This window comes from Salvelinus alpinus, chromosome 35, assembly GCF_045679555.1.
Source record: "Salvelinus alpinus chromosome 35, SLU_Salpinus.1, whole genome shotgun sequence".
Lineage (NCBI taxonomy): Eukaryota > Metazoa > Chordata > Actinopteri > Salmoniformes > Salmonidae > Salvelinus > Salvelinus alpinus.
Window position 1 is genome coordinate 21,042,098 of NC_092120.1, and position 288,358 is coordinate 21,330,455.

The 288,358-nt window shown below is 43.0% G+C and overlaps 5 protein-coding genes and 1 long non-coding RNA gene across 7 annotated transcripts in view; 3 read left to right on the top strand and 3 right to left on the bottom strand.

Moving 5' to 3' along the window:
* Positions 1-16,595: 16,595 nt before the first annotated feature.
* On the bottom strand, positions 16,596-102,691 carry LOC139564456 (R-spondin-2-like). The gene is made up of 6 exons (XM_071383987.1): positions 102,236-102,691; positions 101,645-101,944; positions 62,895-63,083; positions 46,089-46,232; positions 45,501-45,689; positions 16,596-16,753 (listed from the first exon to the last, which is right to left on the bottom strand). The coding sequence occupies exons 2-6, from the start codon at positions 101,850-101,852 to the stop codon at positions 16,635-16,637; spliced, it is 849 nt and encodes a 282-aa protein (XP_071240088.1). The 5' UTR covers positions 101,853-101,944; positions 102,236-102,691; the 3' UTR covers positions 16,596-16,634.
* Positions 102,692-105,177: 2,486 nt separating this feature from the next.
* LOC139564680 (eukaryotic translation initiation factor 3 subunit E) lies at positions 105,178-154,021 on the bottom strand. The gene is made up of 13 exons (XM_071384422.1): positions 153,850-154,021; positions 144,924-145,041; positions 144,510-144,627; positions 138,177-138,219; positions 136,540-136,644; positions 129,435-129,560; positions 128,703-128,827; positions 126,126-126,252; positions 125,258-125,359; positions 112,634-112,743; positions 107,200-107,302; positions 106,530-106,664; positions 105,178-105,375 (listed from the first exon to the last, which is right to left on the bottom strand). Exons 1-13 carry the CDS (start codon positions 153,937-153,939, stop codon positions 105,340-105,342), a joined length of 1,338 nt encoding a protein of 445 aa, XP_071240523.1. The 5' UTR covers positions 153,940-154,021; the 3' UTR covers positions 105,178-105,339.
* On the top strand, positions 153,053-159,909 carry LOC139564681 (uncharacterized). The gene is made up of 3 exons (XR_011672801.1): positions 153,053-153,175; positions 154,221-154,311; positions 159,317-159,909. It is a non-coding gene; the product is annotated as an uncharacterized lncRNA (long non-coding RNA).
* Positions 159,910-165,656: 5,747 nt separating this feature from the next.
* Positions 165,657-223,996, top strand: LOC139564686 (ER membrane protein complex subunit 2). 2 transcript variants are annotated; one of them, XM_071384443.1, is made up of 11 exons: positions 165,657-165,768; positions 170,500-170,613; positions 183,168-183,232; positions 186,715-186,800; positions 194,489-194,546; positions 203,661-203,746; positions 204,113-204,172; positions 207,199-207,280; positions 207,544-207,654; positions 210,729-210,833; positions 223,441-223,996. In XM_071384443.1, the coding sequence occupies exons 1-11, from the start codon at positions 165,729-165,731 to the stop codon at positions 223,525-223,527; spliced, it is 894 nt and encodes a 297-aa protein (XP_071240544.1). In that variant the 5' UTR covers positions 165,657-165,728; the 3' UTR covers positions 223,528-223,996. The 2 variants fall into 2 exon arrangements, with proteins under 2 accessions (XP_071240544.1, XP_071240545.1); XM_071384444.1 differs by lacking the exon at positions 207,544-207,654.
* A 51,520-nt stretch (positions 223,997-275,516) lies between these two features.
* On the bottom strand, positions 275,517-277,543 carry LOC139564428 (transmembrane protein 74-like). Its single transcript, XM_071383941.1, has 2 exons — positions 277,411-277,543; positions 275,517-276,747 (listed from the first exon to the last, which is right to left on the bottom strand). Exon 2 carries the CDS (start codon positions 276,683-276,685, stop codon positions 275,837-275,839), a length of 849 nt encoding a protein of 282 aa, XP_071240042.1. The 5' UTR covers positions 276,686-276,747; positions 277,411-277,543; the 3' UTR covers positions 275,517-275,836.
* Positions 277,544-285,309: 7,766 nt separating this feature from the next.
* The window catches only part of LOC139564360 (thyrotropin-releasing hormone receptor-like), a 9,402-nt gene continuing 6,353 nt past the window's right edge, over positions 285,310-288,358 (top strand). Inside the window, exon 1 of the mRNA XM_071383831.1 lies at positions 285,310-286,469. Within this exon, the coding sequence (XP_071239932.1) occupies positions 285,687-286,469 (783 nt within the window). The 5' untranslated portion in view covers positions 285,310-285,686. The remainder of the gene's footprint in view (positions 286,470-288,358) is intronic.

Here is a 288,358-nt window from a genome sequence, read left to right on the forward strand (position 1 = left end):
TCATGTTTATTTTGAGCGCGCAAATTCATCAAAAAATACTGCCGCCGCTTAAGTTCTCTTCAAGAAGGTTTCTTTATTAACCACCAATAAGATTTGATCAGTGGAACTCGTAACACCTCTCACCTTACCGTTCCTGAACAGTTGCACACACGTGCACATGCCAGGATGCGAATCACACACAATTCCCCCGTGCATGCAGGCGAACACACGCATGCAGGCACCCACGCACACACACACACAGAGTGTGAGAAGCAGACGAAGAAACACTGGGACCTAGATCAGAACATCTGCTGGCTGGGACTGCTCCTTAGTTTTTCACATGGGAAATTGAGACCATAAAACAGAGGTCTTTACAGCAGTGAGGATGAGATACAGTAGCACTGTGGCTCAGGAGGCACGAGGGGTCAAACCCCGGCCATAACTCCTCGGCATAGCACTCGTTTTCACCCTTTTTCTCTCCTAACATCCAGAATGACTCTCCGTTTTCTCGCTCACTCTCGAGTTCTTCTCTCTCTTTTCTCTCTTGGAGGAGGACGGCAGCGTAGCTAACAGACGATGGAGCTGTCAAGCGTGGCAGTGAGTTAGTTTACTGCAGATGTGGGGCCTGGCTGGCCTTCCTGACACCCTGAGTGTGTAGCTGAGACATAGCCATTGGGGGAGATATAGGGCCTCTGGACAGCCCAGGAACTGGAAGCTCATAATCATAAATATTAGGAGGATATTTACTTTGTTGCTTTTCTCATCAGTGCAGAAGTGTTTTCCATCAAGACAGAAGAGTAAAAGCCATAGCTTGTTCTATTGAGGCGTTACACGGAAAGCTGTTGGATGGAGCCATAGTCACTGTCACTTTGTGTGATATTTATTTCAATAACGTACGTGTATTCCCCTCGCAGAATCAAGACATCCAAGATGTCAGAGAGGAGTTAGGGACTTAGCTCGTCAACAAGAGTTTATGTTCACTGTTTTGACAGAATCTTTATTATCATTGGAAGTCTTTAACTAAATATCACTTTTGCCTCCTGGCTGCTTAGAGTAAAATCTATAAAACATGATCTTTGCTTTACCCTTCACCGCAACATTTATCTATTATGGATCATCTGCCGTTGCAGTTCAACCGAAAAAGTCAACCTGACTTTTCCATTTGAACGTGATTTCTTTTGGACTTTACCCTGCGCCCAGAATCTAGGCACGTTAATTCATGGTGATCCTTTGAAGCTTCGACCTGGAGGAAGCTCACTCACAGTGTTCCCCTCGCTGTTCCAACTCTAAATGCTTTGTGGCATGTTTGACATTGGGAATGAAACAAATAACGCAGGTTGTCAGGTAGGAAGGAGCTGGGCGGCTACGAGGCCACAGCAATTAGGAAAACTCTGTCCTGCATTAGGCACGACTTCAATAAAATACCTCCAGCGCCGCTTTTAAAAGCATTAGTCCAAGGCAAATTAAAAAGTAGAGCGCAATTAAAAGAAATCACTGTATAAATGTTAGCATGTGGAAGTTTTTATTTTCCTTTCTCTTCTCTTTAGTGAAAAACAAAGAATGCCCTGGAGGCAGGGTTACGCAGCTGTTGAATATTACTACGTACATGTGTATCAAATAAGGCGCCGTTATAATCAAAACACAAAGTTCATGTATTTGTGTTGATTTTTTTTTGTAGTTAATTGAATAACTTCCAGGAAAACAGCTTCAGCAGCAATGGTAAGTACAAGGTCATGTATATTCTACAGTACATAAAGGGTGTACATTTTGTGAGCCTTATTCTTATCTGCGGACAGATGATTCTTGCACTTGAGTGCGCCTTGTTTTTGTGCTCAGTTTTCACAGTTTAGATAGACCTTTTCCTAATCAAACCTTGAGATTTCAGAACATCGTGGAACAAACAATTGGCAATAACATACTATGGAGAGAAGAAAACAATCCTGTGTAGGAAATTGATCCCCACATGAGAAGTTCTTAGACAGGCTCTTATCCAAAACGACTTTAAGACAGTAAATTCAACTTAAATCTAGAAGTAGGGCCTTATTAAATCCAAACAGGTAACCGGATATACACTACATGGCCAAAATGTATGTGGATACCTGCTCGTCGAACATCTCATTCTAAAATCATGGGCATTAATATGGAGTTGGTCCACTCTTTGGTGCTATAACAGACTCCACTCTTCTGGGAAGGCTTTCCACTAGATGTTTGAACATTTCTGCGGGGACTGGCTTCCATTCAGCCACAAGAGAATTAGTGAGGTCGGGCACTGATGTTGGGCGATTAAGTCTGGCTCGCAGTCGGTGTTCCAATTCATCCCAAAGGAGTTTGATGGGGTTGAGGTCAGGGCTCTGTAAAGGCCATTCAAGTTCTTCCACACCAATCTCGGCAAACCATTTGTCATGCTGAAACAGGAAAGGGCCTTCCCCAACTGTTGCCACAAAGTTGGAAGCACAGAATCGTCTAGAATGTCATGACTGGAACTAAGGACCTAGCCCGAACCATGAAAAACAGCTCCAGACCATTATTCCTCCTCCACCAAACTTTACAGTTTGCACTATGCATTCGGGCAGGTAGCATTCTCATGGCATCCGCCAAACCCAGAATTGTCCTTCCAACTGCCAGATGGTGAAGCGTGATTCATCACTCCAGAGAACTCGTTTTCACTGCTCCAGAGTCCAATGGCGGCGAGCTTTACACCACTGCAGCCAACGTTTGGCATTGCGCATGGTGATCAAGCTTGTGTGTGGCTGGTCGGCCATGGAAACCCATTTCATGAAGCTCCCGATGAACAGTTCTTGTGCTGACGTTGCTTCCAGAGGCAGTTTGGAACTCTGTAGTGGGTGTTGCAACCAAGGACAAACGATTTTTGACGTTTCCACTTCACAAAAACAGCACATACAGTTGACCGGGCCAACTCTAGCAGGGCAGAAATTTGACGAACTGACTTGTTGGAAAGGTGTAATTCTATGAAGGTGCCACGTTGAAAGTCACTGAGCTCTTCAGTACGTACCATTCTACTGCCAATGTCCGTCTATCGATTTTATACACCTGTCAGCAATGGTGCGGCTGAAACATGCCAAATCCACTAATTTGAAGGGGTGTCCACATACTTTTGGCAATGTAGTGTAAGTAGAACATTACATTTCACATCTGCATTCTTACAGTGTACAGATTTTAATCCCAGGAACTCAGAGTTTGATTAAATAAAGACCAGTGTAGAGGGCAATACGTTTAGAAGGTGCACGTCAGAGCAGGACAGTGTAGAATGCTGAAGAATGTGAAAAGGTGAGCCACTCAAACTTTCCTCTCAAACCAATGTCTCCAGCTCCCTCTATGCCCTCTGACCCAGACCCTATATTACCAGACCTCAGAAGAACCTTCATTTAAGTGACATAACTCCGTGCTTGCCCGAATATGCTCTCCTCTCTCTAAAGTCACTGGGTGTCGCCTCACATCAGAGAGAGACGAGGACAGATGAGTTTCCACATGAAGAACGAAACTGTCTGGCCAAATCCACTTTTCCCCCATATTAAAATGGATATTTCCGAGCTGTCAGAGGGTCTGGGTTTTGAGAGTGTCTCTCCGGTGAAGGAGGACTTCGTTTCCCTATCGGTTCTCTCTATCCCTCGCAACTCCCTCCCTCTCATAACATGTGGGCAGCGGGTTCCCCACGGATCACAAACCAGCGCGGCGCTTGGCTGGCAAGCGGCTCACTTTTCACTTAACTGCACGCACTAATTTACTGAGACCCGACACTGCTCCGGGTCCGCGGTGCGATTCCCACGTTCCAGCTGAGAAAATATATCATTAGTCCCTTACCATGTAATACTTGCCACATTACGTTATAAAAGCTGGGTGTAAAGCAACATAGATAAAAAAGGAGCAATTTCCAATGTGCCTCATTTCGACAGCATGCTGGAAGAAATGGTGGGCGAGAAACCAACGAAAGGAGGACATGACGTGGTGTTGAAAAAGCCATTTTGCTTACTAAATGGTCCTGGGTGGCTGCAAGACAAGACTAAGCATTTCCATTGCGAATGTCTCCATAATGTAATACAAGTGCTAGTGTCTGTCTTTACGAGTATGTTTTCAGAGTCCCTTTGCAAGCAAATTAAGATTTCAGGCTAATTGTAGTCTAGTCTAGTAGGTAGGCTAGGCTTACAAGTAGTAAGCTAATGAGATGTAGACAGAGGATGGAGATTCCACAACAAGCTATTTCCACCACTGGAGAGACATTGAATGAATATAGGATGTTAATTGGCTTGCCTGAGGTTTTGCGTCTTACTTTACAGAACTGTTTTGTAGACATGGTTTTTAGGCGCTTTAGTAGTGAAAAGGTTTAATACTTGTGTTCATTGACAGCTAAAATAAGAACAGGTTTGTGTGTAATTCCCTTGGGTAGATAGATAGCTGAACAAACTTGAGGGCTGCTCTGGCTTCACTTAGCTGACATCCATGGGACCTATGATGACTGACTGTGACCTGTGGATTCGTTTCGCTCTTTCATTACGCCCTACTATGTGTGTGTGAAGACCCTTTTCGGCATGAGCACCACAGCTCTGAGAGATTTTCACTTCACAAACAGTTTTACAACTTCAACTGTAATCTACAAGCGAGAAGGCCACGGCGCACAGCAACCTCCTCTAAACAACCACCCCGCGGTGCCACAATAGACGGCTAAATATATCTGCCTCCATCAAGAAAGGAAGATGTAAAACAGTTGAGCCTGACGACAGTACAGGACCAGTGTTGCGGAAGCTACTCTCAAAATATAGTTTACGCGCTACCAATTACTTCACACTGGAAGAAGTGAAGCTATACTAAAGCTACCCATAATAAAAATGCAGTTTACTTAACTAAAGCTACTTTTATAAAGTGGTTCACTACATCCAAACTACTTCATGAAAAATAATCATAGAAATCAGAAATGTCATAGAATACAATTTGCAAGAACAGATCACTATGTCGTCAGATGTTAATATAATGTGTCATTTCTCCCATTAAACACAAAAACAATGTTTCAAGTGAGAATTAGGCAGGTCTGACGCCGAAAAGGAAAGGAATTTCAGTCCTACTTCACGCATAATTGATTTTATTTTTGCAAAAAAGTAGTGTTGTTCCAGTAACATGGTAAAAAAAAAGATTAACTACTGAAAACACTACCAATATTTGAATTTAGTTCATCTTCCACCAAGCTACTGCAAAATGTAGTTAAATAACTAGTTGTACTACATGTAGTTCCCTACTCCCCAACACTGCACAGGACATAGTAAATAAGAGACCAAAACAACTTGAGTAACTGGATGGATCCCCATGGTGGCCATGATGTGACCAGCTCCTCTCACATCCCTCCCTCTCCCACGCTCAGAGCCCCTTGCTTAGATGACTGTGTTGTGTCGACACACTGGTCATCCCTCAAGCTTTGATTGTGTAGATGCTAAAGATGTGTTCAAGTTTGGCCGTGTCCCTTTAGGGCTCAATTATGCACCAGAGGAATCTATTTTCAGCCTTTTTCTTCCTTCGTTCCCCAATCACAAGTGCAGAAGGCGTTCATGTGGCAGCAATTTGGCCGGCTGACACCCAGTGGAGAGCGAGCCTGACCCCCTCTCTGCCCCCTCCAAACCCCCCGACACCCTCTGAAAAGCCACATCTATAGGGCAGGAACCAACAGAGCACTAACTGGCAGCCCCAGCCCATTAAAGGAGGGCTGTCTGGTGTGTACGCAGGTCCTAACCAGAGGCTCTGGGCAAGCTGTTCCTAACCAGTACAGCCGTCTCCTCTGTAATGAGCATGGCAGCCTTATTGTAACAGTATTAAACCAGAAACATGTCACCCTGCTCAGTACCTCAGTAACTCTATAAACCACTATTCATACAGTCTCTCATGGCTGTTTTAACGGATGCTCCAAACAAGCATCCATGTTACTTAGCACATAATTAAAAAACAGAATCAGATCAGCATGCTCTCCTTATGTAATCCCCCGTCCACGTTCGTTCATATATCTTTTATCGGGGTTAATGCGATCATAAAAAAAGGTCTTGAATTAAAACCAAATCCATACACACATTTTTATTGCATCCTCATATTATTTTAAAAAAGGAAAGCAGTTCCACATTTTGCTTCCTCGGTAGTAGAATACCGGTTTTGTTAGTGCAAGTGCTCCCGTTAACTAGTTTCATTGCCACCGAATGAGAGAGCCTTTTGACTCGGAGCAGAAGACATCATCCGCTTACAAGGTCTCACAATTAAAAGCCATGCGTGCCACAATAAGCTCTGCTTTGTTTCCAATACATCCACGTTAAAACATTTATTAGGCTAATTACACCGGTCTCCCATAGAATTTTCTTCCTGTGTTACAGTTGCCTTGGCAGAGTTCCCATGTCACAATGTCTTTTTATTCATGGCTGTGGACATCGCCAGAGGAAGGAGGGAAAGAAGCACATTAGCCTAAATGTGAATTATGGAGAGACGTTCGCCCTGGTTGCCCTTTGTTCACCTTCACTCTGATGTGACGTCACCCACCATAAGTGACATACCGTAGCAAATTTGTATTTATTTAACCTTTATTTAACTAGGCAAGTCAGTTAAGAACAAATTCTTATTTACAATGACAGCCTAGGAACAGTGGGTTAACTGCCTTGTTCAGGCCCAGAACGACAGATGTGTACCTTGTCAGCTCGGGGATTCAATCTAGCAACCTTTTGGTTACTGGCCCAACGCTCTAACCACGAGGCTACCTGCTGCTCCAAATAGGTCAGCCTGGGTGTCACTATATATATTAAATGTCACTATATTTGAGGAAATATAGTATACCATACGTGTGTGTATGCATGCATGTGTGTGAGTGAGAGAGTGACCTTTGTAACAAGGAAGAGGCTGCTTCAACCAAGGAAAAAACATAGATGAGAGCGGAATAACCCCGCCCCTCTTCCAAGATTACTCTGACTTGCACATCCTCTAATGCAGGAATCATCAACTGTATGTAGAGTCAGTCATGGGTCAATTTTTTTCTTGATCGGGTGGTTGGGGGGGGAGGGGATCATAATTACAAATAATTTATAGACTAAGAAGTTTGTTGACTAAAATAATTTCTAATAATTTCAAACCTTGCTTTCATTTGTAAACGATCACTTGTCTCTATATTATGCGTGGGAATACAGATGGAGAACTTTAGAAATTGGATGCCTGCCTCCTGGGCTGCATCACTTCCTGTGCCCCTTTGTGTTCGGTTTGTTTTCGGTATTTTAAACTATGTTTTCGCTAAAAGTAAAACTGCAGAATGACTTGTGAGATGTACCCTAACTGAGCCACATGTTCTATTAAATAGAACATCTATTAAATATTCAACCATGACGTAATTCAGCCCTGCATTTGACCTAGTGCTTTGTCGAATCTCTTAATAGCCTGTTGGTGACTTACCATATCAACCATCGTCAATGATTTGCTCCCACCTTCTAGAACCATTTTGAGTTGTTTCAGGGAGAGAAACCTTTAGTCAATGTGGGTAGTGAATGTTTTTTTGTTTTTTTTACCAAATCAAATTGTATTGGTCACATACACATATTTAGCAGATGTTATTGCGGGTGTAGCAAAATGATTGTGTTCCTGTCACACCCTGACCGTAGATTGCTTTGTATGTTTCTATTTTTAGTTTTGTCAGGGTGTGATGTGGGTGGGTATTCTATGTTGTAGGTCTAGGTTTTCTATTTCTATGTGTTTGGCCTGGTATGGTTCTCAATCAGAGGCAGCTGTCTATCGTTGTCTCTGATTGAGAGCCATACTTAGGTAGCCTGTTTTCCCACTTTTGTTTGTGGGTGGTTAGTGTTTGTTGCACCTGTCAGAACTGTTCGTTGGTCGTTTTGTTCGTGTATTCATCTTGATTAAAAGTATTATGGATACGGACCACGCTGCACTTTGATTCCTCCTCTCCTTCTCCCGACGACAATCGTTACAGTTCCTAGCTCCAACAGTGCAGTAGTATCTAACAATTCACAACAATACACACAAATCTAAATGTAAAAGAATGGAATTAAGAAAATAAAATTATTATTTAATAATATAAATATTATGACGAGCAATGTTGAAGTGGCATTGACTAAAATACAGTAGAATAGAACCCGGTGCATACATATGAGATGAGTAAAGCAGTATGTAAACATTATTAAAGTGACTAGTGTTCCATTGTTAAAGTGGCCAGCGATTCCATGTCTTTGTATATAGGGCAGCAGCCTCTATGGTACATGGTTGAGTAACCGGGTGGTTGCCGACTAGTGATGGCTATTTAACGGTCTGATGGCCTTGAGATAGAATCTGTTTTTTCAGTCTCTCGATCCCAACTTTGACGCACCTGTACTGACCTGGCCTTCTGGAGGATATCGGGGTGAACGGGCCATGGCCTTGATTATCATTTTGGCCTTCCTCGGGTGCTGAAGGTGTCCTGGAGGGGTTAACACTCCAATATTTGAGGTCAAGTTGCATGTAAATGTTTGTTGTTCATACTATCCTTCTGATCTCTTGTCAGGTCAGCCTTACCAAAGAGGTTTCTAACCTCGGGTCTTTCCTGGTTAAATACAGGTTCAAGAATGATCACAGGGAAACAGAACCTGTACAAAACAGTTAAGACTGAGCCTACCTCTTTCCAGCCTAGAATTTCCACGAGCGTACCACACAGGGGAATGGAGTGTCATATAGGAAAAAGCTTGTCTACAGGCTCAACAAACAGGGGCAACTTGATTTTCCTCGGGTGGTCTTCCATCCAAGTGCTAACCAAGCACAGCACCACTCTGCTTCATTTCTTCACCAACAGGGGAGTTATGGCTGTTGGCCGGGGTGGCATGTGTGCTATTGTATTATGTTAAGCGTGGATGGGTCGCACCTCGCCGTTATAATGACCGCTAAGTTCGTTAATGGCAAGGTGTTAATTAAGTGAAAAAATGTATAGAAAAACACAGACTGAGATGTGTTCACACATTGTAATCGGCTGTCAGTTGCTGTGGCATATGTGTGATTTGTCTGATTATGAGTGGATGTCAATGGTGTATGTGTGTGGGCACTAGTAAACCCATGGTCTCCATAAGCCTGTTAGATTGGGGCTTAACCCCACCACAGAGACTGGAGCCTGCCTGCTAGACTCCCACAGAGACTGGAGCCTGCTTGCTAGACCTCTGAGCAGCCAACCATTGCAGGGGGTTGAGCAGTACACTGCCATGCTTCGCGCCCAGACAGATGCCCGCTGTACACCCCCGTACCAGCACAAAACCGCTGCCAAGCCGAGCCACACAGGGAGACAGACAATGAAGGCAGAGAGCTAGGTCCGGCAGCTGTCTCACGCACACACACACACACACACACACACACACACACACACACACACACACACACACACACACACACACACACACACACACACACACACACACACACACACACACACACACACACACACACACACACACACACACACACACACACACACACACACACACACACACACACACGGGAACACACAACCAGGCATGCACGCATACACACACAGACCGTGTGGTTTATTTTATTTCACACAATGCATACAAGCCAGGCAGGCAACAGCAATTAAATGTCTGTCTCATTGGTTCGCTCCAGTATACTGGCTCTATAAATCTTCACGGTGGTGTTTTAAAGTGCAGACATTTCCACGCAGGGCGGTAAAACTGGGGATCCCACAGGATGCTACCATTGTTAGTCATTTGATTAGCAGACACTCTTCGCTGGACGCTTTACAAAACCGGTTAAATGCTACTGGGGGTCCTGCTGAAGTACTTTAGTGAGGATTTGATACAACGGCCTGAATATGGCGTTACTGTATATTCTCTGCCCCAATGGATTAACTGCTTACTCCTCGGCTCTCCCAGCTAATAAGTACATGCTATGGATATATATCCCAGAACATCTACTGTATGTTTGTTTGGTAATGTGAGACTTGGTAGGAGGTGGATTTGTTCAGCCTACTGTAAAAACAAATCACTGTGATAATGAGACAACCGCCTTAAAACGCACACACATTAACACACACACACACACACACACACACACACACACACACACACACACACACACACACACACACACACACACACACACACACACACACACACACACACACACACACACACACACACACACACACACACCCCAGAGGGATGTAGCTTGTGCATGTACTGGATCATTGCCTGTTCTGTTTACACACACACACACACTTGTAGATGAACGTTTTACAAGCATCTGCAATCTTTCAGTGTTCTGGAAGCAGAGGAACGATAGTGCCTTGAGATAATTATTAGCATTTCATTTCAACTGATTGTTGTGGATAATGTGCCGTTATATGGATTGCGCTGTCTGTCAGGCTACCTCCCATTAGTCATGACTTTCCTACAATTGATCCCTTTTACCAACAAAGAGTCCCGAGTGTGAACTAGCGGCTGAACCACAGATCACACTTCACACCAAGGCCTGGGAACCATTGACATGAGGTCACGACCTCCCCTATGGTTAGTTGATTAAACCCATTTCTGAGACACACCGCACAATGCAGCCAATAAAAGCTGGCGCTGGCTGCTGAGGAGGACTGACGGGCAGGCGGGAGTCTGAGGGAGGCTGATGGAGCGGAGGGTGTTCTATGGCTGGCTCCATGGCTCCAGACAACAGAGGAGTCCGGAGAGACAGCAGCCATGACACCCTGCTGGAGCCTGGCCCGGCTCCAGCCCAGATCAGACCCACACCTACCACCTCTAAGAGGAGACCGCCATCGCTGGCTGGAAGCAGGAAACAACAGGCTCCTTATTGTGGTGTAGATTATGTGTGGTGTGTGTGTGTGTTTGTGCGCGCACACACACGTGCATGTGTGTGTGCATGCGTGCATGTGTGTTTGTGTGTTGTGTGTCTGGATGAAGATTTCCACTCAAGACCCTCCAAGTCGAGGCAGAGGTTGACTATGAAGCATGGCGCTGCATAATCCCCCTCTCAATGAAGACATGGGGGAAGGTGAGGTGAACATTCCAGGACAATTAGACCCCCTTACCCCCTCTCACCATGAAAGCAGGACTCTTGGCTCTAATGCCTAAATGGCCCCCCTGGAACCTGTGCTCCCCTACATGACAGCCCCTTCTTCAGGGGCCACTTGATTCAGCTCCATGGAACAGATATGGCCCTTTTGGGCCTTTGCTGGTCACATTATGTCCAACACGAGTGGTCTTAATATGGTTTAATAAGAGCTGTTTTTGATTAATTCTCCCTTGAAACCAGTGGTAATGCGGCTACTAGGCACATATAAAAAGTCAATGAATGAAGAAGGGCTGCCAAAAAAGGGGGGAAAATAGTAGTCTTGGTTGACGTCCTTACCAGCTGGCTCCCGAGGTAAATACAGTTATGCCCGTGGCTCTCTGTCTGCCAGTAAGGGGAATTGTTTGCTCCGCTAGGTAATCACTAATGTGATTAATGTGATCACTAAGTGCACAGTATGATTCAGCTGGTGTCATAAAGACCATGTGTGTCACATCCTGAATGGAAGGACAGGGTCCCTGTGCTTATTTCCCTCAGGTGGAGGTAAGGGGACAATGGTTGTGTGTTTTCATTGTTCGGGCCTCACTATGGATTTATTGAACCTGAGAAAAATGCAACGCTCTCTCCGGGGTGCTGCTGGTGGTGGTTCACCATCAGTCAAATGAGTCATTGGAAAGGAGAAGAGGAATGTTAGGTGAAACAGACCGGAAACGACTGCCAAGCCCCTAAGGAAACCTCATACCAGGTCAGGAATATAATATAGATTTGCCCTTCTGGGAAGTGTACTATGGAACCGCACGGCCCCATTTCTGCACCTGTTGAAATGTAACCAAAGAAACACAGCCCAAGGAAATGAGTCATAAATGTCCCCCTGCTTGACAAAGTCGAAGGCTGGACATCATAAATATCCCCCTGCTTGACAAAGTCGAAGGGTGGACATCATAAATATCCCCCTGCTTGACAAAGTCGAAGGCTGGACATCATAAATATCCCCCTGCTTGACAAAGTCGAAGGGTGGACATTTGAAAGAATCGAACAGTGTAAACAGGAAACAATTGACTTCAGTAAGAGTCATTAGGTTGGTCCATCTCTCTCCAGCAGGTGGGACAGATGTATAAGAGGTCAGACGGCTATAATCGCGAGCACTGCCTAAGATAGCCACCTTCAAAGCCTTACTTCAGCTGCAGTCAGGCAGAACACACCAGCATTAGCTATGGAGTCCCATTACCGGGCCTGGTCCCTTTCAATTTCCCGTCCGATTTGTCTCCCAAGAACGCAGAGAGGGTCACAGACAATTACCTTTTATTGACGTATTTATTTATGCCTGTAATAAACGTGTTACTTAGCAACTTTTTCTTAATGAAGCCAATCTGCTTTTCAAAAGGAAGTGGATACCGGATACCATTTTGCAATTACGAGGGAATTTGTCCGAATTTGGTGGATGAAAGACATGGCGTTTATGCCTCCCCTCAGTACCCCTGCATATGATAGCTGACATATGGTAAACCTGAAGAAAGTCTTAGACTGGTTTCATTGTACCTACTCTGTGCAGCCTGCAATAGGCCGTGCCAAGCGTCATCATAACCCATGTGAACGCTAATAGTTCCAGATTTCCTTCAGCTCAAAGGGCAACCGATGCCCAATTATATAGTTATTAAACACAGCAAATGATTTCAACGTTTATTGTCCCGGGCAATGTTATTAACCCGCCAATGTCATAACTTCCACTTCTGCCATCTGGGGTTGGAACGAATGTGTCACTCACAAAGTGCTGCACATTTGAAGTAGCTGAAGAGAGGGACTGCAATATATGTGTGCTTGAAAACCTTAAAGGCGCTGCATGGTAAATCCGTCATCTGCATTGGCCGTGCAGAATTTATGGTGATACGGCCTCTGCAGAAGTCAGGGCATTCTTACGGCTTGCGCTTCGCAGAGCAGAGCTGTTGAGCAGAGCTGTTGTGAAGGAAGCTGTCAAGGAAGTGAGTTTGTGTTTACATAGGACCTCCCACCCCCACCTACCGTCAACCAATCATGTCAATGCGGAGCAATATGGAGCCCTCCAAATTGCTACAACATTTGGGAGACGGTACGAAGCTCGATTTGGCCTCTTCAGGCCTTCGGAGGCACTGCAATTGCGTCACAACCTCCAATCGGAGCATAGATTGGCTTTTACCTTTGTTACCTGCAAGATACACAGTTCTTAAAGATATAGCCATCAAATTTACAAAATTACATGATTTGGGCATTTTGGTAACCTGTCAAAACTGGATGTTAGTATACAATGTAGGTCAACTATCCCTTTAACAGTACTTCACTGTTCCTCCTGTATTGCAGTATGGATCTCTAGTGTGCAGAGGCCACTGGGACATTTCCTGTTTGTGGTTTCACTTGTTGGGCCTTTGAAGTGGGCTTTAATGGGCTTTAATAATAGGACTGAACTGAACTAATGAAAATGCACCCAGTCACATTAAAAGGGAGCGTCAGCCTAACTATGTCCTTCAACCATATAAAGTACACACACACACACACACACACACACACACACACACACACACACACACACACACACACACACACACACACACACACACACACACACACACACACACACACACACACACACGGTGAGAAACATAGACGCTTCCTTTAAGCTGCCTCGAAGTTTACAGAAGTGGTTTCACTAATAAAAGGGGATTAGCAGGGCTACCTTCTGATGTCTGGGTGAACGTTGATGCCCTAACCAACATTAAAGAAACCCTGAAGGCAGTTTCTCACCGACGACCCAAATACACCCAGAATGGATGACAGACAGAGGAATAATTGGAAGCGGAAAGGTAAGGGAAACAAGACATTTAGAATGATGTATTGTGGGGATTCTCCAGTGTGCACTTGGGTCCTCCCCCCCCCCCCCCCGGTAGACATTGTGCAGTGTGTCAGTGGTGTTGGTGGTCTTCTCCTTAACGAATCCACTTCAGTGCAGTTAATTCCCAGTCTGAAGCAGTGACAGTCTGGCCCTGGGGATGACATCTGTAAATCGTTCATTAACTTTTAACCAGCAGCAGACGTCTTTTAAAACACTTAGTACTTTTACATTTCCATTCACTCTTCACTCACTGTTCTGCACTCTAGGCTTTATGGATATCTCTAATTGCTATAAGGCGCATCAAAGAGGATATTCCCCTTTTAATGACAATGAGTACCGGTACATTTCATCAAGGGGAAAGGTTAGGGGAAGTGTTAAGCTGTAAAAATGAAGAGTACGTCAAGCATCCTTCTCCGTGCTCCTTTCCAACACCTGTGAAAGACCTTCCTGTACGTTGAGGCTTTCGCCGTTCCTAGCGGAGGCTACTGTTTCACTGTAAGAGGTTGGTTTCACTCCTTTTCAGAGAAGGCTACACGGACAAACCGGGTATTATGGGTTATTTGAGCATCAACACCGTCGCCTCTTTCCCTCTGGAAATATCAAGTGTGACTTCAGAGGATTACTAGGAACAGGAAGCCTGCGGCCGGTGTCTCCCAGGATGATATAGGACACAACGTTGATTCATTCGCTACTGTGCGTCCATAAGCTGTCTGGCAGATACAGCCTCACATTTTCTAAAGGGCAATGATTATACAGTATGCATCACTAGGTTAATTAGCCGTGACTGGCGTTAAACCTTTCTTGGCAAGCCAGCACATTTTGGATTTATATATTTATTTATCTGATGTTTTGAAACCCCGAAAATGGAAGAGATCTGATGAGTGCTCAAATAAAGAGGGGGTGTATGGGTGTGTGTATATGTGCATGCTCACGTGTGTGCGTGTGTGTGTGTGTGTGTGCGTGTGTGTGTGTGAAGCAAGCACAGTAGGCAGTTGTATGGCCAAATCATGTGTAAGATAATGAGGATGGAAATGAATGATACGGCGGTGACATCACAACGTGGCATCGCACCATCCGTGAGGACACGTCAAGTCAAGATGACTTACAGGCCGTTCACAGTGACGTCATGGCCAATTGACCATATCGAATCTCCCTGGCTCGAAGGCAGCGTGTGTCATGCAGTGCACAGTGCATGATTGATATCAGAAATGTTTTTCAAATGACATAATTGCATGCTAACGCGGGAGGGACAAGCTAAAGCTAGCTGTTCACGAACAATAATACTGAAAAGGCTACATCGACAGTCACATGAAATGTATTTCAATAAAGCAATGTACACTTGTCGTCCCATGACCACATATTTGCTGAATCCTGCATATCAAACCTAAAGAAAGTCAAACAAAGTACGCATTTTATTTTGCAGTTTTTGAAACATCGAAATCAGTAGATGAGACCAAATGAACGCAACACTCAAACTGTTCCGCATGGCCAGACACAAACGAGAGCCTCTTTTAAAGATATCTGTATTGTGGGATTTCAAATAATATTTCAGCACAGAGGAGTAAGAGTACGAGACAAAAATTGTCGCCGAACACAAAAGTAAAAAATAGAATCAATAAATAAATCAAATATATACCATATAAATGTAATAGCTATGGGGTGGCTATGTTTATTATTTCGCTTTCAATCTATTTGAAACTGTAGCTTGATATTACAACCTTTTCACTGAAACATTTAGAACGCCGAAGGAGTCGATACTGAAAATACAGTAATAGGTTTTATAATTAGATAAACTCATCAACTATGTACACATGAGTTTTTTGCCATGCTAAAGTCAAACAACTACATGTATTTATCCACACCATACAGTTAGAGCGTTGAAGCGGTTCTGGACGTAAACATTTTGTGCTGAGAATAAAATACATTGCAACTACGCATGATATTTCTTAACATGACTCTCAAAAAATGTACATAGTGAACAAACCGGCCGTACATGGAACACATCGACTCCAATGGGGGAAAATAAGAGTTTGCTTTAAAATAAATACAGAAAAGTCTAAATTATTTCAAGATGTCACTTATAGCCGTCACCCTCGTTGCTTCTGCCAAATCTCTCCTCTTCTCTTGATCATCCTCTCATTCTATCGCTTTGCACGTTCTTCCTCTCGCCGGCAGAATCATCGCATTGACGTCTTCCACTGCCCCCTTAGCTGGGCCGTCATCACTATTATCAACATCCATCTCATTCCTCATTCTCCTTCTGCTCTTTCGCGTCCTCAGTCTGTCAGTCTGTGTGTGTCGGTCGCCCCTCGTCGGTTTGTTCTAACCAGACGTACATGACGTGTGAGCAAAGGGAACAAATGTTTCTATGAGTTCTATGATGTCACAGTGGGCTCAAATGGGGGAAGCTGACTGGCTGATCTGTCAGCGGTACACTACGATGCGGTACTCTACGGTACGAGGGAAGCAGCAGAAGGCAGAGAGAGACAGGGACAGAGGGCATATGTGTACTTTACTACAACCATAGACATGTAGGGTCATTAATAGGGTGTAGTGTGACTGTGTGCTGGGGTAGGGGGGTGGGGGGGTGGGTTGACGGGGTTTAGGGGGGTGGGGGGGTGGGTTGACGGGGTTGACGGGTGGGTGGGGGTGGTGGAGGGTGGAGATTTGTGGAGCAGCAGCTAGCAGCTTTGTGTTGTTTAGGTTCCAAGGGGTGGTGGGGGGGGGGGGGGGGGGGGGGGGTCCCAGTCCTCTACTGGCTGGAGCTCATGGATGCCAGGTGGTCACTGTGCTGGTTCTGGGCCTGGAACCGGAGCCTCTGCTTGTTGGACTTCTTCTTTGGTTCTTTGGGTCGGTGCTTCCCTGATTCTCCTGGAACAGAAAGACGAGAAGGAAAAGAGAGCCTATTAGAAGAGCAGTGCATCAATGTAAAAAAGGAACACATCCCTTTGGTGTCTCTCTAAAACCAGCTAATGTATTTATACTACCGTTCAAAAGTTAGGGGTCCGTGTTTTTGAAAAAAAATTGTCCATTAAAATAACATCAAATTCATTAGAAATACAGTGTAGACATTGTTAATGTTGTAAATGACAATTGTAGCTGGAAACGGCAGAATATTTATGGAATATCTACAAAGGCGTACAGAGGCCCATTATCAGCAACCATCACTCCTGTGTTCCAATGGCAAGTTGTGTCAATTAATCCAAGTTTATAATTTAAAAAAGGCTAATTAATGATTTGAAAACCCTTTTGCAATTATGTTAGCACAGCTGAAAACTGTTGTTCTGATTAAAGAAGCAATAAAACTGGCCTTCTTTAGAGTTGTTGAGTATCTGGAGCATCAGCATTTGTGGGTTTGATTACAGTCTCAAAATGGCCAACACAATTGCAAAAGGGTTTTCTAATGATCAATTAGCCTTTTAAAATTATAAACTTGGAATAGCTAACACAACTTGCCATTGGAACACAGGAGTGATGGTTGCTGATAATGTGGCCTCTGTACGCCTATGTAGATATTCCATAAAAATCGTCCGTTTCCAGCTACAATAGTCATTTACAACATTAACAATGTCTACAGTGTATTTCTAATCAATTTTATGTTATTTTAAATGGACAAAAAAAGTTGCTTTTCTTTCAAAAACAAGGACATTTCTAAGTGACCCCAAACTTTTGAACGGTAGTGTATATACCATATATCTTGGTCCCCTCCTTACCCACTCAAAACCAGCAGAGCTATGCCACTGGGCAGAGGGGTTGGCAGCAAGATTTAGCCTTTATTCAGCCCCATCACTTCTCCCTCTCTCTCTCTCTCTACATCACTTCCACTCACTCTGCTAGGGTACACAGAGGGGAGAGAAAATGGGGAAACTGGAAAGGTCCTCGTTCGCAAGCCCAGGGTTAAAGTATCATAATGTATCCCAGGTGTCACTGGTGTGGGCAAAGCATGTTGGCAATCTGTGCTATTGGAACCGTGTGCGGTGATACCTCGGTACCCATGGTTCCCTATGACAGAGGCTACTGAACCAAAAGGCAACAGTTTGGCTGCCAAAAGACACAAATAATATAACGAGGTGTGTGTGTGTGAGAAAGACAGACAGAGAGAGAGAGAAATAAAGAGAGGGAGAAGTGATGGGGCTGGATAAAGGTTGGCTTTGGGTGGGGGTGGGGGGGGCACAATCCTGCTGCCAACCCCTCTGCCCAGTGGCATAGCTCTGCTGGTTTTGAGTGGGTAAGTGATCTGAGGAAAAATTACATCTGATGGGGGAGGGGGGAGTAAACTAGAGTCAGGCTTAGTTGATGAGATGCTATCTGGATCCTGATTTGGCACAGCAAGAAACAAGGCATGCTATGGTTCGCCGAGGGGGGAAAATACAGAAAAATGCTACATAAATGGATGTCTCAACGGCTCCGTGTCCTATTATTGCACTTGTTCATGCCATTTCACTCAGGAAAATAAGGCTAAAGTGTGTAATATGTGGCAGAATTACCTCTAATTACATTCTCATATGGCCTGGCCAAACGCCGGCCATTTAAAGCTGCCCCAAAAAAGTCTGGTTCAATTGAACATCTCAATATACACTGTAAAATATATTTGAAAATATTATTTCCAAGAAATGGGGACGTATAAAATTAGAAAAAAAGTATTTTGTTTTCGCTCTGTTAACGAGAGTAATGTTACAGTTGCACAAATATCAAACAATTTCACGTCCACATTTCAGAGCCATTTCCTGGAATTAATTCAATCTAGCTAGCTATTTTTGGTCACATCGGCCATTCCAATGTTGCCTGTACTCAATATTTTATTCAAAAAAATCCCCTCTTCAGAGCATGAAGGCTTTAAAATCACATCTCATGAGGAAAACATACATCTTGCTCTAAACCATGACCTCCAACTGAAAAACATTCACAGCAAAGTTGCTATGCTTATTGAGTAAATGTCGCTTTCGATTCTTTGGGTAAGTTACTGTATGGTCACGACTGTTAGTGCAGGCATGACGCTCAAGTCAATTTGGACCACAGCCTTCAATACGATCAACTCAAGACGAATTACATTTGGTGGCTATAAAGCACACCTTGCTGTATTAAAAAAATACCTCTGTAGCTGGGCTAGGCCCATATGGGCCATTCCTTGGAGCAATTAGGCTGTTTGCGTGTAGTGCAAATAAATGCGCGAGAGCTCACTTAAAGACCTACGGTATAGATTTCCTGGAATGTCAAGAACACAGAAAGGATATAATCCACGCGGCTTTAAGATGTTTGTGAACTGCGTAACACTTGTCGTACACCACACACAAACATGGTTACAGCATGTTCTTGGAAAAACAAGGCGGTACACATCTCCTATATAGACCGTGATTCTATGTCACAGGTACTGCTCATCTCATAAGATGTAAGTAAGTTGTGTAAGTAAGTCAAGGCTGCCTGCAGACCTTGGTCAAATATACACACGTTGTCAAACCCTTTCGAAAGCTTGAGCTGTGCGTCATTTGGTTTCCCCCAATGGATTCAAAAAAAACGTATTACCTTGACAGGTCTGACGTCTGTTTGCCTCACGTCATTATTACACTTCTCATATCTGAAAATATCTCATTTATTCCAGGACTAAATGTGAAGTGTAAAAACCAAACGTCCCGGGAATGCCATCAGAGCTGTCCAAGTGAGCTGATGAACTTTTCTGTTTCTGTTTGACCACTGTGTCCATGAATGCATGGAGTACGCTGGGTTATATTTCATAACCAGACAGAGTTCTCTAGGCTGACAGCTAGAGGGCAACCAATACCAAGAGAACTTAGATCTTCTCCCCTGTGCATCTGATATAAGGCTCGTGAGATGGCACATCCTATCAGGGTCTGTCTCTTTCACTTTTAGCATTTACCAGGGCGTCACACAGAGTGAATACACAACGCTTTTATGATGTCCTATTTACAACCAATGTAATCACTTCAGATGATTATGCAAGCCAGAGTTTCCATAAGAAAAAAAAAGGTTTAATTTACCAGGAAATAAATGATTAAGAAGTGAACTCGATTACTTTCCAAACAAGTAACAAATTCATAAATCTTAGAGCGAGTACAGATCATTTGTCTTGGAAGGAAAATACATCTTCAAATCATTTTTGCTATTTTTGTTTTACCCCACACTGACCCAGAATTTAAACTTGCTGCCAAAATTGAAGAACGGCTTTCAATTCAGAAAATACTTTTACAATTTTTCCCCCATTTTCTTTCCAGTTTTGGCCACAATCCTTAATTGCATAACGTTTGTTTGTTTTTTGTAGATACAATCTGCCAAACTAAAGCTTTGTATGTGGACGGGTTCGTAGTCAGAGTAAATTGAACAAGCAAACAAAACATTTCTAAGCAAATCTAAAATGTTTTTGTAGTTTTGAGTCAAAAGCAGAAGCTGTTGTGGTGGCAGAGGATGACCCCACCATTATCACTGTGTGTGTGTATTATAGACATGGTGTGTGTGTGTGTGTGTACATTAGTATTTGTGCCTGTGTGTGAGTAAGCCCAATCTTGGTCTCACTGCATGAGACAGGTCTGGTTCTGGTAAAGTTCTTGCTACCTGAAGAAAGCCCTGGAATGCGCTCCAAGCCTGCTTTGTATCTGTGTGTTTGTCTAAGACTAGGATATGTACATGTGTGCCTGGGTGTGTACGCTCTTCCATATCAGCCCAAGGTCTTTAAGAAATGTGTCTTGGACCCTCTAATGTCACATCCAATCGTATCAGCTGCCAAAGCACCTGGCAGAGGCAGATTAGACTTCCCTACAAGCACTGGGGTGGGAGTTCCACCCTGACCTGCTGACTGGGGTATTCCAGGACCAGTCCGGTTGAGATCCATCCCTTTCCATTTCTCTTTCACATCTCTCTCTCTCTCTCTCTCTCTCTCTCTCTCTCTCGCGTGCGCGCTTTCTCTCATTCGCATCCCTCTCTTTCTCTCTCTGATGGTGATTGAGACATAGCCAGAAATGCCAACAGGAATGCTGTTCTGTAGGCTTGTTGTAATGGTAACAATAACACTATGCTATCTCTCAGGAGATATGGCACTCTGGGTTGCGGTCCATTCAACTTGTCTAATTGAATCACACAACATTTTATACAGGGGAGAAAGACGGAGCCAAAACTCCCTTCACCTATCTCCAAGTCCAATAACTTTGTTTTGGAGAACCAAATGGAGAACCAAACCGGAGAAAATGTATTCTTTACGATGAGCGAGAGTTTGAACGATGATCTTTTGCATCGTTAGGTCAATGTTGTGTTCTTCACGCTGCCAAGAATAGGCTCAGTTCAGTGAGGACATTGACAAAAACAGACCTCGATAGAGACAGAAAAGGGATGATTATTTCGATACAGACCTGGTGGCTGCCACTGTGGGAGTGTGTACCTGCATGCAAATCTATAATCACTGAGGCCATGACCACTGTGTGTGTGTGTGTGTGTGTGTGTGTGTGTGTGTGTGTGTGTGTGTGTGTGTGTGTGTGTGTGTGTGTGTGTGTGTGTGTGTGTGTGTGTGTGTGTGTGTGTGTGTGTGTGTGTGTGTGTGTGCGGACTGACTGGCGGCACGGCCAAGTGACTTCACCCACCCAGCAGGCAATGCTCCAATCGAAGGCCTAATCTTATCTGCTCCGCTTGCGGTTGGAGGAAATCGATGGGACCAACCTTGAGAAGGCATTAAGACGAGCGGTAAATGGGTTCCTCCTCTGAAGTAAACCCTCTCCTCTCCTTTTCGTTACCTCATCCCGCCAGTAAACGCCACAATCATCCTGAGACCATCAATTAATATGTTATCTTAAGAGAAGGAGGGTGGGGGGGGGGGGGGGGTTGAGGGTAGGGGATCAAAACAATTCCGAAGAAGATTCTGGTGGATTTAGTACGGTAAAAGCTGGAATTTCTGGCGGCTCATCTCCTTCATAAACATGCCAAAGCGAAAGCCATTATTTGTGAGGGAAGGATGGGACTACTGGCGCCAGTGAGATTTGATTTCAGTGGCAGAAATTGGATTAGCAGCCATTAAAGGCCTCCTCACACATACATTTATAATGCCGTGAAGGGGAACGTATCTGTAGCCAGCTCCTCTCACTCACACCGACGAACTCTACTGTCTGGAAGAAGGTACACTCCATGGACAGTGTGTGTGTGTGTGTGTGTGTGTGTGTGTGTGTGTGTGTGTGTGTGTGTGTGTGTGTGTGTGTGTGTGTGTGTGTGTTGTGTGTTGTGTGTTGTGTGTTGTGTGTTGTGTGTGTGTGTGTTGTGTTGTGTGTGTGTGTTGTGTTGTGTTGTGTGTGTGTGTGTGCGTGTGGATATGTAAAATGGTAAGGACATGCGGTGAGCCAAGGTCTACAGATGTTCACATGAAAAGATATGATCTAAAAGTGACAGACAGTTTAGAGAGTGAGTAATAGGGAAGAGGGGGAGGAGGACGAGGACGAAGAAGAGGAAGAAATGTAGCGGGGGCCTTTGAGTGGCAGTGTATGCGAGAGAGAAAGGTAGGAAAGAGGGCGAGAGAGGGGAGAGAGAGACAGAGATGGAGGGCAATTGGGGAAAAAAGGGGAAATAGTTGAAAACGGGGAAAGAAAGATACACAGAGATGTGCCGGCGAGAGAGGACAATATTTTATGAGAACAAGTCCATCTTGCCAACAGGATGACAAGAGCCACTCTGCACAGCATCAATTAGCCTAACAGGATTACTCTGAATCGTACTTTCTCTTCTCTCTCTCTCACTCGTCTCTTTCTCATTCTCTTTCCCCCCGTGCTCTGCTTACAATCACCCATCCTGCTTAGCAGGAATGATTTAAAACATATGCATTCCGATTTAAAAAGCTAATGTTGGGATTAGGTGGGTCATTATTTTCTCATCTATGCGATGGAGGCTCTGTCAGGAGATTAAGCAGCAGGTTAGTCCACCGGTCCCGCCTTTGAAGCTCTTTTATGCTGACAATAAGTCAAATCGAAAACCCAACTCGGAGATTAGCGTCTTTAGCAGGGAGAAGCCCCGGCAAATAATGCATGACTGACGCAGTGATTAATCTGCCCGATGGGTAATATGGAGTTGGGGTTTTTCTCCTTTGAGCTGCTGAATGACTGTGACAAAGACAATGGAATGTTCCCCTGGTCCGGTATCGAGGAATGGTCCGGTATCGAGGAATGGTCCAGTGTTGAGGGAAGGACACTGTCTGACGATGAAACCATTCAACTCTCAGTCAACGCTCGGTCAGTTTCTGATCTGTCAACACTGAGTATGTATGCTTCGACTTTGCTAATGAGAGAGGTACCTGTGAATACTTGGTAAATATGTGGCTAACCGCTAACACCACACCGCTAACAACCTTAACATAGGCAAGCCAGCAGACCAGGCCCCAATTGTGGAAATCAAAACTGAAACCTCTGCAGAGTCACTCACAACTCTGCTCCCCTGAACGGTACCCCTCTCCGGGTTAAAATCGGCGCTTGCTCACCACCTCTGGCTCTACTTTACGGATGGTGTCACCACGGCAACGGCAGGGGGCCACGCAGAGTGCAGGCGTGATGACTAGGCCACTGTGTCTGATACGCCTGAAACTCAAATTCATCGGCAGTCTGCTATCACCCCCCCCCGACTGACTCACACACACATCTGGGCCTAAATACATGGAGCTGCTGAAAAGGAGGAATAATTAGCTTTAGTTAACTGTAATGAATGGCTAAATGTTGTGTTTCATTTCTGACGGGCAAAATAGCTCTGTCGTTATGTGTGTGTGTGTGTGTGTGTGTGTGTGTGTGTGTGTGTGTGTGTGTGTGTGTGTGTGTGTGTGTGTGTGTGTGTGTGTGTGTGTGTGTGTGTGTGTGTGTGTGTGTGTGTGTGTGTGTGTGTGTGTGTGTGTGTGTGTGTACATGCTTGCTTGCATGCATGCATGCGTATGTGTTCGCGTGCTTCAGTGTGTGTGTGGCTCTCTGCTAGTGTGTGTGCTGGTGCGAGCGGGTGTGTGTAGGTGTGTGTGTGTGTGTGTGTGAGTGTTAGCGAGCTGTGGATAGCTGTAGCAAACCGGGGGGTGGTGTAAGAGTGGGCCGGGGGTCCAATTAAAAGATCAAGGGGCATATGGGTAGAATATTACACATTTATCATCGTGGCTGGAATAATAGGGGAGATGTCAATTACGTTCCACTTCAGTCACGTAGCAGAGGAGAGGGTGGGGCTCTCATTCTCATGCTTTCATTGTGGGGCGTCTTCCATTTCCAGGTCACAATAAATGATTTGATCTCACTCAATTCATTTAATTGAATCTATTTCATGTAAATATTTCCTGCATGCCTTAGAAAGGTGCCTTGGGGGGGTAGTAACAGAATCATTGATCTTCGTTCCATCGCACAGTTTACATATCAATTGATGGCTGCAGGGTAATTCCCTAACGAAATGAACCATTTTAAAACAGGGAAACATGGTGCTGACTTGGTCGACTTCTTGACTCTCCCTTTGTTTGGAGTGGAAGCACAATGATTGCCTCTGCGATTCATTATCTTACGCCATTAAACAGTAAAAGCGAATAAAAACCGGACTTGGCAGTGCATTTTTACACACTCTGCCTTTGCCTTTTAAAACCAACTAAAGAGAGTGAAGACCTCCCACTCCAGAGCACCCCGACTCTCTCCCTCCGTAAAAACCCCCACCGACCCAGTCTTAACTGTACACTTTGAAAAGCACGCTCGCTAGCACCCAGAGACAAAACGTACGTAGTCCTGCCAAGGAGGTGACTTCCTCACACCAAGGATTAAACATTGGATGGAACATTTGTTTTTCGTTTCAGGATGCATTTCCTGCTGCCTGCTGGGGGTGTTGAGTGGGCCTGGGTCGGGCGCCCAAGGTGGGCAGCAGAACAGGGAGGGGGGCAGGCAATACGTGGTCTGGGTGGTGGGAGGTTCTCTGAATCTCTGGACCCTTTTGTGGGGCCACAAGGAGGAGGGTTCTTCTGCTAACGCTCACGGTGCTGTCTGGAAGACCCTTCCAAACACGCACACACAAATAAATTGTGTTATATATACTGTACTCACACTATCATGAGCCCTGCTGAGTACGCATGTATTATAGTGCATACACACACAAGCATGCACGCACGCACCCACACACGATGGAGTGTATCCTCTTTCAGACAGAGGGGCTCACATACACTGAAATAACAAGGCTGTGTCAACGGTGCATTTTACATACATAAAGAACATCATGTCTGCATTGTGAGGACGCCAATGGGGGCATAAGGGGCGACTCAGAGTCTGTCACACAGGCTGTCTGCTGTCTGGGGCATGTGTGTGTGCTCTCCTCTCCCTGGCCTGCAACAGCCCCTCTGGTCTACCCCCTCACACCTACCATATACACACACACACACACCACAACATTCCCCCTTGGCCTGGGGGGCTTGGGGGGGATCTAGGAGGAAATTGTCCGGCATGATTCACTGCTTTATAGCTAATTTCTCCACCAAGTCCCTTCATCCCCCTATCCTACACTTCATCCCCTTCTCCTCTGGGAAAATGAATGGGAGGGGAGGAAATCCCCTCCCCCCCATGTCTGGACACGGAGCACAACTGTCCCGTGAAGAGGGAACTAGGCCCTAACGATGAGGGAGCCATGCTAAATCAGGCGGGCTTAGATGCTAAACCAGAGAGAGGGGCTGTGGAAATCATGGCACAATCCCCATGCTCTAGCGGATGACAAAGAACTCAAGGATATAACCCTGTTTTTGTGTTTTTATCTTCTTGGATTGTTTGGGTAACTCTGGACGGTTTCCACCCCATCTCCTTGCACTCACAAAGCGTGAAAACACTACAAACCATTTTGTAAAAATAGTTATTTTCAGTCTGTTTGATGTCCTAGCAGAGATCCTGTTGTGTGTGTGTTTTCGTTAGAGACCCAGAGCAGTCCGCTCTCAGTAGTCCCTGATCCTCACTAAGGCCTGAGCTCTATCAGAAGCCAGTCAAGCAGACAGCTGAGTGAAGCTGACAGATCCCGTACGGTCCAGCTGCTGTAGTCTCCTCTCCTCTCCTACCCAGGCACCAGCTCGACTCCCTGTCTGTCAATAATACTCCCAATACCCCTCCACTCAGTCAAACACAAAACAGGGGGCTCTCCTGACGTCTTGACATATGGAAAACATTTGATGGGTTTGTTCTTGAGCCTCCTTTGATTACAGGTGCAATGTCCATTTCGACGGCCGTTTCAGGGTCTCGCCTCGAATAAGAGAGAGAGTTGAGTATTTCAGGCAACAACATCCTTCCGGAGAGGTATGACGGAAAAGGAGATTTGTATGATGCTCATTGAGTGGCTCGTGATTCCAATACCCAGCCTCAAGGCCTATTGGGGTGGGGTTATGATCCCAAAGCCTGGCACCAATGAAGCAAACTAGGTGACCTTTACAGGGGATTTAAAACATCAACGATAAGGGGATTGGTCAAACTCCCTTTCGAGTAATTCACATAGAAGTCTGAGAGGTTGGATGAGCCATGGGAGAATCTATGGTTTCTCAAGAGTTCCATTTTGTACATACAAATCAAATCAAATGTTATTTGTCACATGCGCCGAATAGAACAGGTGTAGACCTTACCGTGAAATGCTTACTTTACAAGCCCTTAACCAGCAATCCAGTTTTAAGAAAATAAGAGTTAAGAAAAGATTTAAACTAAAGTTTAAAAAAGTAACTCAATGAAATAACAATAACGAGGCTATATACAGCTCTTTTCGGTCATAAGAGACGGTAGCAGAAACATTATGTACAAAATAACACACAAAATAGCACAATTGGTTAGGAGCCTGTAAACGGCAGCCGTCCCCCTCACCTCAGCCATGTAATAAAACACGTATTACAGTTACAGACAGTCCAAACGGTTGCCGTCTCCTCAGAGCCCATGGTGTATTGCCTTCGTGTGTTGAGCTGAGTACAACCTTTATGAGCGGGCCTCTACTTAAGTGCTCTGCTTCTCCTTCCCTGTATTTGTCTGTGTTCACAAACACTGACACGCACACACACACACACACACACACACACACACACACACACACACACACACACACACACACACACACACACACACACACACACACACACACACACACACACACACACACACAGAGAGCAGAGCAGAGCAGCAGCTGGTAGGCCTGTACTTGTTGCTTTGTTGTGTCTGTGTGTCTGTTCCCTGGGTCCAAGCTCCTGGACATGAGTGGGTCAAAAGCCGCAGCCTCTCTCTGTGAATCATCAGGCTCTAATTAAAAGCTGTGATGTCTCCATAAAGACCAGGCCCGCCAGAGATGGATGGAGAGAGGGAGAGGGGGGAAGAGGGAGATAGAGGGGGGAGTGAGAGAGAGAGAGAGAGAGAGAGAGAGAGAGAGAGAGAGAGAGAGAGAGAGAGAGAGAGAGAGAGAGAGAGAGAGAGAGAGAGAGAGAGAGAGAGAGAGAGAGAGAGAGAGAGAGAGAGAGAGAGAGAGAGAGAGAGAGAGAGAGAGAGAGAGAGAGAGAGAGAGAGAGAGAGAGAGAGAGAGAGAGAGAGAGAGAGAGAGAGGGGAAGAGAGAGGGGATAGAGAGAGATAGAGAGGGAGAGAGAGAGAGAGAGAAAGAGGGGAGAGAGTGGGAGGGGGGAGAGAGATAGAAGGGAGAGAGAGAGAGAGAGAGAGAGAGAGAGAGAGAGAGAGAGAGAGAGTGGAAGAGAGAGGGGAAGAGAGAGATAGAAGGGAGAGAGTGGGAGGGGAAAAGAGAGATAGAGGGGGTGTGAGAGAGAGAGAGAGAGAGAGAGAGAGAGAGAGGGGAGAGAGTGGGAGGGGGGAGAGAGATAGAAGGGGGAGTAAGAGAGAGAGAGAGAGAGAGAGAGAGAGAGAGAGAGAGAGAGAGAGAGAGAGAGAGAGAGAGAGAGAGAGAGAGGAGAGAGAGAGAGAGAGAGAGGGAGAGAGTGAGAGAGAGAGAGAGAGAGAGAGAGAGAGAGAGAGAGAGAGAGAGAGAGAGAGAGAGAGAGAGAGAGAGAGAGAGAGAGAGAGAGAGAGAGAGAGAGAGAGAGAGAGAGAGAGAGAGAGAGAGAGAGAGAGAGAGAGAGAGAGAGAGAGAGAGAGAGAGAGAGAGAGAGAGAGAGAGAGAGAGAGAGAGAGAGAGAGAGAGAGAGAGAGAGGGAGAGAGAGATAGAAGGGGGAGTAAGAGAGAGAGAGAGAGAAAGAGGGGAGAGAGTGGGAGGGGGGAGGTAGAAGGGCTTCTGGTGGCTGAGCCGGTGCAACTGTGCACCAGATGTTCCCAGCCGGCCCCCTTCCCTTCTCCTTACAGCCAGCACACTCAAGGGGGCGGACGCGGGCACGCCGACGTTCCCCTAGAAAATGTGCACAGCTACCACCACGCTAAAATGTTCTCCCGTGTTGTGTGCACTGCACATTGTCTGTCATTCCGATTGTCTTTGTCATATAGTGCTTGCATGTCTGAAAGATGTGTGTATGTTTGAGTGTAAGAGAGAGAAAGAGAGAGAGAGAGAGAAAAGACAAGAGTAGAGTAGAGTAGATAAACATAATTTACACTCTGTCCTTTTCTGCTTGAGGTCTGTTTGTCTGATTGTGTCTGTGTACGTCGGCAAGTGTGTGTGTTTGTGTGTGTTTGCACGTGTGTGTGTGTGTATGTGTGTGTGCTAATACGTGTGTGTGTGTTGGTATGCCATGTGTGGTCTGTATGTGGTGATGGAAGCGTGTGCGGGACACAGTCAGAGAGCTGGAGGTCTGGCAGGCAGAGATGCATCCCGGGCAGGGGCCACACTGGGGCCTTTAGTGCCCTCACAGGGGCCATGGAGAACACATCCCCTCAATGCGAGTCTGTTGAAGCACCGAAGACTGCCTCCGATCTCATCTCTAGATACAGCAACCACTGACAAACCATCAATGCCCTAAAACCTCCAATGAACCCTCAGCAGAGAAGCTGGCTTTACAGCCCTAACCATGTCATGGACAATATCACACTGTGACAGTACATTTCTCCCACTTGTGAAACATGTCGATGGGGACTTGAAACGTTTTCTTTCTGCTCTGCTCCCCCTCCAGTGTGCTGCCACTTTGTTTGTTTGTGTACGTCTGTTTTTGATGGGGCTGTCGCTGTTTAGGCATGTGCCGCCTCATTTCCTCCCAGCCAGAACCTCAGACAGGGAGGCTTTCCTGATCCGTGTTATCTCGCACTCTACGCATACTGCCATGGACAGACACACACACTCGCGTACATACACACGGTCAAAAATCTGGATGGGTTACTTCGTGACACACAAATCATCTTGATTAAGCCCATTAGTAGTCTGTTGTTCCATGGATGTTTCATCATATAACGTGTCAGATTTCGTCTTAACACGTCCCTAAAACGTCATCGCCTTACGTACGAAAATCAAGCAATAATTAATATGGTCATCGCCGTTAAAATCAGTGAAAGAAATGCCTGGGATTTCCATGTTGCAATGTGACTACATGCGTCTAGCCGTTCGGTAAAACGACTAGTTTGCCGGGCCAAAGAGTGGGAGAAAACTCCCCCCTTCCCTCGTTCTTCCTGCTTGGAACCGACCAGATGACAATAACGTGGAGTATGGAGCCCCAGTGAGCACTAATGCACCCCCTCCTCCTCCCTTCTCCTCCACCCCCCTGGTCTTTGAAAGGCCTCCACATGTTTATGGCTCATGCCTGTGGTATGACGATGGATTCTCCATATAAAAGCCAGCAAGGATCATGGGGTGTTTCAAATATTGCTCTCCGAAGACAGTTGCTGACAAAATGACAGCGGCCATATTTATTTTGGTCAGGGAGCAGGGCACTTTGTGGGGAGTTAATCAGAGACTCCCTCCTCCGAAGCCTCCTTTGAGGAATGCAACCACGGCAGAGAAGGACCGGAGACTACTGGTAATGACTTTCTCCTCCTGTGGAAGATTTAACACCGCGAAAAACGCTCGAGAGGCAGAAAAATAAACCCAAAGTTTGGTCAGGGAACCGTCAGTATAAATCAAGTGTTGATTGGCTGGATAATCAATTCCCATCCGGTTAGGAGATGCAAGAAATAACATTATAAGTGCGTATAGGAAAAGGAATGATCTACGGCAGCGACTGGTGGGGACTGAGGATGACTGAAAGCAGAACTTGTGTGTCCATTTGTGAGTGAGACCGCAGCGTTGGCTATAACTGCCATTGGCCCAGGGCTGCAGGCCAATCCAATGGCAGGTTGATGTCTTCCCTTCTGACCCGTCATCCTCTATCTGAGTCTCAGAAGCACGGCAGTAAACACTCTCTAACCTCCCTACCTCGCCATTCTAATATATTTCAAATCTCAAGCTCAGAGGTGAAATGAATGTCACACAGCGCTCAACGATGGCCTCGTTATCACCGAAAGCTACCTGTTCCTGAATATCCTGACTCGTCACATCTTAATGAATGACCTTAATGAATCATTTCAGATACATTACATAGTTCATGCATGTCACCATGTCACCAGCTCTGGAGAACAGCGGTGAATGGTCGATGTCAGAGGGGGACAGAGCTGCCCCTGTGGCCGCGAGGAGAGGGCGAGGCGGGAAGCGTTAGGGCGCGGCACTTCTGAAGGCCCCACTTAGTGGCTACCGTGTCGGCCGTGCCGTGCGGGCTAATTAAATGAAGATTAGGCAATGGCTCTCGCAGTCACAACAGACTGCCGCAAGGGGCGCGCATAATCACTCTGACAGGCCAGCAGCCAATTAGTGCTCTCCGTCTGCCCTGGGAAAGCACTTGGCGGCTCACATTTATCCGGATTTTCCATGATATTACCCGGGCCGGAGTTTGCCTGTTAATCATCGGCCCCATTCCGGATTTGCCACGGAATCATCAGGACTCAGGAATCATCATCTACAAATCATCTCCTTTTTGTTTCGCGAGAGCATTTAAAAGGTTTGGTTGAGTGTGGTGGCAGAGGAAAATCACTTGCTGTTTGGTTTGGACGAGGCCTGTCCCATGAAATTCTCTGTGGAGGAAAAGGAGGGCATTCCATAAGAGAGGAGTTAGCCCTTCAGTAAAAGTCTGTCAGCGTGTGTTCTGCAAACTGGTATGATGGCAGCAGGAGAGGGAACGGGTATGTCTGACAGGCACACAAACATCCAGACATTTGTTGGGGGATATTGGTTTTCCAAACCAACAAACACGAGCCAGATTTGATCAGCGGATAGCCTTTGCCAGCACCTAAATCTCTTGGCTTTCTGACCGTAAACAGGCAAATTCTGTGTGACACAGTACACATACACACACACACTAGAGCTTGTAAGTAAGTACTAGTATGTAAGCATTTCACTGTATGGCTTACACCCGTTGTATTCTGTCATGTGAATCAACTTTGATTTGATTTGACACACACACACAAACACAAGCGAATCCTAGCTTGAGCTTGTTGGTATCACGGACGGTGTGTGTTACAGACAGGCGGCCGCGCTTCCTCCCAAACGGATTTGGGGCAGTCACACTTCTCAGTGCATCGTTTTACAGGAGGACCAAACCGACCGCCACACATGGTTCCCAGACGGAGACGGCCAGGAGGTCCACAGAGCTGCGTGTTCCCTACAGAACCACACTGCAGAACCACACTGGGGTAGACAAAATCTAGAAGACCCACACTAAGAGTTAGACAGAGCCTGGTCCACAGCCCTGTGTGTTCACTTCACAACCACACCGGGTTAGACAGAACCTGTGGACACACTGAGGTGGCAGCTAAACACAAAGCTGCTGCCTATCACTCCCTGTCCGATTCCATAGCTCTTTAACGGCTGATGAAAACCTCACTGGGCCTTCTAGCTTTCACCTAGCCATGTTACTTTATACGGACACTGAAATACTGAAATACTACTAATACTGAAATACTAATACTGTATAACAAGTTACATGTTACCAAAACGTTCAACTTTTTTCATAGGCTGTGATGATTTCTCTACAGGAAAAAAAAGGTACAGTACACATACAGTATGCATTGCACAATTGTACAGACACACACAAGTGGTTTTCCAATGAGAAGCATTTGCTGCCTGGCCAAAGGCAAGGCAAGTGCTCGGGGCCTGTTCGGAGAAGTTTAGCTAAGTGTATGATTGATGATAGTGTGATGGAGAGCTTGGCCTCAGATGAGCTCTACAGCAGAGAAGGTTTCTCCTCTTACACACAGGGGAGATCATTATCCCCCACCACACTGGCCTACAACTTCTGCTCCTCTCCGCTTCCAGCACAGGTACCTAACCCAATGACCATAGACAATCATTATGGGGTCTCTCTTTCTCTAACAGTCTACCGTACACTCTCCAAATCCACCCTGTCGCCATGGTGCCCCGGGAGTCTTGCTCATCTCACGTCTCCGTCTTCCTGTGGCTAGAAACGATCCACTCTGGGCTGACTAATTCATTATTTTGCGTACTTACACAGAAAATGCAAAACAAGAGATACACAAATGTCACGCTTGTCAATGACAACTAGGGACTTCGGAGCCGTCTGTCAATCTGAAAGCGGATTTGCAGAGCAGTAGAAAATTAGCCAATGAGTTTCAATGGTGTGTTTGTGTAAGACCTTACTACTCAGCCTAAATCCAAAAACCAGGGATTACAGAAAGATTAAGTAGGCGTTTTTAGAGCTTAAACATTTTAAGTTGTTTACACAGCATCTAATACTATTAAAATGGAATAACCCATCACTTGGAGGTTAGGAGAAAGGGGGGGGGCTGTCTGCAATGAATTTAAGCAGAAAGAGGAAGTTACAGTGTATGAGAGAGAGAGAGAGAGAGAGAGAGAGAGAGAGAGAGAGAGAGAGAGAGAGAGAGAGAGAGAGAGAGAGAGAGAGAGAGAGAGAGAGAGAGAGAGAGAGAGAGAGAGAGAGAGAGAGAGAGAGAGAGAGAGAGAGAGAGAGAGAGAGAGAGAGAGAGAGAGAGAGAGAGAGAGAGAGAGAGAGAGAGAGAGAGAGAGAGAGAGAGAGAGAGAGAGAGAGAGAGAGAGAGAGAGAGAGAGGGAGAGAAATATAGAGATAGAGCGAGAGAAATACAGAGACAGTGAGAGAGAGAGAGAGAGAGAGAGAGAGAGACAGAGAGACAGAGAGACAGAGAGACAGAGAGAGAGAGAGAGAGAGAGAGAGAGAGAGAGAGAGAGAGATATAGAGGTAGAGACAGAGAGAGAGGGAGAGAAATAGAGAGATAGAGCGAGAGACATACAGAGACAGTGACAGAGAGAGAGAGAGAGAGAGAGAGAGAGAGAGCAGAGAGAGAGAAATACAGAGAGACAGAGAGAGAGAGAGAGAGAGAGAGAGAGAGAGAGATATAGAGGTAGAGACAGAGAGAGAGGGAGAGAAATAGAGAGATAGAGCGAGAGAAATACAGAGACAGTGACAGAGAGAGAGAGAGAGAGAGAGAGAGAGAGAGAGACAGAGAGACAGAGAGAAAGAGAGACAGAGAGAGAGAGAGAGAGAGAGAGAGAGAGAGAGAGAGAGAGAGAGAGAGAGATATAGAGGTAGAGACAGAGAGAGAGGGAGAGAAATAGAGAGATAGAGCGAGAGACATACAGAGACAGTGACAGAGAGAGAGAGAGAGAGAGAGAGAGAGAGAGACAGAGAGAGAGAAATACAGAGAGACAGAGAGAGAGAGAGAGAGAGAGAGAGAGAGAGAGATATAGAGGTAGAGACAGAGAGAGAGGGAGAGAAATAGAGAGATAGAGCGAGAGAAATACAGAGACAGTGACAGAGAGAGAGAGAGAGAGAGAGAGAGAGAGAGAGAGAGAGAGAGAGAGAGAGAGAGAGAGAGAGAGAGAGAGAGAGAGAGAGAGAGAGAGAGAGAGAGAGAGAGAGAGAGAGAGAGAGAGAGAGAGAGAGAGAGAGAGAGAGAGAGAGAGAGAGAGAGAGAGAGAGAGAGAGAGAGAGAGAGAGAGAGAGATGGATATGGAGAGATGTACGTGTTACATCTCTGTTTGTAAACCAGAGTCTGATGACAGGATTAATGTTTCTATATTTTTAGGATTGCGGTGGAATCTCCTGAGGGAGAATCCTAATGGCATCAATACTGAGCAGCTTAAGACTCCAGAGAGAGAGAGAGAGAGAGGCCCCAAGAGCAGAATTTAGACAGCTGGAGGTGAATAATAAGAACACGTACATTGACTATTGGCAGAGTGAGGTCAAAGGTCAGAGAAAGATGGAACGCTATCAAGCATTGGAACGAGACGTCAGTGAATACTTAACCCGTTTAAAAGACCCCAAACAAAGCAAAACCTTAAAGCTGAAATCCTTAATGGTGAAACTGTCACGACGATTTGCAATATTACAACAAGGAGGAAGTTACTGCAAACAACAAATACTGTCCCCCCCCCCCCCGTCTCTTCAGCTTGGCAACAAAAACAATAACAACGGTGGTAGGGTAGACGTTGCGTTGTTTCCACCTAATGCAGATTTAATCTTCAACTAAATACATCATTAGTAATCGTAGCCTGGCAAATGAAACAGGACGCCATAACAAAGACATGGCTGGCCAGAGCGACTATGTCATTACTGTGGGTCGGGAGAAATAGAAATTGAAGAACACTTTCTAATCTTTTGGCCCATACATATTGGTTAGAGATTCCTTCTTCCCCAAATGAAAAATGTAAATGTTCCCATTCACAGAACAATCAAACAAAGAGACACTTATACTCTGTATTTTTGGGGGAAAGGTCTGATGCGTATTAGTTGGCAGCACAATATGTCACAGCTTGCCACAAGCTAAGTTTTTTTTTACTAATTTCTCCATGTACTGAATTAGATTTCTGAACGTTGACCATTAATAAATTTTTTGTATTGGATATATATATATAAATATATACAGTATATATTTTTTCCAATTCTTATTGTTGTTGCTGTTGCTTTCCTAGTTGTTATGTACCACTTTGCTTTGGCAACATTGACCTTGTTATCATGCCATTAAAGCATATTGAAGTTGAGGAGAGAGAGAAGTCAGCGTGTCATTGCAGAGGCCAATGGAACAGCTATTAATAAGGCATGTTTATGGCCCGTTTAGCGGAACCACCCTGGGGAGAGAGGAGAGGATGGAAGCAACAGAACAGCAGTCTGTCTACCTACCCTGAGGGAGGGAAGAAGAAGACTGGCACCCAACAGCAGTGGTGGAAAAGGTACCCAGTTGTCATACTTGAGTAAAAATAAAGATACCTTAATAGAAAATGACTCAAGTAAAAGTGAAAGTCACCCAGTAAAATACTACTTGAGTAAGTCTAAAAGTATTTGGTTTTAAATATACTTAAGTATCAAAAGTAAATGTAATTGCTAAAATATACTTAAATATCAAAAGTAAAAGTATAAAAAAAAATTGTTTTCCTTATATTAAGCAAACCAGACGCCACAATTTTCGTGATTTTTTTCTCGTGAATCCAGGACACTCAAATGAGTATGATATGTTATGTTTGGTATGGTGACATAAGACACAATGTTACAGGAAGATGTTACATCTACCCCTGAGTCCAGGTTACAGAGACGCCATGCTGGTCAGAATATACACACTCATATCAACGTGGATAATTGGCTAATATTTGGTTGATGTTGATCCATGAGATTACAACCTATATTAACCCACTCAAAAAGACAGACAAAAGTTAGTTGAATTTCCAATGTCATATCACTATGATTTCAACCATCTAAAAGCACAACCAAATTCCAATTAAAATTATTATTTTATTTTTATTTTTAATTACTCAATGTTTATCACAGTGCTTTCAATCATTTTAAAAGCATGGCAAGGTTCAAATAGGAACACAATGTCAGATATTATGTTTATTTATGCCACATTAATGTGTAATCACTGTGCTTCATCTAATAGCACAACCAAATGACCCGGATTGCAGATTCTGCACAGATTATTACAGTGATTGTGAAGATCTCACAAACCTGCGACAACCTATTCATGCTATCTTGAACATGCACACTTTACATGATTAACATATGACGACATGTATAGTTACAGTAACCTCAAAACGTGGCCATGGATGTGTAACTACTTTTGAGGTTGAATGTTACATTAGTTTGTAAGATAGCCTTAACCTTTAGGCTATTTACTGTAAAAGTAATATTGAATTGTGTTTGGTTGACAACGCAACAAATGATCTAAGTTTAAAAGAGCAGTATCTACAGTACTGCTGGAAAAGTTCCATCTGAGCCTCTGGCTTAATCCCATTCTTCAACTTTTATTTCTGGTTGAGTTGGAGACGTGAATCCAACATGTCATTTGTTAACTGTCGACAAGTTAATAAGCTATTTATTTGACTTCAAAAGTTATATTGAATTGTTTGGTTGTCAACGCAACCAAATATCAACATTTGAAGGAGAGTTATCTTCTGTTTGGATAGTTCCATCTGTGCACTGACTTAGTCTGGCTTTAATTCCAGTTTGTCTACAAATGAATAACTGTGATGTTGGATTCACGTCTCTATCTCAACAACAACAAAAATCTAAGTTAAAGAATAAGTTATAGGACTAAATCAAATCAAATCCAACTTTAAATGCACTTTAATCAAATTAACTTTGATTTGATTCACTCCTATTCTTTTGGTAAACAAACATACATACTGTACTCAACCAGACACGACACGACAGGTTTCTTCATGGCTCCCAAACCAAAAACAGATTTAAATGCGTTGATCAGCTATGTATAGAGCCATGTCATCGTGGGATGCTCTGCCACCAGAGGTGACTCATGCAAAATGTCAGTTTAGCTTAAAAAAAACAGATACAATATTATTTTTTTATCACAGCACCTCCTCTTTCTAAAGATCCAGTTTAACTGTGCTGGATAGAAGAATATGAATAGTAGAATAGTATTTTTGTTGTCTCTTGGTGTCGTAGCAAAGCAGGGCTGTGCTTGGTTAAAATCCTGGATGGGAGACCAAAGGGTAGCTGTAGATAGATAACTTCTCCAGTAAGAGGTGCTGCCGAGCCTATTGTTTTTTCAGATACTGATTATAACGTTGAAGATGTTGTTTTAAAGGTACAAATTCAACATATTTTATACAAGGTTTGTCTATGTTGAAATGTGGTTACTATGATCACATAATCCTGTGGTTGAAGTTTCACCCTCAAGACAACAGTTTACTTTGATAACTTTTTTCAAATCCAATGTATTTTCCACGTAGATTCCCCACGTCACAATATGTTGACAAATTACGTTGAAACAACTTTGATTCAACCAATTTATGCCCATTGGCTAGAGAGGTCAACATCAGTAGAGAAAAGAAATTGAAACATGGTGGTGGAAGGAAAAACTATATCATATTGTTTATACAGTACGGTGAGATGTCATGAAAATATCAGACACGCTTCAGACGCATCCTCGCATTTCGCTGAGAAATGCTTTGTTTCTTGACGTCCTTGACATTATCTGGGCTTTGACTATCTATCTCCATGTATATTTTCTCGATGAGGGATTATGTCTCTCAGAAGACACTGAGGAAGAAAGATCCTTGACTCTAGCTGTGCCATGTGCGTCAGAGTTAAGATGGGTGACATGAATCTGTAAATGACTTCCAGTATTATTTAAGCACATGGAAATGCAAGCCGGAGGCAATCAGATAAACATTACCATAAATAGTGTATACCTACATACACGTAAAATATATATATATATATATATATATATATATATATATATATATATATATATACACACAGTTGAAGTCGGAAGTTTACATACACCTTAGCCAAATACATTTAAACTCAGTTTTTCACATTTCCTGACATCTAATCCTAGTAAAAAGTCCCTGTCTTAGGTCAGTTAGGATCACCACTTCATTTTAAGAATGTGAAATGTCAGAATAATAGTAGAGAGAATGATTTCAGCTTCATCACATTCCTGGTGGGTCAGAAGTTTACATACACTCAATTAGTATTTGGTAGCATTGCCTTTAAAATGTTTAACTTGGGTCAAACGTTTTGGGTAGCCTTCCACAAGCTTCCCACAATAAATTTGCTGAATTTTGGCCCATTCCTCCTGACAGAGCTGGATAACTGAGTCAGGTTTCTAGTTCTCCTTGCTCGCACACGCTTTTTCAGTTCTGCCCACAAATTTTCTATAGGATTGAGGTCAGGGCTTTGTGATGGCCACTCCGATACCTTGACTTTGTTGTCCTTAAGCCATTTTACCACAACTTTGGAAGTATGCTTGGGGTCATTGTCCATTTGGAACACCCATTTGCGACCAAGCTTTAACTTCCTGACTGATGTCTTGAGATGTTGCTTCAATATATCCACATAATTTTCCTTCCTCATGATATCATCTATTTTGTGAAGTGCACCAGTCCCTCCTGCAGCAAAGCACCCCCACAACAATGTGCTACCTACTGTGCTTCACGGTTGTGATGGTGTTCTTCGGCTTGCAAGCTTCCCCTTATTCCTCCAAACATAACAATGGTCATTATGGCCAAACAGTTCTATTTTTGTTTCATCAGACCAGAGGACATGTCTCCAAAAAGTACTATCTTTGTCCACATGTGCAGTTGCAAACGGTTTTGGAGCAGTGGCTTCTTCCTTGCTGAGCGGCCGTTCAGGTTATGTCGATATAGGACTCGTTTTACTGTGGCTATAGATACTTTTGTGCCTGTTTCCTCCAGCATCTTCAGAAGGTCCTTTGCTGTTGCTCTGGGATTGATTTGCACTTTTCGCACCAAAGTATGTTCATCTCTAGGAGACAGAACACATCTCCCTCCTGAGCGGTATGACGGCTGCGTGGTCCCATGGTGTTTATACTTGCGTACTATTGTTTGCACAGATGAACGTGATACATTCAGACGTTTGGAAATTGCTCCCAAGGATGAACCAGACTTGTGGAGGTCTACAATGTTTTTTCTGAGGTCTTGGCTGATTTCTTTTGATTTTCCAATGACGTCAAGCAAAGAGGCACTGAGTTTGAAGGTAGGCCTTGAAATACATCCACAGGTACACCTCCTATTGCTTCTAAAGTCAGGACATCATTTTCTGGAATTTTTAAGCTGTTTAAAGGCTTAGTGTACACTTAGTGTATGTAAACTTCCACTGGAATTGTGATACAGTGAATTATAAGTGAAATAATCTGTCTGTAAACAATTGTTGGAAAAATGACATGTGTCATGCACGTAGTAGATGTCCTAACCGACTTGCCAAAACTATAGTTTGTTAATAAGAAATTTGTGGAGTGGTTGAAAAACGAGTTTTAATAACTCCAACATAAGTGTATGTAAACTTCCGACTTCAACTGTACAGTCGTTGCCAAAAGTTTTGAGAATGACACAAATATTACAAATATTCACAAAGTCTGCTGCCTCAGTTTGTATGATGGCAATTTGCATATACTCCAGAATGTTATGAAGAGTGATCAGATGAATTGCTATTAATTGCAAAGTCCCTCTTTGCCATGCAAATGAACTGAATCCCCCAAAAACATTTCCACTGCATTTCAGCCCTGCCACAAAAGGACCAGCTGACATCATGTCAGTGATTCTCTCGTTAACACAGGTGTGAGTGTTGACGAGGACAAGGCTGGAGATCACTCTGTAATGCTGATTGAGTTTGAATAACAGACTGGAATCTTCAAAAGGTGGGTGGTGCTTCGAATCATTGTTCTTCCTCTGTCAACCATGGTTACCTGCAAGGAAACACATGCCATCATCATTGCTTTGCACAAAAAGAGCTTCACAGGCAAGGATATTGCTGCCAGTAAGATTGCACTTAAATCAACCATTTATCGGATCATCAAGAACTTCAAGGAGAGCGGTTCAATTGTTGTTAAGAAGGCTTCAGGACACCCAAGAAAGTCCAGCAAGCGCCAGGACTGTCTCCTAAAGTTGATTCAGCTGCGGGATCGGGGCACCACCAGTACAGAGCTTGCTCAGGAATGGCAGCAAGCAGGTGTGAGTGCATCTTCACGCACAATAAGGCGAAGACTTTTGGAGGATGGCCTGGTGTCAAGAAGGGCAGCAAAGAAGCCACTTCTCTCCAGGAAAAACATCAGGGACAGACTGATATTCTGCAAAAGGTACAGGGATTGGACTGCTGAGGACTGGGGTAAAGTCATTTTCTCTGATGAATCCCCTTTCCGATTGTTTGGGGCATCCGGAAAAAAAGCTTGTCCGGAGAAGACAAGGTGAGCGCTACCATCAGTCCTGTGTCATGCCAACAGTAAAGCATCCTGAGACCATTCATGTGTGGGGTTGCTTCTCAGCCAAGGGAGTGGGCTCACTCACAATTTTTCCTCAGAACACAGCCATGAATAAAGAATGGTACCAACACATCCTCTGAGAGCAACTTCTCCCAACCATCCAGGAACAGTTTGGTGATGAACAATGCCTTTTCCAGCATGATGGAGCACCTTGCCATAAGGCAAAAGTAACTAAGTGGCTCGGGGAAAAAAACATCGATATTTTGGGTCCATGGCCAGGAAACTCCCCAGACCTTAATCCCATTGAGAACTTGTGGTCAATACTCAAGAGGCGGGTGGACAAACAAAACCCCACAAATTCTGACAAACTCCAAGTATTGATTATGCAAGAATGGGCTGCCATCAGTCAGGATGTGGCCCAGAAGTTAATTGACAGCATGCCAGGGCGGATTACAGAGGTCTTGAAAAAGAAGGGTCAACACCGCAAATATTGACTCTTTGCTTCAATATTGACTCTTTGCTTCAATATTGACTCTTTGACTCTTTGCTTCATGTCAACTTCATGTAATTGTCAATAAAAGCCGTTGACGCTTATGAAATGCTTGTAATTATACTTGAGTATTCCATAGTAACATCTGACAAAAATATCTAAAGACACTGAAGCAGCAAACTTTGTGGAAATTAATATTTGTGTCATTCTCAAAACTTTTGGCCACGACTGTACATATATTTCCTGTCTCATTTTAATCCATAGCAATCTAACCCAATACGTATCCCAAATACTGGTGTTCAGTGGGAAGAAATGACATGCAGTCCAAATGATATTTTCTTAACCCAGCCTTTCTTCCGTGTCACTCGGGATTCTACTCTAGTTCACACTCTAACTGATTTTCTTGTTGGGTTGTATTGTTGTAAAGAATTAGTTCATTAATTATTTAGAAGAAAAAAACATACATTGTGGTTATAGCCTGGGAATAATCCTATTTACGTCTTGAGACGTAATTTGTTATATTGCGCAGCAAAGCCATGGTGTATTAGATAGCATTGGAGGGCTTTACTGCCCAAAGTCTCTGGAATATGTTGTAATTTAAAAGGTCAACTGGGAGGTATTTAATAATGAACCCGGGCGTAATGAGGCCTTTCCATGAACCTCTTGATCTTCATCCACCGGCGTGGACCACTTCCTGGTCACCTGCACACCAAAGGGAAAGACAGACATTCCTCCCATTGGATTACTCTTCATTATCACTTATGGGAAGTGATTATTTTACAATGTCAGTCGGTCTGGAACTGGGACTGGGTCCATGCTGCCTGCCTGAAATGAATCTCTGTGCTGTGTGGAACCCTGAGGATTCCTTCTTCTTTTCTTTCCTGGCATTCCCTTATCCCGCTCGACTTAAATGGCTTCCATTTTACATAGTATTTATTTAAACAGCTTGACATGGACGAGTCTTTCGTTTCACAGGCTTAGTTTTGGGGGATAGGATTTTTCACTACCACTTGAGCGGCTTGAGGGTCGGGGAGTTAAAACTTCTTGCAACTATAGGGGGTGCTGTTCCGCATTAGCATATTTGGGTCTCCAAATTAAACTGCCTCGTGCTAAATTCTTGATCGTACAATATGCATATTATTGTTATTATTGGATAGAAAACAGTCTATAGTTTCTATAGGAGTTGAAATTTTGTCTCTGAGTGGTACAGAACAATTTTTACAGCACTTTTCATGACAGGGTTCAGATTTCAGAAATTTTTACCTCTGATCTGGGGTCTGTTTATAAGGCCACAGTGAATGCTATGAAGAAACCGACACTGCCTACGTCTTCCTCTGGGTGTCTGTACGTCATCACGTTTTCAATGGAATCGATGGGACGTTCTCAGCCATTATAAAAGACGAAAATGTACAGAGACCACCCTTTCTCAACGTGCGCCTGAAGCGTCAAGGCCATCGGACCTGCCTCGTTCCAAATCGTTTTCTAACCAGCAGTATTTCTCCGGTCATGTTTTCAGTCGTTATAGTTGTTAAAAACATCATAAGGTAGTGAATTTTAACCGTTTTATAGCAATTTATATCCGTTTAGTGCGATTCTGAGGAATTTATTTGTCGTGCACTTTCTAGCTTTGGGAACGTTTCGCGGTCTCGGTCGTTGTTAGTGGACATTTCGAAGGACAGAGGACATCTATCGACCAAAAGACGTTTATAACATAGAAAGGATACATTGCCCAAGAATATGATGGAAGATCAGCTCAAAGTAAGCAATATTTAATATGATAAACCGTGTTTCTGTCGAAATATTTTAAACGCATTTATCGCCATTTTGTTTGGTATAGCTTCACTTGGCCAACCCTGTATTGAAAAGTAAGGATAATTTTAAAAATGTAAATCAGCGGTTGCATTAAGAACTAATTTGTCTTTCGATTCCTGTCAACCCTGTATTTTTTAGTCAAGTATATGATTAGCTTTTAATTAAACTAGATCACTCTGATAGATGACGTCAGACATATTGAGGCTTGATTTCCTAGTATTTTTATTGTGTAACCACGGTTTTGTATGGCTAAATATGCACCTTTTCGAACAAACTGTATATGTATGTTGTAAAATGATGTTACAGGAGTGTCATCGGAAGAATTCTGAGAAGGTTAGTGAAAAAATTAATATCTTTTGGCGGTGATTACGTTATAGCGCTCTTTGGCTGGAATCGATGCTCTGGTAACGTTTTCACATGTAGTATGCTAACTTATCGATTTATTGTGTTTTCGCTGTAAAACGCTTAGAAAATCTGAAATATTGTCTGGAATCACAAGATCTGGGTCTTTCCATTGCTATGCTTTGTCTATTCTTATGAAATGTTTTATGATGAGTAAATTGGTCATACACGTTGCTCTATCTAGTAATTCTAGTCGATTTGCGATGGTCGGTGCAATTGTAAACTGTGATTTCTACCTGAAATATGCACTTTTTTCTAACAAAAACTATCCTATACCATGAATATGTTATCAGACTGTCATCTGAAGAGGTTTTTTCTTGGTTAGTGGATATCAATATCTTAGTTGAGCCGAATTGGTGATAGCACCTGAAGGAGTAAGAAACTGATGGAGTTAGAATAGTGGTGTATTTTGCTAACGTGTTTAGCTAATAGATTTACATATTTTGTCTTCCCTGTAAAACATTTTAAAAATCTGAAATGGTGGCTTTATTCACAAGATCTGTATCTTTCATCTGGTGTCTTGGACTTGTGATTTAATGATATTTAGATGCTACTATCTACTTCTGAAGCTATGCTATCTATGCTAATCAGTGTGTGGGGGGTGGGGGGTGATCCCGGATACGGGGTTGAGGTTCGGTAAAGGTTAACAGTTCCGTTTAAGTACAAAACTCAACTTTATGATACGAGCCACCTCTGCCATTCTTGTAACCAAAAGGAGCACACAGCAACGACCACAGACAACTTTAACTACACAACTAAATTGAAGCTATTCCCAGAAACATTGAATGGGGTGAAGACACTAATAGATGACCGTATCAACCATGAGACAGGAGTGATAAGCGAGGTCAACGTTAGAGGCCCCCACACTCGGTTTCTACAGGCTAGCAGAAAAATAGCTTTGCTATGCATTCAATTGAGACTTTTCACAATAACTCCCCATCACTGACCTCATACTAAATAATTGATGCCAGTAACACAGGCCCAACAATGCCAGGTTTTAATTAAAGAAGACCATAAAATACCTTTGGAAAAGGTCAAGCAAGCAGTGCTAAATTAGGGGGAGGGAAATTCCTAAAGAAAAAATCAGGACAGGGGACAGGAACACATAATCACCCCACTGGGCACACACTATTTGAATCAATGTTGTTTATACATCATTTCAATGTTTCCACGTCGGTTTCACTGGGCACAGATGTTAATTCAACGTATTTTCAACGTTGGTTCCACGCACATGGCCCAGCTAGAGTCAAGAAACTGCCCAGTGGGACAGTTTCCAAGCCAGAAAGCACTGCCTGCCTCAATATTGCTGCAATAGGAGAGACGATCATGGTTTATTTCAAGTTTATTTACTCTCTCACCACCTCACTAAATGGTACTCGGATTTAACATGCAATACCAAAAATGGTGGAAAATCCTGGAGAGAGTAGGATATTTTCCAGCTTTTTTTGAACAATGTTCTTTTTCATAATTTTCCGGAAGGCTTGAACCCAATCTGCCATTCTGCCACTATAACTCCTATATCTCCTTGTTTTGCCTAAGGAAGCGTATACACAGCACATCCTAATCCGAAATCACATTGACTGAGTTAGGGACATATTTGAGTTTGGGACAACTTTTCTGTCATCACCTCGTCAATAAGCACACTTGACTGAGGCCATCGCTCTAAATGGTGTGTTTGGATCATCTGTGAAGAACTGAATACCTTCAGAAAAAATATTTTCCTAGCTGTATTTACACAAAAAATATTTCCAGATCTGACTTCTCATTTAATGGTCGACGTACATGCTGTGCGTACCGCAAATAACTTTCAAATGGACGGGAGGGAACAGAGAGTGCCATTGAGGAAACCTGCAGTTCATACTTTGAAGAATTCCACTGAAGAGAGAGAGAGAGAGAGAGAGAGAGAGAGAGAGAGAGAGAGAGAGAGAGAGAGAGAGAGAGAGAGAGAGAGAGAGAGAGAGAGAGAGAGAGAGAGAGAGAGAGAGAGAGAGAGAGAGAGAGAGAGAGAGAGAGAGAGAGAGAGAGAGAGAGAGAGAGAGAGAGAGAGAGAGAGACAGAGACAGAGACAGAGACAGAGACAGAGACAGAGACAGAGACAGAGACAGAGACAGAGACAGAGACAGAGACAGAGACAGAGACAGAGACAGAGACAGAGACAGAGACAGAGAGAGAGAGAGAGATATACCCAGAAAAACCTGGTGAGCTGGCTTGAATGGGGCGGCCATGGAAAAATACTGATATTTCATGCATGAAAACGCCACTGTGCACCTAAAAACCAAAAGGTCAAAAAAAAAGCAGAACGTGGTGGGTTTGTGTTTGAGGGACACGCAGGGTTAATGTGGGCTAGAGCAGCAGACATACCTGGTGGAACTCTGAGACCAGAAAGGGGAAATGGTTTCTCCCAAGAGGGAGTTCTGGCCCCTTACCCGAGATACAAGTCTCTAAAACACAGGTGTCAAACTCATTCCACGGACGGTCGAGTGTCTGCAGGTTTTCGCTCCTCCCTTGTACTTGTTTGATGAATTAAGGTCCCTAATTAGTAAAGAACTCCCCATACCTGGTTGTCTAGGCCTTAATTGAAAGAAAAAAAGAAAAAAAAACATGCAGACACTAGGCCCTCCACGGAATGAATTTGACACCGCGGCTCTAAAGCACTATAATCCTCGAGGAGAGACTTGCACATGACAGATACACCACAGACCAAAAACACCCAAAAGATAGAGATGGACGACACAGACACACACATTATTCATCTACCCACCCGAACAGCTGTCTGCCAATATGACGTTACGTCTTACCTCTCCTGCAGTGCCTAATGGCCATTTTGCATCTCTTTGACTCGGCGATGGTGGGGCAGGGTATCGTGTCCTTGGGCGGCTTCTTCACGATGTGCCGCGTCCGGGTCTCCAGACCCCACTTGAAGCCGCAGGTTTTGTTTCTCCTGGTGCAGGACCCCCACTCGCTCCACTGGCCCACCTCGCAGCCTTCTGTGTGGGGAGAGACATGAGTCATTAAAGGGTAGCGCCAGGGAGACTCGATGGAGGGTCCAAATCAAGGTTTACTACAGTACATAGTGAAAAGACTAGGATGGCCATAACCTCTTGGTGTGTGGTCCTTTCCATCCTTCTACTGTTTCATTCAAAAATATATACAAGAGGTTAGAAGGTAAAAGACTGTTGGGTAAAGTCAATCAGTTCTAGGAGATCCTGCCTCAATGTGATCCACATTGTCGACTTTCCACATTTCAAACACAGTATGAATTACTCCAAAAAGACACACTATTCCCTATATAGTGCACTACTTTGGACCGGAGCCCAGTAGCGCACCACATAGGGAATACGGAGCTATTTCAGACACACATATGTCTTCGCTGTTTCCCGTCTTACCTCCACACTCCATGGTGTCCTCCAGGGGCGCAAAGCCCTCTGGGCACTTCTCGGAGCAGCGCCCTTTGTGCAGGTAAAACCCTGCCTTGCACATGGTGCAGAAGTCTTTACTGAAGCAGGACTCACAGTTATCTATCCTGCACCCTGTGGGAGGAAGAGGAGACGAGATGAGAGGCGACGCGGGGAGAGGAGGGGAAGTGAAGAGAGGAGAGAAGAGGTCTCGGCGAGGCCAGGGCTAGGCAGCGGTACAGTACAGTATACACTCGTACCATCTGGAGTTGATAGAAGACTAAGGGGGTTTGGGGAAGGAGATGGAGTTCTTGAAAGGACTACCGCCCCCCTCCAAAAGAAAGCCTCTGTGTTGATGTCCTGTGAATCATATAATCATATATCTCCAGGGCTGTGCTGTATTTCAGCACACTCGGTTTTCAGTGTGAGCGGGTGAAGAGTGCGAACTGCGAAATAACAACAGCAAAGTTGGTGAAACATTACCTCACCGTGACCCCTTTCAACACAGGCAGGAAAACAGACCACTAGCATGACATCCAACAGTCTGGAGACAACACAGAGGTCTGGGCCTCTGGTTCTCATGTCCTAGCCATGAATGGGTTTGAGGGATTCCATTTTGTTTTGGTGGGTGGATTCTATTTTGTTTTGGTTTTAAATGTATTTTTTAAGAAAGTTAGTGTTACCCATGCCTCCAATTCATGTTTGATATGGCTTATTCTAAGCTTTGTGTTATCAGACATTACATCATTGATGGGGGTAAGAATGAACTTTTTGTGATTAGGAAGCTGGCATACAGCTGTGATAGAATCCTCGGTTTTGTGTTAGTTTGGGTTGGGGAACAAAAACATTGCGAGCCCCTGCCAAACTAACTAACCAACGCTGATGTCTTTGGTGAGAAACACAACGCCACACTTATCGTCCCACGCCCCACCCTGCCGGGCTGAAACGCAGCACTGTGCGGCGAGGGCGACGTGTCATCAAGCCTTTTACTCTACAAATAGCACGTTCAGGCAGGGGCCCAAATTACACGAGCCGCACCGACAGGGCGACGAACTGGGCTGCATGATTAAAAGGAAGCCCTCACCCGAGCTGTCTAATTGATGACACTCCTCAGAATCCCTAAGTCGCCTGATTGGTTGGCTAACCCCAATCTATATTAGAGGAGGCTGGTGGGAGGACCTATAGGACGATGGGCTAATTGTAATGGCTGGAATGGAATAAATGGAACGTATCAAGCATATCAAACATATAGAAACCACATGTTTGACTCTGTTCCATTAATTCCATTTCAGACATGACAATGAGCCCATCCTCCTATAGCTCCTCCCACCAGCCTCCACTGACCTATAGGCTAGCCAACTAGCAGCAGTCATCTCTATCACTTGCTCAACTAGACTTTCTCAGGTATGGCGGTGACATCTGGTCTTCTCTGTGTCTCCCGGAGAGTCACCATGTGTGCATGTGAGTGTGTGATTGTGTGTTGAAGTAATTATCCACATGTAACAGATACAGAGTACAAGGCCCAAGACTCTTTTATCTAGGACCCTATTGCGGGCCCGGAGATGGTTCTCACAATCACGCCCCTTAATTACACCATCTCCAGCTAACCATCGGGCCTCCTCTGCTCACTCTGCATTCCTCCGCAACGACTGAGGTCCCTCCCCTTTTCACTTTGAACCCCTAAGTATGGCCTCCACCCACTCACTCTGTCTCTCACGCTTTTCCAATCCTGACCAGTCTAAACAAACCCGCCGCAAACACACACATAAGTACACACGTACACACATATACACACACGTCACGTCATGTACACACACAAATGTACACACGTGTACACACACACACACACATAATGGAAACACACAGCCTTACACACACACACACACACACACACACACATACACACACACACACACACACACACACACACACACACACACACACACACACACACACACACACACACACACACACACACACACACACACACACACATATACAAACAGACACACACACAAACACGTCACATACACTAACCACACTCAAATCAGAGTTGGTTGTGGACACACCCATCGCGCTGTCGCCCCTGTTGCCTACCTTCTGAAAAGATGACAGGATGACAAGATGTTCGAATACCAGCCTCCACACCGTTCTTGATTCTTTACTTAGATACATATATTTGCTCTCTGGCTGGTCATTGGCATAATGCTTGATTATCACCCTCATCAACGTTTAATGAATGATGTTCCTGACGCGATATGTATAGGCCTACTGTAGACCTATATCCAGAGGTTTAATGGAGAAAGAACACAAATAAAAATGTATATATATATATATATATATATATATATATATATCATACAGTTGAAGTTGGAAGTTTACATACACCTTTGACAAATACATTTAAACTCAGTTTTTCACAATTCCTGACATTTAATCTGTGTAAAAATTCCCTGTCTTAGGTCAGTTAGGATCACCACTTCATTTTAAGAATGTGAAATGTCAGAATAATAATAGTAGAGAGAATGATTTGTTTCAGCTTATTTCTTTCATCACATTCCCAGTGGGTCAGACGTTTACATACACTCAATTAGTATTTGGTAGCAATGCCTTTAAATTGTTTAACTTGCGTTTTGGGTAGCCTTCCACAAGCTTCCCACAATAAGTTGGGTGAATTTTGGCCCATTCCTCCTGACAGAGCTGGTGTAACTGAGTCAGGTTTGTAGGCCTCCTTGCTTGTACACGCTTTTTCAGTTCTGCCCCAAATATTTCTATAGGATTGAGGTCAGGGCTTTGTGATGGCCACTCCAATACCTTGACTGTGTTGTCCTTAAGCCATTTTGCCACAACTCTGGAAGTATTCTTGGGGACAATGTCCATTTGGAAGACCCATTTGCGACCATGCTTTAACTTCCTGACTGATGTCTTGAGATGTTGCTTCAATATATCCACATAATTGTTCTTCCTCATGATGCCATCTATTTTGTGAAGTGCACCAGTCCCTCCTGCAGCAAAGCACCCCCACAACTTGATGCTGCCACCCTCGTGCTTCAGGTTTGGATGGTGTTCTTCGGCTTGCAAGCTTCCCACTTTATCCTCCAAACATATCAACGGTCATTATGGCCAAACAGTTCTATTTTTGTTTTATCAGACCAGAGGACATTTCTCAAAAAAGTACGATCTTTGTCCCCATGTGCAGTTGCAAACTGTAGTCTGGCTTTTTTATGGAGGTTTTGGAGCAGTGACTTCTTCCTTGCTGAGCGGCCGTTCAGGTTATGTCGATATAGGACTCGTTTTACTGTGGATATAGATACTTTTGGACCTGTTTTCTCCAGCATCTTCACAAGGTCCTTTGCTGTTGTTCTGGGATTGATTTGCACTTTTTGCACCAAAGTACATTCATCTCTAGGAGACAGTACGTGTCTCCTTCCTGGGCGGTATGACGGCTGCGTGGTCCCATGGTGTTTATACTTGCGTACTATTGCTTGTACAGATGAACGTGGTACCTTCAGGCGTTTGGAAATTGCTCCCAAGGGTGAATTAGATTTGTGGAGGTCTACAAAAAAAATTCTGATGTCTTGGCTGATTTCTTTTGATTTTCCCATGATGTCAAGCAAAGAGGCACTGAGTTTGAAGGTAGGCCATCCACAGGTACACCTCCAAATGACTCAAATTATGTCAATTAGCCTATCAGAAGCTTCTAAAGCCATGATATCATTTTCTGGAAAATGTTTGTGTACGTAAACTGCTGACCCACTGGATTTGTAATACAGTGAATTATAAGTGAAATAATTTGTCTGTAAACAATTGTTGGAAAAATTACTTGTGTCATGCACAAAGTAGATGTCCTGACCGACTTGCCAAAACTATAGTATGTTAACAAGAAATTTTTGGAGTGGTTGAAAAACGAATTTGAATGACTCCAACCTAAGTGTATGTAAACTTCCGACTTAAACTGTATATATATATATATATATATATATACACATACATATGTGTATATATAAGTATGTGTGTATGTATCCATGTGTGTGTGTGTATGTATGTATATATGTAATGTATGTATACATAATATATTTGTCATGTGAATGCTGTATATAAAAGTACCATGTCGGTAGTATGTCAAATGTAATATGTCAAATGTATGTTGGTGAAGAAAAAAGCTGGAAAAGAAGTTACAAAAAAAACATGTTTAATCTTTGGGACATGAATAAAATCAGCTAAATGATCTAATGGTAAAAGCACAGTGCAACCTAGGGCAATATAATGTCATTTAATATACGCTTTTATCCAAAAGAAAAGAGAGAAACTCTCCGGAGGTGACAACCATATGTGACAACCAGCTGGGATTTGCAGAAACGGGATGTTGGGGTAGGAACAGTGTAAATTCAGTGCTACTGGAACGATGTACGGATGTGGTACATGGAGGCATACAACAGACACTCTCAGATTCAAGAGGTGGTCTGAGGCATGCCTGTAAGACCTCACTGCACTCCTGGGTCGTGTTCATTAGGGCACACTGTTGGGCAATTCTACGGTAACAGAGTATATGCTGAGACTCTGATTTTTTTTACTTTAAAATGCATATCCAACAAAAAACAATGATTGCAAAGTTAACGAGACCATACAACTCTATGCACGAGCACAACTTTTAGCAATTTCCACTGAACATTTTACTAAAAAACATTTACTTGACGAACCGTGCTGATGCAAAGTTTGGTAACAGAACGACGCCACAAACAGCACAAAACGTCATTCTGTGTGTTTAACGTTGCAATCATTGGTTTTTGCTGGATATACTGTACATTTTAAAGTGAAAAATCGGAGTCTCAGCATCACTCTGTTACAGTGGAATTGCCCTACACTGAACAAGTACAAATAGTTTTAATCCGTTTGGTACCGATTGAAGACAACCTAGATATAGAACAATAGAAACTACACATGGAAGGATGCCAACATTTACAATATAGACATGTCTGCCTTCTCACCATCTCATCCATGGTCCAACAAATCACACACACACTTGCTTATCTCTTGCTTGATAAACACACTGGACCAATAGAGTTACGCAGTGCTGTAGAGATTTTGGCATGGAATGAGTGAAACTGGGGAGGTAAGGCAGAGGCCCACACAAATGCAGGATGCACTCGCTCTCCTCTCCCTCCTCCCTACTTTTTTGTTGTTGTTGTTGAGCTCTCCTATTTGTTCCCGCTGAAATTAGATATCGGTGGGGCTCGGTGTCAATACACGTCAGGCCCAAGACAGGGACCCAACAGCCAATAAATCAAAGGAGTAAATTGGAAAGCAGCGCTCCTCTTTACCCCTCAAACACAAGCCTTCCCAGGCCTGTCATCACCTCAGTCTTTTTCTCTCTTTTGCTCTGAAGAAATAAAAGAAAAAAGAACATCTCAAGCACCGGCATATTGTGCAACCTGCTGTTATTGACAACAAACAGGAGTAAGACGCTGGTACACCGAAACACACACGAGTGCCACAACGTTAAAGTTCATCTCACAATATAGATGTCAAAAACAAGCTTATAGTCAAATTTATTAGCAAACACCGGTGGTAGCGATTCCTGTCCTACTCCTTATCAGATATAATAAATTAAGATACGGCATTCCTTTACCGATATATGACATATGCATATACAGTTCAAGTCGGACGTTTACATACACTTAGGCTGGAGTCATTAAAACTCGTTTTTCAACCACTCCACAAATTTCTTGCTAACAAACTATAGTTTTGGCAAGTCGGTTAGGACATCTACTTTGTGCATGACACAAGTAATTTTTCCAACAATTGTTTACAGACAGATTATTTCACTTAAAATTCATTGTATCACAATTCCAGCGGGTCAGAAGTTAACATACACTAAGTTGACTGTGCCTTTAAACAGCTTGGAAAATTCCAGAAAATGATGTTATGGCTTTAGAAGCTTCTGATAGGCTAATTGACATCATGAGTCAATTGGAAGTGTATCTGTGGATGTATTTCAAGGCCTACCTTCAAACTCAGTGCCTCTTTGCTTGACATCATGGGAAAATCTAAAGAAATTAGCCAAGACCTCAGAAAAAAAATTGTAGACCTCCACAAGTCTGGTTCATCCTTGGGAGCAATTTCCAAACGCCTGAAGGTACCACGTTCATCTGTACAAACAATAGTACGCAAGTATAAACCCCATGGGACCACGCAGCCGTCATACCGCTCAGGAAGGAGACGCGTTCTGTCTCCTAGAGATGAATGTACTTTGGTGCGAAAAGTGCAAATCGATCCCAGAACAACAGCAAAGGACCTTGTGAAGATGCTGGTGGAAACAGGTACAAAAATATCTATATCCACAGTAAAACGAGTCCTATATCGACATAACCTGAAAGGCCGCTCAGCAAGGAAGAAGCCACTGCTCCAAAACCGTTTGCAACTGCACATGTGGACAAAGATGGTACTTTTTGGAGAAATGTCCTCTGGTCTGATGAAACAAAAATAGAACTGTTTGGCTATAATGACCATCGTTATGTTTGGAGGTAAAAGGCGGAGGCTTGCAAGCCAAAGAACACCATCACAACCGTGAAGCACCGGGGTGGCAGCATCATGTTGTGGGGGTGCTTTGCTGCAGGAGGGACTGGTGCACTTCACAAAATAGATGGCGTCATGAGTGAGGAAAATTATGTGGATATTTTGAAGCAACATCTCAAGACATCAGTCAGGAAGTTAAAGCTTGCTCGCAAATGGGTCTTCCAAATGGACAATGACCCCAAGCATACATCCAAAGTTGTGGCAAAATGGCTTAAGGACAACAAAGTCAAGGTATTGGAGTGGCCATCACAAAGCCCTGACCTCAATTCTATAGAAAATTTGTGGGCAGAACTGAAAAAGCATGTGCGAGCAAGGAGGCCTACAAACCTGACTCAGTTACACCAGCTCTGTCAGGAGGAATGGGCCAAAATTCACCCAACTTATTGTGGGAAGCTTGTGGAAGGCTACCCGAAACATTTGACCCAGGTTAAACAATATAAAGGCAATGCTACCAAATACTAATTGAGTGTATGTAAACGTCTGACCCACTGGGAATGTGATGAAAGAAATAAAAGCTTAAATAAATCATTCTCTCTACTATTATTCTGACATTTCACATTCTTAAAATAAAAGTGGTGATCCTAACTGACCTAAGACCGGGAATTTTTACGAGGATTAATTGTCAGGAATTGTGAAAAACTGAGTTTAAATGTATTTGGCTAAGGTGTATGTAAACTTCTGACTTCAACTGTATATATATGTATGTATGTATGTATGTATGTATGTATGTATGTATGTATGTATGTATGTATGTATGTATGTATGTATGTATGTATGTATGTATATATATATATATATATATGTGTGTATATATATATATATATATACGCATATGTATATATATACACACATGTATATGTATATATATATACACACATATATATGTATATATATATATATGTATATATATATATGTATATATATGTATATATATATATGTGTGTGTGTGTATATATATATATACAGTGGGGAGAACAAGTATTTGATACACTGCCGATTTTGCAGGTTTTCCTACTTACAAAGCATGTAGAGGTCTGTAATTTTGATCATAGGTACACTTCAACTGTGAGAGACGGAATCTAAAACAAAAATCCAGAAAATCACATTGTGTGATTTTTAAATAATTAATTTGCATTTTATTGCATGACATAAGTATTTGATACATCAGAAAAGCAGAACTTAATATTTGGTACAGAAACCTTTGTTTGCAATTACAGAGCTCATACGTTTCCTGTAGTTCTTGACCATGTTTGCACACACTGCAGCAGGGATTTTGGCCCACTCCTCCATACAGACCTTCCCCAGATCCTTCAGGTTTCGGGGCTGTCGCTGGGCAATACGGACTTTCAGCTCCCTCCAAAGATTTTCTATTGGGTTCAGGTCTGGAGACTGGCTAGACCACTCCAGGACCTTGAGATGCTTCTTACGGAGCCACTCCTTAGTTGCCCTGGCTGTGTGTTTCGTTTCGTTGTCATGCTGGAAGACCCAGCCACGACCCATCTTCAATGCTCTTACTGAGGGAAGGAGGTTGTTGGCCAAGATCTTGCGATACATGGCCCCATCCATCCTCCCCTCAATACGGTGCATTCGTCCTGACCCCTTTGCAGAAAAGCATCCCCAAAGAATGATGTTTCCACCTCCATGCTTCACGGTTGGGATGGGTTCTTGGGGTTGTACTCATCATCCTTCTTCCTCCAAACACGGCGAGGGGAGTTTAGACCAAAAAGCTCTATTTTTGTCTCATCAGACCACACGACCTTCTCCTATTCCTCCTCTGGATCATCCAGATGGTCATTGGCAAACTTCAGACGGGCCTGGACATGCGCTGGCTTGAGCAGGGGGACCTTGCATGCGCTGCAGGATTTTAATCCATGATGGCGTAGTGTGTTACTAATGGTTTTCTTTGAGACTGTGGTCCCAGCTCTCTTCAGGTCATTGACCAGGTCCTGCTGTGTAGTTCTGGGCTGATCCCTCACCTTCCTCATGATCATTGATGCCCCACGAGGTGAGATCTTGCATGGAGCTCCAGACCGAGGGTGATTGACCGTCATCTTGAACTTCTTCCATTTTCTAATAATTGCGCCAACAGTTGTTGCCTTGTCACCAAGCTGCTTGCCTATTGTCCTGTAGCCCATCCCAGCCTTGTGCAGGTCTACAATTTTATCCCTGATGTCCTTACACAGCTCTCTGGTCTTGGCCATTGTGGAGAGGTTGGAGTCTGTTTGATTGAGTGTGTGGACAGGTGTCTTTTATACAGGTAACGAGTTCAAACAGGTGCAGTTAATACAGGTAATGAGTGGAGAACAGGAGGGCTTCTTAAAGAAAAACTAACAAGTCTGTGAGAGCCGGAATTCTTACTGGTTGGTAGGTGATCAAATACTTATGTCATGTAATAAAATGCAAATTAATTACTTAAAAATCATACAATGTGATTTTCTGGATTTTTGTTTTAGATTTCGTCTCTCACAGTTGAAGTGTACCTATGATAAAAATTACAGACCTCTACATGCTTTGTAAGTAGGAAAACCTGCAAAATCGGCAGTGTATCAAATACTTGTTCTCCCCACTGTATATACATATGCATATATACATATGCATATATATATATATATATATATATATACACACATATATATACATACATACATACATACATGCATGTATATATATATATATGTTTGTATATATATGTGTATATAAATGTGTGTATATATATATATATGTATATATATGTATGTATGTCTGGGGTCAGAGTTGGATGGATATGAGGGAAGTTCCCACAAGGTGCTGCATCTGCCCGGCTGCTTGTCTGCCTCTGCGGTGGCCAGGGGCCCAACGGAGAGCGCCAGACGAGGCCCCCAGGGGCCCATGGCCCTCAGATGCATAGGAGCAGGTTATAGCCCTCTTTGGGATTAACCTCTGTGCCACCTCCAATGTCTCGTCTAGGTGCCTCTGGGAGACTAATAAGAAATAATGAGGTCATCAGATCTGGCAGGAATCTGATGAAAGGAAGGCTCAATGTTCTTCTTGAGGCTTAAAACACATTATCTCCTCTTGGCCTTGTTTCTCAGTTTTTAACTCAATATCAAATAATTTCTGGGTAACAATTGAGTACTGTACTGTGATTGTTTTCAATTAAAATGGTCAAGAAGAAAAATAAATAGCTTCTTAGTAAAGTGCAATTTCTCAAGCAAGAATTGCGGTAGGACTGTCTGGGAGTGGGGAGGGGAAACTGAAAACGAGTTGTTATTGGCAGAGAGGTTTGGAACTCTCTTTCTTATTGTTCTATTAGGCCAAAACTCCAACCCGCCAAAACAGGCTGAAATTTCAGGTGGTCAACATCTTTTAAGGGAAAGTCATGGTTGCACTTGTATGAATGTGACTGTTTCCATTTTTCAGTTTTTTCAGTTTGTGGTTTTCATGTCAACTACATTTGGAGCGTGATCTAACCCTGCGAGTCTAGCTGGCAGCGACTCTCCCCTCTCTCTCTGCTGTGGTCTGGATCGAAAGTCAGCAAATTTGATCAGGGACACTCAAAGCAATTGTCAATTTCAGAGGGTGTTCTGTCTGAGATTGGGTTGACATGGGAAAAATAACATCACTTGATTTATTTCTATGAATATTCATGTTTAAAAAAAAAAACTGTAAATCATTTTTCATAAGATGGAGAATCTGTTAGGAGCCCAGAGAAGACCTTTCTTGTAAGCTACGGGGGTTAGGTTGTCAAGCCAATCATCAGTCTAATGAAAAGTCACAGTCTTCCAGGATGCTAACCAGGACTGCTGTTGAACAGGCATGCAGCGGCAGTGTCCATGTCCATGATCAGACAGAGAGAAGCTCTGGCACTGAAGCGGGGGAAAACAAACCCCATTTTTCCAGCCTTCCTCTCCAAGCGGGTCTGAGGGAAGCAGCTAGCCTTGTGCTAGCCTAATAGCGCTTTGACCTACTCTCTAAATCAGAAGGTTTGGCTGACATTTAACCCCTGGCTTGCTCGCTGCCACCCAGACATGTCATGTGGATTGATGGATGGCAGGAGTTCATGTCACAGGAAAAGGCTGCATGTTCTCCCCTCTGACATTCTCTTTTCTTTCCACGTGGATGCTCTTCAACACACTGGCATGGGGCTGCTGGGCGAGACGGTGCCGGTGTTCCTGTCAGTCAGAATGGGCCAGTGGAGAGGAGACACGACAGGCCTGTCAGTTGGTTGTGTCCATTGTGTTGTCTCGCAGTGTGTCTAAACTGTGGTTTGTAAAAGCTGTGATGATTAACTGTCCCTTGGTAAGGCGCAAAGGCCAAAAGCAACTGGTATTTTTCTGGTTAAAATGTGCAATGGAAATACCCACAGGAAGACAGAGATGCAGAGTAGCCTGTTTCTGCCTGTGCTGCCAACGTAGCTCATGGTATTATGACTTAGTTCCTTTATAGAGCTTCATACTCGGTACTCAATTGGCCCGGAGAACTGGCGTGTGGCTACTGTCCACCTCAGAATCCACCAAACTCCCGTGATGCACTTTAAAAATGAACTACCTTACAAAGGTGTAACCAGTCATCCAAAACTCATAAAACGGGACAAACCAGAAACAAAAGGCAACAATGATATTCAGTAACCAATTTCTAGTACGGGAGAGGCAATAAAATCAAATCAGAAATGGAGTTTTAAAAATCACCTCGGACAAGGGGAGTCTCGAGTGGCATATATATTGGCACTGGACGAGCTGTGATATTTGAACCACACTTCCAGAATATTGGCCATATCTATGAGCTCAGCTTGACATGGTTTCCATCGTGGCAGGGGGATGCTCGTTGCTGGGGTTTCTGTGAGCATTACAGCATGCTGTGGCTGAGGGAGAGCTGTGGCTGAGGGAGAGCTGTGGCTGAGGGAGAGCTGTGTGTGTGTGTGTGTGTGTTTGTTAAATGGGGTGCATATAGGGACAATCTATCCCAGACTTCAAGCCTTGTCCACCAGGATACCCTCCAAACCTCTCCCCCCCCCCCCCCCCCCCTCCACCACCCCAGCAGTGTTTAAAACCATTATACAGCCCCTGGGAGGAAGCTTTGCTCAGAGTATTACTCTCATGCTGTCTCTGTCAACACTTTCCCTCCCGTTAAACTCAGCACACTGTTATCCACCGTTCACCCCCCCCCCCCCCCCTCCTAATATTTTCAACCCATATGAAAATACAGCTGATGCCTGATACAGTCTTATGCCATAGCTTGGGAATTAAATCATGTCATAAAAGCCTGCGTTAAACCTAAATCGTGCAGATAGATTGTCCCAGACAAGTAGAACGATTCGTTTTGTATTAGCACTGGAACTTACGCATAGTTTGCTAACTTACACATCACTTCCTGTATATATGTGCACTTATCAGGACTGGGCTGTATAGAAACCATATGTGAATCTCTATCCTTAGAAATGTCCCTGGTTAGAGATGGAGGTTGACATAGAGCAGTATTAGTCTGTTGAGTTACAGATCATATCAAACTCTTCACCATTAGCTGCTGAAAAGTGTGTGTGTATGTATGTATGTATGTATGTATGTATGTATGTATGTATGTATGTATGTATGTATGTATGTATGTATGTATGTATGTATGTATGTACAGTGGGGAGAACAAGTATTTGATACACTGCCGATTTTGCAGGTTTTCCTACTTACAAAGCATGTAGAGGTCTGTCATTTTTATCATAGGTACACTTCAACTGTGAGAGACGGAATCTAAAACAAAAATCCAGAAAATCACATTGTATGATTTTTAAATAATTAATTTGCATTTTATTGCATGACATAAGTATTTGATCACCTACCAACCAGTAAGAATTCCGGCTCTCACAGACCTGTTAGTTTTTCTTTAAGAAGCCCTCCTGTTCTCCACTCATTACCTGTATTAACTGCACCTGTTTGAACTCGTTACCTGTATAAAAGACACCTGTCCACACACTCAATCAAACAGACTCCAACCTCTCCACAATGGCCAAGACCAGAGAGCTGTATAAGGACATCAGGGATAAAATTGTAGACATGCAACAGGCTGGGATGGGCTACAGGACAATAGGCAAGCAGCTTGGTGAGAAGGCAACAACTGTTGGCGCAATTATTAGAAAATGGAAGAAGTTCAAGATGACGGTCAATCACCCTCGGTCTGGGGCTCCATGCAAGATCTCACCTCGTGGGGCATCAATGATCACGAGGAAGGTGAGTTATCAGCCCAGAACTACACGGCAGGACCTGGTCAATGACCTGGAGAGAGCTGGGACCACAGTCTCAAAGAAAACCATTAGTAACACACTACACCGTCATGGATTAAAATCCTGCAGCGCACGCAAGGTCCACCTGCTCAAGCCAGCGCATGTCCAGGCCCGTCTGAAGTTTGCCAATGACCATCTGGATGATCCAGAGGAGGAATGGGAGAAGGTCATGTGGTCTGATGAGACAAAAATAGAGCTTTTTGGTCTAAACTCCACTCGCCGTGTTTGGAGGAAGAAGAAGGATGAGTACAACCCCAAGAACACCATCCCAACCGTGAAGCATGGAGGTGGAAACATCATTCTTTGGGGATGCTTTTCTGCAAAGGGTACAGGATGACTGCACCGTATTGAGGGGAGGATGGATGGGGCCATGTATCGCGAGATCTTGGCCAACAACCTTCCCTCAGTAAGAGCATTGAAGATGGGTCGTGGCTGGGTCTTCCAGCATGACAACGACCCGAAACACACAGCCAGGGCAACTAAGGAGTGGCGCCGTAAGAAGCATCTCAAGGTCCTGGAGTGGCCTAGCCAGTCTCCAGACCTGAACCCAATAGAAAATCTTTGGAGGGAGCTGAAAGTCCGTATTGCCCAGCGACAGCCCCGAAACCTGAAGGATCTGGAGAAGATCTGTATGGAGGAGTGGGCCAAAATCCCTGCTGCAGTGTGTGCAAACCTGGTCAAGAACTACAGGAAACGTATGATCTCTGTAATTGCAAACAAAGGTTTCTGTACCAAATATTAAGATCTGCTTTTCTGATGTATCAAATACTTATGTCATGCAATAAAATGCAAATTAATTACTTAAAAATCATACAATGTGATTTTCTGGATTTTTGTTTTAGATTCCGTCTCTCATAGTTGAAGTGTACCCATGATAGAAATTACAGACCTCTACATGCTTTGTAAGTAGGAAAACCTGCAAAATCGGCAGTGTATCAAATACTTGTTCTCCCCACTGTATGTATGTATGTGAGAGAGAGAGAGAGAGAGAGAGAGATGCGGAAAACGCGGACGGAATCACGCATGCCAGACATTAAAACGGAATTCGACAATATTCAAACATTTATTGAACTTAGTAGGAAATGAACTACATTTATTGGACTTGTAGAAAATCCATGGACAAAATACATCAGTGATTTGTATTTCCCTGCAACTTTCTGAAAAGGCACAGGAATGCGCTTTTATCTAGTCTACACTTTGTGTAGCCGTTAGCATGAATGCTAATGATAATCGTCTGCTGGTACTGCAGGCTTTCACCAAAACCTTCTAAACTAAATGTTAACTGCAAAGTAGCCTATGCTCACCTGGCAGAATGATATCATGATGATTTGCATCAATCCAGTAGCCATTTGTTTAGCTAACTCTGCAATCCCATGAGCGCTACAGAAACACTGCTAACCAAACAAAAGTCTCTGGCTGGTGCACACTTGCATTAAAGGGTAACTACACCAATATTTCTTAGATTTTTCCCAGACCTCAAAAGTGAACATACAGTTAGTTGTGTGTGTTTTCTATTTTTAAAAAGTGTGATTTTGAGAGAGAAAACCTACAAATAAAATAAACATTTAAATGAAACAAGGAAAAACTACCCAGAGAAAACTGAATTTGAGAAAAAACTACGCTGAATCAGGCATCTTCCTCCTCTCACATTTCCCAACCTTTAACTTTCCCCCTCTCTCTTCTAAATTCAGCCACTGGCTGGTTCAGTTGCCTGGTTAGCTTCAGTCACCTAGTCGTACTGCACATTGGCACACAGGTTAAAGTGTGTGGTTACACTCTTTCTTCTCCTAAATGCCAAGCTGTCAAGCGGCGGCTGAAAGAGAGTGAGGAACTTAGCCGTGGGGTTCCAGCCTCATCGCGGCTGGGCCTGGGAGTGAGTGTGTAAACCTCTCTCTCTATCGTGTGGCTTTGGTTTCCCTTTACTCAGGCAGTCCACAAAACAATCTTGAATGAGATAAGATCACACAGACAAACTCTGGTGTAATAATAAGCAGCTGCTCCTTAAGTGATTTCAGAGGCTGTTTTGAAAGACCTTGATAACAGAGACGTAACGCCACGAACAGGGGCAGGCACTGGCTCTGGGTCCGGGGCACTGGTGATGGGGAGGAACCCCGGTGTCTTTGAGCTCAGAGGAGAATCCAACTGCCTCGTCAGCCCACAAATCGTTCCCAGTGACCCGACAATTAGCTTCATAGAGCCGAGCTGATAGAACGGCCCGTTATGGCCGACAGGCCCAAACTGTTTAGTGGAAATTACATGAAGAGTGCAACTTAAGGAGGAAGGTCAAATGCGAAGTGGGATTACAAAGTTACGACTCCAATTGCGATCACATCAAAGAAGACCTGGCCGCCGAGATTTTATGCTACTTGACAATGGTAAGATTTTGGTTCTGGGAGCAGTTTGCTCTGAAAGGGACTCAGATGAACTTGCCACACATTGGTGCCGCACGTCGGTACCGCTTAAAATCAAACTTCGCGCAGGACAGAGAGACGGTGTAGGGAGGGATGGGGAAGAATTACTATCCGCTGAAGAACAAAATGTCTTTCTCCTCTGATTTTCCCTGACTTGTGAAGATAGGGTGAAATGACTGCAGGCCCTTCCTTCTCCTCTTGTATTGTGGGGAATGGAGAGATGAGAATGTGTGTGCAGGGGGAGCGGGTGTCTCGGGGAGGGGAAAATCCAATTGATACCAGCAGTTTACGACAAGCCAGGCATTTCAGTCGTCAATCTGCTCTATTTTTCTGACTGACAAAACCAGCGGACGTATTTGCATGGAGGTTTGGAGAGAGAGAGAGAGAGCGAGTAAGCAGCAAAATGGTTTCTCCTCCGGTGTCTGCTGCGCGTCTGGATTATTGGGCCTAGAGGTCCTGACACGCTCCTCTGGGGCCTCATTTCAGCATGTCTGTCAGGAGTTTGGCTAACAGAACCCAATGGGTTCAAGTTCTTTCTCAGTTTTCACATGAAACACTCAGCCAACGCCTCGGGCTCTCTATAAACCTATAAAGCCGGCCTCTCTCAAGCCAGACTCCATGTTAAAATAAGGTTATGAGATGGGGGCGCAGCCTGGTCCAATAGGAGCGGAGAGGGATACATTTAATCAATTTGATATTGTATCATGATTTATTTATTTTTTAGCTGAGAGCCATTGTTGGGTTTTAGTTTTCCCCCTTTCAGTTTTTAATATAGACAACCTAATTTAAAAAGATCTGTGTCTAAATGTGTCTGGTTAAGTTTGTCATGAGACCAAAACAATCCTGATGTCGAATACAGCTGACTACACACAGAAAACACGTTGAACACGAGTACATAAAGCCCACCAAAAAAGTATATACATTTAAACTATTGACATGGATGAATAGAAATATCTAATATGATTGATGTTTTTTCCTTACATCATCAGGATCGTTTTTCCTCAGAATGACATCGTCCAGCCCTCTGCGAGTGACTTAAACCTATTCCACTCGCTTCAATCTGCACATGGCAGCGTTCCGTTTGTGCAAAGTCCACAAACTATTGGTAAGCGTTGCTAATCTTCCATTAAACAAAGCACCAAGATATGCCTAGAACTTGAATAACAGCCCATTTAAGTACGTCTGAATAGCCTTCGTTCTGAAGCCCGTCCACAACACCCTCTAACAAGCCTCTAAATGTTCACCAAGTGGGACTGTTGGTTGAGAAGCCGGATTAATCAGACATTTACAGCCTCAGATCCCACATCCAGGCCTATACTGGTCGCCCCTGAAGGAAAGGCCCTCCTTAATAAAGTCTCGGCACTAACATCCACCTGTGCTATTGGTTCAGCCGTGTGAAGCATGTGCGTCTCCCTCTTCCCTGCATAAGGAGCATGTGACGAGACAATAAATCATGTGACGAGAGAGGAAAGAGGAGATGGAAAAGAGAGATCAGGGGGATGGAGGGATGAAGGAGGGATGAAGGCGGGATGAAGGAGGGATGAAGGAGGGAGGCCTTACGGGAGCACGTGTTGATCTCAGGAGCTCGAATGCCATAGTACCCCGCCGGACATGCGTGGAGACACTCGCCGTACTGCCTCATCCTCTCCCGCCGCAGGAACAGGAAGAGCTTGGGCTGGCAGTTCACGCAGCCATTGTCCTTGGAGCACACCGAGCAGCCCTTGCAGATGGGGTACACGCCATAGCTAGCTGCAGGAGAGAGACGAGAGACAGAGGGCACAAACAGGAAGTGTGATTAGTTTCAACTACATGTAAAGTCCTCCTTGGAAAAGGACCGCTCGCTCCGGTTTGGAGCGAGCGGTCGCATTTGCATTCGCTCTGCAGGTAGTATAACTTTTCATTACATTTCATTACATTTCATTATAGTACAACGGTTTAATTTGTCCAACCTTAGCAATTTCTTCTTAGCTAGCTACATAGCCGTCTGTGGATCAAAGATAATTGCGTAATTATCGTATTTCGTCGTCTATCGTAGTCCACACTGCTATCTGCCCAGCAGCTAGCCAGCTAGCAAACGTCCACCGTCTACCCAATAGTAGTATAACTTTTCATTACATTTCATTATAGTACAACGGTCTGATTTTCATTTTCATTACAGTACAACGGTTTGATTTGTTTGATCTTAGCTAGCTACATAGCCGTCTTTGTATCAAACATAATTGTGTAGTTATTGAGGTTCGCTAGCCAGCTATTTTCGTCCTAACGTAACGCAACGTAGCCAACACTGCTAGCTAGCCAGCTTGCCACCGAATAGCAGCATTGTAGAAACGAGTGCATTACAACGGAACGACTTGATTAGTGTAGTGTTGGCTGGCTACACAGTTGTCTTTGCTATCTTTGATTTGTTTGATCTTAGCTAGCTACTTAGCTGGCTACGTAGCCGTCTTTGTATCAAGGATAATTGTGTAGTTATCGAGGTTCGCTGAGGTTCGCTAGCCAGGTATTCTCGTCCTAACGTAACGTAACGTAGTCAACCCTGCTAGCTAGCCAGCTAGCCACCGATTAGCAGCACTGTAGAAACGATTACATTACAACGGAACGACTTGATTTGTGTAGTGTTAGCTAGCTACATAGTTTTCTTTGCTATCTTTGTATCTAAGATATTTGTGTAGCTTTGAGTAATTATCGGTCAGCTAGCCAGCTATCTTCGCCTGCCGCGCTGCCGTCCTCCTACCTAGCCACCACTGCTAGCTAACACTGCTAGCTAGCCAACTTCTACCGAATAGCAGCACTGTAGAAACTTACATTACAACGGAACGACTTGATTAGCGTAGTGTTAGTTAGTTGTCTCTGCTGTCCTTGTATCCATGATAATTGTGTAGTTTAGAGAAATTTAGAGAAATTGTCGAGGTCACCTAGCCAGCTTCACTTTCAACAACGCAGCCACTGCTAGCCAGGCTACTTCACCAGCCAGCAGTACTATATCATTTTAGTCAATTAGATCTTTTTTTTTTTTTTTTTTTTTTTTTTTATTTTATTTTTTTTGCAACGTAAGCTTAACTTTCTGAACATTCGAGTCGTGTAGCCCACTTGTCATTCTAATCTCCTTTGCTTTAGCGTAGCCTCTTCTGTAGCCTGTCAACTATGTGTCTGTCTATCCCTGTTCTCTCCTCTCTGCACAGACCATACAAACGCTTCACACCGCGTGGCCGCGCCCACCCTAACCTGGTGGTCCCAGCCCGCACGACCCACGTGGAGTTCCAGGTCTCCGGTAGCCTCTGGAACTGCCGATCCGCGGCCAACAAGGCAGAGCTCATCTCAGCCTATGCGTCCCTCCAGTCCCTCGACTTCTTGGCACTGACGGAAACATGGCTCACCACAGATAACACTGCTACTCCTACTGCTCTCTCTTCGTCTGCCCACGTGTTCTCGCACACCCCGAGAGCTTCTGGTCAGCGGGGTGGTGGCACCGGGATCCTCATCTCTCCCAAGTGGTCATTCTCTCTTTCTCCCCTTACCCATCTGTCTATCGCCTCCTTTGAATTCCATGCTGTCACAGTTACCAGCCCTTTCAAGCTTAACATCCTTATCATTTATCGCCCTCCAGGTTCCCTTGGAGAGTTCATCAATGAGCTTGATGCCTTGATAAGCTCCTTTCCTGAGGACGGCTCACCTCTCACAGTTCTGGGTGACTTTAACCTCCCCATGTCTACCTTTGACTCATTCCTCTCTGCCTCCTTCTTTCCACTCCTCTCCTCTTTTGACCTCACCCTCTCACCTTCCCCCCCTACTCACAAGGCAGGCAATACGCTTGACCTCATCTTTACTAGATGCTGTTCTTCCACTAACCTCATTGCAACTCCCCTCCAAGTCTCCGACCACTACCTTGTATCCTTTTCCCTCTCGCTCTCATCCAACACTTCCCACACTGCCCCTACTCGGATGGTATCGCGCCGTCCCAACCTTCGCTCTCTCTCCCCCGCTACTCTCTCCTCTTCCATCCTATCATCTCTTCCCTCTGCCCAAACCTTCTCCAACCTATCTCCTGATTCTGCCTCCTCAACCCTCCTCTCCTCCCTTTCTGCATCCTTTGACTCTCTATGACCCCTATCCTCCAGGCCGGCTCGGTCCTCCCCTCCCGCTCCGTGGCTCGACGACTCATTGCGAGCTCACAGAACAGGGCTCCGGGCAGCCGAGCGGAAATGGAGGAAAACTCGCCTCCCTGCGGACCTGGCATCCTTTCACTCCCTCCTCTCTACATTTTCCTCTTCTGTCTCTGCTGCTAAAGCCACTTTCTACCACTCTAAATTCCAAGCATCTGCCTCTAACCCTAGGAAGCTCTTTGCCACCTTCTCCTCCCTCCTGAATCCTCCTCCCCCTCCCCCCCCCTCCTCCCTCTCTGCAGACGACTTCGTCAACCATTTTGAAAAGAAGGTCGACGACATCCGATCCTCGTTTGCTAAGTCAAACGACACCGCTGGTTCTGCTCACACTGCCCTACCCTGTGCTTTGACCTCTTTCTCCCCTCTCTCTCCAGATGAAATCTCGCGTCTTGTGACGGCCGGCCGCCCAACAACCTGCCCGCTTGACCCTATCCCCTCCTCTCTTCTCCAGACCATTTCCGGAGACCTTCTCCCTTACCTCACCTCGCTCATCAACTCATCCTTGACCGCTGGCTACGTCCCTTCCGTCTTCAAGAGAGCGAGAGTTGCACCCCTTCTGAAAAAACCTACACTCGATCCCTCCGATGTCAACAACTACAGACCAGTATCCCTTCTTTCTTTTCTCTCCAAAACTCTTGAACGTGCCGTCCTTGGCCAGCTCTCCTGCTATCTCTCTCAGAATGACCTTCTTGATCCAAATCAGTCAGGTTTCAAGACTAGTCACTCAACTGAGACTGCTCTTCTCTGTATCACGGAGGCGCTCCGCACTGCTAAAGCTAACTCTCTCTCCTCTGCTCTCATCCTTCTAGACCTATCGGCTGCCTTCGATACTGTGAACCATCAGATCCTCCTCTCCACCCTCTCCGAGTTGGGCATCTCCGGCGCGGCCCACGCTTGGATTGCGTCCTACCTGACAGGTCGCTCCTACCAGGTGGCGTGGCGAGAATCTGTCTCCTCACCACGCGCTCTCACCACTGGTGTCCCCCAGGGCTCTGTTCTAGGCCCTCTCCTATTCTCGCTATACACCAAGTCACTTGGCTCTGTCATAACCTCACATGGTCTCTCCTATCACTGCTATGCAGACGACACACAATTAATCTTCTCCTTTCCCCCTTCTGATGACCAGGTGGCGAATCGCATCTCTGCATGTCTGGCAGACATATCAGTGTGGATGACGGATCACCACCTCAAGCTGAACCTCGGCAAGACGGAGCTGCTCTTCCTCCCGGGGAAGGACTGCCCGTTCCATGATCTCGCCATCACGGTTGACAACTCCATTGTGTCCTCCTCCCAGAGCGCTAAGAACCTTGGCGTGATCCTGGACAACACCCTGTCGTTCTCAACTAACATCAAGGCGGTGGCCCGTTCCTGTAGGTTCATGCTCTACAACATCCGCAGAGTACGACCCTGCCTCACACAGGAAGCGGCGCAGGTCCTAATCCAGGCACTTGTCATCTCCCGTCTGGATTACTGCAACTCGCTGTTGGCTGGGCTCCCAGCCTGTGCCATCAAACCCCTACAACTCATCCAGAACGCCGCAGCCCGTCTGGTGTTCAACCTTCCCAAGTTCTCTCACGTCACCCCGCTCCTCCGCTCTCTCCACTGGCTTCCAGTTGAAGCTCGCATCCGCTACAAGACCATGGTGCTTGCCTACGGAGCTGTGAGGGGAACGGCACCTCAGTACCTTCAGGCTCTGATCAGGCCCTACACCCAAACAAGGGCTCTGCGTTCATCCACCTCTGGCCTGCTCGCCTCCCTACCACTGAGGAAGTACAGTTCCCGCTCAGCCCAGTCAAAACTGTTCGCTGCTCTGGCACCCCAATGGTGGAACAAACTCCCTCACGACGCCAGGACAGCGGAGTCAATCACCACCTTCCGGAGACACCTGAAACCCCACCTCTTCAAGGAATACCTAGGATAAAGCAATCCTTCTGCCCCCCCCCCCCCCCCCCCTTAAAAGATTTAGATGCACTATTGTAAAGTGGCTGTTCCACTGGATGTCATTAGGTGAATGCACCAATTTGTAAGTCGCTCTGGATAAGAGCGTCTGCTAAATGACTTAAATGTAATGTAAATGTAAAGCAATCCAATCAAGCAATCAGTCGATCAATCTTTTTACATCAGCAGTGGTCACAAAGTGCCTCGGTTTCGATCTCAAAAAGCTGGGTGAAGCACAGTGGCAAGGAAAAGACCCCCGGAACAACGCTTGAGTTTGAGAGTGTGGAATACAGTATGAATGATAACTGCCTTTGATGGTATATTCCACTGTAACTACTGTAACTAACATGTGATAGTGCAGCTGAGTTCACTGGGCCTAACAACAACATTTTCCTGTCACGGTGGTAAGACAGAACTGTGGATGGCCTCAGAGCTGAGTACAAAGGTACACTTGAGGCAACAGACTAAAGCAGAGGAAAAAGTCCGCAGTTGAAAAGTCCATCCCACAGTATAAGCCAAACAATAGTAACAGATATGTAACAAAGATATTTTCAAATTTGTAGGAAATCCATCTAATTCAGCAATTTGTCATTCATGCAAACTTTGGTTGCCCTCTGCAACTTTGAATACTGATTGGTTTTGAACGTGAATATTGCATTAACTCTGGTCAGAACTGGCCCTCCTGAGCGCTGTGTTGATGCTGTGTTGAGACAGCCGATGAACGCCCCAAACCACATTGACTCTGGGCCCGGATCGAGTTGCCGGCGGAGGACAAAGGAGCCAGTAACAGCCAGTCCATTCCACAATAAGCATCTCTTAATATAAACTCCTTAGCGATCCCGTTTACAAGAAAATGTCATTGGGGCGAACACAATAGCGGCAAACGAGAGACACTGCTATCGATCGGAGCCAAGTTTTAAATATTACAGGGTAACAGCTTCCACCGAATAGGCAACCTACCACAGTTCTTAATTAAACATCATAGAGGAGAAATCAACTGACTGAACAGAGCATGTTTCTCCATTGGCCATGAATTCGCATATTACATTTCTCCAACCCGTTTAAAGACGACAATAAATTGCTAAGTGGAACTACAACAGCAGTTTGTAATCATGTGAGAAGCAGCAGCAAGGAGATGTCAATGTTTGACATGGGGTTCACTCTTCCCCGCAGTGTTGAAGACTGAAGCAGAGTACTGAGGATTTACAGAGGAGAAGATCCGCCTGGCAGACTACACGCAAACACACAGAATCTGTGTTGGGGAGTGATGAGATGGAGCGAGAGCGGAGACATTGAGGTGTAGTGTTAATCAGAGTGTGTCTGTGATCGTCTCCGGGGATTAAGTTCACCCCGACACCTCGTCGATCACGTTCAGATTAGCACCCACTGTACTCCGTGGCCTATTCATCACTGATTGCTCATCTCCACACTGCACGACTACTCACTCGGCAACGAGCAGAGACCTCAATACGTCAGACAGATAACACATTTCAAGATATTTCCGAACTGGGAGAAGATCGGATTCATTGCAGCCACGTACTGTGACATCCAAATCTAAACAGACCGTCCTCTTTTTCTTCTTTCGCTTCAGGACGTCAAACCCAACCTGCTTCTGTCTACTCTGACGGAGAAATTATATGGGGAGTTGATGTCATTTTCAAAGATAACGACGTAACAAAGTAATGATGTTCTTGGACAATATACAGCGAGCTCCAAAAGTCTTGGGACAGTGACAATTTTGCTGTTTATTTGACTCTGTACTGTGTGTTTAGAAACATATTCTATTCTTATTTACGATAAAAGTTACCACAAAATGACACAAAACATTACTTACCATTAATTTCTATTGGGCACAAAATAATCTGAAACACAACCAAAAAAAGAAAATGCATCCAACAAGTTTGTAGAGTCACAATCATTGCGTGCTAGAAATATGGAAGCAAATACAAAACTTTGAACCTACTTTAATACATATATAAGTAAATTTGTCCCAATACTTTTGGTCACCTAAAATGGGGGGGTACTACGTGCAAAAAGTGCTGCAATTTCTAAACGGTTCACCCGATATGGATGAAAAATACCCTTAAATTAAAGTTGACAGTCTGCACTTTGACCTGCACTTTGACCATAGTCATTGTATAATTTCAAATCCAAAGTGCTGGAGTACAGAAACAAAAAATATCAGAAGTCAGAAGTCAGAAGTTTACATACACTTAGGTTGGAGTCATTAAAACTTATTTTTCAACCACTCCACAAATTTCTTGATAACAAACTATAGTTTTGGCAAGTTGGTTAGGACATCTACTTTGTGCATGACACAAGTAATTTTTCCAACAATTGTTTACAGACAGATTATTTCACTGTATCACAATTCCAGTGGGTCAGAAGTTTACATACACTAAGTTGACTTTGCCTTTAAACAGCTTGGAAAATTCCCGAAAATTATGTCATGGCTTTAGAAGCTTCTGATAGGCTAATTGACATAATTTGATTCACTTGGAGGTGTACCTGTGGATGCATTTTAAGGCCTACCTTCAAACTCAGTGCCTCTTTGCTTGACATCATTGGAAAATCAAAAGAAATCAGCCAAGACCTCAGAAAGAAATTGTAGACCTCCACAAGTCTGGTTCATCCTTGGGAGAAATTTCCAAACGCCTGAAGGTACCACGTTCATCTGTACAAACATTAGTACACAAGTATAAACACCATGGGACTACGCAGCGTTCACACCGCTCAGGAAGGAGACGCATTCTGTCTCCTAGAGATTAATGTACTTTGGTGCAAAAAGTGCAAATCAATCCCAGAACAACAGCAAAGGACCTTATGAAGATGCTGGAGGAAACAGGTACAAAAGTATCCACAGTAAAACGAGTCCTATATCGAAAGGCCGCTCAGCAAGGAAGAAGCCACTGCTCCAAAACCGCCATAAAAAAGCCAGACAACGTTTTGCAGCTGCACATGGGGACAAAGATCGTACTTTTTGGAGAAATGTCCTCTGGTCTGATGAAACAAAAATAGAACTGTTTGGCCATAATGACCATCGTTATGTTTGGAGGAAAAAAGGAAGGAAGGAAAATGATGTGGATATATTGAAACAACATCTCAAGACATCAGACAGGAAGTTAAAGCTTGCTCGCAAATGGGTCTTCCAAATGGACAATGACCCCAAGCATACTTCCAAAGTTGTGGTAAAATGGCTTAAGGACAACAAAGTCAAGGTATTGGAGTGGCCATCACAAAGCCCTGACCTCAATCCTATAGAAAATGTTTGGGCAGAACTGAAAAAGTGTGTGCGAGCAAGGAGGCCTACAAACCTGACTCAGTTACACCAGCTCTGTCAGGAGGAATGGGCCAAAATTCACCCAATTTATTGTGGGAAGTTTGTGGAAGGCTACCTGAAACGTTGGACCCAAGTTAAGCAATTTAAAGGCAATGCTACCAAATACTAATTGAGTGTATGTAAACTTCTGACCCACTGGGAATGTGATGAAAGAAATAAAAGCTGAAAGAAATAATTCTCTCTACTATTATTCTGACATTTCACATTCTTAAAATAAAGCGGTGATGCTAACTGACCTAAGACAAGGAATTTTTTACAAGGATTCAAATGTCAGGAATTGTGAAAAACTGAGTTTAAATGTATTTGGCTAAGGTGTATGTAAACATCCAACTTCAACTGTATGTGTCACTGTCCCAATACATTTGAAGCTCACTGTATATCTGGCTTCATGCTGTCAATCTCTCTATATGGAGAGAAAATAAACGGGAGTATTTTTCTTCCTCATCGCCTCACACAGCCATACATTAACGTAGAATATACACTCTGGGCATGTTTACATTGACCTGACATCCACTGTAAATTTGCCAAATGTACTCCCCTTTCCCAAACCCCATCCACACATGATTGCTAACACACAACGTTGAGAGCAGGGGAAACCGGGCATGGAATGAAGATGGAAATTGTGAGAAGTTAGCGAGTTCATTTCCCACCCATTGGGAGAGAAGGGGTTCTGGGTTCTAACAGCTCCGAAGGCGGGTCACTACTATCACAAAGCATGTCCCTTTCTTCATCATCTGGGCGGGTTAGTTACTCCCTTGATCTGATCTGGCCTCTGGCGCACCTCTTTTTAGTGGTTGAAGGCCTACTGCCTTCTATAAGCGGCCATTTATCTGTGCGTTCATTATGCCTGATCACCTCAGCCCACTGGTCAATCAATCAGCGAGAAAGTTGTCAGTGAATCGCTTCATCACATCTTTGGCTCACACCCCATGCCATTCCTCTTTGATCCTGTTGAACAAAACGTTTTGCTCGTTGCTAATCTTGCAACACATGCTGATTAAGGATCACAACAACCGTGCATGTTTGTTTGGATCCGATGCAGATCCCACATCCTACAGTTATAAATGGAAAGAAGGAAGGAAACACTCTACAGGCGAGTGAGACGTTTTTGTTGGGTAACTGTTCTTTGGAGACTTCTTCGGATCAGGTCGAAGTCTGGAGTGCATTCGAAGCACAGCCCACAGGTATGTCAGAGGGGAGGCAATGATTAAGTCTATCCGTCTGTCTGTCCGTCTTGCCTGTTTGGAGTGGCCCTGTCCAACTCAACTAGACCTACTGGAACGGTGTCAAGCACATTCAAACATCAACACTGACAGCTGGTTTCAGTCGTTCGTCAACTCTCAGACACGTCGATGTGACGCAAACATGAAACAAGCTCAATAAAGGACAACAGTTTTGCTTTCTTAGGACGACAAGGTGTCCAATCGAGTTCTCTCCAATTTCATGCCTACATAACACATGGATATTTAGCAGGAACATATGTTCCAGATTACAAACCTCTCACAATATTCGTGCAGAAAACCAACAATATCCTTGAAAAATCCCAATAAACAAAGATGAGAAAATCAACAATTTGGGGAGGTTTTCTAGAGGAATATAGCATCCACCACCAGCAGTCCAGTGCATTGTAGAGAGAGACACCGTGCCAATGGGGAGATAGATCCATGGCGATGCGATCAGATAGATATCAAAAGAGAAGCTTCTACTCCCTTAGCTCGCATGCTACAGAGCCTCCAACCGAAAACAGTGAAAGCCATTGGGCTCTGATGTGTCAACAGCATCTATAGCCATGTTTTCAAGTCCCACTAGAGAGGAGTCGATCAAAGTGCATCGGTCTGGAGGAAAATTACAGCATCATAACCTAATTTGGCACCCGTGTGAGCTTTAAAAACACACGGCGACGGTATGTTGTGTGAACTCGCGACGCACCATCGTACATACATAGTTTTCCGAACAGCAGATAGATTTGAAACTGACCAATCGACGATGCAAACCATATTTTGACACGTTCACATGCTCGACTTTTTCAAGGCGTCTGTAGTAGCTCAGGTCTTTTCTTTCAAGTCATCTTTTGTCGCCAGAATGTAGGCCCAGCCGAAATGGTCATCGTGAGACTATGGATGCCATAGAACAGCCTATTTTTTGTAACCGCGGAGAGAGAGAGAATGTAAGCAGTGAACGCACCATTACAAAATGCCACGCCCTCTCCATGATCAACCAACCAATAGTTTACAGTTTCAACCACAGCATAAATAGGACTTAAAACAAAACATCTCTGCAGTACCCACTTCTGATGGTTATCTAATGATCCCTCTGTGCCTCAAGTATTGCATTTACAAAAACCAGGGCCCCTTTGAACATAACTGGAGAAGACACCACCACAATGGTTCCTTAGCACAGCAAGCTAACCAAGCAGACAAGACAAATATTACAAATCATTTGGAGTGTGACGGTTGTATAGTGAAATGGGACTGACATATAGCTGCTAGTTAATATTGGTCTTCTACTGGCACCACATACAGCAGATAATGTGAGAATCCCCTCCCCTGCCACAGACATCTAACTGTTTGCGGTAGTGGGTTTGAGGGTTCTCCTTGTATGTGCCTGTGTGAGATATGCAGGGAGCAATTTTACATATATCTGAAGTCCACCACTCTATTGGCAGCCTCAATTCTACTACACTAAGTTTCTCAACTGAACCAATGTGTGCTGGGTTTTTGTGTTGCTGGGAAGTCCTGATAAGTTTCTACGAATCAATTGCCTGGGTTGAGTAATAATCATTCTTCATCTGACTCTCTCTTTGGGCTTCAATGAGACTCCATTTTTACAAGCAGTTCTGGTCGATCAAACTGTGCAATTTGATCTATGAATGAGAACAATATCTACGACATTCAACAATGATTTCAGGCTCCAGACTATGAAATCAAATCTAATTTAAACTGAGGAGGCACCATGTTCCTCCAACAGAGTTCCAGTTGCACTGCCCAGTTTGGAGAGAGATATTCTAGTTCATTCAGGTGAACAAAGTTTTGGTCCTCCATTCATGCAAAACACAGGCCCATAATGTGAGTTATGATGACAACATGTTTGGAGGGTAGCGGTTTCATTCAGCAGGGCAGCGGTGCTGTTGCTGGGAGGTTTGTTTTGAACGCAGCTCAGGAGCAATTAGGCCCACGGTGAGATCCAGCAGGAACACAGTCTGTCTCAGGTACGTTTAACGACTCTGAAACAAGCGTAATGGGCATCACCGGCAGTTGCCAAAGCCCCACATGCAGGCAGGGGAGTTAGCCGGGCCTGGTCTGAGCCAACCACCTCCTGCCTCTCACGCACCTACCGCTATCCATGACATCATCAACCACACTGGACTCATTATAACTTTCTGCAACTTATGGACCATAAAAAAGGCAAATTGCAGATCCGTTTTTGGTGTTTCTTTTATGTGAAAACTTTGATTGTTCCCTGTAGGAATCACACACTGACTCACCCCTCGATCCATCCACCGCCCGGGATGGAAATGTAAAAAGGAGCATCCCGCCCACATTACTCGGGCTCATTTACTGTTGATCCCATTTGTTGAAGTTGTGTGAGGCAGGGATAGATGGGATGTCATGAGAGGGCAGAGGAAGAGGGTTGCCGGGGCCAGGGTCCATTCTCTCTCATCATTGGGCTTTCCCTAAGTGAGTAACTAAAGCTGCTACGCATCAAAACCCACTCAGGGTCTGATTAATGACGAATGTTTCTCTGTAGAGGGGGAAAACTCTTACTCGAACTGTTGTGACTGGGAAACTTGTGCTAATGACACAGTACAGGGGATTCGGGGTCAAACGCATCAAACACAACACAAGAGGTTATATCCTTATACGTCTCCTTAGCTACTCAGGAGGGCCCTGGTATGTCAATCTAATAACACTAGGATAGCTATATCCCTAGTAGCTAACCAGAGTTTTGGAAGAGTTCTACTCTACATTAATGTATGGATCCATTCATATTGGATGCGAATGGCGAGGGAGGACACGGTGCAGGGAAACCTCAGGCCTCATATGTCACAAAGCCGCAGCCTGGTTAGGAGGTTCACTCTTCTTATGTGGTGAGAAGAACATTTCGCCAACAGAACTATATATGTGGACTTTTCTTCATAGCATCTAGGCGATTATTGTATTTTTTTTTTTTAGCCGCAATGATGGTATAAGCTTACTGTTATTCAGTCAAAAGGAGAGAGAGAGAAGCCGTATCCCTCTCATTTCAGTGGGTCTGGATGTGCTGCCCCTGGGCGAGAGACGTGCGGGACACCATCACAACCACCAACAGGCTGGCCTCGTATCGAACTTGGAGACACGACCGCTCGCTGTATCCCTCTTCAAACCACGTAACCCTTGAGGCTTACGCTGTAGCAGCGAGAGGCTGAACAGCCAATTCTACACTGTAAAGCTCTCAGACCGTCCACCCAACGTTAACCAGCCCCCGGAACGGCTACACATTGTTCTAGCTTGTTAAAGTCGGTACATGGAAAAGGACATCAAACCACCCACATTTTAAGCATATGACTTTATTTGTCACGGTTCTGGAAATCACACTTCGCTCAAAATTAGGGGGGATATCGGAAAAGTGGGGGGGGAACACCAGCCCTATGCGCTGAAGGCACATTTCTGTTCCAATTTAGCAGAAAATATGTTGGACCCGGCTCCGACTCCTTTCCAGCTGGAAACAGTCAGGATTTAGGATCTATGTTATTTTCGGAGTTTACTTTAACAGATCGTACTGTATGCACATGTTTATAATTTAGGACAATTCTGCTGCTTATAACGATTTTGCAGCATGTGTCGGAGCAAACACATTTGTTTTCAGACGTTATTATTATAGCCAAAGTGTTCCTGTGACACAGACCCACCAGGCAAGGCAAGACAAGGCAGGCAGGCGGGCGCGGAGAGATTTGATCACATCACTTGAAAGGAGCTAGAGATCTCCAAAGCAATGGGGGAAACAGGCAGCTATATGAGTAGGAACCTGCAGCTTATAATAGGGAATAGGGTGGGCATAAAGAGTTGTGGCACAGCCTGTACCTAGCATGTGTTCTCATTTCCATGCAGAGAAAAATGACCCAGATAGAATCACTGACTCAATGTCAGGTGGATACACATCCTTGACAGGCCACATTAAATTGGCTTGTGGGGCAGATTTGGCCTGCAGGCCACAAGTTGAAGACTCCTGGCCTACAGTCGGCCCCAGCACAGCTTATTTCTGGCTTTGGCCTCCCTCCCTCCCTCAATCAATCAATCAATCAATCAATCAATCAAGTACTCAAACAAACCATGAATCAAATACTCTCATCTCTCTGAAGCCACTCCCTTGACCAAGTCTACTGAGTCCTTAAAAGCCCTTTCCCTTTTAGAATTCAAACTGTGTCACAACTGTCAAGATTTTAGTCACATACTCTTCATAAAAAGGCCCTTGGTCATCCTTAACGAAAAGCACATTTTACTCAAGGCCTGACTAATATTCAATTGTATACTTACATTTTTTTACTTTTGTATACAGGTAAGTCATTTAACAACAGATTGTTATTTGCAATGACGACCTGTCAAGAGGCGAGCATAGCAGAGATACAGTAAAAACGGACTGCTCAGTTACACATGCAGTTGCTTTCTCAGATTGAAAAGAACTCCTCGGCGGTTTGAACATGGCTACGTGAAGACGCGTTCCGAGGCCTCTCCACAAAGGGGTTGACACTTACGTTTGAACCTTTTACCGATCAAAACGAGAACACACTTTGCACACCTACTGGCTCTAGCAACACTTGGGCGGCATTATTGGATACGTCTCCAACCAGGAAAATGAGACGAAACGGTAAACAAGAAGACATGATGAAAACTACAACACGATGTTAGGGAGACGCTTGTCAGCATCTGCGCAGAAATGGCTAGACTACGCTCTGATTTCATGACCGAGCTTTGTTCCTCTGTGTCAAGTCTATGAGCTGAAATGATGACAAATAACTATCGCGACACAAACCCAAAAAACAAAGGATATGGAAACGCTGATGACCGACATCAACAAGCGGCTTACCGAATTGGAGAGCAAAAACGGCGAGCTTACCTCCGAGAACGTGACGCTAAAGGTTCGTCTAGATGAACAGGAAAACCATTCCCAGAGGAAGAACATACGTGTGGTCGGAATCCCAGAAGGGACAGAAGGGCGCAATCTTACCGAGTTCATGGCCTCTTTCCTGCAAGGCGTCCTCGGCAGAGAGACGTTTGACAGAAAAACCACAGCCCGGTTGCCCTACCAGAGCAATGCTGGTCCGCCTACATTACCTCCAGACCAAAAATAAAAATTCTTCGGACCTCCCGCGAAAGAGGACAATGGCAAGCGGATCCGTATCTTCACAGATTACTCGGCAGATCTGGCGAGACGCAAAGCTGCATACAAAGATGCGAAAGCCCACCTTCACAGGGCAGGAGTCAGATTTGGCCTGATACACTCGGCTAAATTGAGGATTATTTCCCAGGGGGCTAGCCACACATTTGACGACCCCCAGTCTGCGCTCACCTTCTACTGGGACAATATCCACTCAACAGCGGCACAGAACCCAGATCCGTGAAGGCTGCTAGTTGTGTTATTAGGGTGCACACATGGTCAGTTTATGGACGTGAATGTGAGTAACTTTTATTTGCCCTATTTGGGCAGTCCATGCACCGCATATAGATGGCTGACTACCTCGGGATGGAACAGTCCACCATGGTATATAAAGTAATAGCTAATAAGCGTTATGGTGTAATGTAACAAAGCTTTTCAGTTATAGACCTGAGGTTCTTTTTAATTTTTTCATGAATGAATAAGCCAAAGCCCTATGACGTTCCTGTTAATTTGCTCCTTTAGTTGGGCCTCAAGGTAGGCAAAGGGGTATAATTACTAGGCTATGTTCATTTACTTCAGGCCCGCAATTTGTATTTTTTTTAATGTAATATATAGGCTAGGCTGTGACTGTATGGTGTGTGTGTTTGGGCACGTGCATGTGAATACAATAGCGCTTAGGACAATTTAAAAGACTAGGCTATTCATTTTTCATCCACATGTCCATAGATCGATGTTAATTCCCCTTTATTCAACATAGGACATGGTGAAACACTTAGTGGGTTTTTTAGTAATGTGACAGAAAACTGGGTAGGTACTGTTTTTGAGGTCTGTCGTTTCATTTAGGGACTCGGCAGTGGAGGTTTTCTAAATTGTATTTTTATGTTTTATTTTAGTTTAGGGTTACACAAATGTTTTATTAATTGTTTTGTTTTTGTGACGAACTACTCAGTCCGGTTGAAGTTATTCTTTAATAATACTGTAACATAAACAGTTCATTTAAACCAGTCTCCTGGAATGTTCGGGGCAGTGAGCATGTGGTCAAGATGAAGAACATTCTTACATTCTGAAAAAGGAAAGGGTTTCAATTGCTATGCTACAGGAAACCCATTTATCTTCAACAGAACATGCTAAGCTGAAGTGGGACTGGGTGGGCCAGGTGTACTTTTCTTCTTTAGTTCAAACAAAAAAAGGTCCCATTTATATTTGAGCACCAAGATACAGACCCTGAAGGACGATTTATTTTGATTACAGGTAATATACTTGGTCAACATATTACTAAACTAAAAGTATATGGCCCGAACACAGACTCCCCCAAATGTAAACTCAGCAAAAAAAGAAACATTCTCTCACTGTCAACTGCGTTTATTTTCAGCAAACTTAACATGTGTAAATATTTGTATGAACATAACAAGATTCAGCAACTGAGACATAAACTGAAGAAGTTCCACAGACATGTGACTAACAGAAATGGAATAATGTGTCCCTGAACAAAGGGGGAGTCAAAATCAAAAGTAACAGTCAGTATCTGGTGTGGCCACCAGCTGCATTTAGTACTGCTGTGCATCTCCTCCTCATGGACTGCACCAGATTTGCCAGTTCTTGCTGTGAGATGTTACCACACTCTTCCACCAAGGCACCTGCAAGTTCCCAGATATTTCTATGGGGAATGGCCCTAGCCCTTACCCTCCGATCCAACAGGTCCCAGACGTGCTCAATGGCATTGAGATCTGGGCTCTTCGCTGGCCATGGCAGAACACTGACATTCCTGTCTTGCAGGAAATCACGTACAGAACGAGCAGTATGGCTGGTGGCATTGTCATGCTGGAGGGTCATGTCAGGATGAGCCTGCAGAACGGGTACCACATGAGGGAGGAGGATGTCTTCCCTGTAACGCACAGCATTGAGATTGCCTGCAATGACAACAAGCTTGGTCCGATGATGCTGTGACACACCGCCCCAGACCATGACGGACCCTCCACCTCCAAATCGATCCCGCTCCAGAGTACAGGCCTCGGTGTAACACTCATTCCTTTGACGTTAAACGCGAATCCGACCATCACCCCTGGTGAGACAAAACCGCGACTCGTCAGTGAAGAGCACTTTTTGCCAGTTCTGTCTGGTCCAGCGACGGTGGGTTTGTGCCCATAGGCGACGTTGTTGCCGGTGATGTCTGGTGAGGACCTGCCTTACAACAGGTCTACAAGCCCTCAGTCCAGGCTCTCTCAGCCTATTGCGGACAGTCTGAGTACTGATGGAGGGATTGTGCATTCCTGGTGTAACTCGGGCAGTTGTTGTTGCCATCCTGTACCTGTCCCGCAGGTGTGATGTTCGGATGTACCGATCCTGTCCGAGGACGATCAGCTGTTTGTCCTGTCTCCCTGTAGCGCTGTCTTAGGCATCTCACAGTATGGACATTGCAATGTATTGCCCTGGCCACATCTGCAGTCCTCATGCCTCCTTGCAGCATGCCTAAGGTACATTCACACAGATGAGCAGGGCATCTTTCTTTTGGTGTTTTTCAGAGTTAGTAGAAAGGCCTCTTTAGTGTTCTACGTTTTCATAACTGTGACCTTAATTGCCTACCGTCTGTAAAATGTTAGTGTCTTAACGACCGTTCCATGAGTGCATGGTCATTAATGGTTTATGGTTCATTGAACAAGCATGGGAAACAGTGTTTAAACCCTTTTACAGTGAAGATCTGTGAAGTTATTTGGATTTTTACGAATGATCTTTTAAAGACAGGGTCCTGAAAAAGGGCCTTCTTTTTTTGCTGACTTTATGTTTGACATATTTTTTATTATTTAATCAACACTGCAAGGGACTTGGGTTTATTTCAGGAGATTTTAATTGTACTTTGGGTAAATTGGATAAATCATCAGCTGCTCCAGTCTCAAATCATAGAGCCTCAAATGCTCTCAGAAGCGTTTGTGATTCGTCTGGTTTAGTAGACGTATGGAGAGAGCAGAGACTATACTTTTACTCGAGACCCCATAACTCATATTCTAGATTTGACTATTTTTTTTATGCCCTCTACTTACATGCATGTTGTCCAGTCATGTGCTATTGGTTCTATAGTAAGTTCTGACCATGCCCCAGTGTATATAGATATTGAAATTGGCAAAACAATTCCCAAAACGAGATATTGGAGAATTAATAGGTCTCTGCTTAATAATGAAGAATTCTGCTCTGTGATAAAAGATAAATTATCACATTACTGGCTCGACAATCTACTCTCTCCTGTCTCAGCTGCAACTATCTGGGATGCTGCTAATGCAACCATAAGGTAATATCATTTCCCAAGTGCCTCTGATCAAGAAGCTTACGATGGAAAATAGGGAAAAATTGGAGGCTGAAGCAAAGCATTTAAAATTGTTTCATAAACAACAACCAACCCAGGCAAACTGGAATTCACTAGCTTGTGCTAAGGCCAAACTCAATTGAGATCATACAAAGCATGTAAACATTTTCACCAAGCAAAAATATTATGAGTTCAGTAACCATCCAAGCCGTCTACAGCAACTTAACAAAGAACAGAATGAAAGATCGATTAAGTCTGTAAGGATGGCAGATTGCTCCACTTCTTATGATCCTTTGCTTGTCTATAATACGTTTTGCGGCTTCGATAAATCTCGTTGTACTTCACAATGTACAAGATTGAACGACAAAATTGAATAAGATCATCTTGCCCGTTATATCAGATGAGCAACGAAATAGACTAAATGCTCCCCTTTACTCCCGAAGAGGTTTGAGAAACTATATATATATATACATATACATATAAAAAAATTACCTTTATTTAACTAGGCAAGTCAGTTAAGAACAAATTCTTATTTACAATGACGGCCTACCGGGGAACAGTGGGTTAACTGCCTTGTCACACCCTGATCTGATTCACCTGTCTTGTGTTTGTCTCTACCCCCCCACCAGCTGTCTCCCATTTCTCCCCATTATCTCCTGCGTCTTCTGTTTGTCTGTTGCCAGTTCGTCTTGTCCTGTCAAGTCCTACCAGCGCGTTTTCCCGTTTTTGAGTTTCTATAGTTGCTGTTTTCTAGTCCTCCTGGTTTTGACCACTGCCCTGGATTACTGAACTCTGCCTGCCCTTGACCTGTCGTTTGCCTGCCCCCTGTTTTGTAAATAAACATCTGTGATTTGAACTGTCTGCATCTGGGTCTTCTCCTGAGTCCTGATAGGCTGAGGCAATAAGGTCTAGTAATAACATCAGGGGCATCTCTATGGGTGACGAAGAGCACAGAATGTCATTATTTGCTGATGATGTGCTTTTATACATGTCTAAACCAGAGACCACTGTCACTGCAGTAATGGACATCATATCTGAATATGGTAACCTGTCAGGGTACAACATTAACGCGGATAAATCCATGGCTTTACCTTTTGTGTATCCCCTCTTCAATCAACATAGAAACGATATCTCCACAATCACCCAACCTCAACCCAATTGAGATGGTTTGGGATGAATTGGACCGCAGAGTGAAGGAAAAGCAGCCAACAAGTTCTCAGCTTAAGATTGTTTTAAAAGCATTCCAGGTGAAGCTGGTTGAGAGAAGCCAAGAGTGTGCAAAGGGTGGCTACTTTGAAGAATCTCAAATATAATGTCTTTACTATTATTCTACAATGTAGAAAATAGTGAAAATAAAGAAAAACCCTTGAAATAGTAGGTGTGTCCAAACTTTTGACTGGTACTGTATATCTGGAACAATAAGAAACCTAGAATCAAATTGACCAAACAAATTAAGCCTAAGGCTTTAGGAGGAGTCTCTTTAAAAAATCTGCAATTATAATACTGGTCTGCTCAGATCAAGCACATGATTAGTTGGTGCCTAGACAGACGCCACTCACTTTCGGGTTGAGATGGAATCAATAGCATGTCATCCAAGAGCATTAGCTTCCTTACCGTTTATTAATAGCCTTGAAAAGATCCCGGCCTTATGTGACAATTTTACACAACATAATACACTCTTAGCTTGGAAAGATGCAAGGAGGTACTTGCAGATTGCAGACCATATATCACTCTGTTCACCGATTGCCCTTAATTCATATTTTCCGCCCAAAATAAGGAGTATTGGACTTCTGGACTGGAAGACGAAGGGTATTGCTGACCTTACGCCTTTGTTTACTCAGGACACTCTTAAATCGTTCCAACAGATAAAAACTGAGTTTGACTTCCCTGACAAAGATTTTTGTAAGTAACTACAACTTAGACACTTCATAGAGGGTCAGAAGAAAGTCGATAAACTGTTTTCAAATGACTGAAGTTGAAAAACTATTTACGAATACTACTGTTCGGTGAGATTTAATCTCCAACATACATTCTATTTTATTGAACAGAAGTGCCTCATCCTATGATGTGTTGAGACATGTTTGGGAGAGAGACATTGGACATGCATTCGTGAGGAAGAATGGGCTTCTATCTGCGAAACGGTCTACCTCAAATGCACCTGCATAAGCATACGATAACTACATTTCAAATGTTTTCATAGAACCTACTTTACACCTCTCCGCCTTCACTAAATGTTTCCCAAGGCATCACATTTATGTTTCAAATGTAAACAGGATACTGGCGCCTTCATGCACGTTTTTTTTTGGTACCGTAGCAGAATCCAGTCTTATTGGAATGCTATTCATTTACACATCCAGAAGATCTTAGGTAGACAATTTGCTTTTTCACTGAATTTATATTTGCTCTGCTTTGATTGTAACGTTGTGTTTGGCCCTGACTGAACGTCTGTTCAGTACCCTTGTTTGCTTAGCCCCAAAAAATGCATATTGTTACTATGGTCCGCACCTGAAGTACCATCTGCGAGAATGTGGCTCTCTTAAGCTTCTGCTATTCTACCCCTAGAGAAACTTACCATTCATTTACATCAGACGTCTGATACATTTTGGAAAATCTGGTCTCCATTGTGGTCCTAGGTAGAAAACCTCCCATAAATGACCCATGTTATAATTGTGATGTTTGTGTATCTTTTTTTTCTCTCCGTTTTATGACTGCCTTTTTGTGTAATGTTTTGCTCTATCCTTATTCTTTTTTATTGTAATTAGTCTGTATGGTGCACTTTGCTTGGTTGTCTGTGGAACCCTTGTTAAAATAAAATAACATTCGAATAAAATGATCCTAGATTCAATAGAGAAAAATAACTCCTCACCTGGAAATGAGAACCCAGTCAGTCTATGACCATAATACCAAGGTTTCTCTCTCTCTCTCTGCACTCCGGGTCCATATTATTGCATCAGGTTGTAGTGAAACGTAGTGCGTTTCAGACACAATCTGGAAACACTCGGGAGAACCTTTCACCCATCTGTCGAACTCAGTGAGGGGCTCCTCTTAGCTCTCACCCTATGCATTCTTTCCACAATCTATATGAAGAATCCAGGCTGGTTCACATTCTTATAAATTTCTTTATGATGGATTCGTACTAAAGTCCCATGTACCCGGGCGAGATCTGACATCTGGATTTTCTCACGTGAAAGAAAGCTCATTATTTTGCTTTTATGAAAATTGAAAAAGGTGACTGACCCAATGGTATGGTAGTATGTGTTGCGGTCTGTTCCCACGTTTCATCCAAGTTGTGGAAAACCAAATGAGAATAACCTTGGCCATTAAAATATATATATATATATACACACACACAATAAATATATTTTCTATTGTGCACATTTGCAGCTAAAAAAGCTGAATTGCAGCATACATAGGCCTACGTAAGTAAGTAAATAAAATATAAAAATATGAGATGTACTATAGCACTGGATGGACAACGCAGGTGTCAGAAGGTCTTCGGTGGGAAGGTTGAACAGGCGAAGACGGTTTGGTGGTAATGTCGGAGATGTGTGTTTCCCATTTCAGGTTGGCTTGGAATGTCACACCGAGCGCTTTGGCACTGGACATAATGGCAGAGGTGGGTCAGGATTATGGCTGAAACGGGTATACATGCACTTTGCACTTTGTTGGGTTGAGCTTTTGTTCTGAACAGTCGGCTAGTTGGTTCAGGTCTTGCTGTATGGTGGAAATGTCACATTAAAAGGTACAATTTGCAACATCCTACAGCTGTGGTCATTTCAATGAATTAATAATATATACCCATTGATTCTATAAGAATATTACTTATAAAGCCCCATTGAACTTAGTGCAATTGTCTTTTACCCCAACATGTACTTGTTTTTTACTCAATAGTTAACAGTAGTCGTTGTAAACGCAAAAGGTATTGCCTCAAAATACCTCTAGCATAATAAAAATACCTCTAGCATAATAAAGAAAATGAATGAAGGATTGTGCCTTTAAAGAACTGGAAAGGACTGGAAAGACTCATAGCCCCATTTGAACTGAGTTGCACAGGAAAAGCAGTGAGCACTGCCTTGACGTGCAGCTGACAAGTCAGTGTCATCTCTACATGAGGTCCCATCCAATACTTTATGGTGCAATCAGGAGAGGAAAGTAGAAGCAACCGCGATACTATTTAACGTCCTTAATCACATTATTTAAACATCCCATTAAAAAGCATGACTATTTTGATAGCATCCTTTACTAACGCGATTAAACTAATTTCATTACACGATGCATTTATAACCGTGTAGAGTTGTCCCTCTGTGGCACATCTCTAGAGAATGCTGTGTGATCTACTCCTACTATCACTCTGAATGATCTTCCAGCTACTGACTGGCACGGCGCTCTTGTCTATACAGCATCTGCCTCTGGTTTTCATGTTGCTATGCTGTGTAGATGCCAATAGGTCTGTGCAGGTGCTACAGGGTTTACTACTCTCCAGAGAAGGATAATAGAAAGAGTTAATGGGTGACTCAACACAATGGATCTTATCACTCTCTGGCCATGCTCGAAGACACAAACATGTGGTTTATGTTTCTGCCCCGTGGTTTATGTTTCTCTCTCTTTTCGCCCTTCTTTTTTGGGGGGGAATTTTTTTATATTTGGTATTTTCCACTCCCCGAATTCCTCTCAGGCTGCGAGAGTGAAATGTGTTTTTCCTCTCTCTGAAAAGGGGTTGAAATAGAGAAGGGGTGGATGGAGGTGAAGTGGCTTAAATTAGCACACCTGTTGGTAATTTATCACACATAAACCTCACACCTAATTTTCACACCTGTACCGCAATGTGCTGCGAGTCCCAGTAATTCACTCCCACATGGTGTTTGAGTCCTGGGTTTCCCCGCAACGCCTGGCTCGGAATGAGAGGAGAGGGGACATGACAGCCTATGAAGAGTGGACATGCATGCTTGGCATTTTTGCACCACATGTAGCATGGGAGAGTCTGGCCTCTTCCATCCCCTCCCCACCTCTTCCTTTACTCTACCAGCCGTGGATACTTCAGGTTCTTCACATCTGAAGGAAAAGGTGGATGGATACCAAGCTTCTCCCTGCTATGTAGCACGAAACTAAACAACCCTGAGGGCTCGTTCTATTTGAGGCATCCCAAACAAACAAAAACATCCACACAAATTAACACCTGGATATAGATACTTTTGTACCTGTTTCCTCCAGCATCTTCACAAGGTCTTTTGCTGTTGTTCTGGGATTGATCTGCACTTTTCGCACCAAAGTACGTTCATCTCTAGGAGACAGAATGCTTCTCCTTTCTGAGCAGTATAACGGCTGCGTGGTCCGATGGTGTTTATACTTGCATACTATTGTTTGTACAGATGAACGTGGTACCTTAAGGCGTTTGGAAATTGCTCCCAAGGATGAACTAGACTTGTGGAAGTCTACAATTTTTTTTCTGAGGTCTTGGCTGATTTCTTTTGATTTTCCCATGATGTCAAGCAAAGAGGCACAGAGTTTGAAGGTAGGCCTCTAAATACGTTGATTTTCTCTCCGGGCCCGAGGGGTATGGCACTTGGAGGCAGTGGTACAGCAAATCATAACAACAATTATTCTGGTAGATTTTTTTGGTGCAAAATATTTAGAAGCATATGCGACCAAAATGGTTGCACTTTAGAGCCCTGCACACACACTGTATACATAGTCACACTGACTATCACTACGGCCCTCCCTCTCTCCACTGGGTGAACATGAACCGTGCCACACAGTTCTACCTCATTAACCCTTTAACAAGATACAACCTCACACCCCTGCTCGGCCCTGCGGCCTGGAGGGAGATCTGAGGTGATCCACAGGGTCAAAAGTGGAGCGCTCCACAGGGGGGGCCGATGGCTGAGACACGGTCTTACTTTCACACATGGTCCACGCCACAAAAAGACAACTTCAAAGCATCGTTCCCCGGCTCCAATATCTCCAATCCCACCACCACCTTTCACTTGAGAGTGAGAATTGCACTGCCATGGGTTTTCAAACTTTAGTAATTAAGGACTGTTTCTACCCTTTACAGATAGACTTTATGGTATGTTGCCTGTAAAAAAAATATACCCATTTTTTGAGCCCAATTCATACAGTCCCATTTTTACCATATTATTGTTGCAATAAGCCTTTGACATCTCAATGCACATGAGTTTGAGTGAACAATGGACCAATGTGGGTGGACTTCTGTTTTAATAAATCCATTGTTCATTTGTTTTAGGCAGGTCCTAAGAAACATAAGACTAATAATTTATTTTCAAAATAAAATAATGGCATATTTTGAGTGTAATGACGTTCCTGGTCTGTGCAGCCTATATGCTACATGGCTATGCCATGCCATGCACATGAAATCAGTAGTTATTGTGTTCATTAAAACAGACGAGACACGTAGGCTACCCTGATCACAGTCAACACAGACGGTGATTCCGTGAAACAAAATCACATTGATTGATTAAGACGAGTCATAGGTTTTTGGTCGGGAGTTGGCCAGGGCTACTAAGTGACTGCGAGTGAAGAGCAACATTATCCACTTGTTAAGCTACATAACATGCTGACAAATGTTCTGCTCACCAGTGCTAATACATGAGCCAACTAGACAAGATGATCATGAGCAGCATTCACCTCAACTTAGCTAACGTTTCTACAGCCTAATTGTAACCAATATTCAAATGTGGATTCAGTGAAGAAAGAAAAAAAATCGGACATCGATTGATTTATCCCCACTCTTGTCTCAATTGAAGCGTGAAACGGTGCTGAAATAGTTGACCACACGCGGGTAGGCTATTGCTTCAAATGTATCATAACTATTGGATGACTTTCATCCTGCGTTTCAGTAAGAATCAATTTGATGCCTTCAATTGCATTAGCTTACTTTATTACAATATTTTTGTAATTCAGTGATTATCTAGTGGAACAGTAATTCTTTATGGATACGCCAGGTGTGGTTAAGAAAACTGTGCATGCGGTGGGCTATGAGAAGAAGGAAAAAAAAGATGGGTGAAGTGACATGCCTCGCAAAGTTTAGAACTGGCAGGAGAATGGTAGTAATGGGCGCTGCAGAGCAACCATTAAGAGCTTAAGAGAGTAGTCCGTGTCAGCATTTACGGCTACATTTCATACCGTAGGCAGAACTTTACTGCAATCGTGACTAGGTCGGTTGGCGAAAAATAAAAGTAGAGGCTTTATCGCTGGCAATACCCTTCATATATAAAGAAAATTTAGCAAAAAGTTGGCGGGATGCTAAAGTTGGCGGAAAAAATTACTGGTTTGAAAGGTGTATAAGTGTCACGCCTGCCCCCGCTCCCCCTCCCGGCGCTCGAAGGTGCCAGGCTCCCCAGCATTACGCACTCCTGCCACCATCATTACGCACACCTGTCTTTCCCTGTCACGCGCATCATCGTATTATTGGACTCACATAGACTCAATCACCTGTTTATTACATCCCCTATATTTGTCAGTTCCCTGCTGCTGCAAGGATTGTCGATTGCCGGTGTTTTGCCTGTGTGCTGATGCTGTGCCTGCTTCTAACGAAGCATCGGGGAGTGCTGGCATTCTGGTTGGTGGTGACGTTATGTCCGGGGGCCACCGCTGATGGAACCGGGGGTGCCTAAGCCAGCTCGTCGGGCTTCCACGCACTAGCTGGCTCGAGAGGTTTTCTTGTCCCGGTTGGCTCGGTAGGCGCCCAACCCAACGTCAGGCCTCAGCCGGATCGCCAGGGTTTTACGCCTCAGCCGGCTTGCCAGGCATCTACGCTTCAGCCGGCTCATCAGGCTCCCACGTGCCAGCAGGATCATCAGGCTCCCACGCCTCAGCTGGTTTGCCAGCCTCCCACGCCCCTACCGGTTCGTCGGGATTTTACGCCTAGCCGGTTTGTCCAGCGCCCGTGCCTCGGCCAGCCCGTCAGGCTCGCCCAGGTGGGACACCGGGTGGTGCCCCTAGAGGGGGGGTACTGTCATGCCTGCTCCGCTCCCCCTCCCGGTGCTCGAAGGTTCCAGGCTCCCCAGCATTACGCACTCCTGCCACCATCAGTACGCACACCTGCCTTTCCCCGTCACGCGCATCAGCGTATTATTGGACTCACCTGGACTCAATCCGCTGTTTATTACATCCCCTATATTTGTCAGTTCCCCATCTCTGTTCCCTGCTGCTGCTTATTAAATGTTGACTCCCCGTACCTGCTTCTCACCTCCAGCGTCGGTCCGTACAATAAGAGTCCTATTAGATAGCATTTCCCATAGACGTAATGAAATTGGAAGGCAAAGTACAGAAACATTTTTAAACACTCCACACCTCTAGGGGCAGTATGGTATGTGCAATAGGTGTTCACATTAGGATGGTGAACTGTATGTCTAATTCACAGGGATGGTTGACATACTAGAGCAGGGATGGACAACTTTGATGGGGGTGGGGGCCACATTAAATCTGAACTCATCATGAGGGGCCGCAGTGGCTTGAGGGTCTGCGTTCCCACACATGCAGTCATGCCTTTTGAGGGCCCTAAGTGATTTTTTACTTATTTAAAAAATTTGAAACTTTTGCAGTTTTACAGCAAATTTCCTGCAATTTTTCACATTTTGCCACAGTTTGGAGAAAAATATTTGCAGCTTTGAACATGACATCTGAGTGAGAGTGACTGACAAAACCAATGGGGGCCACTCGGTCAGTAATTCGACCATTCTACAAGTTTAGATAGTTGGCTAGACTAACTTATCAATTAATTTTTGTTGTTGCTGTCAGGCTAATTGAGTGACTGTCAGTAACTGACATAACAAGAACAAAACTGCTGATGCAAAACCAAATTTTGAAATTGCACCTTGAGTATTCTACTATTCTAACTCAACAGTAAGTTGAGACCCCGACCGAGTTCCTAAAAAAACGAACAAACAAAACAAATCAAGACGTGTTAGATAGGATAGATAACGCGATACGCGTGAATTAGGGGGTGGCTTCCACCCAAAGACATGGGTGGTATGTAAGCCCTGAGTGTCTCATTACAAAGAGGTCATCAGCATAGAGTAGGCTAAGTCCCCACCTTGCACGTGTCAACATGCCACACTACTAACTGTTATAAATGACCAGCAAATTGTTTTTTATGCAAGAACTGCTGCTATTACCCAAGCCCCCGAGGCACTGGTCGTGCTAAGGAGTTATGATAACTCAAACCACAGGAGTCTCTTCTCTTGTCTAAACAATCCTGCCTGATGGAATTCCTAGCCCTGCTGTTGTAGGGTTACCATACAGCGTCAGAAAACGACACTCTTAAAAAGAAGGGTTCCAAAAGAGTTCTTCTGCTGATTCCAGTTTGAGCCCTTTATGGTTCCAGTTTGAGCCCTTTATGGTTCCAGTTTGAGCCCTTTATGGTTCCAGTTTGAGCCCTTTATGGTTCCAGTTTGAGCCCTTTATGGTTCCAGTTTGAGCCCGTTATGGTTCCAGTTTGAGCCCTTTATGGTTCCAGTTTGAACCCTTTATGGTTCCAGTTAGAACCCTTTCTGTTTACATATTTTCCTTGAGTTTCAAGTAGAAAGACCATGTAAACCCTCTGTATGGGATCTACATGGAACCCAACAGGGGTTCTACCTGGAACCAAAAGGATTCTACCTGGAATAGAGTTTCCAAGTTTACCAGTAAACTACTAGAATTTTAGTATCTTTCAAGGATTTTATGATTACTTCAGATTATCACAGGTGTCTGTAATTATCTCTGTCCCTCTGTGTGGCCTTATCACATGTAAAACATATGAAATAAGATCATTTTACAAAAAAATATATAATGACAAAAATGACAAAATATTATCCTAAATACAAACCATCAATTTAGTGAATACCATTGATGTTTAATATGAGGGTTTCAGCATGAAATACCCTTTATATTTTATTACATTTTTTTATTAACTATGCCAATATGTATTTGTTGTCAATGTTTTGGCATCAAACTAGTGGATTTTATATTTCGAAGTTAATTGAAAGTAATGCCATTTGATTAGGTGCTTTTTTCATTAATTGGACTATTTTCTCTTGAACCATATGGTCTATCTACTAGAAACTCATGGAAAATATGGGCACAGATATAATAAATTAATATGGTATATGAATACACTTTTATAAATTACCAAAGTTACTCAAGATTGCCATAGATTTTCTGTTAATTACCAAAATTACTCAAGATTCCATTAACTTACTGGTAGGTTTGCAACCCTAACCTGGAACCAAAAAGGGTTCTTCAAAGGGTTCGCCTTTGGGGACAGCGGAAGAACCCTTTTAGGTTCCGGATACACTCTTGCTATCTTCTCTACATGCTTTCTCTACATCCTAAAAAAGCTGATGGATTTTTAGGTATAACCCTTCCTCTGGCTCTTACATATAAACTGTGTTGTTTTCAACCAAACACCGCTTGCTAAAACCATACACATACTGTACAGTGTGTGCGTGTGCGCATGTACAAGCGACTGTGCTTTCATGATGATATCCAGCCCTAAAATGTCCATTACGCTTCGCCACTGTCCATTACGGCATCATGGCCGTGTCATCCCGAAACCCATTAGTGCGTAAACATGTACACTACATGTGACCCCTGCCTACTTACACCTATTAGTTAGGGCTCCTGTCGGTGAAAGTTGTTTATACAGTGTGCTCGTGAGACCTGGCTGCCGTTCAAAGAAATCATATTGAGTTAAGGAGAAGTCGGCCAAGATGTAATACAAATAGCTGTAAGAAAAAGAAAGAAAGGAATTTGAAAAATGTTAATGGGTTTTTTCTTTCCCCCCCCCCTCCTTTCACTTTTTCTTCACCGATCTTCCCTACCGCAGTTTTGTTCCATTGTCTGAACCTAGTTAGCAAAAAAAAAAGTTCAGTACCGCAACAAAGAATATTCAGTAACCAAACAAGCTGGAAATGTGGGGCAGCCACACGCGACATTAAAATCATAATGCAGCGTGTACATTTCCCTTCTCCTTCTCTCCCTCTCCCTCTCCCTCTCCCTCTCCCTCTCCCTCTCTCTCTCTCTCTCTCTCTCTCTCTCTCTCTCTCTCTCTCTCTCTCTCTCTCTCTCTCTCTCTCTCTCTCTCTCTCTCTCTCTCTCTCTCTCTCTCTCTCTCTCTCTCTGTGTCTGTGTCTGTGTCTGTGTCTGTGTCTGTGTCTGTGTCTGTTCTGTGTGTCCTGGCTGTGTGCCATGCAGCCAGAGCAAAGCACACAAACAAGCATGGCCTTGGAGTCAACACAGACAACAACAATGACCACAACCACACACTGACCAAAACCCAACCGTGCAGTAAGCTATATTACCGACACTCTTATGTCTGGGCCCATGTGGAGTGACTTGGGATGCGTTCCATCTCTGACAAGGTCCGAGGAAGAGGAGAATGCTTCTTCTGATGCCTTCCACTCGGTGGTACACAAGACTAGGAACCATGGTTTTAACGAGCTCTGCCGTCACTGTATTTGGGTCTTGCCAGGATAATCATCCAGAGAAAGTAACTTGGTGCATCTAAATGGGACGTTTCATTTTCAGCACTTGGTGAGAATATCGCACTGTTCACTGTTCTCTATCTACAACTCTGTAACTACATACTGTATGTAATGCCAGTGCCACCCATATGGTTTTGTGCATGGCATGACTAGAGGGCTCTGTTCACTTCTGTTAGAGCAGAGTGGCGGTGCTGTGTTGACAGTCCTTTTCAGTATGGCACTGTCAACTGTCCACATTGTTAATAGCAGCAACATAGTGAGCCTAATTAGATGATTGACGAGGCATCTCATTTGTTCGTCTTGACAATCTCTCTCGCTCTCTCTTTCTCTCTCTAAGCTCAGCATCAGGGCCCTGTAATGACTACCAGCACTTGGCCCCAGCCCGAGACCTAATCCTAGATCCAACCTTGTGCCCAGATCCTTAATAAAAACAAATACTGCCCCGGTTCCAGCCTCAGCCCCAGCTGAGTAGTCCCAGCCTAGTTCCAGTCCCATACAGCACATGCCCAATATCCCATCCTAAGCTTCAGCCCAAGTCAAGCCCCTGTCCAAGTCCTATAGCTCTAGCCTCAGATTGAACCCATGCCCTACCCCCAGCCCAGCCTCAGTCAAGCCACAGGTCCAGCCCCAGCCCTACACCCAGCCCAGCCTCAGTCAAGCCGCAGGTCCAGCCCCAGCCCTACCCCCAGCCCAGCCTCAGTCAAGCCACAGGTTCAGCCCCAGCCCTGCCCCCAGCCCAGCCTCAGTCAAGCCACAGGTCCAGCCCCAGCCCAGCCTCAGTCAAGTCACAGGTTCAGCCTCAGCTCTACCCCCAGCCCAACCTCAGTCAAGCCCCAGCCCAGCCTCAGTCAAGCCACAGGTCGAGCCTCAGCCCTACCCCCAGCCCAGCCTCAGTCAAGCCACAGGTCCAGCCCTACCCCCAGCCCAGCCTCAGTCAAGCCACAGGTCCAGCCCCAGCCCTACCCCCAGCCCAGCCTCAGTCAAGCCACAGGTCCAGCCCCAGCCCTACCCCCAGCCCAGCCTCAGTCAAGCCGCAGGTCCAGCCCCAGCCCTACCCCCTGCCCAGCCTCAGTCAAGCCACAGGTTCAGCCCCAGCCCTGCCCCCAGCCCAGCCTCAGTCAAGCCACAGGTCCAGCCCCATACCCAGCCCAGCCTCAGTCAAGCCACAGGTCGAGCCTCAGCCCTACCCCCAGCCCAGCCTCAGTCAAGCCACAGGTCCAGCCCCAGGCCTACCCTTAGCCCAGCCTCAGTCAAGCCACGGGTCCAGCCCCAGCCCTACCCCCAGCCTAGCCTCAGTCAAGCCACAGGTCCAGCCCCACCCCCAGCCCAGCCTCAGTCAAGCCTCAGGTCCAGCCCCAGGCCTACCCCCAGCCCAGCCTCAGTCAAGCCGCAAGTCCAGCCCCAGCCCTATCCACAGCTGCACTCATCAATCCAGCAGCCTCATTCAGTGGGTAAGGTGGGTTCGAGAGCACCACCACCACCATCACCTCCAGTACAGTACATCCATGTCCGGCGGATTCCTAAATTACAGGCAAGTTCCACACAGTGAGACTGTTTATTGCATCTGACCGGCTCACTTCCTCCCCATACCAAAGGCATTGCATGCTGGGCCTTATTTTGATGTGGCGTATAAGCATAATTAGAGGTCCAATAAAAGCAGAGAGGGGGGGGGGAAAGCAGGCATGTCCATCTGTCGAGTGTTAAAGGGTGGGGAGGGGGTAGAGAGAGCCCTGCTCTGCACTCCGGATCACACAGCTCCACCACGCCTCCCTGTCTGTTGTTGTAGCAGCCATTAGAGCAGGCGTGGATGTAAATACTCTGCAGAGCCAAAGACCAACCCCACACACTTGTCTGCCTGTGCGTGTGTGTGTGTGTGTGTGTGTGTGTGTGTGTGTGTGTGTGTGTGTGTGTGTGTGTGTGTGTGTGTGTGTGTGTGTGTGTGTGTGTGTGTGTGTGTGTGTGTGTGTGTGTGTGTGTGTGTGTGTGTCAGAGGGAGGGGGGCTCCTGATCTCAAGTTACCAGGGCCTTGCAGAGATCGATCCAAAGTAGGTAGTAGTCTGCAGGCACACGGAGGAGAACACACACAGACATGGCAAACAAGAGTCAGATATGTGGCTCACTGCAGTAGTACACTGGACCATTCCTATTCCGTCCCTGCCCTTGTGTCTCTATGTCCCTAGGAGTGGTGATGTTAATCACCTGCAGCCCAACGACTGCTAAACTGCTGGTCATCGAGTTCCAGCTTTTAACATATGCCCTCATTTTTTTTACACTGATCCCCATACTTATAGTATTCTATAAGAATCACACCAGTTGTGACCATGTTATTGTCGATACACTGTTCTGGGTATCATCGGATGGGGCCACAGTGTCTCCTGACCCCTCCTGTCTCAGCCTCCAGTATTTATGCTGCAGTAGTTTATGTGTCGGGGGGCTAGGGTCAGTCTGTTATATCTGGAGTACTTCTCCTGTCTTATCCGGTGTCCTGTGTGAATTTAAGTATGCTCTCTCTAATTCTCTCCTTCTCTCTTTCTTTCTTTCTTTCTCTCTCTCGGAGGACCTGAGCCCTAGGACCATGCGTCAGGACTACCTGGCATGATGACTCCTTGCTGTCCCCAGTCCACCTGGCCTTGCTGCTGCTCCAGTTTCAACTGTTCTGCCTGCGGCTATGGAACCCTGACCTGTTCACCGGACGTGCTACCTGTCCCAGACCTGCTGTTTTCAACTCTCTAGAGACCGCAGGAGCGGTAGAGATACTCTTAATGATCGGCTATGAAAAGACAACTGACATTTACTCCTGAGGTGCTGACTTGCTGCACCCTCGATAACTACTGTGATTATTATTATTTGACCATGCTGGTCATTTATGAACATTTGAACATCTTGGCCATGTTCTGTTATAATCTCCACCCGGCACAGCCAGAAGAGGACTGGCCACCCCTCATAGCCTGGTTCCTCTCTAGGTTTCTTCCTAGGTTTTGGCCTTTCTAGGGAGTTTTTCCTAGCCACCGTGCTTCTACACCTGCATTGCTTGCTGTTTGGGGTTTTAGGCTGGGTTTCTGTACAGCACTTTGAGATATCAGCTGATGTACGAAGGGCTATATAAAATAAATTTGATTTGATTCTGAGGAAATGCTTGAGTGTTGTTCTTCACATGAGTATAGTGCGAAGTTCGTTGACGAGGGCCTCCCTCTCTCTGTCTCTGGTCCGCTCCCCTACCTCTGAAGCCCTCGCATGACTCACTTCTGTGTTTAAATGCTTATTTTGTGTTGTTGTTTTATGTGCGCCACTTAGAAACGATCCCCACATTAGGACTTTTATGGCCTAATAAACTCAAGAGTATCGAACCAAACTGGCTGGCCATATTTAGTAGCTTTATACGAAAACGTATTACAGTGTAATTGCTGTAGGCAGGCGAGCTATTGAGGGAATAACATAGGTGAGGGTTACAAAATTTCCCCTCGCACTCGAAAGGGACACTGGACCTTTTGTCTGCTGCTCTGGAGTTTCCAATCACCACTGGGAAATATGGAGTGTATTATAAGATTTATATAATAAGTCCATTTTATTTCACATTTCCGAAAATGAACTTTTACAGTGTGGTAAAATGTAGCCTGAAAGAAAAATATCTGTTTGGCATTAAGCGTTGCCAACATCATGGAATCCTCTGATGACAATGATTGAGGGTGGAAGAGAAGATCCCCCTTGTGCATTGCCCTGAGAAAAAGAAAAAAACAGGGACCAAATCTACACACAACGACTGTTTCTCTGCAGTGACGTGATAAATGGAAACGTGTAGAAGTGTTACAAAGCTAGCCTTCTCCTCTGTGTGAAATGGAGCCTCCTCAGTCTTTGCTCAGACACGAAACAGCGCACAGAAAAAAAGGGAGAAAGCGGAAAAACCTAAACCCTCTAGTTTGTGAACCTACTGCAACGCCATCGAATCAGAAAGCTACGTGTTGGTGCCAATTTAAATGAATTAGGGCGAATTGAGTTTATAGGGTGAAGAGGGGTTAGGCAGAGGGTGAACAGGCAGAGGGTGAACCGAAAATGTTTTTTTTCTGGTGAGAGAAAATGAAGACAAGACAGAAACAGATAACCCTCAGCTTGTCACGTGGGTCCTGAGGAATCTCTCCGAGCCTGACTACAAGTTCATGACACCTGTGTTGTTTTTTTTCCTCAGGGGGGGATTTCCACCGGTGTAGCATGGCATCGGTGCACTGAGGACTGAGACCCCTTTCACCGGCTTCATTTGATACGGCTGTGACTGAGACCTACTAGGTCTGCTACACTACAGACAGACAGGATGGACATGCTTGGGTTAGTGGGTCCCACCAGACTGACCACGCCGCAACAGTTGCTGTAGTTCACAGGTTTTGTTTTTGTTACTGAATTTATTTGTCAATGCAGCTGAAAACTTGAATTATCTGCCATGATTTTCCACAAAACTGTCCAGACACAAAAACACACCTGCATAAAGACTTGCATGCACGCACGCACGCACGCACACACGCACAAACATATCCACACACACACGCACATTAACGGCTTGGCTGATGGGGCCTGGGAAGAGAAAGGGAACACGGTTCCTCTTAGACGCTGCAGCCGGGGCTCAGGTCAGGACTTGGCGAGCAGTAATCCCTCTCAGGTGATGCTGCTCACATTCAGCCACATCCAGCTGATCTGCTTAAATATGTTCTCTCCCGTCCCTCCACTCCCTCTCGTCTTTAAAAGCCCCCTCGGCAAGGAGCAGAACTTGGGAGGATGGGGGGGCTACTGCTATTCCACACCACGAACCACGGATCGCTTTTCAGCGTTTCGGTAAAGTGATCGTTCCATGTGCCGCTTGGCGCGCTGACACAACGTACAGGGCTCCTTCATAACCAGCCAGGAGAAACGCACTGCTGCTGTGGAATAAAAAGGTCACACAGTCCTCCTGGCTTAGGAGAGAAACGCAGGATACAGGGCACCCATCCTGTGGATTAGAGTGGCATTATGTGAAAAAGCCTTGTTAAAAGACATGCCATCTGCGGCCCCTTTTCACTTTTTCCGAAGGCAGAGTGGCAAAGCTGGTTTAAGAGAGGCCCCGTGCATTCCCTCTCCCTGTTGGGGGGGGGGGAAATCACTCAAACACACATTAATTCTCTCCAAATCATCTCCAACTTAAATGACAAACCTTCTGACTCACTCCTTCACATCTCTCTCACTCACACACAGTCCGTTTAAATGGCTTCATGTCCACCAAACAATAAGAGGGACAATAAGCTATTTAATAGACAGTCATAAACTATTAATATATAATAATATATGCCATTTGGGCAGACGCTTTTATCCAAATTGACTTACAGTCATGCTATTTGTATCCATTTCTCTCACAGAAAATACAGAGTATTAGCAAGTGCGGTCTGAGTGCTTTCAGGGCGGCAGGTAGTCTAGCGATTAAGAGCGTTGGGCCAGTAACCGGCTAGGTGGAAAATCTGCTGATGTGCCCTTGAGCAAGGCACTTAACCCTAATTGCTCCTGTAAGTAGCTCTGAATGAGTGTCTGCTAAATGACTAAAACGTATATGTAAGACATTTCCTTCTAAGTATTACCCGCACTGTACTGCCATGTCAAAGAGGTGCTCTTGACTGTCTCCCCCTTTGAATGTGTGTGTTCATACGACAAGCAACAGAAAACAGGGAAACAAAAATGAGTGTCTCTTATTGGTAGTCCCTCGCTGTTTCAGTTTGTTTTCTTCTGTTTGGTGACTAATGAATACAACTTTAGCAGGTACAGTACTAACAAATCTGATTCTTGGACGTTCTACATAACTTTTTCCATTAGATGCATCATCACTGTGTTTCATCTCATCTCACATTAATTGAGTCCGTTTCCTCAAATAAGCCCAAACTCCATATTCAAGTAGACGTTGACAAAATCAAGATAATTTACTTTCACTTAGTGGTTACAAAGTTACTTAGAGATGCAATCTCGAAGTTTTGTATAATTTCAGCCAGTAGTTTTGAAAGTAGTGCCCGTTTTCTGTGTACTATGTCATCAAATGATGTGTACTATGTCATCAAATGATGTACATTTTACATTCTCATTTTAGTCATTTAGCAGATGCTAAATCCAGAGTGATTTACAGGAGGAATTAGGGTTAAGTGGCTTGCTTAAGGGCACATCGACAGATTTTTCACCTAGTCGACTTGGGGATTCGAACCAGTTACGTCCTGCAAATATTATTATTATTATTATATTTTTTTGCAATTGGTATGAATGATATATTACGAATTTGTTCTGCTTAAGATCCTGGAGCACATCTTTAAGTATCTTCATCTCAAAATCTGTTTCATATCATTTTGAGAAAGAAGAAGAGTAGGCGGCCAGTAAGTTGCAAATAACTTTAGTAAACTATTAACAGAATATATTTACAAAATAGTACATATAGGGGCAGTCAGCATTGTACATCACAACTGGAAAACGCACTTCGACTTCTAGAATCTTCCTCAGGCAACGTTGGAAAAATAGCTGAAGATTATTATTTGAATTCATCTGATTCTGATTATTTTATTATTGTAAAAAAATCAGATTGTGGGGACATTCAAAACAATATCATTTCTAGGATCTTTTTGAAACAGCTGACCTACAAAATCAAAGTTCACCTTGGAGTGATTACAGAACACTAAGGGTACATTTTTCTTCAGTCTTTCACTACTATAGCCATTTCCTAGTAGTGGATTTACAAACTCCCCTGACCCATGGTGCATCTCTTCCTCCGGGCAACATTGGTACTTGAGTCCGTTTTTATGTAGTCAGCAGGTGGCATCATTAGCCAGAGAATAAAAATGAAAAACAATATCCTTGAGTCTAGCAATGATATCATAGCAGGCTTCATTGGCATGATTTTCTATTTTTTAGTGGGCGGAGTAAGGAGGTGTAAATCATTGCTTTTATATGAAGAGAAAAAACAATAACTACAGTGGAACAGAGGATTGAGTCATGTAGTAGATTATAGGAGCTGCTTGCAAGAGATGATCAAACCATTTACACCACAGATTCCCTTCATTTAGCCTTAGCCTGACTCTCTTACAGTTTGCCTTTGAACACAGACTGTTGCCGACTAGAACAGCCCTGCTTTTCACTCTTGCATCCTCTTGTTATACACCCATCTCCTTCCCATACACTTCCCTAGCTAATCCAATCATATACTGTATGTCAACGGCAAAGGCTCTACTACTTATTTCGGCCAATTTATTTGAATTTATTTCAGCCTGAAAGGTAAAGAGATTTGTTCCTCCGCACACAGGATATTTTTCTTTACGCATAAAATATATATGTCCGGGGAGCTGAACGTGACCAATTCCATATTCACTTTTTAAAATGTGTCTGGGACTCACCACTCCAGACTGATTTGGAAACCTCACTACGTTACTGCTGCGGTCCAGAGCTGTCACGGTGAACCTTCAGGGCAAGGCACAAATATTCAGCCCTCTCAGAGCATATTGAACAGTGATCTCTCTCTCTCACATGCTTCTCTCAATAACCATCAAAAATAAAGGAAGGAAGTGAAAACCTAAAGTGTGGCTGCCTGCCAGTGTGTGCTAAATCTCGCTTTTGGCTTCAGTTGGACCACTCCAATCCAAAACAACAGGAACCAATCCTCCACCTTCCCTCAAAAAACAATCTGTACAAAACCCATACATCGCTGAGGGCTGGAGCATCCAGTTTGAGATGTTCAGAGAGTTTACGGTGATGTGTGTACAGCTCAGCCTAATCACATCCTCAGGGTCAAATGTATGAGTTAACCTTTTGCTCTCACCCCCACCTCCAGCCAACCCCCCCCCCCCCCCCCTCTCTCTCTCTCAGACACACACACATACATGCACACACACACACGTAAGGGTTATACCTCCCTAGCCTGTTAGCCAAAAGCATTTCAACCACTTCTATCGACAACAAACACAGAAACACAGACAAACACACACATCTATGCCATTATCAATTTTCCTCTCTCCCTATGACATCTCAAACTTCAACTTAACCAGTTCCACTCTGTGCCAAAAAGTTTGATCCCATTAAGAACATTATATTACGGAGCATCTGAGATCACTCCAATCCTAAGAGAAAAATAGGCGAGCAGAGAAAAGTGTGTCTGTGCAAGTACCCCACAGTGATTGCTTGATTATTTGCAGATGGGCAGTGGAAGGCTTGCAGCCAGGAGTGGAGGTTCCCCCTGGCATGCCTTGCATATGATTCAATCTGTGATTGCCTTACAATTTACAACCCCCCCCCAAAAAAACTTGCATTGAGAAAAGGATCATCCTACTGTACTCCACACCACACTGTAACATGCACTGTTTGGGGTATTGGTGCTATAACCAGGCGACCATGGGATCAATAAGGAATAGCACACGCACTTCCGATTAAGCAGTGTTCCCTCTCTCCCTTGCCACCCCCGGAGTAAGGACCGTGCTTATGTCACAGATCCAGAGGGGTGCTGCTAACAGCAGACGCACTGATGGTCACAGTCTGCTCATTCATTCCACATTGCTGTTTTTACCAATGGGCTAAATCCCCAGAGGCGATTGTTATGCATGTACCAACTGTTCAAAGATAACTCTGCGGTTATGAGATCAATTAAAACCAGCTTAGGAGGTTGGAGAGGTCGAATTCATATGACAGGGGAAAGGGGGTTCCGCATCTATTCATTAAAACTCCCACAATACGCCTAAGCCGCTGCGCTCCACAATAGATAGACAGAGCCGCACTACCAGCGTTTTACCGTCTAGTCGCTGTAGCCTACTAAGCAGTACCACATTTAATTAAAGACACAGACCTCTCTTTGTTGGCACGGACAGTCGGACAGGTAAGAGCACAGAGAGCCCGAAGCAATTTGGGGTAACCTAGGCTATTTGACCAAACGACTCACCAACAGCAACTATGTAAGAAATATGAAGCAGATAATATCACAAATCTTATCAGGCATTTTTTTGAGTTGGCAAACCATGACGGCTATGTGTCCAAGACGCACATTTTGCGCATTTGCCAAAATGTCCCCAAAACAGATTTTCAAGAATGACCTGTAATCTAGTAATACAACTAACAATATCTTTGAGTGGCGAAGTCTCAACAATTTGTTACAATTTAGAAAAATAGTTTCCACATTGAACTCATGAAGTTCCGAACAGTTGCCTCGTAAAACATACCCACAGTCTGGACAGACTCGGCTGCTGCTTTACACCGCTGTGGGACTTTTCGTTTTGGCGGGATGGATATATTAGGTGGATCGAATACCTTTTTTTCACTGGCAGTCGGGTGATAATAGCAGAGCGCATAAAACGCATCCAGGAACTCACGAGCGCATTCACCAGATATGCATCACCTCAAATAGCCTAGCCCTAGTCTACAGGATGCTGGACGGTCACTGTATCCTGATCAATATACCGTGCTCAGGGCGATGATAGTGTCAGTGTGTAGGAGACGTGCCAACGAGTTATGTTTGAATACATTGGCAAGGTAATTATCTAATCATGGTTATGACGACATCATCATAAGCAGAACCGGATATACAATGGCAACAAATGTTGATTAAACTCTTGGTCTCAAAATGTTCAATATTATCTGTCCGACCATGTCTATTTTTCTTCGTCTAATGTTGCGGTCTCAGAAACTATCCAAAACTTCTCGCTTTCAACTGTCACATTGTCAATGATGCTATATGCATAGATAGACGATTTTTCACGTACCTCTTTTGTTCCTCCTCCAGCGATTTGACTGCGTTTGACAGTTGCTGTACTCCATACAGTTCAACACGATTAAAGCCAATGAGAAAAGTCGAAACTGCATCTGGACGGCTGGTGTTTCCGACTCGAATAAGAAGTGCCAATGGTGTTTGGGATGAATTATCTGGTTCGTTTCCTCCAGTTTCTTGAATGATTCCAATTTGTCACACATTAAACGAGCAGCGACGACATAGTATCTCACCACGGAATAATATCATTTTATGAAGATCACCGTTCCTTCATTCACAAGTGTCCCTTTGAGTGCTGTAAAAAGAAAGACATGGGTTATTGTGATAACACACGTGACGATATCCACATCTATCCAAACATGGGAAAAATACTTGATCTAAAGAGTTTAGGAGGCTAACCCTACTGTATTTAAATACACTGCAACAATGACATGTTTTTTTCTGCCACACGTGTTAATTTACTCTCCATTCCCGACAAAAGAGCGTGGCATGAAATGAATTCTAACGCCTCTCAAACAAGCAATAACCTTCCAATATAGCGAGCGCAAGAAGCTGTGTTTAACAATGAACACAATATGAAACATACCTGCATATGTGACAGTCTAAAACCACTTCAGAAAGCCACAGCGGGTCTGGAGCATACAGCATCCCTCTTGTATGAAAAGTTATTCTGAAGAGAACAGAGGTCCGAGTGATCTCCCTTCTCCTTGAGACGCACGCGAGTTTTATTCCGATAATACCTATTTCCCCGCTGAAAGCGTGTCCTTTTTCACTCCAACAAACTTGTCTACACCATTCGGGCGTCCCGTTTTACGTTGTGGTTTTTAAAGCAAAGGATATGAAGCCAGTAGATTCTCCTCTGGATTGTCTGCATTTGCGCTTCGAGCAGAGGTGAAGTGGTAGGCTACTACTGGTCCTGATGCTTGGGCTGCTTTCTCATATAGCTGCTCCTGTCACGTGGAGATTTCTAGATCTTTGGGGCTGCTCAGAATTAGAAGCCCCTTGACCAGAGTGAAGTGTTTTTTCTTATTATTTTAGATAATGAAGATGACACATGCTATTTAGCTGCCTAGGTCCTCACGCTACACCGAGGCTCCCTCAGGGTCCTAGTGCATGAACAAATCAATCGCAGCCGTTTTGATTCTCGTGTGAAATTACGCACAACCCGTGACGTTGGAGTGGGGTATTGTTGAAGGCTATCGATCCCTAGTTTGGATGTTGAATGACCGATAGGCTCTCTCTCAAATTCCAAATGATTAAAAAAATATTACGGTACTTTACGTTTCTTAAAAGTCGTTTTCTATGGAGTTTGTTTGGTCGTCCAATTATTCACATTTGACCAATGAGAAGTGGTCTTGCTAGTACCTGCATGGTTAAACTGTTATTTCCACTATATGACAAATAGGCCTTTTCATGTCTCGAAAGGCTAGTGAATTGCAGTGCAAGTTATTCTCATTTTAGGATTTCAAAGAAAACATATAGTTGTATGGCTTTGATGGTGGAATTTTAATGGATAAATTGGGAAGACAATGATCATAACCATCATCAATGTTTCACCATCGTTGCCATCATTCTTGTCATTTGCTCTCAAGAAACAAGAACGCATGCAACTTCAAAGATGCAAAGGCCTTACTCTAGGAGAATGTAATGTGATTGGACAACTATTTGCTCCACTAATGGATGTGATATAAAGTTGGTAACTTTAACAGTTAAACAATCTACATATTCAATTGACACAAAACTAGCATGACCTCAAAACTAACTGAAAGGTAAGTCAAAAGTGATAACAGAGAATAGGCCTACTACCGGTCCTGAAAAAAATACCAGAAAAACCACAGGTTAGGCCCTATTTGAGATTTCCTGATACCCACCTAGGTCCATCATAGTGTTCACCTCCAGTTCCGGTAGAAATAGGCTGTAAATGCTGTACCCCCTTTGACCACTAGGTGTGGCACTTAATCTTTTATTTATTTTAGGAAATTAGTTTGTGTCGGGCACTTATCAGGACACAACTGTCTGCCCCAATTGGGAAGCAATATTCTACTCAAAATAAACCAGAGGTAGAGTTTTAAGAAATGACTGAGGTCCAGTGGTTACAGATTGGTGTAATGCATATGTTACACTCCATACGTAGTCCTTGTATATAACGCACACATCTAAACCTCTGATCTTCTCTTTTGAAAAGCCAGAGGTCAATTCAGTATGACCGGTCAAAAATAAAATGAAAAAAAGAGACATTATATATTTTTTTAAATTGTAATGAATGTTAATCACTACCAAAGGCTTTGTAACGTAAACATTTAGATTTTTATTTATTTACCAATATCAGGCTTAAGTTATATGAAAACATTCAAATATAGCCATGGAACAGAGCATGACTAAAAATGATTGTAGATAATGGAAAGAGGAGCAGCGTCATATAGGAATACCACCCCACAGAGAAAACCAGAGACCTTCCATGACATTTTTCATTTGACACATTTTGTCACACTGGTTTTATACAAGACAAGCGTTCTAACCTCAAGCAATAAAAACACAATGTAAGTTTTCCATTTCATCACTGGGACCGCTTGCAAACCTTTTGTGGGGGGAAAACCTTGGACAATATGTAAAAACAGAACCATGGAAGTTTCCCAGCCAAAACCGATAGTGACCTTTTGCCTGTTTATTTCTTTATTCGAGTGCAGTGACAGACATTGTGGTCAAAGGGCTGTTTGCGGCAAGTCTGGTATTGGTCTGGACATCCTACTAAAACAATACAGGAGAGTGCACTGGTAAGGTGAATGATAATTAAGGGCTAGGATAACTTTTATGTTCATGATGCGTCATAGCAAAGGACCGGTAAACCAATCACTTTATCCTCCCCGCTGGCCTGGTCCAAGGTGACGTCAGTGTTTGAATCGTCTGGCTCCGAGCCCCGAGTGCCAATGGAAGCTGGATGCACCTCTTCTTTGCTCCCCCAGAGACGTAGCAGCCCATGAAAGTTTGTCTACCGAAGGACCACTAGTCACTCACAAGAGTAGTCACTTACCTGAAACCATCTCCCCTTTTAGAACAAGGTCAAGTTGAGAGGTAAAAGGGAAAGAAAGTTACGTGAGAAAGACAGAAGCTGAAGTAAGAGTTGGTGAGAGAAGGGGGGGGGGGGCGCAAGAGGCACATTAAACTGATTAGTCTGGCTAATGGAGGTTTACGAGTCCCTCATGTCCTCAGAGGGAAAGATGACTGGCAGAGAGTATGACCACTATTAACTGTACATCACCTCTGTCTGCCCCCCTCCTCTCACTTCCCCTCCTGTGTGACTGCCACGGTGAACCGGGCCACTAAAACACCATGAAACCCAATAGCCTAAACACTCATCATTACAGCGCATACATGAGCCACATCACCCAAAACAGTATTAACTGTCCCCCTCAGTGACTTAATGCACACATTAAAACTTCCAAGTATTACCAATGCAAAAAAAGTCTAACCACTTAAGCCTCAACCACCATCTGTAATGTCCAGAAATAAAGCGATCATTGGTGAAAATGGTTTTTACACGTCTGTTTTATTGAATCACTGATGACTTGAACCAAGAGCAAAAAAAAATATCCTCTGCTCCTTGAGGGACAAGCAGAAAAAACAGGATGTTGTTGCTGGATGGGAATGCTGTGTAGGAACAGGAATAAAAATATTCTCGGTAGTGTCTTGCTAAAAGCCAGTCTCTTGACCTGCCCAGTTGGGTGTCTGGGGAAAAAAGGGAGGAGAAAAGGGAGGAGAGGTTAGACTACCAGTTGACAGACATACAGTATTTTGTTTCTGGGCTTTAATGAATTCTGTGATGAATTAAAAACAGAAATCCCCATGAGAGTATGTAGTCGAACACTTGAAGTTGACTTAAAATGTGAGCAAGTGTGTGTCCGCCCATGTGTATATGCATGCGTAACGGACCCCCAACAGCCCATCCAGATGGCAGGCAGTAAATGTATTAGAAGTGATTTGTAGCCCTGAGGATGTAATGACACTTGTTTGCAGCCTCTTATCTAATTAGAGAAATACCTTAACGAGGGTCTCTGCTTTTACTAAACAGAGATATAGCAGCTCTCTTCCTGCAGATATTCAAACAAGAGAGGTGGTAACTGAACACATCAAAAGATACCTACTCAGAACTGGACAGTTAAAAGGGGGACATTTAAAGCACACTTGGCCCCGTTGTGATTAGATATATATTTATAATAAACTAATCTGAAGGGGTCGGGAGGCGGTGGACTGACTCATTTAAAAGTTGAAGAATCCGTTTAATTTTGGTTTTACAGACATGTCCTTCTCTTCCTAACTTCAAGGAGCACTGCTGGCATGGGGAGAGGGTGGGGCTCAGGGATGTGTGGGATCATTGAGGATTACCTTCGTGGATTAGTTTTACATACCACTCATACATGGTCAAGATCAAAACAGACCAAAATTTGGACCCCAAGCCAAACATCTGTGGGGACCTGTACTAAGTGCAGGGAACTCCGTAGTTTGAGTAATGTTCAATGAGGCTAGTGTGAGAATCGACCTTATTTGTGCAGCGGTAGCTGAGTCACAGGGCACAGGCCCTGTTTTACGGCGGCGTTGACATCTACCTTGTCATTAGGCCTATGAAGATCAATGGGATGATGGAAGTGCCCGCTAGCTCCGTTAAAACCTGCTCTTACTGGCTGATTCCGTGTCAAGTGGAGCGTTTTGTTGAAGCTGGTTCGTCGACATTCTTCTAGCCCTGTTCTATCTGAGCTGATCATTTCGAGAGGGCTTTGAACTGTGTCCACCCACGTAAGAGACAGAGTCAGTTGGAAAATGGAATAGGTAGTCTAGTCTTTGACAAGGGATGGGAGGGTGGGTAGTGGCGACAACACGCTTACCTCGTTCCTGCTGGCGTGGGCCATCTTCTTCTCGATGTTCATGGCCAGCATCTGGCTCCTGAAGGACAGGCTCTTTGTCTTCTCAATCACCTGCTGGTACGGCGACACAGCGTTGTTCCCCATCACCACGTGACCCTGGATAAGAACAGGACGAGGGGCGCACAGTTAGGCCTAATCACACAGCGGGGAGAGCCAATCACATCTCGTCTCACAGACACGCCACCGTTTCGCCAACCCGCCAGCCTCTCGGGACACATTTATGTAAATTTCAGTGCACATCTAGGTAATTCTATGTCATTCCAGACAGAGTGGCTAGGGTATGATTAGCTGATTACAGAGAACTCTGCGCCGTGATGGGTACGCCAAAACATGCAAGACCCAATGTGGAGCTGTACAGAGGAGAACAAGGACTTAAAAAGGGTAAGGTATTGTGGTTGCTTACTTCGTACTGTGTTGTATACCCTCCTATTATGATAATGGCCCATCCCATGCCTTGTTATTCTCGTCTTAGTCATTCTACAGTTATGCACTTTATTGCATCTAGAGGTACACCGGAGAATAAGCTCCCCGATTACGAGGAGTAAAAAAAAAAAAAAAAATCTGATTAATCAATTGCGTGGGAGCAGAGGTCATTGATTGTCGAGGCAGACAGACAGGGCGTCAGTCTTACCAGTTTGGAGTCTATCTTGGCATCCAGCCTGGCGTTGCGGATAAGGTTGACAATCCATCTCTCCGCCTCCTCGGGGGTCATGTTCAGCTTGTCTGCCAGCATGCTGAGGAGGAGCAGAGGAGAAACAGGATTTTTAGAAGGCGAGTGGAACAATACACACGTGTCCTCCGATTAAATAGGCGGTAGAGAAGTTAAGTTGCTAATTGTTTAAAGAAAAATGTGGCCTGAGTTTTGTCTATATAGTTCATATACACACCACATCATCACATTAATCAACTGGGGCGTGGGAAGGTGTACCCCTCTGCCCAATGAGGTCATTTCTGGGCAATATTTGTCCCTTCAGGGGACCCTTTTTGGCCCATTATAGCCCAGGGGCAAAAGTTGGGTATAGCCTCTAATGTACTGAAGCAAACAGCAGAAAAGACCACACATCAGAAAAGCAAAGATTACACAGTGTACATAACATGCTCCTTCATTGTCAGACTGACCAGGTGAAAGCTATGATCTCTTATTGAAGTCACTTGTTAAATCCACTTCAACTCAGTGTAGATGGAGACGTGTTAAAGATTATTCACTTTTTTTTTTTTTTATGGTAGCAGGTGCACCGGTTTGAGTATGTCAAGTACCGCAACCCTGCTGGGTTTCAACCTCAACAGTTTCCCGTGAGCATCAAGAAATGTCCACCATCCAAAGGACATCCAGCCAACTTGACAACTGTGGGAAGCATCGGAGTCAACATGCGCCAGCATCCCTGTGGAACACTTGAAACCTAGTGGACTCCATGCCCTGATGAATTGAGGCTGTTCTGAGGGCAAAGGGGGGGTGCAACCGTATAGCAAGAAGGTGTTCCTAATGTTTGGTACACTTCGTGTATATGACAATCCTTTTCAGTGGCGGTCTGATGCCATACCTCTACACTTGCTACACTACTAAATATGACGAATGGGCTGCATTAGGACTGTAACAAAGCTAACAGGACATTGCTAATACATTACCAAGTCATACACATTCTTAGGCTAAAAGGCCTATAAAGTAAAATACAATGACATGTCAAAGATACCGGATCAGGGGAACATGCGCAAATGATCTTACATGAACTAGAACAGAAGATTGCATGACTCCCCAGGCTAACGCAATTAGAGGAGTCAGTGGGAATCCCGGTTTCTCTCCCTAGCCAGTCACTTTACTCTTTGATGTTCTCTCCTGGACACACACTTACGTTCACCCCACCTGGCCCAGAGCCTGCCGTGACAGAGCGGGACCTGCTACTGTCCCAAAATGAAAGCCAGGTTGCTGCCGTGGAGCTCTTTGATAGAGCGGTGGGACATGGATGTGTCACCGAGGGAGAGAGGGAGGTGGTGGGCGCCTGGCCCTCTTTGATCCAAAGCCTTTTCCAGTGCAGCAGGCCTCTCTTGCGGCTTTGAAAATAACTAAACCCCCTTGATACTACTACTACCCTCTAGACCCACTCCTTCCCGCCCGCCCGACATTTCCTGCTGTTCCCCCATTTCATATTAGGGGCCTATAAATATACCCATCTCCTCCACCACAAGTAGTATAGCTAGTTCCTTCTCATCCCACAGCCCAGTCACCTAACACACACCTCTCGAACACACCTTTGAACGAACCTCATTAATACACTCGTTCAACAACAGATAGTGTGTGTGCATTGACCGTGGGGTTATGAGGACTGTATGAAAAGTGCACCCCACTAATTATAATTTCCTGCTCCATTAATCAAGTTTCTTCTCCCCCACGGAGATCGGAGAGACAGACCTGTGAGTATGCCAGACCCTCGCCACGCCAAACCACCTCTCGCTATTGGATCAGACCCAGTCCACAATAGTTGCCAATACCAGCAGGACCGTTTCAACGGTCACTTCCCAAACGCTGACTTCTTCAAGACATTCTCCCTCGTAAATTCCCATTTGGAAATAACCTCATTTGGGATAATGTTTGCCTTACCTCAAGGCCCGACAGCAAAAACACATTCTCGCCCCTCTCTGACCCAGCTTGGCATCTTTTTTGAAAGTAGCAGCAAAACTACGTACGGAGGGGGTTGAAATTACATCAGTGTCTGGAAGGGGCTCAAAAAAGACAAAAAAACAAATAATAAACAGCATTACCTCAGCATAGAGGCAGTGCCTCGGGGGATTCCAAGTAACAAGAGCGTGATGATCCATCACCACTTTCACCACAGCATTGTTGAAGGAGGTGGATACCAGAAGAGAAAAACACCAGTTAAGAATTGATTAACGTTGAATCCCCACGGGCTGGAGGAGTGGAAAGGGGCACGACCAACCTGTCACTCGCACTCAAATGACTAAATTACGGCCAAATGCTGCGGAAAACAAAATTGCACTTACGGCTCATTACGAAGGACCCGACAAGAGAAAAAAAATACAAAAAAAGTCAGTTGTCCACTCACGTGAGTTTAGGTCATGATGGCTAACATGTGTCTGCCATCCAGGAGTGACAGAATCAACACTAAAAAGGAGAGACACAGGTCGCACCAATTTGGGCAAAATGACTGGTGTAGGTCTATAAACACGGTTCAGTTTCAAAATGTAACCCAAGAGATGTGTGACTGCCGCAGAGGGGTACGCAGAGTGCGTTCGTTTGGTGACTCTATCAAGTGGAGGGCACATGTCAGTCAAACCAGACTCAGATCCGAGATCAAAACAAATGTGACCCAGTTTCCTCATGGCGAGTTCACCTCGGCCCTAACCCCCTGCAGAATGTGATCTCCCCAGGCATACCACAGTAAACGCGCAGTGCCCCAAAAGGCCCAGGGCAGCCCCTGCATGCACCCAGGACAACTTCAGTGAGAACAACCTACTCTAATTCATTACGGGAAATCTGGCAATGCTTTCCTGGGGAAGCGCATTCATGGATCATATTTTACAAAGGACTCTGCTTTATCTCCTTTATAGACCAGGTCTCAACTTTTATCTTAACCTGGAACTTCAGAAAATGGGGGGCTAGACCTACAAACTCAACTATTGACATATCCCTTGACCCTTAAGCCAACTAGAACGCCTTCTACACTGGTTTTGTTTTACACAGCCATAGCCCTGTTCCTTGAGAAAGGGGGGGGGGGGGGGGGCATTTCAACCCCTTACTGGCTTCTCAGCACTCAATTTCAGGCTGGGGGGGATGGGGGGGGGGGGACTCCTGTGAGTCTCTCAGCCACCCTCACACTCAGGGAGAGAGGTCAGGATAACTGTTAGAGAGGGAAAACTCCCAAAAGAAGGGGGCACTTCTAAAGTGTCTGGGCTCAGACGAATGCATTGTTAAACACTACCATATGATAGCATTAAGAGATTCCAAGCCATTTGGAACGACCCCCGCTTTCGGCTTCTTGATTAAAATAGATGTTGTTTCGGGAAAACGGAAAATGACCGCGTGGTCTTTCTAATGACTATTGTGAAGTGGAAAAAACTGCCATTTTACATCCAAGTACACAACAATACTATTTCCAACTATCAGAGAAGTTAAGTGTTAGGAAAACATTTTGAGTGATGGGAAAAGATGTCCACTACCTTTCCATGTGCCACATTTCAGTGTCGGCTGACGGGCTCGGTCTTATGTACGTACTGACAAAGTCACTGGACAGTGTACCATCTGAGGTCAATGTTAGAAATAAGACTGGCTATCAACATTCAAGAAAGTCAAATATTGTAATATTACATTTGTGAATCCAAAAAAAGAAATCAAAAATTGTAAAAACATACCCAAGTCTAGACAAAAAGATATGTGGATGCAATTACGGAGCATAAGCTCAAATCCTGGGGGCACATTTTCACAGCTTCCTATATTACATGAGCCTTTCTGCATAAAGTAACTCAATTACCCGCACTTCTAGTCTACTTTCGTCCCATGTCGTGGGCAAAAAAAACGAGCTAAATATCTGTGAAACCTTCATAGCCAACAGCTGTAAAAATGTCCTCATTAAAAACAGGGATCAGATTCATTCGAGTCCATGCTTGGATGCAGAGGGCTTCTGGGTAGCAGACTAATGACATGGAATTTGAGCGTTTGTCAAAAATAAACTACGTGTTCTGTCCATCGTCATCGCAGCAGCTTTAAATAAACACGGAAATCCCTGACACTGCCGAGGACCGCTCTGTTTTACCTTTCCTTTACAATCTCGGCTAACAAAGACGTACAAACACAGGACAAAAATTGAGAAACATCACAATTCAACTTCCTACTGTTACCACTAACCTTTGTGGTCTTTAACAAGTAAATGTATCCAATTGCAGCAAGTCTGCCAAAAAAAAGAGCCGGGACTCCTAATCAATTCCAGACAATCTGCAACTGGAGATTTCGACAGAGCCCTATCGTGTTCCATGGTTCAACCTTGACTACAGACCTCCACAGCTCTGTATAACAGGCAGTGCAATAATTGCTCTGTCAAAAGTTATAATTCATTCACCCTTTCCATTCAATGTCCATGACAGCATATTCTAAATATCCCATTCAAAGTTGGAGTATTACCATTTTTGCCTTAGTACAGTAACTATGTCTTTCTAAATGCATTTCCACAAGTACAAATGTTCAGTGTACACTAAAAGCAGTGAGGTAAAAATAAAGTAGTATATCAGACTAGAATGAAGAGTGAGCGAAGTCCACAGTAAGATGAAGGCTAATGGTAGACTGGGCCTTAGATGCGCCTAATCTGTATAGCTATACATTTGTTATTTTCTAGAATTGATGCACAAGAGGCAGCCAAATCCTTAATTGTGGACCATTACTACCCCCCCCCCCCCCTAATACTCACCATAATTAGCGTTGACTAAATGTATTGTTTTGGTGACAGTCCAAGTTAAATTTATTGTAGTGGATGTAACAAGGCTTGGGAAAGAGAGAACTTCAGAACCCTCTGAACACCAGCCACCCTGACCCAGGACGACTCAGAAGTGGAGCTACGCTGTTCCTCTCTCCCCCGCATCAGCAGCTGGCAAAATCTAAAGCCGTCAAAGCCGATCTAAACCCTGACCTCTCCCCGAGAGAAACCTGTCCTTGGTTTGGTCTCTCACTGAGGTGGTCTTTAAAAGTTTAGTGAGCAGAACAACCAGGAAGCAGTTAAAGCTCCCATTGACTAATCCCTAAAATGTGTATGTGGAGATGTGAGTGTATTTGACTGGGGAAAGGGGCAATAAACGCTTATCTGTGGGGGGCATTCCTGTAATCACTGCACATATCCACCCTCTTCCTGCAGCTGGTCTGCTTAGCAAGCTCATTGGCTGGTGACAGACTGTCATGACCTTCCTGTGTACTTTAGCTAGTCTGAGCTGGCCACTGTAGTGCATGGTGCACATCTTAGCATTTGGACAGTGATGGCGAACAACGGTCTAGCAAAGACTGATCCCTTGCAAGGTCCTTCCCGTCAGTTCCCCAACTGGTGCTTTGCATCACTCCCTGGTCTCACCTGATGCTGATGCACTGGTGGATCCTGCAGAAAGTCTCAAAGATGAACAGACGGGCATTCTCAATGAAGTCCTCCAGGCAAGCCACCAGGAAGAAGTCATTCACAAGCACCTGGAAGAGATGGTGGGAAATAAAAGTTAAGTAATACAAATATTGTAGTGATTATTTGCCTCTGTGTATGCATTTCTATAAAAGACCATTGCAGGGTTTAAGGAAAGTAAAACAGTTAAATGAATGTTAAGCTTTTTCGTAAACTCATTAGCGCAATCAAGATTGGATTCTGACTGAGTGGCCCTGGAGAGCCATAAAAGTGCAGCAGCAACAGGTTTCCCCCTTGCAGTCCTTATTTGGGATTGAGGCCCCGATTAAAATGTGGGGGAACCCAATTCACTGCCAAATTAAAATAGAGCAGAAGAAAGGATTATTTATATTTTTCTTCATACATGCAGAGTTAAGGGGGGTGGGGGTCTTGCTCTAACCACATTTAAGTTACCAAGCGATTTACTTTGGCAAAAGCCTCAAAAGGAGAAACCCCCATCTGCAAAAAAGTACTCCCAGGCCACTCGGGGTGCTCCAAAATCGACCACAAATCTTTTAATTCAGCTGCCTCCACAAGAAACGGGAGACAAGAATGGAGCCAGCCACTGACCACAGTGGCTGTGACTTATCACTGTTCATCTGTGCCCAGGGGTGCAGGGTCAACTGTGCAGTGCGGGAGAAACCAATTTACACACCACCACACTCTCAGGGGTTCTACAGCCACCATAGGGGCAAGAACACCCTCTGCCCAACATTAGAACACATGGGCTAGCTACACTGACAGATGGGCTACAGCAAAATTGAAAAGTTTACACCGCCATAAAAGAGCAGTAAGACAGCTCTACTTAAAGTGTTCATGACCCCATTGTGCACTCAAATGATGGGTCAAAAGGCTTTACATTCCTTTGTGGTTATTACTGCGTTCCTACTCTCGAGTACTAGGTTCACGTCACAGACCTCAGTTTTCAAAAGTTCTCCAAGAACTCACAACTCTTTGTATGCTTAGAGAGCTGTTTTCACCCTCTATTTCTGCTTGAAGAAAACCCAATTACATGGCGCTATCAGGCAACACCACATTTCAGCAACGACAACGCTTATCTAGGCATGATAAACTTTGAACTGCTAAGTGTCCTAATCAGTGTCATCTGGGATTCAGCCCAAGATCCTCAAACAAGTTTTGAAAGGGCTAGAAGTGACCTTTTATGCACAATCTGATGAGCTAAACTTGGTAGGCCCCCCCCCCCCCCCCCGCTTTCTTCAACATGCAAAAGTTGCCAACATCTGACAGCGATTCCAGCTGGGAGGGGGGGGGACCTGCAAGGAGACAAACACAGGCGCTTACTTACATGACAGGGGGTGCATTCAAATAAGACTGGATTTCCCACTTCCTTTCAAATCAATTTCTACTCACTGTTGAAGGTTGCCGTGAAGACATGGGAGTTGGAAAACAACACCGATATCTGACTGTTACAACAATCAGTAAATAGTTGGGTATCACCCAGAGTAATGTAACCCTTTTGTTCTCTCCTCGATGACTCCAAACTGATGCATTACACATGCTCAAGACGAAGGCCCATCCCCAATGGAATATCTTTCTACCTCTCAACCATCACTCCACAAAATTGAATGAGGTTTTTTCGTGGCGTGTGTCTGTCTGCAAAATCCCCTTGCCTTTATTGCTTTCAAATGAGCCCATTTTGTGAAAATGTTTGCAGACCCATCACACTTAATGCACTTAAGGTGCAGCAGCTTAACTGTTGCACAACCACCCACCTCGACAGACAGGCGGTCCTGTGTGTGAACGGAGCGCGCTCCGATTTACCCTTTGGCGTGTAAGATCACATATGTGATAATTGTTGAGTGGTCCCTGCAGCGAACCACGGCAAAAACGTGATCGGGACAGTAGCAACTGAATGTATGACGCAACAAACGCCTAAAGAGCATTGTCTGAAAAGATTCTAAACATTGTTTTGCACCGATGGGAAATAAAGATCTTCAACCGTATACCTCAATTTCACCTTTATTGTAAAATATATATTTTTTATTTAACCAGGCAAGTTAAAGTTAACAAAATCTTATTTACGATAAGATAAATGCGAACTTCATCATCCAAACGCATTCCAAAATGTTTGGTTACCTTTATTTAACTAGGCAAGTCAGTTAAGAACAAATTCTTATGTACAATGACGGCCTAGGAACAATGGTTAACTTCTCTAGGGTAGGGTGCAGCATTCGGATGAAATGCATGCCCAGTTTAAACTGCCTGCTTCCCGGGCCCAGAAGATTTGATATGCATATAACTGGTAGATTTGGATAGAAAACTCTAAATTTTCCAAAACTGTTACAATAGTGACTGAGTATAACAGAACTGATTTGGCAGGCGAAATGGTTTTGTAGTTTTCTATTCAATGCCATTACAGTATCCATTGACTTAGGACTCAAATTGCAGTTTCTATGCCTTCCACTAGATGTCAAGTCTTTAGAAATTGTTTCAGGCTTGTATTCTGAAAAATGAGGAAGTAAGAGCAGGCTGAATGAGTGGACCCTAAAGTGTCACAGAGCTTTTTCATGCGCGAGACCGAGAGAGAGTGCCTTTCTTGTTTACCTTTTAAATTGACGACGTTAGTGTCCTGTTGAAATATTATCGATTATTTAGGCTAAAAACAACTTGAGGATTGAATATCGTTTAACATGTTTCTATTAACTTTATGGATACAATTTAGATGTTTTGTCTGCGTTTTAGCCTGTGGATTACTGAAGAAAATGCGAACAAAACTGAGGTGTTTGGATATAGCAACACTTTATCGAACAAAAGGAACATTTATTGAGTAAATGAATGTCTGCTGAGTGCAACCATATGAAGATCAAAGGTAAGGGATTCATTTTCTCTATTTCTGACTTGTGTAACTCTTCTGCTTGGCTGGTTACTGTTTGTAATGATTTGTCTAGTGGGCTATGTTCTCAAATAATCGTAAGGTATGCTTTCGCCGTAAAGCATTTTTTAAATCTGACACTGTGGTTGGATTCACAAGAAGTTCATCTTTAAACCTATGTAAAATATGTTTTGTTTTCTGAATTTTTATAATGAATATTTCTGTATTTGAATTTGGCGCCCAGCAGTTTCACTGGCTGTTGAAGAGGTGGGACGCTAACGTCTCACGTACCCAAGAGAGGTTAACTGCCTTGTTCAGGGGCAGAAAAAAAAAAAAAAAAAAAACTTTAGTTTGCGACCTAACAGACTTAAAAAATTTACCATATCTCTGGTGAGCACAAGGAGAAAATGTGAACAAAACAAGAAACACATTAGACTCCATACATACAGTATGCTAGAAGAAACGACAACATGATATACAGAAAATAAGGCACTTTGATAGGAACGCACATGTCCAAAGTTATTATTTATAAGGAAAACAATGAAGGCAATTCATGGGCCAGCCAGAAAATGTGCCAGGGGGAAAAAAGTTTGGCCTGGTCTTTTTTACCCCTTCTCCTCAATTGGTAGTTACAGTCTTGTCCCATCGTCTGCAGGGGAGTTGCAGTGAAGGTCGAGAGCCATGCGTCCTCCGAAAAACGACTCTGCCAAGCCACACTGCTTCTTGACAAACTGCTCGCTTAACCCAGCCGCACCAATGTGTAGGAGGAAACGCTGTCACGCTGGCGACTGTGTCATCTTGCAGGCGCCCTGCCCGCCACAAGGAGTAGCCAGAGCGCGATGGAACAAGGAAAATCCAGCTGGGCCAAACCCTAGCCTAACGACGCTGGGCCAATTGTGCACCACCTCATGGGTCTCCCAGTCACGGCCCAGCTGAGACTGCCTGGAATTGAACCCGGTTCTGTAGTGATGCCTCAAGCACTGCGCTACTCGGGAGGCCGTGCAAGGCCTGTTCTAACTAGAGATGCGCAAGGTCTTGATCCTTGATCTGGGGAAACACTGGGGAAGTGCTTGGGCTCTCGAAGAGAAGTTGTCTGGCTCAGTAAAGCCTCAAACACAAATTGTAACAGTGAAATGGGCTACTTATGTGAACTCATTAACACACTTCAAGTCAAACTGTTAGAAAATAATTTGAAATTGACAAGTTGAAACATAGCCTATAGATAATTAGCAGGCAGCGCAAGTTAACTGTCCTGTTGCATAAGACATCACTTTTTGGTACAGTGAGTACATTGACATCATGCGCATACATTTTTTTTATTAAATAAAAAATTCTAGTAATAAAAAAAACAGGGCGACCATTGGAGATAGTCTTGTGCGAAAAGATTAAGGTATGTGTGTGCTGGGCCTGCTCTGAGAAGACTGACAGGACACTACTCCCAAGACAATGCTGCTAAAGCACCTCGAGGAGAACTGGTCTACAACCTGAGTAGTAACACAGAGCAGCATCTGCTCCAACCACATGGAGTCTCTGTAAACAAGACCCCAAGCAGGGAAGTCGAGACCAACCTACAGGGCTCTTCAAAAGTGCACGAGTGTTCAACAAGCTTGGTGATTGAGGGCGCGTAAGGTCTTTTCTGAAATGGGATACAGTTACAATATTGTTGGTAGTATGTCATTTAGCGACTGCTGCCACCCCCCGCTGAGGCATTTGCACAGGAAAGATCAGTTTGAGGCAGTGCTTTGGATACTTTCTGTCCGAGCACAGATTAGGCAGATAAAAACTAGCAAATAAAAAAATGAATCTTCACAAATTAGTTTAGTTATAGGTTCCTCATTCGTTAAGAAAGACTGGGGGAGCTAGAGGCTCTTTATATTAGCTTAAAAATAGATTAGGATGAAATGGGAGCTTCAGTAAACCGCTGACATAATTTACTTCTGTGAGAGCCATTTGATCAGGCCAGATGTTTTTCATTCAGAGTGTTTATTGTCAAGAAGCAAAGATGAAGGGGGCCAAATAGCCCAAAGTTCAGCCTTTTATTTCTCAGCAGGTCCAAATTATCAAATCATTTGGGAAATCTCAATTAGACTCATGTATGCAAAGAATGAAGCTGGGAGATTGGGTTTCAGAGAATATACCCAGGGCACTGCACCAATTAGCACACCTGGTTAGTCTCCAAACCTGATTCCTGTCCAGTGATTGGGTCTCCAGAACCTGTCCAGCCCCTCATCAGTAAATTAAAGAACCACAAATTTACCCTAAATGACAGATGACAAATGTAGGCACAATTAAACATCTGACCTATGTTAGAAGTAGATGAAACAAACCGCAAGTTGTAAATATGTTCACAGGGACATTGTCTGCACTCAAACCTAGGAAATCTTAATACCAACGTATTACTAGTTCATACTAGTGTTATTTTACAGCATTTCAATCTGAGTGGATTAGTCTTCCACCTAAACTCTTGATGATTCTGAACTGAGTGATACGTTTAACAGAACTACTCCCAGAAATTCCCTGAAAGGGCAGCTAGCTTCTGATTCAAATAACCATTGATGCTTTTTCCTTACTTGGCCACAGTTGTCCAACTCAGTCTCATCATACTAAGAAATATTATATCATCTTAAGGAGAATTTTTTTTGTTGCCTAAAATATCATACCCAAATCTAACTGCCTGTAGCTCAGGCCCTGAAGCAAGGAAATGCATTTTCTTGGTACCATTTGAAAGGAAACACTTTGAAGTTTGTGGAAATGTGAAAGGAATGTAGAAAAATTTAACATTAGATCTGGTAAAAGACAAGAAAAAAAACGTATATTTTTTTTCTACCATCATCTTTGAAATCAAAAGAGAAATGCCATAACGTATTATTCCAGCCCAGGTGCAATTTAGATGTTGGCCACTAGATGGCAGCAGTGTGTAAAAGGTTTCAGACTGATCTAATGAACCATTGCATTTGTTCATAATGTCAAGATTTCCCAAATGTGCATAATTTGTTTATTAAATAACTTTTTTCAAAACTGTGCACCATTTTCAAACAATAGCATGGTATCCCTTCACTGTAATAGCTACTGTAAATTGGACAGTGCAGTTAGATTAACAAGAATTTAAGCTTTCTGCCAATATCAGATATGTCTACATCCTGGGAAATTCTCTTGTTACTTACAACCTCATGCTAAATCGCATTTGCCTATGTTAGCTCAACCGTCCCACAGGGGACCCACCAATCCTGAAGATAACTAAATGGAATATCTTCACGTATTAGCATGGACACTTATAGTAGTCGAGTTTTGCTACAAAAGGAGAGACACTCAATTGCATACAACTTTTTGTCTACAAACTGCATCCTTTCTAAAATTGCTTTCACTACAACTGAAGCCTTCTGTTGATGCAAGGAGCCATCTTTGTTTGTGTTCTACAACGTACATCAAATAAAAGTGAAATATTTTGAGCCGAAGGTCTTAAAAATCAGCCATGGTGGGAACAGATTAAGTAGAGCGTTTCAATCTTGCCATCCACATGTACTAGAGAAGTAATTCCTCTTGCCAAAGAGCCTTCCCTTGTACCTCAGAGTATTTTGCAGAACTAATCTACTCTTAACGCAGGCTTCAATTCCATTCAAGTCTGTGGCTAGTTAGCACAAATTAAACAGCCTTCCTGCAAATCCAATTACACTTAACAGAAATAAAACATGTAAAATGTCATGTTTCATAAGCTGAAAAAAAGATTCCAGAAATGTTCCATACAAACAAAAAGCTTCTCAAATTATGTGCACATTTTTTTTAACATCCCTGTTAGTGAACATCTCTTTTGCCACGATAATCCATCCAACTGACAGGTGTGGCATTTCAAGAAGATGATTAAACAGCATGATCATTACACAGGTGCACTTTTTCCTGGGGACAAGAAAAGGCCACTAAGATGTGCAGTTGTGCCACACAACACCACAGATGTCTCAAGTTGAGGAAGTGCGCACTTGGCATGCTGATTGCAGGAATGTCCACCAGAGCTGTTGCCAGAGAATGTAATGTTCATTTCTCTACCATAAGCCCCTCCAACCAGCCTCACAACCGCAGACCACGTGTAACCACGCAAGCCCAGGACCTCCACTTTCTCCACCTGTGGGATCGCCTGAGACTGGCCACCCAGACAGCTGATGAAACTGGAGTATTTCTGTCTGTAATAAAGCCCTTCTGTGGGGAAAAATACATTCTGATTGGCTGGGCAAGTGGGTGGGCCTATGCCTTCCCAGGCCCACCCATGGATGCGCCCCTTCCCAGTCATGTGAAAGGCATAGATAAGGGCCTAATGAATGTATTTCAATTGCCTTATATGGAATGTAACTCAGTAAAATTGTTGCCTTTATATTTTTTCCAGTATACACGCACACACAGAGCTTCCAAGTTGAGTTTGTGTCTGGGACACTCCAATACAGTAGATGGTGTTGTGAACAATTGGTGTTATGCATTAGTTTCTGTTGGTGAGAGTTGACAGCACTACTAGCTAGCCAGTCAACTTTTCACCTACATGATATTTAATAATTTCTTGAAATAAACAAATGAACTTAAGCGACCAGACTTGTTTGGTTTTGTTAAGCTAACATGCTGACCACACCGCTCAAATCGCGTGCGCTGCAAAGTAAATGTACACATACATGTTATTCAAAGTCGGTTGCCAATTGCCATATAAAGTCCAAAGATGAAGCCTGAAGGAGGAGAGATGACTAGAAACAAACTCCGTTTACCCTTTTATCAACATGCGCATGATGGCGCATGCACACGCGGTCTAGTCAGCAGCTAACTTAAATCCAGTTCATTTCTAGCTAGCTCTACCTAGAGGCAAATAACCAGCTACAGTAACATGAAAGAAGAACGCCATCAATCCTTATGGAAACTGTGTGTGTGATCATAAACCAGAGATTGGTATGCAGAGATGAAATAAGTCCACCACCTACTACAGTCTGCACTAGTGAAGAGTTACGCTAAAAGCAGCAACCACCAGTAACCCGCCCACCATTTAATTTGACCTATCACAAAGTGGTGGGTTGGAGTAAGCCAGAGAGTCATTTTTGTAAGTTTTGAAAGCGTCATCTTTGCAGTCCACCACGAGCCAATACCTCTGACGAACAGCTGGCTTCAAATACAATTGTGTGTCACACGCGCCGAGCAGGTGTAGACCTTACAGTGAAATGCATACTTACAAGCCCTTAACCAACAACGCATTTAAGAAAATATCAACAAAACAAAGTAAGAGAAGAGTAACTAATTAAAGAGCAGCAGTAAATAATAGTGGGGCTATATACCAGGAGGTACCGGTACAGAGTCAATGTCAATGTGAGGGGGGCAACGGTGGAGAGGTAATATGTACATGTAGGTAGAGTTATTTCAGTGACTATGCATAAATAGGGGGGGGCAATGAAATTAGTCTGGGTAGCCATTTGATTAGCTGCTCAGGAGTCTCATGGCTTGGGGGTAGTAGCTATTTTAGGAGACTCTTGTACCTAGACTTGGCGCTCTGGTACCGCTTTCCGTGCGTTAGCTGAGAGAATAGTGTATGACTAGGGTGGCTGGAGTCTGAATTTTTATGGCCTTCCTGACGTCGCCTGGTATATACAGTTGAAGTCAGCTGTTTACATACACCTTAGCCAAATAAATTTAAACTCAGTTACACAATTCCTGACAATTAATCCTCGTTAAAAAAAAAATCCCTCTCTTAGGTCAGTTAGGATTAAAACCATTTTAAGAATGTGAAATGTCAGAATAATAGAGAAATATTGATTTCATCACATTCCCAATGGGTCAGAAGTTTCGATGTACTCAACTAGTATTTGGTAGCATTGCCTTTAAATTGTTTAACTTGGGTCAAACGTTTTGGGTAGCCTTCCACAACAAGTTGGGTGAATTTTGGCCCATTCCTCCTGACAGAGCTGGTGTAACTGAGCCAGGTTTGTAGGCCTCCTTGCTCGCACACGCTTTTTCAGTTCTGCCCACAAATTTTCTATAGGATTGAGGTCAGGGCTTTGTGATGGCCACTCCAATACCTTGACTTTGTTGTCCTTAAGCCATTTTGCCACACTTTGGAAGTATGCTTGGGGTCATTGTTCATTTGGAAGACCCTTTTGCGACCAAGCTTTAACTTCCTGACTGATGTCTTGAGATGTTGCTTCAATATATCCACATAACTTCCCTTTTTCCTCATGATGCCATCTATTTTGTGAAGTGCACCAGTCCCTCCTGCAACAAAGCACCCCCGTGCGTCACGGTTGGGATGGTATTCTTCGGCTTGCAAGCGTCCCCCCTTTCCTCCAAACATAATAATGGTCATTATGGCCAAACAGTTCTATTTTTGTTTCATCAGACCAGAGGACATTTCTCCAAAAAGTACCATCTTTGTCCCCATGTGCAGTTGCAAACCGTAGTCTGGCTTTTTTATGGCGGTTTTGGAGCAGAGGCTTCTTCCTTGCTGAGCGGCCTTTCAGGTTATGTCGATATAAGACTGGATATAGATACTTTTGTACCGGCTTCCTCCAGCATCATCACAAGGTCCTTTGCTGTTGTTCTGGGATTGATTTGCACTTTTCGCACCAAAGTACATTAATCTCTAGGAGACAGAACGCGTCTCCTTCCTGAGCGGTATGTTGGCTGCGTGGTCCCATGGTGTTTATACTCGCGTACCATTGTTTCTTCAGATCAACGTGGTACCTTCAGGCGTTTGGAAATTGCTCCCAAGGATGAACCAGACTTGGAGGTCTACCTGATCAGGTCTTACCTGATTTCTTTAGATTTTCCCATGATGTCAATTAGCCTATCAAAAGCTTCTAAAGGCTCTACCCTTGAAAGCGGCAGCTCTACCCTTGAAAGCGGCAGCTCTACCCTTGAAAGCGGCAGCTCTACCCCTCATTGAGCACAGTTTTAGTGCCAGCATCGGTTTGTGGTGGTATGTAGTAGAGGTCGACCGATTATGATTTTCCAACGCCGATACCGATAGGACCAAAAAAGCCGATACCGATTAATCGGGCAATTTTTTGTTTGTTTGTAATAATGACAATTACAACAATACTGAACACTTATTTTAACTTAATACATCAATAAAATCAATTTAGCCTCAAATAAATAATGAAACATGTTCAATTTGGTTTACATAATGCAAAAACTAAGTGTTGGAGAAGTAAAAGTGCAATATGTGCCATGTAAGAAAGCTAATGTTCCTTGCTCAGAACATATGAAAGCTGGTGGTTCCTTTTAACATGAGTCTTCAATATTCCCAGGTAAGAAGTTTTAGGTTGTAGTTATTATTGGAATTATAGGACTATTTCTCTCTATACAATTTGTATGTCATATACCTTTGACTATTGGATGTTCTTATAGGCACTTTAGTATTACCAGTGTAACCGTATAGCTTCCATCCCTCTCCCCGCCGCTACCTGGGCTCGAACCAGGAACACATCGACAACAGCCACCCTCAAAGCAGCGTTACCCATGCAGAGCAAGGGGAACAACCACTCCAAGTCTCAGAGCGAGTGACGTTTGAAACGCTATTAGCGCGCACCCCGCTAACTAGCTAGCCATTTCACATCGGTTACACCAGCCTAATCTCGGGAGTTGATAGGCTTGAAATCTTAAACACCCCAATGCTTGAAGCATTGCGAAGAGCTGCTGGCAAAAGCACTTAAGTGCTGTTTGAATGAATGCTTACGAGCCTGCTGGTGCCTACCATCGCTCAGTCAGACTGCTCTATCAAATCATAGACTTAATTATAACATAACACAGAAATACGAGCCGTAGGTCATTAATATGGTCGAATCCGGAACCTATCATCTCGAAAACAAAACGTTTATTCTTTCAGTGAAATACGGAACCATTCCGTATTTTATCTAACGGGTGGCATCCATAAGTCTAAATATTCCTGTTACATTGCACAACCTTCAATGTTCTGTCATAATTACGTAAAATTCTGGCAAATTAGTTCGCAATGAGCCAGGTGGCCCAAACTGTTGCATATACCCTGACACTGCGTGCAATGAACGCAAGAGAAGTGACAATTTCATCTGGTTAATATTGCCTGCTAAACTGGATTTCTTTTAGCTAAATATGCAGGTTTAAAAATATATACTTCTGTGTATTGATTTTAAGAAAAGGCATTGATGTTTATGGTTAGGTACACGTTGGAGCAACGACAGTCCTTTTTCGCGAATGCGCACCGCATATATGCAACGCAGGACATGCTAAATAAACTAGTAATATCAACAACCATGTGTAGTTATAACTAGTGATTATGATTGATTGCTTTTTATAAGATAAGTTTCATGCTAGCTAGCAACTTACCTTGGCTTCTTACTGTATTCGCGTAACAGGTGGGCTCCTCGTGAGGCAGGTGGTTAGAGCGTTGGACAAGTTAACCGTAAGGTTGCAAGATTGAATCCCTGAGCTGACATGGTAAAAATCTGTCGTTCTGCCCCTGAACAAGGCAGTTAACCCACCACTCCTAGGCCATCATTGAAAATAAGAATGTGTTCTTAACTGACTTGCCTAGTTAAATAAAGGTGTTAAAAAACGAAATTAAATTAATTTTATCGGCAAAATCGGCATCCAAAATTACCGATTTCCAATTGATATGAAAACGGCCCTAATTAATCGGCCATTCCGATTAATCGGTCGACCTCTAGTATGTAGACAGCTACGAAAAATACAGATATACTCTCTAGGTAGATCGAGAATCTCATGATAAGCTGTAGACCACTACCTCAGGCGAGCAAAACCTCGAGACTTCCTTAGATATCGTGCACCAGCTGTTCACATATGCGTCAGCCTCTGCCCCGCGTCTTACCAGAGGCTGCTGTTCTGTCCTGCCGATGGAGTGTATAACCCGCTAGTATGTTCGTAATGTCGCCGTTCAGCCACGACTCGGTGAAACGTAAGATATTACAGTTTTCAATGTCCTATTGGTAGGACATGTGCTTTCAGCTCGTCCCATTTATTTTCCAGCGATTGAACAGTTAGCAGGACGGAAGGCAAGGGCAGATAAGCCACTCGTCACCTGATCCTCACAACACACCCAGATCTTTTTCCACGGCTTGTTATTACCTCGTTTTGTCACTGAGAACTTGGCCTAGATGGACGAAGGCATTGCTGGTAATGCAGCCTTTATTTTTAGCTGATGCACTACAGTTACTTCAATGGCAGTACACATCAAGCCATTACAAACCAAAATGGAAATAAATTATCACAACAACTGTCTATGACACATCTCTTAAATGAGTGTCTGAACGCCCCTGCATAGACCTTTGCTTATAAAAGCTTTTACTGTTAACTACCAGGCTGATGGACAATTACAGGCCATCATAAAAATCTGGCCAGACCAATGAGTCATAGGGTTTCCCAGAGGACTTCTGTATTACCCAAGTGACCTACTGCAATTCTACCATCGGCCATTATGTATGGCCCCATGTATTAAAAAAAATGGTCAAGTCCAATGCTGTGAGAAAGGTCAGCCAATCTTGCATGATCCCTAATGGTGTTTCCTTCTGTGCTAGCTACAAGGGAACGTTGGGAGGGCTGGTTGGCTAATCCAAATCCCTCTGTAAACCAAGGAATATATAGAGTTCTGTTAAACTTTTAAAACCGAAGTCTGAAAAGGCGAAATTATTCACAATCTATTGCAAATTGATGGGTGGGTGCGTGCGGGGGGGGGGGGGGGGGGGTCTACTGGGACTTACCGACTCACACTCCCTCAGTTTCTTCTGAGCGCTGTCAAAGTCAAAGTTCACATACAGGCACTCCACAAACTCTGTGATGGGATCTTTGTAGGTGTAGGACTCCTGGGAATGAAAAGAAAACACAACACATTCTAACAATTTGCACATGCCTGTGTGTGCTAGCTGTTTTTCAGCAGTGGAAATAGCACAGGTTATCTCGACAGGCAAGGCGGCATGTCGCCAACCCACTACTAAAAATAAAAAAGCCAAATGTGGAGAAACATGGCTAACCAAATACTAGAATTTACAAGGCAGTGAATAAAAGCAGATTCAAAAAGTCCCCTAAACAGTTCCAAACCATGGTAGCGGGGAGAGACCCAAGAAGACCCAAAAGACAGAACAAGCATCGAGCACATGTTTTAGTGATCACACAGAGCCCACCGAGACAGCGCTTATTTAGCTTTCAGAGCCATTGATCTCTGAAGAAGCTACCAATGTTGGGTCGGGGAAGAAATCGGTACTCTACAATCAGACCGTCTGCTGCCATTTATCAAATGTAATGGGTTCAAGACCTCTCTAGCCAGGACCAGATCTGATAGAGTATACTCTATCAGCCAAGGCCTTGCATTGCTCATAGATGTGTGGTTTCTCTGGACTTTAAATGGGGTTGGGATAAATGCAGAAAACATTTCAGTTGAAGGAATTCAGCTGTACACCTGACTAGGTATCCCCCCCTTTCCCTAATAGTTGGTGACATCTTGTGTCAAAATGCCAAACCTACACTGACAACTAAGGTTGGCTAACACGTTACTGTCCAAAAGGTGAGAGAAACTTAGTAGGAAATGTGTTCAGAGAAATTGGGGTAAGGAATGTGTTCAGATTTTTTTACCTGCTGTATGACCTTGACCAGATCTTTCAGGACCTGCCGCCGCTTGCGAACGTCTTTGTTTGTGATGACAGCTGTGGTCAGGTAACGCAGAATGTGTGGGCACATGGTCTGAATGGCATTGAGGTACCTGAAATGACAAAAACAAAGGTCACAACAAGAACAAATGATCAGGGGTCTTAACAGTACTGGAGGAACTACATGGCAAAAAAGCAATGGCCCATGATGCGAGTTGATTTTTATGGAGGTGAAGGCTATACAAAGTTGATAAACCTATGCATACACCAACACACAGTTTAAGGGCATAAAGGTCTATTTATGTACGCAAGTAACTTAGCAATTAGGCTCATGGCATTTAGGACGTCTGACCTTATCGACCAAACAGATATGTCCGTAATAGTGCATTCTCCGCATGACATAGGTTTAAGCACTCCCTTTCATTACCCCTGTATAATCGGACTGAAGGAAAGGAAACCCTGGCCTCTGCAGTAGACACAGATCACTGAGCAGGGGATCTGCCCAGTAGCTGAAACCCTATCCTTCAGGGCCTTGTTTTTCAGCCACAGGTCAACTTGCTAAGGGCTGAGCACGAGAGAGGGCCTTGTTAGAAGCCGATTAGAACATTAGACAACATTCTTACTCTGCAGACAGTGTTTCAAGTCCTTTCCCAACAAGCATCAGTGAAAGAAAAAAAATTGCACCCCCCCCATTCCTTGTCAAAAGGAGTGTTAACTGTATAACTTCTCTTCATCCTTATCTGAACAGCTATCATTGACCCCCCCCACAATCGTCCTCCGCCGACCAAATTGCCAATTCCGACCCCTTCAGCTCTCAGATTAGGACGGAGGAACACATGTTGTTCAGAGCGAGGAGGGAACGCCGCAGACAACGGTTTAATTAGTTGTAACAATTAAAGGGACAAGGGGGCCTTTGGCACTTGTGATGTTGCCGTCTGAAATCAGCAGCGAGCAGGCGGGCTAGTCAGTGAGCGATCATCAACCTGGTTAGAGAAGCCCCCTTTCCTCTCCCTTTGCAGTTGTCGGACTCAGTGGCAGACCACAACAAGCCATGCTCTGTTCCTGATTAACTTACACCTACTCTCTCTCCAGGGGGTCTCCAATAGCAAGCAACCCTGCGTGAGAGTCATGCAGTCATATCTGGGAATAGCTGTGAGGAAAAAAAGATAATGTAACCTTCACCCTACCCCACTTACGGGACCTAATCATTTTGGCATCTGAGGGAACAACAACGTCGCTATACTGGTTGCAGAGGACGCTTCACAAGAATTGAACCAAGAATGAGTTTCAAAATCAAAACGATTTAGACCCCGTGTGTGTGTGTGTGTGTGTGTGTGTGTGTGTGCGCGCACGCGCAAGTGTGTGTGAGTCAAGAGGAGAGGATGGAGATGAGGGGTAGAGGGAGAGAAGTTACAATTTTATTGTCCATCTGAGACTGATTGAATAATGTAAAGCAAGTGAAACTCTGAACCAACTGCGAGGGCTTGGATAGCATTACTAAAGTATTAATTTCCCCCCTTTGCACCTACATCGTAGATCATTGCATGACAATATTCTCACCACGAGCGCCCTTGAACTCAGTAGATGTTTTCAATAACACAAACTAGGAAGGCCTGGTGCAACTTCTGCTGACTGTGGGGTTAACAGAGGTCAAACATTAAACTAAGGCCTAGCCACTGGTCACCAACATTGGCCAAAGGAAGTAATGATCAAGAGGTGAGGGAATGAGGCCAAGCCTCACTGTGGAATAAGTGGTTTCTTGACTGGGTAATTGCGACGCACATACAACTCCCTCAGGTTGTCCAAAACAGATGCTTTGTGTGAGCTTTTCATGCATAATTATTGGGCAGCCTTTCCTTCATCATCTGAATTAGTTTCTAATTTAAGTAAAACTCAAGAGAACCAGACAACCCTATCTGCTATGGTGGCATGTCATACTTTCAGATGACTACAAAAATTGGTTCAATTACACCAACCGGCAATCAGAATGGGGGGTGTATTATGTGTACATTTTATGCAGTGCATAGTTTGGGATCTGCACTACACATGGATTAACTTGCTGCTTCGAGAGTAAATAGACCACACAAAAACAAAATGGACTGAAACCACTTTAAAAAATACCCAGAGTAGGTTTTTGAAGATGCCCCCTTCCCAAAGTTATTAAGAGTAAATGGCTTCTTTTTCTAAATCAAGTAAGTCTAATAAAAACGAGTCTACTTTCACACATCAAGCAAGGACTGACCCAGGCGGCTGCCAGCGGAACCACTTTTGGTCTCTCCTGGACCAGCAGCAAACCCTGGGGCCCAAGGTTCAGCCCTCTACTGTGCCTCTTCTTTAGGGATCATTTCCTTCCACCCCCCCACCAAGGATGCCAGCAGGCCACATTTTAACAATCACCTCTTGGGTCACTCAAGGGTTTAGTGTGGATCAGTGAAGACACTGTGCCTTGGACTGTAGAGATGGCAGCTTCTACAGGCCAATATGTTGAGGGTTAGTCATCAGGTCTAAATAAGCCAACAGTGTTTTAATAAAGAACTCCAGTGTGTCAGAAGAAAATACTTACTGGGGTTGATACAGGAAGAGCTCAATGATGTTGTCTCTGCCTTTGGGGTGGTTAAAGAAGACAAAAAGGGACCAGTGGATCAGCCAGGTCCTCTGCTGAAGAGACTGGAGGGGGGAGCTCACCGACTGGACAGGAGAGAGAGATGTCATTATTTACTATTTCTGATTGAGGTGACAACACAGTATACTGTAAGACAATTAAAAAGTTCAGAGTACTTTAAGGGGCGGCAGGTAGCCTAATGGTTAGAGCGTTGGGCCAGTAACTGAAAGGTTGCTAGATCGAATCCTCGAGTTGACAAGGTAAAAATCTGTCGTTCTGCCCCTGAACAAGGCAGTCAGTTAAGAACAAATTCTTATTTACAATGACGGCCTAGGAACAGTGTAAGAATTTGTTCTTAACATTTTATTTAACTAGGCAAGTCAGTTAAGTTCTTTAAAAAAAAATATATATATATATTTTTTTTTTTACTCAAGGTCTCTGTTCCTTTCCAAACGTTCTCCTTCCAAGCCAGAGCCCGCACCCCTGCGCCCTTCCCAGCTATCCATCCAATAAATTTTTTTATTCTAACTAGATCCACATAACTGCTCCTCTGGAGTCAAGACTGAAGGGGGGGGGGGGGGTGCATCAAGCCGCAACAGCGCTTTGCTGAAACCCAAAGCGGTCAATAAGGGAGTCGAATCTATGTAAGGGAATCCAAGTGCAGTGTCAAATTCTGAGAAGTGGGGCATTTACGTTGTTATCGATAGTCTCCCTCAGGCGGGTGAGGTCTTCCATCGCAGCCTCCCAGTTCTGCATCAGGATCTCAGAGGCCAGCTTCCCCCACAGGGAGTTCAGGGCGTTCCTGTCTGTGGCCGGGACCTGGGAAAAGACATGTCATACTTGTTAGAACCTGAAGCACACAGCATCACCTCACACTGCAGCATAACTCAACCCACCTGCAAAATGACCAGGCACTGGCAGATCTAATCCTGATAAATGCCTCCGCCTACAAACAGTGTGCTCGCACACAGGCACAGTCAGTGAAGGAGTGGCTGTTGCCACCGCCGCTTGGCTTTGGCAGGCAAAACTGTTCGGTGGAGTTACTTTTATTTATACTGGATAAACTGATTAAATTATGTCATCTTGAGGGAATGGGGCTTGACAGAAAGAGAAATGGATCATGAAAGAATGTTTAGCTTTTTATAAAACCTAATTTGCTGCACTTCGTGATAGGGCAACCGCTGCATTGCAGATGTTCCGCGATCCTTTCAGACTACCACCGTAACTAGGAGCACATTTGAAGCACATGTGAGCTTCTCTGTACAATGTGCTAGAGCTAAAACGTTTGGTTACTGTTATTTACTTAATGCTGCAACTCTTAAAAAAAAAAAAATTGCAGGGTGGCACACGGCCTTGGGAAGACAAAACACACATTACTAAGGATGCATTTCAGCTTCGGTCCTCCTTTCTAGAGTTAACGGAATGTGTCACTTAATTTAGCTATGCCTAGTTCAAGCTACGACCTTGATGTTGTTATGTTTCTGGGGCAGGGTCAGCAGGTCAAAGTTCAGCTCGTCTGACATCGCCATACCACAATTCTATCTAGAAAATAAATGGTTGAAGGTACCTTGAGTTCACAACTCCGGGTCCAGAATACACTCCTTTGAAATAACTTTGTCCTCATTTGGATAATTAACTTTGCAACTATTTTACTGCTATTGGAAAGAACACTGAAGATATACCCGCATATGAGAGTAGATGGCGGGAAGGAGGGTAGGGCACATCTAGCATTGTTGAAGGAAACCACCATCGCTGTTTCTCTGACTCTACATTGACCTTCGGTCAAGCCCCTCTTGCTGAAAAGTGTCTGGTCTTCTGCCCCTCTCTGAAGGGATTTAACGAAGTGCGCATGCAGCTACTACTTCTGGTGGTGGTTTTGCACAACGTCAGAGTATTGATCAACAAGGCTACAAGGAGAGGCATGCAGTAGAGGCAGTGTTCTCAAAATGTCTGTCACTTAAGAGTTCACCAACAACGGATGTCCTTCTCCAGCCACAGAAACCTAGATGCACTATGACCAGCAACAGCCTGGGTTTCTCAACACCATCTGGGAGATGTTCATAATTTTCTCCGAGCCAGGGTAATCCAAGTCTAGATTAATGACTGTTTGGATGCTTGATTTGATTGAAAAAGGGGCATCAAAGACAAAATCTGTTAATGCCCTTAGGAAATGTCCCTGATTGGCCATCAAGCTTTTCAAAACCAGGTAAATTGCTTTTCCAAAGTCTATGCCTGGTACATTGCCAGTAGGACACTTAATTTCGGGTTTGCTGTACAAACTGCATGTCTTTGAGAGTAATGTTTCAATAACTTCTACAGCTTTTCAAGCATGTTAAAATATAATTGTGATAATCTACCATTAACACAGAAGGAAAACATCCTGTTGAATCATGCTAGCTATAAAGTCTTAGTACAACTCTTCCATTATCGCAAGCTAAATGCATTGATATGAAATGATGCTAACAAGAAACAGTTCATGGGACAGACATCAAAAGGTCAGGAGATACCATTAAAATAAAATAAAAATGTAACTAAGCAAGCCAGTTTAGAACAATGACGGCCTACACCGGCCAAACCTGGACCAATTGCGCACCTCCCTATGGCTGCTTAATCAAAGCTTGACCTCCACCCTATGGCTCATGGAACCTCTGGCCCACAGTAGCTTATGATAACACCAAATGCAGTCAGTGACAAGAGTCAACCTGGAAGTGAGGGCGCGTGTCTGCTGTAAGGCAAAGGAAACCTAGACGCAATCCACCACACCCCTTCTTTCGGGCAGCCAGAGGAGTGGACTGAGACACAAATGATCCATGGGTGGAGAAGGAATCCACAGAAATAAAAATATCAAATTTCAGCTGGGATCTCTTAGCGATTGAGAAAAACAGATTCTACCTATAGATATATCTCATATACAACAGATAGGTGCAGTGACTGTTGTTTCACAGGGTCAGCCATAGCAGTACGGCACCCCTGGAGCAAATTATGGTGCCTTGCTCAAGGGTACAGCTTTTCACCTTCCGGTTACTGGCCCATCGCTCTAACCGCTAGGCTACATGAAGACTATTAGGCTACACATTAACTTTTTACTTCTTATGGCTGGGGGGGGGGGGCAGTATTGAGTAGCTTGGATGAATAAGGTGCCCAGAGTAAACTGCCTGCTACTCAGGCCCAGAAGCTAAGATATGCATATTATTAGTAGATTTGGATAGAAAACTGAAGTTTCTAAAACTGTTTGAGTGATGTCTGAGTATAACAGAACTCATATGGCAGGCAAAACCCAGAAGTGGGAAATCTGAGGTTTGTAGTTTTTCAACTCTTTACCTATCCAAAATAATATAAATTTGGTCCGATTGTACTTCCTAAGGCTTCCACTAGATGTCAACAGTCTTTAGAACCTTGTTTGAGGCTTCTGTGAAGGGGGAGAGAATGAGAGCCGTTTCAACCAGAGTGCCATGAGCTCACTCAGGCACGCCCCTGTGAGAGGTAGCTGCGTTCCTTTTCGTTTCTAAAGACAAAGGAATTCTCCGGTTGAAACATTATTGAAGACTTATGTTAAAAACATCGTTTGACATGTTTCTACGAACTGTAATGGAACTTTTTGACTTTGTCTGGACCTAGTGCTCGCGCCGCATGAACTTGGATTTGTGAACTAAACGCGAACAAAAAGGAGGTATTTGGACATAAATGGACTATATCGAACAAAACAAATATTTATTGTGGAACTGGGATTCCTGGGAGTGCATTCTGACGAAGATCAAAGGTAAGTGAATATTTATAATGCTATTTTTGACTTCTGTTGACTCCACAACATGGCGGGTATCTGAATGGCTTGTTTTTGTGTCTGAGCGCCGTACTCAGATTATTGCACGGTGTGCTTTTTCCCCTAAAGTTTTTTTGAAATCTGACAGCGGTTGCATTATGGAAAAGTGGATCTATAATAACTCCATGCATAACACTTGTATCTTTTATTAATGTTTATTATGAGTATTTCTGTAAATTGATGTGGCTCTCTGCAAAATCACCGGATGTTTTGGAACTTCTGAACATAACGCGTCAATGTAAACAGATTTCCGGATATAAATATGAACTTGATCGAACAAAACATACATGTATTGTGTAACATGAAGTCCTATGAGTGTCATCTGATGAAGATCAAAGGTTAGTGATATATTTTCTCCATTTCTGCTTTTTGTGACTCCTCTCTTTGGCTGGAAAAGTGGCTGTGTTTTTCTGTTACTAGGTGCTGACCTAACATAATCGTTTGGTGTGCTTTCGTCGTAAAGCCTTTTTGAAATCGGACACTGTGGTGGGATAAACAACTTTATCTTTAAAATGGTGTAAAAAGCCGTAAGAAGTTAAATGAACTGCTACATAAAGATAACTGGTGGAAAATATTTATGATAGAAAAAAACAAGTGGGGAATGTCAGCGGCAAGATAGTCTTCCAGAGTAAAACACACAGAGAGGAGCAGAAGGCCATCCATCCACTCACAACAGTGGAGTTCTTTGATCATAAAAACAACAACTTGGGATTGCTTTAAAATTACTTTTTTTATTTTTATTTAAAGAGACCTCATAAGAAAGATTAGCATTATAACTTAGAAAAGCCAACCACGCTGCCAATTTAAAGGTCGTAGTTTCATCTCTAAAGAGGTGCGTTTGTTGTTTTTTCTGCCTTGGAAGTCCCTGTCTGCTAGGTTTAGCAGACCTTCATGTCATTATGGCAGCTTTCTACACACTGCCTGGCATTCACTAGTAGCCACGCAACAATAGTTTCACTACATGGGTTTTTCCAGCAGTTACCTAGTTTCCATTGGTTGGCGAAACGGGGCACATTCACTGACTGACCAGCAACAATAAATTTACTGTGCTGGAGAGCCGTCGGGACACTCAATCTTTATTCGCAACATCCAATACCTGCATTAACTGATGATATGAATAAGTTGCTCTTTTCGCGCTACGCCACACTGTAACAGAACCCGAGGCCTGGATTTTACAAGCCTGGCTTCCTCTGTTTAATTGACTGGCTTTCCCACGTTCGATGACTTATGGAGCCTCACCTCTACCTTACGGGGGCAGCCTGAGAAAATGGGAGGTCCACAACAATAGGGGGGGAGAGAAATACGGGGGCTGGTATTAAGTATAAAGACCGACATTTAGGCATTTGTAAAAAAAGGAATGTGAGCCTTTGGATTGTCAAGAGTAGGCAGCAGCTATCTGGTAAAACTGCCTACCCTGGCTGGAGGGGGGGGGGGGGGGGGGAGAACATAACTGAGCAATTTGGGTTTATTTAGACTGAGCTAAAAACCATAAACAACTGTGCGGAGAGGGAGCGCATCAATTGCATGCTTTTGATGTGGGTTTTGCTCATGTTCGATCAAGAGCCACCGTCATCTGGTCTTCAATGTCTCTCGCTAGCATACTTAAATGGGAGTGCATCACATAGAATCAATCAAATGAAGAGCGCAACTGCTTTGGGTTAAGAGGCTGTTTACAGAGAATAGGGCTCGTTGCTAAGTCTCTGCAAAGCCTGTTTTTCAGGAGAGGCCACCAGCATCACCAATGTGCATGACTAGTCACAGACATCTTCACAACAGAGGGAGCGTATCAAATGTCAATTAAAATGGGATCAAATTGGTTGTAATGCTTGTCATTCTGATGAACATGTAAAACTTTGATTTTATTATTTCGAGACTGGCTTTGGCACAAGTCTGCTATACCGCAGAGCTCAAAAGGAGGACAGATGCTAACAAAACTAAAACAATTGAATAAGACTTGGAAAACACTGGTTGTGCTTGTTTGGTGGGAGGAATTACAGGACACTGATAGTGGAGAGGAAATAGTAAACAGTGGCTTTTGAGTAACAATGGCGAAATCTACCACCAAAAACATAGGCGCGTTTGTTAATCACATTTGCAAACAACTTTCCCAAAAAGAAACATAGGCTTCTGAAAGGAGGCACACAATAGTAGAGGTGGTGCATGGTCAGTGTGACCATAGAAAAATAAACACACCTCAAACCAAAAGCACTTGCACTGAGTCTGGTGCTACTACAGTAGAAATTAACCTCATTGGCCAACAGATTATTTTTGTTTGGAAATTAGGTTTGACGCCGAGGCTCTCTGAAGACTGAACTCTTTAAAGTCAACGATAGCACAAAAAGGTCAGCCAAGCATTCAGACCCACCTTACAAGCCACTGGTCCTGGAGAGTGACTTACAAAAAGGCAGCATTGAAGATCTGGTGGCACCTTCCACTGAGGTCACAGGCTGTCCATTCCCAGGACTTATCTAGTGTTACACCACTCTATTGTGACACAAAACACTTTTCTAGCCTCCCCTCTCAGTCAGGTTACCACCCCTCTAGGCCTAAGAGGTTTCCAACTCTATATACAGCAGTGCACACAGTCCTACTGCACCTTGGCCATTCTCTGTGTAGTTCATCTTTCACTGATTTCTGAGGGCAGCGGGAGAGAAGCCACAAACACAAGAGCAATGATCCCTTTGTTTATAGAGGAAATAAGAAGTACGCATGTGTAACGAGAATACTGCCAGTACTTTCAGTGAACTGTAATTACCCCCCCCGCCCCAACCCTCTTTGGTATTATCTGATTTCCAAAGTATTTCACTGCTGCTGAAAATGATTTAATCCAAGCCCTCCTCCATGACTCTCGAATGTTAGCCGTACAGGCCGAGAAACAGAATGGAATAATTTGCAACATTCAAAACTAGGGATGTTAAATGGTTAACCGAAAATATATGTGACCGGTCAAGCTCAATCTGTGAAATTGCATAATTTAGTGGAAATAAAATGGCAACAAAACTTAAAACGTACATCCCTAATTTGATTAATTCAAACAAGATAGGACTAAATGAACGGACTTTGCAAATGTATAGCCTAAGTGGTTGGCTAGTTCTTTGTTTAGTAAACCTGTTCTCTCAGTGACAGTCGATTCTTTATTTGAGTGCGTTAGACTTTCTCTAAGACCACCAGAACATGTTACGTAACTCATAAGCACTCCGATGCCTGACAAGGAGCTATCTGGCTTCAAATCAATAAGTCGTCCACCACAGCACCCCCCCCCCCCCCCGAGATGACTAAAGACAGATTATGAAGTCTGCTGCTGAACACTTGGCACAGTAAAAAAAAAACATTTTTATTTAATCCTACCCTAGTCCTTCAATATCAGCTCATCCCAATACTGAAGATGTGTGGAGAATTGAATGGAGAGAATGACGGCAGCTTTTCACATGCAATTACTGAGGGTGTTCCTTCCTCTTGTGCTAGCCCTTTGAAAAATTAAAGAACCCTGGCCAAACAACCGAGCAGTGAAGTAGGAAAATCCATTTTTCATAACAAAACGCATTGAGCCAAAAAAGTATACATCAACGAAAAGTGTCTAATTCTAAAAAAAATGTATGTTAAGTGGATGTATACTGCTCATAATTGATGGGGTTTGGCACTGTGCACTGCTGGAAAGATCACATAACGACAGAGATTAATGCACAAAATGGGAGTCGTTCCTGAGAAACTAATACTTCTTAATGAAGCTTCAATCATTGTCTAACTGTTTGCCCTTAAAGAGCTTGCTAATATAAAGCACTGCCCAATAGTGTCAACTTTTGAGTGGTCCAGTTTTCATTCTGAAAACTACTGATGAAGTTGCAAGGGTACAAATCCATAATAATCAAAACAAAATTAAGTATCTAGATCTAGTAACTTGCTGTGAACATCTAGTATCCAAGGTTGCCAGTTTGATATTTGATAAGAGTACACTGAAATGAGAGCTACTTGACTTACCAGGACACGGAAGAAGTAGAGGTACTCGGCTGCCCCTGAGTAGTTTCCACACTCGTACTGGAACTTGGCATATCTGTACAGAGTGTCCAGGTACTCCTGACGGAACTGGAAGAGAAAAAGGCTGATCAATGGTTTCGCTCGATAACTATTCAGAGCATAGACACAAGCAATTATTTATTTGATGACAATACTGTCAGCTTTCTCACAACTCTCATGTAAGATTATGGTCCTAGATGAGAGCCATGGTGTTATATCCAGTCAATGCCAGACCACACCAGAGTGGCTGGAGTAAGGAGGGCAATTCTAGAATAATCTTCGATTTCAGAGCCCATTCTGTTTGATTACCATCACTGATCAATGGGGTCAGCAGGTAGTACTTATTATGGATCCCCATTAGCTTCTGCCTAGACCAGTTACAGAAATGGGAGTTGCCGGTCCGAATCCCTGCTCAGATGGGAAAATACGGTGAGGAGTGCGCGGTCAACCAGAGGTTTGCTGGTATCATCCTAGATACCGTTGCCTGCTGTAGTGCCCTTGAGCAATTTAAGTATGGAATTGTATGTACAAGTAGCTCCATGTCAACATCCCATACGGAATGCTACATTACCACATATAGGTCAACTTACTTTGACATGTACGTTGTCACCTGTGGCTATTCGCGAAAAGCCTTCAACAACCGACCTGAGCCCTATACTACGAACAAGGTATGAGGAGTCAACTTTGGTCTGACTTCAACTTGGGATAACTGGCGTGTTCCAGTTCAAGCCAATATCCAGCAACTTCGCACAGCCATTGAATTAGAGTGGGACAACACTCCCCTACCCAAGGTATCTGTGACCAACAGATGCATATCTGTATTCCCAGTCAATGAAATCCATAGATTAGGACCTCATTTATTTTATTCAATGTACTTATTTCCTTATATGAACTAACTCAGTAAAATATTTTAAAATGTTGCATGTTGTGTTTATTTATGTTCAGTACACACAACTGTAGTAATGATAAATGACCGTTGGGTGGTGGGGGCAGGGGAACAGTATGTTGGGAAATGTCCATAGGGGGCGCAGAAGGGGGGGGAGATTAGTGAATGAAACAGTAAAAACAATAACTGTCCATTTTGGGGGTGGAATCTCTCTGAATGGAGCCCTAAACTGTACACTCCTGCTAAATCACAGCACGCTGACGTCAGTTTGGGAACTGAGTCCAGTCTCACAGATGCAGTGTGGCTTTGACAGGCAGTGGTTGCTAGCCGCTGCGATGCGGAGGGAGACCGCCCTTTCCCACAGCCGAGTGGCCTACGGGCTGTGGAGGTGCACTGAGGACAGGGTGCAGGTCAGCGGGATGCCAGGGGAGGGGGGTGTATAAAGTGTCACGCCAAATATAGACTCCCAGGCATTCTTGCGGCCAGACCCATGTGTCCCGAGCTGTTCCATCTATTCTTAACAATTCACCACAGACTGTAAAATGTCCACAGAATTTTCTGCAAGCCGTAAAACCCCCAAAAATGAGTTACGGTTTTGGGAAGTCATTACATGTCTCCCTTCTTGGGCCCCCCGTTACCTAAACAGCGGGTTCACACAGGAGTCATGGGAAATGCAGCTTAGAAGTGAGACGTCAGCAAAGCGGTCCAAACTTACGCTGTGTTTCTCCGCCAGATAGTTAAAAAGGGCCTGTCCATCCCTGAAAGAGAGAAAGAGAGTCACAGTTAGTGGCCTTGCTTTGTTAAAGTAACCAGTTGGTGGATGCAGGTTAAGTGTTGAGCCCCACTCAGGTGTAATTTTTCAATTTCTGGAACTCTAGAACTACTACAGTCCTGGCAAATCAAGGGACTTTACATTTTCAAAACAGTTTGAGCTGCTCCCTTGTACTTCAAGAGTCTGACAGGCAGCAAAAGTACTTTTATTGTGTGTGAACATTCACAGGCTGTTTACAACATTCATCTTCAACACTGACGCCATTAAACTGTCAAGATCCAACATTTAGAGGGGGGATCAATCTCACTTTACAATTGCAGCTTTGGAATTGCAGCCTTAGATTAGTCGCTTGCCAAATAAATATTTTTTATGTCATAAAATGAAAACGGCATCCATGTCAGAGGCATAAAAAAATATATACTCTACATGACCATAAGTATGTGGACGCCTGCTCGACGAACATCTCATTCCAAAGTCAAGAGCATATATGGAGTTTGTCCCCCCTTTGCTGCAATAACAGCCTCGACTCTTCTGGGAAGGCTTTCCACTAGACGTTGGAACATTGCTGCGGGGACTTGCTTCCATTCAGCCACGAGCATTAGTGAGGTCGGGCACTGATGTTGGGCGAATAGGCCAAGTTCGCAGTTGGCTTTCCAAATCATCCGAAAGGTTTGTGTAGGCCAGTCAAATTCTTCCCACCAATCGACAAGTCCAACTGACTTGTTGGAAAGGTGGCATCCTATGATGGTGCCACGTTAAAAGTCAGAGCTCTTTAGTAAGGCCATTCTACTGCCAATGTTTGTCTATGGAGATTGCATGGGTGTGTGTGGTCAATATTATACACCTGTAAGCAACAGGTATGGCTAAACTAACCAAATCCAGTAATTTGAAGGGGTGCACAACATACCTTGTTTACATATTTGCAAAAATGTCTAAACCTATTTGTTTTAATTTGAATACATTTGCAAACATGTCTAAACCTGTTTTCGCTGCGTCATTATGAGGCATCTTAGAATTAGGCTGTAATGAAACAAAACGTGGAAAAAGTCATGGGGTCTGAATACTTATGTAAATAAGATATTTTTGTTTTAATTTGAATACAAGTATTCAGAACCTTTACTATGAAACCCTGGTATTGAGCTCAGGTGTATCCTGTTTCCATTGATCATCCTTGAGCTGTTTCTACAACTTGATTGAAGTCCACATGTGGTAAAATCAATTGATTGGACATGATTTGAAAAAGCACACACCTGTCTATACAAAGGTCAAACAGTTGACCGTGCAAGTCAGAGCAAAAACCATGCCATGAGGTCGAAGGAATTGTCCGTAAAGCTCAGAGACAGGATTGTGCCGAGGCACAGATCTGGGGAAGGTTAAAAAAGAAAAGAAAAAAAGGTCTGCTACATTGAAGAAGATTGGCCTCCATTCATGAAAGGAAGAAAATTGTATTCAACCAAGACTCTTCCTAGAGCTGGCTGCCCAGTCAAACTGAGCAATCGGGGTAGAAGGGCCTTGGTCAGGGAGGTGACCAAGATCCCAATGGTCACTGACAGAGCACCAGAGTTCCTCTCTGGAGATGGGGGAATCTTCCAGAAGGACAACCATCTCTGCAGCACTCCACCAATCACACCTTTATGGTAGAGTGCCCAGATGGAAGCCACTCCTCAGTAAAAGGCACATGACAGCCCGCTTGGAGTTTGCCAAAAGGCACCTAGAGACTGACCATGAGAAACAAGATTCTCTGGTCTGATGAAACCAAGATTGAACTCTTTGGCCTGAATGCCAAGCATCATGTCTGGAAGAAACTTGGCACCATCCCTACGGTAAGGCACGGTGGTGGAAGCATCATGCTGTGGGGATGTTTTTCAGCGGCAGGGACTGGGAGACTAGTCAGGATCGAGGCAAAGATGAATAGACTGGGGCGAAGGTTCACCTTCCAACAGGACAACAACCCTTAGCCAAGGCAACGTATGAGTTGCTTCGGGATAAGTCGAGAGAGACCTGAAAATAGCTGTGGGGCGACACTTCCTACCCAACCTGACAGAGCTTGAGAGGATCTGCAGAGAAGAATGGGGGAAACCCCAAAAAAGTTGTGTCAAGCTTGTAACGTCATACCCAAGAAGACCTGAGGCTGTAAATCAATGCCCAAGGTGATTCAACAAAGTAAAGGGTCTGAATACTTATGTAAATGTGATTTGTTTTTTTGCAAAAAATTCTAAAAACCTGTTTTTGCTTTGTCATTATGGGGGTAGTGTGGATTGAGGGTAAAAAATACAATGAATTTTAGAATAAGGCTGCAACGTAACAAAATGTGGATTAAGTCAAGTGGTCTGAATACTTTCCGATTGCACTGTATAGTGCATGTTTTACTGAAAGTGTGCTTGCGGTTTAATGGCGTGTAAAGCTAAATAACAGCCTCCAATTGGTCAGTCCATTCTGAATTTGTGATAAATCTGTTGCGATTTTGGCAGGGAATATAGATTGCCTACATACTTTTTATTTATATCTTTAGTTTTTAATGAGACTGTCATTTCAGTAATCAAGAGCTTGTGTGCGCGGCATGCACACGTGTAGAGAGCCAGAATGGAACTGAGTGAGACGATATAACGATGGGAGGAGTTGAGAATTCTGTGATTACTGCAGATCTAGTCGCTCAGTTAATTTCTGGATGTGAGTTGCTAAATTAAGATAAACACCTGAACTAGAGTCAATGTGAATGAACGGTGGTCTTCGGGATAACATTTCACTTGTCTTTCTTTTCAGTTTTTCGGGAAACAGTTAAATGTCTCCCTGTACGCTATACATGTAGTTTTGTCAGTTCTCACCATCTCCTGCCTAGAAACTAATAAAGGACAGATTGACTCCGGTAGCTCCTGGGTGACAAGCTTCCCTGTAGAGGGGAATGCATCTCCACTGAGCACTGTGGGATCACAGTCCTGACCTGTCCCCAGTGATTAATCCAAGTTCCTCAATCTCTCCATGTGGATTACATAGTCTCTAGTAGGGCAGCGGCGGTCACGAAATTGTCAGCCGGTAATTGTCAAGCAAATAACTGCTGATCTCACAGTAATTGACTGTTAATTAACATACACATTTAGCATCCTACAAGCCACTAATGCAGACCTTTGGAACATCTACATTTTAAAAAGTCTAATAATTACATGTAATATACCCTCCACAATAAATACATTAATTTATACAGGTCTAAAAAAAACAATTAAAATTAGGTCTAATTCAGAAGAACAGAATAGCATACTCTGAGTTGTCCTAATGTTAGGTACAGATATGGCTATGCCATATGGCTGTGAATTCCACGGCATTATTTTATAGTATGAGGAATAAAATTTAGAAAATAGAAAGGATATTTTCTGCAAACGATTTGAGGGAGCGCGCACATGCGTCTAGTCGGTGTTGAGCGGTTAACAAAGAAACAGATAATCCTATATACTTAGTTATTTATGTAACTTTAGTTGTGACACACACGGGGATTTGTAATGCATCCTAAGGCTGCATGACGTGACTTGATGACTTGAAAAAAGTTGCATGAACGGTATGAGCTCTGCCTAGTTTTTTTGTGTATGCTCGACACACTTCAGTCTCTCATTAACAATTGGACAAGCACTTAATGCCTCGAATTTCCCAGCGGCATCCCATTTGTGTGGCCGTTATGCCCCCTAAAAAAAGTCATGCATTTAGCGGCCATTGTGCAAGCGCCTCTCACGTCTTTCTCACAGGATACAAGTTTAGACCGACACGTCAGGGACGCAACTACACGTGTCCTTATCCAATTCCGAGGTGCATATTGAAGATGTTGGAAGGACTGTCCACATTTACTTTGTCGGCCAACAAGATGAGTAGGCCTAACAAACAAACAGCAAAAGCTCTAACCTATGTCAATCTACTATCCCCCAAGGACATAAAACATTGCCTCTTCTATTCTGTGCTAAAAATGTATATTCCTAACATAGTCTGGGACAGTTGTGGGATGCGATGGATCCCAAATGAATACAACCACTAGCACCCCAAAAACCTTTTTATTTTTACGCAAGGCTGACACAAAAGATCAGAATGTTTAGCTTAGAATGCTAATAAAAGGAGTAGGCTATTTTGTCACATTAAAAAGCGCAGCAATGCGCACACGGCAGTAGGCGATAAGCGCTAATGTTCGATTAACAACATTACCAAGTGACCGTAACTGCGATTACGCATGTAATGCTTGTATTTATTTTTTAAGTTAATTTTTTATGGTGAAAATGATCTTCCCCACCTTGAAACTCACTTGCTGCATATGTATGCCAGTTAGGCTCTAAACCTGTTGTAAAGCATATTAATGTGCATAATTTTAAGTTATTTGGCCACTTTAGTAATGATAAAAACCTCATCAAAACATAGGCCTATGGGCTAGGCTACATGAGGTGTGCGACTAGGATTTGAAAAAAGTCCAACAAAAGAAAGCATGCATTGTTTCATGCCTTACCCAGGGCATCATTCGCAAGTGATTGGTGAAAATATTAACCCATCATACTATTCTTGATTTAATGGTGTATTTACATATAAATTACTTGCCCAGTTAAATAAAGGTTCATTAAAAAATAAGGTGTGAAATTTGTTTTGACTTAGGTGAGTGATTATCATCCATTCTGTCTCGAAACAGGCAGGATAAAAATGTTCAAAAACATCTCATCTATGCCATTAAATAGCGAATGGAGGACGCTTTTCCCGTGGTTCACTTTCATCCCAGCCAGGCAGGCTATACTCCTGTTGTAAATCGAATAAATGTGCTTAATAGTAGGAAAGTTGTGTAGGCTGTTGTGTAGGCTTGTGTAGGCTTAGCCTATAGAAAGCTGATGGGAATCTTTTATTTTAATTGAGCCCATCACTGTCCTCACGCAATTGCATAGCCTAAAGAAATGTTGCCCAACATGAGCTCTCATTAAGTGTTTGATTAGATTTGCATTGATGTAAGAGTGATTAGAGGGGCAATAGAATGCTGAGTACCAGGCAATTAGCAAGTTTGGTAGGCTACTAATGAGAATCAGCACTTGGAGAAGCGTAACTACCATGACTAAGCAGTCAGGTGGAATTTGACTGCCTTCATGACCACCGGTGTGGTGGTTATATGGTCACCGTAACAGCCAGTCTTCACCAAGACCTGCCCCAGGTTCTCCCATCCACAACTGCCTTTCAAGCCACAGTCCCCACAGGAACAACGGCAAGATAATCCACATATCCAAATGTAAAGGTCGACATTACGCCTTGAATACCCCTTCAAAAAAGGTAGACAGCATTGCATTACTACCACCACCACCTTCTTCTGCACCAAAAATTGCAAAGAAGCTATGGAAGTTGACAAACTCAAGATCCATAGAATTGTTTAATTTACTCAACCTATGAACATGGATTAGAAACACTGCAAAAATAATCCAGAAAGTGAACGACAATTTTAAGCATTTATTGGCTAGGCCTAAGCTATATTGAATTTGATATTTGCGCAGTACGCTAAAATTGACGTGGCTTGTCCTTTTGGTTTTGTGAAGAGTTTTTTGGTGACCCGGGACATGTCTTGTACTGTTTTACAAATCCAATGGTATCAAAACGAATCCCCGCATAACAAGAGAAACATGATCCTGCCCATGAAGAGAGATTAATCAAACAGAAATCTGAATAGCAAATAGCAGCACAACAGACTGCACTCCAAAAAGTTAAGTCACATTCACAAGGCTTCAAAACTCCCATTACAATGGCATAATGGTCAGTATAAAATGCCTGCTTTGATAAACGTGTTTGAAACCCAAACCTTTAACAAAGAATTCTAGATTGGCAAGTGGATGTGTCCTTTGATGAACTGAACTCATTCCTGCCAAGAAGCCAAGTAAAGAATGAGGACTTGAGTTTAACCAAACTATTTTAAAATCACGGCAAAGTCAGCACAGACCAAATGTCCTTAACATTCACCGCAGCATTGTGCATCGGTCTCCTCGTCTGCGTTTGCTGAGTCTGAAAGATGTAACCCTAAAGCCACTCTAGGGAAATAATTGTATCCAAAATGTAGGCATAGCAATTTATTTTATTACCATCTCAATTAAATGCCACTTGAACTTCATTCCTTAAGCCTGCATAGTTAGAGAATCTTACGACAGAAAAACAAACCTACTCTGGTACGTCAAGAATTGCAAAACAAAAATATGGCATTGTTAATGACGGACCATCTATAAAATGCAAATGACAACTCCTAAACCATCCATCAGTCAAGTGGTGGAGGAGGTTCTAACTCACCTGGTTGACTGCATCTGTTTGGTGGTCTCTGGGTCCTCAAACATCTTCACAATAGGCTCTGTCTCACCCTGCAGCTGCTTCAGCTGAGCCACCACAGTGATCCTCTTCTCCTTTAGGGCTTCACATGGACATAGAGAAACCATTAGAGGCTTTGACCAAGGCAATACCCAGGAAAATACCATTACATGAAACATTAAAGATGACAGTTGATACTAGATTTTGGGACAGTGAGTATTGTATTAGTCATGACTGTAAAATGTGAGGGGAATGGTGTGCAATCAGTTCTGCCGCCATCTTGTGATTGTTCCATCAATAAGTGTGAACAATACTGAACCATGCATAACCCATATCACTGTACAGGTTTCTTTAACAAACATTTTAGGAGGTAGACCAAGCAGTGTGCAGTCTACTTACTGGCGGGGATCTCTTTCTCAGGGAAGAGATTTTTGTGAACATCCATGGCGAAGTCCACCATGTTGGTCTCGCTAAGGAGATCCAATTTTCCATGAAGCAGTTCTTTCTCATTGTAGATCTGAAAGTGTAAATGGTTAAAAAGGTGGGAAATTGGGTTCTTTTGGAATATACAGTTTCAAATGCTTAACTTTGACGACCCAGTTTAAGAGAACTGTTGACAACGACATATGTATGAAGTTCAGCTTCTAACCTGACTAATGAAGTTAGAAAACATGTTTAGCTGTAATGGAGGCCTGGTTGTTAACTTCTTGTCCATAGGGAGGCGCTGTTTTCACTTTGGAAAAAATCGTGCCCAAATGAAACAGCCTCGTACTCCTTTCTAGATCATACAATATGCATATTATTATTACTATTGGATAGAAAACACTCAGAAGTTTCTAAAACTGTTTGAATTATGTCTGTGAGTAAAACAGAACTCATTTTGCAGCAAACTTCCATGCAGGAAGTGAAAAATCTGAAAACGAGACTGTTTCAGGGCCTGCCTATTCAATTGCCTTATATTTATCGATATGCATGCACTTCATACGCCTTCCACTAGATGTCAACAGGCAGTGGACGGTGGAATGGGGTGTCTAGCTTGATCTGAGGCCGAACAAGAGCTTTTGGAGTGGCAGGTCAGGAATTTTCTTTGTCTACCAAGGTGCGCCGCAGAGCTCGACATTGGCTTCTGAAAAGCGTTACGTATACACGGCGAATATCTCCGGCTCTGATTTTATTTGATACATGTGATAATAACATCATAAAGTAGGTTTTCTCAACCGAGTTTTATCAGTTTATTTAACGTTTATTGGGACTTTTGGAATTTTCCGTTCTTTGCGCCAAGAGTTGATGGGCAAGTTCGCGCCACATGGCTAGCCAAGGTTGCTAATTCGACAGAAGAAATGGACATTCTAAAACCAAACAACGATTTATTCTGGACCAAGGACTCCTTGTACAACATTCTGATGGAAGCTCAACAAAAGTAAGAAAACATTTATGATGTTATTTTGTATTTCTGTGTAAAATGTTGAGTCCTATTCTCCGCCATTTTGGTGAGCGCTGTCTCGCAATAACGCAAGCTGTATGTTATGGTAAAGTTATTTTAAAAAATCTAACACAGCGGTTGCATTAACCTTTACCGAACCTCAACCCCGTATCCGGGATCACCCCCCACCCCCCACACACTGATTAGCATAGATAGCATAGCTTCAGAAGTAGATAGTAGCATCTAAATATCATTAAATCACAAGTCCAAGACACCAGATGAAAGATACAGATCTTGTGAATAAAGCCACCATTTCAGATTTTTAAAATGTTTTACAGGGAAGACAAAATATGTAAATCTATTAGCTAAACACGTTAGCAAAATACACCACTATTCTAACTCCATCAGTTTCTTACTCCTTCAGGTGCTATCACCAATTCGGCTCAACTAAGATATTGATATCCACTAACCAAGAAAAAACCTCTTCAGATGACAGTCTGATAACATATTCATGGTATAGGATAGTTTTTGTTAGAAAAAAGTGCATATTTCAGGTAGAAATCACAGTTTACAATTGCACCGACCATCGCAAATCGACTAGAATTACTAGATAGAGCAACGTGTATGACCAATTTACTCATCATAAAACATTTCATAAGAATAGACAAAGCATAGCAATGGAAAGACCCAGATCTTGTGATTCCAGACAATATTTCAGATTTTCTAAGCGTTTTACAGCGAAAACACAATAAATCGATAAGTTAGCATACTACATGTGAAAACGTTACCAGAGCATCGATTCCAGCCAAAGAGCGCTATAACGTAATCACCGCCAAAAGATATTAATTTTTTCACTAACCTTCTCAGAATTCTTCCGATGACACTCCTGTAACATCATTTTACAACATACATATACAGTTTGTTCGAAAAGGTGCATATTTAGCCATACAAAACCGTGGTTACACAATGAAAATACTAGGAAATCAAGCCTCAATATGTCTGACGTCATCTATCAGAGTGATCTAGTTTAATTAAAAGCTAATCATATACTTGACTAAAAAATACAGGGTTGACAGGAATCGAAAGACAAATTAGTTCTTAATGCAACCGCTGATTTACATTTTTAAAATTATCCTTACTTTTCAATACAGGGTTGGCCAAGTGAAGCTATACCAAACAAAATGGCGATGTATGCGTTTAAAATATATCGACAGAAACACGGTTTATCATATTAAATATTGCTTACTTTGAGCTGATCTTCCATCATATTCTTGGGCAATGTATCCTTTCTATGTTATAAACGTCTTTTGGTCGATAGATGTCCTCTGTCCTTCGAAATGTCCACTAACAACGACCGAGACCGCGAAACGTTCCCAAAGCTAGAAAGTGCACGACAAATAAATTCCTCAGAATCGCACTAAACGGATATAAATTGCTATAAAACGGTTAAAATTAACCACATTATGATGTTTTTAACAACTATAACGACTGAAAACATGACCGGAGAAATATAGCTGGTTAGAAAACGATTTGGAACGAGGCAGGTCCGATGGCCTTCACGCTTGAGGCGCACGTTGAGAAAGGGCGGTCTCTGTACATTTTGGTCATTTATAATGGCTGTGAACGTCCCATCGATTTCATTGAAAACGTGATGACGTACAGACACCCAGAGGAAGACGTAGGCAGTGTCGGTTTCTTCATAGCATTCACTGTGGCCTTATAAACAGACCCCAGATCAGAGGTAAAAATTTCTGAAATCTGAACCCTGTCATGAAAAGTGCTGTAAAAATTGTTCTGTACCACTCAGAGACAAAATTTCAACTCCTATAGAAACTATAGACTGTTTTCTATCCAATAATAACAATAATATGCATATTGTACGATCAAGAATTTAGCACGAGGCAGTTTAATTTGGAGACCCAAATATGCTAATGCGGAACAGCACCCCCTATAGTTGCAAGAAGTTAAGAACCAGTGTATCTTTCATTTGCCATACAACAAGTATTTTTATGTAAAGTTTATGATGAGTTCTTTGGTCAGATTAGGTGAGTGTCCAAAATATCTCTGGAGATTCTGGTGAATCGATGCTGCGTATTCACAATGTATAATCAGGATTTGTAGCTCTAAATATGCACATTTTCGAACAAAACATAAGTGTATTGTATAACATGATGTTATAAGACTGTCATCTGATGAATTTGTTCAAGGTTAGTGATTAATTTTATATCTTTTGCTGGTTTTTGCGAAAGCTACCTTTTGCGTTTGTGTGTTTGGCTATTGTGGTAAGCTAATATAATTCTATATTGTGTTTTCGCTGTAAAACAATTAAAATCGGAAATATTTGCTGGATTCACAAGATGTTTATCTTTCATTTGCTGTACACCATGTATTTTTCATAAATGTTTTATGATGAGCATTTAGTTATTTCACGTTGCTCTCTGTAATTATTCTGGCTGCTTTGGTGATATTTTTGATGGTAGCTGCAATGTAAAACTATGATTTATACCTCAAATATGCACATTTTCAAACAAAACATAAATGTATTGTATAACATGTTATAAGACTGTCATCTGATGAAGTTGTTTCTTGGTTAGTGACTAATTAAATCTCTATTTTGTCGGTTTTGTGAAAGCTACCTATGCGGTAGAAACATGGTGAAAATATGCGGTTGTGTGTTTGGCTATTGTGGTTAGCTAATAGAAATACAGTGTTTTCACTGTAAAACATTTTAAAAAACGGAAATGATGGCTGGATTCACAAGCTGTTTATCTTTCATTTGCTGTATTGGACTTGTGATTTCATGAAAATTATATTATATGATATCCCTGTCCCGTTAGGCTAGGCTAGTCAGCTTTTTTGATGAGGAGGATCCCGGATCCGGGAGAGAGAAGTGGTAGAGGTTAACGTCGCCCAGCAGAGGGCAATGCCGCCCTCATTTTGACAATTCCTGCCCTAGAGCGTAAATGCTTCTTTTGGTTACACCGCCGAAGAATGATGCAAGCTACGTGTACATATTCACGAATTGGAGCTGGAAAAGAACACGGTGGTGATTTCCACGTGGAATGGAGAAACATTAACAAATACAGAACTGACAATTGCTAGTGTAGCTAGCTAGCATGCTAACCTTAGCTAGACATCTTGCTAATCTTATCAGGCTAGCCAACGTTCTGTTGCTAGTTTTTAAAAAATAATTTAAAAAAAATAAATATTGTATTCAAAAGAATAGCCAGCTGGCTAGGCTGAAAACCTCATCACAGATGGAAACCAGTATCTTTGACTTCACCATCAATTGTTATTCTCTTCGCATCTTCCACAAGACACTTATTTATTTCTTTCTTTACATTACAACGCACACGGTGCGACTTTGGGTAGGTTGGTTGCAGTACAGCAATGCAAAGTCATCACATGGTTCTCACAGGGAAAGTGAAATGAAAGGCAACAATGACTTCGCAAATGACACTAAACACCAAAACAAATGTAACAGCACAACAAAACAGATACAAGTTCCTTGAATTATATTTTGCAGGTGCCTGTTCATTATAGGATAGACACTTGTAGTTTAGCTGCACCAATCAAAGTGGTGAAGCAATACTTTAGTGGTAAAAACCATTCATCTTGGGAGCAGGGTTGTAAAATTCAATCATATCACACATTTATAAAATGGTCATATACCTTTGGGGAATACAGAAGAGCGGAGAATGATAACGAGCGCTATCGTTTGGATCACTTTCAGAGCGATTTTTTCCGTGTCCCTCCAACAATAAAACAATGACAACCAATCAAAAAAAGTGTTCTATTGAAGTGTTCTTGGTTCTAGCTGTGCGAGGCTGCCCGGAGAGGAGATATAACTGAGCATGTGTCAGCATATTTTTCTGGACACATTAATTGCAGTAAAACTTGGGAGAACGATGAGCCACGGCAAACAGAAGGCCATATTTTCCGATGGCAATCCCATCTTAACGCCGATACATCCTGACAAAATACACATTTTGACTGTCCTGCTAGTATGCCTTTCTGGACCTTGTAAACTCAAGCCCCCCCCCCCCCAAGAATTTCACTGTACCCTGCAATTACATGTGCAAGCCTGTGCACGTGACTAATAAACTCATCTAATAGTAGGCAAATGAATGAGGAGTTGCATTCGTTTCTATCTTAAGCTACACATCTCGTCTGTCTTCACGGTCCTCTTTGCACAACTACGCACCTGGCCTCTCAGCTACAGCTAATCCCTTAGCTCTTGGAGTCCCAGGAAAAGCTAGACAACAAGCTATTGTAGTATACTTAATTTGAGCATTTTATTTACTACTAGCTTTTACCCAAACAAGGGCACTGCGTTCATCCACCTCTGGCCTGCTCGCCTCCCTACCTCTGAGGAAGTACAGTTCCCGCTCAGCCCAGTCAAAACTGTTCGCTGCTCTGGCACCCCAATGGTGGAACAAACTCCCTCACGACGCCAGGTCAGCGGAGTCAATCACCACCTTCCGGAGACACCTGAAACCCCACCTCTTTAAGGAATACCTAGGATAGGATAAAGTAATCCTTCTAACCCCCCCCCCCCCCTTAAAAGAGTTAGATGCACTATTGTAAAGTGGTTGTTCCACTGGATATCATAAGGTGAATGCACCAATTTGTAAGTCGCTCTGGATAAGAGCGTCTGCTAAATGACTTAAATGTAAATCTAGGAGTGATTCCAGCTTGCACTTGCTTGCTGAATGTAGAATAGGGGAGTTTGAAAGGAGAAAGAGAGTGTGAGTGATGGCCTGCTGATGTACCTTTCTGGACCTTTAAGTTCCAACTTTGGGATTTTGGCTGGTGAAAACCATTGTTGTCTGTGTCCAGTATGAAGGAACCATGCTAGATACCCATAGACTTCAAGTTATTGCACTAACTCTAGTTTGCAATTGCGCTAGCAACTTCCTCCAATCAAAAAATGATATCCACGAGTTTATCTGACTCTGGGGAAGTAGGTAAAGGACAATGCCAAAATCCTGGTTCCTTTAAACTGCGGAGAATAAACCCATAAATGATCCAAAAGGTTGCATAATCAGGCCTAGGCTGTACGCAGTTATTTTGTCATGAAGTATTCAAAACAGTATGTTTGAGTGGTTATTCAAATTAGACTACATCATTGCAGTTTACAGCCCTAGACAATTGTGAATTCACTTGATGATAATACATTCCACTGTGTTGTTGTAGCCTAGGTAGAATAATTGTATTTTCTAAAAAAAAAATAAAGTAAAAAAAAGTAGGCCTAAGCCTGGTTGAATGCACAGATCTGCCATTTCCTAGTCGGGTTAACTTTATTTCCCTTGCACTTTGACAGGTAAATATTTATACACCTATTTACTTAGCTAATGAATGGACTAATATCTAGCTTCTTACTTCAGCTACACATCTCTCCCAGCTGTTTCCATGCGCAGTAGGCTATTCAAGCCTCGCCACCATTCCCCTTCACATGAAATCCCAGGAAAAGCTATTTGATATATTCTTTTTTAATTTTTTATTATTGTTTATACTAGGCTAATAGCCTTTTCCTTGAGTGAAGGAGGCTTGCTATTGCTAAATGTAAAACAGTCCTAGGCCAAATGAACTGTCTCACAGGTCAGACATGAGCACAGCAAAAAAGATCTAAACAAATTGATAATCATTAGAAAAATGGAATTCACTTGCAAACCACAAGTGGCTAAACAGCATTTGTTTTTGAATAACTAAATTTAAAATATGAGTTTCTATATTACACGTACATGTAAGTATTATGTGCAGTTGTCACTTTGGACAATGAACACACCCTGAAGCACTGGATGGTCTTGTGTTAACACCTTATTAAAAGGCCTACAGCATGCAGTAGGATCTGTTGAATTAGTGGCAGGTGTCCTGCAGAATGATAAACAATGTGCTGGTAGGCTGGATTACATTTTTAACAATGCATTTTTCTGAGAAAAACTAGTTCATTGCATCCGTTGTGGAGCTCCGTTTCATAAAATTACCAAACGTCATAGCTGCTAGCCGTAGTTTTGAAGTAATCATGGGGGAAAAAACAGGCCTTATTTTAGGGCATTTTTCACCCTACCAGCTACGATTAGTTCTATTGAGCACCGTGGCACCAACTCGCCTTCCGAACGTTCTATTCCCAGCCTATTGTTCTGTCACAATGCCTGCTTTGCTATTGTTGGCAATGAGACCTGCCCACGTCGCTGTAGTTTAAATGTAAACATAAAAAAATTACTCATGGAACTCTGAGGTCGTCCCATTGTTTCCTGAAGGGAAATAGGTATGTCTGTTTATTTAGCCAAATATCTCGCAACGTGTATATTTTGATTTTACAAATTGTACACCATTTTAAACATGAGAATCTCTCCTTTCTAATTATGTAAGGCTGGGCACCGTACTCTGCCATCATCGATCGCTAGAACAGAAATAGCCATTTCTTTCTTACTTCCTCGTTATGTGTTGTGATTGTTTTCTCTACCTTCTTGCCCTTTGTGCTGTTGTCTGTGCCCAATAATGTTTGTACCATGTTGTGTTGTCATGTGTTGCTATGTCGTCATCTCAGGTCTCTCTATGGTGGTGTTGTCTCTTGTCGTGATGTGTTTAGTCCTATAATTATATTTGCTATAATTGGATATCATAAGGTGAATGCACCAATTTGTAAGTCGCTCTGGATAAGAGCGTCTGCTAAATGACTTAAATGTTAAATGTAAATAATTATATATTTTTTATTTTGAATCCCAGACCCTGCAGGAGGCCTTTTGCCTTTGGTAGGCCATCATTGTAAATAAGATTGTTCTTAACGGACTTGCCTAATTAAATAAAAGGTTAAATAAAATAGAAAATGCAGACATAAGCACACTTGGCACCATCCAGGTGCTGATGTTTACTTTCTACACAAGTTCTTTTTCAGTTTAGTCTTAAGAACAGACTGTAGTAGTAAAATAAAAAGGGATAAATTTTTTGGTGACATTTAGGCAAAGGCAAAATGGAATTCTAAGCGTCACTCGAGTCAAAAACGTTCGATTCCATTTATTTGCTATGGACTCACGCTGGTGTTCCAGTTTAGCCAACGTTCTTTTGCCTTTTTTCAGCCTTGGGTGAATTTTGACTCGTTCTATTTTCCAGCCTACCGCTGGTGTGGATGCTCGCCAAGGTTTCGAGTTGTGTATAATTTTTTAGTTATGGTCCTTGGTGTGGATGGCCCTTTATTAACTTCAATCGTTGTGCAACGTCACGGGTAAGCGCTGGGCATCGTGATTTTATGTTATTGCCTTGTGGTAACGTTACTTTAAATGAATATCTAGCGTTTATAGTTAACTAGTCATCAACCTTTCTAGGTAGCTAACTAACAACAATAACATTTAACGTTACCTAGTTGACAAGGACACACTATTGTTAAATACACTGAGACGAGGATCTCGCTAGCATATAGGAGTCATGTTACCAAGATCTGCAGATAGCAATGTTGAAAAATAAAAGCTCAACGCACGTAGCAAATGTTTGTTCACTAGGCTAGCCAGATAAGTAACGTTAGCATGATTAAATTAGCAGCAGCCGCCAGTGCCGGTAAACGTTAGTTAGCTAACTACTGTTACCCTAGGTTTAAAAAATAAAGTTAGCTAACGTTAGCAAGTGTGCTGAAGTTAAGGTTATACAATACGTTAATATACATCACACTGACACCAACATATCGTTTACTAAATAACCAATATAACTAGCTAACCGACGAAGCATGTGCTAGCTAGCAAGCTAGTTCAGCTGTCTGTGCTGTTGGCCCTGAAACAGCGCGAGGCCCAAAATTCATGCGCGACTCTTTCACGCACGTGGCGTTTACATTATTTACATGGGTTATTTACACACTTCTACCGAAAAAAGATTGTAAGTACAACTTAACATAACACACGCATTTACCTCTTTGACAGAAAGGAATTCCAGCAAAGGAAAGACGAGATGTCGGTCCAAAAAATGGGCAATTTTGGTGGTAAGGTCGTACTCCGCCATTTTCACCGCGAGAGAGGAGGAAGTAGACGCGAGAACGTGTTACGTAATTTGACCAATCAACGTCACTTTCAGCATCAGTACCTGCACGGATTGGCCATATTGATTATAAACTATTATTAACTACTATTTTAATGAGCATAACGACGATAATGACCATGTCTAATTATACTGTACTTTATTTTAACTGGCTGGTCCAACAAAGCGAATTGGAGGCACATTGTAGCATTCAAGATTAATTGTAGCGTTCAAGATTCATATTCAAGACGTTCTTTTTTTCTCAGGCAGTTTTGTAGACAAGATACAACAAATGAGTGGATTGAGTAGCCTTCAACTAATAAACCAAATGTACAACACTGGTAAAGTACCTTGCGGGTAAGTGCAAATACTGTCTAACAATTTTCCAGTCCTAATTTAGTTTATTTATTTTTAATTGTTCCTGATAATGGCATGTGCATGAAGACATTTTCTTCTAATTAGACTTTGCAATTAGAATATTATTAAGTTATCCCTTTGGCAACCAATTAGTTAATATTGTTGAACTTGTGTTGTGAGTGTACAACTCCTTCTCTTGTGATTTGCAGGGCTGTCTCATGAAGATATTTTATAATGTGGTGTGCTCATATGGAAATGTGTATTCAGCTTTTCTCCTGCATAGGCCCACTCAAAAGGAAGCATGACTATGTAGTAAACCTTTCAAGACTACCATCATGTCACTGTAGTGTTGATACAATGAAACATGTCATTTATGAAGAGGGAGTTCTTTGCCAAGTGAACTTGTTGAAATTGAAAACATTGAGCCTCCCCAGAACCCACCAATATGTCTCCAACAGAGAAGTGTCTAATAGAGTTCACCAAGCTCAAAGACTGACTCTTCACAATGAAATAAAGCACATGGGAAAACACAGAGATTTAAATAAACGTAGACATGATTAAATAATAATAATAAGGCTGATTAAATAATAATAATAAGGCTAATTAAACATTTTGGTTTTCTGCCTGCCTACACAGTTATTAGGGTCTTGACTACCCAGCAAAAGCAAACCCTTTTTTCCTCACTTCAGCAGATGCCTCATAAAAATGCCCATGTGTTGGCCATACCCAGCAGTGAAGAGCCAATATCAGATACTAAATGGTCCGTCTCTAATAGGTTCCACTACTACCTTGTTTGCTTGACAACCACATGGCACTGTCCTATAGCCCCAAACAATTACCCCCTTGTTACTAGGAATCTCTCTCTCTCTCTCTCTCTCTCTGTCTCTCTCTCTCTCAATTCAATTCAATTCAAGGGGCTTTATTGGCATGGGAAACATGTGTTAACATTGCCAAAGCAAGTGAGGTAGATATTATACAAAAGTGAAATAAACAATACAAATTAACAGTAAACATTACACATACAGAAGTTTCATAAGGTGAATGCACCAATTTGTAAGTCGCTCTGGATAAGAGCGTCTGCTAAATGACTTAAATGTAAATGTAAGTTTCAAAACAATAAAGACATTACAAATGTTATATTATATATATACAGTGTTGTAACAATGTACAAATGGTTAAAGCACACAAGTTAAAATTTAAAAAAACACTCACCATGGCCGATGCTGTTTTACTGGGTGCTTCAGACACAGTCAGCCCTGACTTAAAATCTGTGATCTTTAAAACTTGAAGAAGAAGAAAAAGGTCAGTAAAACACCAGCACTGCTCCTTTGTGTCCTCTGCCCAAGAGTTTTGAGTAAGGTCTTTTTGAGTAAAATATATTTCAGATCTTTTAATTGTATTGTTAATTTGATTGTTTTTGCACAAATTTAACAAATGTCCCTGTAATTTGATCTCTAGATGCTCGCTAGTTTGTTATTTTGTTCAGGGAGCGATTTAAACCTTTAATTTCCTCACAATCATCAATAACTGACACACTGATCATTTAGCATTATTTTGGCCAATGGTAAACTATATTTACCCAGCCAGTTCTGAAGTGGATAAAATATTTGCCAAAGAATAGACCCATCTTTCAAAAAGACAAACATGCCTCCATTTGGCAACCACACTTCCATTTGGCTCACATACTTGTAGGCCTAGCAGTGACTTCACTCTAAAAATAGCTTTTTTTGTTTTATGATATAGCCTAATCTTTTTTATCATTTGGATCACCACTGACTGAACAGCATTCCTTTTGTGAAAATGGTGCCAAATATGCTTAGTGCTTTGACAAATTCTGCATATTGTCACGGTGTGATTTGGGTGTGGCATTCTATGTTCATTTTCTATGTTTTGTATTTCTTTGTGTTTGGCCGGGTGTGGTTCTCAATCAGAGGCAGCTGTCTATCGTTGTCTCTGATTGAGAACCATACTTGGGTAGCTTCTTCCCACCTGGTTTTTGTGGGTAGTTATTTTCTGTTTAGTACCTGACAGGACTGTTTCGGTTATTCTCGTTGTTATTTTGTTCTTAGTGTTCAGTTTCAATAAAAAAGCATGAACACTTACCACTCTGCGCTTTGGTCCACACCTTCAACAGATGACCGTTACACATATTCACTTATTTGCCAGTTTTACTACTTGGGATGGGTTTGGGTTAGGGTTAGGGTCCATGAAAATGCCTGTGAAACAATTATTCATGGTTTATTATGAAGAAATTACCAGCTATTACTAAGTGGTTTGGTTTTACTCAGAAGAAGTGCACTGTTTAGTCTTTTATATCTTTTATGTTAAGATTTGTCTTCCTCAGTCTTTTTAATCGTAAGATATAGGGATATATTTTTGCAAAGTGAAAGTGTCAATGTTATGACAACCAACCCTGATACGACTGGTACTTCTCTTCCAACTTTGATTGCAGATTTTGTATTTGACTTATTTTATTGAACATACCCAACAAAACACACCATGGTACAGAAATGTACAAATTCATCTGGAGAAGGCCTAACCTACATTTGCAAACAACAGCCAATGAATACGTTTCAACCACAGGTTAAATAGCACAAGCTACATTATAATTGACAAAGGATCTTGTGTGTTTGAAAGAGTGATTCAAACACTAAAGAGTTTGGTTTTCTCTTATTTCAACCAGCCAGTGTTTTTAATGAAGGTGCCCTGGGGAGTATGTTGGGAAAAGTCAGGCAAGGGAATACTCTCTTAAGATTGAATCAGTTTTCTGTTGAAGGTTAACATTTTTTATTTCAGAAGCTATTCACATTTCCCCCTAGTAGAACACTAAGGGGATACTGTGCTGGATTTGAATTATGTGGCATGCACATTTCATTTGATAAAAGTGATCACACAAACTACACAATTTACCCCAAATAAACATCCATCAGGTTTCAGAGTCACTCAAAAAGCTGTGATCACCTTCCCTTGCTGGATCCTTTCAGCGGGTTATTTCCTTACTCTGAAAAGCAGAATTAGGCCTATGTGTTTTACAGTGAATCATACCCAATTGTGGCTTGGTGGACGTTTTAGGAAACTGTGAGAGCTAAGGTGATTAACACATCGAGGTTCCAACTAGAGGGAAACACTTACACAGCAAAAGGGGACCTGCCCGCGTTAGTCATTTGAGGCTACTGAACCTGAGCCTTTCTTGGACCTGAACACTGCTCTGAGGTCTATAGGCTTCAGGGCAGACCACATTTTGAATGTTATTCTTTTATAGGGCTACTGTACTTTACTAATGCGCTGAGTGAGCTCATAGCTCACAGCCCATGCTCATGTGTGCACAGTTGACATCCAAAGATATATGCCCTCACTGGCGGGCCGGCTGCGACAAAGGTTTAAAGTGCTGTACTACATAAAACTAAGGTGGTCTAGCCTATCATATTGGAATCTTCTTTTTTACATTTACGTCATTTAGCAGACGCTCTTATCCAGAGCGACTTACAAATTGGAAAGTTCATACATATTCATCCTGGTCCCCCCGTGGGAAATGAACCCTGGTCCCCCCGTGGGAATTGAACCCACAACCCTGGCGCTTGGCCATGCTCTACCAACTGAGCCACACGGGAACATTCTTGAATGTTGTGTTTACTCACTGTGTATGGAAATGGGTGGTAACGTGACTGCGGAAGGCAGAACTATTTTCAATAGTAGCCCTAGTAGTACCGGATGTTGGTACTACTTCTGTGTGGAAACTTTGTGATGCAGACTCCTCAGAATGTACTTGTGAATGCAGAATGCACGCCTACGCACTCTGACCCTTTTTTGACACTGAGAGGTGTTACCATAGATTCTTAAAAAAAATTTAAACCTTTTATTTCACCTTTATTTAGGTAGGTCAGTTGAGAACAAGTTCTCATTTACAACTGCGACCTGGTCAAGATAAAGCAAAGCAGTGCGACAAAAACAACAACACAGCGTTACACATAAACAAACTTACAATCAATAACACAATAAACAAATCTATGTACAGTGTGTGCAGATGTAGAAGAGTAGGAAGGTAAGGCTATAAATAGGCCCTAGAGGTGAAAATAATTACAATTTAGCATTAATACTGGAGTGATAGATGTGTAGATGATGATGTGCAAGTAGAGATACTGGGGTGCAAAAGAGCAAGAGGGTAAGTAATAATATGGGGGTGAGGTAGTTGGGTGGGCTATTTACAGATTGGCTGTGTACGGGTACAGTGATCAGTAAGCTGCTCAGGCAGCTGATGCTTACAGTTAGAGAGGGAGATATAAGACTCTAGTTTCAGAGATTTTTGCAATTTGTTCCAGTCATTGGCAGCAGAGAACTGGAAGGAAAGGCGGACAAAGGAAGTGTTGGCTTTGGGGATGACCAGTGCAATATACCTGCTGGAGCGCTTGCTACGGGTGTGTGTTGCTATGGTGACCAGTGAGCTGAGATAAGGCAGGGCTTTACCTAGCAAAGACTAGGTAAGAATAGATGACCTGGAGCCAGTGGGTTTGGCGACGGATATGTAGTGAGGGCCAGCCAACGAGAGCATACAGGTCACAGTGGTGGGTAGTATATTCGGCTTTGGTGATAAAACGGATGGCACTGTAATAGACTACATCCAGTTTGCTGAGTAGAGTGCTGGGGGCTATTTTGTAAATGACATCGCCGAAGTCAAAGATTGGTAGGATAGTCAGTTTTACAAGGGTAAATTTGGCGGCATGAGTGAAGGAGGCTTTGATGCGAAATAGGAAGCCGATTCTAGATTAATTTTGGATTGGAGATGCTTAATGTGAGTCTGGAAGGAGAGTTTACAGTCTCACCAGACACCTAGGTATTTGTAATTCTCCACATATTCTAGGTCAGAACCGTCCAGAGTAGGTATGCTAGTCGGGCGGGAGGGTGTGGGCAGCAATCGGTTAAAGAGCATGCACTTTGTTTTCCTAGCGTTTAAAATAAACGTGCACACACAATTATTTACCCCTCATTTATTTTGTTCTCTCATTAGATGGGTTCCAGTCTGGACCGTCCAGAACTGGAGGGCCTAGTCCAAGATCTTGACAGACTGGGATAGAAACTGGAACCTTGGAGCCAGACTCTGGAGACAGCACCAGGACATTGGGGTCAACCCAAAGCAGACCTTTCCAGCTGGACGGCCTGAGACCACACTCGCTCTCTGTGTATTGCAAGGCCCCACTGCATGCGCCTCAGTTCAGCATGTAGCTGTGGGGAGTTATTGTTTAAGCAGTTATTGTTGAACCTCCCCCTCCCCCGTTGTTCTGCATCACACTCAATCTCTGTGGCGGAGGCAGGGTGGTCTCCAAATTAGCTATATAGGCTGGGTAATATTTCTGACTGTATCTTAGTCTCGTCGACCACTGCCAAGGTGCTTCTCTGTCAACCAAACCATGTAGTACAGGCAAAAACACATAACTAATGAGGAGATCCCAGCAAGACACGGAAATATCACACAGCCATTCTAATGAAGAAAGTGATCCAGAGTGGAGCCTTGTAAAACACTACACCGATAACTGCCGTAAATACACAGATCCACATGCTCATTTCTGTTTCCTTGAATTAAAATGTAAATGTTGTGAACGCTATAGGCGGAGGCCTTTGGAGACTGTGTGGGTTTGTGGCCACACACGATCCATCTGTCAGTATATCTCACTCCAGTAAAAGGATGCTGTCAGAAACAACAACATATTTCAGCATGCAGAAAAATGATCCAACTCTTGATGTGTGTGTCTTTCAGAGGATAAATACTTTTCAGCTTTTCCTAACTGGATCAACTTAAAGGGCCAATAGTGATAAGCCAGGGATTCCATGAAAAACCTCAGCTCTGTAGTTCTCTGAAAACCTCCTCGGTCAACGATTCCAAGAGAGGGATGAAGGCAGACAGTGCCAAAGACCTCCACCACCAGCCTCTCTTCTCTCTAATATCTGTCAAAAAATAAATCAAAACGATCTGAAGACAAATGTCTCTGTGCTGGATGTTGCAAAGCCAAGCGTCTCTTCTCAATCTGAATGCCAGTATCTCATATGAATTTCAATTATTCTTTTAGATATGCATCACCTCGCGCGCGGTCTGTGTCAGGTTATAAATCAGCAGCCCACACTCCTGATCCAGAGCCCAATGCTGACATCAGCAGCGTCCGATTCGATGGCAGTGGGATCGGGGTTATCGACCGAGCCAGGGGGCTAGAAAACAATACAAACTCTCAGGCAAGGCACCCAGTTGCACCAAGCATGGCAGAGCATCTGCACAGCACATGTCAACTTTTTACACCAAGAGTAACATGTAAATACTTTTCTAACCCCGGAGAATCCTCACGTGGCCACGTGTCATATTATGTCTTTCGGAAAGAGAGAGGAGAAGTTGTGTGTGTGTTTGTGTGTGTGTGTTGTAAGTATGTATGTTCATTTGATGCTGGAATCCTGTAGTTGGTACACTTCAGTAATATTATCCACTCAGAAAAAGAGAGAGAATATTTGACTCGCTCGGCCCCAACTCTACAGTACCTCACCAAACTCTGTTCCCATGCTCACTCCTCATGACATGCATAGCTTGATTTCCCCTCTGCAATTTTCTCTGAAAACATGACATTACAGGGAATGCCTTGTTATCTCCAAATGTGTGGTCATGGACACTCTTACTGGAAAAGACATGTGAAATCCAATAACTCCATGAGCATGCTATTTAGCAATGGCTTCTGTCGAAGATGGGATGGGATTCATTTATACTTCTTCGTCTGGATTCGGAATTTCTGGAATGATTGCAGTTGCATATATTTATGTAACTTAGTTGAAGGCTCAGAAGAAAACCAGTCTCAAAACAATTGGAGGAAAGTAATTATGAGAGTGAAAAGGGCCATAACTCCTCTAAATGGTAAACCTCAACTCTGACCCCCAGGAGGATGTAGAAGTGTACCATGTTTCAAGCTGTAGCAATAGCTTTGGGCTAAAGGTCAGACCACTACTGCTCAGGATACCGTTACTGAGAAGGGCCACCATCTGTGAGGGTAGCTCTTAAAGGACACTCAAATTTAGGCTCTACTCAGAGTAAACTTAATCAGTGCCAGTATAAAGTTATATGAGGAAATCAACATCCAAACATGAAAGAGGCTCTCTACAGTAGATGACAGATTGGTCACTGTATGGCGTATCATATGTGCGTGAGAAGTCACAATTCAAAGTCTGAATCTGTATCCTTTCGTTAAGGTTACAGTAACTGATAAAGAAGAAATGATGTTCCATGGTGCAGCATAATATCAAGCACCTTTTTAAAATTTCAAATAAAGGTTGGCATTGAAAGATAAAACATTTCTCTCACACTATTGTTGAATAGACTGCTCAACTACTAGGATAAAGTCAAGGAAATCTGAATTCAGCTTCAAGCCTCATACTTAATTAGGGATTTAGTTGATTTTGTACCTCTAAAATCAACCCATATCTTGATGGGACATTTCATACATGTCTAAATTGCAGTGGGTTACTTCTGGGTGAACACATCTGAACACACATGGAGAATGAGTCTTTTAAGATTCTTCTCTTGCCTGGTGATGTTAAACTTGTTTAAAATGAATTTAATGAGAAAGAACGGTGGACATTAATCCAATCCAGCAACACATCATGTACTGCATGTGGTAATACACTACTCCACTATGAGCAATCACACTACTACAGTAGGTGTCAGGGGAGCCATACATCCTGAGCTTCTAACTGTGTGAGTAATGTCAATTACTTGTGCGGGGGCTGACATTGAGCTGAATATTGTTCTTGGCATTGAAACCTAGGGAGAGTGAGTGAGAGAGTGAGGTAGCTAAATTGTGATGGCCCACGGTTTTCCCGCTCTGGGCCTCTCACGCAGGCTAAGGGTAAGGTGAAAGGGTGCTACGGAGAGGAGATCATCAGAGGCAATGTGTGCTGAAGTCATCTGTAGAGAGTGATTCGCGGTGAGCTGAAAGCAACTTGGTCAGACAGGGGTTGTAGTCAGCTTTCAAAGCAGACACAGCACAGCTGGCTCCAGAGGGTTCAGCCCAAACATTGTTGCTAATTGCATCTGTCTTCATTTTCCGCAACTGTATGACACCGGTGAAAAAGAAAGAAAAGGCTGGAAACTAACAGGAACTGTTTCAAAACCGCAGAGCACCTAAACTCCACATCAATTTTCAGGCCGTAACTGTTCATTTTAGTGATTGCCAACTCTGATTGCTTCTGTCAGAAATCAAAATATAATGCCTGTGCAGTGGTTCTACTGTAAGCCTGTCTTTTTGAAGACAAGGAAAGGAGACTGAAAGGAAAAAAATATATACAGTGGACAAAACATTATGAACAACTGCTCTTTCCATGACATAGACTGACCAGGTGAATCCAGGTGAAAGCTATGATCCCTTATTAATGTCACTTGTTACATCCACTTCAACCAGTGTAGACTAAGGGGAGGAGACAGGTTAAATAAGGATTTTTAGCCTTGAGACAATTGAGACATGGATGGTGTATGTGTGCCATTCAGAGGGTGAACGGGGTATGGTAGTAGGTGCCAGGCACACCGGTTTGAGTCAAGAACTGCAACGCTGCTGGGTTTTTCACACTCAACAGTTTCCCGTGTTTATTAGTCGCATGCGCCGAATACAACAGGTGTAGTAGACCTTACGGGAAAATTCTTACAAGTCCCAACCAAAAATGCAGTTAAAAAAAAATACAGTTAATAAGAAATAAAAGTAACAAGTATTTAAAGACCAGCAGTAAAATAACAATAGCGAGACTATATACAGGGGGGTACAGAACTGCTACGCTGCTGGGTTTTTCACGCTCAACAGTTCCCTGTGTGTATCAAGAATGGTCCACCACCCAAAGGACATCCAGCCAACTTGACACAACTGTGTTAAGCATTGGAGTCAACATGGGCCAGCATCCCCGTGGAACACTTTCAACACCTTGTAGAGTCCATGCACTGACGAATTGAGGCTGTTCTGATGGCAAAAGTGGATGGGGTGAGGTGCAGCTCAATATTAGGAAATTGTTCTTATGTTTTGTACACTCAGTGTATTGCCTGTCTCATGTGCCATACGTGGGGCTCTCGCAGCATGAAAACCTACATAAGCAGCAGTCAAGGAGTACAATTTGGGTTTTCAGGACGGTTGCTATTGATCTCTCCTCATCGTGACATTCTAGCTGAGTGACATTCTCCAAGGTAAACAGCAGCCGTATGTTGGGATGTTTTTTTTCTTCTTTCACTACCTCCAGATACGGCTGCATCTCATGCTGACAACGTTAAAGACAGCTTGTTAAACCTGTACATGGTACAGAGGGCCTTTACCATCATGGCCTCGTCCTCTGAGTCAGGCCCCACTGTCTTTTCTGGTCATTGGTGCGGGTCGGGAAGAGAGCAGGGCCCTGGCCTTTAACAGCACCCTGGCAGAGAAGGGAAAGCCCTTTACCCTGAAGGACAGTGTTTGCTTGTTTTAATGTGGTCGCCTCAGTATTTTGGTTTCCAGCAAAAACCCGACCACATATCAACTGACTGCCATGTGCAGACTTGAAAATTACAAGTCCACGGATCGTTTGAGCTGAATGTAAGTTCAACCGCACATAATGTTATTTTTTGTATCCCTGACAGAGATGATGACATTTTATAGTCCTCTTGTACACTTGTACTTGCCCAATAATGACCATGCTCTGCCTTTTTACAATGGCAGTGTCCTGTAAAAAAAACAGTCCTGTTGACCTCAGACAATAGAACATTAACAAAGTATCTACAGTGCAGTGAGCGGTACAAGGGATGACATCAGGATTCTGAAATGTTTCTGTAAGTGAGTTTGTGCTGAGTCCACCTCAACAAGTGTGTAATGTGGTAGTGGAGTGTGGCGTGTAACTTACAAAGTCAGAGACATGGGACAGTCAGAGGCCCCTTGAGAGGGAAATCAAGAAAAGAAAGGGACAACACAGCATCTCAAACGTGCATTCAACACACAAGTATTCTTCTGCTGACAGTCTGCTTAACCTACCTCAGAAGAAAATAAATTACAAAACTAAGCATGAGACTATACAGCATCTCTGACCCCTTTCCAGCCTTCCCTGGTAACAACCACACATCTAACCATGCCTCGTGAAAGCTAGGTGTAAGATTAATATACATTTAGTGTGAGCAGCATCGCAGAGCCCGGAAACCTAAACCTCTGGAGAGGGCTAGCGTTACGGTTCAAGCCCTGTTTTGTGGTCGGTTGAAACAGGGTAATTTTAGGCCCAGTTACATGAATAATAACTGGAGGCGATGTGTAAATCAGCGTTGTCAGATTTAATACCTGGGTATGATGGGGGAAAGGGTCCGAGCAAGTGCATGCATTGCTTTTGTTTACATCTAGTCCAACATCCAGCGCTGTCATAACTCTTATGCTAACCAGTCTGTTATGATCCTCTCCGCAGGGATTAAAGTTACATTTTGCAGGTGTTGAAACTGTGGTCTGCTCTGAGTGTCAATTGTTAAATTAAGTAGACAGGTACCTGATGCAATCCATGCATCAGATAGTAGGATTCAATTACCCCAATGATTGAACAGCTGCCTCAAAGTGAACATCCATGATAGCTTTGCCTGCTTAATTAAAACACAGCCTTTGAGCAAGCCATGCTTAAAGTAACATTTTGTCCTTACCTCTCTTACCATTCCCGTTAATCATCAATTATTTGACTTCCATGAATAAAAATGGACAGTTTACGCACCACCACTCAATCATAATAAATCTAATTTTATTAGTCACATGCACGGAATACAACAGGTGTAGATCTTACAGTGAAATTCTTACTTACGAGTCCCAACCAACAATGCAGTTAAAAAAAATACAGATAAGAATAAGAAATAAAAGTAACAAGTAATTAAAGACCAGCAGTAAAATAGCCAATAGCAAGATTATGTACAGGGGGGTACAGAGTCAGGGGGGTATAGAGTCAATGTGCGGGGGCACCGGTTAGTTGAGGTAATATGTACATGTAGGTAGAGTTGTTAAAGTGACTATGCATAGATGATAACAACAGAGAGTAGCAGTAAAAGAAGGGGGGGGGGGCAATGAAAATAGTCTGGGTAGCCATTTGTTTAGGTGTTCAGGAGTCTTATGGCTTGGGGGTCGAAGCTGTTTAGAAGCCTCTTGGACCTAGACTTGATGCTCCGGTACCGCTGGAGTCTTTGACAATTTTTATTACACTCATATTAATAGCAGGAAAAAACTACGGAAGCAGCAGAAATATTTAAGTCCATAGAAATGAACAAAATACATTGAACATGTCTCAAAAATATGACTATTTGACTATTCTCGAGCTTGTAGACTGATGGTCACTTGTGGTCACACTACTCAGAGATCAAAGGGTCAGCAGAAACAAGCCACACCCAGTTCAATGACGTGAAACCTGTGCTGCCAAGAACGATGGCGTCGGTGTCAGAAATGTACGATGTAACCTGGGAAGGTAAACACAGACGATTAAACGTTATAATGTACTGTATGATTGAAGGTGTGTTTCTAAATCCATGTATAATTCAACGTAGTGCAGTTTAGCTGTCGTTCGGCGAATGTAGCTGCGTATGTCCATCTCATCACGCCAGCTGCTGACTTGTTAGCTAGCTATTTCAGTTTGCTAACACGAGATAGCCACTTAGCTAGCGCATTATTTCTGCCTAGATTTCTTATTTCTGAATGATCGAAGTTAGCTAGCTAACGTTAAGAATTGCTTAATCTGTTATTGTTGTCGTAGCTAACAGTCCACAGCATGTGTGAGTTTGCAAGGATACACAGCAGGCTAAACTAGCTAGCCAGTTTAAGTACCTTACGCCTGTCATCTGATTATAACTAAGTTAGCTAGCTGCCTGCTGTCGTTGTTCTGCCTCTTTAGCTGGCTTGCTAAAATACACGGTCTTGCAATGGACACTACTAATAGGCAGGGAAAACCCGTTTTGGTGATTTCTTGTCTACCATCAAAATAAATCACAGCACGTTTTTGGACTCAACAGTTAACTGATTAGTTTTGTACAATACCATTGGACGTTAATGTTGTAAATGTAATTGAATTCCTAAAACTGACTTTTAAAATTATGCTGTTACTGTTTTCTGTTGACAAGACATATTGATAAATAGGACAATGCCAAAATAGCGTTTTAAAGTGTCCAAATCGGGAAGTATTCAGACCCCTTGACCTTTTCCACATTTTGTTACATTACAGCTTTGTTCTGAAATTGATTGAATAAAACAAATGCCTCAGCAATCTACACTCAATACCCCATAATGACAAAGTGAAAACACGTTTAGAAATGTTAGTTCATTTAAAAAATAACAGAAATACCTTATTTACATAAGTATTCAGACCCTACGCTATGAGACTTGAAATTGAGCTCAGGTGCATCCTGTTTCCATTGATAATCCTCAATGTTTCTACAACTTGATTGGAGTCCACTTGTGGACCTGTCAATATAAGGTTGACAGTGCATGTCAGAGCAAAAACCATTCCAATTGTCCATAGAGCTCTGAGACAGGATTGTGTCGAGGTACAGATCTGGGTAAGGGTACCAAAAAAATGCCAGGGAGGTGATCCAGAACCCAATGGTCACTCTGACAGAGCTCTAGAGTTCCTCTGTGGAGATGGGAGAATCTTCCAGAAGGACAACCATCTCTGCAGCACTACACCAATCAGGCCTTTGTGGTAGAGTGCCCAGATAGATGGAAGCTACCCGCTTGGAGTTTGCCAAAAGGCACCTAAAGACTCTCAGACCATGAGAAACAAGATTCTCTGGTCTGATGAAACAAATATTGAACTCTTTGGCCTGAATGCCAAGTGTCATGTCTGGAGGAAAGCTGGCACCATCTCTATGGTGAAGCATGGTGTTGGCAGCATCATGCTTTGGGGATTTTTTCAGCGGCAGGAACTGGGAGACTAGTCAGGATCTAGGCAAAGATAAACGTAGCAAAGTACAGAGAGATCCTTGATGAAAATCTGCTCCAGAACGCTCAGGACCTCAGACTGGGGCGACGGTTCACCTTCCAACAGGACAACGACCTTAAGCCCACAGCCATGCAACACTTTTTTTGTTAATCACATCCATCGATAACACTCTCAAATAAATAGAATAGGGGGGAAAACATTTGGGGTAACTGCATTCTAAGTCCTGCGACCCCCAGCGCATATGACAAAATCAATAGTACAAACCCAAAGATTTTGATCTGTTTTAAGCAATTGATCTTGTGTCATCGTGTTGGGTATAAACATTCTGAGGTAAAAATGGATGACATCCTGATGACTACCTCATCTCTGTACCCCACATATACAATTATCTTACAGATTCAACCACAAAGTCCAGGGAGGTTTCCCAATGCCTCGCAAAGAACGGGACCTATTGATTGATGGGTAAAAAGAGAACAAAGCAGACATTGAATATCCTTTGAGCATGGTGAAGTTATTAATTACACTTCTGAATCGTGTATCAGTACACCCAGTCACTACAAAGACTGTGGCATCCTTCCTAACTCAGTTCCTGGAGAGAAAGGAAACCGCTCACCATGAGGCAAGTGGTGACTTTTTAAAACAGAGTTTAATGGCTGTGATAGAACACTGAGGATGGATCAATAACATTGCAATTACTCCACAATACTAAGCTAATTGACCGAGTGAAAAGAAGGAAGCCTGTACAGAATAAAATTATTCCAAAACATACATCCTGTTTTCAACAAGGCACTAAAGTAATACTGCAAAAAATGTGGCAAAGCAATTCACTTTTTGTCCTGAATACAAAGTGTTATGTTTGAGGCAAATCCAATACAACAGATTACTGAGTACCACTCCCCATACTTTCAAGCATAGTGGTGGCTGCATCATGTTATGGGTGTAATCGTTAAGGATAAAAAAGAAACGGAATGGAGCTTAAGCACAGGCAAAATCTAAGGCCAAATATGTGACCGACCGCCTCGATTCAGTCTTATTTAGCAAAATTTGAGAATGTGTTTTTTACATTGACTAAAAGTAGAGACTCAGAGCTAGAAAATGCTATATCATACACTGCAGTTGAGGAACAATGGGAAAGTAATTCTGCTTTGAAAGTTGATAAACTTGTAACCCCACTTTTGAGGAAATGGTACTTGAATGTTTTGGTACACCTTCTGGCGAGCTCTTCTTTATCTACACCCATTCAGCATCGTTCACACTCTCTGAAGCCTTAGCCCCACCCATCTCTTTAAGGATTCACATGTGAGGCCATGTGGTAAACACATGCAATATCAAATAAAATCTGAGTTTATTTGTCACGTGCACAGGATACAGAAGGCGTAAATGGTACATTGAAGTGGTTACTTGCATAGTAGTAATATCAAAAACAGAATGTTTCCAGATAAAAACACTTAATTAATATGTTATCATTATTAGGTTACACTTTCCTGACACACTTGTCTAAATTGATGGGTCATGTGAAGGAAATGCTAAAACCACCCCTCAGCCACATCTAGCTAAGTGGATGGGTCACTAATGTCTAGACATGTACACATGTTCATGAAATACAATAGATGGCCGTAATCACCCCCAGACACACCTGGCTAATTTGATGGGTCATGTAATAATCCGGCCGAAGTGGAGTCTTGTTTAGACATGTAGGTAGGTAGCTAGCTAGCTACCATAATCCCAACTCATACTACTACTACCAATACAAACATTGTCATAGCTGTAGTATGAATCTGAAGTTAGCTAAAGCTAACAAATTAGGTTCAATGTTAGCTAGCTAACATTAGGCTATAACTAGCAATGCAAATGGATTTCTGATTTTAATAATATTACTACACAGATCATAAACGTAACGTTAGCTATCGAGCCAGTAAGCTAACGTTTGCTAGCTGCTGTAACTAACAGTACGCTTTAACTTGCAATAAAAATTACTTTCTTACAAAATGTGAAACCTATCTGAAAATATAGCTAGACTCTTAACTTTATACATGGATGAACGCTTCACGGCAGACTGGAACCATTTAACTCAGTTTTGTTTGTAGCTACATCTCGGGTGTGTTCGTAAATTCATTATGGAGTGCCAGAGTGCGCTCTGGGCGTTCGTAAATTCAGAGCGTTGTCAGATTGTCCGTTCGTAAATTCCGAGGGTTTCGCTCTTGGAGTGTTCAGTAGGGTTGGTCCGAGCGTTCTGTCCTCACAACGGCAGTCAAGCACCCAAGCTAACATCGGCTACTTCCGGTCACAAATGAGAGAGAATCTCACTCTGACCATTTTACTCGCCCTAGCAGACCTGGTTAGGCTGTTTTCATGTTATCCAGAGCGTTGGTGACTGTTTTCATGTTATCCAGAGCGTTGGTGACTGTAACTGTGCTGCTGGCAACAATTTATTTTTTTTTATTGGGGGGGAAGGTTTACTTACTCCGGCAATATTCAACGGGTGTTGAGCGTTCGTAAATTCCTCAGTTATTCTGTCGGAGCACATAGCCAGAGTGAATTTACGAGCACACCCCTTGTCTGGCCAGCGTTGTGTCAAGTCACTCCGGTTCACACTGACCGTGGCGTGTGCAGAAAGTAGCCCATCACTTTTCCCAACTGATCTGTCGATAGCGCCTGCAAAATTGGGGTCATCAATGATGTTGAGAAAAGTAGCAAAACGTTTGTAGTTCTCGATGGCTAACGTTATATCTTTCAAAAACGGCGCGGTAGAAAGGACTGCCATCACATACTGATCAGCTCACGTTATAGACAGAAGCATGCTACATGGCAGACCAATCCAAACTCCTCTCCTGGCATGTCCAGCCCATCCATTATCTCAGCCAAACTAATTGTACAATCCAGGTGTGCAAAGCTCTAGAGACTTACCCAGAAAGACTCACAGCTGTAATTGCTGCCAAATGTAATTCTAACATGTATTGACTCAGGGGTTTGAATACTTATGTAATCAAGATATATTAGTGTTAGACAAAAAATGACAAATCCATTTTAATTCCACACAACAAAATGTGGAAAAAGGGGTGTGAATACTTTCTGAAGGCACTGTATGTCAGGAACCAGTAGGTAGCCCAGGTTTTAGAGAGTTGGACCAGTAACCAGAAAAAGTGTGCACTGAACTGCCTACTCGAGTAGAGGGCTGCTGCTTCAGGATCATTACCATCCACTACCGTTGTGATATTTAGCAGGTTTTGATAATTGTAATGTTTTTGATAATTGTGTTCACAGAAATGAGAGACAAGCTGCGGAAGTGGAGGGAGGATAACCACAGAAACAGTGAGCAAATTGTGGATGTTGGTGAAGAATTGATAAATGAGCACGCGTCCAAACTTGGAGATGACAGTAAGTACATATGTATGAAATCAAGATTCACATCAGACCAATTTCTAGTGCTGCTGTAGTAGGCAGAATCTGTTTGTACACAATGATCCACAACACAATGATCCACAACACAATGATCCACAACACTAGCCATCCATCACAAGATGCTTGGGAGCCAAGGACTTGATTTGTACATTTGGTTCCATTCTTGATTTATTTTATTAATTGAAGAAAAAGTAGCATTATAATAGGAAGGATGTGAACTTTGATGTAAGCTAGACATATAGGTGATGGAGGTGTATAGTGTTTTCTGGCATCAAAGATATACACAAAGCCAACATTTACAGTTGTGCAGCATGTTCCATTTTGACTACATTTAGTGGCAGAAGGGGAAATTAATTAATATACTGTATTCTCAGTCTGGCAGAAAACATGCAAATACTACAATCTAAATTTTATATTGACTGCTTGCTATGGTTTGTAGTTTCTCTGCAACATGATTGCTAGAACAGGTTGTACACTAGGCCTATGACTGATTTGGTCTTGTCACAGTTCTCTGCTCATGAAAGCAAGGAAGGGCATCAATCTCTTAGAAAATGACTGGTTCTCCAATGGTGAATTAATTCAGTGTGGAATCAAGGAGTACCGATTTCCTTTGTACAGGCATAGAATAACAGGGAACCAACCTGCGCTCATAAGGATACTGCTGGAGATATGATTAGGCCTGTGTTATGCTGCGAAGACATTGAATACATGTAGTCCTGTTACTTAGAAAGAGAGCGACCATACACTTGTTAGCACCTTCCCGTTCAGTTTACACCTTTTTCACTGGTAGTCCAATGGGAGACTGTCCACTCAAGCGGTCATATAATGTATGCATCGTTTTTGATTGGTCAAAAAATAGTCACAACATTTAACAAGGCACACCTGTTAATTGAAATGCTTTCCAGGTGAAGCTGGTTGAGAGAATGCCAAGAGTGTGCAAAGCTGTCATCAAGGCAAAGGGTGGCTACTTTGAAGAATCTAAAATATATAATATATTTTGATTTGTTTAACACCTTTTTGGTTACTACATGATTCCATATGTGTTATTTCATAGTTTTGATGTCTTCACTATTATTCTACAATGTAGAAAATACGAAAAATAAAGAAAAACCTTGAATGAGTAGATGTGTCAACTTTTGACTGGTACTATATATACATACAGTGGGGCAAAAAAGTATTTAGTCAGCCACCAATTGTGCAGGTTCTCCCACTTAAAAAGATGAGAGAGGCCTGTAATTTTCATCATAGGTACACTTCAACTATGACAGACAAAATGAGAAAAAAAAATCCAGAAAATCACATTGTAGGATTTTTAATGAATTTATTTGCAAATTATGGTGGAAAATAAGTATTCAGACCCTTCACTCAGTACTTTGTTGAAGCACCTTGGGCAGCGATTACAGCATCAAGACTTTTTGGTTATGACGCTACAAGCTTGCCACACCTGTATTTGTGGAGTTTCTCCCATTCTTCTCTGCAGATCCTCTCAAGCTCTGTCAGGTCTCTCCAGAGATGCTTGATCGGGTTCAAGTCTGGGCTCTGGCTGGGCCACTCAAGGACATTCAGAGACTTGTCCCGAAGCCACTCCTGCATTGTCTTGGCTGTGTTCTTAGGGTCGTTGTCCCAGTCTGAGGTCCTGAGCGCTCTGGAGCAGGTTTTCATAAAGGATCTCTCAGTACTTTGCTCCTTTCATCTTTCTCTCGATCCTGACTAGTCTCTGCCAGGTTTCCTCCAGACGTGATGCTTGACATTCAGGCCAAAGACTTCGATCTTGGTTTCATCAGACCAGAGAATCTTGTTTCTCATGGTCTGAGAGTCTTTAGGTGCCTTTTGGCAAACTCCAAGCGAGCTGTCGTGCCTTTTACTGAGGACTGGCTTCCTCCTGGCCACTCTACCATAAAGGTCTGATTGGTGGAATGCTGCAGAGATGGTTGACCTTTTGCAAAGTTCTCCCATCTCCACAGAGGTACTCTGGAGCTCTGTCAGAGAGACCGGCCATGGGTGGGCCTTGGCAGGCGTAGGCCCACCCACTTGGCAGCCAGGCCCACCCACATGCAAGCCAGGCCCAGCCAATCAGCATGAGTTTTTCCCCACAAAAGGGCTTTATTACAGACAGAAATACTCCTCAGCAACCCCACCCCCCCTCAGACGATCCTGCAGGTAAATATGTTGGATGTTGAGGTCCTGGGCTGGCGTGGTTACACGTGGTGTGCGGTTGTGAGGCCGGAAGGACGAACTGCCAAATTTTCTAAAACAACTTTGGAGGCAGTTTATGGTAGAGAAATGAACATTCAATACTGTGGCAACAGCTCAAATGGACATTCTTGCAGTCAGCATACCAATTTCACGCTCCCTCAACTTGAGACATCTGTGGCGTTGTGACAAAACTGCACATTTTAGTGACCTTTTATTTTCCCCAAGCACAAGGTGCACCTGTGTAATGATCTTGCTGTTTAAGCAGCTTCTTGATATGCCACACCTGTCAGGTGGATGGATTATCTTGGCAAAGGAGAAATGTTTACTAACAGGGACATAAACACATTTGAAGAAATAAGCGTTTGTGTGTATGGAACATTTCTGGGATCATTTATTTCAGCTCATGAAACAACTTTACATGTTTTGTGTATATTTTGTTCAGTATATTTATCAGTCTTATGGCTTAGGGGTAGAAGCTGTTCAGGGTCCTGTTGGTTCCAGACTTGGTGCATCAGTACTGCTTGCCGTGCGGTAACATAGAATCTCTGGAATCTTGGACAATTTTTAGGGCCTTCCACTAACACCACCTGGTTTAGAGGTCCTGGATGGCAGTGAGCTCGGTCCCAGTGATGTACTGGGTCATACCCACTACCCTCTGTATTGCCTTGCGATCGGATGACAAGCAGTTGCCATACCAAGCTGTGATGCAGCCAGTCAAGATGCTCTCAATGGTGCAGCTGTAGAACTTTGAATATCTTTTCAGCCTCCTGAGGGGGAAGAGGCGTAGTCCTGCCCTCTTCACGACTGTGTTGGTTTGTGTGGACCATGATAGATCCTTAGTGATGTGGACACAGAGGAACTTTAAGCTCTCGACCCGCTCCGCTACAGCACCATCGATGTGAATGGTGGTGTGCTCAGCCCTCCATTTCCTGTAGTCCATGATCAGCTCCTTTATCTTGCGGACGTTGAGGGAGAGGTTTTTCTCCTGGCACCACACTTGACTTTTTCCACATTTTGTTGTTTTACAGTCTGAATTTAAAATAGATTAAATTGAGATTTTTGGTCACTGGCCTACACACAATAACCCATAATGTCAAAATGGAATTATGTTTTTCAAAATGTTTACAAATACAAATGTGAAGGTTGAAATGTCTTGAGCCTATAAGTATGCAACCCCTTTGTTATGGCAAGCCTAAATAAATTCAGGAATACATGTTTCCAAGATGGCGTGGCAGTTCAGTTTCTTGTTCTTGTAGTGTCCCGTGTATATATATATTTTTTTACCCTTCGTATATTTTTCATATTTTTAACCTCCGTTTCAACATAATCTCCTGCAACCCGCATCACCCAATGTGGTATGGATCTGCTTTTTTCTATACTATAGAACCAGAAACCCCAACAGCAGCTAGCCAGCTAACTAGCTACTAGCTAGTAGTCAGGTAGCCACTGCTACAGGCTCCTCCGTTGCGACATCCCCTGAAGGCCCATCCGCTAGCCTGCTAGCTGCGGTCCGCTAGCTGTCTAGAGTATATCGGACTGTTAGCTGAAGCCATTTTCTTGGGCTACAATACCTATTTTGCCAATTGACCTGGAACCTTTTACTGCCTACACGGAGCCCTGCCGATCCAACATGTCTGGTCTGCCGACGTAACCGTCCAAGGGGGCTACAACAGACTTCTTCCGTCACGACGTCCCCCTAAGGCCCTTCTTGCTAGCCCCAGCCTGCTAGCTGTCTGAATCGCCATGTCTCCAGCTCTCCTAGCTTCCCACTGGTCCCTATGATCACTCGGCTACGCATGCCTGTCTCGTCCATTGCTGTTTTGGTTAGTGATTATTGTCTTATTTCACTGTAGAGCCTTCAGCCCTGCTCAATATGCCTTAGCTAGCCCTTTTGTTTCACCTCCCACACATGTGGTGACCTCACCTGATCTAAATAGCCTTTACCTGGTCTAAATAACCTCACCTGGTCTAAATAGCCTGGTCTTATAGCCTTTAGCCGTACCCTTATCCTACTTCTCCTCTGATGTAGAGGTTAATCCAGGACCCGCAGTGCCTAGCTCCACTCCTACTCCCCAGGCGCTCTCATTTGTTGACTTCTGTAACTGTAAAAGCATTGGTTTCATGCATGTTAACATTAGAAGCCTCCTCCCTAAGTTTGTTTTACTCACTGCTTTAGCACACTCTGCCAACCCGGATGTCCTAGCCATGTCTGAATCCTGGCTTAGGAAGGCCACCAAAAATCCTGAAATTTCCATCCCTAACTATAACATTTTCCGACAAGATAGAACTGCCAAAGGGGGCGGAGTTGCAATCTACTGCAGAGATAGCCTGCAGAGTTCTGTCATACTATCCAGGTCTGTGCCCAAACAATTCGAGCTTCTGCTTCTAAAAATCCATCTTTCCAGAAATGAGTCTCTCACCGTTGCCGCTTGTTATAGACTACCTTCTGCCCCCAGCTGTGCCCTGGGCACCATATGTGAATTGATTGCCCCCCATCTATCTTCAGAGCTCATACTGTTAGGTGACCTAAACTGGGACATGCTTAACACCCTGGCCGTTATACTATCTAAGCTAGATGCCCTCAATCTCACACAAATTATCAATGAACCTACCAGGTACAACCCCAAATCTGTAAACACGGGCAGCCTCATAGATATCATCCTGACCAACCTGCCATCTAAATACACCTCTGCTGTTTTCAACCAGGATCTCAGCGATCACTGCCTCATTGCCTGCGTCCGTAATGGGTCTGTGGTCAAACGACCACCCCTCATCACTGTCAAACGCTCCCTAAAACACTTCAGCGAGCAGGCCTTTCTAATCAACCTGGCCTGGATATCCTGGAAGGATATTGACCTCATTCCGTCAGTAGAGGACGACTGGTTATTCTTTAAAAGTGCTTTCCTCACCATCTTAAATAAGCATGCCCCATTCAAAAAAAATGTAGAACCAGTACCAAATATAGCCCTTGGTTCACTCCAGACCTGACTGCCCTTGACCAGCACAAAAACATCCTGTGGCGTACTGCATTAGCATCAAATAGCCCCCGCGATATGCAACTTTTCAGGGAAGTTAGGAACCAATATACACAGTCAGGAAAGCAAAGGCTAGCTTTTTCAAACAGAAATTTGCATCCTGTAGCACAAACTCCAAAAAGTTCTGGGACACTGTAAAGTCCATGGTGAATAAGAGAACCTCCTCTCGGCTGCCCACTGCACTGAGGCTAGGAAACACTGTCACCACCGATAAATCCACGATAATTGAGAATTTAAATAACTATTTTTCCAAGGCTGGCCATGCTTTTCACCTGGCTACCCATACCCCGGTCAACAGCCCTGCACCCCCCACAGCAACTTGCCCAAACCTCCCCCATTTCTCCTTCACCCAAATCCAGATAGCTGATGTTCTGAAAGATTTGCAAAATCTGGACCCCTACAAATCAGCTGGGATAGACAATCTGGACCCTCTCTTTCTAAAGTTATCCTCTGCAATTGTTGCAACCCCTATTACTAGCCTGTTTAATCTCTCTTTCGTATCGTCTGAGATCCCCAAAGAGTGGAAAGCTGCCGCGGTCATCCCCCTCTTCAAAGGGGGAGACACTCTAGACCCAAACTGTTACAGACCTATATCTATTCTACCCTGCTTTTCTAAGGTCTTCGAAAGCCAAGTTAACCTGTTTGGGCTAGGGGGCAGCATTTTCACGTTCGGATGAAAAGCGTGCCCAGAGTAAACATCCTGCTACTCAGGCTCAGATGCTAATATATGCATATTATTAGTAGTATTGGATAGAAAACACTCTGAAGTTTCTAAAACTGTTTGAATGATGTCTGTGAGTATAACAGAACTCATGGCAAGTGAAAACCTGAAAGAAAATCCAACCAGGAAGTGGGAAATCTGAGGTTTGGAGTTTTTCAACTCATTGCCTATCGAATATACAGTGTCTATGGGGTCATATTGCACGTCCTAAGGCTTCCACTAGATGTCAACAGTCTTTAGAACCTTGTTTGAGGCTTCTACTGTGAAGTGGGTGCGAATGAGAGCTGATTGAGTAACAGGTCTGCCAGAGTGCCATGAGCTGATCACGCGTCCACACGTGAGAGCGACCTGAGTTTCATTGCAATTCTAAAGAGAAAGGAATTCTCCGGTTGGAACATTATTGAAGATTTATGTTAAAAACATCCTAAAGATTGATTCTATACATCGTTTGACATGTTTCTACGGACTGTAACGGAAATTTTTGACTTTTCGTCTGGACCTAGTGATCGCGCATCATGAATTTGGATTTGTGAACTCAAGGCACGAACAACAACGAGGTATTTGGACATAAATTGTGGACTTTCTCGAACTAAACAAACATTTATTGTGGAACTGGGATTCCTTGGAGTGCATTCTGATGAAGATCATCAAAGGTAAGTGAATATTTATAATGCTATTTCTGACTTCTGTTGACTCCACAACATGGCGGGTATCTGTTTGGCTTGTTTTGGCCTCTGAGCGCCGTACTCAGATTATTGCATGGTTTGCTTTTTCCGTAAAGCTTTTTTGAAATCTGACAAAGCGGTTGTATTAAGGAGAAGTATATCTATAATTCTGTGCATAATACTTGTATATTTTATTAATGTTTATTATGAGTATTTCTGTAAATTGATGTGCCTCTATGCAAATTCACGGGATGTTTTGGAGGCAAAGCCAAATGTAAACTGAGGTTTTTGGATATAAATATGAACTTGATTGAACAAAACATACATGTATTGTGTAACATGTTGTCCCGGGAGTGTCATCTGATGAAGAATATCAAAGGTTAGTGATTCATTTTACCTCTTTCTGCTTTTTGTGACTCTATTTGGTTGGAAAATGGCTGTATGCTTTCTGTGACTAGGTGCTGACCTAACATAATGATATGTTGTGCTTTCGCCGAACAGCCTTTTTGAAATCGGACAATGTGGTTGAATTAACGAGAAGTTTATCTTTAAAATGGTGTCTAATAATTGTATGTTTGAGGAATTTGAATTATGAGATTGCTGCTGTTTGAATTTCGCGCCCTGCAATTTCACTGGCTGTTGGCGAGGGGTTCCCCATTCCCTGACAGGTTAACAAACAGATCACCGACCATTTCGAATCACACCGTACCTTCTCCGCTCTGCAATCTGGTTTCCGAGCTGGTAATGGGTGCACCTCAGCAACGCTCAAGGTCCTAAATTCTATCATAACCGCCATCGATAAAAGAAAATACTGCAGCCGTATTCATCGACCTGGCCAAGGCTTTCGACTCTGTCAGTCACCACATTCTTATCGGCCAAGGCTTTCGACTCTGTCAGTCACCACATTCTTATCGGCAGACTGAACAGCCTTGGTTTCTCAAATGACTGCCTCGCCTGGTTCACCAACTACTTCTCTGACAGAGTTCAGTGTGTCAAATCGGAGGGCCTGTTGCCTTGACCTCTGGCAGTCTCTATGGGGGTGCCACAGGGTTCAACTCTCGGTCCGACTCTTTTCTCTGTATACATCAATGATGTCGCTCTTGCTGCTGGAGATTCTCTGATCCACCTCTACGCAAACAACACCATTCTGTATACTTCTGGCCCTTCTTTGGACACTCTTAACTAACCTCCAGGCGAGCTTCGCTCTTAAATGCAAGTAAAACTAAATGCATGCTCTTCAACCGATCGCTGCCCGACCTGCACACCTGGACGGTTCTGACTTAGAACATGTGGACAACTACAAATACCTAGGTGTCTGGTTAGACTGTAAACTCTCCTTCCAGGCTCACATTAAGCATCTCCAATCCAAAATTAAATCTAGAATCGACTTCCTATTTCGCAACAAAGCATCCTTCACTCATGCTGCCAAACATACCCTCGTAAAACTGACTATCCTCCCGATCCTTGACTTCGGCGATATCATTTATAAATAGCCTCCAACACTCTACTCAGCAAATTGGATGCAGTCTATCACAGTGCCATCCGTTTTGTCACCAAAGCCCCATATACTACCACCACTGTGACCTGTACGCTCTCGTTGGCTGGCCCTCGCTTCATACTCGTCGCCAAACCCACTGGCTCCAGGTCATCTACAAGTCTCTGCTAGGTAAAGCCCTGCCATATCTCAGCTCACTGGTCACCATAGCAGCACCCACCCGTACCACGCGCTCCAGCAGGTATATTTCACTGGTTACCACCAAAGCCTATTCCTCCTTTGGCCGCCTTTCCTTCCAGTTCTCTGTTGCCAATGACTGGAACGAATTGCAAAAATCACTAAAGCTGGAGACTCATCTCCCTCACTAACTTTAAACATCAGCTGTCAGAGCAGCTCACAGATCATTGCACTTGTACATAGCCCATCTGTAAATAGCCCATCCAACTACCTCATCCCCATATTATTATTTTTTCTCCTTTGCACCCCAGTATCTCTACTTGCACATTCATCTTCTACACATCTTTCACTCCAGTGTTTAATTGCTAAATTGTAATTGCTTCGCCACTACGGCCTATTTATTGCCTTACCTCCCTAATCTTACCTCATTTGCACACACTGTATATAGATTTTTTTCTATTGTGTTATTGACTGTACGTTTGTTTATTCGATGTGTAACTCTGTGTTGTTGTTTGTGTCGCACTGCTTTGCTTTATCTTGGCCAGGATGCAGTTGTAAATGAGAACTTGTTCTCACCTGGCCTACCTGGTTAAATTAAGGTGAAATAAAATAAAAAATATATTTTTTTTAAAGTCACATACAGTTGCAAGGAACATTTCTGAATAAATTGGTCATGACAAATTTGATCGTATCTTCATTTAAGTCACAACAATAGACAGAGTCTGCTAAAACTAATAACACACAAACAATTATACGTTTTCATGTCTTTATTGAACACACTGTGTAAACATTCACAGTGCAGGGTGGAAAAAGTATGTGAACCCTTAGATATAATAACAGGTTGACCCTCCTTTGTCAGCAGTAACCTCAACTAAACATTTTCTGTAGTTACAGATCAGACTTGCACAACGGTCTGGAGGAATTTTGGACCATTCCTCTTTACAAAACTGTTTCAGTTCAGCAATATTCTTGGGATGTCTGGTGTGAACCGCTCTCTTGAGGTCATGCCACAATATCTCAAACGGGTTGAGGTCAGGACTCTGACTGGGCCACTCCAGAAGGCATATTTTTATTATTTTGAAGCTATTCTGTTGTTTTACTTCTGTGTTTTGTGGTGTTGTACTGTTGCATCACCCAACTTCTGTTGAGTGTTAATTGGCGGACAGATAGCCTTTCATTCTCATGCAAAATGTCTTGATAAACTTCGGATTTTTTTTTTTTGTCGATGATAACTAGCTGTCCAGGCCCTGAGGCAGCAAATCAGCCCCAAACTATGATGCTCCCTCCACCATACTTTACAGTTGGGATGAGGTTTTGATGTTGGTGTGCTGTGCCTTTTTTTCTCCATACATAGTGTTGTGTTCCTTCCAAACAATTCTACTTTAGTTTCATCTGTCCACAGAATATTTTGCCAGTAGCGCTGTGGAACATTCAAGTGTTCTTTTGTGAACTGTGTGCAGCAATGTTGTTGTTTTTTAATTCAGGATAATTAACTTTATCCTGAATACAAAGTGTTATGTTGGGGGCAAATGCAATACAACACATTACTGAGTAACACTCCATATTTTCAAGCATAGTGGTGGCTGCATCACGTTATGGGAATGCTTGTAATCGTTAAGGCCTGGGGAGTTTTTCAGGAGAAAAATAAACAGAATGGAGCTAAGCACAGGCAAAATCCTAGATCAAAACCTGGCACAGTCTGCTTTCCACTGGGAGATGAATTCACCTTTCAGCAGGATAATAACCTAAAACACTTGCCAAATCTACACTGGAGTTGCTTACCAAGAGACAGTGAATGTTCCTGAGTGGCCGAGTTACAGTTTTGACTTAAACCTACTTGGAAATCTATGGCAAGATCTGAAAATGGTTGTTGAGCAATGATCAACAACCAATTTGACAGAGCTTGAAGAATTTTGAAAATAATAATTAGCAAATTTTGAGAAATCCAGGTGTGGAAAGCTCTTAGAGACTTACCCAGACATACTCACAGCTGTAATCTTTGCCAAAGGTGCTTCTACAAAGTATTGACTCAGGGGTGTGAATACGTATGTAAATGAGAGAGTTCTGTATTTATTTTCAATAAATTTGCAAGAATTTCAAAAAACATATTTTCACTTTATCGTTATGGGTTATTGTGTGTAGATGGGTGAGAAAAAAAATCTATTTAATCCATTTTGAATTTCGGCAGTAACACAACAAAATGTGGAATAATTCAAGGGTTATGATTAATTTGTGAAGGCACTAGTGTAGCCTGAAGACGTTCTTTTTAATCCAAAATAATAAATTCCCACCTCAAAAGGCAAACCGTATAGGCTAGTATCTTTAAAGCTGGAATCGGTTTGGTGAAACTGCCACGTTCGTTTGGGTTTTAACAACAAATAGTCACTTCAGACAATGTTGGAACAGAGGGGTATACTACAAAGCAGGATCAATAAGTTAGCCAGCTATCTTTGATAGGCAACCAGAAATACCTCATTTCTCGTTCATTAAAAAAGCTAAACTTAGATGTGTTTTATGTCCGTTGAATCAATTAGACCATGCCCATTTTAACTTTACATTTTTTGAAATCAGAATATTTAATCTCGTTAGCTGGCTAACTTCTTGATCCTACTTTGTAGTATACCCCTCAGCAGAATATGTACTGCGATGTATATATTTTTTTTTGCAACGATGCTGGACGTTCCTCTCCTCCGTTTCATCAACAAAACAAAAACAATAACAGTGGTGTTTCATCTTGTGCGAATTCCAGCTTTAATGTATCACACGTTCTCAGAAGCCCAGGCCTATTCAGTATTTTTAGTAGGCTTACCAATGTGACTCAACTTTTGAATTGAATGATGCAGAAGCTTGGTAAGCCTTTTCTTGATTAAAAAAGAACCCATATGTGATGGTTGGTAGCGGTACACTCAGTTTTGCCTTTAGGCTATATAATAGTCTGCTCCTTTCTCACTTGGTAGTCTTGCTGAACGACTCTGTGGAAGTCTCTTTTCCTCGTAGTCATTATGATTCATAGTCTTTAAAGAGCAGGGTAAACACTTAACACGCCCCGGTTTTATTGAAACCAGTTCTTAAATTGGCTGTGAAACAACATGGCAATTATCAAAACACGAGTTAGAATCATAAAAAGGAGAGAGAAACTCCAGGCGTTTGTTTGTTTTGGCATATCAGTTTTCTTGTTGAGTTGGGTTTTATTGTTCTTTCTCAATTAACAGTTAGACAGTGTTTGGCAGAGGACGTCTGGCGTGCTAGTCAAAACAGACTTGTCTGACATTTAGCATTAATTCCATTAATTCGATCCATTGGCCAAGACTATTATTAATCACTGTCTTTTACTGTTACAGTTGAATGATTGAATAAACATTGAATCTTTATTTCTAAGCCCCTGGATGAAATGTATCTGGCTATGTTGATAAGCCTTGTGAATAAGGCGTCACACCGTAACTGGTTAGAGTATCACAGCGAAATGAGGGGAAATGACATAATATTCTGCTGCCCTGGATAACAGCTGTGTAAGCTTTCTTTCTTTGTGCTGTTGGAAAAGCGTTGTCTTTTGTACGGAGTTGCCCAATATCTTATGAAGTTTAGAACATTTTCCATGAAGAACAACATCTTGGAATACCAGCAGAATTTGGTCTATGTAGCCTTAACTTGGTCAATGGTCATTCATCATGATTGATCCTCTAAGTTAAGTAGGTCTAATAGAGCGTTTTTTTGTTGTTGTATTGAGCTGTCCATCCAGTCCTTTAAATACATGGTTTTATTTCAATGCAGCATATATTGATGATCATTAATAATAAAAGTGTGAGGATTGAGGAGAGCAATTATACTTGAAAGCAATTCCCCAGGATTCAAGGGCTAATGGAGCAGACATTATTTTAGGACGGAATGGCGTTACGAGTTTCTGGGTTGATAGGAAACCATGCCAAGATAGCAGGCAGACATTATTTTCCCTGTTCAAGGTATTCTCATATGCAAATGCAGGTGAAAAGTTTGAAGTGAATGCCCACAGTTGAAAAGAAGCATGCTAGGAGAGCAGATGAGGCCTATTCCTGTTGAGGCATCACTTAGGGCCATCTCCTGTCCTTCCTATGATCCAGTAGAACAAGAAGAAAGCACCTTGTGTTACAGTCAGAACTAATACTGTAATACCAGTCTATATGTCAATTGATCATGTTTTGATGTTCACTTGACACTACTGGAATATTAAAACAGTGCCTTTTCTCTTTCTCTCCTGTGCCCAGTATGGATTATTTATGAGCAGGTGATGATAGCTGCGCTGGACTGCAGTCGGGATGATTTGGCTTGGGTAAGTGAACTACCGACAGCTGCCACACACGCCCAACGACCTCCAAAATCCATCTCTCACAGTCATTGCTACTTTGTCACCCCCGCTGCCAAATGTGAAAATATTTTTATTTGGCCAAAAATATTACCCCATCTGTCTGTACTTTGGAAAAACCATTTGCTGAGCAGTGTTGGAATAAGGGAGTGTAGAAAACTCACTATAGATGAACACAGTGTTAGTGTTAGCTGTAAACCTTTATGGAGTTTAACTCCCCCTTTCCTTGTTAATTCATCTGCCATCCCAGAGTTAATATGTTACAGATTGTGTTACTTAAAGTGCCTTCAGAAAGTATTCACACCCTTTGACTTTTTACACATTTTGTTGTTACAAGGTGGGATTAAAATGTATTGAATTGTCATGTTTTGTCAATGATCTACATACACAAAGTAATCTGTAAAGTCAGTGGAAGAAAAAGTACACAATTTGTAAAAGAATATATCTTGATTATATCCACCTAAGTCAATACATGTTAGAATCACCTTTGACAGTGATTAAAGCTGTGAGTCTTTTTTATGTAACCTTTATTTAACTAGGCAAGTCAGTTAAGAACACATTCTTATTTACAATGACGAGCTAGGAACAGTGGGTTAACTGCCTTGTTCAGAAGCAGAACAACAGATTTTTACCTCGTCAGCTCGGGGATTCGATCTAGCAACCTTTTGGTTACTGGCCCAACACTCTAACAACTAGGCTACCTGCCGCCCGTCTTTCTGGGTAAGTCTCTAAAAGCTTTGCACAGCTGGATTGCACAATATTTGCACATTATTATAAAAACACAAAAAAAACGAATCTCTGTCAAGTTGGTTGTTGATCATTGCTAGGCTAGGCTACTCAGGAACATTCAGTGTCATCTTGGTAAGCAACTCCAGTGTATATTTGGCCTTGTCTTTTAGGTTATTGTTCTGCCGAAAGGTGAATTTGTGTCCCTGTGTCTTTTGGAAAGCAGAATAAACCAGGGTTTCCTCTAGGATAAGGCCTGTGCTTAGCTCTATTCCCTTTATTTGTATCCCCCCCCAAAATTCCCTAGTCCTTGCCTAGGACAAGCATACCCATAACATGACTCCTGAATTTATTTAGGCTTGCCATAACAAAGGGATTGAATTACTTGACTCAAGACAATTTTGCATTTCATTTTTATTATTAATTTGTAAAAATTTCCCAAAACACGATTCCATTTTGACATTATGGAGTATTGTGTGTAGGCCAGTGACAAAAATCTAAATTTAAACCATTTTAAATTCAGTCTGTATCACAACAAGATGGGGGGGGGGGGTAAATCAAGGGGTGTGAATAGTTTCTGAAGGCACTGATTTTTCCTCCTACGTATTTTTTGATTGAACAACATAAAGCATACAGGAGAGCGATTGATACAAAAGCATGATCATTTTATATATATTTTTTAATGTCCCTTGTACATCAAATACATGGTTTTTATTTCTATGCCGCACATATTGATTATTCTTAATAATACAAGTGTGAGGCTTGAGGAGAGAAATTATACTCTAAGGATTAAAGGGCTTTATGAAAATGTATTACATTTAATATGACGAGAGCAAAAAGTTAAGACCACCACACTTTTCTAATATAACATTGGGAATTTAAAACCACAGTTATTTCTAATTTGTTTTTTATCCAGTTTATTTTTAAGATCTGATTTTGCAAATCCAGCACGTGATAGAATGAGATTATTCTGTTTTACTCATTTTAGGACTGAATCGTAATTTAGTGAGTTATGGGTTTCTGGGTGGATGACAAACCATGCCTAGATAGCAAACAGACATTGTTTTAGGACCGAATGGTGACTGAGCGGGTTATGAGTTTCTGGGTTGATAGGAAACCATGCCTAGATAGCAGAAAATCATCATTTTCCTGTTCAAGGTATTCTCATATGCAAATGCAGGTGAAAAGTTTGAAGTGAATGCCCACAGTTGAAAAGAAGCATGCTAGGAGAGTAGATGAGGCCTATTCCTGTTGAGGCATCACTTAGGGCCATCTCCTGTCCTTCCTATGATCCAGTAGAACAAGAAGAAAGCACCTAGTGTTACAGTCAGAACTAATACTGTATTAACAGTCAATGTATCATGTTTTGATGTTCCAATACGTTTTGGATTGGAATTCAATCAAATCTGCATTGTGGATTATAACATTGTTCCTGCTTATTTTGATTTGAATCAAAAGGTGCATTTTCACTGCAAAGAGCAGGAACCAATGTCATTACCCTGTGCGTTTGGATTGGAATTCAATCAAATTTGCGTTGGGGAAATATAACATTGTTCTTGCTTAGTTTGATTTAAATCAAAACGTGCATTTTCACTGCAAAGAACAGGAACCTATGGCATTTTCCCACTGTTCTGGACTGATTTGAACAGGCTAAATGTACTATTGAAGCCTAGTTAATGTCCTGTCAGTTTTGCTCATACCTGCTTAAAATTGAGTGTTACATAAAAATAAAAATAAAGTGTTTTATGGGTGATGGTGAAATAGTATATGAGGATGTTTTGCAAGGATTCCCTATGCATTGCAAAGAATATTGGAGAAGACAAAACGAGATTACGTAAAGTTGTCCAATCACCTGCTCCCAGTGAGAAAGACCACGACTGTAGCTGGATAGGTCAAATGATCCGGGCTGCGGAACAGATTTTCCATCTCATCCAGGATATCGTTGGACGTGGCGATAACCATTCCTCACCTCTGCCATGAGTGTGTGAAAAAACAAACTCCAGTTCCCTCATAGGAACGGGAGGGGGAAAAACTCACCGTAAAGAGCATCCTGCCTCTCCTTTTTATAGTAGCAAGTGGTGAATTGTGGGTAGCCACAAGCCAACATGATCTTCAACCACGTCAACTGCTGATTTTCACATAATTTCTTCAGGACTGTGTTGTTGATCTTTTATCACGGATCCCATGAATGGAAACCAACTATCTCAATTGTCTGGGCGGACTGGATTGCATCATAAAAAAAACCACAAAAAACCCCCCACTGCATATGACATTTCAAAACCATTAATGTTTTACATGGATACAGTATATTTGTTTGTGTTTAAAGGGGCAGTGCGGTCAAAAATCGATTTTCTTTTTTTGTATGATATTTCCACACTGAGGTTGAAAAAACACTCAAATTGTGAATTTATGATAATGCCCTTTTAGTGTAAGAGCTTTTTGAAAAAAACTCCTGGAATGTCAGCCTTTTCAGTATGGAGTTTTTCCCCACAGCATGACAAAATCTGATCTGATTATTCTGAACAATGACCAGTTGCTGGTGTTGAACTTTTGTGACATTGTTTGAACAAAAAAAGTGATCACAGAGTGATAATTTGCGGTGATTTAAAAATACAATTACAAAGACTGCATGGGGGGCTTTAAGTAGTTGAAAGTGTACGCTTGTAACATGTTGCAGCCAGCCAACTCTAATTGCACCTCCCTTCTGCCCACTTCCCTTGCAGACTTGTCTACAGGAACTGAAGAGGCAGTTTCCAGGTAGCCAACGAGTGAAGCGATTAGCAGGCATGCGGCTGGAGGCTTTGGAAAAGTAAGCTTCAGAGTCTCTCACTGTAACATGACCGAAAGACTAAAGGGTAAATCCATTTGAGTTCAATCACTTTTTGACAGCATCCCTTTTGATTTGAACGAAACCTTCCATACATACAGTTGAAGTCGGAAGTTTACATATACTTAGGTTGGAGTCATTAAACTAGTTTTTCAACCACTCAACAAATTTCTTGTTAACAAACTATAGCTTTGGCAAGTCGGTTAGGACATCTACTTTGTGCATGACACAAGTACATTTTCCAACAATTGATTACAGACTTTTTCACTTATAACTCACTGTATCACAATTCCAGTGGGTCAGAAGTTTACATACACTAAGTTGACTGTGCCTTTAAACAGTTTGAAAAATTCCAGAAAATGATGTCATGGCTTTAGAAGCTTCTGATAGGCTAATTGACATCATTTGAGTCAATTGGAGGTGTATCTGTGGATGTATTTCAAGGCCTACCTTCAAACTCTTTGCTTGACATCATGGGAAATCAAAATAAATCAGCCAAGACCTCAGAAAAAGAATTGTAGACCTCCAGAAGTCTGGTTCATCCTTGGGAGCAATTTCCAAATACCTGAAGGTACCATGTTCATCTGTACAAACAATGCTACGCAAGTATAAACACCATGGGACCACGCAGCCGTCATACCGCTCAGGAAGGAGACGTGTTCTGTCTCCTAGAGATGAACGTACTTTGGTGTGAAAAGTGCAAATCAATCCCAGAACAACAGCGAAGGACCATGTGAGGATGCTGGAGGAAACAGGTGCAAAAGTATTTATATCCACAGTAAAACGAGTCCTATATCGACATAACCTGAAAGGCCGCTCAGCAAGGAAGAAGCCACTGCTCCAAAACCGCCATAAAAAACCAGGCTACGGTTTGCAACTGCACATGGGGCAAAGATCGTACAGTTTGGAGAAATGTCCTCTGGTCTGATGAATCAAAAATAGAGATGTTTGGCCATAATGACCATCGTTATGCTTGGAGGAAAAAGGGGGAGACTTGCAAGCTGAAGAACACCATCCCAACCGTGAAGCACGGGGGTGGCAGCATCATGTTGTGGGGGTGCTTTGCTGCAGGAGGGACTGGTGCACTTCACAAAATAGATGGCATCATGAGGAAGAACAATTATGTGGATATATTGAAGCAACATCTCAAGACATCAGTCAGGAAGTTAAAGCTTGGTTGCAAGTTGGTCTTTCCAAATGGACATTGACTCCAAGCATACTTCCAAAGTTGTGGCAAAATGGCTTAAGGACAACAAAGTCAAGGTATTGGAGTGGCCATCACAAAGCCCTGACTTCAGTCCTATAGAAAACATGTGGGCAGAACTGAAAAAGCGTGTGCGAGCAAGGAGGCCTACAAACCTGACTCAGTTACACCAGCTCTGTCAGGAGGAATGGGCCAAAATTCACCCAACTTATTGTGGGAAGCTTTTGGAAGGCTACCCGAAAAGTTTGACCCAAGTTAAACAATTTAAAGGCAATGCTACCAAATACTAATTGAGTATGTAAACTTCTGACCCACTGGGAATGTGATTAAATAAATAAAAGCTGAAATAAATAATTATCCTTACTATTATTCTGACATTTCACATTCTTAAAATAAAGTGGTGATCCTAACTGACCTAAGACAGGGAATTTTTACTAGGATTAAATGTCAGGAATTGTGAAAAACTGAGTTTAAATGTATTTGGCTATGGTGTATGTAAACTTCCGACTTCAACTGTGTTTGCCCATTGCAGAAGTGCTCAGAAAGTGACTTTGGACATGAATGCCAAAACATTCAAGAGATAAAGGTGCTCGGTTGAATGCATTCAGTTGTTCAACTGACTAGGTATCCCCTTTCCCTTTCATTTCCCTTTCAAAGTTGACCCATTGAGACATCCATGTCTTCATCACTGGAAAAGAAAAACAGTTGAGATTTATAGAATTTAAAAGCTTACAACCAGGGTTGTCAAACTATTTTATAATGATAAAAAAAAAAAAATGCTAGAGGCATCACTACAGACACCCTGGTTCAAATCCAGGCTGTATCACAACCGGCCATGATTGGGAGTCCCATAGGGCGACGCACAATTGGCCCAGCATCGTCCGGGTTTTGCCGGTGTAGGCCGTCATTGTAAATAAGTATTTGTTCTGAACTGACTTGCCTAGTGAAATAAAGGTTAAATAAAAACCCTATTTTACATTATCTAAGGTTTTTGTGTTGTCACGCCATCAGTTGAGAGACAACATTCTCTTGAACACAGGTTGGTTGTCATGTTTTGGCTGATAAATGTACTAAAATGGGATTAACATTTAAACTTTCAAATGGTACCACAAAGATGGTTGGAGTTCCACACATCAGAGAATGTTGAGTTGAATTGGAATATGTTATTTTAAATTATACTGTCAATCCTCCATAAGAAACCTATTGGAATCATAGAAGTGTAGATACTGTAATAGAAAAGGCATGAGTTTCGCTGGTGGGTGGACCCGTGGTCATATTTGTGGCAGTAATTAGAAATAAAAATGTCAATTCATTTGACATTTCGATGATGTACTGGCTAAATTGCAGTAGTCTGAAGGGATTTGTCCATTATATGAATTATATTGCTATGCTTGAAATAACACTAGGGCTGTCCCCTACAAAAAAATGCGTTTTATTTATAAAAAAAAAAAAATGTTAACGTGTATTTTTCCATATAGACACACCCTATAATAAAATCAACTATATGTACTGTGCTTGTCTGATGCTTTAACCCTTCACACTCGTACCCGTATACGGGTTTAAAATGGAAGATTCGGGCACTAATAAGCTCCTAAATTGGAACGTAGTGGCTGTACAGTAACATGCTAGAGCTCTGACTGACAGCCGTTCTGAATTTGAGCACCGCGCACGACAAGAAGTTGCCCCTTCCCTCCCAGTAATTGGGCAACTTTTGCAAAAGAATGTGTTGTGTGAGGGAGAGAAATGCTATAAATTAAGATGAGACATTGAAGATTATAATAAATACCTCATTGTTGTCATACAAGCTAGCCAAACACCCGTCAGTCCAAATGTGCACTTCACGTTTCCAAATCTTAAAACTCATGTCATATACAATGTCAACATTTGTGATCACTATGTTTGATGTAGAGGGTTACAAGATGACATGGCTTGTTCTGAACAGAATGAGCCTATGTTTGTTGTGAAGAAAATTTTCAGCGGTATGCCGTTTTACGGTATACCGAAACCTCTGTACTTTTTCGATACTATAACATGAAAAACGGTTAGGTACTAGAATTGTTGTTACTTTCGGTACTTCTGGCCTTCGCAGATTCTAACATTTACGCTCTGGAAGTTGCCGGTAATGGGCTACACGATAAGTCTTGTTTGAACTATATTTGAGAAGGCCAAGTGAAAATGAAGAGTTATGTTGTTTAACATGCAAACCAGGATTGCGCCAATTCAACAGCGCACCGAAGATGGTTTCAGAACGGCAGAGAGCGACCGCTGTCCAATGCGGGAGAAAGCGCTCAGTGAAGATTCAGTTCATCACCTTGGATAGCTCCACTGCAGCGGCCACTGACAAGCATATACAATCTGCCAACTAGAATCTGCAACTAGAAAAACAAAGTAGGCTAATTTACTGTTTTCAAGTGTTATGTCTTGTTCGTTGTCCAACTATGGTAAGCTGTTTGCAGGTTTTGCATTCCTCTTTTTTGGCGTCATCCTTAACTACAATGAAATGCTGCCGTACTGCAGACTTTTAAAATATATTTTGTCTTAAGTAGGCCTAATAGAGCCCCACAATGGAGGTGTCATAATACCCATAAAACCTAGCGGTCAAATGGGGAAATGGTTTCCAACATTCATTTTTTCCATAGGAACTTTTTTTAACACTTAAAATAGGGGCTGTCTTTAGTGTAGGCTTTACCCTGGCGTGACGTTTTGATAACTATGTAAATCTCTCGGACAAGTTGACTTTTATCAATATATTCGGCTCTATTTCCACAAATAAAATTTATTGAACGCTTGAATCATGGGTTTTTGATGTTTTTTTGTTTGTTTTACATATAGCCTACAGTAACATCAACTAATGAAAATTATTATTATAATAAAATAAAAAATCTGTTACCTATTCTGTTACCATTTGTTTTTCAACAGGACAATGACCTAACACACCTCCAGGCTGTGTAAGGGCTATTTAACCAAGAAGGAGAGTGATGGAGTGCTGCGTCAGATGACCTGGCCTCCACAATCACCTGACCTCAACCCAATTGAGATGGTTTGGGATGAGTTGGACCGCAGAGTGAAGGAAAAGCAGTCAATAAGTGCTCAGCATATGTGGGAACTCCTTCAAGACTTTTGGAAAATAATTCCAGGTGAAGCTGGTTGAGAGAATGCCGAGAGTGTGCAAAGCTGTCATGAAGGCAAAGGGTGGCTACTTTGAAGAATCAAAAATATAAAATATATTTAGGTTTGTTTAACAATAGGACAACAGTCTCGATAGCACTTCACCAATCTGGACTTTATGAGGAGAGTGGCCAGACGTAAGCCACTCCAGAGGAAAAAGCACAAGACTGCATGCCTGGACTTTGCAAAAAGGCACATGAGAGAGGATAAGGCAGCATCATGCTATGGGGATTCTTTTCAGTGGCAGGGACTGGGAGACTGGTAAGGGTAGAGGGAACAATTAAGGGAGCCAAATACAGGCAAATCCTTGATGAGAACCTGCTTTAGAGTGCAAACGACCTTAGACTGTGGCAAAGATTTATATTCCAACAGGACAATGGCCCTAAGCATACAGCCAAAGCAACGCTGGAATGGCTTCAGAACAAGAATGTGAAAGTCCTTAAGTGTCCCAGCCAAAGCCCAGACTTGAATCCCATTTGAGAATCTGTGGAAATACTTGAAGATTGCTGTTCACTGCCGCTCCCGATCTAACTTAACAGAACTTGAGAGAATCTGCAAGAAAGAATGGTAAAAAAAATCCAGATGTGCAAAGCTGATAGACATACCCAAGACGACTTAAAGCTGTAATCGCCGCTCAAAGGTGCTTCTACAAAGTATTGACTGTGATATTTCTGTATTTCATTTTCAGTCAGTTTGCAAAAATGTCTAAAAACACGTTTTCACTTTGTCATTATGTGTTATTGTGTGTAGATGGGTGAGAAATCGATTTAATCCATGTTGAATTCACAACAAAACAACAAAATGTGGAATAAGTCAAGGAGTATGAATACTTTCTGAAGGCACTGGATGTCTTCGAGCAATGGTTCCCAACCTTTTTCACTTACTGAACCAACAATTGCATGTTTCTCTGCCCGCAGTAACCCTGAATTACACCCCCCCCCATGTGCATTTTATCAGTAACCCTATGGTCTCATGGTTCTTCTCAAGTACCCCCTGTGGATAGGCCAATTACCCCCAGGGGTCCTAGTACCCCTGGTTGGGAACCACTGTCTTAGAGTGATTGACAGTGCCATCCCCTCGGCCTCTGCAATGGATCAGTCCGCTGAGACAGGCACAGGTCAGACATGTGTCTCGTGTGCCATCAAAAAAGGTAAACAATTTACGACCGCATGACTAAAAATATCTCTGTCGACCAACAGCCTATAGACCAAACAATTGACCTGTCGACTAAATGGGGTCAGCCCTAAATGGCACTCACCCTGTATTCAAGAGCATGTTGTGTCTCAACCGATGGCGGGCACAACACAAAAACCTCAGATGTGAAATAGGGTCTAAGCTACAACATATGCGAATATGCAAGGAAATCTGAAGTTTGTGTTTTTAGACAATTGACGTTAAAGGTTTTATTTATTTTTATTATAAAACCTTTTTTTCAATAAATAATTAAAGTTTGACCACTTTTTGTAAGCTTTTAAATTCTCAAACTCAACCGTTGATCTTTTCCAGTGATGAAGACATGGATGTCGCATGGTATGGAAAATGGTTGCACTTTGAGCACCTTTATCTTCTGAATGTTTTGGCATTCAGGTCCAAAAAGTCACTTTCTGACCACTTTTTCCAAGGGCAAACGTATGGAAAGTTTAGTTTTAATCAAAAGGGATGCTGTCAAAAAGTGATTGAATTAAACAGAATTTACCCTATAGGCCCATGGTAAAGGGGGGTGGGGTTTACTGTAGATCCTAAGTGGTACGATGGTCTGTGTGTGTGTGTGGTGGGCTCTCTGTTTGTGTTGGAAACAACCATTCCACTGGCAAAAAGGGGGAGAAAAAATAAGTGAATGTTTCAGTGCTCGGCCCTAGCCTGAGCGAGGGATTCCCCAGGAAGGAAGTGGTTTGCTCCCACTGCTATTCTGGGGGTCCCTCAATCTTCAGTTTTTTCAATTTTTTTCATTCTCTTGTGCTTTTCGTCTCCGAGCCGAGAGGCGAGGCCTTGCCTGCCGGTAAACATTGACACGCCGCCACAGTTTCAGCTTTGTTTCTTCTAAGCACGGTTTATTTTTAAATCTGCAAATGTGATTCATAAAAACAGAAAGGGTACAAGATAAACAGAGTATTTTGGACTGGAACTGGAGTAAGGGTAATTCCATCTGTTTACCACCCCTGATCACCATGACTCGTTTATCGGTTATGTAAGAGTTGATGTGATAATTGAGAATGATTGCTCCTGCACTGTCAGATTAAATAAATGGCACACTGGCCTCTAATTGGCTTCAGGCGGAAGTACACTGGAATGAAACGGCTTCAAACAACTAACTATCCCCCACCCCCGACACACACACACACACACACACACACACACACACACACACACACACACACACACACACACACACACACACACACACTGTGTCTCATTGAGCCCACCACCCAGTAAATAAAGCATATCAAAGTGGCTCAGGAGTGGTTGCCTGGTGCCATCTGAAATCTCCCAGAGTGCAGTTGAGTAGTAAAGTGGATGTGAGGGAAGGAGTGGCACTGGAAGTGGGGCTGCTCACTGCTAATGGGAAACAGAGTTGCTTCTGTTGTAGGTTGTGGTGGGCAGAACAGGTTTTGATCATGGAGCCCCGGCTTTTTGGCCGCTAAACCGTTAGCATTGCACTTCGCCTCTAATAAAAAAAACAAGTTCAAAATCATCCCTGCGGGCCCATGATTTGACATGACAAGTGAAGTGAACACGCCTCCCCACCTCCCTGTTGCCAGGAAATTTCTGCATGGTTTGATATTTACAGTTCATAACTCACTCATTTTAAACAGAATCGTATGGATTCCCCCTTTTGCCTCGTAACTTTAAAACACACATTGTGTTGAATATAACTCTGATCAGACTTGTATGTAATGGAAGGTAGCCTATTATTCTATACGGCTCAAAAGAAAGGCCTTTAAAAACGAAACTGAACAGATTGATTCGATTCACCTTTAAACAAATCAAAGGCTATAATTGTGTGTACACTCTTCAAATCAGTGTGCTTCCCTGCTCTTATGTACTGGTTTCTTAACTCATTGTTAAGTGGCGTAAGCCTCTCACAACGCAGGCTATTTGAGCAGCAACAGTAATGACTGTTCCTCTTTTAGATCACTGCTGATTTTGGCAAGGGTTCACGGTGTAACCATAGAGACCGGCTGCATTGTGTACAGAAACTTGATTGCCTTGAACTCTGTTTGATTTCCCCACCACCTAATTTGTCTTGACTGGTGAGTCCTTTTTTTTCTTCTCTTCTCTTCTCTTCTGCCTTTTGAAGGTACGAGGATGCCAGCAAGCAGTATGATTCAATACTGCAAGACGATCCCACCAATACGGTAAGTGAGGAGAAACACACACTTATTCTTATTTTGTTACAGTTGTTGTCCAAACTTTTTGGACAGCTTTTGAATCTGCTGTAAAGTTTTGGTATTAGTGGTGCGAGTTTGCTTAGTTAAACTCCCCTTGGCCTTTTTGACCTCAACCACATTGCTGATCAGGCTCTCACCCACACAAATGACAAGTGTTTGAGGGAGGGGGGGGGGTAGTGGTTCATGGTCTAAGGCAGAGTTGGACATGTTGGGTGGAACTAAGGCTAAACTAAATGCCTGCTCTTTGAAGACGGTGATATATAGGTAGTTCTTAGACCCCTTCTGGGGTGAGCAGGACTGTGCTTCTGTATTACGTCCTCCATTACCGTCGTGAAAATGCTCATCAGTCCGAGTACGTTTTCATAATTTAGTGGTATTAAATTGGCGCCTGTGTATTTTCGTTAGTCATCATGTACATTATTTATCACACGCACACAGCATACATAACCTTGTTTGAGGAGCGGAATAGCCAATCACCTGTAAAACGAGAGTAGCTCCTCAGAAAGCTGGTACTGGAGTGAAACCAGGGAGATCGTTCAAGTTTGACTTCTAAATTGGACGTCTATCCATGTCTTTGGGGCAACAGTGAGCGCTATTACCATGTTGTTTTGGTTTTGCTAGGGTGTTGTGGACGGGGATGGGGGATGTGCTAATCCCAAGACTCTGGATTAGAAGGTTCTGTGTTCTATCCCAGTGGTGGACACAAAACAAAAAAAAAATGTATTTTTTATGGTTTCGTTTTAGCCCTTTCCCAAACTTTAACCCTTACCTGTTCCATTCGGGAATGAGTGCCTAAACATAATCCTTCTAAATTTGACATTTGAAGAAATGGAACAATACAGAACAGCAGGATCAACCCAAGGTGTCAAAAGCACTTTGAAATGTAACGTTTGGAGCAACTTCGAAATTTGGTGTTTGGAGAAACGTGGATAAACGTTTAATTCTGCACTGAGACTGCGAGAGCTTGAGTCAAACATGCTTTTGTAAGCCAACGGCTGCGATTTTGATGGCTATGATTAAAAAGAGCTAATATTTTTGTTAATCTCAACAAATAATTAAAACGCGCCTCCCTTTCGTCATTTGAGTGCATAGGCTCTAGTCACCGGTAGACAGGTTATCAGCGCATCACCCACCATTTTGCAATGTAAGCATGAGGCAGTGTAATTGTTTGAAACCTGAACGGTTTACTTCACTTCAAATAATGAGGCAAAGTAGCCTAGTCGCCAAAATCCATCCATAGAAACGTGGAAGCAATTATTTTGACTTCCTCGTGCCATTAAACAGCATTTCTCTCCTGTTCTATTGGTTTTCATAACTTTCTTTTGTTGTCCAGAAGCCAGACACCATCCTAGTTGTTGCTATTAGAGTCCCCCTCGTTCTATCTTTCGAACTGAGATTTTCATCTGTCACATGTGGAACCGCTTGCGTTAGGTGTGCTGTTTAGAACGGGGTTTTCCGCAAATTGAATTTAGAAAATGCAGTTTTATTAGCTGCTTCATTACTGGAGTCCCATGTTTAATAATAGGCTATAGCCTTTTGACTGAAAGATGATAGGCTTGCTATTGTTGCATGGTTCTCTTAATGAAAAAGTTCAATTTCTTGTATGCATGCATAGTATTTTCTGTTAGTCACAATTTTACTGTTGGGGTCGGTTAGTCGACAGCAGAATTGATCGAAATGTGCATCCCTCCTTCAGGTGCAAAGCCCAGCGTTCATTTCTAAACAGTAGAAACAGATACAGGGAGCCGTTTGACTTTTACTCAAGTTCTTGTTATATTATATCTTAGGCCCATGCACAGTGCACTGTGAGATTTGTAGAGCATCTGGGCTCTGACAAGGCTGCTACTTTCCCACTATCTTGATCGCCACTTGCTGTATCAGTTCTATCCATATGTTGTCTTTTGTGTGTCATATGTATAACTGTCTATCTGCCAATTAGTCTGCATTATCATAGTGATGTAGCGAAACTGTTTTTCCCACAAAAACAATACCAACAAATGCAACGTTCTGGTTTACACAGCAGTTAAACTAAATGGGTATAGCCTTTAGATATACACAATTGTTGCCTTAAGTTCCATACAGTCTTCTCTCAATTTATATTGAATTTCGGCTGAATGACTTGCAAGACCATGTCTATCCAGTGTTCTGCCAATCCCTGACCACCAACCCAAAACACATTGTACCTGCTGTTAATTGTTTCCATAAGGACATGTGGCCACGCAAGAAAATACATGTTTTAAAGGGTTTTCAAAAGAAACCATGACCTTATTTGTTTTGGCAGTCGTCCTGTAGACGTTCAACAAGCTTCTGCGTTGCCCCCGACACATGGACTTGCTTAGATATATTAAACATTTTCTCTTGGCTGGCAAAGTGTGAGAGACGAAGCATCAACATTTGTTCTTTGGACACCATGTGAGGATTCTGCACCTCAGCGACTGTCTGTTTCAAACAAACGGAGGCCTTGCTGACAAAATCAATAAACTTGGGTATGCTCTGATGCAGTCACCTCCCCTTCTTTCTGGTGTGGAAGAATTGCCCCCTCATCTCTATCGGTTCCCTGGAGTGTAACTGTCTGCTCCCCCCCGTTCAGACCCCTTTACACCTTCTTCACTTTGTCATTTACCGTCATTCTTTATTTTACTCTGTTTCTGTTGGACAAAACCAGTCACACTGTCCGTTCTACTATTAAAATGAGAGATCTATTTGTTTTACACAGGTTAGATCCACCATGTCCTATTTCAATTATAAGCACATTGAATACTCTGTCATGGAAGACAAGGCAGGTGGTGGGAAGGGGGAGCGCAAGTTAGTTTGTATAGGCCGTGATGCCTCCAGAGCAACTGATTTTGGTCGTGAAGTTGCCAGTGTAGGCACTTCCACAACCTCAGCAATAAATATACTGAACAAAAATATAAACGCGACATGTAAATTGTTGGTTTCACGAGCTGAAATAAAAGGTCCCAGAAATGTTCCATACGCACAAAAAGCTTATTTCTTTCCAATGTGTTGACATCCCTGTTAGTGAGCATTTCTCCTTTGCCTAGATAATACATCAACCTGACAGGTATGGCATATCAAGAATCTGATTAAACAGCATGATCATTACAATAAAAGGCCACTCTACAATGTGCAGTTTTGTCACACAACACAATGCCACATATGTCTCAAAATGTGACACAGTGTGTCAATGATAACACATTTGTGTAGGAAATGAAGAAAATTTTTAAAATTAGGTTTGGGATGTATCCAAATTGTCATACCTTTTTTATACCGACCTTGTGCCTTACAATCCGAAGGTTAGCCATGCTAATAACTACATGTAAAATCTCATAGAGAATAGTAACTAAATGCTAACGAGCACATTGCAAACATTTTATACAGTCTCTGACCTAAAATATACAAGTAAAGTATAGAAGTAACAAAAAAATGCTACTCACAGTTTGCTGCACGCACAAAACAAATATTACAAAGCAAGGCTCTTGATCCAGGAAGGGATTCTCTGCTGTTAACAGGCGAAGCTTGATTTTGGAAGAAGCTAACCACTTAGCTAGATACAGTGCCTTGCAAAAGTATTCATCCCCCTTGGCGTTTTTCCTATTTTGTTGCATTACAACCTGTAATTTAAAGGGATTTTTATTTGGATTTCATGTAATGGACATACACAAAATTGTCCAAATTGGTAAAGTAAAATGGAAAAAATAAAGTTTCAAAAAATTTTGGGGAAAAATTCTAACGGAAAAGTGGTGCGTGCATATGCATTCACCCCCTTTGCTATGAAGCCCCTAAATGAGATCTGGTGCGACCAATTACCTTCAGAAGTCACATAATTAGATTGCACATAGGTGGACTTTTATTTAAGTGTCACATGATCTCAGTATATATACACCTGTTCTGAAAGGACCCTGAACCACCAAGCAAGGTGCATCACCAAGCAAGCGGCACCATGAAGACCAAGGAACTCTCCAATCAGGTCAGGGACAAAGTTGTGGAGAAATACAGATCAGTGTTGGGTTCAAAAAAAATATCAGGAACTTTGAATATCCCACGGAGCACCATTAAATCCATTTTCTTTTTTTTTTATTGAAAGAATATGGCACCACAACAAACATGCCAAGAGAGGGCCGTCCACCAAAACTCACAGACCAGTCAAGGAGGGCATTAATCAGAGGCAACAAAGAGACCAAAGATAATCCTGAAGGAGCTACAAAGCTCCACAGCGGAGATGGGAGTATCTGTTCATAGGACCACTTTAAACCGTACACTCCACAGAGCTGGGCTTTACGGAAGAGTGGGCAGAAAAAAAATATTACTTAAAGAAAAAAATAAGCAACCACGTTTGGTGTTTGCCAAAAGGCATGTGGGAGACTCCCCAAATATATGGAAGGTACTCTGGTAATATTGAGCTTTTTGGCCATCAAGGAAAACGCTATGTCTGGCGCAAACCCAACACCTCTCATTACCCCGAGAACACCATGTTTTTCATCGGCAGGGACTGGGAAAATGGTCAGAATGGAAAGAATGATGGATGGCGCTAAATACAGGGAAGTTCTTGAGGGAAACCTGTTTGTCTTCCAAAGATTTGAGACTGGGATGGAGGTTCACCTTCCAGCAGGACAATGACCCTAAGCATACTGCTAAAGCAACACTCGACTGGTTTAAGGGGAAACATTTAAATGTCTTGGAATGGTCTAGTCAAAGCCCAGACCTCAATCCAATTGAGAATCTGTGGTATGACTTATAGATTTCTGTACACCAGCGGAACCCATCCAACTTGAAGGAGCTGGAGCAGTTTTGCCTTGAAGAATGGGCAAAAATCCCAGTGGCTAGATGTGCCAAGCTTATAGAGACATACCCCAAGAGACTTGCAGCTGTAATTGCTACAAAAGGTGGCTCTACAAAGTATTGACTTTGGGCTCAATTTTCGTTTTTTTGTCTTATTTCTTGTTTGTTTCACCCCCAAAAATATTTTGCATCTTCAAAGTGGTAGTAGGCATGTTGTGTAAATCAAATGATACAAACCCCCCCCCCCCCCCAAAATACAGGTTGTAAGCAACAAAATAGGAAACATGCCAAGGGGGTGAATGCTTTCGCAAGCCACTGTAGCTAGGTAGCTACTAAATTAAAAAACCACATGCACAACTGCAGAGCATTTAGCACATTCTAGGCAGTTAACTTAATAATTATAAGATATCTAGCAGGCAAACATTTAGTTGTGAATTCCTGTAACTAGATCACCTGGTGCGTGCTGCACAACGGTGAGTGACTCACAAGGCTCCGGTCTCTCGTTGTCTGCTTGTAAACAAACACCACGTGACTGGGGACTACCGGTAAGCTCCGTAATGAAAAATGATGTTGCAGGTGAAATGAAGAACGCAATCTTTTTTTCTTTTTCTAACATATTACACAAGTTGACTGCAGGTATTTACTTAAAAAGTACCTGCAAATATTCAAATGTATAAAATAAAAAAAAGTCTAATAAATGGTTTTGCCGGTATTGAAAAAACATCCCGTGGCCATTTCCAAATACCCTGGTATACCGTCAAAAATGTTTCCCTAAACTGAACTTGGAAAGGCAGAGTGTAAAATCAGCCTTCGCAAAGGATAATGTTTTAGGTAGACTTCGCTGAAAGTCTACCGGGTTCTGAATTATCAAAGGCTTTCTAGAAGCTTTACTTATGACACATAATAGTTCACTTAATGGGTAAACTGGTTCAAATATCCATTGCCCTAATCATTCTTTGGGTTGTGAGATCTTCTCCAATGGGAAATGGGAGGTGCCTCTTGGGAATAGTACCCTTGTGGGAATGGTGGGTACTAGTACTCGCTAGCCAATCAGAGCACCACCCAGGCGATGTCCTGGGGATGTGATCGGTCCGTTTCCTGATCTCCAAAGGCTGGGTGGTTGTCATCCGTAACACCAGCGCCCTTTCGGTTAAACCTGAGGGCGGGAATGGAAACAGGTCCTCACTGAACCCTGGTGTCTTCCAGACCAGCTTTTTCCCACCAACCCTTCCTGGCTGGTGAGGGTGTGGTGTGGACGGGGGCTGACATCATTTAGGTCACCTGTCTTTGAATGAAGGATCTCCACTGCTCCCAGTCCAGCATGTTCTCTAACATGTTCTGTATGATGAGGGAGGGGATGGAGCTCAAAGAAATGGCGGAAAATTGGCGACCACAGCAAGGACTTGTGAGGCATCCCAGCATGCCGAGCTGGAGATTGGAAACTGAGCTGTTGTAATTACAGGCTGTGGAATAGATGTGGTACCCATTAACCAAAATTGTTGAATCAACAGAAATTGCTCAAGGTTTCTCTGCCATGGCGGTGTCCAAAGAATGTGTCGAACTCTTAGCCCTTCCATAGTTTTATTGTGTTCCAATACCTACAGCAATGATCTGGAGAATTTCTCGTCTGCTTGCGTAAATGCATTTTTGTGCTTCTCTCATCTTTTTTTCTTTAAGAACTTTGGCTAAAAAGCTAGAGCCTCGCCTAGTGTCTGTCTACCACATTTTCATACAAAAGGTAACTTCATGAATTATTCATTCAGAGTCCAAATGACACTGGATGATTCATCTGTTAAATGGAATTCCGACCCTCATTTTATCGTTATTGTTGTGTAGGAACACAGCTCGTATTTATTGAGAAAGTAATTGAGGTCACCGAGAATCCCTTACTGAGGCTGAACGGGAATTGTATGCAATTAGAGTGTAGGACAAGATCATTTTTACAGAGGTCAAGATGCACTCAGATGTCTACTGAGCTGAAACCAGATCCTGTTGAAATTGAAAATATTGGCTCTTTGCAACCATATGATTTAGGCACTATTTAGACAATGCTTCTGTATTTGATTTCTGGATGCCTTGGTATACTTTGATTCCAAGTAATACAAGTAAAACTCTTAGGCATTTGAAACATCTGTGTAACAGTTTTTTATTATTTTTATTACTGTAAACAAATGTTTGACTCTGAATGTTTCAGTGTTGCTTCTAATGCATTAATACCTTCATCTACTAGCTATTTCACAACAGCGGCACATAATGTCGTTCATGGCCCCCCCCCCCCCTTATTTTTCTCTGTATTCTTCTCTCCATCTCTTTTCCCTCCATTCTCGACCCCTCCATCTGTCCCTCCATGTATGTTATTTAACATTATTATAACAGGCTATCTTAGGTGTCCAGCGTTGTCCTCGCAGTCAGAGCCTGGGTTGTGGTGAGTCCTTCTCAGTTTAGAGCCGGGGGTGATTTTAAAGAAAATCCAGTGCTCCTCGAGAACCGTAATTAAAAAAGAATCATGACAACGGTGGGATTATCCCTGCTGCCAGGTTCGTCTGGATCATTAGTTTGGAGAGGGGGAGAGAGCGAGAGGAGGAGCGGTTTGGAAGAGCTCTGCATTTAATAAAGTTCTGTGTGACTCCTTCGCGGTTACCAACTTCCATATGTTCTGAGTGAGCCCCAAGTGGTTCTTTATCAGGAAAGAAGGACTGGGAGAGAAGAGAGGAAGGGGGAAAGGGAGGAGTGTGGGGTAGGCCTACAATTGCAAGAATCACACTGAAAGTTGGTGTTCTGACAGATTTTTGGTATCGGGACGGGGCGAAATACACATGTTAGCAATTTTGTTAGAAGTGAGTAAAAATTCCTTAATCTCACATAGCATCAAGCCCCAGTAGAATATGGTCCATGTAGAATAGTTTGATATTTTGAGGAGATATGTGTTTTATGGGTAGAGGGGGGAGAGAGGAGGAAGTTGGTGCTCTATAAATGCATCCTTTTGAATAATATTTTCTTGATGATGCTTGTGTTTAATTGTGTGAGGACCACTCTCAAACAGCAATTCACATGGTATGTGTTTATTTTAGAACAAATGCAAACGGTAATACAGGTCAACAATAATCTAGATATTTATTTTAAAAAATTGCTGACTTTACATTAGTGTCTGGGTGTGTTGTGTAAGTAAGCACCATAGCCAGGCTGTAGTGCAGGTCCCTGTTTCAGGGTGATGGATAAGTGGATTTATTGTGACGGCGGTGTCAGTGGATTCCCAGATTTATGGCGGCTCAGACGTGACTCATGCACAGCCCTCAATGGCTTTGGTTATGAGTGTGGGAGAAAGGAAGCCCCACTCAATCAAATGCCAGTCCATAAATAAAATGGGCCGTGGCAGGCAGGGCAGCATCATTCTAATGGCAACAGCAGCCCGCTGTAAGGTACACATACACCCTCCAAAACGCTGCCTGGAAAAGTCAGAGGAGCGGGCGTAATACTTTCTGATTCAGATTGATGAGAATCTAATCCACTTTAAGGTCACTTCAACATCAAAATGAAAGAGAAGGCAATTGGAGGCTGATGTAAGTTAGCGTGGCTTCACAAGCTCATTCTGAATGCGCTGGCCGTTGGGCTTTGGGGTAAAGGCGCTGTTTTCCCCACTTAGACGGGGATGACTCGCCACTTTATCTCAGACACTACGCTCGCACACGCCGACTCAAACATCGACTCATGATTTGTGTTCTTCTTTCCACAGATATGGCCTAGCTAACCATTACCTCTTGTGAGATGCTGGCACATCAATTTAAAGTTGCCCCGTAACAATATCAATAATAATAAGTAGCGAGGCTTCTCACCGCTGTGGAAGAACTGTAACAGAAAAGTGCTCAGTAAGGCTGGTTCATGCAGTCAATATCTCTCCTAAATGAAGATATCTCTTAACTGAAATGATTTGGTACTGAACATCACCACTTCACATCAACACTGTTGGCTGATGATTCCGTAGAGAAAATGTAAAATCCCGATTCCCACCACTCCAGTCCTCCCCTCCATAGACTTGGCGTTCTGTGAACTGATGGTCCCTATTCCCAAGGGGCTCGGCCAGGAGCAGAGAGGGGGGTAGCTTTGACCAACATCCCATACCCCACCCCCCCAACTTCCACCTGAGCACAGTTCCAAGACTACCGAACTCATTTAACACATACCCTACTCTCTCTCCTCTCCCTTTTATTTGTGTGAGCTCTGAGGAGACCCCCCTCTCCTCGGTCAAACACTTGAGGAGCTAAGACCTTACTAATCCTCTGTTGACGCCGATCTCCACAGGCGGCGAGGAAGAGGAAGATCTCGATTCTGAAGGCCATGGGGAAGAGCGCCGAGGCCATCCGCGAGCTCAACGAGTATCTGGAGCAGTGAGTAGTGTTTTACAAGGGGATTTGGACGATCTCCTCACACGCACCTCCCCTGGCCTTTTTAATTAAAAGGGGTTTGCATTCGATTTGATCCGGGCTGGGCCACAACCTGTCCACGAGACCCCCTCAACTCGACTCCATCTTGGGAGCTCTGCCTCTCTGTCCTGTCCGTCTCTGTTAGCCTAGTTATATAATGCCACGATTTCTGATTTGATTTGAAACGTGGAGATTTCAGCGATTGTACTATATATTAGAGAGGTTATTGTTGATGATCCTCTCGCTAATAAGGGTTCTAAACAGCATGGTGTGATGGTGCTGAACTGCATCCTCAACGGGAGACTTCCTAAATGTCTCACTGTTTTACAGGTTCGTCGGGGACCAGGAAGCGTGGCACGAGCTGTCGGAACTCTACATCAACGAGCACGAGTAATCATCGCATTTCTTTATCACATTAGTTTACCCCGTCATCGACATCATCACTTGTGACGTTTTCGACTGACTTATTATTCCAGTGGTGAGAAAAAAAACGGTGTGACCGTTCCAGGTTTGAGTGTTGTGGGTCATTCTCGACTCTAGTGCTTTGCCAGCACTCCCTGGTGTCAAGACCTGGAGACAGCACCTTATCATACCTGTCAGCTTTTAACAGACTCAGGGGGGCGGGACGGACTGGGGAGTGTCTGTAAGCAGTAACTCCTCTCTCCCAGTCTGACGGCTTGATCCCAGAGGGGGATGTATTAGGATGGGCACAATGGAGAGGGGCGTTGAAATGCCGAACTCAGCCAGGGGTCCGCATTGAGCCCCTGTCTATGTTTGTCACATGGAGAGGAGGGTAATAGGATTTTGACCCTAAGCCCCCCGCTCATACATATGGGGGTAAGACAACCCCCTACTGATATCTCTGTTGCCAGGGGTAATTGTCAGCCTCTCAAGACAAGAGCATTGTAAGAAATGTTTTTGTTTGGTTTTGTCACTTTTTATCCCTCCTTAATTGTCTTGGGGGCTTAGGAGTCAGGGAAGCAGACGTCTTTCACGGAGGTGTGTTTGTGTGTGTAAGCGCTCTGGTGTGTGTGTGTGTGTGTGTGTGTGTGGTGTGTGTGTGTGTGTGTGTGTGTGTGTGTGTGTGTGTGTGTGTGTGTGTGTGAGCAGCACACTGGGTCTGCGGTCACCCTGGCAAGAGGGCAGTGTCTGCAGGAATGTTTAGCGCAGTGAGAGGGCTGCTTATTGGATATTTCATGTTTTTGTCCCGAGGGGCTTTATTGCTGTAGTAGAGGAAATCCAGGGGTGAGCGGATTATCTCCCAGCTTAGCCAAACTTTTGTAATATCACCCCATTCACTCCCCGAGCCCCTTATCTACAGGCGTGTCCATTTCTATTCTCTCTTTTCTTTATTTTGGGTTACAAACTCCCTTTTTTCCCCCTCCCCTCTTCCGGACAGCATGGCATTATCGCCTCTCTTTTCCACAGAGCGAGAGGGAGGGAGAGTGGCTGCAGAGAGATTCCCAGGAGAAGTTGGTGGCACTTTGTTTCCAGAGCCAGAAAAAAACAGGCTGATGAGGAAGAGAAATGAACTGCTCCGCCCTCATTGTGTAGCGCCCCGCAAGCTAAAAATATACAAATCACCCACGGCCTGCCATTGTTACATGTCTACAGGCGTCAGTGTTCAAACATTACGACAGTAATTAATAGCCTAACACAGTGGAAACTTTAAAAAAAAATATATATATACAAACAAAAAAAATCCTCATACCGCTGAGTGATATTCGGACGTTATTGAGATTGCGCCTTTTTGTTATTGTGGCGTTGAACCGCTGAGATGCTTCAACTCATTGGGAATCATCTGAGCTTGTAGTGCTGTTGAATTAGGCTTTATTTCACGACTGTCTATCGGTTCAGATTGGCCTGGTCATCCGATGGAGCATGATGACTTTCTGTGGTCAGCTTGCACAGTCTAATGGGGGAATCTTGATCCGTTTGCCCAGTCTAGTTGGGGGAAAAAGCTTTGGGGTGGAACTCAGTCAAACTGTGGTTTCACAATTGGTAGCACCAAAAACCAACCATTGTCTGGTTTGGTGTTCAAAGCAAATGTGTGAGTCATCCTAACAGTGCCACCACCACGAGGTAGCAGCGTGGTCTCTGAACCCAGGTTTAGGGAGTTGGAGCTGAGTGGTGGTGGTGATGGTTGGTGATTGGAGGGTGCGGTACTGCAGTCAGCCAGGCCTCTGCCTGGTGATGGAGGCTGCCTCTCCTCTCCGCTGCAGGCCCGGGGCCACTGCAGGAGCACATCTGAAAGTCTTTATGGGGAGGAAGTGGTAATTGTAAGCAGCCCCCCCAACCTTCCGAATACCCCGATCTCTCTCTCTCTCTCTCTCTCCCCCCCCCATTCTCTCTCATTCGAACTCGCCCCTCGCTCTCCCCCACCACTCTAATGCTGCTGCTCTCTTTCTTTTGAAGTCCTTTAAACAGACTCTAAATGGGCCGATCGTCTCTTCATGTCGTGCGAGGCAGCATTTGGTCCTGTCTGTTCCCGCCAAAACACCCAGCTTGCGTCAGAGCGTTTTTTTCTCCCCCCCCCCCCGACCCTTTCTCCCTCTGTGGCAGTGAAATGGCTACAGATTAGCATCCTTATCTTGTGTCATTTATGATCCCCCCCAGCCACCACAAGCACCATTTTTGGTTTTTCTGCACATTTCCAAGCGCTGGTACAGCATATGCTGGATCACGTACAGTCTCTCTACACTAGAAGTGAATGCTGGGTTTTGTGTTTGGTCCAATTTTAGTTAAATGGCCCTGTTTTAGTCTTCTGAGTTCATGTAGTCTTTCAAGGCGTGGGAATTGAGTGTGTGTGGACTGTGTAATTCTGACTGTGTGTGTTGGAGAGATAAACTTGCCTTCCCTTGGACGGGTCCCCTGAAGGGGAAACTGTGTGTTCGATGTGGAATGGCTGCAGATTAGCGTGAGGTCAACAGCTCAGCAGTCTGCTGAGAAGTGATCTCATCTGAAGTAGGGCACAGTGTGCCAGTTCCTACTGTAACGCTGACCTCAGGAAGGTATTTAACTACACATTACCAGAGTGAAAAAACACATCGCTCGACAGACAGATTGATCCTGTGTGTCTGGAGAGCCCCGCTCCTCTCCTTTTCAATGTTCCACTTTCCAAAACTGAAGAGTTTCGCCAATATAGACATAACCACGTAGGCCACCAGATCCCCTTAGTCTGCAAATAAACTTAGTTTGTTGGATGCATCTTCCTAGATCCAAACTTGCCAAAATGTACAGTAAACCAATCGGCAATAGAACTTTCTGCAGAACAAATGTACACTCTCGGATTGGAATGGGTAGACTACGTCACAGATGAACTGGAGCACATTTCCCCTTTACTATTTTCAAGCTGGAAGATGAAATGTCCATCGCTCGTAGTCATCAATCTATTCATTGTTCCCTTGTTTCCACAGCTATGGAAAAGCAGCTTTCTGTCTGGAGGAGCTGATGATGACCAACCCTCACAATCACTTGTACTGTGAGCAGTACGCTGAGGTAGGTATGACTTCTGCATGTCCATCATCAAGCGGCCTAACTATGGAATAATGTTTCCCCCAGCCCTCTACGTGAATGCTCTCTCTCACATGGAGGAGCCGGCCGCTGGCACTTAACGTCAACGGGAATACACGCTCATGAATGTCGAGATGTTTACACGGCTTGTCATGTCGTGCTTATTCAGATGCCATATAGGCATTGCGTAAGCCCCCCCCCCCCGGTTGACACGCCTCATGCCCATATTTGAATGCCTTGTCTCACAGGTGAAGTACACCCAAGGGGGGCTGGAAAACCTGGAGCTGTCCAGAAAGTATTTTGCCCAGGCTCTGAAGCTGAACAACAGGAACATGAGGGCCTTGTTCGGTCTGTATATGGTGAGTTCGCACATCTAACCGTCGCATGATGAGAGGAGCGAGGGAGGGGGTGAAAGAGCAACAACTCATCCCTTTTTCTCCTGTGGTTTGTCAAAATGTGCAGGCCTCCTACTGCCTTTGTGTAGCGACCACAGAGCCTCGCTTTCAGATGGGTCAGGTCAATCCTGACTCGGTGGGTAAACCCCCCGGCTTGGTAAAGTCTGCCCCTTCAAGCGCTCTATTTTGGTCATTTCACCCCTCTAGGCTTTCGTACGGGACCTTTTTCATGTTGAGGACCAAAATGACAAAAATAAATAAAGAGCAGTGGCAGTACGAAAAGGGGAAAGAGAGGGCCACTGCCTCCTCCCCGCGTTCTGTCAGTCGCAGGCAGCCCCCCAGCCCCGGCCCAGGTTAACGTTTTTATTTAGCCTGCGCCAAATGCCCCCCTTTCATCTGCATATTTATTTCAACAGAAAGTTGTCCGTTAGCACCAATGCGTCATATGTAAGTGAGTCCTGACATAAGAACACAAACGGAGAGTGCAGGAATAAGGGGGGGTGGATGGCCCGAGCAGAGAGAAGCAGCGACACAGTCCTTCCAGTGTTTTCTCCCTACTGCCACAGGGGTTCAAGCAGTCAAAACATCTCACACCCGGAAAGGGGCACAACCACTGGATCCGTTCATGGTCTTTTGAAGAGATATCTTCTCTTTTATAGACTAACCGTTATGTTTCTAAAAGTAGTCCATGGGGTTAAAATTAGCTCATGTTATTTCAACAAATTCAAACCGTCAATGGCTGTCTCTCCTGGCCCGTAGACTACTTTCAGGGTAAATGGAAAAAGAGGTAAGTCTAAGGTCTTCAAGGTGCTAGCTAGCTGCAGAACATGAATAAAAAAGCAGCATCAATTCAAGAATTTCAGATCCCTTATCCTCCAAAGTTACTGTTGTTAAGAGCACGTAAACGGAACGTAATTATCTTTGTATGCACTTTTCTCTCGACACATTGATAAGAGCGTTTGGTAAGCGCTAGGTAAATGAGTAAGCCATTTGGATGAGGGGATTGTAGATATAAATGACAATTGTTCTAGATCTATTTCACCATGCCACTGTCAGTTATACCCACATACATTTATGACGGTCACTTTAGTGTTCCTCTCCTTACATTTTGCATCATTCCATTACATAGTTTGTTCCTCGGTCACGTTCGTGTGGTTGTTCCTGAGGATCGCTAGCAATAGTGGATCATATCGGGGCTAACGTATTACAAGTTGCGCAATCATTTGGGACATGTAGCCTATTGGAACCATTATGAGCTGTAGACCATACATACAGTACATGTAGCGGGTTAAACCTGGAGACTGGCACACTGTTCACGACATCTGGCCCGTTCTCATCCCAGTTCCATGATTAGTGAGGATTATTAGGGTGGACTTATTGACTACTGTTCAGCCACTACTGTACACTTTTCTCACCTTCCAATATTTTATGGATTGAACAATTTGAATATGTCAGCCTTCAGGATGAATCGAACCACTGTATTTTTGATTCACCAATATAGTTTGTGCGTATAGGCTCTCCAAACCTGTTTTTAATTTTTTTTAAATTCATAAATACTTTCCTAATCGTAAATAATATAGAAGATCTGAATATTTTTTTTAATCTAGCAATTGGTGTTCAAAATTAGACAAATAGGCGTGTATTTAGGTCTACAAGGCTTTCTTTCGTTGATCCCTAATATTCTGAACCGTTCTTTCCATATATTTTAGTGAGTCTGTCGAGAAAATTCAGATTAAAGGTACGTCAAATTAAAAGGGATGGCTTTAGTTAAATGCACTGAAAACCCTATTGAATGAAAACTCCATGAGAAAATCTGTTGGCCAGCAAGTGGGAGGGTTTTCAGTGGTTTGAATTAAATGTATTCAGCCCGTTACGCACCTGCATAAGGTAAGTCTGAATATCAACTACTGAGAAGTGCATAGGAAAGGCGTACATAGTTTTACATAGAGGACTTTATGTTCCTCTGTCAAATCATCCACTGCCACTTGTATTTTGGCCTAACGCTGGTTTCGGGTTTAAATTTGATCGTAAAAAAGTTAGTGTGCACGAGGTCCAAAGCTGAAATCGTTGACAAGTGCAAGTTCGTTCCTGAACTTTCTGACCATTTCATCTGATTCTGGGAGACTGTGAAGCTTCACGAACACCACCGTAGGGCAGCGAAGAGCTATTTGATCGGTTCAGCTTAGTCGTTCAGAGCACCTGGTACAGCTGAGTCGTTGGTAGCCGTGATCACTGTGAGGTTCAATCAATCAATCAATCAAATGTATTTATAAAGCTCTTCTTACATCAGACAATGTCACAAAGTGCTGTACAGAAACCCAGCCTAAAACCCCAAACAGCAAGCAATGCAGAAGCACTAACACTAGCTAGTGTTGGTCAGTGCTCTGTCACCGCACTAGCGGGGATCCTCACGGAGGACGACATAATTCTGGGGTAGAGCTGACATCATAAGCTGGAGGTTATGAAGAAGAAATCCAGAAGCAAAATCGTTTTAAATCTAAAAAAAAATAGGAGGGGGCAAAGTTGATTGGGGTGTAGTTAAAGTTTCAGCATGTCCATGGGGACGCCTTTGAAGTGCTGCCCGTTTAAGCCTAGTGGGGGTTGCACTTCGGAGACGATGGCAGTAGCATGGGAAAGACATGGGTTTTGTGGTTCTGAGGGGAGCTGGGGCGGGCAGAGAGCATGATTCACATCGCGCTTCGCTCGCCACAGCACCGCGGGTTCTGAAGACACACTGAAGACATGCCGGGGGCCCTGTCATCACCGGCTATCTATGGTGTTGGAGAAATTAGGGCCCGTTAAGTGACACTGCACTCGGGTAGCTGGGGCATTAAATAAAGCACTCACTTTTTCCTCTCCCGTAAAAGTTTTCTTTGTGTCGTCGGGCCAATTTTTTTCTCGTCCTGCCCACGGTGGAGTTGGTTGCACATTCATCTCATTTATGCTTTTATTGCTGTTTTGATATGACGACACCTTTCTTTCCTCTCCTCTTTCCGCTCTCCCCTTGCTTTCCACTCCCTTCTTCTTCCCCTGTGTAGTCGGCAAGCCACATTGCTGCCAGCCCCAAAGTGAACGCCACGGTGAAAAAGGCAAATGTGAAGTATGCTGCTTGGGCCACCAATCAAATCAACCGAGCCTATCAGGTGAGTCACGCCAGGTGTCTACTTTTAATTCTGAAAGCTACACTATTTACAATTCAGTTATTTAGCAGATGCTCTTATTCAGAGCGATTTACAGTAGAGTGCAGATATTTTCCTACTTTCTTTCGTACTGGTTCCCCGTGGTAATCGAACCCACATCCCTGGTGTTGCGAGCGCCATGCAATAGCGACTGAGCCACATGGGACCTTTCCCACTTGCCTTTTCCACTTAACTGTTCCTATACAACAAGGGTAGTCATTCCTGGTTTAACAACAGGTTGAAACTGAGTGACAAACATGGTTGTTGTGGATGTTGTTTCAAAGCCAAACGCAACGAAATGGACAGCGCTTTCTAAGGTGATGATTATTTCGAAGCATTAAGAGGTTGTGTGTAGAACACCCATACATATATTACAGCTTATGCGTAAACATTTGCCGACGTATGAGCCCAAGCCCAAAAAAGAAACCTGAATTAAAATAATGATTGTGCCGTTATACAATACATAGCCTAATAGCCAACCGCATATTACGCAAGGCAGAATAAAAAAAGCATAGGATTGAATGTCTTTTGTACATCATTTTTCTAGCCGATATTCCCAAATTAAACAAATTCTAGTAATCGCCTTTGAGTGTGGACTGTATTATTATGCATACTGGATGGACTGGTAACCTTTTTTTTTTTAAGGGGTGCTACGCTCCAAACGTTCTATCCATGAGTCTGGGAGAGAATGTATAGGCCTAGGCGATGCTGTTGGTTCATTGATTGTGCAGGGCGGCTTACAGAGTTAGCCTACAATTATAGTGCATTTGTATTTGATTTTGAATAGCCTAGTAATAGGGATTTTTTTATTTATTTTGATAATCAATAGGATGGTACATTACCTTTAGCTACAGAATATCCCACCACTGTGCATTTCCATTTCCTCCTATCTCCTTCATTCCTTTCTCGAGTGAGCAGAGATGGGAGCTGTCAACAGTTTAATTAAATATGTTTAGTTGTGAAAACATGTTACTATCGATGTTCCCGAACAGATTTCACTTGGTTTCCCAAATGAAACACTTGGTAGCTGCAGGAACACGGGTTGGAGAGCCCATGGCATACAGGGTTTGGGCGGAGTATTACCTGTCGCGCAGCGAGAGCCTGCGTGCTCCTCAAACAGTGGTTGATGCGTGAAGTGAAACATGTTCTTATAAGTCCAGACATTTCTATATGCAATCCTGTGTGAAAGCAGAGTTTTGATGGTTGTCACTGAAATGTGGATGATCCCAGCTGTTACAATATTTAGGCCTATTTCTCAGCTGCTCCACGATTTAAACTGGAGTAGCCTACCCGGCAGGATTTAACTGCGGGACATCGGCCTCCATTCGCCATCCAAGTGCATTCGGATGACATGTCCCGTCCCCCCCCCCCCCCTTGCGTCTACCCATTTGATAATGGGCCATTCTAAGTCAAAACCAATTTGACATATTAGTAAAGACAAGATGAAATTGAGAGTAGTCTGATGGGTGAAATATGATCGCTTGATGAGAGAACAGGGTGTGCAGCCTGAGGCAAGGAACAGAGCGCAAGCAAGCTTTTTAAGCACCTTTTTCAATTAGTCAATAGCCTATAGTTGCATCATGCAGCCCATTTATGTTTTAATTTCTAAGACATTCTAAGGTTTGGATCATTCACAACTAAATTTGCCAAGTCACTCTAAATCTATAGGACCTGTTTTAAAAGGATCACTTTTACGCCCAACATAGCCACTTCATATGCGTACTGTCCTTTCTATTTTAGTTCAATTATATTATACTTACAATAGAATCAGAACATCATACAGCCAGATAACATACATTAGGCCGACTCCTATTCGGTTCTTCTGAAATACATTTTCTTCATATCATGTTTCTTTAGACCTGCCAACAAATAAATAATGGATATATTGTGTTAGTGTATATTAAATGGATTTCTTCGACTTTTTTTTAGATGGTTTTTGTAGATGTTCTGAAGGCAATAACCAGCTGCCAAAATGTCATGACCACCATAGCCCTAGTGGTGCATGACTGTTTGGGACGAAATCCTGCAGTGGCACTTCAGGACCAGGTTTACCTTCCCCTGCTATGCAAGAACCTAATCCCTTGCAATACTCTACAACCACCCTACATACCCTCTGAGGACACGGCTGTACTGAGAATGGTTTTGACCAGCAGGGGGGTTCCAGACTGTCCACCTAAAGGTCCTATACCCAGGGCTTCAATTGAGTGTCTTACTGTTTGGGTAGGATTCAGGCTAACGTGTTAACTTAAGACCATAAGGCCCGCTCTGCTGGGCTATCGACCCCACCCCCCAGTTGAATCATGTAAGATTTGAGTGGAACAAAGATGACTAGTGGTGGCACGGGGAGGTATGATGGGTCTACCTTTCTGAGAAAAGGGGCGGGAAAGAGCGAGGGGGATACGTGGGGAAAGAGCGGAAAAAGTGAAAAGCTGCTCAGATGGCATCACTAAACCGGTTTACGCTGTCGCCATGGCACCTTGAGCATAAATGTGTATTTAATATAACTCTTTGCTGCCATAAGGGGTGATATGCATTGCTTATTTAGGCATTGACAGTTGAACATGCAATAAGCAGTTCCTTGCTCGGCATGTGCGTGCTCTATCGGGAGAGTGGAACCACGCTGAGCCACTAAAGCCCGCGTCTTGACACACTCAGCGCTGTCTTTCCCTCCTGGAGTGCTGGGAGGGTTTCCAGCACAGAGGCACGGAATGATTCTGTTAGTAGTAGTAGGAGGAGGAGGAGGAGGAGTAGTAGTGGTAGTGGTAGTAGTGTTGGGTATCTAACGCTTTGGGTGTTGATTAATCAAGAACACTTAACTGTGTTAGTCAATCAATCAGGCACACTTTACAATGTTAAGCTCAACAACGTGGCTGTGGAAAGAGTATTAACATTTTAAGTATTTCTATTTGGTGTTTGAGCAAAAATATCATGTGTGTTTTTGGTCTCCACTCTGACAGAGCCAGAGCCACACCCTTATCCAGGGAACAGGAAGAGGCTCCCGGCGGGCCCGGCCAGCAACCTGTTGGGCTGTGTTTGTTTTAAGTTGCCTGGTAATGGCAGGGGCAGCGGGGACCCCACCCTGCGTGTGAGAGGAAAAATGACAGGGTGCAAGGTTGACTTGACTCTTAACTCCGACTTTTTTTTTTCTCCGACTTTTTAAATGGGTGCTGGGCTATTTGAAAGGGAGCCGCTGTGGAACGTTGTGGGCCTCCGCAGGGCTGGCCTGGCTGCTTGTGCTGACTGATTGATGGGGGCTTTAAAGGGCTACTCGTGTCAGCCGTCCCGCTTTTATGACCCGCTGTACCTGGTGATTGTCATACCTCAGTGCGAGAAAAGGCGACAGGTGAGTGGTGTTGTGGGAGCAGACGTCACAATGGGGTCAGAGCGACTGGGGCAAGGCCGTTAAAAATTTTATTACTGAAAACGGAAAGCAAGGTCCCGACTTTGACATGTTAATGACCCAGAGAGAAGTCCCAATAGCGTAATATTGACTCAAAACAAATTAACTTTTTTGAATTACTCTGTCGTTGTTAGAATCTTAATATCGCAAACAGAATTTGTGTTATAAGCAGTTTTAAGAGCACATGTCCATTTTTTTCCACCCTGCCCATCATTCACCGCCAGTCATTCACTGGCAGTCAGCCTGCACAGCTGATGGCCCATCGAAACTACACCTAAACTATACTGAACAAAAATATAAACGCAACGTAAAATGTTGGTTTCATAAGCTGAAATAAAAGATCCCTGAAAGCTTATTTCTCTCAAATTTTGGGCACAAATTTGTTTACATCCCTGTTAATGAGCATTTCTCCTTTACCAAGATAATCCATCCACCTGACAGGTGTTGCATATCAAGAAGCTGATTAAACAGTACAATCATTACACAAGTGCACCTTGTGGTGGGGAGAATAAAAGGCCACTCTAAAATGTGCAGTTTTGTCACACAACACAATGCCACAGATGTCTGAAGTTTTGAGGGAGCGTGTAGTTGCCAATGCTGACTGCAGGAATGTCCACTAGAGCTGTTGCCAGAGATTTGAATGTTATTTTCTCTACCATAAGCCATCTCCAACATTGTTTAAGAGAATTAGGCAGTACGTCCAACCAGCCTCACAATTGCAGACCACTTATAACCATGCCATCCCAGGACTTCCACATCTGGTTTCTTCACCTGCAGGATCGTCTAAGACCACCCACCCACCCATACAGCTGATGAAACTGAAAAACTCATTCTGATTGGCTGGGCCTTGCTCCCAAGTGAGTGGGCCCACCCATGGCTGCGCCCCTGCCCCAGTCATGTGAAATCCTTAGATTAGGGCCTAATACATTTATTTCAAGTTGACTGATTTCCTTATATGAACTGTAAAATCATTGCATGTTGCGTTTTATATTTTTTTCAGTATATAGCTAAACTAATTTCACACATGTAATAATAGTTACCCTAAAGACAATACTACATTGACAATAGTCTGATGTGTGAGAATAGTATGAATTGTTAAATTGTATATGAAGATTCTGATGGAACAGTGCAGCTTGGAATTGACAGAGGCAGGAAAATTAATGTGAGTGCCAGAAAGTGACTTTTGCAAATTCTCCTACAGAGTCACAAGCAGGTAAGATGTTTTGATGTCTACAGTTTAAGTCGGAAGTTTACATACACTTAGGTTGGAGTCATTAAAATAATTTTTTTCAACCACTCCACAAATATCTTGTTAACAAACTATAGTTTTGGCAAGTCGGTTAGGACATCTACTTTGTGCATGACACAAGTAATTTTTCCAACAATTGTTTACAGACAGATTTATTTCACTTATAATTCACTGTATCACAATTCCAGTGGGTCAGAAGTTTACATACACTTAAAGTTGACTGCCTTTAAACAGCTTGGAAAATTCCAGAAAATTATGCCATGGCTTTACAAGCTTCTGATTGACTCAATTGATGACAATAAGCCTATTGGAGGTGTACCTGTGGACGAATCTCAAGGCCTACCTTCAATGCTACCAAATAATAATTGAGTGTATGTAAACGTCTGACCCACTGGGAATGTAATGAAAGGAATAAAAGCTGAAATAAATCATTCTCTCTACTATTATTCTGACATTTCACATTCTTAATATAAAGTGGTAATCCTAACTGACCTAAAACGGGGACTTTTTATGAGGATTAAATGTCAGGAATTGTGAAAAACTGAGTTTAAATGTATTTGGCTAAGTTGTATGTACTCTTCTGACTTCAACTGTAGTATCAAAAAGAGCAGATTATGCAGTTTCCAAATCACCTATCCTTGCCAAACAACAAAAAAATGACCCTTGAGTCGACATGAACTTCAATTATTAAGGCAGCCCTCTGCACCTCTCTGATTCAGAGAGGTTGGGTTAAATGCACAAGACACATTTCTGTTGAATGCTAGTCAGTTGCACAACTGAATGCATTCAACTGAAATGTGTCTTGCGTATTTAACCCTAAACTTTCCCTATTTCAAAGTATAACTTTTTGGCAGAATTACCATGATAACATGTGTTCCCTGTGTGCACTAGAGATTAATATTTTCCCCAAAATCGACCATGTTTCAATATCGGGAATAATTTGTCGTTCAGATTTGGCTGGAGGGAAGGTCGTGCCAAGTCCTGTCGTTTGTAAGGAACCCAGAGGAACCTGATGGGTTAACCGAAAAGTACGCTAGCGTGTTCCCAGCGTCTGCTGTTACACGTGCTATGCCTAAGAATGTCGCCGGGAGCAAGTCTAGTGTTGAGGAGGATGTCAGCGATCCCACCATGGTCGATCTGTCCGAGACGTTTATGGGTGATTCTGATTTCGGTTGACCTCTCCTTTGAAAACACCAAAGGTGAGTGAGTTTGTAGGACCGCTTAAGGAAGAGAAGGGTTCCTACAGTTGACACGTTGATGTCTAGGAAACAGCTAATTGCGGAACAGACAGTTTCCCTCTCCCCTCTTTTTGCTGAGATACGTCCAGAGGCGCAGTTTGATGAAGTTAGTGTGGGTTACTTTGACAGAGATGGTATTCTCGCGCCACTTCTGGGCAAGACGACTGGCCCAGTGTATCTGAAATTGCCGTTCCAGTTACGCTTCAACAAGAGATACAGAGGTTGGCTGACGATGGAAGTATGGCAGGCCATTTTGGGGTCAACAAGACATGTAACTTCTTCTGGTCTGGTCTGAAACAGGATGTTTTGTCTTACTATAAATCCTGCCGCGTTTGCCAGCGGACAGTAAACCCGAACCAAGCTGTACCGGTTTCGTTCTTGCTTTAGACTAACCTTTCAGCAGGGTTCTGGTGGATTTTGTTGGTCCTTTGCCCAAAGCAAAGAGTGGTAACTAGTTTCTCTCAACCATCTAGTTCTTGAACTGCATTGTTGGTTAAGGGCTTGTAAAGTAAGCATTTCACTGTTGTATTCGGAGCATGTGGCAAATCCATTTTGATTTGGTCATGTGTGCTGCCACTCTTTTCCACTAAGGAAAATCACGAGAGGAAAGTTGGTATGTATATTACAGGAGTTTCCCCTTGAAATGTCCGTGGTAAGGACAACTTGGTTGCTGATTTGTCTTTTCAAGGATGGGGAGTCAATACGTTTTGGGTTTAGCCAGTGTGTAGCCCTGCCTCACAATTTATTTTGACTGCACATTTTGCCGTTTTGGAGACAAGTTTTGTTTTGGTTGCGCTCGTTCGAAGGGGATGAGAGTTATAGAAGCGTACGTGAGTTTTTCGAAAACTTATGAGTTTTCGGCAACTATAGAAAAAAAGATGAAGATTTTTTTTTGAGGTGGCTGTTTTGTCTTGTATTTTAATTGTTGACAGCCAGTAGACGCCATGTTTATATTGGAGAAGGCGACTCATTTAAGTAGCGATGCATTTAAGTTGGTTATGTTGTGAAATGGAAGTTGTTTTCTGTTGGTGGTGAGCAACTATAGGATATATTTGATGTCTGAAGGGGGGAAGTGTCACAGGTTTTGTTTTTTCCATTTATATGATGAGGTTGGACGTATAGCTCGTTTGCACGCAGGGCGCATCGATTGGTGTCACCTCATTAGTCAATATGTGTTACACCTGTGCTGGTTGCCATCTCGTTAGATGGAAGGTGTTTCACCTGTGCTGGCCCAGGTGCTATTTAAGAGTGGCTGACCTAGTGCTCCAGTTGTCTTGATAGATGCGGACGGTTGGCACCTTTAGTTGGCTCTCCCTATTTTGATTTCTATGCAAACAATCCATGATCTGATTTCCCTGATTTTGTTATGCTCCACCTTTTTGGTTTGCTTCCTGTCTTTAAGTTTGGTGTGGGTTTTTCTTTTGTTTGCCTCTTAGCGGGCAAATTTAGTGGGGCGCTCATGGTGGGTGTCTTTTAGGTCCCAGTTGTTGTTGCTATGAAACTTAAAGTGGACACCCCCATGAGTCTTTTAGACCCCCTCCTAAAACTCCACCTGTTTCGTTTTAGTTGTCAGTGACTCTTTGTTAGTTCCCCCTTCTGTTTGAGCAACATTTTTGGTCTTCTTGCTGGGGAACAGAACAAATAGAGTCCCAGGATATTAACCAAGATATGGTCACTATGCCAGGGTTCTCCCCAAACGAGGGGCACTGCGCCACCTTGTTGGGTTGGCTGCGCCATTATGTAAAGATTTCTGCGAAAATAAAAATCATAATTAGTAACGATAGAGTAGCTATCTTTGATCGGCAATGACATGTGAATTGTGAAACAGGCCGTTCGTAAATTCGGAGCGTTATCATGTTCCTCAATTAATACAGCACATTTTAGCAGTAGGCTACCTCGACACAGAGGGCATCCTGAGAATAGCTTTGTTGAATCATAGCTCTCGTATGAGCAGCAGGTACGAAACAGCGCACATTATTTTATAGCCTATACTGTAGGGATTTCCTGTAGGGTTTATTAACTGCATTTGGGCCGCGTGTGCAGTCCGGCGGTGTCAATGATGCGTGTGCTTTGAATTTGTGGCATCTTTGTGTGAAGTTAATATGCTAGGTTAAAAGCTTCCATGCGAGGACCTGTTTGGATAATGTGCTATTACATTTTTTGGTAATCTACTGCTGCGCATGTTGTGTATTTTGTAGTGTTAACATTGGGGGAGAATGTTGTAATGTCCCAGGTCTTGTCGTTAATTTTTGGGGGGAAGTGTGTAGTGTTCCCGGGACAGTCCCAGTATCCCGCTTACCCATGTTAATCCCTAGCATGCATTCTCAACAATCAAAGCACAGTAATATATTTAAACTCAAAATATGCAATTCTGTTCTTTTGAAATGCATTTTCTTACATTCATGTTCCTTAAGATCTGTCCTTAACGAATGAATAATGAATGATCTTTGGTGGTGGTGTTTATTTAATGGATTTTAACACTTGAATTGTGGCGTTTTTAGTGTTTTTTCGTTTGTACATTTACTCTACAGTTACATAAACTAATGAAATATAGACAGTGGAGCCATATTTTTTCGGTCATTGATTAGTCTTTCTCGAGTCGGATTGTTCGGTTTTTGGGCTGGAGTTAATACAGTCCCCTCACCTTGGGCAGGCGAGATAATTGGCTGCCTGGCTCTGTGGTTGGGGATAATGGGACATTAGTGAAGCACACATCGAAACGCGCTGACCATCAACTCCCCCTCAGCCACACCACACCGCCCCCACACCACCGCTTTAATACGTCTGCATGAGTCACGCTCGGAAATTACTTCTTTGCCAAAGGTACATTTTCACCAAATGCCCTCTCTGACACTCTGAAAACACAGTTTCCCCCCCATATGGGAACATTATATTGGCTATGCATGTGTGTGTATACTGTATGTGAACAGGTTCATAAATGGTTGACAGCAAGCCCTGCGTCACTATTCCCGATAATAATGGAATATATTTATATAACGCTTTTCCAGGTTCTCCAAGCAGCAGCGCTTTACATTTGTATGTTGGGAAACTCACCTTGTATAATGTGGATTTGCGTTGGAATATACACATTTACTGTAAAGCATTCTGCTATTTAGCAAGCTGGTAGAAGCCAGATGAAGAGGGTTAGTTTGGGATTGAATGTTGGTCTATAATGAGGAGTCAGAGCATCTCCGGAGACCTATCACTCATTCCTGAGGACAGGCCGAATATGCTCCTCTCTGTGTCCAGCCAGAAATGGTACATCAGCCATGTGGGAGAAAGGGGTGTGGTATATGGCCAATATATACCACGTCAATATACCATGGCATCGCGGAGTGCTAGGGCACAGCCCTTAGCCGTGGTATATTGGCTATATATCACAAACACTGAGGTGCCTTATTGCTATTATAAACTGGTTACCAACATAATTAGAGCAGTAAAAATAAATGTTTTGTCATACTTTCAGCCAATCAGCATTCAGGGCTCGAACCACCCAGTTTATAGTGTGGTTTTCATGATGATTTTATTGAGAAAAGGCCATAGATGTCCTCCGCTGCGTTGCTCTGACTTGTCTGTGTGCTCTCCGCCCAGCAGCAGATGTGGCCTTACACACACACACACCAACCCTGCTCTCAAGTCTTAGGAAGCTTGCCCCGACGCTGCTGTCCCTGTGCCCAAATAGCAGTTATTATAATGAGAACGGAGGAGTAGTCTACCGCACAACTCACTAATGCCAAGTGCCTGTGGGTGTTGTTGCAGGGGGCACATGTCCTAGCTCCTAGCGTGGCTAAATTAGGTTATCTGTTAGTCTCTGTAGTTTGGGGACAGGGCTGAGAGGAGAGGACCCCCTCCTGAGTTCAGATAATAGCAGGGCTGATTGTGGTTTAATTGGGAGATAGAGAGGTCTGAAGGGCTGTGTGTGTGAGTCACAGAGGAAGTCCAGTCTTGCCCGTGTACACAGACACACAGGGAGAGAGTGGGCCAGAGAGAGAGGGAGGCAGAGATTAGGAGCAGTGGTTTATGGTAGTGATGCACCGATATGACATTTTTGGTCGATACCGATATCCAATATTTTCCTTGCCAAAAAAGCCTGATACCGATAACCGATATTAAAAATGTTAGCGGCCTTTTAAGCATTCTAGTAGAGTGAAATAGTTAACACACACATGGACGCAGCGGTCAAAGGCACTGCATCTCAGTGCAAGAGGCGTAACAACAGTCCCTGGTTCGAATCCAGGCTGTATCACATCCAGCCATGATTGGGAGTCCCATAGGGCGGCGCACAATTGGCCCAGCGTCGTCCGGGCCGTCATTGTAAATAAGAATTTGTTGATTAACTGACTTGCCTAGTAAAATAAAGGTTACATACACACACCACACTGACCAAAAAGTTTGTTGGCATTTACGTATGTCCCCATTACGAGTAAAACATAATCAAACCAATTTCTTTCACTTCATTCTCAACCAGGATTTCTATGGAACGCCGTTTGAGTCTTTGCGTGTCAAATAAGATACACGTCAAATAACAGTATTTGACTTGTCAAATAAGCTTGTTGACCAATCAGGACCTGAATATGACATGTCACATAATAATTTAACGCGTTCATTCATTTTTTATGTAGTTATTACACATTGATTACACTCACTCGTATTTCATGTGTCACAACGATTCATCGATACGTATGCTATGATGCTGGTAAAGTTGTCTCGCGCACCTACAGTGCTGGTCATAAAAAAAGCTAGCTAGCTCATGGATGCAACCAATGTTCTTCCCCAAAAACACAGCAAAACGACAATCAGTTTCAGTAGCTAGAGTTAGCTAGCTAGGTGTCATCATCTAAAATAACCCTCATTTCAAAGACATTTCTTATTTGATTAATGGTGGTCTTGCCCATCTTTGTGAAGCTAGCCACAATAAGGATTAGCTACAATAGTGGATTTTGCGGTTAGCGTTCAAATTAAAAGTATGGCATAATTCTACTATTTGTAATCATTTGCATCACTCTCAATGACAAACTTTTATTTTGAAGGCAAACCGCAAATTCCACTATTGTGCTAAATCCTTATTGTGGCTAGCTTCACAGCCCATAACCCGGTCTGGTCGAGCGTCACTATCCAGATGAAGCTAGCATGCTGCTTATAACGTTAGCTTTGGGCAACAGGGTTAAGTAGCTGGCTAGTTATTTATTTTCATGAACTGGAGTTCAATTTCAATTGACGAACAACAAGTGGCTACCTAGCTAATACTTACAAGGATTCCTAAATAATGAAAATGACTGCAGTTTCTACTGGTCATTGTTTTCAGGCTGGTTGTATTGGTGCTAGCTAGGTACCAAGCTAAAGCTAGCTACCCCAGAAGTTGCAGTCGAACAAATGATGCTTTATTACCAACGCGGTATTGTAAATACATCGTTCGTGGCCGGTGTTTGCTTGTTTGCAGATGTTTTTGTACAGCTTTCACAGTGCTACTGTATCTTTTTTGACAAGCAAACACCCGAACGGCGTTCCATAGTATGTATGTCGTGAAGCTAATAGCAGTGACGCTATTACTGTGTAACTCCGGTAGGGAAACATTGGAAAAATAGCGCACTTGGTAGTGTGTACCGGTGCTCAACCAGTCGGCGAAAGCCAACATCACCCACGACAGAGAACGGTTGATTGTCAAGGGCAATTAATTATATTATCTTGGCATTAATGGATTTCGCCTTTGAGTTGTCTCGCTGAAATTTTCTTACTCTTTCAAATGACTGCTCAATCCACACAGCAGACATTGTGTGGGCTAGGTTAGGAATGCTGTGTTGCACGTGTAGCGCCAAATTGTACGTGGTGTCATTACGTCATGTACCTACGTTATATAGGTATGCGCGGTAGCTTTGACATCGGTTTCTAACATCGCAGTTAAACTAGACATCGGGCCGATACCGATGTTGGCATTTTTAGCTAATATCGTCCGATTCCGATATGTTCACGGATATATTGTTCATCCCTAGTTTATGGGTTAGTTTGGGGCTGTCCAGGCGAGGGGCCTTGAGACAATGAGTCATCAGGACATCCTGGCCCTCCCTCTCTCTCACCTCTCCCCCTCCTCACACACAGACACACAGCTTTTTTTGCAACAGGCCAGGAACATCACTGACTCCAGGTGGTGCTTCTCTTGGCCCCGTTAGTCCACAGCTTGTGGATGTGTGTCATTCAGAGGGCAAATGTGCAAAACACGATTTAAGTGCCTATGAACGTTGTATGGTAGTAGGTGCCAGGCGCACCGGTCTGTGTCGGGAACTGCTACGCTGCTGGGTTTTTCATGCTCATCAGTTTCCCGTGTGTATCAAGAATGGTCCACCACCCAAAGGACATCAAGCCAATTTGACACAACTGTGGTAAGTATTGGAGTCAACATGGGTCAGCATCCTTTTGGAACGCTTTCCACGCCCGGACGAATTGAGGCTGTTCTGAGGGCAACTCAATATTAGGAAGGTGTTCCTAATGTTTCGTATACTCTGTGTAGTTTAGTCTGTTTCGACTTGATGTGGTGTGAGCGTGAGACGGGGCTATGCGGTTATCGTGACATTCTGAGTGCGATAGAGTGTTTTGGCTTGGCTGGCTCTCCCTCAGCCAGCCCTGTGCTTTGGCCTCTTTAAAGATGTTATGAGCTGATGTTTTCTCTCTCCTCTCTCTGTCATGCAGCTGGCCGGTCGCGGGACAAAGGAGAACAAATGCTCCGTGAAGGCCGTGGAGGAGATGCTGGAGTCCATGCAGATCACCATGTCCTAGGCCCCACCCCCAACTCTTACCACCCCTGTTCTACATGGCTCAACAAGGCAGCTCTGTTGGTTCAATGCTGTGCACTATCCCCTCCCCCCTCCAGACTCGACCACCACCTCCCCTCCCCCTCTTTTTAGATTATTTAGAGCCGGTCTGTCCTTTATAGTGCAGTACATTTAACCCAAGCCCTATCTAAGCAAATATAATGCACTATATGAGATATAGGGTGACATTTGAGACGTAGGCCAGGTAGAGGATGCTCCCGCATTGAGGTCAGGGACTGAGATGTGAGTAGAGGAGAGGCTGTAGTAAATGCTAATAAAAAGAGTGGGCTTAGACGGGTCCGTCTGGATGCAGCTAGGCCCTCCCAACATTTCCTTATGTCTGTAAATGAAATTAAAAAACTTTTTTATCATAACTATAGTTTTTTCCCCCTCTGTCAGTCCATCCAGATGTCTTAATAAAGGTTTGAATTGTTTGCGGTCTGGAGCAAATTTTCTCATTTCAGTGGGTTGGTGTTCTGGGTTTTTCCTGGGTTCTATTAGGTTTTTGTGTATAGGACCAATTTTTCTTATCAGTACATTGACACAACTGTTAATGATAACGGTGGATTCATTACTTTTATGATAATGATGATAAAATCTTCTCTGAATTTATGGTAATTGAGTTCCAGCCACTCTAACCACTCTACCCCACCAGTAGCAACAGCAGAGCAGTCTGCTTAAACCATTTTCCAGTGAGCGGGAGAGAAGCGTCCTCATTAAACGGGGAGCAGCGAGGCTAAAGGCCTTTGCTTCTCACACTGGATCCAGCTGGGAATCCCGCCCTTCAATTACCCAGACACCGTAAGGGCTCTGTAACTGCAACGTGCGGCGGCCGGGAGAACACCTCTGTCATTTCAGTTTAGGGAGACCCAGAGTACACGGACTGGCTGCCAGTAATTAAAACACAGACAAAAATCTAATTCATGAAACTGGGAACGTTCAGTGGTGGATAAAGTACCCAATTTTCATACTTGAGTAAAAGTAAAGATACCTTAAAAGAAAATGACTCCAGTAAAAGTCACCCAGTAAAATACTACTTGAGTTAAAGTCTAAAAGTAATTGGTTTTAAATGTACTTAAGTAAAAATATAAATCATTTAAAATGTCTTATATTAAGCAAACCAGACGACACAATTAAAACATTTATTTACGGATATCCAGGGTCACAGTTCAACACTCAGACATAATTTACAAACGAAGCATTTGTGTTTAGTGAGTCTGCCAGATCAGAGGAAGTAGGGATGACCAGGGATGTTGTCTTGATAAGTGTGTGAATTACACAATTTTCCTGTCCTGCTAAGCATAAAACATGTAATGAGTACTTTTGGATGTCAGGGGAAATGTAAGGATTAAAAGTACATTATTTTCTTTAGGAATGTAGTGGAGTAAATGTAAAAGTTGTCAAATATAAATAGTAAAGTACAGATACCCCAAAAAACGACATAAGTGCTACTTAAAAGTATTTTTACTTAAGTACTTTACACCACTGGGAACGTTTATAACGGAGGGGGGAAAAAATTGAAATTAATGCCGTGAAAAGGAGGTCTGGTTTCCAATACCACACTCATTTGTGATTGTCGGATCCGGGCTGGTTCAAATTAATGTCTTGTTTCTCGCTCACCCGTGCAGGGTCAGCTGGTACTTCGATCGCTTTTTGTTTATTAAGTCGCAGCAATTGTCTCATAATTTCACTCGCAGACTGATGGAAAAGTTGAGCGTTGAGTTTATGGCCTTTTTTGGACAGCTTTGGGATTTAAAGAGGTCGCGGAGCTCTCAGCCGACTTGGAGAAAGCCACCCCCCCCCAGTTTTTAATACCCTGGTCAGTGTATGATGTGTATGCCTTTGATTTTGCACACCAATCTGTCAGAACCAATGAATGCCAAGGGACTTTTTCTGAGCATAAACTGATAGTGGTCACTTTTACAGGATTCGCTGAAGGCAAATGACACCTTTGAAGAGCTATAAGGGATGTTTAATTTCAGAGAGAATGTAATTTACATGCCGACCCGGGCAACTAGGCCTGTTCTTGTGGTGAGGGTAATTAAATGCCTGTAAATGGTCTATAAAGGCTCATTGTCAATCATAGTGATGTGTGAATGATCAGTTCAAGGCATTGACATGTAGACACTGTCCAATAGTGACTGATGCAATAGTGCCATCTGTAGTCTGAAGGTAGAACTTAGAGAACTTCTGGGAGTTCAAGGAAGAAGAGAATATTAAGTTATGAGAATGCAAGGTTACACTCTTTCATCAGAAGTTCTTTCCTACACGTTATAATACAAGTGATAGCCTATCTTGGTAAACAACTTATATGTAAGGATCATGATCAATTACAGACCCAAGGATATGGAAAGGGTCTAATTAATGTCTGTCAAAAGATAGAAATGACATGACACAAAAAGAAAATACCTAATCATGTATAAATGCACTTCCACCAGGTCCGTTGCCACGTTCACGTGCTAGTCGGGAACTAGGAAACTGACATTTCCGACTTGCTAACTGGTTGAACGTGTATAACTACAACCAGGTAGCAAGTCGGAAATGTACGAGTTTCCTAGTTCCTACTAGCACGTGCACGTGGCAAGTATTTTATATGCAACTGTCTTAGGCTGCGTTTCCACTGGCAGCCCAATTCTGATCTTTTGCCCAATTATGGGCAAAAGAGCTGTTCTGATTGGTCAAAAGACCAATTACTAGGAAAAGATCGGAATTGGTCTGCCTGTGTAAACTCAGCCTTATAGTCCTGTTCTGTTTTTTGCTTTTTTGTACTCTACATGTAGTCAGCTTCAGTCCACTGCTGTGCACCACACACACACACAGCAGTGTGAAGATTCCCAGACAGACCAGCAGCAGGAAAGGAAACCCAGCCTGCCCTAAACTGTTGGCTCGGCTCAGTGGGTTACAAAGTGCAGTGGATTAGCCATTAGTGTTGCCTGTAATCCCTTATTCCCAAAGAGATTAGCCTGAAGAGAGCTTGCTAGTGTCTAGAGGCTCTGTTGGATCCAGGCTCCACGGTGGTCAGGTCAGCTGAAGTGGATAAGGCTCTGTGATGAGCTTACACTGTGACTTAGCCGTCCTCGGCCAGAACATCAGTCAAGATCGGGATGATATGTGAACTCCGCTAGCCACGGATTGGACGTCTTGATCGAGAGCTAGAGACACGATTGGAAGACCTCCAGGAAAAAAAATCCTGAACCATGCTATGCATTTTTTATTAAAACATTTTTTAACCAAAGAAATCCATACAGTAAGTTATATTTCTGCCAGGCTTGGAGAGAAGAAAAAAATGAATGTCATCATTAATGTGAACTATGAGTATGAGTGGATGTTCTCGAGTAGCTTTGTGTGAACCATCTGCCATGCGGCGCAGTGAAAGGTATTGACACTGGAGGATGAGCAGGCCCGGCACCATCCATGGTACGGACTGGAGAGAAGTTTCCCAAGGTGAGGGAGTGGAGTGGGTGGACGGGGGAACGGGGAGCCCATTCCTCTCTTTCTGTTTTGGGGGTGGGGGAGGTGATGAAAGTGTTTGGTTAGGAACCGAGACCCCCGGGACCAACGATTACGGACTGCTCAAATAACACCTGACACAAAGTAGAGATGTCAGGGGCTCGTCTGCCAGAAACACACATGCCCACAGATGCAGATGGTGTCTAAATAAGAAGTGTCATTGGTGTTACTCAATTTAAATGTGAGGAAAATGATTAATCATATCACTTTAGTAAATGATTTTTAAAGTGTTAATGATCTTAGATTTGAGCATCTGTGGGCTACGAAAATCCTCAATTACCTAAAATGTGTCATTGGTGTTACCGTCTTTAGTGTTACTACTCCTACTGGTGGCACAATGTTATCGTAATGGTACATTTTATGTAAAGTCATTAAGGTATTAGTTTAGAATGAGACGGAAGATGTATCCAAATACATTTAAATAAATACAAAGCATGCCCAAATGCCACCGCAATTCAAGAATGACTTTTTCCCTGTAAAGCTATTCAATGATTTATCAGTACGGACCAAGATTCCACAGGCGTGAGTGTCTAAATCAAGCCCATCACGAGGATCAAAAACAGTATTTGATCTTGAGGTCCTGGTCTACTGATGTGGTCAGATTCCTGTTACCTGCACAAAAGGGCTTGAACCCCCTTTGAAAAGAACATAGAAGATCAGCATGTTGCTCCCGAAAAACTCAACAAAAAGGACCGCTTTCAATCTGTTGTTCTGAGCCATGAATCTATGAATAATAGCTCCACCGCAATAAATTCACCCCCATTTATGCTCATCTGTTTACACACAGATACACTTGAAAAGTCACCAGTAACTTATTGTGATTTCAAGTAACTATGTTTTTCAGGGTGAAATATATTTGACGGAAAATCCGTTTTGACAACCAGTGACCCTCCAGTTTCATGCCATGAAAAACAGAGAGTTGGGTTTAGAATTTAGTAAATTTCTCATTCAACTAGTTGAGACGGAATCTCTGCCACACCGCAGCGTTTTGACATTAGTAACGAATATGGTTATTTTCGGTATTAAAGATAGGTATCACATAACTTTCCACATTGGAAAAGAAGAGATCGCTATTGCATAAGAAAATGGCAACATTGCAAAAATGAAACTGCGAGGTCAATTGGCAAATTCCAAAATGCTAACCTTTCTCTGTTGCTGCACAATGTCTCCTTTCAGAACCCAGCCAATTCACAGATTCTGAACAAACTGAGTTTACTCTCAAAGGGCAATGATGCTGGGAAATAGTTTTCTCTCAAAGCAAAAGGACAACTCACAGCCAGTGTGTGTGCATGCGCGTGTATATCTCTGTGTGCGTGGGTGTGGTCATTTCTGGGATACTGTGAGCTTTGCATTGGAAAATGAGACTGGCTCTAAATGCAGCTCATCTCCCAGGCCACTTGACCATGAGGCTCCAGACTGCTGCCATCTCCTTCCAGCCAGGAGATCTTCTGTGGCCTCTAGAGGCCTGTCTCTGCTCTGGTCTGGTCGCTGGGCCCTGCGTCGGGCTCCACATGGCCGTGGTGATGGGTTGGCCATCAACATGCCGTCCCCGAGCAGCATCCTGTCTGCACACTCCGTCACAGCACATGGCATGTGTCGAATTAGAGATAGAGAAAGAGAGAGAGGGGCAGGCTGCTGGCTTCAGTAGACAGTTGTTCTTTCCAGCCCAGGCTTCGCAGACCACAAATCCCCTCTCAGAGCGTCTTCTCGGCCAGAAGGCATGCGGCTTATCCCACAAAAGGCCAAAGACCTAATTACAAAAAAGAAGGATAAAGCAGACCCGGCTACTGATTGTGCTTCCTGGGTGGATGTTTTGTACTCGGAGCTGGATATAAGAGAAAGACTGGGAGGATGGCAAAGTCAAGATAGTTGGGGATGGAGAGAGAGGTTTCTGCAACCTGCAACACTTTTATGAGTGGCGCCCTCAAGCCGTTACGTTTGCTCGCCAACATGGTGGGTGTTTTGTGTTTCAGACACCTTGTCAGTGTTTAAACTCACAACAGAACACAACACAACATAGCCAGGTAGGTAGGTATGGGTAACACATCTTTAACTGCTTTCAACAACGCTTGAGTCAAAGGAGTTCCAAGGCCGTGTGCCAAACCTCATTCATTACGGCAACAATGGGACACGACAGGTATTTTTCTCCATATTTCCCAAATTTCTCCTTTGATGTGAACACTTCCTCCCTGGGGCTTTGATTTCACCGTGGCAGATGTAATCAGGACCCACACGTCGCAGGCCTCTCTTGCCTGCATCCATCATGACTCAGTCTTTTCCTACTTTTCTTTATCTTCTTGACCTCTTTTTTTGGCACCAATAGCACACTGAAGTAACCTCCAACCTCCAACCCCCCCCCCCCCATCCCTGGAAATATGAGTATTGTTATATCCATTACAAAAACATGTTTCTTCTTTTTTCGAATCTCTAAAATCAACAACAGAGTTATTGATGGCGTCCACATGGGCTCGTGAGGATCTGTGGACACGCATGGTTTGACTTATCAGTAGTCTGGTTAGACCTCGCCTCACGGAAAAGATTCAAACTCCTCCACAGTCTACAGGGGTAATTCCCAACGATAACTGCTAATTCCCAACGATAATAATTGGGAAACATGGAAGAGTTTAAGACAAACCCCAAAGATCTCGTCTGAGCAGACGGACTCGCTCCTCTTCTGTGTGATTTGTTTATCGGTTGAAATTGAAGATCCAGATTGACGATCCACTGTGCTAACTGTACATCTGCAGGACAAACTGCGGAGGGCTTAGGATGACAGAGCGGTTGGTCGCTTCGACTGTGATGAATTCACCCACTCAGTCAGTGATAGTGTGCAATTGATTCACTCTGTTACTGTTTGGCACGCTGAGGTTGCCAGACATATTCTGTTGGATACATATTTGGCAGGGAATATATAAAAAGTAGCAACTAACATTCCTTTCTCACTCTCTGCTCTCTCTGATATCTGCTTCTGAGAGAGGATGAGTTACTCTGATTGAGGTGACATACAATCATATTTAGTTTTGGGCTGACAAGATGAATAGCCGAGCGGCGAGTGTTGAGATTGGAGATTATTTTACATTTACATTTACATTTAAGTCATTTAGCAGACGCTCTTATCCAGAGCGACTTACAAATTGGTGCATTCACCTTATGATATCCAGTGGAACAACCACTTTACAATAGTGCATCTAACTCTTTTAAGGGGGGGGGTTAGAAGGATTACTTTATCCTATCCTAGGTATTCCTTAAAGAGGTGGGGTTTCAGGTATCTCCGGAAGGTGGTGATTGACTCCGCTGACCTGGCGTCGTGAGGGAGTTTGTTCCACCATTGGGGTGCCAGAGCAGCGAACAGTTTTGACTGGGCTGAGCGGGAACTGTACTTCCTCAGAGGTAGGGAGGCGAGCAGGCCAGAGGTGGATGAACGCAGTGCCCTTGTTTGGGTGTAGGGCCTGATCAGAGCCTGAAGGTACGGAGGTGCCGTTCCCCTCACAGCTCCGTAGGCAAGCACCATGGTCTTGTAGCGGATGCGAGCTTCAACTGGAAGCCAGTGGAGAGAGCGGAGGAGCGGGGTGACGTGAGAGAACTTGGGAAAGTTGAACACCAGACGGGCTGCGGCGTTCTGGATGAGTTGTAGGGGTTTAATGGCACAGGCAGGGAGCCCAGCCAACAGCGAGTTGCAGTAATCCAGACGGGAGATGACAAGTGCCTGGATTAGGACCTGCGCCGCTTCCTGCGTGAGGCAGGGTCGTACTCTGCGAATGTTGTAGAGCATGAACCTACAGGAACGGGTCACCGCCTTGATGTTAGTTGAGAACGACAGGGTGTTGTCCAGGATCACGCCAAGGTTCTTAGCACTCTGGGAGGAGGACACAATGGAGTTGTCAACCGTGATGGCGAGATCATGGAACGGGCAGTCCTTCCCCGGGAGGAAGAGCAGCTCCGTCTTGCCGAGGTTCAGCTTGAGGTGGTGATCCGTCATCCACACTGATATGTCTGCCAGACATGCAGAGATGCGATTCACCACCTGGTTATCAGAGGGGGGAAAGGAGAAGATTAATTGTGTGTCGTCTGCATAGCAATGATAGGAGAGACCATGTGAGGATATGACAGAGCCAAGTGACTTGGTGTATAGCGAGAATAGGAGAGGGCCTAGAACAGAGCCCTGGGGGACACCAGTGGTGAGAGCACGTGGTGCGGAGACAGATTCTCGCCACGCCACCTGGTAGGAGCGACCTGTCAGGTAGGACGCAATCCAAGCGTGGGCCGCGCCGGAGATGCCCAGCTCGGAGAGGGTGGAGAGGAGGATCTGATGGTTCACAGTATCAAAGGCAGCCGATAGGTCTAGAAGGATGAGAGCAGAGGAGAGAGAGTTAGCTTTAGCAGTTTTAAATGTGTTGTTAGTGCTGTGTGTGTACGCATGGGTGTGCATACACATGCTTACACGCACACGCTTACGCGCACACACACAAACACACACACACATCCTCCTCCCAGGAAACTTGGCAAGCGGTAAATGCTACCATCTGTTTGTGGGGAGAGTCAAGGTGATAGTGATGGGTTCCACTTAGTCTCTATCTCCGAGACAGTAGCAGGGACTCTTCTCTTCATTCCTTGACCAGAATTATGCACTGGGGCAGGCTGATGCCGCTATTACTAATGAAAGCAAGGGCCCTAATTATTAGGCTGCACATGGAAACTTCACAGCTTGTTGTTGTCTACTGTTTTATGACTGGAAATAAGATTTATTTAGTTTAAGATGTGCTAGTTGTCACATTGGCTCTTAACTTACGATATGTTGACTGATGGTATATTATTTAAGAAGTTTGTTCTTATCATAAACACACTCATACTACTCTAAAACTTCAATCATACTATTGTTGCCCAGCTGCCCAGATACACGAGCCTACCAGACGGGCTAAATTCCTTTTATGCTCACTTCGAGGCAAGCAACACTGAAGCATGCATGAGAGCACCAGCTGTTCCGGCCGACTGTGTGATCTCGCTCACCGTAGCCAATGTGAGCAAGACCTTAAAACAGGTCAACATTCACAAGGCCGCGGGGCCAGACGGATTACCAGGACGTGTACTCAGAGCATGCGCGGACCAACTGGCAAGTGTCTTCACTGACATTTTCAACCTCTCCCTGACCGAGTCTGTAAGACCTACAAGTTTCAAGCAGACCACCATAGTCCCTGTGCCCAAGAAAGTGAAGGTAACCTTCCTAAATCAGTACCGCCCCGTAGCACTCACGTCGGTAGCCATGAAGTACTTTGAAAGGCTGGTCAGGGCTCACACCTTCCTCAACACCTTCTACCCCTGCATATAGCCTCATTGTTGTTATGTATTTTCTTGTGTTACTTTTTGATAATTTTTTTAACTTTAATTTATTTAGTAAATATTTTCTTAACTCTATTTCTTGAACTGCATTGTTGGTTAAGGGCTTGTAAGTAATCATTTCACGGTAGGTACTGTTGTATTCTACGCATGTGACAAATACAATTTTATTTGATATAGTCTCATTGTATTTTATTGTGTAACTTTCAATTTTTTTTTACTTTAGTTTATTTAGTAAATATTTTCTGAACTCTATTTCTTGAACTGCATTGTTGGTTAAGGCCTTGTTGGTTAAGGTAAGTAAGCATTTCATGGTAAGGTCTACACCTGTTGTATTCGGCGCATGTGAAAAATACAATTCGATTTGATTTGATTTGTTGTCTGTGGGTGTGCCGACTGGGTGTGCAAAATCTTTTACGCATATGTTGTCTGCACAAAATATTTCCCCTTTTCCCTCCTATTTCCAATTACTTTTTATGAACTGCTGATCCAGAATGTTCTGTCTGGAAAGGATATTTTGGTCATGGGAAATATAAAGGGGAGAAAAATAACATATTTATAGAGAGAAAAATGATATAGCCGGTCCAAAGAGAAAGGTTAGCCATATGCTCAGCCAATGATAGAAAGGCACTAGAAAAATTAAATGAAAGAACTTATTTTATGAGTTGGGTCCTCAACCAAATGAACACTTTAAATCATTGGCCAGAAAATGAATATAAAAAGCATTCAAAGTCATTATCAATGGCACCCTTTTATAGACACAATTGTGTTCAACCAGACTCTGTAGACTCACATTACGAATACTAATCATACACAGACACTACAAAATATCTATCCAGGGATATTCTTAGTGGCACTAATGATACTTGTTAAATGGAGTTCAAATGAACAGAAATAACATTTAAAAAAAACAAGTGGATGCTATGCAAGTATGCAGCTGAGTTATTAGAATATAATTCTTGAGGTGGCCTTCAATACTTGTTTGCGAGAAGTTTGAGGGACTATGTTTTTCAGAATATGTTATCATAGTACAGGATTCTCATCACCTTGAATTGATGTACGTGTTATGTATTATTTTCACAAGGGGTATGTATCTATGGGCGAAACATGGAACATTGAAATTAAATTAGCAAAATCGAAGCGTTGATGTATAATGCCTCACATTTACTGTGGCGGCAGTTCCATCCCTTGAAGCAATCATTAACTATGATTCAAAACATAAGTGGCAATGAGTCATAGAACATTGTTATTCAATGTCATATTTTTAAGCGATATCACCACGCGGCCTTGAGATAATATTACACGACTGAAACCTCTCTGGTTGGGGAAGCTGTGCATTCAGCACATCCAGTGGAGCTTGAATGTCACCACAATGAATCTGACGAGGAGATTGAGTTCTCCTTAAAGGTATCAAATTCTGCATGGTCCAGTCATTTTCCCTCTCACCCACGGGCTATTAAGCTCAATTCGGGGGGGGGGGGGGCACATTTTGCTACCGGTTTTTAACGCTAATTTCTAGTGACTTTTGTGAACAGGATACAGACAAAAATCTGCAAATTTACAAGGCTAAGGGGGACATGGCAGAGGGGCACTTTCTCTGGTACAGTCCAATTAGTCTTAGGGCCATGGCTATTCATACTGTACTGAATACCAGTGTGACTGTTAAGGTGTATATTTTCAATTAAACAACCATTTTGTCCTTTCTCTGCTACTGATAGTATTTTTTTTAACTTCCGCTATGTCAGGTTGTTACTACTGCTGCTGTGCATACTGTATGGTTTGAAACGTAACTTAATATTGCCAACTTATAATACAGTTATTACACATAAACAAAAATGCATGAAAGGTCAAACTGAAATGAATCAATCTCCACTACACAATAATCAAAAATAAAATTTCTTGGCTGCCTTTCTCCTGCATGAAGTTAACACGTGCTATACACCCTCTAGACATGTGCTGATAACATTTCATCAGAGATCATATATTATGACAGATCATCAGTCTATGAACTCTGAGCTTGGAGAGGCACTTCTCATGAGCTTACCTGTTGGTTTGTGGTCTCTCTCTCCCTCGCTGCCTGTCTGTCTGTTCATGGCTGTCATTCCCCTGCCATGATCATGATAGCACCAAACAAAGTCTTAACACATGGAACACACCGTCATGACCCATAATCACTGTGATGAAATGAAAGACATCTACACTGAAAGCACAAACATTTGCCATCTAGTTTGCCAGGGGTGGTGTGCGGGCAGTTGCGAAGTACCTTACTGACAGTTCTTTGCACTCATTTGAAAAAACTATTACGACCTCTTTTTGTTCTCTTCTTGACTGCTGGCACATTCACTATCACTTTTCGCACGGCCAGAACTACCCACCCAGCATTAGCCAGAGATAGAAACCTGACATAGCTAAAATGACTAAACTGTAAATGTAAAGCTAGCTACTAGCCAGGAGAAAGAATAGAGTTGCTCACGTACTTTCTAACATATCAAAGTTTATTCACGTTCATACACTTTGTACTTAAACTTACTTTATTGTTGCCAACAACAATTACTTTACCCAGTGCAGTGAGTAATGATGGTGGTGCTGTACAGTGCATTTTCTCTCACTCACACACTGCCACAATCGAGAGTTCGATTGAAGCAGTAGGGGCAGGGAAAAGTACCTCAGTGAATCTGGCAACTTGTTTTTCAAAATAAAAGTCTAACAAATGATTATTATTTGGGAGGGACATGTCCCCCTGTCTCCTAAGCCCTTGCACACGAGTAAGCACTGTTGTGTCACTCTTAAAGAGAGACTGTGAGATTCTGGAATTTAAAAGGATCAGACCGTTTATTTCAATTTCTGCCTAAAATGACAGAGCCAAATCGAACTGCCTGTAGCTCAGGACCTAAAGCAAGGATATGCATGTTCTTGATACGATTTGAAAGGAAACACTTTGATGTTTGTATAAATGTGAAATTAATGTAGGAGAATATAACACATTAGATCTGGTAAAAGATAATACAAATATTTTTTGGTTCCATCATCTTTTAAATGGAAGAGAAAGGCCATACATTCAGATAGGAGTCTAGGTGTAATTTAGATTTTGTCCACTAGATGAAAAAACTGTAGAATCCAGTTCCTACAATATATAAATAGATTTTATCAAACAAAAATATGCTACATTTTATCTCTGGGACCCTCAGGATGACAAATCAGAGCAAGGTTACTGAATGTAAGTACATTATTTACCTTCAGAGATGAATGTGTCAAACCAGTTGCCGTGCTAAAAGTGTTTTGTTGTTGTGCACTTTCCTCAAACAATAGCATGGTATTTTTTCACCGTAATAGCTACTGTAAATTGGACACTACGGTTAGATTAACAAGAATATAAGCTTTCTACCCATATAAGACATGTCTATGTCCCATAAAGTTGGCTGTTGTTTGCAACATCATTCTAGTCACATTTGCGCACGTTAGCAACAACCATCCCAGTTTAGGGACACCGATCCCGTAGAGGTTATGGAATGTCTCTGCGTGCAGTATGAAGGAAGTTAGCAATAGCATTGTTACTCTACCTGTAGACTTCCAGCCATTACGCTTGTAACGGTTCCATAACTACAGATGCTGGGAGACCTGAAGCAAATACAAGGTGAGGATTTAATAATAAATAGACATGAAACTAAACAAGAACACCGTCTGGACCAGAGAAACAAAATAACATCAATGCAGACACGGGAATTAAACTGAGGAAGTGACAGATATAGGGGAGGCAATTAATGATGTGAGTCCAGGTGAGTCCGATGAAGTGCTGGTGCGCGTAACTGTCACGATCGTTGTCAAGGAAATGACCGGACCAAGGTGCAGCGTGGTAAGTGTACATTCTTTTATTTTGAACCTCTCTAGGGTATGTGGGATGGTAGCGTCCCACCTCTTCAACAGCCAGTGAAACTGCAGGGCGCCAAATTCAAAACAACAGAAATCCCATAATTAAAATTCCTCAAACATACATGTATTTTACACCATTTTAAAGATACACTTGTTGTAAATCCAGCCACAGTGTCCGATTTCAAAAAGGCTTTATGACGAAAGCAAACCAAACGATTATGTTAGGTGAGTGCCTATTCACAGAATAACACATTTTTCCAGCCAAAGAGAGGATTCACAAAAAGCAGAAATATAGATAAAATGAATCACTAACCTTTGATGATCTTCATCAGATGACACTCATAGGACTTCATGTTACACAATACATGTATGTTTTGTTCGGTAAAGTTCATATTTATATCCAAAAATCTGAGTTTACATTGGCGCGTTACGTTCAGAAGTTCCAAAACATCCGGTGATTTTGCAGAGAGCCACATCAATTTACAGAAATACTCATAATAAAGTGTTATGCATGGAATTTTAGATGCACTTCTCCTTAATGCAATCGCTGTGTCAGATTTCAAAAAAGCTTTACGGAAAAAGCAAACCATGCAATAATCCGAGGTCGGCGCTCAGAGCCCAATCAAGACACAAATATATCCGCCATATTGTGCAGTCAACAGAAGTCAGAAATAACATTATAAACATTCACTTACCTTTGATGATATTCATCAGAATGCACTCCCAGGAATCCCAGTTCCACAATAAATGTTTGTTTTGTTCGATAATGTCCATCATTTATGTCCAAATTCCTCCTTATTGTTCTAGCGTTCAGTACACTTTCCAAACTCACGACCCGTGGGCAAGTCCAGCGGAAAGTATGGACGAAAGTTTAAAAAGTTATATTACAGTCCGTAAAAACATGACAAACGAAGTATTGAATCAATCTTTAGGATGTTTTTAACATAATTCTTCAATAATGTTCCAACCGGAGAATTCCTTTGTCTTCAGAAGTGCGATGGAACAGAGCTCGCTCTCACATGAACGCGCATGGTCAGCGCATGTTCAGGTCATGGTAGACTTTACTCAATCGCCTCTCATTCGGCCCCACTTCACAGTAGAAGCATCAGACAAGGTTCTAAAGACTGTTGACATCTAGTGGAAGCCTTTGCCTGCCATATGAGTTTTGTTATACTCACAGACACCATTCAAACAGTTTTAGAAACTTCAGAGTGTTTTCTATCCAAATATACTAAGAATATGCATATTCTAGCTTTTATGGCTTTGTAGCAGGCAGTTTACTCTGGGCATGCTTTTCATCCAGACGTGAAAATACTGCCCCCTACCCCAAAGAAGTTAATGTCGCCAACAAAAACAATAAACAACAAAACGAACGTGAAGCTCTGTAAGGCTATACATGCCACTAACAAAGACAACAACCCACAAATGAGAAAAGGAAAAAAGGCTGCCTAAGTCTGATTCCCAATCAGAGTCAACGATAGACAGCTGTCTCTGATTGAGAATCATACCCGGCCAAAAACAAAGAACCAGAAAGCATAGACTTTCCCACCTGAGTCACACCCTGACCAAACAAACATAGAGAATAAAAGGATCTCTACGGTCAGGGCGTGACAGTAACGATGGTGACAGGTGTGCGTAATGATGAGCAGCCTGGCGACCTCGAGTGCCAGAGAGGGGGAGCGGGAGCAGATGTGACAACGCTATGGCTCGCGAAACTACCGCTAACTTACTTTATACTGCAAGCAGAAAAAACGTTTTAATGCCAGAAACTCGCAGTATCCCTTTAACTGTTAAAGTCAAATGGGGAAACGTGGCCGACTTTTCTCACACAAGAGTTTGGCACTTTATTGGAGCTTTAGTTATTTGTCAACTTGGTGTTTGTCAATTTTTCCTTTGACAAGTGATGCTAAATGCTAATTAAAAATGTTGTGGAGGAGGCTGGATGGACCCAGTTTCCTCAAAGCCCAATTTAGAGCAATTTTTCTGGGGGCGGATGAGGGGCAGAGGAGGGAGATTAAAACCAAAACGATTAAGTACTCTGAGACCATTACTGCTTGCTTTTCCCTTGTGCGTCACCACAGTTGAGGTTCTTAGTGTTTAGTTTTGCTCCTCTCATGGAGTATTATCAAGGACTTATCATGTTGAACCCAGGAGTTTATATGTTACCTTTACGTATAATCCACATAGTTTTGACCCAAAGAAGTCAAAATGCTTTGACCTCTCACATTCGAATCACAGTTCAAACTCGAGAAAACAGATGGAGAACTAGTGTGTTCAAATCTGCATCTCAAGTGAGCTCCGCATGGGCCCTTCTTTGTTTATTTCAAGGGAGTATGTGGATGCCAAAGTATTTTTGGTGGGGGTTAGTTGGTGAGAGAGGTAGAGAGGCAGAAATGGAGAGTGGGAGCACAGTAAAGGCAAGCCTCAACTTCCCCTTCTCCCCTATCCTTTCTCTCCTTCCCCTTCTCCCCTTTCTCCTTCTCCCTTCTCATTTCTCCTTCTCCCCTCTCCCCTGGAAGAGCCCAGCCCTGGTACATGTGTGTTGGGTTTGGGTATAAGAGCAGTGCACAGCCTGATCTCTGACGGCTGACTGCCTGGGAATCAGTCACAGGAGATTAATGAGACGGCCTCCATAAACCACACCGTCCCGCAGACAGGTCGGCCATTTTTCACACTGACAGATCGAGGCTTGGCATTTTTGGCATATTTTATGTTAACACTTAACTCTCCCCGGTGACGCATCCCCTCCAGCGTCTAAGAGACCAAGGCTATTCGGTGTCGTCCAGAACAGACATTAACGTCATAGCCACCACCAACTCCCCTGTCCATGTCAACGACCCTGTGACCTGACCTTAGCGCTACAATGGAAGCCCTGTGTGTTCATGCAGCGGGACACTACAGGGTTAGAATTACTGGGCCTCTCGAAGATTCTCTCTGTTTTCCCTCTCTCTCTCTGTTTTCCCTCTCTCTCTCTTTCTCTCTCTCTCTCTACAGTGCGAACAACAGAACAAGGTGAGGATGAGGAGAGATAGTGTACTCGATAAGCGGTGGAGGAGAGGAGATGGTGGGATATGTCCCTGCCAGTTTCCAACCTTCATACTCTCCTTCATGGCATGCTCCCTGCAGCTCTTCCTGACGTCTTAGCCCGCACTCTCTGCATCCTTGCCTGCTTTGAAGTCCTGGGGGCGGGGGAGGCACTGTCACTCACATGTCAGCCAGTGAAGTGGAGAGCCAAGGCTTTCTGATGGATGAATGCTTGGTGGGTATTTATTTAGATATCTGTGGAGCGGGGCCCAGTGGAGCGCCTACTAGAGGAGCTCATCTGTGGAGCCCAGTCAGGTCGAAAATGTGCTAGAGTCACGTCCTGAAACACATCGTGAAATCGTGATTAACACGATTCCTCTGTCTCCAAATAATCCCCTCTCATGGTTTTCCAATAAATGTGATGGCTCAATAACGGGAGAGCAGAGGTTCTGGGTTGAGAACGTCCAAAACAGAGCATGATTGACAGGATTCCATTTTTGGGTTGAGTTGTTCACACATTTCGACAAACCCGATCACATGGCAAAGGCTGTTCACGAGAACACTAAACCCATGCTCTTAGCACCATATACTTTTAAACATTATTATGTTTTTTGGTATGTTCTATCTGGCCTTTAGATTCTATGGGGTTTTATCTTGCTTATGGAAAAAGGTTGTGACTGTTCCAATGCAGTGGTCAGCTCCCATACTGATCCCAGCAGGTCATAGATCCCACTGTATATCCATCTCAAAATTAGCACATTTCTGAAATCTCCTTATGACTGTCGATGTTTCTGGGCGTGGGGAAAGGAGGTTTTGAGCAATGGGGGTGGCGCCTATTAACGGCCCTCGGGTTGAGGAATCTGTGGGAATGTGTATATGGTTTCTGTGTCCGATTTGTCTCCTGGAGAGCGCTTGGCTCGACGTGAAAGGTGCCGGGTTACTAAAGAGGCTCATTAGGGCCGAGAAGACCAGCGGACAGGTCTCAGGACAGCAGTGAGCAATGGGGGTCCAGGGGGGGTCGGAAGGGGGTCATTAGGGGTTGGCGGGAGTCTGGGAGAGCGTGAAACTCAGGACACATGGCCGTCCGCACGATAACATGCAGGAGAAAGAATGGCAAGGCTGGGGATAACGTGCGCGTTCTAGATACATCACATACTGAACCTGTGTTTCTGTCTCTGTCTTGAATATCTCTGACCTTTTCAACTGAATTTGTCTAGGCTGACTCTTTCTCTAAATTCTCTCTCTTTAGGCCTCTCTTTCGATCTCTCTTGTTCTCACTTTTTTCCCCTATACAACTGAGACAATGTCTTATGAGAGCAATAAATATATATGTGTGTTTCCAGATGTACAGGAGAGAAACGGAGAAAGAGAACGTAGGTATGCAATTGCACGGTTTTGTCTTTCAACAGGAAATGAGCAAAGCAAATCGTCCCATCAGTCCATAGGAGCGGGTGAATTTCATGTGTTTGATCCAGTCACTGGGTCTAATCATTACAGTGGAGGAAACACAGAGGACAACATACAGTACATCTTCAGTCTGCTGCACATGGCATTGTTATTACATGGACTTGAACTGTGGACATGATTGGACTTCATTGGAAAAACAACACATACATAGACAACTTAGTAGGGCTACTGTGGTTGATGTTTGAGTAGCTTGAGACTACCTCAGATAAGTACCGTATAAATAAGTATTGAGGGGCGGCACTTCATTTTACAGACAAAAATAAATACCTCTTTAAATTATTTCTCCTGTGAACTCCTGGACTAACAGATTCCAGGCACTCTGCAGGTATTTTTTTCTAACCCAGCGCCGTATTGGTCTAATGGATATCACTTCAAACACATACCACATGCTCTTTATATCCAGGACGGTTATGCTTCCAAAAAAACAAAATGCATGCAAACCTGCTCCGCGTAAAAAAGCCAATGGTTAATTTGTTTACTTTCAACAGCTCCACTTCTCTTTCATGTGATCTCTGTTGGGGAGCTACTGGCACCTGCCAGGGACTTTTGGGAGGCATGGGATCAGCACCACTCACAGGTCTGGAACTGAACAGAGCTTCAGGTCCAGCAATCACTCCCATGTGGGCGAACCGAGCCCATGACGGGCTGGACTGCTATGAAATAACACAAAGGGCTGAGTCAGTCGGGTATTGTGATTCTGAATATCCACAGGGATAAGTGCTATCTCTGAAACCCATTCTATTGGGGGCAGTGACTTGTCCACTTCACATATAGATGAATCAACAACATGTACAGTATACGACCTCTGTTAGCATCGATCCCTGCACGTCAACAGACATTAATCCTCAAGTAATACAGTACATGCTTTGTATACGATATGTGTATCTGACTCATGACACACCCAACCATGTACAGGAAAAACACACTCAAATGGATGCATTCTTTCGGCTCCACTTGGCTCTGCAGTCAACACAGTGCATTTTGGGTATGCTGTCTCCTTAGTCGTTCCCCTGTGTGTATTTGACTTACGACACCTCAACCATATACTGTATACTGAACAAAAATATAATTGCAACATGTAAAGTGTTGGTCCAATGTTTCATGAGCTGAAATAAAAGATCCCAGAAATGTTCCAGATGAACAAACATCCCTGTTAGTGTGCATTTCTCATTTGCCAAGATAATCCATCCACCTGACAGGTGTGGCATATCTTCTTTACCTGCGCGATAATCTGAGACCAGCCACCCGGACAGTTGATGAAACTGTGGGTTTGCACAACCGAAGAACTTCTGCACAAACTGTCAGAAACCATCTTAAGGGAAGCTCATCTGCTCGTCATCCTCACCATGGACTTAACCTGACTGCAATGCGGCGGCGTAACTGACTTCAATGGCCGCTGGCACGCTGGAGAAGTGTGCTCTTCGTAGATGAATCCCGGGTTTCAACAGCACTGGGCAGATGGCAGACATTGTGTATTGCAATGTGTGAGTGAGCGGTTTGCTGGTGTCAACGTTGTAACAGAGTGCCTCATGGTGGCGGTGGGGTTATGTTATGGGCAGTCATAAGCTACAGGCAACGAACCCAATTGCATTTTATCGATGGCAATTTGAATGCACAGAGATACCGTGACGAGATCCTGAGGCCCATTGTCGTGCCATTCATCCGCCGCCATCACCTCATTTTTCCGCATGATAATGCACGGCCCAATGTCACAAGGATTTGTACACAATCACAGGAAGCTGAAAATGTCTAAATTCTTCCATGGCCTGCATACTCACCAGAGATGTCACCCTTTGAGCATGTTTAGGATGCTCTTGATCGATGTGTACGATAGCGTGTTCCAGTTCCCGACAATATCCAGCAACTTCGCACAGCCATTGAAGAGGAGTGGGACAACATTCCACAGACCACAATCAACAGTCTGATCAACTCTATTTGAAGGAGACGTGTTGCACTGCATGAGGCCAGTTGCGTGTATTCATGGATGCCAAGGAAAACTAGGCCAAGAAAAAAATGTAAAATATATTTTGTCTCTCTGTGTTTCATAAATGTCCTTTCATTCGCAAGGCTGAGGGTATCTCACCGGAGAAAGCATCCTAGCGAACGAAACCATGCCGCTCTGTGTCAGTATGTGTAGTATATCTATCTGAGGCGGTCTGGTCAGAAAGAGTATGGTATTGTTGCTTCCCGTAGCATTGAATGCAAGGGAAGCCAGCGAGCATTTGGCCTCCGTTGATAAAAAAATAAAATAATAATAGCCAATCTGCGTAGAGTTAAACTGAGTGAGCTCAGGTGTGAATTTTCCTGGCGCACCCAAAAAAAGTGTCAAGGGAAGCCAGTTTGGATTTGGCTTCAGACCATACACATCACAAGCCAAATGTCATTAAATAAACTTGAATTGTTGCATCTCGTTGTGTTGTTGTCTTCCGGTGGTTAGCTAGCTAGTTAAAATTGTCCCTTTCTTAAATTAGCCATGGATGGACATGAGGATTTGGACTTGTGGTTTTACTTACAGTAATTCTCCGTACCGGCCAATGATTATAACGGCGATTCTGATCCAACCATAAATTCATACATTGTGTTCCTGGCTTGAGAGGATGTAAGTTCAACATGTAGCTAGATGTAGTATGCTAATGTTAACCAACTGGCCAGGCACATCATTGCCAGTGAAAGGAAGTTAGGCTAGCGAGCAAGTATTTTAGCCAGGTATTCAAGGACAACAAATATTAAAGTGTGTACTGTATGACAGAGTCATAGACCGTTTTGGCAACATGAAAGAGAGGAAGATGGCATTTGCGTTTCTCTCACACACACACATACACACAGAAATCAGTACCATGGACAGCCACATCATATTTAGCTTACGTTGATTGGAGTAAATCGTTTTTGGTATCTTTCAGTTGTCACTGTATTAGTCTAAGTGGTGATTAGTTGATGTTGAAAAGTTGAAGTTGAAATGGTGCTGGAATAGTGTAGGCGGCTCATGTTTTCAATTTTTTATTATCATTTTTTTTTATATACCTCGTTTTCTCCCCAATTGGTAGTTACAGTCTTGTCTCATCGTTGCAACTCCCATATGGACTCGGGAGAGTCGAAGGTCGAGAGCTGTGCGTCCTCTAAAACACAACCAAACCTGCTTCTTGACACAATGCCCACTTAACCCAGAAGCCAGCCGCAGTCAGAGGAAACACTGTGCACCTGGCAACCATGTCAGTGTGCACTGCACCTGGCCAGCCACAGGTGCGCGATGGTACAAGGACATCCCTGCCTGCCAAACCCTTCCCTAACCCGGACAACGCTGGGCCAATTGTGCGCCGCCCCATGGGTCTCCCGGCTGCCTCAGAGCCTGAACTCAAACCTAGAATCTCTAATGGCATAGCTATTACTGCAATGCAGTGCCTTAGACCACTGCGCCACTCGGGAGGCCTGGCAGCTCATGTTTTCTTTGTGCCTTGCAGTAACTCTGTGGTTCTAAATCAATAGTTATATAGTAGTCCGAAAATGTCAGAAACATTACCTTGCTTGTTACATGCAATATGTTTTGTGGACTTGCGGACAGATGTTGCTCTGCGGTTTTGTAATGAAACAAATACGTGGTTGAACTTATTCTGCCACTGTGTCTTCTTATTTTCTCGGCCTTAGGCCTGTATATCACAGTGTCCAGCCATATGAACTAGCAGGTTATAGAGCAAACAACGCAATTATAACAACACATAGGTTTTAATAATGCTTTTTTTTCCTGGATTGGCTTCCCCGGTGGTTTTACCCACTCACCGCTACTGCATGGGGCAAATTGTGGTCACACCAGATACTGGCTGGTTTTCTGATCCACGCCCCTACCTTTCTTTAAAGGTATCTGTAACCAACAGATGCATATCTGTATTCCCAGTCTATTAGGGTCTAAGGAATGTATTTCAATTGACTGATTTCTTTATATGAACTTTATATGTAAAAATGTTGCATGTTGCGTTTATATTTTTGTTCAGTATTCATAAAAACACACTCACATACAGATGCATGCACACACATACATGAACCATTTATACCCGATGATTCGTCGCGGTATTGTATTCATTGTCATGTTTTGCCAGTGTCTTCCAGCAAACCCAAACAGATCCGAGAGGGCCAGTAGTTCAGAAGAACATGAAACCGGGACATCCGGGTTGGTGATTGATGCTCCTCGTCTCCCCATCCCTGGCGAGTGGAACATCTGAACTCGATCAGAGAGGGTGTACGCTTGCGCCTCGCACGGAGGCCCGTCTGAACCAGCCGCACAGAGGGGACACCAGATCCTCCGGGTCCAGTGCAGGATGACTCACGCCGGGTTATATATTGGTTCCGGCGGGGCCTCCCATTTTGGTTCACAACTCCTGAGAGGATGGCCTCAAACAACCACTATGAGGCTAGATTTCACATGTTCGTGTTAACTTCTGTTACTTCTACCTAGAGGGAAAGAAGGAGGAAGAGAGATTAGCAGGTGTTACATAAAAAAAAGAGGACGGAGAGCCCCCTCACAACATGAGACAGTGACAATGAACTAGGTCAAACCGAATGACCTGTTTTCTTTAAAGGGAATAAAAGGAAAAAGAGTGGAAATGGCTGTGTATCCATCCAGAATACTGCATTGAGTCATATTTCATAAATATGACAAAAAAATGATCTCTGAACATCTACTTTGAACTGTAACTTAGACGGTTCATCGAGAGTGTATTGGGTTTTCCATAATATTGTCCTTCGTGAGAGACCACTGGTCCAAATCAAATCAAGTGATGCATGGAACGGTGAATCCATTCCAACAGCCAGTATAACGATACAGTGATACTTTATCCATCCTAATACTGCCATATAGCCTGGTTAACAGTGTTGATGTAACATCAAATGAGTCATTACCATGCAATGCAACACCAATCAAACAATCATATTCACACCGGCCCGGGCATACTTGTAAACTGACACTGGCTGTCTCCATAGACACATTTGTTCTAAGTGATGATCGCTTAGCACTCATGGTTCCCACCGTCATCTTAAGATCACATAACAAACTGTGAACTGTTCTGGCTGAGAGTGGAGAGTTCAGCTTCTCCATACATTCTCTGTTTTCCTTTAGCTTCGGCTTTACTGCCTCGCCTTTAACACTTTAGGATTTATGGAGGGGCCATTCTTACATCCACCAGGGGTTTATGAACCCAGTAAACTGTTATTGTATGCAGTCTTCTAAACGGTCAGGCCACAGAACATCCAATCATGGGCTTTTAACAGTCGGTATTGACCTGTTTTTCTGCCTAGGCCTTCTCTCATGGCCTCCAAAACTGAAGAGAGAGGCCCAAACCCTTGATTTGGACGTACCGAGCAGAGCGAGCAGAAGCAATTCTATTCAGTCCTTCTCCGGAGATCTTGGATGTCTACCGTGGTTCTTTAATTGATTCAAGTCTGCTTGAACCAGTGAGGTGATCAAAGCATCAACTCCTCAGTCGCTGGGATGTTTTCACATATCCCGACATGAACCGAAGAACACCCAGGGTCAAATGGTTTTCATGTGGTATTCAGCGAGAAACACAATCATTTCTGATTTCACAGTGTATGATGGAGATGTATTATGAAGGCAACGTAAATATGGATATACTGTACAGCTAGCAATATTATATTGATATACTGTATGGCTAGCAATATGATATTGCTAAACAGGCTTGAGTTCTTTCGCCACTGAATTGAATGACTGCCATGAATCCAATTATCTGTCTGTCTACTGTCTAACAGAATAATAGCAGTGCAATAACAATGTCATAATGATAACCATGTAGGTTTTATCTCAATTATGTTGCTAAGTCAGGATGTCAGTATTAAAACTCAGGTTACATAAGTTTAAGAGGAGATGTAAAAAGAGATGGAGAGTAGAAATGTGTAATTATTCAGGGTAAAAGGCTAACATTAGAAATAAGCTTATTTCTGTGTGCAAATCTCCCATTGATATAAATGCATGATATATGCTACAGTGCGCGTTAACGTGCATGTCTCTGTACTTGCTATAACTCCACTGGCCTGTTTCCTTTGTTTATGTTCATTGTTGTCAAAGAGAATTGGCGGGTAAATCCACTTTGAGTGATGATTCAGACCAATGACTCTAACTTTGAGGCTATTCCTCATAAATGACGTAGAACTGATGTGAGACGAGGCACAATATTGGTTAGTTACTTGGCTTGATGACAGAAACGTTTAGCTTCTGAACACTGACACGTCTATGCGTCGGTTCACCATAATCCATCTGTGAACATCCATGCCTTTCAGTGAAAACAAATGACAACAGGAAGTCAACCTTGAATATTGTCTTCTTAGGGGAAATCTCTGGGTTATTTCCATCACTTGGAATAGCATCTTGTGCGTCATCTGACACTGGGTGCCCTTCCCCATTTAGCTGTGTATCCTGTCGGCCATCTATGTTGGCCATCAGGCTGATGGTCATCCTTCCGCCCGTTAAACAATTCCACTCTGAGGGTTCAATGCACGCTACACACCATTCCACGCCATCTCCACTGCAGCAGAGCCTCTCTCTCTCTGTCACTCCCATGGAGGTATGAATGGACTGAGCGCACAGAGACTCCATGCTTACTGGAGGGGCCGTCTGAGTTTTCATCTAATCAGAAGGATATTGACCAAGTCACTCATCAGATAAGGCTCTCCAGGCCCAGGATTGAAAATAGAAAAAGTATGTCTGGCTGGGGTGGTTAAGAATAGATTAATAGATTTTGTAAGGGTTTCTTCGTCACATTGGCTGTTGTTAGTGGTGAGGATTTATTATCTGTTGGCTTCGTGTTTAAATCCAAACACTTGGCCTTTTCATTGAGCCGTGCCCTCATATCCATAAAGTCACGTGAAGTTGCCAAAGACAGGTTGGGGATGAGCTGATCGCTGAGTGATTATTTTGAGACCCTCTCTGATCCTGGGCTTTGTCCATCTTTAGCCTCAGTCGTTTAATTAACAGGATCAATATTATTTTGGCAAATAGTCATGGAAATGGTCATGTGGGCCTAATTTGGTTCTTATATGATGGGTTTAATAGACATTAAAGACAGAGAAAGACTAATGTTCAAAATAATGTAAAACACTATTATTGACTAATATAAGAAAGACAGGATTTTAGATAAAGGGAAATATATTGTGTCTTCCTAAAGTCCATATTGTGTTACTTTTAACTCACATCTCAGTTTGGTACATTTGGGGAACCAAATTCTCAAAAAGGGGAGAAAAGTTGACACTTACAACCAATCAAATATTTTGTATAGGTGGCGCTCCAAAGAAGAGTTGGAATTTTGAAACTACTGCTATACACTAAACACTAGGAACACCTGCTCTTTCCATTCCCTAGACTGACCAGGTGAATCCAGGTGAAAGATATGATCCCATATTGATGTAACTTATTAAATCCACTTCAACCCTTGTAGATTAAGGGGAGGCGACAGGTTAAAGAATGATTTTTATGGATTGTGCATGTGTGCCATTCAGAGAGTGAATGGACAAGACAAACGATTTAAGTTCCTTAGAAGGGGGGTGGTAGTAAGTGCCAGGCGCACTGGTTTGAAAGTGTCAAGAACTGCAACGCTGCTGGATTTTTCATGCTCAACAGTTTCCCGTGTGTATCAAGACATGTTCACCACCCAAAGTACATCCAGCCAACTTGACACAACTGTGGGAAGCATTGGAGTCAACATGGGCAAGCATCCCTGTGGAAGGCTTGACACCTTGTAGAGTTCATGCCCCAACGAATTAAGGCTGTTCTAAGGGGAAAAAGGGGTGCAACTCAATATTAGGTAGGTGTTCCTAATGTTTTGTACAGTCAATGTATATTCGTTGGTGGCAATAAAGTCACAATAAAGTATAAAACCTTTCTAACAATCCAGTTCAATTGCTAGCTAGCCATAGCTACCATATGGTTGGACCCAGTTTCAGTGGATTCAGAAAGTATTCATACCCCTTGACTTATTTTTTTGTCACTGGCCTACCCACAATACCCCATAAAGTCAAAGTGAAATCATGTTTTTTTTTTTTTTCAAATGATTTAGAAATGAAAGGCTGAAATGTCTTGAGTCTATAAATATTCAACCCCTTTGTTATGGCAAGCCTAAATAAGTTCACGAGTAAACCTTTGCATAACAATTCACATAATATGTTGCATGGCCTCACTTTGTGTCCAATAATAGAGTTTAACATGATTTTTTCATGACTACCTCATTTCTCTACCCTACACATACAATTATCTGTAAGGTCCCTCAGTCGAGCTGTGAATTTCAAACACAGATTCTCACAGAAGGGCACATATTGGTAGAAAAAAGCAGACATTTAATATCTCTTTGAGCACGGTGAAGTTATTAATTACACTTTGGATGGTGTATCAGTACACCCAGTCACAACAAAGATACAGGCGTCCTTCCTAACTAAGTTGCCGGAAAGGAAGGAAACCGCTCAGGGATTTCACCATGAGGCCAATGGTGACTTTAAAAACAAGAGTAAATACTATAGGACTGCTTGGTATTCTGAAGAGTAGACCCCTTCATCAGTAATATGGCTAACTGTCTCACCTCCTATGGTTCTCATCCCAGATACATGGACACAGACAGACATTGCATGGCTGTTCATGGTCCCTGGAAACAGTGCTGCCAGGGTCACGAAACACTCTGACAAATATATTCCCATGTGCTCCTTCCAAGGCAATGAATCAATCAAGCTTACATGCAATAAAAGCAAAAAGGGGGTATGATTATTATTGCAATAAATACCACGTTGTAACAGAGCCAAGTATTTTGTTGTTTTTTTCTCTGCTGCTGTTTTTATTGCTGGTTACAGATGAGCGTTTTATGGTCCCATGGGCCCCTAGCGCACGGGATGGAGCAGTAATGGGGCCCCAGCATTCCCGTAAGGCTGCGTTTTGAAACAGGCGGACATTGTAATTACGGCTGTCAGAGTGCGATGACACATCGTTGGCGATGGGTATATCTTCATGTGGCCTGAGAGTTAGAGCCTCTCCAGGAAGCCGGAGGCCTGCCAGACAGATGACCGTAAGAGGGGCGGCGTGGTGTGGATGCCTCTGGAGACAAGCTCACACGACCCTTGCCCAGTGGCCAGAGAAAACCATCCTTCATGGGTTTTTAAATTCTAAAATAACAAAGAGGGAACAATGCAGGCGCCGGCGGCCGCGGCATAAACTAATCTGGACACACCTAGAACAGCATTTTTCAGACAACTGAGCACCCTGTACTGAAAATATTGCAACTGTAACTATGTGCTGTTTGGATTGTAAAAGAGTGGGGCAGAAAAATTAACAGAACATTGTTTGAGAGTTATGGGGTGAATTTTTGGGCCCCGACCGAGAAGAACCCTTGTGTATCCTGTAAGGTGTGAGGTCATTCAGTCAGTCAGAGGCTGGGAGCTGTAAGGCTGCTCATGGCCGTCTCTCTGTGGGTGGTGCAGGCAGAGTGAAGGGGAGTGCGGGGGCCAAGTTATTAACTGTCATAGTCGTGCCCACATATTGGATTTCGCTGCAATAATATTTTACTTTCCTGGTGACTCCTCCTGCCCGAACCAAGATTCTGTACAGATGGTTCATTGGGCCCAGAAGCCCAGAGAAACAGCATGTGAAAATGGAGAATAGGACGCAACCGTCTCAACAGTGTTTAAGAAAGTATGACAATCCCCCTGGGCATTACTCCTGCTTCCCCTCTACGTCTACCATCTCTCATTAGGCTAAGAGGTCTGACGTACAGCACAGCTAACGGTGTGCCAGTTGGAATATATCCTCACGTAACCCATACTGTGAGTTCACAAAGACTCGTATTTGGATACAGCCTAGGAAACCTACTTTAGTTGATATTGAGGGACGTTACTGAAGAATAATCTAAATACGGTGTCTTTATAATGTCTCATTTATTCAATTGAATATGTTTTTCAAAGAAATAGGGATGTGTAGGCCAACTCTTGGGTACAGTCTCTCAAATAAACTTTGCTGAAGTGAATGTCCTCCTTTTCTGCTTGTCTAAAAGACGTGCATGAGGAGAATCCAGTGGAGGTAGGCAGGATGACACCAAAGTGTTATCGATGGATCCACTTATACAGTAGCAAAGTCGGGAACATGGCGGAAGGGGGGTTTACCATAAGCCTCTTATACAGTAGATGTGATCAGCCAGTCTTAGGTATTCACGTCTCGTCCTACAGCTTTTGAACACTGATTGAATTGGACGTGGCGTCTGGGGGGCGAGCGTGCTCAACCGCCTGTCAATCAGACTCATACAGGAAACTGCACAGCCGATCCCAGACTCACCCTTCCTGTTTCATTTCTCAACAGGTCAGTGTTAAGGGCTTTTCACACTACCGAGCCAGAACCAAGTCAAGCCAAACCAAGCTGTACTGAGCAGTTCTGGTTATTCATCCACCATATTTGCTGGAACTGTGCTTTTAACGACAACGTACAAAATAAATGATCCAATACTAATAGGCATGGTATGTTGTGAAAAGGCTATTGTACACTAGCGAAAGGCTCTGCTGTGTAAAAAACGTTGAAGGAGTGTTTTTCGCACCGATATACAATATATACTGTATGTCAGTCTGGTGTCTGACACAGTGCCAGAGTACAGGAGAAAGAACACAGCAAGCCCTCACTCAGACAGAATAGAAGGGGAATAACGATGACTGACCATGACTATAGCCATAGTTAGCAGTCATAGCGAGACCCCACGGTAATATTCCTGCAGAGGAGCTGTCCATTTAAACTGAGTCCAGAAGCCAAATAAACACAAAACACCATCAAGGTCAGGGTGCCACAATCCACTTAAGCACATTGCTGTTTGGGAAGTGCGAGATGTTGAAACAGATGTTTTTCATATTGGCGTTTGCGGCCATCGAACTGATGAGCGTTCTGTTACGTCAAGCACAGCGAGCTCTGCTGCTGAATTTATTTCTCCCTAATTACACACAACCTCTCTCCCGGCGTCCACTTACACGGGCGTCTCAGAGGATCCACTCCAGAGCATGGGTGATCAACTCGTCTCCATCCTTTTCAAAGGTGATATTAGTATGTTTCAATGCCCTCGAAAGGTCCATTTAAAATGTAAAAAAACAGCACAACATCATTAGGACGATTTGCATTCAAGTGTTAAGTCGAGAGCAGTTTGTGTTTTTCGAGAGTAAACCTTTCCCACGAGAAACAGACACGTAATCCAAACACAGGAACCCCAAAATAAATAGCCTTTTATGATGAACTTTATTGACCTGAATGAGGTGGGAATATTTTGGAGTTTCCAACCTGCACATCGTCAAAACCCTCAGCGGTTTATTACCAGGTTATTTAATATTATTGTACTGGTACGCCCATACACACCCTACCACCTGGCTCTATAAATAATAATACATCATTTTGGAATTGTTTATGAAGTTATAAGACAGGATATTGTAATGAAAAGATAATAGTTAAGTACCCAACGTTCATTTCGACCTATACTGTATATGCAGTCTAGCAGGAGACATGAAACTGACGTTGCTTTACTCTGAAAAATGGCAGCCAAATTTGTCTTCTCCTGTCCTCTCCTCTGTCACTCTCGCCCTCTCTCCTCCTTGCCTGGGATGGAAATGGACAAGCAGTTAACGATATTAAAGATAGTCCGACGTCGACCGTTTGCATTAGCCCTGGCTGCCTCCATCTCTCTCCATCACATCCTTGTCGTTAGGGAAAGAGGTAGGGTCTATGGTTGATAAAGTCTGTCGTTACTGTCTCACCAGATGGGCCCGAGGGCAACGTGGAGCAGCCTTCTTCTGAAACACCAGGTTCAAATATTACTATCACTCGCCTCAATCAACTTGGAAGGGCAGAGGGTCACGGTGAAAACACACATACACAGACACGCACGCACGTGCGCACGCACCCACACACGTGCTGAATTGTAGAAAGAGTGCCTTTATATCATTCTCAATATTTCTGTATTGACAATTTTACTACTGATGCACATGAAACCAATGGAGAAGAAAAACGGACAAAACCAAGGCTTCCAAATATTACACTACTGTTAAAATAAACCAGACTATTGCTGCAACCAATCACCCTATCAGCAATCTGGAATTTGATGTTGTTAGACATTGTTTTTGTCATGTACGTTCAAGTCTAAGTGACTCATAACCTTCGTGAAGAGCATCCTTAGAATATGGCAGAACTCCTCTCCCTTCCCTCCCCCTCGCCCTTTCACCTCCAGAAAAGGGTTTTACATTCCAGCGAAACGCCAACAGCCCCTAAGCCCACAAGCGCTTCTTATTTTCACTGCAACCTCTGTATGTCTCTTTTATGAGGCTTTAGCCAGAGCAGGCCGACTCCTCGAGTTTAGGAATAGAAAAGGGCTGGTGGCTGCCAAAAACTCTCTGTGGTTGGGAAACAATGGCACGCCCTGTGAGGTTCTCACTGCTCCTCAAACCCCAGACGTCCTCCGAGCAGTAATCCTCTGTTCCTTTTGTTTGTCAAATCACAGTTTCCTCCGCAAATTGTTCGTGTCAGCTTTGGCCCAGGAACACCGAGACGACTTGACCAACATGGTTGCCTCTGATGCCAAAGGGACAGAGAAGAAAGGAGCGGGGAATGGGAGAAATGCTTTAATTGCTGCAGGAATCTAGACAATCTAGTTTGGGAAAATTTGTTTGAGAAATGTGCGGGTAATAAGACAGAGGCGAGCGGTGCGATCCAGCGGGCTCGGTCCTTGCTGCACTTCCAACGGCAACTTGTGTGGCAGTCCCGACTGACCGCTGGCCATGTAGAGACAGCACTGGAGAATTATGACCAATTATATAAGCGTGTGTGTATGTGTTTGTGTGTATCGGGGAGTGGAGGAAGTCGTTGTGTAGAGGCAGGGTTAATCCCGGGGTAATTGATGTTGACAGATGTGGAACGGGCATGCTCGTCCAAGATGCTAAGAAAAACGATTAAAGAGTGGAGCAAGCAGAGTTCCCATAGACATGAACCCAGTGCACTTTTCCTTAATTAAAATGGGAAGCGTTTTTTGTTCTATACAGTAAATATATAGGAACGAGTGAGATCACACTCTGAGATGACGTAGTCTGCAAGAAGTGGAGTATTGGGTTAATCTTGAAATATAATTTGACAGAATATCAAGGATCCACTTTTTCAATCTCACCGATTCTGGATGAATTATGTGTAGGTTAGAGCTAGAGCACTAGTCTAGGCTGAGTAGGGCTGTGTTATATAGCTTGGGGTTACATTGCAAACTGTGAAAGTGATTACTGTCATGGTTTTGTCCATGTTTCAAATGTCCGCTCGAGTTTTATTCACTGCTCAATATTGGCAGTATACATTTGAATAGAACACAAACTTCTGTCATCAAAAAATACCTTTTCATTCCCTCCTCAGAAATGCATAGCACAGAGACGTTTCTGCCCATTTCGTTGAGTTTCTTTGAAGGGATGAGTGAGGAGTGGGGGGAAAAAAACGATTAATAGCTCAAGCTTTATCTTGGCAAATCAAATTCCAATAAAGCTTAGAGAGAAATTAAAATCTGGCCGGTGTGAGAACTAAGCTTTGCACTTGATTGATATAAGGAGGGAGAGGAGTTCCAAAAGACTTCAGGTGATTCTTTTACAGCCTGATATCTAATGCGAGCTGGAGTTTTTTATGAACATTAGACTGTTGACACAGGACGGCTCATTTCCTAAACGAGAGACTGCCTTACCTGGAGACATCTGACAGAGAGTGTGATTTATAATGCTCTGTTCATATAAGGTTTCAGTGTATAAACTACAGGACATTTAACGTGAACACTTCAACCAAGTGTAAAATAGTTGAATGTATTAGAAAAATAGATGTGTTCCAACTAACATCGGGGAGGCTAGTTGCTCGGTTGCACTCTGCTGCCACATTTAGTCATTATTAGCTATTTGGTGTCAAACTTGATATAATGCCTATAGCAGAAAGAGGGACATGACATGCTTCCAGAGGTGACTGATGGAGAGTACTGAGGTGGAGCGTGAAATTAGAAACCAAAATGGAGAACAAGTGCTTCTTGGGAAATGGAACACTTAGAACAGTGTCTGTGGTATAAAACAATTGTTTTACCATGACTCAAATAAGGGGGTTCTTAGATGCCCCACCCTACCTAGACAGACAACAGACAGCGGTCCCACCTTTTGATAGACAGATTACAATTTTATTTCACTGTAAGATTTGACCATTCTTTCTTTGGGTAAGATGACCGCAGTATTGAAAAGTGCCCTCTCATTGGATAGGACTTCTCAGTAAGTATTAGCACATTTTTATTGTGTTCCCGATGGCCAGTACCTGATATTGTGCTTAAATAAAAATAGCCTTGTTTTTCATTCCTTTTAGCATAATTGATAACCCTACAAGTGAGAGCCCTCGCCAAATACAGATATAGTTTTCACTTCTGTTGCACAACAGACACAGGGTGGGCCAGAGGCCGACACAGGAGGGGCCTGATGGATGGAAACCATTAAGGGTGCAGGGCCCTTCCGGCCTGGGTTGGAGAAGGCCAGGCTGAGGCCTTACAGAGAACCCTACTAGATAAGTATGTTTAACCTGACAAGAGAGGGTGAGTGTAACCTCCCTCATCCTACCAGACCACGAGCATGTGAACCGAAACCCCCACGCCGATGGTAATACAAGTCAACCTGCTCACAGACACACACTCACAATTCGGTATAGGACACAAACTGACACCACATGCCTCACACAAGCACAATGCCGACCCCTCCCCCCCGTGTAAGGGTAGGAGACCATAGGGAATGGGGGTGAAGGAGTGGGTTTGGGTATGGTCTGTTGTCGGCAGTGCCAGTCAGGCCGTCAGGCAGAAGAAGCCGATCCCTGAGAGGGAAGATATCACCATAGCCTGGTCGGCTGACAGCTCCATGGCTCCTTATTGAAAAATCAATGTCCATTTGTGCGTCCTGCTCACCTGGCCGCCTGCCAGCTCGCTTGAAGTCACCTAATGTAGCCTGATCCTGTTACCTGATTCCTGATTCGCTGAGCCAAAGTGACTTTGCAGCTGAAGTCATTGTTTTTCCTGGGAGCGACAGACACTAGCTGTGGCTAGCCACCACTCTGTGTTGTTGTGCACAGTCCACACTATAGCAACGTCCCTCCTGACATGTAGATCTGGTGATTAGGATTATCTTGTTGTTGTTGTTGTTGTTGTATCATCCTTCAGTAGAGCCCTCATTCCTACTGTAGCAGTCCTGTGTCGAAAAAGTATGTTCTATTTCCAATACTCTAGGCACACTTGATTTAACTCACCCGCCGTGCGGGTAGGCAGGACTTGCACTTTTGGGACTGTTCTATTGATTCCATTATGCCAGGAAAGCTACTGAAAATCAAGCACACCTAAAGTATTTCAAAGAAAACCAACGTTTGAGGTGTAGTCATTATTGGTAAATATTCCACGGTGAATTTTGCCTGAGGCAATGGGATAGTAAACTCATTATTCGTCATTGGATTACATTTGATGAAGTAGGCTATTATTATCTCATTGTAATAATATCATGTGGATGAACGGGTATAAACTATGAGCTACAGGAGCACTGCGTGATGCAAGGCGGATGACACATCCAACAATAAAACCTATATCCAAATAAAAATCCAAATAACTCAGAATGGGTGATGCTATTCCAAGTAGCGATTACAATTTCCAGAAATGCAATCCTCTCTGGTTTACAGTAAATTGTGTTCCTTTCCACTCAAATAAAATAGATTTTAATAAAAGAGTTTGGAAGAACTTTGCTGATTTACCTTTAATGCATGGTGAACTCATCGGGATAAGGGGCGGGGGGGGGGGGGGGGGGGGGGTGAAGGAGTTGGAGGAGGACGGGTTGTGATTGACTCATTGGCAGGGGGAGGGGAGGGGGAGTAGGGGGTGATTGACGATAGGGTAGCATTATGAGGGACAGAGCTGGGACAGGGTAGGGGGATAGAACTGGTTGGAATGGCACACCTTAGACCAGCTCTATGTCCCCCTCCATCCCCTTCACTGTACACTGTGCATTTGTCACGTCCTGACCATAGTGCTTATGTGTTTTGCTTGTTTTAGTGTTGGTCAGGACGTGAGCTGGGTGGGCATTCTATGTTGTGTGTCTAGTTTGTCTGTTTCTGTGTTCAGCCTAATATGGTTCTCAATCAGAGGCAGCTGTCAATCGTTGTCCCTGATTGAGAATCATATATAGGTGGCTTGTTTTGTGTTGGGATTTTGTGGGTGGTTGTCTCCTGTGTCAGTGTTTGTGCCACACGGGACTGTGACGGTTAGTACGTTTGTTGTTTTGTATTTTGTCTAGTTTTCATGTCATTAAATTATGGAAACTTACCACGCTGCACATTGGTCCTCCGATCCTTCTCGCCTCTCCTCTTCTGAGGAGGAGGAAGAGCTAGACTGCCGTTACAGCATTGCTAACAATAAGAGCCACGAGCAGCTGCAGGAGGGTGTGTGTGCCCGTGTGTGTGTGTGTACATGCGCTCTGCACTGATCTTCTGGAGTTGACTTAGCATTCATAATTAAGATGACGTAGCCGCTGGTCTGTATGGTACAAGACTCGGAAATGACATACGTTCAACATGTCACAGTCACACAATTTTTTTTTAAAACAGCCCCCTCAGAGAGTCCGGTTGGTCCCCTCTGCCCGGCACAGTCAGACTCTCCCCTGCTGCTTTCCTGCCCGGATGCCTCGCGGCGGGAGGCGGCACTGGGTGTATAATGCAATTTGATTGATTAAAAGAAAACATTAAAGCACTACCTTATTGAATTTGACGGCACGTACGGCTCCGGATCTCACTGGCCACTCTCTTTTATTGGCTGGGATAAAGGAGATCACGTCATCCCCCCCCCAGACAAACCTTGGCAGGAGGACGTCCTGCAGGACACAGATTTATTTAGACCCCTCCCCCCACCGAATGTCTCCCTCGCACCACTCTAACCTTGGGCACTGGGAGAGAGAGAGAGAGAGAGAAAGAGAGAGAGAGATTGAGAGAGAGAGAGAGAGAGAGAGAAAGAGAGAGAGAGATTGAGAGAGAGAGAGAGAGAGATTGAGAGAAAGAGAGATTGAGAGAGAGAGAAAGAGAGAGCGAGAGAGAGAGAGATCCATTGTTTTAAAAGACTCCAGCGCTAGGTAGGAGAGAAGAGGCGGGAAGATGGAATGAGGGGACAGAGAGAAGGGGAGTGACTCCCTACTGGGTGAAAACTAGGTGTGCCGCAAAACTAGTGGTGCCGCAGAATTTTAGATCCCATCAAGGTGTACCATGGTTTAAGGCTAAAATGTCCCTATTAATGTATTTATTTCAACCTTTTTTTATTATTCAATAGGGTTTATTGAAATATTTTCTTTGTTTTTATAGTTCCTTACTCATGATGGTTAATTTGTGTGTACCCCTTTAAGAGCAGCCCGCGAATCTAGCCACTGTTGTAGTCTAAAGACGTGACAAAGAACGTCTTAATCATCATCAATGGACAGCTCAATGGTTAAATGAAAAGAGAAACTCTAAACAGAGGAAGAGGAAGAGGCACAACTCGGCGGAAAATCCAGCTCCCTCCAGCAGGTGGCGATTTTTCATTGTTTTGCCCAACAAGCAAGGAGTTTGTATGGAGGTCAATGTATGGCATATTTGCTATGTGAAGTTTATTTGATCGAATAGAATTCTCTAAATGCTTAAGTTCTTACGAGTGTTCTGACATAAGCCCCGGCAACTTTGATAAAAAAAACATTTTATATCGGAGTCATCTCGAGATGGCTATGCATATTCCTGGCATGAGGCTAGTAGCATAGCATCTCTCTCCATTGAATACAGGCAGTTGACGTCAACAACCCTCATCGGATATAAAAAAAAAAATGATTACAATAATGAGAGGTATCCACCAATCAAAATAAAGGATAGGTGGGAGCTAGATAGCCCGCCATGCCACTTTGCGGACAACAACTCCCATTGTTAGGGTGGAGAGAGGTGTCTGTCTTGTCAATATATCCATAATCTTTGCTCTAAAGAAGAAGAGTGTGGTATTATGTATTCACAGTGACCCAGCAAAGGTCCACGTTGATCTGAAGTTTCATAAATCAATGTGCTGAGTCAGAATCTTAGTGATAACAATTGGTTATGAATTTCAACAAGAGAAGATAGTTTGATAGATAATTACTTCAAGTTGGACAAGTTATGGTAAGTACTGGGTTGGATGTAAACATTTGATAAACGGTGATGACGTACAGTGACATCATTGTTGAGTTTCAAACATTTATAGTCATTTTATAGGGATCATATTTGGCTGCTTCCCCAGAATCAGATTAACTCATGGATACCATTTTTATGTCTCTATGTCCAGTATGAAGGAAGTTAGAGGTAGTTTTGTGAGCCAACGCTAACTTGCATTAACGCAATGATTGGAGGTCGACAAATCATATAAAATCAAGTTTTATTAGTCACATGCGCAGAATACAACAGGTGAAACCTTACAATGAAATGCTTACTTACGAACCCCTAACCAACAATGCAGTTTAAAAAATACAGATAAGAATAAGAAATAAAAGTAACAAGTAATTGAAGAGCCGTCAGGAAGTCCGGGATCCAGTTGCAGAGGGAGGTGTTTAGTCCCTGGGTCCTTAGCTTATTGATGAGATTTGAGGGCACTATGGTGTTGAACGCTGAGCTGTAGTCAATGAATATCATTCTCAGATAGGTGTTCCTTTTGTCCAGGTGGGAAAGGGCAGTGTGTGTTGCAGTAGAGATTGCATCATCTGTGGATCTGTTGGGGCGGTATGCAAATTGGAGTGGGTCTAGGTTTTCTTGGATAATGGTGTTGATGTGAGCCATGACCAGCCTTTCAAAGCACTTCATGGCTACAGATGTGAGTGCTATGGGTCGGTAGTCATTTAGGCAGGTTACCTTGGTGTTCTAGGGCACAGGGACCATGGTGGTCTGCTTGAAACATGTTGGTATTACAGACTCGGACAGGGAGAGGTTGAAAATGTCAGTGAAGACACTTATTTATTTTGTACCTTTATTTAACTAGGCAAGTCAGTAAAGAACAGATTCTTATTTTCAATGACGGCCTAGGAACAGTGGGTTAACTGCCTAAATGACTACCAACCCGTAGCACTCACATCTGTAGCCATGAAGTGCTTTAACTGCAGAACAACAGATTTTTACGTTGTCAGCTCTGGGATTTAATCTTACAACCTTTCGGTAACTAGTCCAATGCTCTAACCACTAGGCTACCTGCCACACTACTTGCCAGTTGGTCAGTGCATGCTCGCAGGACATTTCCTGGTAATCCGTCTGGCCCAGCGGCCTTGTGAATGTTGACCTGTTTAATGCTCTTACTCAACATGGGGACGGTGCCAGGTTTTCTACAGACATGGCACTTGGCATTCAGGCCAAAGAGTTCAATCTTGGTTTCATCAGACCAGAGAATCTTGGGTGCATTTTGGCAAACTCCAAGCGGGCTGTCATGTGTCTTTTACTGAGGAGTGGCTTCCGTCTGGCCACTCTACCAAAAATACCTAATTGGTGGAGCGCTACAGAGATGGTTGTCCTTCTGGAAGGTTCTCCCATCTCCACAGAGGAACTCTGAGCTCTGTCAGTGGCCATCGGGTTCTTGGTCACCTCCCTGTCCAAGGCCCTTCTCCCTTGATTGCTCAGTATGGCCGGGCGGCCAGCTCTAGGAAGAGTCTTGGTGGTTCCAAACTTCTTCCATTTAAGAATGATGGATGCCACTGTGTTCTTGGGGACCTTCAATGTTGCAGAAATGTTTTGGTACCCTTCCCCAGATAAGTACCTCGACACTATCCTGTCTCGGAGCTCTCCGGACAATTCCTTCGACCTCATGGCTTGATTTTTGTTCTGACATGCGTAGTCAACTGTGGGACTTTATGTAGACAGATGTGTGCGTTTCCAAATCATGTCCAATCATTTGAATTTAGCATAGGTAGACTCCAATCAAGTTGTAGAAACATTTCAAGGATGATCAATGGAAACAGGATGCACCTGAGCTCAATTTCGAGTCTCATAGCGAAGGGTCTGGATAGCTATGTAAATTAGGTATTTCTGTTTAAAAAATATATACATTTGCAAAAATGTAAGCAAAAAGGTTTTTGCCTTGTCATTATGGGTTATTGTGTGTAGATTGATGTGGAAGAAAATGTATTTAATACCTTTTAGAATATGGCTGTAACGTAACAAAATGTGGAAAAAGGGAAGGGGTCTGAATACTTTCCAAATGTACTGTATTAACCCTAGGTGTAAAATTGTAAATAACGGCTACTTCTCAGAAACGATTAAACTGTCAAGAGGAGTAAAACAAGGTTGTCCACTATCGGCATATCTATTTATTATGGCCATCGAAATTGCAGCTATTAAAATCAGATCCAACAATAATATCAAGGGGCTAGAAATCCAGGGCTTAAAAACAAAGGTGTCATTGTACGCTGATGATTCATGTTTTTTCCTTAAATCCACAATTCGGATCCCTCCACAGCCTCATAGAGGATCTAGATACTTGTTCTAACCTCTCTGGATTACAACCAAATGACATATTGGATCACAAAAAAATACAACTTTTACAATACCGTGTAGTTTACCAATAAAATGGTCTGACGGTGAAGTGGACATTCTCGGTATTCATATCCCGAATGAAAGAAATGATCTCACTACAAAACATTTTAATAGAAAGTTACTAATAATAGATAAGATCTTGCTACCATGGAAAGACAAATCGTTAGGTATTTGTGTAAAAATCTCCCTGATTAAAATCTCCTCTTTAGTCATATCCCAGTTTACCTATTTGCTTATGGCCCTAACTACACTTAATGACTTGTTTTTTAAATTATATGAGCAAAAAATATAAAATTTTATTTGGAAGGGCAAGCCATACACAATTTAACAGGACTATTTAAATAATGAATATGCATTCGGGGGGCAGACATTATTACATATTAAAGCATTAGACCTCTCACTAAAAGCTTCAGCCATACAAAAGCTATACATAAATCCAAACTGGTTCTCTAGCATGTTAGTAAGAATGGCTCACCCCTTGTTCAAGAATGGCCTTTTTCCCGTTATTCAGATTACCACCTCTCTCTTTAGGTTATTTGAAAATGAAATCATCTCCAAATTTCGCTATTTTTAAAACAAGCCATAGAAAGTTGGTTGCAATTTCATTTTAATCCACCAGAAAAGACATGACAAGTATTACAACAAATAGTATGGTTAAACTCAAATATACAAATTGATAAAAAAGAAAATGGAAGACGCAAGTGGAATGAGGAGAAAGTAAGGAACTTGTCTGTTGGCCCTCCATTGAAGACCAATATTGGTTAAAGAAAATTGTCATAAATAAAAGAGTATACCAGTTTCATTTAAGGACCAAAACATGTACAGCTGACATACAGATTGCAAAGTAATTGGAAAGAGATTTTTGGTGTACCGATTCCATGGCACGTGGTTTATGAACTGATACACAAAACGACGCCGGATTCAAAACATTGTTTTTCAATTAAAATGATTATGCAAAATTCTTGCAACCAATAGAATGTTACAGTTGAAGTCGGAAGTTTACATACACCTTAGCCAAATACATTTAAACTCAGTTTTTTAAAATTACTGACATTTAATCCAAGTAAAAATTCCCTGTTTTGGGTCAGTTAGGATCACCACTTTATTTTAAGAATGTGAAATGTCAGAATAATAGTAGAGAGAATGATTTATTTCAGGTTTTATTTTTTTCATCACATTCCCAGTGGGTCAGAAGTTTACATACACTCAATTAGTATTTGGTAGCATTGCCTTTAAATTGTTTAACTTGGGTCAAACGTTTTGGGTAGCCTTCCACAAGCTTCCCACAATAAGTTGGGTGAATTTTGGCCCATTCCTCCTGACAGAGCTGGTGTAACTGAGTCAGGTTTTTAGGCCTCCTTGCTTGCACACGCTTTTTCAGTTCTGCCCACAAATTTTCTATAGAATTGAGGTCAGGGCTTTGTGATGGCCACTCCAAAACCTGGACTTTGTTGTCCTTAAGCCATTTTGCCACAACTTTAGAAGTATGCTTGGGGTCATTGTCCATTTGGAAGACCCATTTGCGACCAAGCTTTAACTTCCTGATTGATATCTTGAGATGTTGCTTCAATATATCCACATAATTGTTCTACCTCATGATGCCATCTATTTTGTGAAGTGCACCAGTCCCTCCTGCAGCAAAGCACCGACACAACATGATGCTGCCACTCCCGTGCTTCATGGTTTTCCCATGATGTCAAGCAAAGAGGCACTGAGTTTGAAGGCAGGCCTTGAAATGCATCCACAGGTACACCTCCAATTGACTCAAATTATGTACATTAGCCTATCAGAAGCTTCTAAAGCCATGACATAATTTTCTAGAATTTTCCAAGCTGTTTAAAGGCACCGTCAATTTAGTGTATGTAAACGTCTGACCCACTGGAATTGTGATACAGTGGATTATAAGTGAAATAATCTGTCTGTAAACAATTGTTGGACAAATTACTTGTGTCATGCACAAAGTAGATGTCCTAACCGACTTGCCAAAACTATAGTTTGTTATCAAGAAATTTGTGGAGTGGTTACAAAATGTGTTTTAATAACTCCAACCTAAGTGTATGTAAACTTCTCACTTCAACTGTATATAGATGGGGGATACAACCATCCCAGCTCTGCAGCTTTTGCTGCGAAGAGACAGAATCATTAGATCATCAGACAGTGACATTCAATACCGCCTCGCACACTCTTGACTGCATCTACCTGATATAGGGTATAATCATTGGTCCAACAGTTGCAAACAAGAGTTTCTATTGGACAAATTCAAGTATGTTTATTCCCTTTTTGTTCCGCTTGCTTCCGTTTAAGAAACGTTTTTCAACCAAATTGGTGTAAGGAATACACCCCTGATCACGCGTAAACACAATTCACTTTCATAGCAGCCACGTTGTATTCCTTCTCACATTTCTCCTCCTCTCACCTCTTCCCTTCACTTGTGGACTTCAATAAACAACACATCAGCTGATACACACAGCCTACATCGTTGTCACCATCATGCAATCATGCAGTAACGTTACAGTCAGTAAGCAGTTACACCGGCGGGCCCCGGTGGCAATATATTAGTAATATCAAAAGCTTAAGTTGACTTGGAAGAGTTCCAGTGTTGTGTTGGAAAGTCATAGCCAGCTAGCTAACATAGCATCCATCTGTTACGTTGAGCAGGGTGTTTCAGTAGGCTAAACTAGCTAGCTGCATTTGCTAGCTAAGTAAGTGAAACTGAAAGTGGAATTTCTTTGGGAAATTCTCTCTGTATTTCTCTCTTTTTTCTCCTTCATTTTGGAATAAATTAAATTGTTCAAAACTGTTTAACTATTGTCTTTCTCTCTCTTTGAGTCAAGTACTCACCACATTTTATACACTGCAGTGCTAGCTGGCTTATGCTTTCAGTACTAGATTCATTCTGATCCTTTGATTGGGTGGACAACAAGTAATTTCATGCTGCAAGAGCTCTGATAGGCTGGAGGACGTCCTCCGGAAGTTGCCATAGTGAGAACCATGAGCCTCCTAGGTTTTGTATTGTCCTCTGGCTACACCTTGGTGCTATCCTACAAAGTGTTGTTGAGGCTACTGTAGACCTTCTTTGCAAAATAGTGTGTTTTAATCAATTATTTGGTGATGCAATTATATTTAGTATAGTTTTATCTAAAAAGGATACCTTTTTAAATGTTTTACCATTAAAAATGTTATGAAGTTCACTGAGGAGGATGGTCCTCCCCTTCCTCCTCTGAGTAGCCTCCACTAATCATTTGTTTTGGTACTGTCCATTTGTAGCTTGTTTTTGGTCGCAGGTTCAGGAATGTCTGAAGAATTGCAACATTTACCTGGAGGTAACTCTCTGATCTGAAAAGTCATAGTCCTATTGATACAATAATATAATTATACACAGCACTGTTGAAAAATAAATGGGGGATTGGAAATTATGCAGACAATTACATTGATATAAGCCACAATCTATTTGCAATATTTAAAACTGATCCACCCCCTATTTTAACAAACAAATAAAATACAACAAGTTGACAGAACAGGCAAAATATTTATTCCTCTCTCAGAACGTTTAAAAAACTTTCAGTTTTATCGGTCAGGAAACGTATTGCTTCGTTCCCAGAACCTATGGGAAACCAAAAACATACATTCCCACAACTTCCAAGCAACCAAATGTGCTAGCTGGGGCCCTCTCTAAAACCGTTCTAATCGCCAGCCCCTTCACTTAACATGAATCTATTTTGAGCAGCATTAACTTTATAACCTAGTCACAGTACACACCAACACTCTAATCATGAAACCTTGGCAGGCCAAAGTCTGGAAGAGCAGCTCCAGACTTTTTCTGTCCTAGCTCGCTCATTAACGTCTTCATTGAAGACGATCCACTTGTCGTCCCCTTATGCCATAGTTTGTACATCTCAATTGTCAGTAGAAATCACATTTGTTTAAGCAAGTCAGCCATATCAGCTATGTTTTAAAAAAAGGCAGTAAATGAGGCTGAATGAACTGTTTCGCTGCCAGACAAGGCTCCGCTGATAGCCAGGTGTAGCAGTGGTATAGTGAAATTCATGTATTGCTTAGTGTTGTGTTGTGTAGTGGCTTTGCTGGCATGCATCCCACCAAGATTTACATGCTAAAATCGCCACTGCTTGTACATATCCCTTTCCACTCCTCACGTCATCTCTCTATCACTCTCTCCCTCTTCCCACTCTCTCCTTCCCCCTCTCCCTCCCTCTCTATCTGTGTTATTGTGAAGTGCGGGCCGGAGAGCTGGCTGAAGGTTAGAGTGATGAGTATGCATCACGTCTCTGACTGTGCCACTAGAAACCTGAGATGGGAGCAGATACGATTGTATGATACTGTTTCCCGCAAAGAGGCTCTTTCCTCCAGTAGACCTCAGAGGAGGGCAGGGTGGAGGTTTTATTACGTTAAAGACATCAGATCACCGGTCTTATCTATATCAGTGCAAAAACACTCCATGCCACAGCAGAAAGATAATAAGAAACTGTTAGAGAGAGAGAGAGAAAGAGAGAGAGACATAGAGACAGAGAGAGAGAGACAGAGAGACAGAGAGACAGAGAGACAGAGAGACAGAGAGAGGAGAGTGAGAAAGACAGAAAGAAAGAAAGAAAGAAAGAAAGAAAGAAAGATGAAGAGAGTGAGATCCATGGAAAGGAGGTGCTTTCGTTTCTACGGTCAGCCCAGAATGCTGGTCCTCTGAGGGCCATTGACCAGACCTGGATGAATAATTCAGCTCCTGGTGAGTTGGTCTCTGGAGGGATCCTGGGTCGGCGAGGAGAGCTCAGCTCCACTTGATGGTAAATGTGCAGTAGTGGGACAATCAAGAGGTCTTTAAAAAGGCCCTGTGCACTTAACTCACAGGAGCCTCTCCATGTTGACCCCAGCCAAGATCAATACAGAGCCTGGGCCAGATGTTGTCCAATAACACGCTAGGGTCTAGGCGGAAGGCAAGGAGGGGGCTGTTATTTAGGAGGAGGACTCTAGAGAGCGTGGTCTGTGGGATTGCATTGATGCATGTACTCAAGGGTGAGTGGATCCATTGTGGAAGAAATACTGTGTCAAACTCATTCGACGTAAGGCCGAGTGTCTGTGGGTTTTCCCTCCTCCCTTGTACTTGATGAAGAAGTAAGGTAACTAATTAGTAAAGAACTCCCCTCGCTTGGTTGTCTAGGTCTTAATTGAATGGGGAAAAAACTAAAAGACACTAGGCCCTACATGGAATGAGTATGACACCCCAGTTGTTGTCGCTGTTTGACCGGCTCAGAATCACGTTGGATTAAACCTTTTACTGAAAGTGTGACTCATGAAAGCATACACTCATCCTGAGTGAGAAAGATAGAGAACAAAAAAATTATTCAACAATTGCAATTTATTGCTTTCAACTCGAGACATCCTGTATGTTTGAGCAAGTTTCCCGAAAGTGTGGTTGTGTTTTTGTTTTAGGTCTAAGGCTGCCATCTTCTGGTTATATTTGGAACAATCACCATGCCAAGATAATGCATGATTGTACTTTACTGTATATGTGATATAGTTTGATCTGTTGAGTTGAGAAACATGACTAAATGGGAGATTATATGGAAGTAATCTATCTTGGGAAACAAGTCCAGACAAAGGTTTATATCGTGTTTAGAGTGTGAGTGAGTGCCAGACCGTACTTTGCTGGCTCAGATATTTTATTTAGAAATGGTCCTTTCCAGCACCATTCCAACAACTATAGTGGATGTGAAACCAGGCCATCACAGTACAGATCAGCTCTGCTCGGCTCAGTAGTTAAAAAGGGTAATAGTGTGTTAGAGTTCGACCCATTGGTATCTCTCTCTCCACATCACATACTGTTAATTGGCACTCTCCCACCAGACCAGTGTGTATCATCTTTCATCATCAGTCCACTTCTCTCCAGAAACACAACACAGGGAGCAAATGAAGTGCAACGCAAACAATCAGCCCTGGACTGGACTGGCTGTTTCTTCCAATCTGGCCCTGGCTCTCGGGCCGACCGCTAACTCTGCAGGCATCCAGGGCCTATTGTCTAACAGCAGCAAGGCGTCTCCCTGTCTAAACAGAGCTGATTTGATCTCTGTCTCCTCTTCGTCAGCGAGCCATATTGTAGAGCCTTGAACAATGCATCAGAGGTGCTGCTAACCGCAAACATGGAGCTCAGTTGGGGCTTTCAGAGAGGGCTTCCAACTCCAAACACCAACTAAGTTATACTAATTATCTCCTTCTCTCTCGTGCTCGCTCGCTCACACGCGCACTCGCACAGACACACAGACACAAACACACATACACACACACACACACTTCGACATGCCAAATTGCTCAGGATGCTAGTTCATTTGTGTTGTATTGTTCTTCAGATGTTGCTCCAGGCACTGTGGGTTAAGATGAGGCACACCGTTCCTCTGGCACGCTGATAGCTTTCTGAAAGCTACGCTTTCCACTCCACTAATTAAGTACACCAGACTTGGGAGCAATCATTCTCAGTCGTAATTAAAGGCAAATGTAACAACCTACCGGACACCAGTGGTGGCTGGTGGGAGGAGCTATAGGAGAATGTTCTCATTGTAATGGCTGGAACAGTATCAGACACATCAAACATATGGAAACCACATGTTTGACTCCGTTCCTTTAATTCCACTCCAGCCATTACAATGAGCCCGTCTTCCTATAGATCCTCCCACCAGCCTCCACTGACATCAGTTCAATGTCGAGTTTTGATTGACATTTCTTTGAGTTGTCAACTAACGTGAATTCAATGTGAAATCGACAGAAAAATGTCACTGTGTCATTGGATTTATGTTAAAAGATGGGTGAGAACAACCAAACATAATGTGCATTGTTATTATGACAAACTCTCTTGCAAGATGACGCCAAAAATCATTTAACAGCAACATATGCAATACGTTTCTGAATATGCCTCTGATGGTGCAGTAAGAACTTTGAAATAAAAATATATTTTTCACTGCGATAGAGTGCAAGTTAACATTTTAATGCCTAGATTACAATACTAGCTGTATAAAAAAAATATGAAATAGCGTTAGGTTGATGATCCAATCAGTCGCTCATGTTTGATTCAACGTCATCACATGACATTTTTGGTTGAAATGATGTGGAAACAACATTGATTCAACCAGTTTTTGCCCAGTGGGAAGTGATACAACGTAGAGGCTGATACACTCATATGAGAGGCCACAACTCACAATCGCATTAGTAATTTAACACAAACAGAGATCGAAGAGAAGAAAGGAAAGAAGTTAATCTCTGATTTGTGCAAATACAGGAGGGCCAGCAAGGTGATTATTTCTGAAATGGAGACAAATGCTGTTCATCTCATATGCTACATACAGTGCCTTCGGAAAGTATTCAGACCCCTTGAATTTTCCCACATTTTGTTACGTTACAGCTTTATTCTAAAACTAATGACAAAGCAAAAACTGTTTTTTAGAAATGTTTGTTAATTTATAAAAAAAATAAAAAGCTGACATATTATATTTACATACAGTACAAGTCAAATGTTTGGACACACCTACTCATTCAAGAGTTTTTCTTTATTTTCACAATTTTCTGCATTGTAGAATAATAGTGAAGGCGTCAGAAGTATGAAATAACACATATGGAATCATGTCGTAACCAAAAAAGTGTTTAAACATATCTAAATATATTTTATATTCTTCAAAGTACCCACCCTTTGCCTTGATGACAGCTTTGCACACGCTTGGCCCTCTCTCAACCAGCTTCACCTGGAATGCTTTTCCAACAGTCTTGAAGGAGTTCCCACATATGCTGAGCACTTGTTGGCTGCTTTTTCTTCACTCTGTGATCCAACTCATCCCAAACCATCTCAATTTGGTTGAGGTCGGGTGATTGTGGAGGCCAGGTCATCTGATGCAGCACTCCATCATTCTCCTTCTTGGTCAAATAGCCCTTACACAGCCTGGAGGTTAATGGGTCATTGTCCTGTTGAAAAACAAATTATAGTCCCACTAAGCGCAAACCAGATGAGATGGCGTATCGCTGCAGAAGGCTGTGGTAGCCATGCTGGTTAAGTATGCCTTGAATTCTAAATAAATCACAGACAGTGTCACCAGCAAAGCACCCCCACACCATCCACCTCCTCCTCCATGCTTCACGGTGGGAACCACATATGCAGAGATCATCCGTTCACCGACTCTGTGTCTCACAAAGACATGGTGGTTGGAAACAAAAATCTCAAATTTGGACTCATCAGACCAAAGGACAGATTTCCACCGGTGTAATGTCCATCGCTCGTGTTTCTTGGCCCAAGCAGGTCTCTTCTTCTTATTGGTGTCCTTTAGTAGTGGTTTCTTTGCAGCAATTCGACCATGAAGGCCTGATTCACGCAGTCTCCTCTGAAAAGTAGATGTTGAGATGTGTCTGTTACTTGAACTCAGTGAAACATTTATTTGGGCTGCAATTTCTGAGGCTGGTAACTCTAATGAACTTATCATCTGCAGCAGAGGTAACTCTGGGTCTTCCTTTCCTGTGGCGGTCCTCTTGAGAGCCAGTTTCATCATAGCGCTTGATGGTTTTTGCGACTACACTTGAAGAAACGTTAAAAGTTATTGAAATTTTCCGAATTGACTGACCTCCATGTCTTAAAGTATTGATGGGTTGTCATTTCTCTTTGCTTATTTGAGCTGTTCTTGCCATAATATGGATTCGGTCTTTTACCAAATAGGGCTATCTTCTGTACACCACCCCTACCTTGTCAAAACACAACTGATTGGCTCAAAAGCATTAAAAAGGAAAGAAATTCCACAAATTAACTTTTAAAAAGGCACACCTGTGAATTGAAATGCAATCCAGGTGACTACCTCATGAAGCTGGTTAAGAGAGTGCCAAGAGTGTGCAAAGTTGTCATCAAAGCAAAGGGTGACAGCTTTGAAGAATCTCAAATATAACACCAATCTGTAGAGATCCTGTAGAGATCCAAACGTTTGACTGGTACTGTAAGTATTCTGACGGTTTACTCAGTACTTTGTTGAAGCACCTTTGGCAGCGATTACAGCATTGATTCTTCTTGGGTATGAAGCTACAAGCTTGGCACACCTGTATTTGGGGAGTTTCTCCCATTCCTCTCCGCAGATCCTCTTAAGCTCTGTCAGGTTGGATTCGGAGCATTGCTAAACAGCTATTTTCAGGTCTCTCCAGAGATGTTCGATTGGGTTCAAGTCCAGGTTTTGGCTGGGCCACTCAATGAAATTCAGAGACTTGTCTCGAAGCGACTCCTGCATTGTCTTGGTTGTGTGCTTAGGGTTGTTGTCCTGTTGGAAGGTGAACTGTCACCCCAGTCTGAGGACCTGAGCGCTCTGGAGCAGGTTTTCATCAAGGATCTCTCTGTACTTTGCTCCGTTCATCTTTCCCTCGACCCTGACTTGTCTCCCAGTCCCTGTCGCTGAAAAACATCCCCACAGCATGATGCTGCCACCACCATGTTTCACCGTAGGGATGGTGCCAGGTTTCCTCCAGACGTGATGCTTGGCATTCAGGACAAAGAGTTCAATCTTGGTTTCATCAGACCAGAGAATCTTGTTTCTCATGGTCTGAGAGTCCTTTAGGTAACTTTTTGGCAAACTCCAAGTGGGCTGTCATGTGCCTTTTACTGAGGAGTGGCTTCCGTCTGGCCACTCTACCATAAAGGCCTGATTGGTGGAGTGCTATAGAGATGGTTGTCCTTCTGGAAGGTTCTCCCATCTCCACAGAGGAACTCCAGAGCTCTGTCAGAGTGACCATTGGGATCTTGGTCACCTCCCTGACCAAGGCCCTTCTCCCCCGATCGCTCAGTTTGACTGGGTGGCCAGCTCTAGGAAGAGTCTTGGTGGTTCCAAACTTCTTTCATTTAAGAATTATGGAGGCCTCTGTGTCCTTGGGGACACTTCAATGCTGCAGACATTTGTTGGTACCCTTCCTCAGATCTGTGTCTCTGAGTTCTACGGACAATTACTACGACCTCATGGCTTGGTTTTTGCTCTGACATGCACTGTCAACTTTGGGACCTTATATAGACAGGTGTGTGCCTTTCCAAATCATCAATTGAATTTACCACAGATGGACTCAGGAAACAGGATTCACCTGAGCTCAATTTCGAATATCATAGCAAAGGGTCTGAATACTTATGTAAATAAGGTATTTCTTTTTTTATTTATTTTTTTATAAATTTGCAAAAATTTCTAAAGTCTGTTTTTGCTTTGTCATTATGGGGTATTATGTGTACAGTAGATTGCAGATAAAAAAAAAAACATTTTAGAATAAGTCTGTAATGTAACAAAACGTGGAAAAAATCAAGGGGTCTGAATAGTTTCCCGAAGTCACTGTATGTGAAGTAACACAAATGGTACCAATATTGCATTTAGGCCTTTACCAGCAGGCTTTTTATATCCACATGAATTCCTACGGTACTCTTTAACCACCACACTGGTACGACTATTATGGCCAGTGTCGTAGCAAACAGCCTATATTACACTACTGCTCATCCAATATTCAATTTGCCCACTTTGCAATTATACTCTCCTTCGGCATTTGAAATAAACACACATGTGCACCATGGCATCTCCTTCTTGCTTACATAATTAAGGTTGACCAAAACAATTACCTAATTTCCTGTTGGACTAGATGCCACAGAGTAGGAATCACAGAGTAGGAATCACAGAGTAGGCAGAAGGAGGCAGGCGGACTAATAGTTTCAGGTGTAGAAGAAAGTGATTGCAAGTGCCAAGGGCAACACAGGAAAGGACTGTGCAGACTTGATTGTGGGGCTGAAGGATGATGCAGCTCAAAGGAGTTCAGTGCATTTGGCTACGGAGCGAGTGACGGAGTGCCGCTACCCTCGACCGCCTCAATGTCAATGACGCAGAACACGGACGACCAGAAGTCGTAGAAGTGTAAATCGTTTTGACATGGAGCTGCACGTGTTGCCTTTTGCTCCTAAGAATGTCTCTCTAAAACGCTAATATAATATAATATATATAATACATTGCTGAAGCACTGAGTAGTCCGGAAAGAAGGGCACAGAGGAGGGGGTATGATTCAAGATGAGGTGTGCTTTAAGAGGTCATGTCAACATAAACCTGGATTTCCAAAGAGCATTAGAACTAATTTCATGCAAACATGAAAAATACGCAAGAGGGCCTACATGGGCTGAACAATGGAAATCGATGCATTCTAAACGAAAAACTCGGCACGGCTTAGTAGTGTATTCTGAGCAAGAAGCTTACTGGACTAAATTCACAATACAACAAGATGCTCCAACTAATGTAAATAACAGCTTGTAAGCGTTCCAGAAAATGCATTATGCACTCTTGTTAAAAATAACCCCTCTGAGTAAGGCTGGTGAGAGTGGCCAAGAGTGAAGTCACGTCCCTGGAGTGTTCGCCTTTAGTGTGCCCCTCATGAGCAATCAATAGAAATGGAAACTTTTCCTGAGTCGCTTACCGTACGCCTGAGATGAAGGGATGAGCTCACCTCACAAAAGCCATATAAATCAGTTGTGTGGCAGAGGAAAGTAAGCTCTGCCTGTCTCATCCTCACACAGATACACACACACATGCACACCCATATCCTCATGCGCATGAACCCCCGTGCATGCGTACACACACATACACACATGCACACACACACTGGCCAATTAACATAAATGACAGCACGTTAGCATGTAGTACCCTTGGGAAATGAATGCTAATGGCAGCTCAGCCCCTCTCTCGTCTCTGATCCTGTCTTACCTTGGTAGATCTTCCAACAGAGGGATCTACAAAATATCAATCAGTGTGTCTTAGCTGTGAAGCGCTCTCTCACACAGATAAAGAGCTTATGCATGAAACCTCTGGAAATAGACTTGAGCTTGACTTGTAAAATGCTGTCGAACTGAGCAAATCCCTGATCAAATCCCTTAGAGACATTTGGATGGCAGAGAGACGGGGGGCACGGCGGGAGCTCTACAGCTCAACGTCAACAAGGAGAACGGGATCTCTCACGTCCTCCACCTCGCCTCCCTTTGAAACTGTATTGGAGAGTAAAGTCAGACGGGAGGGACCTTAGACCTTCTCCTCCTTTATTGTCGGGAGGAAGGCAACGAGATGGAATGTGAGGAATCGAGGAGGCGAAGAGAAAGGATGTGAGGAATCGCGCAAATCGAAATCGAGATAGCATTCTCTATTATGTTTCCTTGCATCTTTGTGGCCTCTCCCCTCTTCATCTCCTTGCCTCCAAACATAATATTCTTGGATGTACAGAAATATATATATTTTTTAATATAACTTTCTGGAAAGCTCTCTGATTTGGCATTTTATTCTCCTTATTCTCCCGTTTCTCTGGTGCAGATACCTTTTTCCATTACTCTGTGAATAAGAAGTATGTCCCAGTCATCTTTCCTTCTTCCTGAAGTGTGCTCTCGGTCACTACTCCCCACACATTTAAAAGCATCGGATTGGTGTAGGCATGGGCTGGAGGAGTTCCTTATGACTGTCATTTCCTGTCAAATCAATTAAGGGAAGTGCACACTTCAAAATCAAGGAGAGATTATTGGGATGCGTCCTAGGTGACGAGGGAAGAGTGAACAAGAAAAGTGATAGTGCTTTTCCACTGGAGGGATTTAGATTGAGACAAACTTGCCATCCCGTGTAGCTCAGTTGGTAACGCATTGCACTTGCAATGCCAGGGTTCTGGATTCAATTCCCACTGGGGACCAGTACAAACACATTTGAAAATGTATGCAGGCGCTACTGAAAATTGCTATGGATAAGACCGTCTGCTAAAAATCTAATCCAACTAGGCTAGGTTGTGTGATGTTAAAGGTACTTAGGACAGGTGTCAAGTAATGCATTGAGTTGAAGAGTTTATGTTTCACCATCAGTCTGCTACTGTACAGTTACACTACCAGTACATTTAATGTAGTATTACTGTACCATACATTAGCCAAAACTGTGCAATTGTCACAAAAGAAGATGTTCTCGAGACTGTAGTGTCTCATTACTTATAGTAACAACAGTCTTACCATGTTGCTGTAATTCTCGGGGTGTATATTTTATTCCATTACCATATATATGCATGATCGAACAGTAGAGTGGAAAACACCTGACGAGTATAATTAATAGCCAACAACATGAATTTGCCCCACAAAATGACAACATTAATTAGCTGTTTCTAGTGATAACCAACAAGCATATTTTCCCTCGAGGCAAACACTTGTGATTGTGAATAAAGGCTTTTTGAAGAATTGAAATCATGGAACCATTTTCAAGGTAACAAGTCTCCTGTCTCAAGTCTCAAGTCTCTTGACTTAAAGCCACTGCAGTAGGCCTACAATACAGAGACGATCGCAAATGACAGTGGTGGTGTGACTCACTACATCCATGGAGAAAATAATTCTCAACCAACAGTTCTATGAACTGAATAGAACATTTCCTGTTTTTGTTGCACCCATAATTTCTGGTTTGTTAAAAGAAATAGATCCCTCTTCCAGTAACATTTTAAAGGCATATCTGAGACTACTCAAGGGAATACAATACGGTTTAGAGTGTTGTAGGATGTACGTCCATTAGTGGCCTATAATAAAAACATTGGTAGCGTAGGCCTAGCCTATAAATAAAAGCTTATTTCTCTTAAAGATAACTATTAATTGCATTGTTATATTGTGACCCAGTGAGTTCTCATGTTGCGTGATCATTCAAGTATGATAATTGCATATACTGCAGGTACAGTACATTAGAAGTAGGTTATTTGAAGTGTACAGTACAATACAGGGCAGGACAGCTTTATAAACTGGGGCAAGTCGTTCATGTGTGATTATGTGGCCCCCCTCTGTACACACACACACAGTGAGAAACCACAGTGAGAATTATGCTCACCTGCATTGAGGAAGTAAGAAAGGTCATTGGATGTTAGCATGTGCACCACTGAGCAGATTTTGTCATATCAGATTTGATATAGTGCACTAGACTAGGCTAATATATCTCACTTTCTAAACTCATGAGACAGACACTTTCCCCTCTAAAATGCGTATATGCATCACATTACAGACTGTCGGGCACATTCACATAAAAAATGGATCACCTTAATAATAAATGAAACCTCTCAGAGATTGCATTTAGGAAAAATGTGACCCAGCATTTTCCATTTCCAAAAACAAGTAAAAAAATAAATAAAAGAAACGTAGATGTTTTTTATTTTTTATTATTGTTGTCATGCTTATTGATTCTGTATCATTTTGGCAATTTGCTTACCTGGTTAAATAGGCCTATTCCTTGCACTTCCATTAAATGATATGGAGATGATACTGTAAGACAATGTGTACTTCATAATCTTGGATATTAATAAAACAAATTCATATTTGAACAGTTATGCTAATGTCACTGTAGGTAGACCGACTGATGTGTTCAGGTTCCACGTTTTGGGTCTGGAGTACCTACATCATGCATCATTGTGTTGCCCTGGCTTAGTAACACAAGACAAAGTATTTTGTCAACTGCATATCATTTTAACTCAAGGTCTCATCTATCTCTTCCTTCATAGACAGGTGTGCGGACGACCGACTAGGGCTAGACCTCGTTTTTAAAATGATGGAGCCATATAGTTTCGCTGAGTGCTTGGAATATGCAAAGGCTTTTCTCCTGTACATCTCTCCCTGCCACATAGATATCATTAGCAGAGTGGACAGCACTACCCCGCCCAGCGTCAGTAGACAAAGCCCTGCTATCACGCACCTATCCAGGTGTGACCCTACCCTGGCATTTTCGATTTCCAGCCTCTCCATCTCCCTCGCGGACACGCTCTCCGGGTCCACTTTGACCTCGCGAGGCACTGCATAGGATATAATCACTAACGAGATCCCAGTGACTAGGAAAGTGACCGCGCTTATAAAACCGTAATCTACAGATGCCCCCGAACTTTCTGATGCGAGATCGTCATCTGACATTAGGGAGAGCTCATGCAACCCCTCGGGCCGAATGTCGCTCGCACAGTCATTAGGCCTACACCAGGATTTGTGGATACTTTCCCCACTTTTCCCAGGGCTTGCCAGGCGCAAATTCACATTCTCGTCGACATAGGTGAAAGATGTCTCTGATTCCTCGTCGCAGCACACTCTGACCTTGTCCACCGCAGGGTGACCGTGTTTAAAATGCGGACCTCCGTTAAGGGGAACCGTCCTTGGTGCTGAATTACACAGTCCTTTGCAGCCCGGAGCTGAGATAGAGAGCGCCCCTCCGGCTGAACTGCTCGCTTTACGAACATGAACCGGATTGGAAGCCCAGTCAAGGACGCAGGGAGGATCGGGTTGTCTGCCTCTTCCTCCCTTATCTATATAAAGCAGCTCTACAGAAGCCATTCGATTCTTTCCGCTGGTTCACTTCAATTATTTCCCCACGGCGTTCTGAGTCCGCAGCATCCCTGATGAGAAATAATTGACAAAGCAGATGTCACCATAGGGCCTGATTATTAAAAACGATCAAATTATTGCATTGGGAAAACAGCAGACACCTGTGCGTAATTTGTGGCGCTTCAAACGCATTTTGGGCAAGTATGCTCATGATGTTATCAGAAATACTTAGCCTAAAAATGTACAATTGTTTGGGTTTAAGTAATTTCCTCCATGTATACAAAGCGATTAAAGTGACCGATTAGAAGTATCCAATTAGTGTGCAATCCCCTTAAACCCGATTATCTGTAATTATTTTTCAAACATAATGTATATCATATTATGGAAGAACACACACTTTACTATACCTAGTCATGAGAAGTGTACATAACTGTATCGTAAGGCACATACAATTTCCAATAATAGGCTGTTATGGAGATAAATCATTTCAGTAGGCTGCTTTGTGCCGGAATGGGGATGAGTTTGAAGTAGATAAAACGCTTTCAACGCCTTGCAATATGCTTATTCACAACATCGCTGTGAAATGTTGAAGATGAATCAAATCACGGTATAGTTTTTGCGATGTGTATTTGGAGCATGCCTAGTCTTCCCTTTAGCCACAGCGCATCTGCTTAGTGTGCTCAGCTAATATAAACTACTGTATTTCAGGAAATAATTCATATAAAAGCACTTACTTCTTCAGAATTCATTATGTCGAATTGTCTTCATATGCCAGAATACTTTGTATCGAGGAATCATAATAGATCGATGACTAAATGCCTTTAACGAAACTGAAAACGTAGCCTCGAGTCCTCGTCTGCTTGAGAGGAAAGATTGTCGCTGTAGTCCCTCCCTCCCACGCACGGGTTTAAGCTGCCTCGCTATGGTGCTGAAATGAGCTGGCTACCCCCGGTACCCTTGAACAGATGCAGATTACTTCGGTGTGCATTCAAATAAACACACACCAGAGAGGATTTAAGTCTTATGGACCTCTGCATTTGAAGTCCATATAGACTTCAATATTTTGCCCCTAAAGTATCAACCTTATGGAAATTCGCTATCGTTTATTTTATCAAATGTCAATTAACGTTACTAGAGCTGTGTTAATAAATCTTCTCAAGATGTATACTTCGTGTAGATGCTTGGTTGCATCAAGTGAAAACATGCATAGGCCTAAACCACTAGCCAGTTTACAGTGAATTGTCAACTGATCCACATGGGAGAAAGGGAAAGGGGGCACCTAGTCAATTGTACAACTGAATGCATTCAACTGAAATGTGTCTTCCGCAATTAGCCTAACCCCTCTGAATCAGAGAGATGCGGGTGGCTGCCTTAATCGACATCCACGTCATCGGCGCCAGGGGAGCAGTAGTTGTTGGGGGTTAACTGCCTTGCTCAGGGGCAGAACGACAGATTTTTACATGGTTGGCTCTGGGATTCCCGATCCAGTAACCTTTCGGTTATTGGCCCAACAATCTGTGCCCTGGCCCCATGGAAGATTAGTGGTCACTATGTCAAAGGCATAATTTAATCCATGTTTAATCTAGAGAGCTAGCCCTGAAAATATTAGTACATGTCATTCATTCACATATCCTGAGTCCCGCCTCATCTTTGTAAAGCTTTAAAGCAATCCAAACGATACAGTACAATGATTTTTCTGAATGGCAACACTTTGCATTTCAATTGATGCCATTGTCAACTCCACCTGCATATTTGTTAGTATAACCCTATCCCTTTATGCAGCTGTGTCCCATGCACCACAATTCAAAGCTATTGAGGTCATGCAAATATCGAGAGAGCCAACTATACATTCCAGAGCACAAAAAAGACAACAGCATCAGACAGAATTGCCCAGTCACACGTTGCCAGCAGCAGACCAGAAGCAGTACAGGGTGAAGGACTTTGGCCCATGGCCCAATAAACTACCGTTTAACAGATGAGGCTGGAGGAGAGAGGAGAGAGGGGAGGGAAGTGATTAATCTAGCCAGTTGTTACAGCAGAGCTTGGGAAGCAATACTGCTCAGTCATGGCTTGACGTATCATGCCCCTGCATTATGAGAATGGCCAGGCTGCTGTCTATTCCAAGTGTGTACAGAGCTGGTACAGTATGTGACTGTGTACTTATCTCAGACTTACAGGCCATCGGTTGTTATCTGCTACAGCTAGGCTACACCACTCCGCCAAGGACAAACGCCCTGCATGCGGCAAAGACAGCAGCCCAGAGGCCAGTACATCTTCATAGAGTGTCTCATGCCACTGGCACATCCAAAGGTAGAATGGGCTGTAGATGATATACATGGATAAGTCACTCCTTGTGCATTATCTTTAGGGGATAACACATTTAGATTCAGAAAACGCCCATGTCCTCAAAGAGGCAATTCCTTTCGCAGCGATCACAATGAAGACAACGTAACATATTAACTAACAACATCAAAATAGGAAAGGATATTTACGAGCAAGTGTGCTGGATGTACAAAGAATATGCATGGACTAGTACAATCTTGACGCTTTTTTATAAAACACCATACTTATTATTGCAGTATAGATGGGTTGTGGTATTTAGTTATCTGTTATGGTACGGAGGTGCGGGCATTGTACTGTACATAAATAGAACATAAAGCCTAGGTCTAAAACCTAAAACCTAAGCACTAAACATTAACCAGCTAATGTAAACAGGTAACAGCCTCCCACTGTACATGCCCATGTCACGTGATGATATATGATTCGATTCATCTATTCGACTTATTTCAATTACATTTACGAGCAATTTCAAGTGTACAGAAGGAAATATGATCAAGCATCAGCCTCTGGGCATCTCAAGGCCATTGCTTGCCGGATTAATAATACGGAGGTGGCTCCGTGGCGTGTGCCTTAGAGATTGTTTTTGGAGAGTTGTCACGCAAACCCTTGGTGAATTTGAGATGTTTTGACACCGTCTTTCAGGGGAGGACAAGGCAGGGTGGCCAGAGCATTACGAGAAAACAAAATGACCTCAGGGACTCTATTAGAGATGAAAAGGACAGAGTATAATAGAGGGGGATAGGGAGTAGTAGAGAAATCCGAGAGCGGTTGTAGAGGTTGGTAACAGTTCGACAGGGTCATCAAATATTCAGTAGTTGGCACTGAAGGTTCATTGAATGGTTTTCCTAATTGGACCAAGGTACTATGGGTTATAGTGGGGATACTATGGGTTATGTTGTAACTTCTCGCAATGTAGTGCTGTTTTCTCTCATCTGAATATCAATCAGCTTTTTTTTAATGCCTTTCAGAAGGAATACACCTCAAAAGATGGAAGCAAAAAACAGGAAGGCGAGGCTGTGTGTGTGTGCCCCAGATTGGCAGATTAAAGAAGACATTCATCTTTTGATGAAAAGATAAAGAGATAAAACACTTTTTTTGCAACAATCATTAACTCATGCTGCTCATTCGATTAAACTTCTAGGCAGGGATAATTGATTATTATTTTCTGTCTACCCGCACTCTCTGCATTCTAATTAATTTAATGCTATCAACTAAGGCCTCTACCATAGCGTGGCTTCCTTTGCATACTAATTTATCTGGAAGCTATTCTGTGCAATTCTACGACTTGCCCCTAAATGTCTATGCAACTGAAATATTAGTCCTATCTCTTTGTGACATTTAGATACTTTTACTGTATCTAATTATGATATTATTACACCATACAGTTGAAAATCTAGTTTTAGAGTGAACAATATTTGCTATTATTGTGATCAAACCACGTCATGGGGATTTAGTATTGGGTCATAAAAACAGCTATTTGGTGTTTTTTGTATGCAGAGCATACTTTTTTGCAGGAAAGCTGTTTATTATGGAAAACACACAGGTTTGAAGCAGGGATAGGTTTTTGTTCATTAGTCAAATTACATAAGCTTGACTTCGGGCCAAATGTCATTCATTTTTGGAGGCGAAACATACCAAACCTTGAGAAGTCTGTTATAACCACGGCAAATACAAAAAATAAAACAACCCTTTATTTTTGTTTTTGTGGAGTTTAGCTCGAAAGTTAAATTAGAAAAGGAATGTTCTCACAAAATGCTTTGTAATAAATAATTCATGGCATTAGCATAAAATAGGATTACATCACAGTCAAAACTTTTATGAAATAGATATTCATAAATTAATGGACTCCTTCTACCTGACCACGCTGCAATAACTTAGTCAGATACACATTCACGTTTCAGTTTAAGATGAATGATAATCCATCACAGCCAGTCAACTATGACCCCAACATTTTAATTATATCTCAGACTACTCGCTCAGCAAACACACCCAAGAGATTATTTAGCCTAAAGGAATACCCCCCCCCCCCCCCCGAGGAGAATGCAGCAGTTCAAAAATTGAAATATGTTTGGTGATAACAGAGGAAACTTGTCCACATGGTGAAAAACAAAAGCAGTTTTTTACCTCTTCCTCTATAATATAACATTACCATTTTGCAAGAGTGCACTTGAATTGATACCAAAACAGTTTGGGGATTCAATTGACAGTTTGACTGTTTAAAAAAATACACTGACTGTATAAAACTTTAGAATATTGAGTTGCACCCCCTTTTGCCCTCAAAACAGCCTAAATTCTCCGGGGCATGGACTACAAGGTGTCGAAAAGCATTCTAGAGGGCTTCTGGGCCCATGTTGACTCCAAGTTGGCTGGATTCCCTTTGGGTCGTGGACCATTCTTGTTCCACGCGGGAAACTGTTGAGCATGAAAAACCCAGCAGCGTTACAGTTCTTGCTTGACACAATCAAACCGGTGCGCCTGGCACCTACTACCATGTCCCGTTCAAAGGCACTTAAATCTTTTGTCTTGCCCATTCAATTCACCCTCTGAATGGCACACATACACAATACATGTCTCGATTGTCTCAAGGCTTAAAAATAGTTCTTTAACCTGTCTCATCCTGTTCATTCAGTCAATCCCCTGATGAATTGAGGCTGTTCTGGGTTGGGGGGGGGGGGGGGGGCAGTGGTCAGTGATGAATGAATCTGCATTAAGAAGTCACAGTTTTCATAATTATCCCCCTTGAGTATAATTGGGTCTGTTAAGAGTCCTAATTAATTGTTGTGTTTCATATTCCTTTAGGCATTCCTTGACCTAAACAAAAGCACACAATTGTGGTGGATGTATTTCCCCAAGTCCCTCTGTTTGCAATTTGTCCACAAGATGGCAGTGAAAGCCCATTCTAATAATACTTGTGAGTACCTGCAGAATCATGCCGATGTGATTATGAGAACACTCCACTGATCATTTGTTTTGTGAGCGGTGTCCATGACTATTATTTAGGAGGTGTGGTATATTAATATATGAACTATAACTATTTTCTTACTGAATCATGCTTAAATGTCCAATCACAGAGAGGTTTTACAATGGGATATTTTTATTGGCCGTTTGCACATTCATTGTTATTTTTGCTGTAAACCCACGACAGACTGGAAACAACAAGTACCTTGCTCCAGGTCACAACAGCAGTAACCTGACATATTGATCCCAGTATCCCTTTGATTGAGTTAAATAAAGGTTAAATAAATAAATTCAAATAAATTGACGTCAACCCAGAGATTTATCACATCAGCCTTGGGAGTCGAGGCCCCAAATCAACCCTTCAATATGTATCGATAACATATTAGACTGAGGTCATTTTGAACCCCTATAGTGAAGGTATTGTGCTTAGGGTGTCCAATTGTAATTACATGCCTCTCTCCATCTGTACTTTGAAAAAAATTGTGATCTTAACCTCCTGAACTCTGCCTGTGAGGACGGATACACCATATATATATTCTGCTACATCACTAATGTATGTATCCCTCTACTTACATGGTATGGGTCGACAGAGCCATGACAATAAAGTAATGACACACAGGAGCAGATGGGTCACAGCAGACAAGACCGTTTATTAATTGATGCATTATCAGCATTCACTGTTTCAGCCATTCAACACAGATGAACTCTTGAACTTTATGTATAACTCCAGCCAGTAGTTTTGAAAGTGGTGCTCACAAGCCAAAACGGGTTTCCCGTTTTTTGTGTACTACTTCATCCAATTGTGTACTACCGCATCCATTTTGTGTCATATGTTACAAATTTGTATGATAGGCTATGTTATAAATCCAATTCATGGAATATGTTACACATTTATTGTGCTTAAGACGCCCTGGAGTCGATTGATGGACCGGCGCGTCAATCTCGCTAGCATAATACAAAAATCCCCATCAAAATCTGTCGATTTAAACTAGCACTGTGGCACTTACGCATCTGTGGTGAAAGGTGGCTGAGCTAGAGCGGTGTTTGTCAGACCATGACACAAAACTCCTGTAGGGGTCTGAACGGTTTGACTTATAAACTATTATGACCACTCTGTGGAAAGGGGAGACTCTCAAGAACACAATGATGGTAACCGGTACCGGTTTTAAAAAAATGAACGGAAGTATTACGATAGTTTTGTACCTGCCCATAAAAGGGGTTGAATATGTAAAAAAGGATACAGCGCTGTCATCTAGGTAAAGGGTGGCTACTTTGGAGAATCTCAAATATAAAATATATATATATATAATATATAAGACTTTTTTAGTTACTAAATGATTCCATATGTGTTATTTCATAGTTCTGATGTCTTCTCTATTATTCTACAATGTAAAAATAAAGAAAAACCCCGGAATGATTAGGTGTGTCCAAACTTTTGACTGGTACTGTACATTTTAGTCATTTAGACACTGTGAATCAAAATTACACTTTACACTTTTCAACCTATTCAATTCAATTTGTCTGAAATCAAATACCAAATTTGACAGATCAATGTGATTAAAAAAAATGTAATTGATGCTTCTCAATTGCTTACAACACTTCATGCGCATTCACATTGCATAGCGATGGGTGCAATGTAGTGGCGGTAGGCTAGCATAAGAGTTGGAGGCGTGGCCTAATGGGGCGTGGTTTTCACTTTGTAATTTTGGGCCACCCGTGAGAGTGCATGTCATTTCAGGTATTGTGTTGTTTTTTAATGATTATATGTTCACTGCCTGCGCTGACTCTTAAATGATATCTGCTTAATTAAGTACTGTGATACTAAAAAGCCTGGAAAGGTTTCCGTTGATGTAATGGCCACCATTTGGTTACAATATTTTAATTAGTTAATGTGAAAGTATTATGTAAAGAAAGTGTTTGGAGTCATTTATTCATGCAATGAAACCAACTTAATATCTTCATTAAGAGGACATTTATTTAATTGCTTGTAACCCAATTGGAAAATGTGGATAGGTTATTCCAAAGTTAAATATCCACTTGGTAAAACATGAAAAAATGTTTTTTATATATATTAGTTTTTATTTATGTTACTTTTTTAGGTTAAACCAGAAAGCCAAAGTACGTTCAGTGCTGGCTGGCTTGCCGCTGAACCTAAGCAGGGTTGCCCCCAGGGCAGTAATTGGGGACATTGCCCTGTGTAGGGTGCTGTCTTTCGGATGGGACGTTAAACGGGTGTCCTGATTCTCACTAAAGATCCCATGACACTTATCGTAAGACTAGGGGTGTTAACCCCAGTGTCCTGACTAAATTCACAATCTGGCCGTCATGCCATCATGGCCACCTAATCATCCCCAGCTTACAATTGGCTCTTTCATCTCCCCTGTAACTATTCCCCAGGTCTTTGCTGTAAATGAGAATGTGTTCTCAGTCAACTTACCTGGTAAAATAAGGATTAAAGAAAAAAACTTTCTCTGAATATTCTGTTGCACCCGACTTTAAATAGAACTACAGGAAACCTGCAGGAAACGTTTATGTTGAAGTACTGAAATTCCCACTGAAGAACATTGTTTCTGAACTATTTGAGAACATTCCCAATGTCAAACCAGTTGGATAACTTTCCTAGATTACCAACATTTTAATGAAATGTAACCATGTTTTAACTTTTATGAAAAGTTCTGTTAAAGTAATGAAATACCAATATATAACTTTTGGGGTCAAGTTCCATAAATGTGCTGATAATGTGCCTAAGTCAAGCAACTATCCTGAAAGTGATCCTCCTACCGTTCCCAGAAAGTGTCGGGAAGGTTTAATGCAAAATGACCATAGGACAACCACGATCTCACCAAGCTCTATGAAATATATAGTTCTCTGAACGCTATGTGCTAGCTGGGAGGTCAATGCACGTAAGAGAAATACACTGAACACATGTGATGTCATGATGTCCAAGCAAGACTTTCAGATAACCAATACATCTGAAAAGTCCAATTTGAGTAGGATTTTACAAATTTACAACCTGAAATATAGGTTTGGTAAAAATATAACCGTAAATATAACAAATATAACCGTTGGCATTGAATCATATATTTGGTTAATATATTTGGTTTCACACAAACGTAGTTTTCTAAAATTGAGAAACCCTAACTCATTTATTGTTTTAGGCTTTATCCGAATAGTACATTTTTACTGTGTACATGTTTTAAGTCCATCGTTAAAATTCACGTCCCTGCTCTATCATGCACGCATACACTGCTTTTCTGTTGGCTACAACCACACTACCAGAACAGCTGGTAGAGAGTGGAGCCACAGTCAAAGCGCTCTTTTGAGCTCTGTGCGTAATGAGAAGGCTGTCTTCTCAGACTGGAGCAGCGCACGACATGTCACACCTCTTTACTTTACCTCTTTGCCTTTACTGGCAGTTTGCCTAACTTCGTGCATAAAGAGGACTAAAACATGGGTAAACAGCACCAACATCCAAACCTGGTCTTCGTATTAATCGAATATATTTTGCTCGATTTTATATGATATATCGCTTTCATAACCTCATGAAATTAGTTCACTTTTATTTTGGATAAGTAATACAAAATACTTTATTGAATAATGACTTGGTTTTGGAACTAATAGATTTTTTAAGGGAGCTCTCGAGGCTATTTTAAATGTAAAGTCTATGTCTGAAATGAATTACTCCTCCAAGTGAAGAGTACAGAACTAAACCATGGAAAATGTTACTTCAAATCCAGATAACCAGACGCTTGGTCCATGGACTGATTATAGCATGGAATACAAAGTGGTCAGCATATTTTTTGTGATCCTCATCTGTGGGATAGGAATAGTTGGAAACGTTATGGTGATACTAGTTGTTCTTACAACCAAACACATGCGGACACCGACCAACTGTTACCTGGTGAGTTTGGCGGTGGCCGACCTGATGGTTCTGACTGCGGCGGGACTGCCGAATATTACAGAGAGTTTCTATGGAGGAGGCTGGGTGTACGGATACGTCGGGTGCCTTAGCATAACTTATTTCCAGTACTTGGGCATCAACGCGTCTTCATGCTCCATCACCGCTTTCACCATTGAGCGGTACATAGCCATCTGCCACCCCATAAAAGCGCAGTTTATGTGCACTCTGTCAAGAGCAAAGAAAATCATCGTGGTCGTTTGGGCTTTTACCTCGCTCTACTGCGCCTTGTGGTTTTATCTGTCTGACACGAAAGAGTTGACTTACGACAATATTACCTTGGTCTCATGCGAATACAAAGTGTCAAGAAATCTTTACCTGCCAATCTACTTCACTGACTTTGCCGTGTTCTATGTGGTGCCTCTCATGCTAGCCACTGTTCTGTATGGATTTATCGCTAGAATTCTTTTCCTCAACCCATTGCCGGCAGACACCAAGGAAAATACTAAAAAGTGGAAAAAAGAATCATGCCAAGGAAACAGGATGATGAGCACCAACAATTCATCCTGTAGCACAACTGCCCGCTCTCGCAGGCAGGTAAGTTGCCACTATTGCTTTAAAGTTGATCTTATAACGGTGTATCTACAGTGTAATAACTACAGTGTGTTTGTGTGTGACTCCAGTATAATTAGATTATGAATTCAACAGTTTTATAATTGCACTGGTATGATATGTCGTGAAGTTGGGGTGCTCATTCCCAGAATATACTGTACACTCTTACAAAAATTGCTTCCAAAAGGGTTCTTTGGCTGTCCCCATAGGAGAACCCATTTTGGTTCAAGGTAGAAGCCTTTTGGGTTCCATGTAGAACACTGTGTGGAAAGGTTTCTACCTCAAACCAAAAAGGCTTCTTCAAAGGGTTATTTTATGGGGACAGCCGAATTACCCTTTTAGGTTATAGATAATTAAGATCTTTTTTTCTAAGAGTGTATGATAACATCCTAGAGAAGTGAACATTTGCCCTCTGGGCACAGATGTCAATTCAACGTCTATTCCACATCTATCCCACGTTAGTTCAACGTAATTTCATTGAAACGACGTGGAAACAACGTTGATCCAACCAGTGGGTAATCATTGTAAGTAGATTACAGTGTGCAGCACGAGCAAGTCAACATGCGACAAACCACATTAATATAGACTCATAAAGCCTCACCGCTATGCTGACAGCACACGCCACTGAATAATGTAGTTTGTAACACATGTAGAGCACACACAGCACCTGAGACTGAGCATGCGAATGGGAGGGGTGTAAGTTTATCTGAAGAAAGGGAGAGGTCCGCTATATGGAGTGGATTTTCAAGTATTGTGGTGCCAGCAGCATGTTATGGGAATGCTTGTCACCAGCAGGGACTGGAGACAGAGTACCGGCAAAATAAATACTGGGATACATGTACACCATACCGGTTGAACATGAGCCAACACAATATTTAAAACGAAGATGCCAAGAAACCTGTAGGCTATTACACTACTGTTTATCATTAACGCATGTCACCCTCATGAAAATTAGTGAACGGACTAGAAAACTTGTGGAATGCGCCTCAAAATGTGACGTGGTTCGGCGATAACAGTGACATTTTGTGAAGGCAGAGATGAGTGGCCGAGAAGGAGATGTGACTGGACAGTGGACTCAGTTTACGAGTGTAGGCCCAATCAATGACAATCACAGAATGTAATTCCTTACACTTTTTGGTGATTTGTAACAGATGTCTTTTTCCATTCATCTAATGGCCGCTGCTCAGTGCACTGCATGGATGTGGGAATTATTTTAGAGTGGACTAGCATGCTGACCACACCGCTCGCGTTGCGTGCGCGAGCGATGCAAAATCAATGTACACATACATGTTATTCAATCATTACACCCATACTGCTCGCTCGCAGCAGTATTTATCTGTGGATTAATTGTCGGAGTAGAGGACCTTGTGCATTTCAGGTAAAATAACAACCCAATGTTTATATCCCAGGACAAATTAGCCAGCACAGCAAGCTAGCTAGCTAAATTGCCATAATTGTTTCATTAGTTTCGACCTGTCCCCAAATTAATATTTCAACCTGCGTGTCCTAATCGCTTCTGGTGTGGGTGAACAAAATCTATGTGTGCACGATGGCACACGCGGACGCACGCACGCACATGTCCGGTTTGGTCAGTATGTAACATGCGCAGGTTGCCAGGCTTACAGGAGCCTTTTGAAGTAATTGAAGTAATCTACCTGTAAGAAATTAAATATATAGTACTTTCACCCCTGTTAAAAATGAAAGTAGCAAAGCCCAGGTAAAAAGATAGAGGAAAACCACCTCAGTCTTCTATTTTTCAGCGGGACAATTACACACATTTTAATGCCAAAGACACACCAGAATGGCTTTCCAAGAGGTGTTGAGTGTTCCTGAGTGGTCCAGTCTCAGTCCTGAATGAAATATGCTTGAAAATC

What these genes read in the sequence shown, in the direction of transcription:
- LOC139564456 (XM_071383987.1), bottom strand. Translation starts at nt 101,852, where the DNA reads ATGTGTGACAAATTGGAATCATTCAAGAAACTGGAGGAAACGAACCAG. An exon ending in TGAGATCAACACGTGCTCCC is followed by an intron (nt 46,233 to 62,894) that starts GTAAGGCCTCCC and finishes TTCCTCCCACAG; the next exon opens with GGTGCAGGATAGATAACTGT. An exon ending in CATTAGGCACTGCAGGAGAG is followed by an intron (nt 16,754 to 45,500) that starts GTAAGACGTAAC and finishes TTTCTGTTCCAG; the next exon opens with GAGAATCAGGGAAGCACCGA.
- LOC139564680 (XM_071384422.1), bottom strand. Translation starts at nt 153,939, where the DNA reads ATGGCGGAGTACGACCTTACCACCAAAATTGCCCATTTTTTGGACCGA. An exon ending in AATTCCTTTCTGTCAAAGAG is followed by an intron (nt 145,042 to 153,849) that starts GTAAATGCGTGT and finishes TTACACTTTCAG; the next exon opens with ATCTACAATGAGAAAGAACT. An exon ending in TCTACTTCTTCCGTGTCCTG is followed by an intron (nt 129,561 to 136,539) that starts GTAAGTCAAGTA and finishes GTCTTTTCCCAG; the next exon opens with GTCCCGGCCACAGACAGGAA.
- LOC139564686 (XM_071384443.1), top strand. Translation starts at nt 165,729, where the DNA reads ATGGCGTCGGTGTCAGAAATGTACGATGTAACCTGGGAAG. An exon ending in GTCCAAACTTGGAGATGACA is followed by an intron (nt 170,614 to 183,167) that starts GTAAGTACATAT and finishes TCCTGTGCCCAG; the next exon opens with TATGGATTATTTATGAGCAG. An exon ending in CCTTGTTCGGTCTGTATATG is followed by an intron (nt 207,655 to 210,728) that starts GTGAGTTCGCAC and finishes TCCCCTGTGTAG; the next exon opens with TCGGCAAGCCACATTGCTGC.
- LOC139564428 (XM_071383941.1), bottom strand. Translation starts at nt 276,685, where the DNA reads ATGGCTTCTGTAGAGCTGCTTTATATAGATAAGGGAGGAAGAGGCAGA.